General features: G+C 37.6%; 3 protein-coding genes and 2 pseudogenes across 13 annotated transcripts in view; 4 read left to right on the top strand and 1 right to left on the bottom strand.

Annotated features, from left to right (window-relative positions):
- Window positions 1-7,065, top strand: part of ZMYM1 (zinc finger MYM-type containing 1) — a 22,491-nt gene extending 15,426 nt beyond the window's left edge. For 3 of the 5 annotated variants that reach the window (XM_046663293.1, XM_046663295.1, XM_046663296.1), the window contains 6 exons: window positions 1-71; window positions 162-374; window positions 2,393-2,546; window positions 3,432-3,569; window positions 3,756-3,793; window positions 4,319-7,065. The exon at window positions 1-71 is cut by the window's left edge and continues 104 nt beyond it. In XM_046663293.1, the coding sequence (XP_046519249.1) occupies window positions 1-71; window positions 162-374; window positions 2,393-2,546; window positions 3,432-3,569; window positions 3,756-3,793; window positions 4,319-6,631 (2,927 nt within the window). In that variant the 3' untranslated portion in view covers window positions 6,632-7,065. Of the gene's footprint in view, window positions 72-161; window positions 375-2,392; window positions 2,547-3,431; window positions 3,570-3,755; window positions 3,794-4,318 lie in introns of those variants that run through there. The other 2 variants (XM_046663294.1, XM_046663297.1) reach the window with 2 other exon arrangements.
- Window positions 7,066-17,162: 10,097 nt separating this feature from the next.
- LOC124240123 (60S ribosomal protein L9-like) lies at window positions 17,163-18,987 on the top strand (annotated as a pseudogene).
- Window positions 18,988-33,960: 14,973 nt separating this feature from the next.
- LOC124239257 (60S ribosomal protein L10a-like) lies at window positions 33,961-36,605 on the top strand (annotated as a pseudogene).
- A 10,034-nt stretch (window positions 36,606-46,639) lies between these two features.
- SFPQ (splicing factor proline and glutamine rich) lies at window positions 46,640-62,935 on the bottom strand. Of its 3 annotated transcripts, XM_046659968.1 has the most exons (13): window positions 61,965-62,912; window positions 61,054-61,242; window positions 60,413-60,714; window positions 60,219-60,314; window positions 59,244-59,440; window positions 59,064-59,148; window positions 58,602-58,719; window positions 57,933-57,981; window positions 57,731-57,852; window positions 52,137-55,307; window positions 48,969-49,016; window positions 47,957-48,040; window positions 46,640-46,731 (listed from the first exon to the last, which is right to left on the bottom strand). In XM_046659968.1, the coding sequence occupies exons 1-10, from the start codon at window positions 62,793-62,795 to the stop codon at window positions 55,170-55,172; spliced, it is 2,127 nt and encodes a 708-aa protein (XP_046515924.1). In that variant the 5' UTR covers window positions 62,796-62,912; the 3' UTR covers window positions 46,640-46,731; window positions 47,957-48,040; window positions 48,969-49,016; window positions 52,137-55,169. The 3 variants fall into 3 exon arrangements, with proteins under 3 accessions (XP_046515924.1, XP_046515925.1, XP_046515923.1); XM_046659969.1 differs by lacking the exon at window positions 52,137-55,307 and having other exon boundaries at window positions 61,965-62,935; XM_046659967.1 differs by having other exon boundaries at window positions 48,969-55,307.
- A 50,263-nt stretch (window positions 62,936-113,198) lies between these two features.
- ZMYM4 (zinc finger MYM-type containing 4) lies at window positions 113,199-281,295 on the top strand. 5 transcript variants are annotated; one of them, XM_046661886.1, is made up of 30 exons: window positions 113,199-113,558; window positions 190,622-190,667; window positions 222,647-223,171; window positions 224,851-224,912; window positions 225,260-225,430; window positions 232,117-232,201; window positions 232,443-232,698; window positions 236,757-236,931; window positions 237,040-237,252; window positions 239,792-239,942; window positions 240,442-240,557; window positions 240,986-241,261; window positions 241,435-241,585; window positions 242,401-242,573; window positions 243,136-243,286; window positions 243,822-243,962; window positions 244,299-244,336; window positions 245,239-245,383; window positions 247,579-247,697; window positions 248,616-248,787; window positions 250,953-251,006; window positions 251,387-251,566; window positions 251,959-252,053; window positions 256,522-256,693; window positions 256,876-256,971; window positions 259,001-259,152; window positions 273,419-273,530; window positions 274,996-275,244; window positions 277,505-277,634; window positions 278,791-281,295. In XM_046661886.1, the coding sequence occupies exons 1-30, from the start codon at window positions 113,520-113,522 to the stop codon at window positions 278,996-278,998; spliced, it is 4,653 nt and encodes a 1,550-aa protein (XP_046517842.1). In that variant the 5' UTR covers window positions 113,199-113,519; the 3' UTR covers window positions 278,999-281,295. The 5 variants fall into 5 exon arrangements, with proteins under 5 accessions (XP_046517842.1, XP_046517841.1, XP_046517843.1 ...); XM_046661885.1 differs by having other exon boundaries at window positions 113,199-113,567; XM_046661887.1 differs by lacking the exon at window positions 113,199-113,558 and adding an exon at window positions 113,707-113,767.
- Window positions 281,296-288,358: the final 7,063 nt, after the last annotated feature.

Raw genomic sequence — 288,358 nt, 5'->3', positions numbered from 1 at the left:
GAAAACCATTTGTTACCATATGTACTAATACCATTTTAGCCAAGTGCAGCATATGTCAGAAGACTACTGTTGTAAGTTGCATTTTTTTTTAACCTTTAGGAACTCTGATTATTCTGCTTAAATATCAGAGTTTTTACTGAATCTTTTTTCTTCAATCCTAGATTCAGTATGAAGTAAAATACCAGAACATGAAACATAGTCTTTGCAGTACTGCCTGTTTTTCAAAGTTTCACTCTGCTAACAACCTCATCATGAACTGTTGTGAGAACTGTGGAGCTTACTGTTACACCAGCTCTAGTCTGTTCTGTATACTTCCGATGGAAGGACAGTCTCATTACTTTAGTAATTCAAAGAGTGTTACAGCATATAAGCAGGTATGAATAAAGACCATTGGCACAAAGTGAGGACCACTCCATTTGAATCTGACTGCATAGGAATCAAATGAAAAATCGGAGATTGAGTTCCTTCCGTTGGTTGCCTTGTGAGTGGTTCCACTTTAGAAAACCATGGGGATATGTATTTTAGTACCTTTGGGAATAGTTTCAGTTGGTAAGATGGTGAAGGAGATGAAATAAAAGACCACTGACAGCTCCTTCTTGCATAATAATTCATGATAAGTGCGGTATGGAGATTTTCCTGAAGAATCTCAGGGTGATCATCTTATCTTAAAGAAAAGGCAAGCAGTTTTTAATTCCATTTATTTAATTCTTACACCTGAGCAAGGTTAAGATGACTCTTGTATGTCAAATGCTTTTTCTGAATCAATCATGGGAGGAAATAAACCAATGAGAAATCATCCCCTGTTTCTAATAGGAGAGCCTTGATTGGGTGGTTCTGAGAGCAGTGAAGCTGGCCCTACTTTGGTGGACTGAGTGAGGTGAACACAATTAGTGATCTGAACCCCTTTCATGAGATGGAACTGTCACATATCTTGCTTGTTCAGATGATGCCTTCAGACCTAATATGAATTCTTCCTTAAAAATAAGCAGTTGAAGATGGGATTCTCAGCAGTTCAAATAGGTCATTTGTGAGCCATATGTTATCCATGGCAGAATACCCACACCATAAGAGTATCCTGCCTTGGGAACAGAAATGGGAGAATGGAAGCCTTCTTCCGAAGGCAAGAAATGCTGTTCCTTCTTTTCCTTCTTTATGCCTCACACTCATTAAATAGGCCTTATCCTATTTAAAGGCCTACATTGAGTACTCAGTTACTCAGCCTGTGTGGTGGGGCAGGGCTGACCTGGATATACTGAGTGAAAAAGCACCATCTAACCCTCTGCCCTGCATGGAAGATGTTGTGTGCTAGTGATAATGGCGAAGACCCACTGCGTTAGTGAACTGTAATCAAGAATTAGAAAAATGTTCAAATTTATGAATCTAAAAACAGGGTGTCTTTTTATTTTAAAAAGTGGATTGTTTTGTATAATTGTAGTTATTTTGGCCACATCTTCTTCATAGAGTATATTAATTTAGTATTAGCTTTCCTGTATGAATAATAAATTAATTATAAATTATGCCACTAATGTTGCTTAATGTTAAATATTGGTGAATTGTTAGGGGTTTCTCAAAATATAAAAATTTATACTAATGATAAAAATAGAAATTTTCAAATTATACTCTACTTTTTGTTTTATTGTTCCTTTGCCAGTATTCTGTTCTTTCACAGAAAAGGAAAATCTGTATAAGTTATTTTCATTTGTCTTTGAACTTTGTGTGCCCAAAAGCAGTTCTAGTTCATCGTTGCTGTCGGTGTTAAGTTCAGGAATAACGGTTCGTGTTTCACTAGAGAGACTAGGTGGTGAACCTCACAGTTTATATCCTTTTCCTTTGCACACTTACTGCTTACTGAACGCACTGTATTTTGTACCTCTTACTGCTTGTATACTGCTTTCTTACAATATGCTTGATTTACCATGAAGTTACCCTAGAAAAACAGTGATTCCCACAGCATCTTGTAACATGCGTTAAGCATCCTTTTCTGGCTCCTCCTTAGCACGAATAGAAGGCTTTCCTGAGTTGATGCCCAAGCTGGCGTTGAGGAAAGACCTAGAATTATAACACTTTGTTTATTTATCCAGTTGGCTTTGATTACCTGGAATGATGAACATCTTCTATGATCACTTTCTTCACTGCTTGCATATGTATTATTACTGCTACTAATAAATCTGACATATGATATAAATAGTTATCTAATAAACCAGTTTCCTTTATTTTAGTCATTGCAATCAATAGTGCCTTTTATTCTGGTTTTTAAGAAAGTGTAAAATGTGACTTCACTGTCGTTATTTGTAATATTTCAGCTAAGAGCAGTGGTAGTGGGTTTGTTTTTGTTTGTTAGCAGTGTATCTCATATACCAGGAATATGAATATTATTTTAATCTCTAAACAGAAACCAGCTAAAACACTTACATCTGTTCTTTGCAAATTGTTGAAGCCCTCAGATGAAATGATTGAGACTACCAATGACTTGGGGAAGACAGAGCTGTTCTGCTCTATTAATTGTTTCTCTGCTTACAATAAAGCTAAGATGGAATCTTCTACAGGTAATATTTGTTTAGCAGTTATCAGAGGCTTAGTAGTTTGAAGAATATTATCGCTTTCCTTTACTTTATAACCTTGATTCATTTTCCAGTTAAACCAACTTAAAAGTCAAAACAATCCAAAACTTGTTGCATTGTTCGCCAGTATTTCTGTATAAAAGTAAGGCTGCGTTACCACCAGAGATTTAATATTTATTTGTAGAGATTGTTGTCTTAGAGCATAAAATCTTGTACTTAGCCCTGCTTTGTAAAAACAAGGCTATTAGTTACATTTTTCACATGAAGTAGAGCTAGTTGGAAATACTTTGAAATTCACTAATAAAAAAGCACAAATAATCTAGAGCCAACTAAGTATTCCATCAGAGAGCCTCATATAGGTCCCCTGGTGCTGATTACACAGACAGTAGAGTGAATGATGCCCCTGGGGCTTGTACATCATGCGAACTGGCTTATTAGAGAAAATCTCTGCAATACTAGCTTAAACATGAACCCAGCTCCATTCATGTTGAGGTTTCTGAAGCCTGGCAGAGTTAGAAATGATATCCATGTGGAGGTTCTGTAGGAATCTCTTTTCTCTTCTTCATGGGTAATTTCTCGGTGAAGATTTGCTTGAAATTTCAAGCAATAGTATAAAAGAACTGAAAAATTGTGTGCAAAGGTAAAAGATATAAAATGATAGGAGATGCAAATTATCGATTTAATGTTGTTATTAATGTTAGTCTAAAGAACCTGGCTATCCCTAAGCCCTAATAAAAATTACTCCAATACTCAGCAATACCTAAAGCCATTAGATATTTGCATTGTTTGTTCAAACACTTGTTATTAAACAGCACTTTGCGATTGATTGATACTGCCTGGTTTATGAGAAATCTTTTTTTTTTTTATCAGTAAATGTTTCCTTGGTGCATAGTGCTTCAACGGAGCTTCTTTCTCCAAAGAAAGATACGACTCCAGTTATAAGCAATATTGTGTCATTGGCAGAAGCTCATGTTGCCCTGCCCATCATGAACTCTGATGTCTTACAAGGTAAAAAGTGATGTGAAGATATTTGACATATATAACATGCATACTGTTTTGCCGTACTTGATGAATCTGTGCATATTCTAAGTTTGGTTTTATTGCCTGATATGAAATAAGCAGTTATAGTTTATGATGTTATTTTGTAGACTGTAGTATAAGATCTTTAATTTATGCTCTGGTTTATTTTAATAGGTACAGTTTCTTCGGTAACAGCAAATGTCATCGCAGATGTAAGTTTTAGTCTTAATTTTTTTTGCTACTGTCTTTTTTCAGCTGCTTTTGTGTGTGTGTATTCGTTTATATATATGTACATATATGTATAAGCTGTATTCATTCCCATTTTCATCCTAGAGCTCAAAAAAGTAGAACAATAAACACCTTCTGCTGTTCGCATTCAATTTCCCAGATCTCGTTTGACTTGAAATTGTTAATAAGAATATTTAAACAGAAGTATTACTAGTCATAGTTTTTCCTTTGGATTCTTTATTTTTAAAATATTGATTAAGCAATTCTAATTACCTGAACAATAAAAATTATTTTTATTGCAATTACATACTTAAAGATCCTTTGAACATTTAATGCTGAATCTAGATTGCAAATAAATAAGTTATAAATAATTCTTAATGTTTCCCCCTAGTGGAGCTCATACTGTAACTCACCTATTCATTTTATTGTGTTATTAGAATAGATGTGTTCAACGTTTTAATTGATTATTTGAAAACTGTTAAATGTTGTTTTATCATTTTCTCTCAAAGATTTCTAAGAGTTCACCCTGTGAATCAAATAGTAGTGTTGCTCATAGTAGTGTGGAACAGCCAAGCCTTTCACCATCTTCATCAGTACTCGGTCAGCATACAGTTGGCTCCAGTATAGAAGTACAGAAAGATCAAGTGTCAAACCAAGATGCTACATACAATATGAAATCTGTGAAAATAAGTGATGGACTGTGTCACTCAAAATTTACATCCAAAATACAAAAAGTTAAAGGTAAATCACGAAATACTAAAAAATCTTGGCGTTCAAATTTTCAGCATTTGGGAAACAGTATTAAAAAGGATATGATGTTCTGTTATTCATGCCAGTTGTTCTGCCAAAAAAAATGTAGCTGTGGGGGAGAGTCACTTGCGGCCCAAGGAATTTCTAATTGGAAAAAAACTCTGGAAAAATTCAGAAAGCATGAAAAAAGTGAAATGCATTTGAAGTCATTGCAATTTTGGAGGGAATACCAGTTTTGTGATGAAGCTATCAATGCTCACTTATCTATTCGTGCAAAAAAGATTGAAGAAAATAAAAAGTACCTAAAGCTTATAATTGAAAATATTTTATTTTTTGGAAAGCAGTGTTTACCCTTAAGAGAAAATGACCAGTCTGTTTCATCTGTGAATAAAGGCAGTTTTTTAGAATTGGTAGAAATTAGAGCAAAAGATAAAGGAGAAGAAATATTTCGACTTATGAATTCGCAAGTTGACTTCTATAATAGTACACAAATTCAAAATGATATTATTGAAATAGTAAAGACTGAAATGTTGCAAGATATTGTGAATGAGATCAATCTCTCCTCAGCTTTTTCAATAATATGTGATGAGACCACTGACAGTGCCACTAAAGAACAGTTTTCAGTTTGTGTAAGATACCCACAAAAAACCTCAAAGGCTATCTTGATTAAAGAAAGGTTCTTGGGTTTTATCGATGTTGAGGAGATGACTGGGACCAGTTTGCATAGGGCTATCAGAACTTACCTGCAGCAAATTGGAGCTGATTTGAATAAAATACATGGCCAGGCCTATGATAGTACCACTAATTTGAGGGGAAAATTTAATAAAATCGCAGCAGAATTCAAGAAGGAAGAGCCAAGAGCTTTATACGTACATTGTTATGCACATTTTTTGGATTTAGCGGTGATTAGGTTTTGTAAAGAAGTAAAAGAACTCCGAAGTGCCCTAAATACTCTCAGTTCTTTGTTCAACACTATTCATATGTCTGGGGAAATGTCTGCAAATTTTCGAAACATTTGTAAGCTAAGTCAAAACAAAACATGCAAGAAACATACATCACATTCATGTTGGACAATCCATGATCGTACATTACTATCTGTGATTGAGGGTCTTCCAGAGATTATTGAAACACTGGAAGTTGTATCAAGCCATTCTTCAAACACAAGTTTGGCCGATGAATTGAATGATTTGTTGACATTGGTTTCCAAATTTGAATTTATCTTTTGTTTGAAATTTCTTTATCGGGTGCTAAGTGTTACAGGAATTCTTTCCAAAGAGCTTCAAAGTGAAACCATAGACATTTTCTCCTTGTCTTCAAAAATAGAAGCAATTTTGGAATGTTTATCATCTGAAAGAAGTGATGTGTATTTCAAAACTGTCTGGGATGGAGCAGAGGAAATATGTCAGAAAATAACCTGTAAAGGTTTTGAAGTTGAAAGACCTTCTTTTCAGAAAAAAAGAAAAATTCAGAAAACAATAGATCTTGGCAATTCAGATAGTATGTTTTTTCCTACCTCAACAGAAGAACAATATAAAATTAATATTTATTACCAAGGATTGGATACTATATTACAAAATTTAAAATTATGTTTTTCAGAGTTTGATTATTGCAAAGTGAAGCAGATTTCAGAACTGTTATTTAAATGGCATGAACCATTAAATGAAGCAACAGCCAAACATGTCCAGGAATTTTATAAACTTGATGCAGACATCATTCCAGAACTTAGATTTTATCGGCAATATGCAAAGCTCAACTTTGTCATAGATTATGATTGTATCAATTTCATCAATCTTGGCTATTTGTTTATTCAGCATGGTCTTCACAATAATATTCCTTGCATATCAAAGCTATTATATATTGCTTTGTCTTGGCCGATTACTTCAGCAAGTGCTGAAAACTCATTTTCTACACTGCCCCGTCTTAAAACATATTTATGTCGTACCATGGGACAAGTGAAGCTTAGTGGCCTGGCCCTAATGGCTGTTGAGCAGGAATTGGTAAATAAACTGATGGAGCCTGAAAGACTGAATGGAATTGTGGAAAAGTTTATCCATCAGATGAAAGAAATATAGTACTTATTTTGAATTTCCCTAAAAGAATTTTGTATTTCTGTTGGGCTGTTACAGTTTTTATTCCAAAATTTTGTCTTTTAGGAAAAATTTTTTCATCAAAACAAGTAACATTTAGTTCAAAATTCAAAAAACATGGAATGATATGCAGTGAAAAATTCCCTTCCTTTTTGTAGCCCAGTTCCCCCTCCCTGAATTATTATGTGTTTCTCAAGTGTCCTTCTGGAGATATTTTTCATAAATGGTACCATGCAGTGCACACTGTTCTTCAGCTTGTCTTTTCCACTTAAAATGCTATTTTTGAGATTGTCCCATATCAGTATGTAAAGAGGTTTTTTAAAAAAAAAATAAAGATTTTATTTTTCCTTTTTCTCCCCAAAGCCCCTTGGTACATAGTTGTATATGTTTAGTTGTGGATCCTTCTAGTTGTGGCATGTGGGATGCTGCCTCAGCGTGGCCTGACCAGTGGTGCCATGTCCGCGCCCAGGAGGCGAACCGGTGAAACCCTGGGCCCCCAAAGCAGAGCGAGCGAACTTAACCACTCAGCCACGGGGCGGCCCCTGTAAAGAGTTTCTTGATTCTTTTTTTTTTGCAACTGCATAGTATTTCATTGTATGGATGTACTAATATATTTGAGCAGTCGCTGCTGACAAACAGTTTAATTCTTTCCAATCTTGCTATTGTAAATAGTGCTGCGTTTAATAACCTTTTTCATAGATCATACTGCACGTGAGTTACTGCATGATAAAATTTTAAATTGGAATTACTAGGTCAGAAGATTTGTGCATTCTTATTTTTAATAGACGTTGGCAAATAGCTTTCTGTAAGGATTGTGTTGATTTACATTCCTACCAACAATGTGTAAGATTGCCTGTTTCCTCAGATCTTTGTTAAACAGTGTTATCTAACATTTTGATCTTTGCCAGTCTGTTAGTTGAATTATGGTATTTTATTCTCTGGAGGTTAAATCTCAGTAGAATTTTGTATTTTCACTCACAAATAAGCTTTGGTATCTGTTTGAGCCATTGGTATTTCCTTTTCTGTGAACTGTCACATTTAAACATTAAAACTCTAAATATTGTAGTGTTTTTGGTTGACACAATAGGAATTCTTAATCTTCTTTATGAAAATATAGCTTTTTCAAATAATGCCAAAAGAAAGGACTCTTTTTCTGTCTTTATACTATAGAAAAGTTTAAATAACAAAAGAAATCTGTTCCTCAAAGATTTGAAAGAATTTAGTGGTAGATATATCTAGGCCTGAAATTTTATTTTTTTGACAGAAATTTCTCTGCCACTTTTTCCCTTACTGTGTCTTTCTCTCTCTCATCAATTTTTATAATTTGTCATTTTTCTAGAAAGAGCATCCATTTCATTGAGGCTTTCTTTTCAATGTGTTTGTTTAGAGTTGTAGAAAGTGTTCTCTTAATTTCTTCTATATACCTTGACTGACTTTCTTCATTGATCATCTTCTGTACACATCTTCTTTCTTGATTAGGTAAACTAGTTATTTATTTTATTTAGTTGTTTTTCGTATGCATTCTTAGATTTATTTATCAATCCTACTTTACTTTTTAAAAAATTATAACTGATTCTAACATATAAAAATACAAAGAATGTAACAAGTAGTCTTTAGTCCTGTTAAATCCTAACATTTTGCCATGTTCCAGATTGTTAACTTCAGAAATAAAATATTACAGATTTAGTTGAAGCTCCCTTGCAAATCTTTTCCTGATAACATTCTCTTCTCTTTTCCCCAAGGCAACGATTATTTGGAATGCATCATTCCATGCACGTATAATTTTATACTTAACACATAGCCTTGTTTCACATGTTGATAAACTCTATATAGAACTTTATATAAGTTGCATTGTACATATCTTTCTGTGATTTGCGTTTTTCACTTGTTTTTGAGATTTATACATGGATTTCTAGTTCATTTATTTTAACTGCTGAATAATACTCCATTATATGAGTATGCATGTTCATTCTTTCTCTATATAAACAGACATTTTGTATTGTCTCTGATTTTGCACTTTTATAATACTCCAGTGAACATTTTTATATGTAGTATGCATTTATATATTCAACAAATATTTATTGAGCAAGGACTCTCTATCAGACACTTCCTAGCTGCTGGAGATCCAGCAAAGAATAAAATAAGGCCCTGATTCTAGTAAAACTTAGCTTTCTAATAGGGAACTCCAAGAAAAATACTAGAAGAGGTTGCATACCAACTCTTTTCTTCTAGACAGATTATAATATAGAAAAGAGTACTTGTTTTCTGCACTAGGATAAAAGATGAGGCTTTGGAAGTTGTGGCCATTTAAATCCCTACCCAAACGCATGCCCCGGCACACCAGTGGGGAAGGTCTGCTCTGGGGTGCTTACCTAGAAGGAGACTTGATGGGTCAAGGCTAATGCGTCTTCCACTTTTATCAGACCTCTCAGTTAGACCATTTTTCCATTTCCACCACCAATAGCTGTGTCTCTGTTGTTCAAAAAGCTTACCAACATTTGGAACTGCCATTTTACTTTTTTAAAAAAGAATTCTTTAGTTTCTTTTTTCTTCTTTTTTCCTCCTCCTCCCCAAAGCCCCCCAGTGCATAGTTCTCTATTCTAGTTGTAGGTCCTTCTGGTTGTGCTTTAATTTCTATTTTTATCTTTTTAAAAAAAGAAAACAAAATAGAAGGCAGTTGGTTAACCTCTTGTATTGAGTGCTTATTACAGACATTTTATTCTTTTCTGTTTGTAGTGAAAATGCATGATGTTATGATCTTTTCTTTGAAGTCACCTTGATCTACCATATGTTTTTATCATTTTCATTATTTTCTAGCTATTTATAGTTGTGGTTTCTATCTTGTCATGGAAGCGAGAATTAATTTCAAGAGGTTGGTTTTTGGGTTTTTTTCCTTAATTTTCAGATGTTTTGTTTGTTACCCTTTTTTGCAGTCTGTTATAATGCCGCATGAGACCTAGACCTGAAAAAGAAAACTACAATAATTAAAACAGCTATCTTTGTCGAATACCTGCTGTGTAACCTAATAGTTTTCTCAGTACTTTACGTATGTTGTTTCACTTAGTTCTCACGACAACCTATTATTTTACAGAAGAAACTAAGACACAGGGCTTATGCATGGATCACCTAGTGAGTAAGTGGTGAGTCTAGGGTTTGTGCCCAGAGAGTGACTCCACAGCCCCTGCTCTCCATCACTGTGTGCCACCACCTGTTACAAAAACTGTTTTCGCAAACATTCCTGGATAAAAGATTAACCACCAGAAGTGCATTAAAGAACAGAAGGGGCAGATAGCAGTCTGGTTTTTAATCTCCCCAGATCCCTCCGTGAAAGCAAAAACCTGTGCACAGCATCTGCAACAAATCTTGGTGACACAGCATCCTCACAATCCCAAAGTAAGATTAGGTAACTCAAAAGCAGCTAAAGGCCTGAATGGTGTTGGCTGTCTGCACAGGAGCCCGTGGAGGAAGAGCACTGGGGTGTTTGTCAGCCTTGGCAGTAGGAGATCCCCCAAGTCAGCAGGTTTCACTGGAAGGCGTGGCAGACCAATCTGAAAACAACAGTCCAAACAAAGAATGTTCCTGCCGAGGCCGATTTGCAGGTGCCTGTAATGGGACTGTGCTAAGTTCTGAAGATGGAGTAGTCTAGGTCCTCATGAACTCTTGAAACTACCAAACATAAGCTGCGTTTCAAAACAAAAGCCATTTAAGGAGAAACTACTGGCTATAGACACCAAATTGAGCAAGACAGGGACAATAGGTGCAAAGGAAAGAATGTACAGATTAAAGTGAGGGAGACAAGTAAAGGAAGCAGATCTCAGTACTAGGTCATTTATTTTAGTCACTTTGTGAAAATAATAGGATTTCATGAGCCTTTAGGTTAGGAAAGTTTATTCTGTCCCCTCTCTCCTAAAAGTACAGGAAAATGCATTTCACATGAAAGTGGACAAGAGAAAAGAATCTTGGAAAATGATACAAAATTATAAGAATATAGGACAGAGTAAATCCTTAGAAAACAAAAATTATTTCAAACCAAGCTAAAAGAAATTAAGAAAATGATAAAAGCTGTAGAAGAATAAATCAGAATAACTCCGATGAGTGAATAAAAGATTTGAATAGATAAGTGACAAGAATTCAGGGATGCATTAGGAATTAAAAGAAGTATAAATCACTTTAAGAGTGAAAACTAAACTAGAAGGAACTCAAAAGTGAATACACACAATTGATAATCCCTAAGAGAAAGAGGATGGAAGGGAGGAAAATGCTTTTTTTGCTTGTTTGTTTTTGAGGAAGATTAACCCTGAGCTAACTACTGCCGGTCCTCCTCTTTTTGCTGAGGAAGATTGGCCCTGAGCTAACATCCATGCCCACCTTCCTCTACTTTATACGTAGGATGCCTACCACAGCATGGCTTGCTAAGCAGTGCCATGTCCACACCCCGGGAACCGAACCGGCGAACTCTAGGCTGCCTAAGCAGAACAGGCGAACTGTTAACCGCTGTGCCATTGGACTGGCCCCAGGAAAATGTTTTAAGTAAAGAGAAGAGAGTTGTCTATTTTATTTTTTCTTTTCTTTTTTTCGTAAGGAAGATTGGCTCTGAGCTAACATCTGTGCCATTTTTCGTCCACTTTATATATGAGCGACAGCATGGCCTGATGAGCGGTGTGGAGGTCCGTAGCTAGGATCCAAACGTGTGAAACCCAGACCACAGAAGTGGAGTGCGTGAACCGAACCACTATGCCACTGGGCTGGCCCCTACTTTATTTTAAATCCAGCTTTATTTCCTTTTTTTGCTGAGGAAGATTCACCCTGAGCTAACATCTGTTGCCAACCTTCCTCTTTTTGCTTGAGGAAGATTTGCCCTGAGTTAACATCTGTGCCAGTCTCCCTCTGTTTTGGATGTGGGTTGCCAGCACAGCATAGCCGCCAACAAGTGGTGTACCTACAGTACTTGTATATGCCCGGGAACCAAAACCCAGGCCACCAAAGCAGAGTGCACCAAACTTAACCACTAGGCCACAGGGTCAGCCCCAAGAAAAGAGAGTTTAAATTGGATTCAAGAGAAAGTGATATCGAATATAGGAAACCTGATATCCATGTAAAAAATCCTTGAAGAAGAAGCCCAAAGCAAAGGAAAGAAATACTAAAAACTGTATGATCTATAGCAATAAAAAAGAGCAAATGCTAAGAACTGTAAATGCTGGTTAGTAAGCTTTTGTCTCAGCTCCACACCCAGTCTTCTATGCGGTTATGTGTCGCTTAACAACGTGAATATGTTCTTAGAAGTGTGTCATTAGGCACTTTCGTCATTGTGTGAACATCATAGAGTGCACTTACACAAACCTAAATGGTATAGGCTGCTACGCACCCTCGGCTCCGTGGCATAGCCTGTTGCTCCTAGGCTACAAACCTGTACGGCTGTTACTCTGCGGAATACTGTAGGCAATTGCAACACAATGGTGTTTGTATCTAAACATTTACAATACAATACTATACAAGTTACAATCAAATATGGCATAAAAGATTAAAAATGGTACACCTGTATTGGGCACTTACCATGAAGGGAGTGTGCAGGATTGGGAGCTGCTCTGGGTGAGTCAGTGAAGGCCTAGGACATTACTGGACCCTACCGTAGACTTTATCAACGCTACGCTTAGGCTACACTAAATTTATTAAATATTTTTCTTGAATAATAACCTTAGCTTACTGTAACTTTTTTGCCTTTTAATTTTTTTTTAACTTTTTGACTGTTTTGTGATAAAATGCAAACACATTGTACAACTACAAAAACATTTTCTTTATATCCTTATTTTATAAGCTTTTTTCTATCTAAATGTTCTTTAACATCTTGTTAAACACTAAGGCACAGACACACATGTTAGCTTAGGCCTACACAGGGTTGGGATCAATATCACTGTTTTCCACCTCCGCATCTTGTCCCACTGGAAGGTCTTCAGAGGCAATAACACACACGGAGCTGTTGTCTCAGGATAACAGTGCCTTCTGGATTCCCTTCTGAAGGTCCTGCTGAGGCTCTTCTTGAGGAGGTGTCATTCTTGAAACATAAGTCGTGGTGGTTTGCTTGGTTTGTGTCCATTTTTCATCATAGATTTGCAGGTAAGCGGAGAATGCACCATGAACATTCTTTATTAATGAAAACCTTTTGGTGTTGGGGGTCCATGTTTTCAAACTTCTTAAGTAGCTTGTTGAAGTCTGCAAAAGCTTCTGCTAAACCCTTCACTGAATTTTCTTGAGGGTTCTTTTTCCTCTGCTGCAGTTTCCTTTTCTCTTGCCTCTCCTTTAGCTGTACAACGTTATGGCTACGACCTCATTAGGCGAGAGGATCTTTTCCTCTGTCATGATTTTGTGGGACCGCTGTCGTGTGTGTGGTCTGTTGTTGACCGAAACATCATTATGCAGCAAATGACGGTCCTCTGCTTTGTGATGATGAACCTAGAACTCTGCAGACCACATGTCTGCTCCTCTGGCCGCATCTCTGTCCCCTCGGCCAATAGGGGACACTAAAGGGAGACTGCAAGTCTGAGGAGAAAAGATCTGTTCCTTCCCATGGGCTTTATGTGTACTTGTGGTTCTTGTGAGCATCATTCCAGCAACGCTGGTCCATTCTGGCCGCAGCACGTCCTTCCCTAGCAGGGCTGAAGCCAGGCTGCAGTTTTACAAGACTTGCAGAGCCAGTTTCATCAAGCCGCCTCCTCTAGACTCACCAGCACTCCCCTTTGAGGGCTCTAGGTCTTAGGCCCAAGCTGAGGCCAGCTCCAGCATCCCTCCTCAGAGGCCTGGCCTTCAGCTCCATGAGGCCCTTCTAAGCTTGAATTCCTAGCTCCTTTTTCTGTTCTTTCAACTCTGAGGATTTTAGCTGCTACTTCCACGACATCTTGGTATGTTTATTTTTCAGTAACCGAGTTAACCTTATTCCTAGTTAATATGTTTTTATATTCTTGCTGTTCAGATAACTAGCATGGCTTCTGGCTCCTGACTGGACCCTGGCCCATATGCTGTAATTCAAGAGAACTTCCTTGAGATTAGAAAGACTTTATTGAAAAGACACACTGTGTGCCTAGGAACATTGACCTAGAATGGTCAAGGCTGAGTCATGGCCTAAAAAACCAAAAAAATTAAAATTAAAAAAATTTTTTTTTCTTTTTTTTTTTTTCCTGCTTTTATCTCCCCAAACCCCCCCTGTACACAGTTGTATATCTTAGTTGCACGTCTTTCTAGTTGTGGAAAAAAAATTTTTTTAAAGATAAAAAATCCTTTGAGAATCCAGGCAAAAAACCAAGCCACATATAATGAAAGGTGAATCTGAGTAGTCTCATACTTTTTCATAATGACACCAAGCCAGAAGGCAATGAAGTAACATGAACTTACTCAGGAGTTTATATCTAACCAAATTGACTTTAGGTATAAAAGCCACAGGCAAGGGGCCAGCTTCCTGGCCGAGTGGTTAAGTTTCACGCATTCCACTTCCGTGGGCCACATTTAGTACCTGGGGGTGGATCTACACCACTTGTTGGTGGCCATGCTGTGGCAGCAACCCACATACAAAATAGAGGGAGATTAGCACAGGTGTTAGCTCAGGGCAGATCATCTTGAGCAAAAAACAAAACAAAAAACAGGCAAACTGTCAACAATATGCAAACTCATGGAACATTGTTTCCATGACCCCTACCTGAGGAATCTATTAGAGAATGAGGTACAGATAATCAGATTGACTGGGGAGGCATTTAAATAAGAGGTGATAAAGTTTTCCAGAAGTATTAAATGAAGAAGTAACAAAATTAAAATATCACCTTTTTGAATTAATGGATCTAGGCAGTGATCATCAATGGCTGCTAATATCACAAAAAAACTGGCCAGGGGCCGGCCCACTGGCACAGTGGTTAAGTGCACACGTTCCACTTTGGTGGCCCGGGATTCGCCAGTTCGGATCCCGGGTGCAGACATGGCACTGCTTGTCAAGCCATGCTGTGGTAGGCGTCCCACATATAAAGCAGAGGAAGATGGGCACGGATGCTAGCTCAGGGCCAGTCTTCCTCAGCAAAAAGAGGAGGGTTGGCAGCAGATGTTAGCTCAGGGCTGATCTTCCTCAAAAAAAAAAAAAACCTTAGTGCTCTCTTTGTGCCTTTTTAGTTCAATAGTGCAGATAACTCATGTAAGGTTTCAGTCTCCTCAGTGGACTCTGACTGATACAGAACCACCCAAAAATAATCTTGACTGTCCATTTACTGGAAAGACAGGGTCAGAAGAACATATTAAACATCATCTTTGAAGTGTAACCAGCAAAATCCAAATCCTGAGAGACTGCACAGGGTAAGCACACTTTCTCCAACAAAAATGTACAAGGAAAAAGGAAGATAATGCAGAGGGTCCTATAGATTAGAACAGAAGTAAGAGTCATGTCACAAATTGCAGCGTGCAAACCTTGTTTGTATCCAGCCTTAAATAAATGTGGGCATTTGATATTAAAGTTTGTTAATTATGAGGGCATAATAGTGAAATTGTGGTATGTATGTTTTAAAAAGTCGCTGTCTTTAAGAGATAAATACTTCAAGTGTTAGTAGAAGAAATTTTATGAAATCTGGGATTTCAAAAGACTATGGTGGAGGAGGGGGAGTGTGTGAGAGTGAGATGAAACAGGATCGGCTGTGATTTCATGGTTGTCTATTCTAGGTGATGGGTACATAGGGATTCATTGTATTGTTACCCAACTTCTGTATGTGAAGTTTTCTATAGTAAAATGTTTTTTAATGAACTATTGTGCACTGAAGTTCATGTCAGGAATGTAAAGGTATTTCAATATTAGGAAATTTATTAATGAAATGCGTCACAATAATATATCAAGTTAAGAAAGTAATATCTCAATAAATACCATAAAAGCATTCAGCTTGAACATTTGTATCTGATTTAAAAAACCTTGGTAAAATTAGAATAAAAACATTTCTTTAAAATATAGGTGATATGAGTGTATATATATATATATATATATATATATATATATATATATATACCTAGCCAATAGTATATATAACATTATGCTTAAAGGTAAAATATTAAGAGCACTACCCCAGAAAAATATCAGAAACAAGCCATGGAGACTCACCATCAGCTGTCAATCAACAGACATGTACAGAACACTTCACCCAACGACAACAAAATGTGCATTCTTCTAAAGTGCATGTGGGGCGTTTTTCAGGACAGACCATGTGTCAGGCCACAGTTAAGTTTCAGTAGATTTAAAAAGATAGATATTTTCTCTGACTACAATGGCATGAAGTTAGAAATTAACAATAGAGGAAAAACTGGAAAATACATTAGGCTATAGTAATCAAAACAGCGTGGTACTGGCATAAACACACATATAGAACAATGGAATAGAGTCCAGAAATAAACCCTCACATATATTGTCAAATGATTTGCAACAAGTCCTGAGACCATTCAAGGAGGAAAAGACAGTTTTTTCCATAAATAGTGCTGGGAAAACTGGATATCCACATACAAAAGAATGAAGTTGGACTCTTACCTCAGAGCATAAACGAAAATTAACAAAAAGTGGATCCATAACCTAACTGTAAGACATAAAACTCTTAGAAGAAAACATGAGACACAGCTTCATATTGGATTTGGCAATAATTTTCTTGGATAAGACACGAAATGCAAGGGCAAAAAATGAAGGAATAGAGAAATTAGACTTCATAAAAATTTTTAAATCTTGTGTATCAAAAGACACTATCAACAGAATAAAATGACAACCCACAGAACTGGATGAAATATTTGCAATTCACATATCTGATAAGAGATTAATATCCATACTATAAAGAACTCCTAAAACTCAACAAAAAAAATCCCAACCAGATCCAAGAATGGGCAAAGATCTTGAATAGACATTTCTTCAAAGAAAGTATTCAAATGGCCAATAAGAACATGAGAAAGATGCTCAGTATCACCAGTCATTATGGAAATGTACATCAAAACTACAATGAGACCACCTCACACCCATTAGGATGGCTACTTTAAAAAAAAAAACAGTAACAAATGTCGGCAAGGATCTGAAGAAGTTGGAACCTTTGTGCACTGTTGGTGGGAATGTAAAATGGTACAGCTCCTATGAAAAACAGTATGGAAGTTCCTCAAAAAGTTAAAAATAGGATTTCCATCTGGTCCAGCACATCCACTTGTGGGTATATACTCAAAAGAACTGAAACAGGATCTTGAAGAGATACTTTTACACTCATGTTCACAGCAGCATTATTCACAATAGCTAAACCATGGAAGCAACCCAAAGTGTCCATCAATGAATGAATAGAGAAGCAAACTGTGCTATAGGCATACAAAGGAATATTATTTCGCCTTAAAAAGGGAGGAAATTTGGACATATGTTGCAACATAGATAAACCTTGAGGACATTATGCTAAGTGAAACAAGACAGTCACACAAAAGCAAATACTGTATGATTCCACTTATATGAGGTACTGAGAATAGTCATAATCATAGAGAAGAAAGTAAAATGGTGGTTTCCAGGGGCTGGGCAAAGGAGGAAATGGAGAGTTATTGTTTAATGGGTATAGAGTTTCAGTTTTGATTAAAAGACCTATGGAGATGGCTGGTAGTGATGGTTGCACAACCTAATGCTATGGAACTGTACACTTAAAAATGGTTAAGATGGTGAATTTTATGCTGTATATATTTTACCACAATAAAAAAAAAATTGGGGGAGAAAAAGGCAGGTTGAACAACAGAAAGTCTACAGCCAAGGAAAATAGTAATAACCTGATAATCATATCAGGATACCGAATTGTCCCAAAAAGAATTAGGAAACATACAGAAATAGAAGAATTTTTTTTAAAAAAGTAGCTGAGACATGAAGAATAGAAGTATAAATAACATCTGTATAAAATGAGTTCCAGACAGGGGGTGGTGGGGAAGAGAGAAGTAAATAATTCCCTAGAATAGAAACTACAATCAAATGGTTCATTTAAAAAAATGTATTACATGTGTAACATACGTGTACCCATAGAAGGAGAGTCTCATATGATAAAGTATGTGGAGTAAAATGTTATCGATAGGAGAAAGTGAGTAAACGATATTATATGGATGTTCTCCGTGCTATTCTTATTCTTGCAACTTTTCTGTTAGTTTGAAATTAATTACAAATTTAAAAAATGTTTTGAATTTCCCAGATATAGAGAAAGAGATCTATAATTGCTAAAAAGTGTTTAAAAATGCCTAACAAGATAGACTTAAAAAGTCTTTGCTGCATCCACTGCAAGAATGAAGGCCGTTCTTAGCGACCAGACGGTCAGCACTCCAGAACATGCCAACATCACTCTCAAGGGCTGTGCAGTTATTGCGAAGGGCCCCAAAAGAGGGGCTTCAGTCACGTCAATGTAGAGCTCACTCTCCCTGGAAGGAAAAGAGACTCCAGGTTGACAAATGGTGGAGAAATAGAAGGGAACTGGCTACCGTTCCCATTATCTATCGTCACATACAGAAGATGATCAAGAGTGTTACACTGACCTTCCATTACCAGATGAGATCTGAGGGGCCGGCTCCGTGGCCGAGTGATTAAGTTCACGTGCTCTGCTGCGGCAGCCCATGGTTCGGATCCTGGGCACGGACATGGCACCGCTTGTCAGGCCACATTGAGGTGGCATCCCACATCCCACAGCTAGAAGGACCTGCAACTAAGATATACAACTATGTACCAGAGGGGTTTGGGAAATAAAGCAGGGGAAAAAAAAAAAAAAAAAAGATTGGCAACAGTTGTTAGCCCGGGTGCCAAAAAAAAAAAAAAAAAGATGAGATCTGAAATTTCTTGGGTGAAAAACACATTTGCAGGGTTCAGATGAGGCCAGGCATTGCTCGTTCAGAATCTCAAGCCCAGAAATGTGAATTAATTCTTGAAAGAAAGGACATTAACTTGTATCAAATTCAGCTGCTTTGATTTAGCGAGGCACAACAGTTAAAAACAAGGGTATCAGAAAAATTTTTGATAGTATCTATGTCTCTGAAAAAGGAATAGTTCAGCAAGCTAATGAATAAGATCTAAATTGTCCAGCTACGGAAACAAGATGCCAGATGATTCCCAAGACTTATTTGGGATATTTTAAAGATACAATAAAAGATGTATTGATTTGGGGGAAGGAAAAAGATAGACTTTAAAAAATCTAGACAGTTTATGGTAAGATTTAAAACATCAAAGATGAAGAGCAAAAAAAATTAAAGTTTCCAGAGAAAAAAGTAAAAGTTGGGCCCTTTCACTACAAAACATTTAGATGCTACAATAAACACACACTTTACATACACAAAAATCAACTCAAAATGTATTAAAGACTTGAGAGTAAGTCCTGAAGCCATAAAACTAGAAGGAAGCTTAGAGGATAAGCTCCTTGACATCAGTTTTGGTGATGATTTTTTGTATTTGACACCAAAAGCAAAGGGAATAAAAGCAAAAGGCGACAAGTGGGACATCATCAAACTAAAAAGCTTCTGCACAGCAAAGGAGACCATCATTTTGTAATGAAAAGGCAATCTGCTGAGTGGGAGAAAGTATTTGTAAATCATGTATCTGATAAGGGGTTAATATCCAAAATAAATAACTCACACAACTCAAAAGCAAAAAAATGAACAGTCCAATTAAAAAATGGGCAGGGGGGCCAGCTCAGTGGCACAGCAGTTAAATTTGATGCACTCTGCTTCAGTGTCCTAGGTTTACAGGTTCAGATCCCAGGTGAGGACCTCCACCACCCATCAAGCCATGCTGTGGTGGTGACCCACATACAAAATAGAGGAAGATTGGCACAGATGTTAACTCAGGGCCAATCTTCCTTACCAAAACAGAAGAAGAAGAAAAAATGGGCAAAGGAACTGCATAGATATTATTCCAAAGAAGACATACAGATGGCCAACAGGTACAGGAAAAAGTGCTCAACGTCACTAATCATCAGGGAAATGCAAGTCAAAACCACAATCAGATATCACCTCACACCTGTTAGAATGGCTGATAAGTGATAACAAGTGTTGGTGGGAATGTGGAGGAAAGGGAACACTTGTGCACTGTTGGTTGGAAAGGAAAACAACATGGAGATTCCTCAAATAATTAAAAATAGAACCACCACTTGGGCCAGACTGGTGGCACAGCAGTTAAGTTCACACGTTCCGCTTCTCGGCAGCCCGGGGTTCACCGGTTTGGATCCCGGGTGCGGACATGACACCGCTTGGCAAAAGCCATGCTGTGGTAGGCATCCCATGTATAAAGTGGAGGAGGATGGGCACGGATGTTAGCTCAGGGCCAGTCTTCCTCAGCAAAAAGAGGAGGATTGGCCGATGTTAGCTCAGGGCTAATCTTCCTCGGGGAAAAGAAAAAAGCGGCATAGAATTTTGTAAAACACCAACTAGAAATGCTAGACCAGAAAAATGCCATAGGTAAAATTAGGAACCTGATAAATGAGTAACAGCAGCTTTAGATAAGCCCTAGAAAAAATGAGTGTATTGAAAGGTAGATGTGAAGAAATTATTCTGAATAAAGCACAGAAAGATAAAGAGATAAAAATTCAGGCGAAAGACAACCACAGAATGGGAGAAAATATTTGCAAATCATATCTAATAAGGGCCCAGTATCCAGAATATATAAAAAACTCTCACAACTCAACAACAAAAAGACAAATAACCCAATTTAAAAATGGAGAAAGAATGTGAGATGTTTTTCCAAAGAAAATTGGCTAATAACCACATGAAAAGATGCCCAATGTCATTAGTCATTAGGGAACTACATTTCAAAACCACAATGAAATAGTACTTCTTACCCACTACGAGGGCCACAATCAAAAAGTGGAAAATAATGGGGCCAGCCTGGTGGTGCAGCATTTAAGTGTGCACATTCTGCTTTGGCGGCCTGGGGTTCACCAGTTTGGATCCCGGGTGCAGACATGGCACCGCTTGGCAAGCCACCCTGTGGTAGGCGTCTCACATATAAAGTAGAGGAAGATAGGCATGGATGTTATCTCAGGGCCAGTCTTCCTCAGCAAAAAAAGAGGAGGATTGGCAGCAGATGTTAGCTCAGGGCTAATCTTCCTTAAAAAAAAAAAAGTAAAATAACAAATGTTGGTGAGAAATTAGAACCCTCATGTATTGTTGGTGTGAATGTAAAATGATACAGCCACTGAGGAAAACAGTTTGGCAGTTTCTCAAAATGTTAAAAATTACCATATGACCTAGGAATCTCATTCCTTGATGTATACCCAAAAGAACTGAAAACACATGTTCACACAGAAACTTGTACATAAATATTCATAGCATCACTATTCATAATAGCTAAAAAGTGGAAACAACCCAATGTCCATCAACTGATAAATGGATAAACAAAATGTGGTATGTCCATACAGTGGAATATTATTCAGCCATAGAAAAGAATGAAATAGTGATACATGCTACATCGATGAACCTTGAAAACATTACATTAAGTGAAAGAAGCCAGGCACAAAATGTCACATATTATAAGATTCCATTTATCTGAAATGTCCAGAATAGGGAATCTGAAGAGACAAAAAGTAGATTAGTGGTTGCCAGGACCTGGGGGCAGGGAGGAATGTGGAGTGACAGTGCAGAGTTTTTTAAATGAAAGTGTCCTGGAATTAGGTAGTGGTGGTGATGTTTGCACAGCCTTGTGAATATAGTAACAACCGCTGAATTTGATGGTATGTAAAACATATCTCAATTTACAAAGAATATTTTAAAAATATAGGAGAGAAAATGAAAGACAAAGTGACCATCTAGCATGGTTGCCTAGGACCGTCCAGTTTATGCCTGTTGTCCTAGGATTAGTATTAATAGTTGTTATTAATAACAATAATTATTATTATAAGTGCCCCAGGATAGACATTAAGTTAAACGGTCAGCCTAGTCATAGCAGATTTGATCGAAAGTTCTAACATTTTAATTGGAGTCTCAGAAGGAGAGATTGCAGCAGAATCGATATTTGAAGAAATAATTGCTGAGAACTTTTTTTAAAACAAAAAGACATTAAATTAGAGATTCAAGAAGTCAAACATTGCAAGCAAGATTAATAAAAAGAAATTCACCTAAATACATCATAGTGGAACAACAGAAAACCAAACACAAAGAGAAAAAAGCTGGGAGTGGGAAGAGATTCTCTTAAAAGGAGCAGTAGTTAGAGTAACTACTGACGTCTCAAGGGGAACAATAGGGCCTGGATGATGTCCTCAAAGAGCTGGAAGAAAATAACTGACAACCTGGAATTCTATATCCAGTGAAAAATATCCTTCAGAATTGAGGATGACATGAAGATACTCTAAAGACTATTCATGGATTCCATATTTGCCAATTCGCCTTGCTAAAATTTATTTGTAATCCAAAAATCAGTACTCAAGCTCTTTTGCAGTTCTTTGCAGACATGCAGACATGTTCAGACACCCACATTCCCAGCTGAAGTCAAGTAAGAGGACACTCTGCCTTCTTGTTTCAAGTCTAATACAAAGATGACGAGAGGATGGAGACAATAGAGAACAGTACAGTGTCGTGCAAGAAGCTCCAGCTCTGGGGCCAGTTGGATAGGGTTTGAATCCCAACCCTGGCACCTGTTAGTTGGGCAGCCTTGAGCAAGTCACTTAACACTCCTCTTTTGCAAAAGAAAGAAAATGGAATCTACCAGGATGAGTTACTTAGAATTTAAGATAATCTACATGGGCTATGTATGTGGATGTGTGCGTGTGTATTTTCACTGAGGATTTTTTTTCAATATGGGTCATGTTTTCCTTGTATGCCTAGTAATCATCAACTGAATGGTAGAAATTATGAATTTTACCTTGTTGAGTAATGAATATTTGTGTATTTTTATGAACCTTCTTGAGCTTTGTTCTGTGATTCAGTTAAGTTACTTGGGAATAGTTTGATCCTGTTTGCTCTTGCTTTCATAATTTGTCTGGTGGGTCTGAAGCAGTGCTCAGTCGAGGACTAATCAGGCTGAGACAAGACCTTCCTGAGTATTCTCCCAGTGAGAATTAGGAGTCTTTCTAGTCTGCTTGTTGGGAGGAGACACCATTCCCAGCCCTGTGTGAGTGCCAGGCACTGTTCTCCAGTGCATTCTGATGGTTTTCTCTGGGCCTTGGGGAGTTTCCTCATACACATGCTGATTAGCCCTCTGCTGAAAATTTGAAGGAGGTTCTCTGCAGACGTCCAGAGTTTCCAGTCTGACACGCAAAGAACCTGGAAGGCATCACTCCCATCCTCACAACAAGAAAAAGTTGAACAAACTGGAAATCAACTCTTGTTAGATCCATCAGAAAGTGGAAGTCAGGGGGCAAACTGCTGCCCCCAAAACTGGAGAGACAGGCAGATACAGATAATCTCAGCTTGCTGGGAGAAGTCCAGGAGGAGAAGGCTGCTGCTGAAGCCAGCACCAATAGGAACACCTTAAACTATCATTAACAGGCTGCCAGAGGCTCAGTGTGCACAAGCTTGAGAGTTAAAAATTCCAGCGGGGTGGGCTGGCCCCATGGCCTCGTGGTTAATTCCGCACACTCCACTTTGGCAGCCCCGGTTCAGTTCCTGGGCGTGGGCCTACACCACCCGTAGGCAGCCATGCTGTGGTGGCAACCCACATACAAAACAGAGGAAGATGGGCATGGATGTTAGCTCAGGGCGAATCTTCCTCAGAAAAATCGAAACAACTCCAGGGGGCCCACTTTCCCCCTCTTAGGGGAAGGTCCACACTTTTGTGAGTTTTACCTCCAGGTTCCGGGCTAGGTTCTTACAGTGAAGACTGGAGAAAAATCTCCCTTGTGCTTCTGGCAAGAGGACAGGAAAAGTAACCATTCTGAAATACTTCCAGATCTCTCTGTTCTCCCTAACAAGGCCTGCCCTCAAGGGAAAGCGTTTTGCCAGAGCCTAATCGACTGGGGCTTTACTAAAGCCAAACAGACCTGGGGAAGGGAGATTCCCCCCGAGGCACAGTAAAGAGCCAGAGACCTAGCCGCAGGGTGGGGGCTGCCGTCTCTCCCTGCCTCCCCACCACCTCAGGAGGGTTCCCCACAACGACAGGATTACAGCCAAAAGGACTGCAAGCCCAGACCCCGTTTAGAGAGCCTCCAGGGACACTCAAGACAACAAGGGAAACAAAATAAGGGCCGCAGAGGGAATTTTTGCCTCTGACACCACAGCTACAAGAAACAGTAAACACAGCATAACTCCTAGCCAGATAGACGTGAATCTCCACATTAAGGCCTGCCTACCTGTTTCTTTGATCCAGTATCCAGGTTTCCCCCTCTGTGTAAGCTTCTCCTCTTCCTGTGAGCGCTGGCCACCCTGGATGCTCAGCTCCACATGCTAAACTGAGTCCACTGAGCTCTGCCTGGTGTCCCCTTCCCGGCCCACACCCTGGAGACCCTCGGCGCGGCCCACCGGGGCAGTCATAAGGTTCTCCTCATTTGTTTCTTGTCTCAGCAGCCATTGTCCTTTGTTGCCTGATGTCCACGCCTTGAACCCATTACTGCACATATTTGGCCTGGGTTTTAGGTTTTTGTTTTTATTTTGGGCAGGAGGGTAAATCTGGTTCCTCTTGCTTCCATCTTGAGCAGAAGTGGAAGTCTTTTTAATTTTGATATTTGGAATAGATTCTTGAAAAGTGTGCTAGACATTGCCCCATCTCAAACAGATGGTACTAAACATAGGTACCTGCCACTGTGCTAGGCCCTGTGGATAAAAAGATAGGTACCATCTGGTCACCTTCTCAAAAACTTCACATTTTCACACACATTCTTAGAGTTTCATAAAAAATGTAATATGTTGTATAAGAACTATGTTTAAAGCATTATGGGAATTGCAGGGAGCAACAAGTTGATTCAAGTGCTGGTTGAGGGGTGGGGGTTGATAAATAAGGTTTTGGAGAAAGAATAAGAAAATGGTGACACTTGAGGCAAACCTCTAAGAGCTGATAAAAGTTACCTTGGTAGGGAAGAAAAAATCCTGTGCAGAGGGAGCAGCCTCTTGCCCAAGCAAATGCGTGGCAGGCCCTCTTCACAGCCGGCACACCAAGTCAGAGCAGCCCTTTGCTGCTTTACTGCTCTGATTTGCTGAAGGCTTACAAACCAACTAACGAGCCTGCTAAAACTACCTTCGATTATTTTTAAAGAGCTCAGAGGGCGAGACTTAGGGGCTTTCCTATGAGAAAATTAAATGCAGGAGTTTTAATATAGGACCTAATCAAACCTGTTTTGGAATTAACTGGTTATTTCCTTGGATCTTGGTGATATTTAAATTGAGAAAAGTGTGATTGTATGTCAGACCTCACACTCACAAAAGATGCTATCTGAGTTCATGATCTAAAAAAAGAAAAATCATACCTTTAGACGAGACTTTAAATATAATCTACATAAAGAACATGAACTCCATTATAAGTTATAGAATTTAAACACCACTATAAATGAGGTAGGAATACACATTTATGCCAGCTAATATATATTCAGGGGATTAATTAAATTCTAAAGGTTTCCAGATGTAGGGTACAAAAGTTCTAGAAAAATCCCCAACAGTTAACTCTGACCAGCTCTGGGTCATCCTGACAAAATTCTTTCCCTTCTTTTCCACTTTACTAGTACGTGAACTTGGGTGATTTACTTTATCCTTCCAGATTTCTGTAAAATGAAGATAATATAAGAATGTACCTCATAATGTTGTTATGAGGATTAAATAGATGGATGCATGAAAAGCATTTGCTAAGCTCATTATAAGGACTCAACAAATATTAGCTATTTTTTATCACAACCTAAATGTTGCCAGTGTCTTTCCACCAGCTTATTAAATTAGTTTAATTTTTTAGCAAAGAGAATTTTACTTCAAAGGCAAGTAAAAATTTTCTCTCTTCTTTCTTTTATTGCCTTATAGCATTAGTTCCCAAACCTGGCAAGGCATAAGCTTTTCCATGGATTCCCATGTCCTCTCCCTGGAGATTCTGATTCAGTAAGTCTGGGGCAAAGCTGATGAAACTGTGGTTTTAAAAGTTCTACAGGGTTTCGGATATAAAAATACACACAATAGAATATTATTCAGCCATTAAAAAGAAGAGGGGCTGGCCTCGTGGCATAGTGGTTGTGTTCAGCATGCTCCACTTCAGCGAGCCTGTTTTGCCGGTTCGGATCCTGGGTGTGGACCTACACCACTCATCAGTCATGCTGTGGTGGTGACCCACATACAAAATAGAGGAAGATTGGCACAGATGTTAGCTCAGGACAAATCTTCCTCAGCAAAAAGAAAGAAAAGAAATCATACCATTTGTGACAACACGAATGGGCTTTGAAGGCATTATGCTAAGTGAAATAAATCAGACAGAGAAAGACAAATACTGTGTGATCTCTCTTTTACGTGGACTCTAAAAAACCAGAAAACCACCAAACTCATAGAATAAGAGATCAGATTTGTGTTTACCAGAGGCAAGGGCTCAAGGGAAGGGAAATTGGAGGAAGGTGCTCGAAAGGTACAAACGTCCAGAAATAAGTACTAGGGATGTAATGTACAACATGATGACTCTAGTTCCCACTGCTGTGTGGTATACTTGAAAGTTGTTAAGAGTAAATCCTAAGAGATCTCATCACAAGGAGAAATTTTTTTTCTTTTCTTTCTATTGTTTCCGTATGAGACAATGGATTTTAACTAAACCTATTGTGGTAGTCATTTCACAATATATGTAACTCCAACCATCATGCTGTACACCTTAAACTTATACAGTGATATATGTCAATTATTTCTTAATAAAACGGGGGGAAAAAGGAAATGAAAAAAAAACTCCACGGGTGATTCTGATGCACAGTCAACTTTGGGAATCACTGTGTTAGAGAATGACTTTTGAATCAGTTGTGTCCTCTCAGATCTATTCAGTTTGTCTGAACATGAGCTGAAAAAACATTCTGTGAAAACACTGAATGTAGCAACGTGACGGTTGCACCTGATAACTTTTCTGGGTCTCAGTTTCCTCAAAACCAAAAGAAAAGGCTTGGATTAGACGACCTTTTATGGTTCTGTATGCACTTAGAACATCTAATAAAGAAACCAGCTCAAGTAATGGCTGTGCCATCCAAGACATAGTAAGGGAGATGGAAAAGGAGAAGGGGGAGGGGGAGGGAGGAGAAAGAAGGAGGAGGAGTATCAAATGAGGATGAAAATCCACAAGAGAGAAGGCAGGGTAGAAAATGACCAGAGTGGCTACATTTTAAAAGGATGAACAGGGGCCAGCCCAGTGGTGCAGCAGTTAAATTCGCTGGTTCTGCTTCTACGGCCCAGGGTTCACTGGTTGGGATCCTGGGTGTGGACCTACGCACGACTTGTCAAGCCATGCTGTGGCAGGCATCCCACATAAAAAATAGAGGAAGATGGTCACAGACGTTAGCTCAGGGCCAGTCTTCCTCAGCAAAAGAAGGAGGATTGGCAGCAGATGTTAGCTCAGGGCTAATCTTCCTCAAAAAGAAAAGGATGACCAGATTTGTCCTCAGAAAAAAAGAAAAAGGTAGAAGAGGAAAACCAACAAGCAGCCTGTGGAAGTATGAGAGTGAAGGCCCACTCCACGGAACCAGAGGAAATATAGGCTCAACAGAGGAGGAAACAAAACGAGGAGTGAGAGAATGTCAAGGATGGTCATGGAAGAGGCCGAAGAGTCAGGAGGACTAAAGAGTGAGAAAAATATATGATAGGAATCAGAAAGACAGAAGGGCCAGCAATGAAATCCAAAAAAAGAAAAAAAAATAGAATCAGATCAAACATAGAAGATTAACGCTCAGTGTTACAGTTAGGTAAAACTGTGCTACAGATAGATTTAAAAACCTGCAAGTTCATGGAACGAAGATGTGTTGTAAAAAGATGAACAAATTAGGGGCTGGCCCCGTGGCCGAGTGGTTAAGTTCGCGCGCTCCGCTGCAGGCGGCCCAGTGTTTCGTTGGTTCGAATCCTGGGCGCAGACATGGCACTGCTCATCAGACCACGCTGAGGCAGCGTCCCACATGCCACAACTAGAAGAACCCACAATGAAGAATATACAACTATGTACTGGGGGGCTTTGGGGAGAAAAAGGAAAAAATAAAAAAATCTTTAAAAAAAAAAAAAAGATGAACAAATTAGATGGAAAGGAAGACAATTTAAAAGTTTTGAGAATTTCTTCTGGCTATTTTGTAAATAATGACTAAATCAAAGAAATAAAAGTTTGATAACTATACATTATGTGACAAAAAATGGAGAATACTGACATTTTAGAAAATTATAAAAACTGTATAAATTAGATTGAAAATCATATGTATTGTACAAAGGAAAAAGTAAATATTATTACCAAGAGTCTTTCATGGTAACTATAAAAGAAAAATTTGCAATTTAATTTTTTTTACAATCTAATTAAAAAATATAACAATCTGTAAAACTTTTATTAGAAGTTAAGGAAGAAAACCTGAATGAATAATCTGAATGAATGGATTTAGCAAAGATTTCTTAAATAGGACATGAAGAGCACAAACTATAAAGGAAAAAAACAATAAATTGCACATAATCAAAGTTAAAAACTTTTGCTCTTCAAAAGACTATTATGAAAAGGAAAAAGCAAGCCACGGACCAGAGGAGAATCTTTGCCAAACATATCCAACAAAAGACTTGGATCTACAATATATAAAGAATTCCTACAATTCAATTTAAAAATTTGCAACAGATATAAATAGACACTTCACCAAAGAAGATGTATGGATGGCAAATAAGCACATGAAAAGATACTCAACATCATTAGCTATTAGGAAAACACAAATTTACACTTCAAAGTGAAACCTCTATCAACCCACTAGAGTAATTAAAATTTAAAAGATTGGCAAAATTTAGGTGTTGACAAGGATGTGGAACAACTGAAACAGTCATGCACTGCTGGTGGAAATATAAGATGGTACAAGCACTTTGGAAAACAGTTTGACAGTTTCTTTAAATGTTTAACATACACCCACCATGTGCCCTAGCTGTCTGCTCTTAAATATTTAGCACCTAGGGGAAATGAATGCCTGTGTCTAGACACAAACTTGTCCACAGATGTTCACAGCAGCTTCATTATAATAGCCCCAAAGTGAAAGCAATCCAAATGCCCATTGTATTAGTCAGGGTTCTCCTGAGAAACATAAGGAGATAGATATCTCCTTAAATATAATAAGTGAGTACATGGGGAGATTTATTATAGGAATTGACTTGCGCAATTTTGGAGGCCAGGAAGTCCCACTGCCTTCTGCAAACTGGAGAATCAGGAAACCCAGTGGTGAGATTTTATTCAGTTCAAGCCTGAAAGGCCTGAGATCCGGGGAACTGATGGTGAAAGTCCCAATCCAAGTCTGAAGAACCAGGAGGAACTCCAAGGACAAGAGACAATAGACGTCCCAACTCAAGCAGAGAACAATTCACCCTCTGCCTCTCTGAATAGAAGGTTCTATTCAGGCCCTCAACAGATTGGGTGATGTCCACCCACATTGGTGAGGATGATCTTTTTACTCAGTTTACCAATTCAAATGCTGATCTCTTCTGGAAACACCCTTACAGGAGCACCAAAAAAATAATGTTTTATGAGCTATCTGGGCATCCCTTAGCCCAGTGAAGTTGACACATAAAATTAACCATCACACCCTTCAACAGGTAAATGGATAAACAAATTGTGGTATGTCCATATAACAGAATACTACTCAGCAGTAAAAAGGAACAAACTATTGATACTCACAACTATATGGATGAATCTCAAAATAATTTTGTTGAATGAAAGAAGCTGGACTGAAAAAAGTAAATTGTGTATTTCATTTATATCAAATTCTAGAAAATGAAAACTAATATAGAGTGACAGAAACTGTCTCAGTGGTTTCCTGGGTGGGGAGAAAGTGATGGGTTACAAAGAAGCAAGAGGAGCTTTTGGGGGTGATGGATATGTTCATTATCTTGACACAGCTATAGTTCCACGGGTGATTGCATATGTCAAAACTCATCGAATTATACACTTTAAATATGTATGTTGTATTGTGCATCAATTATACCTCAATTAAACTGTTATGCGTTGGCTGAATTAGTGACTCTCAGGCACAAGGAACTGTATGGACACTCAGGTACACATTTTAGGGACAACTGACAAGTGATACAAGAACATCTGTTTCATATCCAAATCATATTTAGAGACAAAATTGGTGGGTTTCTTAGTTGTTGTTGTTGTTTTTTCACACAAAAGCAGAGCCCAAGACAAAGGCTTGGATGTAAGTAGTTTATTTATTTATAACTGGGAGTTTGTACCTTTTGACCACCTTCACCCCTTTCACCCCACCCTCATCCCCTGCCCCTGGCAACCACCATCCTGTTCTTTATATCTATGAGCTCATTTTGGGGGTTTTTTCTAGATTCCACATATAAGTGAGATCATACTGTATTTGTCTTTCTCAAGTTCCATCCATGTTGTCACAAATGGCAAGACTTCATTCTTTTTTATTGCCAAATAATTTTCCACTGTGTGTGTGTGTGTGTGTATATATATATATATATCTATCTATCTCACAATTTCTTTATCCATTCATCCATCAATGGGCACTTAAGTTGTTTCTGTGCCTTGGCTATTGTAAATACACTGTAATGAACATGAGGGTGCATATATCTTTTCAAGTTAGTGTTTTCATTTTCTTTGGATATATACTCAGAAGTGGAATTGCTGGATCATTGATAGTTCTATTTTTAATTTTTTGAGGAACCTCCATACTGTTTTCCATAGTGGCTGCACCAATTTACATTCCCACCAACAGTGCACAAGGGTTCCCTCTTTCCTCCACTTGCTCACCAACACTTGTTATTTCTTGTCTTTTTGACAATAGCCATCCCAACAGATGTGAGTTGTAGTTTTGATTTCTATTTCCCTGATGATTAGTGATGTTGAACACCTTGTCAGGTACCTGTTGGCCATCTGTATGTCTTCTTTGGAAAAATGTCTATTCAGATCCTCTGCCCAATTTTTAATCAGATTGTTTGGGTTTTTTGCTATTGCATTGTATGAGTTCTTTATATATTTTGGATATTAACCCCTTATTGGATATATGATTTACAAATATTTTCTCCCATTCAGTAGGTTGCTTTTTCATTTTGTCGGTGGTTTCCTTTGCTATGCAGAAGCTTTTTAGCCTCATCTAGTCCCACCTGTTGATTCTTGCCTTTGTTGCCTTTGCTTTTGGTGTCAGATCCAAAACATCATGGCCAAGACCAGTGTCAAGGAGCTTACTGCCTATGTTTTCTTCTAGGAGTTTTGTCATTTCAGCTCTTACATTCAAGTCTTTGATCCATTTTGAGTTAATTTTTGTGTATGGTAGTGTAAGATAGTGGCCTAGTTTCATTCTTTTGCATGTGGCTGTCTAGTTTTCCCAGCACCATTTATTGGTGAGACGGTCTTTTCCCCATTGTATATTCTGGACTCCTTTGTCATAAATTAATTCAAAAGAAATAGCTTCCCACATAGTATTACAAGAGTAACATTATTTTTCTCTAGGCCTTGAAGATTTCCTAGCCTTTTTAAAATAATGAATGATGTTTAAATAGTAGTTCCCTACAAGAATGGGGCATAATAGGACCATTTTACATTATTGCTTTTATAGAGAATTTCAACTGAGAGAGGTAGAATAATTAGTTTCAGGTGTTCCTTCAAATAGCTAGTCATATTATTTAGCCTTGAGGAAAAACAAAGTTCCTAGTAATTTAGAATCTATAAACCCCTCAATTAACGAAGTTTTTATGAGGAAATCTAATAAGTTGGAAAGCAAAAGTGACATATTTGTTCTAAAGTGACATTTCTTCAGAAACACAGAAATGTAGAAAATTAAACCCAATTCTCTAAGAACGACATGCACAGAAATGAAGAAACAGGTCACAGACTTTAGCATTCTGTTTTACTCTGAACAGCTTGGGTAAGTTTTCTTGGTAGAAGTTGGTGAACCGATAGATGAAATTTGCCTGCTAATGCATGGTATGGAACAGAACAGCTGAGAAGTGCAATCCTCCCATAAGCGATTTTCCCCTGCAGTTTTCCCCTGATGAAAGATAATCGAACAATCCGAAACAGAAACCTCAATAGCTATAGCTGAAGCTGAAAAAAGTTTTTTATACACATTAGGAGAAAAAACAGATTTAGATAGAATACAAGTATTAAGTATAGATCCTTTCTTTTGTGGGTATTTTCAGTGTTGCAATTCAATATTATGTTGAGTATTATGTGCAGTATTTGACTTTTGGACATCACCAAATTCCTTAAAACCTAAAAAATAAAATTAAATTAATACAATACATTCCATATATATCAAAACCAGACATTTAAGCCAAAGTGATGTTATAGTCTTCCCTCCTTTCAATAAACTGTGTGCTCTAAACAAGAAATGCCATGTTTCTATTCTCTGTGCTGAGTAACCATGGCAGATATCGTGATCAGTCATAGTAGTAAACCCAGATTTCTCTTAAGAATCCTCACAACACAATGGCATGCATAGCCACTACCACAACCTGGGGTTAGTCTGCCAAATAAACATTTGCCATTCCTGTTTAATGGCTAATAAATAACCCTATTCACAAACGCTTCACAAGATAAAACCTACAAATCCAATATCATTTTCCAAGTGAGTTTCACCAAAAAAAAAGAGAATATATTAGCTCAATAATTCACTAAATGTTTACATATGCAAAGTACCTAAAATGTGCCTAACCCATAGTAGGCAATATGTGTTTCTGTCCTGATTATCGAGCACCTGCTATGATGAGACACTATCCGAGGCAGTGAGGAAACAGCAATAAACCAGACAAAATGTCCCCTGACTTTATGAAACCTCCCTTCTGGTGAAGGGAGACTGACAATAAACAGAATGAAGAAGTAAATTATATAGTTTATTAGGTGATATATGCTTCGGAGAGAAACAAAGCAGGGGAGAAAAACTCAGTAGTGCCAGGTAGCCATCACTCCACTTGTAGGTGTTTATCCAAGAAAACTGAAAGCATATGTCTCACAAAGACTTTTACCTGAATATTTACAGCAACTTTATTTGTAATAGCCCTACATTGGAAAGAAGTCAAATGCCGATCAATATTTGAATGGATTAAAAAATTGTGGTATATCGAGAGAAATAGCCCAATGACAAAAAAGAATAAACTGTTAATACACATAACAATGTGAATGAATCTCAAAAAAATTTATGCTGAGTTTTCAGACAAAAAGAGTGCATGCTGTATGCTTCCATTTATATAAAATTATGGAAAATGCCAACTAATCTATAGTGATGACAAAGCAGGTCAGTGGTTGCCTGAAGATTGGTAGGGGGAAAGGAGGGTTATGGAGTGGCAGGACTCAGGGATTACTAAAGGGCACAAGGAAATTTTGGGGTATGACAGCCATGTTTATTATCTTGATCATGGTGATGATTTTATGGTGTATACATATGTTAAATCTTATCAAATTTATACTTTAAATGTGTGCAGCTTTTTGTAATCAATTATGCCTCAATAAAGCTGTTTTTTAAAAACAAAATTCATCATGTTTTCCAGTGTAAAATGAAGGTTTGTGTGAATATTTGTAACTTTTCCCAACTTGTTCTGTCCCCTAGTAAAACAAATCTGTTGGATCCAGCTCCCAGCTCAGGCAGAGGACTGGCACCAGATTTGCCTTTCTGCTGTAAACAACTAGAAAACCACGCAAAGTATATTAAACAACTGTTGTTCATACATTGTGTATTAGATTGCTGTGGCTGCCATAACAAAATAAATACCACAGACTGGATGGCCAAAACATCAGAAGCTTATTTTCTCATAGTTCTGGAGACCAGAAGTTCAAGATCAAGGTGTCAGCAGGTTTGATTTCTTCTGAGGCCTCTCTCCTTGGTCTGCAGATGGTGACTTTTTGCTATGTTCTCACATGGGCTTGGTCTCTCTTCCCCTTCTTATAAGGACACCAGTCATATTGGTTTAGAGCCCCAAACTCAGGACCTCATTTTAACCTTAATTACCTCTTTAAACACTCTATCTCCAAATACAGTCACATTCTGATATGTACTGGGAGTTAAGACTTGAATATAAGAATTTGGGGGGATACAATTCAGTCCACACACATTGGAAAATAGGCTATGCAGGACTGTGATCTGTGAAAGAAGAGTAACAAATGAGGTGAGCCCTATGATTGCTATAGCTGCCTGCCTGGAGGCATTATCCAATCCACAGCATAGGAAGGAGGACCCAAGCAGAGCATGATGGTCTTGCTGCATTGAGGAGACAGAGATAGGAGTTTGATGGGGCTGAAGCAGCTGGAATTTGTGGAGCAGAGTACTAGAAAGGAGGGAGGTAAGCAGAGAAAGAAATCTGCATAAGGTCCTTTTGAATCCTCAGCAGAACACTGAGCTGTGCATGTATAGAATGAGACTCCACAAGGTCAGACAAAGAACAATTGCTGAAAAAAAGAGCAACGATTAGAGAGCTCTAAGATGAACAGTTCCTAGAGCTTATCCAGGGCTGGGAGACATTTATGTTCTGATTATCCAGAATAGAGAAACCTTGTTAAACACCTGGGGCATCCAGTAGCGACACTAGAATTAGCTCTAGAGAAAAGGCCATTCTGGACTTGCTCTAGAAAATCGAACTGCCAGCCAAAACTAAACTAAATACTCTTAAAAGGAAGAAGCTCAACAACATGAAACAACAATGTCCAGCATCCAGTCAAAAATTACTAGACATGACAAGAGGTTGGAAAATATGACCTATACCAGGAGAGATCAGTTAATTAAAAAAAAAAAAAAACAGAATGACAGAGATGATGGAACTAGCAGAGAATAATGTTAAAAACAGCATTATACCTTTGCACCTATATTTAAAAAGGAAAACATAACATGATGAATATTAAAATAGAACTAATGGAACTTCTAGAAATTTTCTAGAGTTCTTGAAAAATATATCTTCCATAAGATACTATATTTTCTTTTAGAAAAATATAATAAATGAAAAATTCACTTATTGGGGATATAGAAAATTAGACATTACAGAAGTAAAGATCAATGAATTTGAAGACATAGCAAATCATACTGTTATGTCTTCAAGTTCACTGAAGCCCAAAGAAAAACAAAACTAATGGAAAATGAACAGAGTCTCAGTGATCTGTGGGATAATGTCAAGCAATCTAACTTATATGTAATAGGAGTGTAAGAAAAGGAAGAGGGCAGGAAAAATATTTCAAGAAGTAGTGACCAAACAGGCACATGAAAAGATTTTCAACATCATGAGCTATCAGGGAAATGCAAATCAAAACTACAATGAGATATCACCTCACTCCAGTCAGAATGGCTGTAATTAACAAGACAGGAAACAACAAGTGTTGGAGAGGATATGGAGAGAAGGGAACCCTCATACACTGCTGGTGGGAGTGCAAACTGGTGCAGCCACTATGGAAAGCAGTAAGGAGTATCCTCAGAAAATTAAGAATAGATCTACCATGTGATCCAGCTAGTCCAGTGCTGGGTATTTATCCAAAGAACTTGAAAATGCAAAAGCATAAAGATACATGCACCCCTATGTTCATTGAAGCATTATTCACAATAGCCAAGACTTGGAAGCAACCTAGGTGCCCATCAAGGGACGAATGGATAAAGAAGATGTGCTATTTATACACTATGGAATGCTACTCAGCCATAGGAAATGATGAAATCCGGCCATTTGTGACAACATGGATGGACCTTGAGAGCATTAGGCTAAGTGAAATAAGTCAGAGGGAGAAAGTCAAATACAGTATGATCTCCCTCATAAGTAGAAGATAAAAACAATGACAAACAAACACATAGCAGCAGAGATTGGATTGGTGGTTACCAGAGGGAAAGGGGGGCCAGGGGAGGGCAACAGGGGTGATGAGGCTCACATGTGTGGTGACAGATTATAATTAGTTTTGGGGTGGTGAACATGATATAATCTACACAGAATTTGAAATATATTATGATGTACATCTGAAAGCTATATGTTATAATCCAATGTTGCTGGAATAAAAGAAAAAAGTAGTAGTGGCAAACTTTTAAAAATCTGTTGGAACTATAAACCAAAAGATTCAACAATTTCAGCAAATCCAAAGCAGAATAACTCAAAGCAAACCATCCCAAGACACATCATAATGAAGATGCTGAAAACCAGAGATAGAGAAATGCTTAAAAACAGCTAGAAAGACATATTATAACAGGAGAACAAAGAAAAAGATGACAACTAATTTCTCATCAAAAATAATGCAAGCAACTCTTTTCTGCTTATTGCAGCAAGAGGCACCAACAGCAGCAAATCTCCCTGGAAGTCCTGCACCAGAACCTGCCCAGCGCCAGAAGTTTTGGAAGCAGTGGAGCTGCAGATCATCTTGAAGAACAATGACCCTCAGAAGGACAAATGCTTTTCCAGCACCGTCAGGCTTAAGTCCACTCCCTGCCCCAAATTCCCCATGTGTGCCCTGGGGGACCAGCAGCACTGTGATGAGGCCAAGGCTGTGGATATCCCCCACATGGGCATTGAGGCACTGAAGAAACTTGACAAGAATGAGAAGCTGGTCGAGAAGCTGGTCAAGAAGCTGGCCAAAAAGTATGACCCCTTTTAGGCTTCAGAGTCTCTGGTCAAGCAGATCCCATGAATCCTGGGCCCAGGCCTGAATAAAGCTGACAAGTTCCCTTCCTCACTGACTGACAATGAGAATATGGTGGCCAAAGTTGATGAAGTCCATGATTAAGTCCCAGATGAAGAAGAAGTTGCTGTGTCTAGCAGTGGATGTTGGCTACTTAAGATGACAGATAATGAGCTTGTGTGAAACATCCACTTAGCTGTCAGTTTCCTGGTGTCATGGCTCAAGAATAACTGCCAGAAGGTCCAGGCTTTATACGTCAAGAGCACCATGAGCAAGCCCCAATGTCTGTACTAAGGCACAGTTTAGTAAACCCAAGTGCCATCAGTCAAAGAACAAAAACAAAAAAATAATAATGTAAGCAAGAACACACTGACAAGACATCTCTAAAGTACTGAAAGAAAACCCATCAACCTAGAAAAAATATATATATAATATATCCAGTTAATATATCCTTAAGAATAAAGGCAAAATAAAGATATTTTCAGACAAACAGAACTTGAGAGAATTCATCACCAGCAGACCTGCATCACAAGAAATGTTAAAAAAGGTTCTTCCTGGGGCCAGCACCATGGCCGAGTCATTAAGTTTGCGTGCTCTGCTGCAGCGGCCCAGGGTTTTGCCAGTTCGAATCCTGGGTGCAGACATGGGACTGCTCATCAAGCCATGCTGAGGCAGCATCCCACATGCCACAACCAGAAGGACCCACAACTAAAAATACACAACTATGTACCGGGGGGCTTTTGGAGGAAAAGGAAAAATGAAATCTTTTTTTAGAAAAAGAAAGAAACAACAAGGAAAAGCTCTTATGATAAATATCAAAATCCTTAACGTGGCCTACAAGGCTTTCCATGATCTGACCTCAGCCTACTGCTCTGCCCTCTGCTTACACTATTCCTATGGTCTTGCTGTTTTAAAAAACTATGGTGTGGGGGATGATGTCAGCATCATAGTGGAGTGAGCTCTTCCTTTAGACTCTCCCCTGCTAAGATACAATGAAAAGGACATTAATATACCAACAGAGGATATTCAGACAACAATAAAGATGTCTGAGAGACCCACACAGCCATAAGTCTGAAGGTGGAGGTGCTGGACCCCCAGAGGAAGTGAAAGGAGGTAAGCGGATCTCCTCTCCCTCCTCCAATGGCAGTCACCTAGGGTGTGGGACTGTGCATGGCTCTGAGAGGAAAGAGGGGAGGGATAGCCCTCTGTGGGATCACCTTCACTCCCCAAGTTCCCTCACAGCCCATGGGAAAGCCCCACATAGAGGTGGCTAAGCTATTTCTGGGGTGTCTTCATCAAGCCAGCACTCTAGGAGAGCAAATAGTGAGGGCAGAGTGAGAGTGCCCCTGGGATCATGCAGGTAAAAGAAAGCACCCGTCTCCTGGCCAGGCACTCCAGCCAGTGAGCCAGAGCATCCACGCATATGATAGAAAAGCAGCAGCTGTGAGCTGGGGTTGCAGTGGGCTCCGAATACACAGCTCCTGACCCCCACCCAGTGGCAGCAGGTGGAAGCTGCAACCAAATACTATCACTATGTGGAGGCACAAATCCACGCTGTCAGACAGTATGAAAAAATATATTAATACTCCAGACCAGAAGGAAAATGACAAGCACCCAGAAATCAATCCTGAAGACACAGAAATTTATAATCTAAATGACAGAGAATTCAAAATAGCTCTCAAAAAAACCCCACAGGGGCCGGCCCAGTGGCACAGCGGTTAAGTGTGCATGTTCTGCTTCTTAGCGGCCCGGGGTTCGCTGGTTCAGATCCCGGGTGTGGACATGGCACCACTTGGCACTCCATCCTGTGGTGGGCGTCCCACATATAAAGTAGAGGAAGATGGGCACAGATGTTAGCTCAGGGCCAGGCTTCCTCAGCAAAAAGAGAGGAGGACTGGCAGTAGTTAGCTCAGGGCTAATCTTCCTCAAAAAAAAAAAAAAAAACTCAACGAGTTATAAGAAAATACAGATAGTTCAATGAAATCAGGAACTTCTTCACAAAGAGATTGAAACTATAAAGAAAAACCAATCAGAAATGTTGGACATGAAAAACACAATAGATAAGATAAAGAAAAATCTAGACACCCTGAAAAATAGAGCTGATATTATGGAGGAGAGAATCAGCAGCCTAGAGGACAGAAATATAGAAATGCTGCAGCCAGAAGAGGAAAGAGAACTAAGACTAAAAAGAAATGAAGAAATTCTCTGAGAAATATCCGACTCAATTAAGAAATGCAAAATAAGAATTATAGGTATTGGAGAGGGAGAAGGGAAGGAGTATGGAGTAGGAAGCTTGTTCAAAGAAATAATAGCTGAGAACCTCCCAAACCTGGGGAAGGGGCAGGAAATACTAGTGAAAGAAGCTAACAGATCTCCTAATTATATCAATGTAAAAAGACTTTCTCCAAGGCATATAGTAGTAAAACTGGCAAAAGTCAATGACAAAGAAAAACTGTCAAGGGCAGCAAGGCAGAAAATAACTTACAAAGGAACCCCTATCAGGCTTTCAGCAGATTTCTCAGCAGTAACGTTATAGGCTAGGAGAGTCTGGTAAGACATATTCAAAAAAAATTCTGAAAGACAAAAACTTTCAGCCAAGAATACTCTATCCAGAAAAAAATGTCCTTCAGATGGAGAAATAAAAACTTTCCCAGATAAACAACAGCTAAGGGAGTTCATCGCCACAAGACACTCCCTACAAGAAATGCTAAGAAAGGCCATGAAACATGAAAAAGAAAGGAATTACGAAGTCTTGAGCAAGGAGATACATAGGTAGACAAAATCAGAACATTGCAGCTCTCTATCAGAACAGGTTAGCAAACACTTAATTATAACATTAGACAAAGGGAAGGAAAACATCAAAAATAAATATAATCTCATCATTTTAACCACAAACTCACAATACAAGATGGAATAAGTTGTGACAATAATAATTTAGAAGGGGAAGAGGAAGGGATGGAATGGGCTTAGTCTAAGGAAATAAGAACCTATCAGAAAATGGACTATCTCATCTATGAGATTTTGTATACAAACCTCATAGTAACCACTAAACAAATAATCAGAACAGAGACACAAATGATAAAGAGAAAACTAAGAAAACCATCATAGAGAACTACCAAACTGAATTGGTAATCTGAAATACACAGGATAAGAAAGAAGGAAAATGCAGAAAAACCAGAAAATGAGCAATAAAATGGCAGCAGTAAGCCCTCATATATCAATAATCACTCTAAATGTAAATGGATGGAATTCTCCAATCAAAAGACTTGGAGTGGATGGATGGATGAAAATCAAGACCCAACAATATGCTGCCTCCAGGAAACACATCTCAGCTCTATAGACAAACATAGGCTCAGAGTCAAGGGATGGAAGATGATACTCCAAGATAATGACAAAGAAAAGAAAGCAGGTGTTGCCATACTTATATCACACAAAGTAGACTTCAAGACAAAACAGGTAATGAGAGACAAAGGGGAGCAGTATATAATGATAAAAGGGACACTCCACCAAGAAGACATAACACTTATAAATATATATGCACCCAACAAAGGAGCTAAAGTGCATAAAACAGCTATTAACAAACCTAAAAGGAGATATTAACAACAACACAATAATAGTAGGGGACCTTAACACCACACTTACATCAATGGATAGATCATCCAGACAGAAAGTCAACAAAGAAATAGTGGATTTAAACAAAAAACTAGGCCAGATGGACTTAATAGATATAAATGGAACACTCCATCCAAAAAATAACAGAATACATATTCTTCTCAAGTGTACATGGAACATTCTCAAGGATAGACCATATGTTGGGAAACAAGGCAAGCCTCAATAAATTTAAGAGTGAAATTATATCAAGTACCTTTTCTAACCATAATGCTATGAAACTAGAAATTGACTACAAGAAAAAAGCTGGGAAAGTGGCAGACAAGTGGAGACTAAACAACTTGCTACAGAACAACCAAGGATCACTGAAGAAATTAAAGGAGAAATAAAAAAAAACTGGAGACAAATGAAAATGAAAATATACCATACCAACTCATATGAGATGCAACAAAAGTGGTCCTAAGAGGGAAATTCATTGCAATTCAGGCTGACTTTAACAAACGAGAAATCTTAACAATGGTAAAGTACACCTAACAGAATTAGAAAAAGAAGAACAAACAAAGCCAAAAGTCAGCAGAAGGAGGAAAATAATAAAAAATTAGAGTAGAATTAATGATATTGAAACCAAAAAAACTGGTAGAAAGGATCAATGACACAAACAGCTGGTTCATTGAGAAGATAAACAAAATTGACAAACCCATGGCCAGACTCACTAAGAAAAAAAGAGAAAAGGCTCAAATAAATAAAATTAGAAATGAAACAGGAGAAATGGCAATGGATACCACAGAAAATACAAAGGATTATAAGAGAATACTATGAAAAACTATATGCCAACAAATTGCACAATCTAAAAGAAATGGATAAATTCTTAGACTCATACAACCTCCCAAAACTGAACAAGAAGAAAAGAAGAATTTGAATAGACCAATCACAAGTAAAGAGACTGAAACAGTAATAAAAAACCTCCCCAAAAATAAAAGTCCAGAACCAGATGGGTTCTCTGGAGAATTCTAATAAACATTCAAAGAACATTTAATACCTATCCTTCTCAAACTATTCCAAAAAAATGAGGAAAACGGAACACTTCCTAACATATTCTACGAGGCCAACATCACCCTGATACCAAAGCCAGACAAGGACAACACAAGGAAAATTACAGGCCAATATCACTGATGAACATAGATGCAAAAATCCTCAAGAACATATTGGCAAACCAAATACAGCAATATATTAAAAGGGTCATACACCTGATCAAGTGGGATTTATACCAGGGACACAAGAATGGCTTAACATCCACAAATCAATCAATGTGATACACCACATTAACAACATGAGGAATAAAAACCACATGATCATCTCAACAGATGCAGAGAAAGCATTTGACAGGACTCAACAGCCATTTATGATAAAAAAAAAAACTCTCAATAAAATGGGTATAGAAGGAAAGTGCCTCAACATAAAGGCCATATATGACAAACCCACAGCCAACATCATACTCAACAGGGAGAAACCAAAAGCCATCCCTCTGAGAACAGGAACAAGGGTGCCCACTCTCACCACTCTTATTCAACATAGTATTGGAAGTTCTGGCCAGAGCAATTAGGCAAGAAAAGGACATAAAAGGAGTCCAGGGGGCTGGCCACATGGCCGAGTGGTTAAGTTCCTGCACTCTGCTGCAGTGGCCCAGGGTTTCGCCGGTTTGGATCCTGGGCACGGACATGACACCACTTGTCAGGCCATGCTGAGGCAGCGTCCTACATGCCACAACTAGAAGGACCCACAACTAAGAATACACAACTATGTACCAGGGGGCCTTGGGTGAGAAAAAGGAAAAAAATAAAATCTTTAAAAGAAAAAAAACAGGAGTCCAAATAGACAATGAAGAAGTAAAACTCTCACTGTTTGCAGATGACATGACTTTATATATAGAAAACCCTAAATAATCCACTGGAAAACTATTAGAAATAAGCAACAACTACAGCAAAATTGCAGGGTACAAAATCAACTTAGAAAAATCAGTTACATGTCTATCCTCTAATAATGAACTAACAGAAAGAGAACTCAAGAGTACAATCCCATTTACAATCGCAACAAAAAGAATAAAATATCTAGGAATAAATTTAACCAAGGAGATGAAAGACCTATTCATCAAAACTAGGGGCTGGCCCCGTGGCCAAGTGGTTAAGTTAACACGCTCCGCTTCGGTGGTCCAGGGTTTCACTGGTTTGGATCCTGAGTGCAGACATGGCACCACTCATCAGGCCATGCTGAGGTGGCATCCCACATAGCACAACCAGAGGCACTCACAACTAGAGTATACAACTATGTACTGGGGGGCTCTGGGGAGAATAAAAATAAATAAATAAAGATTGGCAACAGTTGTTAGCTCAGGTGCCAATCTTTAAAAATAAAACAAAACTGTAAGACATTATTGAAAGAAATCGATGATGACATAAACAAATGGGAAGATATTCCATGTACATGGACTGGAATAATAAATATAGTTAAAATAGCCATATTACTGAAAGCAATTTACAGATTCAATGCAATCCCAATCAGACTCCCAATAACATTCTTTACAGAAATAGAACAAAGAATCCTAAAATTCATATGGGACAAGAAAAGACCTCAAATACCTAAAGCAATCCTCAGGAAAAAAGAACAAACCTTGAGGCATCGCAATCCCTGATTTCAAAATACACTACAAAGCTATAGTGATCAAAACAGCATGGTACTGGTACAAAAACAGACACACAAATCAATGGAACAGAACTGAAAGCCTAGAAATAAAACCACACATCTACAGACAGTTAATCTTTGACAAAGGAGCTAAGATCATACAATGGAGAAAGGGGAAGTCTCTTCAATAAGTGGTGTTGGGAAAACTGGACAGCCACATGCAAAAGAATGAAAGTAGACCATTATCTACACCATACACAAAAATTAACTCAAATTGGATCAAAGACTTGAAGGTAAGACCTGAAACAATAAAACTCCTAGAAGAAAATATAGGCAGTACACTCTTTGGCATCGGTCTTAGAAGAATCTTTCAAATACCATGTCTACTCAGACAAGGGAAACAAAAGAAAAAATAAACAAGTGGGACTTCATTCAACTAAAGAGCTTCTGCAAGGCAAAGGAAACTAGGAACAAAATAAAAAGACAACCCACCAACTGGGAGAAAATATTTGCAAATCATATATCTGACAAGGGGTTAATCTCCAAAATATATAAAGAACTCACACAACTGAACAACAAAAAACCAAACAACCCAATTAAAAGATGGGCAGAGGATATGAATATTTTTTCAAAGAAGATATACAGATGGCCAATAGGCATGTGAAAAGATGTTCAGTATCACTAATCATCAGTGAAATGCAAATCAAAACTATACTAAGATATCACCTTACATCTGTTAGAATGGCTATCATCACCAAGACAAAGAAATCAACGTTGGAGAGGATGTGGAGAAAAGGGAACCCTCATACACTGCTTGTGGGAATGCAAACTCGTGCAGTCACTATGGAAAACAGTATGCAGATTTCTCAAAAAAATTAAAAATAGAAATCCCATACGACCTAGGTATCCCACTACTGGGTATTTATCCAAAGAACTTGAAATCAACAACTCAAAGAGACTTATGCACCCCTATGTTCATTGCAGCATTATACGGTATAGCCAAGAAGTGGAGGCAACCCAAGTGCCCATTGACTGATGATTGGATAAAGATGTGATATGTATATACAATGGAATACTACTCAGCCATAAAAAAAAGACAAAATCATCCCATTTGCAACATGGATGGTCCTTGAGGGAATTATGTTAAGCCAAATAAGCTAGACAGAGAAAGACAAATACTATATGATTTCACTGATACGTGGAAGATAAACTAATACAGGGCCAAAGAGAACAGCTCAATGGATTACAAGAAGGGAAGGGGTTTCGGAGGTGGGCACAAGGGGTGAAGGGGCATATTTATATGGTGACTGACAAATAATAATGTACAACTGAAATTTCATGTTATAAACCTATTATCTCAAAAAAAAGGTTTGAGATGTAATTCATGTACAATTCATCCAAAGTATACAATTTAATGTTTTTTAGTATATTCAGCTATGTGCATCTGTCACCAGTAATTTAGAATGTTTTCATTACCCCAAAAACAAACGCTGTGTCCTTTAGCAATCACGCCTCTATTCTCCATTACTCTCCCCTTCCTCAACACCCTCCCTCCTAGTCCTAGGCAACCACAAATCTACTTTGTAGTTTTCCCTGTTCTGGCCATTTCATAGACATAGAATCATATGTGGTCTTTTGTGACTGGCTTCACTTAGCAAGTTTTCAAGGTTCATCTATGTTGTAGCATGTACCACTACTTCATTCCTTCTCATGGCTAATATTCCACTGTATGGATATGCCACAATTTATCATCAGTTGATAAGCATGTTTCTACATTTTGACTACTATGAGTAATGCTATAAACATTCATGTACAAATTTTTGTGTGTACTTTTGTTTCTTTCAGGCATTAGAATTGCTAGGTTGTATGGTAACTGAGGAACAGCTTGACTGTTTTCCAAGATGGCTGCACCATTTTACATTCCCACCCGTAGAGTATGAGTGTTTCAATTTCTCCACTTTTTTTTTCCCTTAGATTGGCACTTGAGCTAACAACTGTTGCCAATGGTTTCTTCTTCTCCTCCTCCTCCTCCCCAAGGCCCCCCAGTACATAGCTGTGTATTCGTTGTGCCTCTGGTTGTGTGCCATGTGAGACACCATCTCAGCATGGCCTGATGAGCGGTGCCATGTCAGCACCCAGGATCCAAACCAGCAAATCCCTGGGCCACCAAAGCAGAGCACGCGAACACAACTGCTTGGCCATGGGGCCGGCCCCTCTACATTCCTTAATGGCTTCTCCCAAGGCTCCCAATCCCTTCAGTACTAACAATCTCTTGCTAATCTTCCCCTTCAGACTCCATGGTTTAAAGGCTTACCAAAATTAACTTCTCTATTCTTTGCTATCAAACCTAAAACTGCATATCAGATCTTTGGATTACATGCTGTAATTAGGGGAAGAATTCTCTACTTGTTGCCTGTGAATCCTAATGACTGCCTAATATATTTGAAAATATCACGTACTCCTTCGTGCCAGAGACTGTGCTAAACGCTTTATGTACATCATCTTTTATCCTAATGACCCAACGAAAAAGGTAGTATGTTCACTTTATCAATGAGCAAATTGCAATTTAGGTAACTTGCCAGAGAAGGCAGCTGGGCAAATTGCAGAACACTCGCACTCCAATGATTAAGACCCCATTATGCCCCTAACCACTATATTACATTAGTTTGTGCCTTGAGATCCATAAAGCTTCAGATGCTAATTTGGCAATCAGAAAGGAGTAACAGAGAAGTTGAACCACAACAGATTCAAAACAGATTCTTGATTTGGGATGGCTGGGCGCTCTGGCTCTTTGAAGACACGCCAACCATGGATAAGCAGAATGACTACAGAGCATGAGAAAACCAGCAGGATTACGGCCTCTTCCCTGGTACTGACTATACATGCACAGCTTTTCAAATCAAATTTCATGGGACCAGTGAGTATTGACTTTCAACTTTCCTTTGTGAGTATTTTAACTAATTTTGAGCAAACTGCTCTGAATTCCAAGTCTCTCCTGCTTAATCATAGCAAGCTAATAAAACAGCACTTTCTGAAATTCTACAGTATTAGTAACGAGGCCCAAACACCAAAGCCCACAGATAGACACAGCAACAGGATTTTTTTTGGTGAGGAAGATTGCCTCTGAACTAACACCTGTGTCACAATCTTCCTCCATTTTGTATATGGGATGCCACATAGCATGGCTTTGATGAGCAGCATGCAGGTCTGTGCCCAGGATCTGAACCCACAATCCCTAGGCTGCTGAAACAGTGCACAAACTTAATCACTATACCACCAGACTGGCCCCCAGAATTACCTTTTAAACATACACACACATAACCCTGAACAAATGCTTAAGTGGTGTCAAAGAGCTTTTCAACTGACTACCTGTCAAGTTTAATTTAATATCAGAGCTACAAGAGTGAAGGGGGTAAGATTTTACTTCCAATTTTCTTTATAAAGCAGATTATACAGTTAATTCCAGCACTTTTCCCTACATTTATAGATTGTTCTGAATATCTACCCAGATTACACTGCACATAACATTCAACTTTATTTTAGCTTAAAGAAATTGCTAGTCGGGGTAACCAAAATATGGCCATTATTCGGCAAGACATAATCCTGTCTGTGCTTTGTGAAGTGATGTATGACTACCGTGTAACCATCATCTGATAATTCATTTATAATACACAAAACTGGGATATAAAATGCTATTATGCCCAAAATCCATCAAGGAGCACTGTAGTTAAGAATTACCAAATGAGTCACATGGTAACTTTAGGAGTAAGATCCATACGGAGTGATAGCCCTCAATATTTTAAAATTGCCACTAAGTGAGGTTAGTAGACAGTAAAGGACCATCAAAGTGATTAGTAATTAAGAAGTTGAAGTAGCTCTGCCAAGAAGGCCTCAAGAAAGAGTCCTGAATTAATCTGTTCTTCGTCTACCGTATGAACATCTTTTTTTGTCACCTAGAAACAAGTTGATGAAATAAGGAAAATTCTAGAAATCAAAGAGTCCTACTTAAAAATAAAACCAAAACAAATAAAAGAACAATCTGATTTTTAAACGTCTTTATTAACAACAATTAGGTTGTTCATTCCTCTTTGCCATCTTCCTCACTGGTTTTCTGGACACAGTTCACCTGATCCTGCCAATTAAAGGAAAAACAATTACTCCAAAAGACATAAGAATCCGAGTTACCAAGTTCTCAAACATAGATCAGTTAGCTCTAAACAAGCAAACTTCTTAACACCAAAGAAAAATTAATCAAAGACTGTGGTATTAACAGTATTTAGTGATACTATATTAAGGCTTCTGTAATCATTAAAATAAAAGATTATCTTAACACCGGATGTCGCCCAGCCAGCTGATTAAATATAACTTCTGTTTTCTACAAGAAATTTTAGTAGCAACCAGACTCTTAGAAGGCAGATCTCTAACATTCAAGATAGTCCATTAATGGGCACCCTCCCTCTCCCCAGGTATAAGCTATAGCCCTAAATTATACTTTATCCCTATTTCTAACCTTAAAGTACTCTCCCTTTCTGTTTAAATTCCAAACTGTGATTATTACAGCCCTTTAAACCTGAGTGATACCTATCTATACATGCAATTCATATCAGATGAAAGGACAATAAGCTACTATCCACAAGCCACCTCTTTTTGTAAAACAGTTTTATTGGAAGACAGCCAGGTCCATTTGTTTGCACACTGTGTCTGCTTTCCAACTAGAACAGCAAAGTTGAGTTACCCTTTAAAATTGTCAATGATTCTAGTAGAGAATCATTTATTATTTTGTTCTCCATCTATTTTCAACTACAGATGACCCCACCATATAATATTTGGATGAAAAAAAGAACTTCAAATTTTCCAAACCCTCCTCTGCATAGTGCTAAGGACAGAGTAAATATATATACATATTTTTATTGAAAACCCAAGTCCCTGTTTTTCTGAGGCTTAAGCGAAACCAACAGACAAGGTTTACAACCTCGAAAGGTTGTCAAAATGAAAGTATTGAAGTACAGTCACATATCACTTAACAACAGGGATACATTCTGAGAAATCATCAGTTAGGTGAATTTGTCACTCTGCGAACATCAGAGAGTGTACTTACACAAACCTACATGGTATAGCCTACTACACACCTAGGTTATATGGTACTAATCCTCTATCACCATTGGATATCTAGTCCATCACTGACCAAAACATATTGTTATGTGGCACATGACTGTACTATAAAAGCAATGTATTTCCGACTAGGAAGTTTTAATGTAGAAGAAACTAAAATGAGATATTCACACACAAGTAGTTATTATTGTACCACCCAAGCATCCTTCTGAAAGCAGTTTATAGGTAAGAATCACTCAACTTACCTAGACAATTCCTCAGTCTAACAGCTTGTGGCTTTCCTTCTTGGTTGGCTCATGCTGTGTTATGCTTTGAGAACAAATATCCACCTATCATTAAAAACATAATGATTTTATTAAAATAACATGCTCAGCATATTACATTTTTATTAACTTTTAGTGTGCACATTTTATTCTGTCATCAATGAGAGAGACACTTTTTGGCACAAGTTTGGGTTCCAATCAGTGGTTTTTGGGTTTTTTTTTGTTTTTGCTATGTTATTGCTTAAAAAAGATCTGGCCCACACACCAAGGTTATATCCTCTCAATTTCCTTCCCATGTCCTTACGGAATATTTCCTCCTGTCAACAACTAGGTAGTTGTTCCTCTGTTGTTTACTGGATAAGTAAAAAAGAATCTTAAGGGGATTTCGAACGGGTGCAAAGTTAAAGTACCAAAAATATGGTATTTCTCCACTAATTCAAGCTTTTTCTAATCTTCTATGATTGTTTTCTCTACATAACCACGCGTCTTTTTAAAATTCTTCTATTGTTTGACATTTTTGTAACAAATATTCCCCACCTTCTCTCTTTCCAACTGTCACACACACACTCACATGCACACACCTATTTTCAAAAACAAAAACACTGGGGTATTATCTTAAAAAAAACAAGCATTTTAAAAAATCAAACACATTTCACCCCACATAGCAAAATCTATTTAACCATTAAAGAGAAATCAAACCCGGGGCTGGCCCCGTGGCCGAGTGGTTAAGTTTGCACACTCCGCTGCAGGCGGCCCAGTGTTTCGTTGGTTTGAATCCTGGGCACGGACATGGCACTGCTCGTCAAGCCACGCTGGGGCGGCGTCCCACATGCCACAACTAGAAGGACCCACAATGAAGAATATACAACTATGTACCGGGGGACTTTGGGGAGAAAAAGGAAAAAAATAAAATCTAAAAAAAAAAAAAAAAAAAAAAAGAGAGAGAAATCAAATCCAAAGTCTTCTACAGGTTAAGATTTCAAAGGAAACTTACTTGAAGTGAATAAGCACTCCAGTGTCAGCCAACATCAATCATTCTTACCTAAAGAATAATAAGAAAAAGTTAATATAAAAGACAAGGGTATAAAAGTTTGAAAATGCTAGTTAACTTCAAAATTTAAAGAGTAAAATTCCAGAGACAAAGATTAAGGGGCAAGTTACAGCATAAAAAAATAGGAAGAAACTTCATGGGGGGAAAAAAATCTAAAATTATTCTTATGTAAAGTAGTAAAGCAGACACCTGAATTAGAATGAAAACTGTATCTTCTTTAAAATACAGCAGCCTAACTTCTCTTTTCACCAGTCTGAGCACAGTGAAGTTTGACTGCAACCCAAAATATACTATCCCTTATGTGAAGGTATGTGACAACGTTTACCTTACCAAATGAGTTTGAACATCGGCTCTTTTCATATGAAAGTACATACCCTGCTCCCCATTCAAGTATGTCTTCCATTCTCAGGTGGACTGACCACCTTCAGCAGTCCTCCTCCAAGAGTGCCCTCCCCATCCCACAGAACCCAACAATGCAGTTGTTACCCTGCAATCCTATATATTTGCCTCGTTCTTTCCCTCTAAGTCCTGACTGAGTTTTAAGTTAGGGCAGGGAAGCTAAGCCTTATTGGGACAGCAAGGAACCTGAGTTTTTCTGAGGGAGAAGACATGCACCTTCACTATATACGCCTGGCAGGGCCACAGTGCACAAAAACCAGAAAGATCAGCCTTAATTCAAGTTCCAGGTTTTCATTCCTCCCTGATAATCAGTTACTGCCAAGGGTGTTAGGAAATAGAGTTCCCTGTTGCACATGTACCATCCATAAGGGATACTATATCGTTTTGCATTCTTCCCCCATTCTCCAGATTATCCTATTCTGCATCCAGCCCCCTTTTCTCCCTCCGAATAAAATGTTTTCAGCACTGGTGTTCAAAAGCAACGTTTTTATGGTTGATGGATTACCAACAACTCTGCGATTTCCACAGTTGAGTCTTAAAAATTGCCAATCATTATCTAGCAGCAATGACAGATGATTAGGAGCAGTCAAATCCTCTGAATTCTTTCCCTAATAGGCAGCCATTTGAGAACTGCACTAGCTGACAGAGCACTGAAACATTATCAGCTAAAGCCAACCAAATAAAGGCCCAGAACAAACATCCTGGCTCCTAAAACCTACCCAAAATCATTAAGGGAAAGCCAGTAAATGCAGGACTGTGGATCATGTCACTGCAGCTGACAATGATTAACAATAGGAGACATGCAACCCCCATTAAAGTGAAAAGTCCAAAACTAGTCACACGCATCTCTTTATTGGGGAAAAGTTGAGACTATTTTGCATTCTTTGCAGGTTTTGCAACCTTGTGTGAAGAGCACCCATTGCATTTCTTTCATCTTTCAGAAAGCACCGGTATCTGTTCCAAGGGCCTAACAGTACGAAAATGCATTCTGGCATCACACCTCTGAACTTCAGACCACTGTCATTAAAAAGAATAATTTTGGTTTATAACAAGACTATGAAATACAATGCAGGCACCTTAGTATAGTGTTATTACTGAAACCCATTTATCCCCAGCTTTTTGAATGAGTGTTTTTAAGACCCTCTGCACTAAGATTCACAAATTACAGCTACATACAAATCAAAACTAGCAAGAATTGACTTAAGTCACAGGTTTCTCATTCGAAAGTGCAAAAGCCTATTCATCTCGAAATAAGCAGAATGAAGCAAAATTAACCCCCCACCCCAAAGATATTCCCCAAAGTCCATATATTGTAACAAGTACATTCTCTCAAAGTTGTTGACCGTTAGGAAATAAACCTGAGCTTTTATTTCTAAACAATTGCTAAATCACGGTAGCATGTGTTGGCCACCGATTTAACAGATTATGCCACAGGAAAACGCAATCAGGGCTGTATGCCAATTTAGTGACACTCCTGTCACTAACATTGAGCATTATGTTTGATCTGCATTGTATTACTAATATAGACAGCTAAACTAGTCACCATTTGTTCTTTCATCTGGCAGGAGAGTCCAGTTACTTGCTTGAATGAACTACATATTCAAGTACGAATCTGTCCCCATCTTGTGAATCGCTTGCCAAGAGCAAGCCATTTTTCTTGATACAATGGAAGAAACTGCTCAAAGTCATGAAGAGTTTTCACCAGGATTTATGCAGAGTAAACCAAATTTCCAGTTACAGAGCAGAAAGGATTATATGTGAAAAGCTGTTTCTCATGCATGCTAGCTAAAAACCAGTTCAAAAACCAAAGTTGAATTGAGGTCTGGAACAACTGTCGATGCAAAAACTAAGTCCTAAGCAACAAAGGAAGGGGCTTTTGAGACTCATTTTTTTGGTAATTGAACATTTTGGATTATATCATCACATCCCTAAAGCTAAGGGAACCAAATTCAAAAAGCTACTCTGAAGATTTGCAGTTATCCTACAGAATACGACGAGGTCTTATGATTGGGAAATGATTCCCAACATGTATTCACTCAACTGTAGGCAAGTCAACGTGCCACACCACTTTCCCCCAGGTTTAGAGTATAGACATATTTAGACAAGTCACATAACTTGAACTATTCACATTAGATTCCCATCTAAGCCCAAGTTAGTAACAAAGATTTTCCCATGGAGACCATTTTTTTAAAAATTTTAAATCACATTACAAAAAAACTGTACTTTTAGTCTTCATTCCCTCAACTTGCAGAATAATTACCAAGATTGCATTCTGAAATTGTTGGCATTGGTGACCTATGGGCAGGTCAGTTTGCTACAACAGAGACTAATTATCACATGCTATACAGTCCGTGTCAAGATGCTAAAAGCACTCTACTTCCCCAGTATGGTTTGGTTCCCTCTCCCCCACACTGCTGATGTATTCCACATTATCTTCAGTTACAATGCAACTAAAGAAAACCACACAACTGGAATCATATACCAAAGAACCAAGTTTGCACTTTTTATCTGAGAACTGCAACAGCACTGGATTCTGCCTGACAAATTACAGCTCTAAACCCAAACCCACACAGTTCTGACATAAGCTAGCTTTACCGTACAAGTGTTAGGTGCTGCACTGTAATCTCATCGTCAGAAGTGTGATGTCAGAATGACCACGGAATAAAAGTACATAGCAAGTCACCAAGTTAGATTATATTGCTTGTTACCTACCTGTATGCAGTCGGCAATGAGAATCTTGGAGCAAGCAGGAATACTACATCCGGGTCCTAATGTCCATTGCCATTTGCGGTACTACGTTCCTCACAGTTACGCACTGCAGAAATGCTGGCTAAACGCAGTTATGTAGCAGGCCACTACTTTAATAGTGCACAATTGCAGTCCAAGACACCAGAAAACATTCCGCCACAACTTAGTGGCTTGCCCAAGAAAAGCCAAGTACCTAAATTTTTATCTGCCATAATATGCCACTTAGAAAAATTGCACAAGCGTAACATTACAATTTCCCAAATTATGATGTTTATATTAGTGGTATAATACATCTATAAAGAGTGGTGGGGTTTATAGTACTTCTAACTTAGGAGTTTAGTGTTCTACGCAAAGAGGACTATGGTTTCACTAAATAATGTGAGCCAATGGCTTCAGCCTATGAGATACCTATAAAATACACTGGGGTCTCTTAGAGAATGTAGTTTTTAAAGATTAGGAGTTAATAAGCTTAACAAGAATCATTGTTCCTCTTAAAACAGAATTATGAGAGAAAGTGGAGAAGAGGAAATGGGGGCAGGTGGTTTCTTTAAATGAGAAAAATGGCTAAAATACTTCGTAAGTACTACCTTCCCCTTCCCACCCCAAGTTTCATATCAGCTTTTAGGAAACTACTTTTTAAGATGATTTAAATTCACATTAGGCTAAAAACTATCATATACATTGCAAGACTTATTGAAAGTCTATTTGAGTAGCTTACAACCCTTGGCACACTGCCGTTTCAGTGATGAAAGTCAAAACTTAGTTGAAACTAAGCAACATTATTTGCTAAACAATGTTTAGCAATTCTACAGCCCACACTAAGGCTATCAAAACCACAACTTTCAGGAGATTATCCATTAGCATCCTTCACCACTCTTCAAAGGTACAGTACTACCAAAAGCTTATTTTAGGGGTCTGTGCCAGCATCCCTTATAAAGAAAGGCATGTAATCTGAAAAATAAACTGAAACATTAATTTTATAGGCAGATTTTCCCATTTCCCCACCAGCCCCCACCCACACACATTCAAGTTCACCCTTTGTGGGTGTCCCATGAACACCCCTTATTTTCTTATCATTAGCGGAGTCCCTACCATACAATTCAATCAAATTGTAACGGACTCCTTTCAAATCAAGACCCTTGTTTCCATACAGAAAAATCTCATACATATCACCAATAAATAACCTGGAACACAACTTCCTCATTGATATAATTATGGTAGAGCTACCCATTTCCAAGTGTCTTGGTGAATAGTAATAATGAACATTTTCTAATGCGATTCTCTCCCTTAATTAGCACACCATGTACCTGTCAGTCACACAACCAGAATTGGGTGGCATGCCTTTATACTCCACTAGTGTTTTAGTATTATCCGGTTGCCTATGCAGAAAGTACTCAATTGTTTCAACAATAGGGTTCCCTTTGTACTCAGGCACAATACTAAACTTCAGCATTTTAACAAGGATTTGATTTAGAATTTTACTTTTGCCAATTAGCACCAAGAACAGAGGTAAAAAGGAGGAAGACACATTCCATAGTAAGAGTTCTATAATGTACAAATTTGAATGGAAACATAACTAAGAACAAAGCCAAACCATTCAATTACTTTACCTACTTTTAGGGTTCCTCTGCTAACATATATATACTGAGAAACCAGGTTCCCATTGTACTAACAGACAACAGTAACAACCTACTTTTAATATTTAGTCAAAATGTCTCTTATTCTAATGGAAGGAGAGTCAATGAGGTTGACAATATACTGACAACACCATCGAAACACTCCAAAGCTTCATGGTGGGAAGAAGGGATATTTGTACTGTGTAGCATAAGCAACTCTCTCCAGATTTAGTGCTACATCAAAAGGAAACCATGGAAAAACAGGTTAACAAATATTTTACAATAAGAATGGTTATCTGCAACCCTAAGTTAACAGTCACCACTAACTCTTAGAAAAGAGAACAGATTTTTATAGTCCTACATATTTTGCCCAACAGAAGTAGCACAAGGAGATGTAAAAGTTACAGAGTACAAATGTATGTAGAGCTAAGCCTACTTTATGGTCACTACACTTCTTACTTTCAAGTTGAATTTTTCAGACTAAACCCCACCTTTATAATCACTTGAAGTAATACATGAAAAGACTTCATGTTTAACAATCTTTAATTCAAATGTGAAAGTTCATTACAAGCCATTTGTAGGGCTTGGGACTTGTTCTTTAAAAACAAGAATGGAGGAATGCAACAAAATGATCTTTCCACTTTTTCTTCAGAAACTTTCAAGGAAAGGATAGATCATAGTGCCATAAAAGATCCATTTAGTCATACCCACTTTCTCCCCCTACCAATAGTCTTACACCCATTCCATAATCTTAATACACATTCCTGAATGAAGATTTACAGTTCAGCTTTGCTTACATAACCATTTAAATACTTAGCACCAACCTGCTTCCTATAATGCCAAACAAATCAAATCATCAAACTACTTCAATATGCATCTCTTCTCTTTAAAACAAGGGGGTAGTTATTTGTAGAAAGTAGTACTTAGCCTACAAATACATTTCCCAGAAATGGCATATGCCATTCAAAGGCCTAGACACTCTCATGCTTTCAAAGTGGAATACCTAGCCTAATGTGCATAGAAGCATGAATGGCAAAAGTTGAAGATCAATATCATAACTATTTTTTTCTATTTATTTGAAGCACAGTAAAAAAAAAAATTGGTACACTTTGGAAATTCAGTGGCACAAGGTACACTGCCATAACTTGAGGGACATTATACAGTTTAAAAAAAAGGAAATAAAAAGGAAAAAAAATTCCTGTTTCAAACACTGCATTACATAATTTTACCTGCCCAAACAGACCATTTACAAATATTAGGTCAATAAACTGCTAACATCCATAAAAAGGTAGCTTTCTTACTAAAATGCAAGAATTTAAAAGATTGGTATCTAAACAAGAAAAGACAAAAACAAACTGGAATGAAAGCCTAGATATCACATCTAAAATCGGGGTTTTTTGTTTGGGCCTTCATACTCTTCTCTCCCTCTACCATATCCTGCTGGAGTTCCAGGCCCCATTCCTCTAGGACCCTGTCCACCCACAGGTCCCGCACCTCCCTGCCCAAAGCGCTCAGTACGCTATTGAAACAGTAATTAACAGTTCATTATATGTAGTTGATGTCCATGTGTGTTAAGTAAATATTTTAGAAGGTTCCGTAGTCAACGTTCGTCGATACAATCACCAATGAGTCGATCCACAGGTACCGGGAACATAGAAAGGAAAAAAGGGTAATTTGAAAATTAGTTTACGATAATACATGCCTTGTGGTATGTTCCCACTTGAGCCATTCTCATACACCTGTTTCAAAGAATAGATCTTCCCTGTAGTGCTAAAAAATTTAAGAATTAGTGCAGATGTGAAAACCCATTCCAAAATGAGTTTTAAGAAATTTCACATCAGATTAACCCACTGGAAAGCTTGCAAACTTCTCACTTTGAAGATCTGAACAGGAAATTTAATTTCCAAGTAAGCCTGCCAAGCCCAACCAGACAGATTCAATTCACTCAGTCAAGTGACAAAGACCTACTCACCAGTTAGTGGCATGTGCTGCATAAGAAACCTTGTGCTTTTCAAGATCTTAAGACACATCTGCTAAGTTGCACAAATCTTAAAAGGTTCAAAGTTTTAATAAAATGCTACCAGACTACAAAAAGAAAAAGCATAAAAGACTAATAGATTTAGTCACTTAACCGGCACAATAACTTGATTAAAAAACATGTGCTGCCACATTCTCACAGGTATACCACCTTCAGAGCCATCACTATATAACCAGACAATTATGTTCACAGTACTATTCTGTATTATTGCAAATGGACTGAATATACAGCCCACCCCATAAGAGCCCAACTTCGCCTTTAGGTCTTAGAAAAATCCACTGATACTTTGTTATGATTCTGTTTTGGGTATCTCCCAAATAGCATTAACACCAAGCTTTAGTGACTGCAATAAAGCAGGACTTCATTATTCCATCTAGTTTTAGGTAATTCTAGTCTTAGAAACCTATGCACCCAAACAGAAGAATCCTACAGATATGCAAGCACAGCATCCTGAACTGTCTTTCATACTCCATTTAAAACAGATCAGTTACTGAGAGAATTACTCAAAAAAAAAAAAAAAAAAAAAAACTAAAACGGCCATCAGAGTTTAATTGTTCCCATAATTTCAACATGTTTCCTACAAACTACTATAAGGCCACTTGAAAGGACTAAATCTCAATCCTTTAAGTTATTTTGCAAACTCTTACAAGTTTTAGGATTTTAGCACACTGTACTGAGTATTTCAAAAAGTTAAAAAGGAAAATCTAGGGGTCTCACAATTGTGTTATTGTAACATCTGAAAACCCAGGAGCTACCTGTTCTTGGAATATAGAACCTTAACTGTGGGAACACATCAAATTAGATTTTACAAATTTGATATATACCTACTATCTGCCTTTTAGGAAGGATATAAACCATAATGTTACCCCAATTTTTTAAAAATTCAATTTCAAAAAAACTCACAGCACTACATTTAACCCAACCAGCTATTTACGACTCTAATTCTCAAAAAGTCCTAAGTAGATTTTAAATAGATGAGGCCCCATACTAAATACTTATGTTCCCATTTGTAGAATGTATCTAGTGAACTACACACTGCAGCTTCCCTCCTTTGCCAAAAGCCCGTAGGTGAACCAATCCGATTCAATCGCTTGTGAAAATGCACTCTTCTCTAAACCCACCTCTAAAGCCAATATTCATTTCCCCTAAGGATTTTTAAAGCACTAATACAGCCACTCAGACCAATTCACTTGGTTGGTCTAAAGCATCCTGACAGGCTATCTGTACAGCTACAGTATGATAGCACCAAGATGGTTCAGATCAAATGCACACAACTAGTATGCTTAAAATTACCACTGATTTTTGCTACCCTGTAGCAAAATAGAGATGTCAGTTTATTTTAGATGGTGTACCTATGAACAGGCCCAACAGTTGGGAAAACGACGAGTCAAAACACTAAACAATTCCCTTTTCATCATGGGTAGAAGCCACACCAAATATAGGTCAAAGTCCTATACATCACTAAAACATGTCTAAAGCTACAAACTACAAGCCTGATTCACACTTATGGCAAATACCAACATAACGAATGACAGTTTGCCATTTGATTACTCTCACTTGGATGCAGAATAATCAGGTACCTTATCTATCATTTAGAATTTGGATTTGCCATGCGCTAGAGTGCAAAAGTACACAAGCAATATAACAGAAAGCACCTAAGTCTACTTATTGCCAAAGATAACTCCAACATACTACTAACAGCATTGACTTCTTGTTGGCAACCGTAATGTCTAGGTTACCATACACTGAGTTCTTCTATGTTGCCAAAGTATTCCTCAATAGGATTTACATGATAGGGGAACTAAAAGAGGTCCAGTCACCTACTTTAAAAAAAAAAAAAAAACACACACATAAGTTGTGAAAATGAGAATTTCCTTGGTACTACGTCTCACAGGATACATTACCATGTCACTTCCCATCATGGAACCACTCATGGTTGCTGGTGGAACTCCAGGATTAGCTTCATAACCTATGCCACCACCACCACCTAGAGGTGGAAATTTCTGGCCTCCTGAACCATAGGGATCTAGGAAACAAAAATGCTGGTTACGACTCAACCAAAACACTGCTCTCTAATGGTACTGATAATTTGATGTTCCTGCTTACCTCCCATGTTCATTGCTCCTCCACCACCCATTCTCATGTCTCTCTCTCTCTGAAAAAAAAAATCTCTTTCACAAATCTGTACTATACCCACAAGTATTCGTGAGAACAGAAATTTCCAAAACATAAAAAAAAATTTTAACTTTTAAAAAAAGACCAAGTCAACTTCAAAATCAACATTCTGAAACTAGTTATTAAGATTCAATTATCAGAAAATCTATAAAGCTTCTTCCCAACCAATGAAATCTTTTGGCCCAACTAAGAAGATAAAATTCAACGCATATCAGTCATCAAAAGTAATACAATTGTTTACAAAAAAAAAAAAAAAAGCCTGGCCCGGTGGCGTAGTAGTTAAGTTTGCATGCTCGGCTTCGGTGGCCCAGGGTTCACAGGTTCGGATCTCGGGCGCGGACCTACACACATCAAGCCGTACTGTGGCGGTGTCCCACATATAAAATAGAGGAAGATTGGCACAGACGTTAGCTCAGGGACAATCTTCCTCAAGCAAAAAGAAGATTAGCAACACATGTTAGCTCAGGGCCAGTCTTCCTCACACACACACACAAATTAGCTATAATGCAAAATGTTCTACTTAACTGAGTAACATTTCGTTCTAGGTACCTACAAGTTTTATAGACAACTCCAACTAGATCGCAACAGAAGTATACTTACTGGATCCATGTAGCCCATCCGGCTATAACTTTCCTCTCTTTGGCGTCTCATTTGTTCTTCCATCTCACGCTGACGAATCATCATCTCTTCTTCCCTTCTACGTCGTTCCTCCTCTTGCCTGGAAATATTCATCAAGCATATAAACCTGAGTGTTATCCCCATCTTTTATAATTCAATTTGTAGAAAGCTAGTAGTTCCCCTAAGAGCTTTACAAAGTCTAGGTTAGAGCAAACACACACAAAGGTCTGGAAAGTGAGTCTAAGAGAATAGCCCTAGAGGCATTCTGGCAGAGAAAATAAGCAATATTAATGAAATTCTTACAGTCTATTCCAATTTAAGAGTTAGACCACTGACACGGTATCTAACCTCTTTGAACGCATCTGACTCACCTGCAAAATTTAGGTACAGCTTTCCTCTAAATGTTAATGCAGAACGAAAAACCTTAGTTCAACAAAATTTTACCTCAATTGCATTTCTTTACGTTTCTGCATTTCTTGATTGTGAAGTTCTTCCATGCGTCTTAATTCTTCCTGGCGTCTCATCAGATCTGAACATCGGAAAATTTTGTTTTGAATTCACATTAATGAATTTCAAGTAAGTTAAAAAAGCAATTGGTCCTATCACAAAGGATTTTTTTTTTACCTTGACGCAAAAGATTTGCCTGATGCTCATGATAGGCATCTTCCATTTCACTTTCCAGTTTGTCTTTTGCATCTTTCATGTTTTTTTCAACTTGTTCCCTTTGCTGTTTTTCCATTTCATCCAGGGACTTCCAGCGCTGAGAATATTCGTACTCAAATGTGCCATGCTGGGCAAAACGAGGAGGAGTTTCTCTCTCTCTGATAATATTTAAACGTGAATCAATTTGTGGATGCACACAAAAAAATACTATTTGATTCCCCTAAAAACACTGGCCTTTCCCCTGGCCCTATCACCTGTAAGGAATATCAAAAGCCCAAGAACACCCTGGTTCACATAAAATATCTTCCCACGACAAACAATACATGCCCCAGAATGATACAGTAACAGAGTATGGGCACTGGAAAGAAATCCTCCTTTTTCCATTTCCTAATTCTATTTACTCTAGCCAAAACCTAGTCAAGAAATACATTTTCCCATTCTTTTTTTTTTTTTTTAAAGATTTCATCTTTTCCTTTTTCTCCCCAAAGCCCCCCGGTACATAGTTGTGTATTTTCAGTTGTGGGTCCTTCTAGTTGTGGCATGCGGGACGCCGCCTCAGCGTGGTTGGATGAGCAGTGTCATGTCCACGCCCAGGATTCGAACCAACGAAACACTGGACCGCCTGCAGCGGAGCGCGCGAACTTAACCACTCGGCCACAAGGTCAGCCCGACATTTTCCCATTCTCAAAATACCAAGACACCGACACATCATGCAGTTGTTCTAAGGACAAAATAAGATTGCATGTGAAACAGACCTACCTCAGAAACAAACATCAGACATTTAACTGCTTCAAAACCTCTAACTTTCTGAGCCTGAAGTTTTTATTAAGCACATCCATTTAGAAGAATTTTGCGTATTTTAAGCAAATTTGAAAAGTTCCTAGAACAAGTTACCATTTACACTTAAAAACTGCCCCAAAGTTCAATCAATCTTACTTTTGATACATTGGATTCTTCTGTGCAAGTTTTTCAGGAAGACCATCTTCATCATCTAATTGTTCGAGTGGTTCCACAATGACTGGACGAGGAGTTCTAATAACAAAAACACCGCCATCTTAACTTTGTTCCACTTGCAACTTCCTCATACAAGTTAATGAAGAGAAATTATTGGAATAATCACAAGAACTTACGTTGTCAGTAGGAAAACGCCTTCACTGCACCTTTCAAATGCTTTTCTTGCTGCTGGTTTAGAAGCAAATTCAACAATGCCTTTCCCTGTAGACCTTCCACGATCATCCACAATTACTACAGCCCTTTCAATAGGACCAAACTGGCTAAAGGCTTCTTCCAACAGTTCATTGGAAACGTAAGGTGAAAGATTTCGAACAGAAAGGGCAGCGGCATGTGTGGCAAAGCGAACCCGAAGCTGTCTACCTCTCATGGGGGTATCGTCAAGTTCAGCTTTGGCAATTTCAGCCAATGCTCTAGACTCCTGAAAATATCAGACACACTCACGTTAATGATCTCAAAATTGGCTAATGCCCGCTCTGAAACTGCCACAAGCCTAACTCCCACTCCTATTCTTCCTGCGGCTCAGGTCAAGTGGCTTCAGGCAGCCCTCCCTGACACCATTCAGGGCAGGCAATTAAAAGCTTTGCCCACTCCCCTCCTTTCTTAGATACCAACAATTATGCACTGACCAGCAACTGCATCTTTTCTTAAAAATAATAAAAATTCTGAAAACCCACTTATTTTTGTTGGTTTAAAAACCAGTATGTAGTAGCAAAAAAAAAAAAAAGACATTTTTAATTCTACATAAAATCAAACTCACAAGCTTAATAAATCCGAATCCTTTGCCTTTGTTGATAAAAACTTCTCCTGGTTCTCCATATTTAGCAAATAGTCTTTTGAATTCGTCCTCCGTGATATCAGCAGGTAGATTCCCAACAAACAACCGACAGCGCTGAGTGTATGTTTTCTCTCCAGGCCTCCTCAAGAGAGACAAGTTGGCTTTAAACCCCTGATGAAAAAGGATGGGAATTTCAGACACCAACGACCTCTGCAAGTAGGAAAACCCAGTAATAATTTTCGCTTTTCCCGAACTGGCTAAGTTATCGGGTTGCTCCCCTGTTCCGTTTCAAGTCAAAATCAGGGCTCTACTACATTTGCGGAATTTCCAATATGATCGCCAATATGATCCTAACACCAAAAAACCCAAATAATCCAGGATACTCTTGAGAACAGACACACAGACCTCTCTACACAGCAACCTGTGTGTCAGCCACCTCGTCAGCCGTATATGCTGAGCGTCCCCGACAAATCTAAATCTCGGCACACAAAACTTAAAATGATAATCGAGCCTTAAATGAGAAAAGACAACGACCAAAATCCCGCTGTCACCGGGACGACTTGCGCCTGCGCCGCTGAGACCGGAACTCTCCCATCTCCGACTCTCACGCCCTGCTGCACTCGTTCCCCCGGACCCGCTAGCTCTAACAGGCCACATCACAGCCTCCCAGCGCCTCCTTCCTCCGCCCCGCCCCTCGGTCCCCAGGCAGGCGGGACGCCAGGCCGGGGCGACCAGAGGCCCCACACCGGCCCCCTCCCCGGCAGCCGGCCCCGCCCCCCGCCGCCCGCGCAGGCGTCCTTTCCGGTGCCCGACAAAATGGAGGCCGCGGAGGGGAAGGAGTAGGGGGCCGCCGCCATCTTAGAGAAGCCGACGCGTCCTCCGGAGACACTCACCTCCGAGTCGGAGATCTTCTCCTCGCTGCGGCCGCCGGGCCCGCCGGGCGGGGGCCCTTGGTGGTGCTGCTGGTGGTAGGGCGGGTGGTGCTGCCGGCCCCCGCGGGGCTCCCCGCCGCCCCGGTGCGGCGGCTTGGGGTGGCCGCCAGGAGTGCTTAGGCCCGGACCCCCGCCGGGCTTCGGCCCGCCTGGCATTTTGCCGCCTTTCGGGCCACCGGGGCCGGGGCCCTGCTTAGGCCCTGGGACTGGGCCCCCTGCGGGAGGCGGCGGCGGGCCCCCGGCCTGAGGGGGGGTGGTGGGGACCCCGCTGCTTGGCGGCGCGGGCGGGGGCGCGCCAGGGGGCGCCGAGGTGACAGCGGGCGGCGGGGTCGGCGTGGGGCCCGGTCCCGGGGGGGCCCCCGAGGTCGGGGGAGTGGCGGGCGGCGCCGCGCCGGAGGCCGGCGGAGCGCTGCCGACCCCGGGAGCCGGGCCGGGTCCCTGAGGAACGACAGGCTTGGACGAGTCCGGGGGCGGCGGCGGCTGCTGATGCGGCGGCTGATGCGGCGGCTGATGCGGTTGCTGGTGAGGCGGCGGCTGAAGCGGCGGCGGCTGCTGTGGGGGCGGCTGCTGAGGCGGCGGCTGCTGCTGCTGTTGGTGCGGAGGCGGTGGCGGGATCGGGGGCTTGGGGCCACCCTGGCCCGGCCCGGGACCCATGGGTCCGCGGTTCTGATTGAGGCCCATGCCGGGCGGCGGGGAGCGGAAGTCGTGGAGGCCGCCGCGGCCGCCGCCGCCTCCTCGCCGGTGGAAGCCGCCGCCACCACCGCCGCGACTCCGGAACCGATCCCGAGACATGTCTGTGACCAAGGGGCGGTCGAGGCAGAAGCGGAGAAGGCGCTCAGGAAACGTGGAGGCCACCTTGCTTCGCACAAGATGGCGGATGACACAGGCGGCGCGCCGCCTTTGTCCTCTTCTTATATAGGCCGGCTGGCGTGGCCCCGCCTACTTCTCGATCGTAGCTCCAGTAGCCAATTGCAAGTACGGTACCTGATGACGCTAAGTTACGAAGCGATAATCTTTCCTATTGGCTCCCGATTAAGAGGCGGGAGGCCTGGAGTGGCTGAAGTTTCCAGTCGGCCAATGAGCGAAAAGGAGTTGGCTGTAGGCCACTGTGATTTGCTGGGAGAAATTTGAATGCGTTCTCTGGAGGAATTTTCCCGTGAAAGCAAATAGCCAGGACCCTATCAGCTCCTGGGGGGAGATGTTAGAGGGCCCTTTTGTTTCTTGATTTCCCCTAGGAGCAGTCTGCGGGTGTCCTTTCCCAGAAAGAACAGAGATTCCCCGGTTCAAAAGCATAAATTAAGTGCCTACTATCTACCTTGTAGTAGGCCAATGAAGTTAGAGAAATAAGATCTTACCGATTTCACACACACAATCTTACTGATTTCCTTTTGGAATACAGGTTTCTTTTAGCAATATAAACTTCGCAATATGTTCAAGTGAATGCACTCTTTGTACAAAAGGAATAGAGGCCTTGATTTTGTGTGTGTATATAGACTAACAATTTACAAACACAACTCACAGGAGGAATATAACATTTTTCTTAATTCCACTATCACTCAACACTTTATGACTAGATTAAGATACTTCAAAATTACTATATTAAAATATGTATATGAAATCAACCAATGGGCATCGTCCTTCCTGCTTTGAAATCTGCAACTTCTTTGAAGTGCACTAGCAATATCCCTTAATACCCCTCCTAGTTACTGTCAACTGTGGACCTTTTGGTGGATCATTCCTCCCTCAGTTAATATTAGCTCATGGCTCATTGTCTTCCTTTCCAGCTCTACTTCTGTTCATCCAACATCTTTGTGGATGACCACCCAATATTCTGTGAATTCTTTACCTGCTCACCTCCAACAATCTTCCATCCTACACCAACCATCCCCCGCCCCATCATGGTTATCCCTGTGTTTGTTATTGCCGGTAACCACACCATCTCTAAAATCTCTATTTCATCCCAACTGTGTGATCATAGTAACTCTGATTCTTTGACTTCATCAAAACCTCCAAACGATTAAGTGTATTACTTTTTCACTCTCTCTCACATTCTTATATTTATAACCTGTGTCACCCAGTTTAGATGTTATGATTGCCTACAAATACATACTACTCTTGTTTTTCTCTTTCTCCATTATACTCACCTGATAAAACCCCAATTCTAATTGGACCCAACAATTCACCTTCTAAAGAAAACAAGTTAAAACGAGGACTGAGGCTTTCACTTTAAATTCTTGACCACAAGCCTCAAAAGGGCATTAGACTTTTCTGGCAATCTTACTGAATTTCCCTAGTAAGTTCACTTTCCCACTTCCAGAGGTAGGGTATTTCATGCTTTCTCTGTTCAAACCCTACACCTTTTTTTTCTCACTCCACCATAACTAATGACTTCTCATATTTCTTTGAGAAAATGAAAATTATCATCAAAAAAATCATCAGAAAGGAGCATTCTCATCCAACTGGCATGCCACAAGCCTTCTTACGTTTGTACCCATCTTCTCTTGTCTTCCTTCCTGATACTATGAAAGACGTGTCTTTGCCCCGTCAAAGGGCAAAACCCCCTAGTGCTATGGATCCCACCCCCTCATGCATTCTCAAAGGGTTTTCCTTGCTGTATCATCAGTTGCTTCTACTGGATCATTACCATCTTAAAAGTAAAACCTTCCCTTTATCCTGTCATCTCATTTCTTCACTCTTTGCAACAAAACTAAAAAAAGTTGTCTACACTAGAGGTCTCCATTTCCTCACCTCTATTTCCTCTTCAATCCACCTTAATCTGTCCACCCTTCTCTTAAACTTACCAAGGATACCAATGAGCCACGTTGCCAAATCCAAGAAACATTTCTCCATATTCATCTCTTTTATGTGTCAGCAACATTCAACATAGATGGCATTCTGTCTTTCATGAGACACTTTTCTCACTGGCCTCTGTCACACCACAGTCTCATGATTTTCCTCCTGCCTCAGTGATCCGTCTCCTTTGCTGACTCCTCCCTTGGAGGAACTTTAAATGTTGAGATATTTCATGGCTCATTTCGGGGCCCTGTTTTCTTCTTCTTCTCCTTGTCCGTCTCCTTCTCCTTCTTTTCCTTCTTCTCCTCCTCCTCCTCCCCGCCAAAGCCCCCCAGTACACAGTTGTACATTCTAATTGTGAGTGCCTCTAGTTGTGGCATGTGGGACGCTGCCTCAGCATGGCTTGACGAGCTGTGCCATGTCCGGTCCCAGGATCTGAACCTGCCAAACCCCAGGCCACCAAAGCAGAGCGAGCACAAACTTAACCACTTGGCCACAGGGCTGGCCCTCTGGGCCCTCCCTGACAGCACTCTCTCCTTATCTAGATAAACTATTCAAGACTTCAAACACCATCTAAATGTTAATAATCTAATTCATTTTTCCATGGTAGGGTAGATCTCTCCTCTGAGTGCCCAACTCATATATCCAACTACTTATTAGATGCTCCACTTGGGGGATTAGCTGGCATATCAGATTTAATATGTCAAAACTGGAACTCTTGATTTTATCAACCTAACCTGTTCTTCCCCCAGTCTTCCCCAGTTTAGTAAATAGCATCACCTAGTTGTTAAACAGTAACAACAAGGATTCATCGTCTTCATAAAATCCAAAAATCAGTTCTCCCTCCAAAATATATCTCAAATCCATTTACTTCTCTTCCTCTCTACCACTACAACCTAATCTTTTTCACCTCCAACTCTCACCTGAGTTACTGCAACCACTTTTGAACTTGTCTCCTTGCTTGCTTTCTGAGTCCTCTCTAATCCATTTTCCATATCACAGCTAGAGTGATCTTTTAAGAAAAGATAATTGAGATGTCATTTTCCTCCCCTAAAGTCCTCAGTGGCTTCTGGTTGCTCTGAGAATAAAATCCAAACACCGTATCAAGATCTACAAGGCCTGACTTGATCTGACCCCTGTCTGCTGCCCTAATCTTATCTCTCTAGTTCCCTGACCCCATCCACAGGAAGCACCTATCTGTTCTTAGGATTTATCAAGTTACTTTGTCTGCCTGCTTTTTGCCTCGGGGTATTTGGACTTGCTGTTTACTCAACCTGAGGTGCTCTTCCCCCAACTTTCTGCGGAATTATGGCTGGTTCATTCTTCTATCTCAGTTTGAATGTCACCTCAAAAAAGCCTTCCCTGCCAATCATCACATCTAAAGGAAGCCTCTCCTCTGTGTTACACAATCCTGTATGCAATGTAATATGCATAATAGCTCTCTTCACAATTTGTCTTTATCTTGTTTATTTCTTTACTTGTTTATTGTCTGTCTCCTCTGTCAGACTGGGATTCTGTCTGAGTTCTTTAAGGGTGTACCACTGGTACCTAAGACAGACACGAGCACAGAGATGCTTAATAAAGATGTGTTGAATGAATGAATGAAAGCATACTGGTGAAGAACAGGCTCTGGTTCCATCTCCAGGGCCTTGTCCCAAGATCCTTAACTTTTCTGACACATTCCCTAAGGGGTACACACTCCTTAGGGAAGTTGTGAGGATCACTTGACGTGTTTAGTACCTTCTAAGTGCTCAGTAAATACTAGCTATTGTTATGAAGAAATCAGAGACCTCTAAAGGCACTTGAGTATTACAGCCCAGAAGACAAATGGAGTTCACTAATAAAAGTCTGGTTAGTGTATTGTTCTTGAAGAGACAAGGAAGAAATTTTAGAATGCATTTCAAAAGAAAGTCTATCCTTGAATTTAGCAGTAGATTAAAAGAATGATCCACCACAACTAAGTAGGGTTTTTCTTAATGGGAAGAGGCATGTCTTTATATTAGGAAAGCTATTAAGATATTAGAGAAAAACTATTGAGCTGATACATCGCATCAATAAATCAAATAACAACAAGCATGTGGATGCTGAAAAGGCATTTGATAAAATTCACTCATTGAGTTAAAGTTTTTAAAAATTTGGAACAGGAGGATAATTTTTTTTCTTCTTCTCCCCAAAGCTCCCCAGTACATAGTTGTATATTCTAGTTGTAGGTCCTTCTAGTTCTGCTATGTGGGATGCCACCTCTGCATGGCTTGATGACCTGTGCTAGGTCTGTGCCCAGGAACCAAACCGGTGAAACCCTGGGCCGCCAAAGCAGAGCATGAGAACACAACCACTCGGCCACAGGGCCAGCCCCATTTTTTTTCTTTTTAAATCAGGTGTTTATAAATAAGAAAGCATACATTAATTACATAAAAATAGTTTTCGAATAGTGAAGTCATCATATTGGTTTTTCGGGGTTTTTTTGAGGAAGATTAGCCCTGAGCTAACATCTGCTGCCAATCCTCCTCTTTTTTTTTTGCTGAGGAAGACTGGCCCTGAGCTAACATCTGTGCTCATCTTCCTCTGCTTTATATGTGGAACACCTGCCACAGCATGGCTTGATGAGCAGTGCCATGTCCGCACCCAGGATCCAAACTGGTGAACCCTTGGCCACCAAAGTGGAACATGTGAACTTAACCGCTGCGCCACTGGGCCAGCCCCCATCATATTGTTATTAGCAGCAGCAAAGGAGAAAACAGGGACAGCGATGCAGATGCTCCTGGCAGATATAAAGGTAGAGCTGTGTTGTTTTCCTTAACTGGAAAAAAAATGTTTGTGACTCCTAACTTAAAGCAAGCACAAGAGGCTTCCCTCGAGCCTGGTGAACGCAGGCACTGGGGAGGGGGTGGGGAGGATTGAAACTGTGTGGAGCTCCAGGGTGGGGTCCCTTGGAAAACTGGCAAAAGGGTTTCTCCTCCCCCCTGCCAGATGAGCGAGTTCTTTTTCGGTTAAAAACAACCCAGAAAACAGGACAGCTACCAGGTAAGAAAAGAGTTTCTTAAAAAGGAACCACCATCTACAGGTATGATACAACAGTGTAAAAGGAAACAAAGTAATATTTACATGGTCATTGTTTTCACATTGGCTAGTTCTGTACAAAAAGCAGAATATTATGTGTATGAGTTAGCTGCTGCATAGATCTGAATGTTATTGATTTTATTTTTTCCCTTCATTAAAAATCTTCTTTCTGAGTAATTAAACTGAATACAGTATCATTTTGACATGGATGTTACACACAGTAAGAGTCAGCAGCCTGCAAGATAGATTCCTCTTCTCCCTTCTTCTGAAAAGAAATGACTGCAGCTTCATGAATGGGAACCAGGTCTTGGGCCTGGGGTCGGCCTGGGTATGGTGGTCCAGAGCGGGTCTGGCAGTCGCAGCTGTCTGGCGGACCTGGGCCGTGGAGGACAGAAGCAGCTAGGACAACCCCAAGCCCCCCAGCCTCACCCAAGAGCTGCCCAGGAAGGCTCGAGCTGCTGGCAAAGGGGGAGCCCACCGCGTCTGGTTCCCACTCCACCAGCTCTGGCGGGCCACAGGACCCAAGAGGTATAATTCTTTTGAAAAATCTTATTATTTTATTGGTAAAAAAATGTTCAGATTGTACCAACTACCTCTGGAAATGGAAAAGCGGTAAATTCTAAATAATGAGAACAGCTGCCACTTAGTAACCATTGACGTTGTACCAGTCACTCTATTATCTCAATTAATCCTCACAACAATGCTATGAACTAGATACTATGATTATTCCCATTTTACAGATGAAGAAACTGGGGCTTACAGAAGCTGAGTAATTTTCTCAGCGTTACACAGCTAACGAATGATGGAGCTGAGGTTTCAGTCCAGATCTCTCTGGCTCTAAATTTCAAGCTCTGAGCCATTCTGCTATACTTCCTCCTCTTTCATTCTGGATATTGATGCTTAGGTTCAGTTGTAGGTTTAGTTATTAATTTTTCAAAAATTACACGAGTAGTACATTTTATACATGTTAACTGCAAAAGATCCAAGTAATGAATAAGTTTCTGGAGTAAAATTCAACCCTCATTCACTCACTCCCACTCTATTGTTAAAAGTTCGATGTGTGTACCCAAAAGAAAATTCTTTTTTTTTTTTTTTCTTAAAGATTGGCACCTGGGCTAACAACTGTTGCCAATCTTTTTTTTTTTTTTCTGCTTTATCTCCCCAAACCCCCCCGTAAATAGTTGTATATCTTAGTTGCATGTCCTTCTAGTTGTGGGATGTGGGACACCGCCTCAACGTGGCCTGACGAGCGGTGCCGTGTGCGCGCCCAGGATCCCAACCCTGGGCCGCCGCAGCGGAACGCGCGAACTTAACCACTCGGCCACGGAGCCGGCCCCAGAAAATTCTTTAATATGACAAGAAATAGCTGCCTCAGTGTGGAGATTCCTCAAAAAATTAAAAATAGAACTACCATACGATCCAGCCATACCACTACTGGGTATTTATCCAAAGAGCTTGAAGTCAGCAATCCCAAAAGTCCTACGTACCCCAATGTTTATTGCAGCACTGTTTACAATAGCCAAGACATGGAAGCAACCTAAGTGTCCAGCAACAGACGAATGGATAAAGAAGATGTGGTACATATATACAATGGAATACTACTCAGCTGCAAAACAGAACAAAATCATTCCATTTGCAATAACATGGATGGACCTTGAGGGAATTATGTTAAGTGAAATAAGCCAGCGAGAGAAAGATAATCTGTGTATGACTCCACTCATATGAGGAATTTAAAATTATGGACTAAGAACAGTTTAGTGGATACCAGGGGAAAGGTGGGGTGGGGGGTGGGCACAAAGGGTGAAGTGGTGCACCTACAACATGACTGACAAACATTAATGTACAACTGAAATTTCACAAGATTGTAACCTATCATTAACTCAATAAAAAAAAAAGAAGATACAGTGTATATATATATACAATGGAATACTACTCAGCCTTAAAAAAAGACAACTAGACATTCACAACAACATGGATGGACCTTGAAGGAATTATGTTAAGTGAAATAAGCCAGACAGAGAAAGACGAACTCTGTATGACTCCACTCATAGGTGGAAGTTAAACATAGAGACAAAGAGAATTGATTGGTGGTTACCAGGGGAAAGGGGGGTCGGGGGAGGGCACAAAGGGTGAAGTGGTGCACCTACAACATGGCTAACAATAATGTACAACTGAAATTTCACAAGGTTGTAAACTATCATAATCTTAATAAAAAGTTAAAAAAAAGAAATAGCTGCCTCAAATAATAGCCAATATCATAACAATAGCCAAAATTAATTGATCATTTACTAGATGCTAGAGTAGTAAATACTTAATATGGAATTCTCGTTATGACTCTGAGATAGATAGTATTGTTTTCCCCTTTGACAGATTAAAAAACCAAGGACCGCTGTAATCCAAGCTAACATGGTAATGTGATTTCTCACCTAGCCATTTGCAAAGCTTCCTGAATGGTGTCACAATGCCCTCCTCCTTTCTATTTTCCAGGCAGCAACCAAAATTATCTTTGTAGAAAGCAAATTTGATGCTTCTTACTCGCCTCTTTAAAACCCCTAATTGTCTTCACATTGTCCTCAGGAGAACAATCCCTAATGGCCTTCCATTCCCTGGCCATCACATTCCTCTCCAGTCATCCCTCCCTCTTGCATTCTTTGCTGCAGTCACACTGACTGCCTTTTAGTTTTCTTGACTTAATCATGCTGTCATTCGAAATAATCTCTCCCTAGCCACTCTCTTCCCACTTTTTGGTTAGCTCCTATCCATCTTTCAGGACTTCACTTTTACCTGCCCTTCTCTGAAGGCCTTCTTTGACCCCAAAGACCAAGTTGCTTCATTTGATTGGTGCTCTGTACTTTCACTCTCATAACATGTGTCCTCCTTTATTGTAGAGATTTTCTAAATTGTATCCTCTAGACTGTAAGATCATGAGGGCAATGACTGAGATTCTCTCTCTTTTTTTTTTTTTTTTTGAGGAAGATTAGCCCTGAGCTAACTACTGCCAATCCTCCTCTTTTTTTGCTGAGAAAGACTGGCCCTGTGCTAACATCCGTGCCCATCTTCCTCTACTTTATACATGGGACGCCTACCACAGCATGCCTTTTGCCAAGCCGTGCCATGTCGGCACCAGGGATCCGAACCCGCCAACCCCGGGCCGCTGAGAAATGGAAAGTGCGCACTTAACCGCTGCACCACTGGGCCGGCCCCTGAGATTCTCTTTTAACCACCAAATCCCCAGGGCCTAGAGCTGGGATACTCAATATGTATTTGAATGAATGAATGAATGAATCCATTAATCTTTCCTTATCTGAACCATTGAAGTATGCCCCTAGTCATAAATGATTAATTTCAGATATTAAACATAACTCCATAGTTCAAATGTGTGTAAATTATGCTGGATGGTAGGTAGAACAATCCTCATCTAGTAATACTCTGATATGGGTGAACTTACAATTCAAAACTATAATTACAATACATAAAAAGTGTGATTATCCTCTGGTTTGACTTTTTCTGAGGCCTAGAAGGGTAGGGGATGGAGATAATAAGCTTGATGAAGCACATTGCTGCTCCCTAGTGAATAGTAATTGAACTGATTAAATTTACATCTTCAGCTGTTTCCCAGGGCCTGAGAAACTGTGTTGATCAGCTTAATATGTGTTAATTTCACGGTTCCAACTTTGCAGAGGCTATTCAGTTTCCGGATCTATCAGCACTTGTCTTTGTAGGTTCGTGGACACAAGAGAGGCCTCAAATTATTTTGTTAGTGTGCAGAAAAGAGGGCACCTAAGTTCCCCAAATGGACGCTCCCCTGTAATAAGTGGTTCCTAGAGGGGCCCCACTGGCATACTCTAATGGTGCAGTGAAGATCCTCACCACTAGGTGTCTCAGTGGCCGTGCCACTCCTCCACCTCCTTGGAAAGCAGCGAGCTGCACCAGCTCCATTACTCCATTGTTGAGCCTTCAAGCAAATAACCTTTCCGAAGGGTTGATTTCAATACCTCGGTAAATTTTCCAGCAGATCTAATCAGTAGGCAGATGGCGTCTCTCAATAGCAGAAACATTGGATTATCCGCAGTGTCTCACTGCTATTGCTCTCCTTTGTTTAGGAATATCATGCTGTGTTTGTAGTACATTTCTTTCTTTATTTCTCTATTTATTTATTTATAGGGGAGGGAGGAGTCTTAGCCTGAAGTGATTATGACGTTCGACCTCATCTTTATCACCTCTCGTCCCCACAGTCAACTAAATTTCTCCCAGGATTTCTCCACACAGGTGCTGTCGTCTTGAAGGCATTGATCACTCTTCAACTGCAGCTAAATTGACTACTTGGACTGATTTTAAAGGTCAAAAAAGTTCAGAATTTAAAGAATCACCAAATGAAGGAAGATAGTGTAGAGACAGATCCCATATATATATATATATGAATTTTTTTTTCCATAAGGGGACATCAGAAATCAATGAGAAAGGAAAGAAATATTCAACAAATGGTATTAGAATAAGTAGTTTCCAAAAAAAATTTTTTTATCAAATTAATTCCAGATGGATTAAAGAGATAAATATATTTTAAAATCAAATCCTGAAAGAAGGAGAAAAAAGTAGAAATGAACATCAGATATTTGTCAGGAAGAGACATATCTAAGATTTAATATGACAAAACAAAGAACAAAATAAAATATCAATGTATTTCCCTGCATGAAGATTAGAAATCGCCATGTAAAAAAAAAGACAATAACAAAAATGAAGTTAAACTGAAAAAATAATTGCAAAGACAAATTATAGGTGGTTAATATCTTTAATATATAAATAATTTATACAGCTTTATTAAAAAAATCACCAAGATCCCAATAAATAAACAGCCAAATAAATGAACAAACATATGGAAAATATTCGTCTTCACTGATAATTACAGAAATGCAAATTAAAATAAGATACCATTTTTCATTTAAGTTAACATAGATTGAAACAGCCACTACTGATATAACGCTTTTGGAAAATAATTTACCATGCCCTTTAGCAAATTCATTCTCTTTCTGTCTCTCCTCCTTCCCCCTCAGTCTCCCTCTCCCTCCAGCTCCCTCCCATCCGTCTCTTTCATTCATTCATTCATTTTTATTGAACAAATACCCTCTGTGTGCCTGCTGGAATCTAGCCTAAATTCTAAATACAGAAAAAACTTTATGTACAGATTTGTTCATCTCAACATGATCAGTAATAGTCTCAAATTGGAAACATCTTACATTATCATCGACACGGTGACCAAATGTCTTGTTTTGCTCAGGACAATCTTGGTTTATGCTTGATGTCCCAGGGTAATTATTAAATGGTGCCTCATAATAAGACAACTTTCTGGCTGATGGCAGTCAAGTATCTTGAGGAAGGGCCAGCCTTTCTAATTTGTACAAAAGCACCATTGGGATTAGCTGCTACCCATGGAGTTACTGAGGTTGGGTGATTTCTGGTTTTGTCTGTATTTTTCTGTAATTTTCAGATTTTCTAAAATGGACTTTATATGCTTATGGGCTTTTACAAGCATTAACTGATTTAATTTTCAAAACCCTATAATTATTTCTTTTTTCTTATTTCACTGCTTTTTTTAAAAGGAGGAAATTGAAGACTGAGAGATTGAGTTACTTACTAGGGTCACACAGTCGTTAAGTGGTAGAACCAAGATTTACACCCAGGCAGTCTGTCTCTGGATGTTTAAACACTAAGACCTCCTACCCATTGGAACCACTATATCCAACTGGGCATTTATAGGGGAATAAAGACTACCTGTGCTCATAAATGTTACTTGAAAATACTTACAAATAATAGCCCAAAAAGGTCTCTCTTTATCTCTTAGAAACAAAATATTTTCTTTTAAGTCCACGAATTAGAAACACAGTTGATTTTTAAAAAAACATGAGATGCAAAACTTCATAAACAATAAGTAAACTGTCAGAATCCCAAATACCAACTTTTGATACATGGTTATATTTGTGATTAAATTTCAACATACATTAAATACTCACAATAAAAATATCTGCTTTAAGTGTATTGGTGAACAAATAATATTTTTCTTACATGATTAAAGTAAACAACATGCATTACTATTTAAATGAGGAAATGTAAACAATTATGTATACTTTAGAGTATTATTAAAGACTTATAAAAACAACTATACAGAGCCAGCCCTGGTGGTCTAATGGTTAAGATTCACTGCCGTGGCTTGGGTTCGTTTCCCAGTTGTGGAACCACACCACCTGTCTGTCAGTTGTCATACCGCGGTGGTGGCTCACATGGACAACTAGAAACTAACAACTAGGACATACAACCATGCAGTGAAGCTTTAAGAAAAAAACAAAAAAAACTGTACAATGCTACCTTTAACTATATGTTAATGTAAAATAAATTACTTAACTTAAAATCACTTTTTTTAAATTGAGGTTATGATAGTTTACAGCCTTGTGAAATTTCAGTTGTACATTATTATTTGTCAGTCACATTATAGGTGCACTGCTTCACTCTTTGTGCCCACCCCTCCTTCCCCGTGGTAACCACTAATCTGTTCTTTTTGTCCACGTGTTTGTTTATCTTCCACATGAGTGGAATCATACAGAGTTTGTCTTTCTCTATCTGGCATATTTCGCTTAATGTAATACCCTAAAGGTCCATCCATGTTGTTGTGAATGGAATGATTTTATCCTTTTTTATGGCTGAGTAGTATTCCATTGTATATATATACCATATCTTCTTTATCCATTCGTCAGTCGATGGGCACTTAGGTTGCTTCTACGTTTTGGCTATTGTTAATAATGCTGCAATGAACATAGGGGTGCATGAGTCTCTTTGAATTGTTGATTTCAAGTTCTTTGGATAGATACCCAGTAGTGGGATGTCTGGGTCATATGGTATTTCTATTTTTAATTTTTTGAGAAATCTCCATACTGTTCTCCATAGTGGCTGCACCAGTTTGCATTCCCACCAACAGTGTATGAGGGTTCCTTTTTCTCCACAACCTCTCCAACATTTGTTATTTTTTGTCTTGGTTATAAAATCACTTTTTTTTTTTTTAACATATACTACAGAAGGACAAAATTTAAATCATCTCCTTAAAAGGGACCCTGGTATATTCAAGTGTCACCTCACCTGTCTGAATCATACTACTATAGTACCAATCAATTGGTACCAGATCGGTAAATTCCCCTTGATGGACTTGAGTATTCACCAGTCTCATCTGCTATAGAGTCACAGATCACGTTGGTGGTCGGCCGTAGATATCTCATCCATTATGTGTTAACATTTCCTAGTTTCATTCTCAGACATTGGAAGCAGCATATGGAATGAAACATTCAGGTTCCCCCTCGGCTCCATCTCAGGCCATTTGCTCCTGAGCAAGTTTCTGAACTTTTCTGAGCTCCAATTTCCTCATTTGTAAAATGATAAGGGTAATAAATACCTCCTGGTGTTGGCTTGAGGATTAAGTGAAACAGGTCCTATTGAGCACCTAACACAAGGTCTGGCTTCCAGTAAGTTCTCAATTAAAGTTAGTTATTATTATCATTGTGACATCCAAGTTTGAGGAACCCAACTGAGGCTTTTATGTGGTGACTCTGGTTGGACAGGGTCAGATTTGAAAATAACCTCACTGGCTTGAGCAAGGAAGGACAAGATGAAAGCACAGCTTGAGTGACATTTCCTGAGAGAGCCTAAGGGAGCAATCTGAAAGGGCAGGGCAAAGCAGGCAAGATTATCAAGGTTGGTTGGTTTTGGGCAGGCATGCTAGGCACTGCAGGGGGTTATCTGGGGCAACCTGGATTGAATTTTAATATCCTTCAGACCACAAAGGGGATAGGCTTCCTGTCCTCCTGACAGTGCAGCGAAAGCCAGTTCGGGCACTGGCCTTCCCCTCCTAGTCACTGGGACTGCAGCAAGAGCAGCAAAAGAGCCTTCATCTCATCTGTCTCCCCTCTGACAGGCCCAGAATGGAGCCTTGGCTCCAGGTTAAGTGGCACAATTCACGGCTCTCATTCAACGTGCCTAGAAGCTCCATGAACCCAGTACCACATGGTGGGGGACGGGCACAACATGGGAGGCAGCATGCCTCGAAATCCCTTTGCCATCTTTCAATGTCCAACTCAGGATCAAGGTTGTAAGGATTAAATGAGATAATGCATAGTTAGTACAGTGCGCACCACAAAATGTTGGTCTTCCTCTGTACCTCCCTGCTCCACGTGACTGCATTGCGCATTGGTAGATTAAAGGTCATCTTCCTCAGGCAGAGCCTGTCACTTGCTCCTTTGGGCTCCTAAATCTCCTACTCTTGGTCTGTCCTTGTACCTATCACTCTGCATTGCATTTCTATTGTCTGCTGACTTGCATGTTTCTTCCACAAGGCTGTGAGTTCTTAGAAGGCAGGGACCACCTCTTTGGTGAATTCATATTTTAGGTGCTTAATGAGTGTTTCAGGACTGTTAAATAAAGCAAAGTACGTTGAAAAAAGTATGCATTTTGGAATCTTTATAAACCTGGATTTGAATCCCAACTTCAGCATTAAAGCGGTCTGTCCCCAGTAAGTTACTTCATTCAGAGTTTCAATTTTCCCACCTGAAAACAGGGATGACAGTAACTCCCTGCTAACATTGTTGTGAGGATCAAACAGGATAGTGCAGGAAAGGATGGAGCCCCCTGGGCCTGGCCAATATTAGGTGCTTAGTGAATGAGTTCCCTTCCCCCTCTAGGAACTTATACTGATAAGCTAAAGAAATGAAAATATAAATCTCCTGGACTCTGAGTCTCCTTCATCTGTAAAATTCTCAGCAAGTAAGAATACATGAGATAACTGTAAAGTACTATGATGTCTTTGGCTGAGCAGTGGTTGTGTTAGCTGAAGGAAAAATCTGATGTGTTATTACTGAGCTTAATTAAATCTTCTCTGCTATACTATAATGGATAAAAATACATTCTCCTTGGAGTTAATTCAAGGAGCACTACTCACAGGAGGGAAAGTCTGGGGCAGGAGTCATCAGGGAGTCTGGGCTCCACTCCCCCACCTCAGCCAGCAGCATTTCTTCCCAGCCCTCCTCATAGACGCTAATAGATCCTGCTAAGTGCATCCTCCTCCTCCCCTGGGACTTCTTCGTGAATCACCCCAGCCAGCCCAAGGCTGGAAACAGGACTCAGGATTCATCAGGCCTGGTGGATGGCTGATAGCAGGGCTGAGTCTGACAGAGGGGGTTGGATTTTAAATAAACACAAATCCGATTGGACAGAGGATAAAAGATGATGAGAAGGGGAGGTAAACCAAAGGGGTAAGTGGAGAGATTTTCCTAGGAATGCCCAAGTAAGCCAGATTCCAAGGTGCACAGTGCCTCCTCCCCCCAAGTGCTGCCTTCCCCACCTACCGTCCCTCCCCCACTGCCTTTTCACTGCGTGCTGAATTTAGACCACGAACCACGTGCCTGCTGCCTCTTCAGAGCCCTCCTGGGAGTGAGAATCTGATGCTTCTGAAGCAGCTGGTGATCCACGGCACAAAGTCAAACAGCCTGCTCCTTCTGTTTTCCACAGTTGGCCTCAGTTATTGGGTAGGAAAAGATACAGTCACACAAGAGGTGACTCTAGGAGTCAGTGGCCTCATATTGTGAACAGCTTATTCACAAAACTGGATTAAATCCATCTTCCGCCACCAATCCCTTCAAGTTATCATTTCAGCCCTCATCCACCACTGTGCATTGCCTCCTCTCCCTTTCCCCTTGCCTTCTGGCTGTGGCCCACACAGTGGAGAATGGCCTCTTCTGCCCCTACTGTCTTCCTCGAGTTAAAAAATTTTCAGAAAATTACCTCAGCCTCACAAGTCGGAAGGCATGATTTTGAAAAAGCTCAAAGCCCTTAATTCTAAAACATTAGCACCTCCAACCTCTTTTCTTGGGACATTTTATCCAACCCCATAAGAAAATTGCCCTATGATGTGTTTTACATCCTCTCAAAATTCTCAAGGAATTGTCTACCCCTAGATGTCTTAAATTAATTTCTTTTTTATAAAAGAAAAAAGCAACAACAAAACCAAAAATGTTTGAGGAAATAGAAACCAATTCACTCCAGAGAGGTAGTAAGCATAGCTTTTTTTTTTTGGTGAGGAAGACTGACCCTGAGCTAACATCTGTTGCCAATCTTCCTCTTTTGCTTGAGGAAGATTGTCGCTGAGCTAACATCTGTGGCAACCTTCCTCTATTTTTTGTATGTGGGAATGCCACCACAGTATGGCCTGATGAGCAGTGCATAGGTCCGTATGGTCCAGGCCCATGGCCACCAAAGCGGAGCACCTGAACTTAACCACTACACCACCAGGCTAGCCCCTAAGCATAGCTTTTAAGAAGCACATAGACTCTGGAGCCAGGCTGTCTAGGTTTGAATCCTAGGTTTGCTGCTTACTAGTTATATGTCTTTGTCAAGTCTCTTAATCTCTCTGGGCTTTGAGAGAGGTTTCCTCATCTGTAATATGGGGATGGTAACAATTTACTTGCTTTTAGCATTAAGAGGATTAAATGAGTGTTTAAAACACGTAGAACAGCACCTAGCACATCAAACATGTTATAAAAACATATGCTATTATTTTACTAGAATGTAGATTTGAACTCCAATATATAGATGGCAACTGAATTGTAACCTAGATCTTAATGGCTCAGCCACCCTGGTACATTCTGACAAACCATCATTCCCAGTCCATGCAAATCCTGCTCCAACCTTGTACCATTCTCCTACTCGGCCACCTGAATGCCTGTTCTTACCAAAATAAAGTACCTCCCATCTTTGAAAGAAGAGCAATGAACCTATCTGTTGGTCAGAACTTCTGCTTTGGTGAAACCATAGTGGCTCAATTTCTAAATTTGAAGAGATTTTGACTCATGGAAATGAGATTGTCTGCAGAGTTGAATGGAGGAAGAACGACCCTCAAAATGGACACCAAGGACCGATCCATGAGTTAAAAGGGTCAGCGGAGACCATAATCAGAGACAACAAAAGATGAATTTCAATCCCTTGAAATTCTGCTTCTTTTACAACTGCGTAACTGCAGTGGTACTTTGAAAGGTCATCCATGTCCATTTTGGGCCAGTGCAGGCCTTTCCTCAGCCCTCATCCTTCGTAAATCTTTGTAATTTCTTCTTGGCTCCACACCAAAGCCTTCAAGCTCCTAAAAAGGATGTTAGGGGGTGGTGGCAAGGACACTGTCAAAAGATTACGAGGTAAGAGTTCTCATCACAAGGAAAAGATTTGTAACTATGTGTGGTGATAGATGTTAACTAGACTTATTGTGGTGGTCATTTTGCAATATATACAAATATCGAATCATTATGTTGTACATCTGAAACTAATATAATGTTGTATGTCAATTATATCTCAATAAAAAACATTTAAAAAAATGGTTACAAGGATACCACAGAAATACAATGGATTATAAGAGAATACTATGAAAAACTATATGCCAACAAAATGGACAATATATAGGAAATGGATAAATTCTTAGACTCTTATAACCTCTCAAAGCTGAATCAAGAAGAAATAGAGGGGGCCGGCCCCATGGCCGAGTGGTTGAGTTCGTGTGCTCCGCTTTGGCAGCCCAGGGTTTTGCCAGTTTGAATCCTGGGCCCAGACACGGCACCGCTCATCAAGCCACGCTGAGGCAGCGTCCCACATGCCACAACTAGAAGGACCCACAACTAAAAAAAACCACACACACAACTATGTACCGGGGGACTTTGGGGAGGAAAAAGGAAGAATAACAAAATCTTTGAAAAAAAAAGAAGAAATAGAGAATCTCAATAGACCAATTACAAGTAAAGAGGTTGAAACAGTAATCAAAAGCATCGCAAAGAATAAAAGCCCAGGACCAGATGGCTTCCCTGGGGAATTCTACCAAACTTTCGGAGAGGATTTAATACCTATTCTTCTCAAGCTATTCCAAAAAATTAGGGAAGATAGGACCCTTCCTAACACATTCTATGAGGCCAACATCACTCTGATACCAAAGTCTGACAAGGACAACACAAAAAAGGAAAACTACAGGCCAATATCGCTGATGAACATAGATGCAAAAACCTCAACAAAATATTGGCAACCTGAATACGGCAATACGTCAAAAAGATCACACATCATGATCAAGTGGGATTTATACCAGGGACAAAGGGATGGTTCAACATCCACAAATCAATCAATGTGATACACCACATAAACAAAATGTGGAATAAAAACCAAACGGTCATCTCAATAGATGCAGAGAAAGCATTTAACAAGATCCAACAGCCATTTATGATAAAAAACTCTTAACAAAATGAGGATAGAAGGAAATTACCTCAACATAATAAAGGCCGTATATGACAAACCCACGGCCAACATCATACTCAATGAGGAAAAACTTAACGCCATTACCCTGAGAACAAGAACAAGACAAGGATGCCCACTATCACCACTCTTATTCGATACAGTACTGGAAGTTTTGGCCAGAGCAATTAGACAAGAGAAAGAAATAAAAGGAATCCAGATAGGGAGTGAAGAAGTGAAACTCTCACTGTTTGCAGACGACATGATCTTATATACAGAAGACCCTAAAGAATCCATCGGAAAACTATTAGAAATAATCAACTACAGTAAACTACAGTAAAGTTGCAGGGTACAAAATCAACTTACAAAAATCAGTTGCATTTCTGTACTCTAATAACTAACTTAGAGAACTCAAGAATACAATTCCATTTACAATCGCAAAAAAAGAATAAAGTACCTAGGAATAAATTTAACTAAGGAGACAAAGGACTTATACAATGAAAACTATAAGACGTTATTGAAAGAAATAGGTAATGACATAAAGAGATGGAAAGAGGTTCCATGCACATGGATTGGAAGAATAAACGTAGTTAAAATGTCCATACTACCCAAAGCAATCTATAGATTCAATACAATCCCAATCAGAATCCCAATGATATTCTTCACAGAAATAGAACAAAGAATCCTAAAATTCATATGGGGAAACCAAAGACCCCGAATTGCTAAAGCGATCCTGAGAAAAAAGAACAAAGCGGGAGGCATCACAATCCCTGACTTGAAAATGTCCTACAAAGCCGTAGTGATCAAAACAGCATGGTACTGGTACAAAAACAGGCACACAGATCAATGGAACAGAACTGAAAGCCCAGAAATAAAACCACACATCTACAAACAGCTAATCTTTGACAAAGTTGCCAAGAACATACAATGGAGAAAAGACAGTCTGTTCAATAAATGTTGTTGGGAAAATTGGACAGCCACATGCAAAAGAATGAAAGTAGACCATTATCTCACACCATACACCAAAATAAACTCAAAGTGGATCAAAGACTTGAAGACAAGTCCTGAAACCATAAAACTCCTGAAAGATAATATAGGTAGTACACGCTTTGACATCAAACTGAAAAGGATCTTTTCGAATACCATGTCTTCTCAGACAACGGAAACAAAAGAAAAAGTAAACAAGTGGGACTTCATCAGACTAAAGAGCTTCTGCAAGGCAAAAGAAACTAGGATCAAAACCAAAAGACAACTCACCACTTGGGAGAAAATTTTTGCAAATCATATAACTGAGAAGAGGTTAATCTGCATAGTATATAAGGAACTCACACAACTGAACAACAAAAAAAATAAACAGCCTGATCAAAAAATGGGCAGAGGATACAAACAGACATTTTTCCAAAGAAGATATACAGATGGCAAATAGGCACATGAAAAGATGCTCATCATCACTAATCATCAGGGAAATGCAAATCTAAACTACACTAAGATACCACCTTATGCCTGTTAAAATAGCTATAATCACTAAGACTAAAAATAACAAATGTTGGAGAGGGTGTGGAGAGAGGGGAACTCTCATACACTGCTGGTGGGAATGCAAACTGGAGCAGCCACTATGGAAAACAGTATGGAGATTCCTCAAAAAACTAAAAATAGGACTACCATATGACCCAGCTATCCCACTACTGGCTATCTACCTAAACAACCTGAAATCAACAAGTAACATATGTACCCCTATGTTCATCGCAGCACTATTCACAATAGCCAAGACATGGAAACTATCCAAGCACCCATCAACTGATGATTAGATAAAGAAGATGTGGTATATATATATACAATGGAATACTACTCAGCCAGAAAAAAAGACAAATTCATCCCATTTGCAACAACATGGAAAGACCTGGAAGGAATTATGCTTAGCAAAATAAGCCAGACTGAGAAAGACAAACACCAGATGATTTCACTCATATGTGGAACATAAACAAGCACATGGACAAAGAAAACTGTTCAGTGGTTACCAGGAGAAGGGGGTTGGGAGGTGAAGAGGAGCACCTATGTGGTGACAGACAAGAAATAATGTACAACTGAAACTTCACAGTGATGTAAACTATTATGAACTCAAATTTTAAAAAAAATGATTACAAGGACCCTCCACTGAAAAATAGAACAGTGGACATAATAGGCCAGAAAAGGTGGTGAAAAAAGGGACACAACTGTCCCAAAAGCTGCTGGGACAGACTTATTACTTTCTTTGTTCTTTGCTGTTTGTTTTCCTAACTCTAAGTATAAACTACATGGCAATGAGGAGAGAACCTTCCTGGAGGAGGTAACAGATTACAAATATGTAGAAAAGTTAATGTTTTTGTTTCTTTCATGGCACATACCTAATTTGTCATTTTATTAATTGGTTTCTTGGATTTTATCTGTTACCGCACCGCAATATAGCCTCCAGGATGGCCAGAAACAGGCTCTCAGTCTTGCTTAAGCTTGTATCTCCAGCAGCTAACACAATGTCTGGCCTATTGTTATAGATTTTAACATAGAAAACAAGCTATAAAAATAGTAGAAGGAGGGGCTGGCCCAGTGGTGCAGCGGTTAAGTGCACATGTTCTGCTTCTTGGCGGCCCAGGGTTTGCCAGTTCGGATCCAGGGTGTGGACATGGCACCGCTTGGCAGAAGCCATGCTGCAATAGGCATCCCACATATAAAGTAGAGGAAGATGTGCATGGATGTTAGCTCAGGGCCAGTCTTCCTCAGCAAAAAGAGGAGGATTAGCAGTAGTTAGCTCAGGGCTAATCTTCCTAAAAAAAAAAAAAATAGTAGAAGGAGATATTGGAATATTTATTTTTATATTCTTGGAGCGCATAAAACCTTCCTAAACAGGAGAGAAAATCAGGAAACCATGAAGAAAAAGATAATCAGATATGACTACATAAAAAAAAAACTTTCTGCCTGAAGAATAATAAAACAGCGATTATTTGTCACTTTATACGTGCCGGTTTCTGTTCTAAGCACTCCACATGTCTTAACTCATTTAAGCATGCTAATGGTCTTATGATGCAGGCACTGTTATTCTCATCTCCCTTTTCCAGATGAGGAAAGTGAGGCACAACAAGATTAAACACTTTGCTCGAGGTCGAACAGCTTATTAAGTGGTAGAGTCTGGTTTTGAACTCATGCAGTCTAGTTCTAATATCAAGAAGAAAAACACAGACAATCCAGTTGAAATTTGGGCCAAGAATATGAATCAAAATTCACTGAAGAAATAAACACATATGGTCCATAAATATTCCTCACTAGTAAGTAGTGATTCCTAAAGCTATAGCAACAGTGAACTACTACTTTTTACCCCTTAGATTGGCGAAAAGTAAAACATTGCTAATATCTAGTATCAGCAAGGGTATGGGGAAATAGAAACAGTAAACTGGTAAAATCGCTTTCTTATTTTATTCAATGGGTTATTTTTCACTACTCTCACTAACGATTGACCAATCGATAATGATCAACTAATCAATGAGTGTTGATTTTCAAATGGTCCCGGATTTGACCAATGGGAGCCCCTCCAAGCTGGCTCACATGTCCTTTTGACATGTCCCATCGTTCTTTGAGCACTACTTACTTTCTGGCACAACCAAATATTTGTCCCAGCCCTATAGACAGCCATTTCTCTGAGGGGCCCTGATTCCTTGTGCAAACCAAGTGTGTTCAATGTTATTGTAGTGTCATTGCTTTTAGGTCCTCTTGAAGGGCTAGAAAGTGGATGCATGCAAAAATACTAAATGCTCAATGTTAAAATAATCACACAGAAAATTGTACATACAGTATGGTAGTTTTCATTAAAACCACACACACACAGACACAGCAAAAGGCTGAATTATGACATTTGGGGTGATTTTTTAAATTTCAATTTGTATTCCAAATTTTCTGAAATGAGCATGCTATTTTTCATTACTTTTTCAACAAACTTTTATTTTATAGTAGATTTAGATTACAGAAAAGTTGCAAATATAGAACAGAGTTCCTTTATAACCCACACTCACTTTCCTGTATAGTTAACATCTTTTGTCACAATAAACCCATGTTGATCATTATTATGAATGAAAGTCTATATTTTATTCAGATTTCCTTAGTTTTTACCTAGTGTCCTTTTTCTGTTCCAGGATACCACATACATCTAGTTGTTATGACTCTTTAAGCTCCTCTTGGCTGTGACAGTGTCTCAGACTTCCATTGTTTTGATCACCTTGATAGTTTTTAGGAGCACAGCTCAGGTACTTTCTAGGTTATCCCTCAATTGGGATTTGTCTCATCTTTTTCATCATCATGAGACTAGAGTTACAAGTTTTGGGGAAGGGGACCACAGAAGTAAAGTACCATTCTCATCCATCGTATCAAGGGTACTTATTACTGTTAGTATGCTATTTTTATAATGAAAAAATAGCTGTGCTTTTTAAAGTTCTGCCTAAGAACACATGTAATGCATTTTCTTATATAGTAGTGTAGGATATAAGTTTAGCTGCTACAACAAGAAGAAACCAAAATATTGAAACATGATGGAAATTAATTTTTTCTCTCAAAAAAGTCTAGACAAAGCAGTCCAGGGCTGGTAGGGAATTTGCTTCACAAGGTTGGTAAAAGGCCTAGGTTCCTTCTAATGGTCCTGTCTTCCTTAACAAGTAGCTTCCACAGCTACAGTGGAAGCTTCTGTGGTCACATGGCTAAGATGTGTGCTTTAGAGGCTGCCATCACATCCATATCCAGACTGAAGGGGACAATATACTCTTTCCTTTTAAAGACATACCTGGAAGTTGTACATTTCATTCATTCTGTTCATAGTCCATTGGCCAGAACCTAGTCACATGGCCACACCTAGCTGCCAGAGAGGCTGGGAAGTGTAGTCTTCTAGTAGGCAACCCTGTGCTCAGCTAAAACCTCTATAAACGATTAGAGAAAGGGAGGCTGGGTTTTGGGGTAGACAATCAGCAGTTTCTGCCAAAGTTGGAATGCAAGCATCCTAAGAGTAAAAGATGGATCTGGACAATCCAACACTTTAGCGGCTATTAATCATTACCTTCATTACATTACCACCAAAAATTTCAATGTGAACACCAGGCATTCCTTTTTCTCATGTCTCTTGGCCAGCCCACTGCTGAGGAATTTACACCAACCACTTTCACTCCACATAGTCCCCAACCTCATGCCATTTCCACCTTTCTCTGTCCCATCCCATTCTCCTTTCCTCTCCATCTCAGGAGCAAAACCAAACTCCTTGGGGCCAGCCCGGTTGTATAGAGGTTAAGCTTGGCACACTCCACTTGGACAACCCAGGTTTGCAGGTTAGATCCCAAGCGTGGACCCACACCGCTCATCAAGCCACGCTGTGGCAGCAACCTACATACAAAAATAGAGGAAGACTGGCACAGATGTTAGCTTAGTGACAATCTTCCGCAAGCAAAAAGAGGAGGATTGGCAATGGTTGTTAGCTTAGGGCCAGTCTTCCTCACACACATACACACGCAAACCAAACTCATCAATGCGCTTGAAGTGGTTTACCCAGCCACGGTCATGCCCTTAGCATTTCACCTTCTACTTCCAGAGGATTAATCAAGATATTTTCCCAAAGAAGGACCTTCCCTTAGAAAAACTGTTAAAATTGTCAGCACGTTTATGCTAAGAACATCCTGCCCACCAACAGACAAGGTGAAATTCCCTTGTGTCTGGCACTGCTTGAACATTTCTTCACACATCAGCCAGGATAAGCTGAAGATCCTCGTTCACAGCAGGCTCCCTGGCTCCATGGAAGACTACAACATTGGAAAAGTTTCTTCTCAGGTGTCTTCAGTTTTTCCCCACACCCTCCGCCTCTCCCGCAGCCTCTCCCTTCCTTCCTTTCCCTTCAGGGTAGTCTCAAGCCTTCCTCCCACCTTTGCTTTCTCAAAACAATTCATGACCCACATTTGACTGAGGTATAGATAATAGTGGGACATCTAGTTACTAATTTCAGAGCCATTTACATTTTAATGGGGACTAAAGATTGAAGTCTAAGAAGTGAATGTCTAAATGGAAGAATTTCAAGTATCTCATAGTTCTCAGGGGAAACTCTTCATCCCTGATATCATTGAGGTGAAAGAATGAGATAAAAACAAACTTTTATTGAACAGCTAGTATGTAATAGGCATTGTGTACAAGATTTCCACAAAAGCCAGTGTATTTAATCCTCACATTAATTATGAGTGGCATTAGTATCCCTATTTTACGAATAAATTGAAGCTCAGAGAGATGTAACAGTTTGAACCCGGATCTGTCTGATTTCCCAAATCTGCATTGTTTCCACTATAGCAGCTGTGAATATTTGCCTGAAGAAAAGAAACTAAGGATTGCTGCCATCTCAAGGAATCAAATCTTCTTGGAAACTACCCCTAGATAGATCTTGGGCTAGGATTAGCAACATAGGAATGGTTGCAAGACATGAGTGAATTCTATACCCAGCCAGACCCGGTCACTTTTGCACTGTTTTTCAAGAAGCATCCTACAGTGGAATCACTAGGGGCCTTTAATGAAAATGTGGCCCGCTGAATCCCATCTCAAACTACTGATTCTGACTTCTGGGGACACAGCCTTGGAATCAGCATTTTAAATAAGACTCTACAGCACACTACGTTTGCAAATCACTGGCTTAGTGAATAAACAGAAAAGAAGAGCTGTCATCCTCCTTCTTATGACTGCCCATATTTTTGTAATTTTATAGCTTGTTAGCACTCTTGTCAGAGGCTGGGAGCCAGAAAGGCTAGGATTCATTTTCCTAGATTATTCATTTAACAATTATTTATTGCATGCCTTCAAATATGCCAGGCATAGGAAAGCAAACACATTGCTTTTGAAATGTATTAGAAGGGAGAGCAAAAAACTGGGAGGAGGGACATCTGAAAGCAAGGGTCAAGAAGAAATTGAGAAATTATTTGAATGGCTGATCACTCACATGGACTCTCAGTGTCTCCAGAGAAGTGGCTGCAATAATCTGGAACTACGGATGGAACCAGCAGTTGCTGGTTACCTGCGTGCTCTCATGTTACAGAACTAGAGCGTGCCTGCCCTCATGTGCAGGTCAAAGACAGAGAGGCGAGAGGCATTTCTCCTCTGCTTCCAGTGGAGAAGCCAGATCACTAGCTTTCTCGTCTAGCTGGGGAGGGATGCATTTCAATCTAGGCAGCAGATCCGGGTTGTGTAGGACCTGAGCTTTTACAGTTCTGCACACCTTCTCCGAGAACACAAAACTATGAGTACAATATTAAGTATGAACGTGAATATTTGTTTAGAATGCAAAAAGTAATCAAGACAAATTATTGAAGACAGATTCAGACCCTTTTTTCTGAGATCTTCAGGCAATTTTCCAGAAATGCTTACACAAAAATGCTTCTTGATTGTTAACTACTTCTCAACTCCCAGACTGCAACTCCTACCAACTGTCAACTCTCACGGGGGGGTCCCTGCAAGTGAGAGGCCCTGAAACTTAAGCTTCATTAACTTCACAATAAATCCTCCTTCCTTCCTTTTGTCTTTCCGGGGCAAAGTGCTCATCTTTGCTCCAGTGGCCTTTGCTGTAGGCTAGCTCCAGCAAATATGTACAGGCCAGTTAAACGATTTAACCGGGGAGCAGTCTTGACAGAATAAATTCTTTTTTTAATAGAGGTCATAATATTATATAGGTTTCAGGTATGCAGCATTATAATTTGACATCTGTATATACAACAGCATGCTCACCGCTGAAAGTCTAGTTTCTGTCTGTTGCCAAACAATTGAATCTGTTTACCCATTTTACCCATTTCACCCACCCCCACCCTCCTTCTCCTCTGGCAATCAGCAATCTACTGTCTGCCTCTATGAATTTGTTTTTGTTTTGCTTGTTCATTTGCTTTATTTTTTATATTCCACATATGAGTTAAATCACATGGTATTTGTCTTTCTCCACCTAACTTATTTCACTTAGCACAATACCCTCAAGTCCATCCATGTTGTTGTAAATGGGAAAGATTCATCTTTTTTATGGCTGAGTAGTATTCCTGTGTCTGTGTGTGTGTCTGTGTATACCATATCTTTATCCATTCATCATTTGTTGGGCACTTAGGTTGTTTCCGTACCTTGGCTATGTAAATAATGCTGCAATGAATGTAGGGCTGCATATAATTTTCAAATTAGTGTTTTTGTATTCTTCAGAAAAATACCCAGAAGTGGAATAGCTGGATCCTATAGTAGTTCTATTAATTTTTTGAGGAATCTCCATATTGTTTTTCATAACAGCTGTACCCGTTTACATTCCCACTAGCAGTGTATGAACCTTTTCTCTACATCCTCTACAACACTTGTTATTTCTTGTCTTTTTGATGATAGTCATTCTAACAGGCATGAGGTGATATCTTATTGTAGTTTTGATTTGTATTTCCCTAATAATTAACGCTATTGAACATTTTCATATGCCTGCTGGCCATCTGTATGTCTTCTTTGGAAAACTTCTGTTCAGATCCTCTGCCCGTTTTTTTTTTTTTTTTTTTTGAGGAAGATTAGCCCTGAGCTAACATCTGCTGCCAATCCTCCTCTTTTTGCTGAGGAAGACTGGCCCTGAGCTAACATCCATGTGCATCTTCCTCTACTTTATATGTGGGACAGCTGCCACAACATGGCTTGCCAAGCAGTGCCAGGTCTGCACCCAGGATCTGAACTGGTGAACCCTGGGCCGCCAAAGCGGAATGTGCAAACTTAACCACTGTGCCATGAGGCTGGCCCCCTCTCTGCCCATTTTTTAATCAACTTGTTTGGTTTCTTGTTGAGTTGTATAAGTTCTTTATTACTTCGGATGTTATTTATGGAATATATGGTTTTCAAATATCTTCTCCCATTCAGTAGATTGTCTTTTCATTTTGCGGATGGTTTCCTTTGCTGTGCAGAAGCTTTTCAGTTTTATGTAATCCCATTTGCTTACTTTTGCTTTTGTTTCCCTTGCCTGAGGAGACATATCCAAGAAGATAGTGCCAAGACCAATGTCACAGTGTATTGTCTATGTTTTCTTCTAGGAATTCTATGGTTTCAGGTCTTACATTTAAATCTTTAATCCATTTTGAGTTAATTTTTGTGTGTGGTATAAAATAGTGTCTAGTTTCATTCTTTTGCATGTGGCTTTTCAGTCTTCCCAACACCATTTGTTGAAAGACTTTCCTTTCTCCATTGTATGTTCTTGGCTCCTTTGTCATAAATTAGCTGTTCTTGTATGTGTGGGTTTATTTCTGGGCTCTCTACTCTGTTCCATTGATCTGTGTGTCTGTTTTTTGACAAAATAAATTCGGATGATGGTGGAGGTATAAGTAGAGAAAATGGATTATTGGATCTGAGAGAGTTAGCCCACCCCATTCACACTGGGGAATCTGAAAACAGCCAAGGGGGCCCGTGAGGATTCCAACATAGTTTACGATTTGCTTCAGTCAGGCTGTGCAAGCTGGGTAATAAAATTCTCTTGACTTGATTTTATTAATTCACTTTGGTTGCAAGAGGTCTCTCTCCCCTGCTATTCAGAAATCCTCACGGACTTTCATCTTGCATGAGTAATACACCAGGAAAGAGAATAAATAATTTCTTAGCAAATGTGATTTGTTTATTAGATAAAAACATGGTGTTCAAGAGAGGGGGCTTACTGGTAAACATGTTGAGGAGCACAGTTCTGGTCCAGGCTCCTCACTTTACAAATGCTAAACCTGAGGCCAGAGAAAGGGAGAGATGTGTTTAAAACCACATAGTCAGGCAGGAGCAGAGCCAGAATAGAATTCCTGGTCCAGGCTTCTCTTTGGCCCAACAACCTTCCCAGCTCAAAATCTCAGTTTCTAAAAGAAGGCAGAGGAATGACTCAGAAGGCAAATGAGAGTAAGCTGTTCAACTGGGTTTGGAATTGCTGACAATCCAGTGGGGAGGTGATGGGCCAGGCTAGCCCTCTGCTGAGAGGAGTGCAAATCAGCCTAGCGCTGCTGGAGAGTTATTGCGAAACCAGGATCAAAGGCCTTGAACATGTGTATGCCCTCTGACCCTGAAATGCTACTTCTCAGGATTGATTTTGAGGGCATAATCAGAAGTGAGTGAAAAGACATATATATAGATATAGATATCTGCATAGATATGTTTACTGCAGCATCATTTATAATTTTTAAAAATTAACATAAAAATTTTATACATATGTATAATTAGACATCAGTATGAGTAGGCTTATCATGAAACCTAGTAGTCCTTTACCCACCGGTCCCTACCCACTAGCTCCACTCCCTGGAATGTCGACTATGTTACCTGTATGTTTTTCTGGTATCTATTTTTATGCTCATACTGCTATTTCTTGATTTTTCAATTTCAGACACTGTTCATGGATTTCCCATAATGGTAAGGGAGGATTTAACTCCTTACACTCACCTCTCCTGCTTCCTCTCTTCCTTCTCCCAGTATCACAATTGTTTCTTAAATCAGTAACCGATATTTGCATTATTATAATTTCATAAGCTTTATTCGCTTCTCTGCTGTGTAGTGTACTACGATTGTGATTTAACTTTTCTCCTTTTGTTGTCGTTGTTTTTCCTACAGTTATTGCTTCACTTTTTTATTTGCTTAGTTTTCAATATTTATGAAATTATCTATCTTTATGTGTTCCCTGGGATCTGCTATATGTTTATCAACATTACTTTTCAACTGGTCAAGATATTCTACCAATTTCCTTATATTCCCCCAGACATCTCTCTTCCAGAGCCTTCTGTTGCTCTGTTCTGGAGTAAGAGCTGGAATTCTAGATCTGCTGTGAGCTATTACCATAGAATATCTTTTCACCGTTTTCCTATGCTATATCTTCTGTTTCCCTCATCTTATCTCAACCTCTTTCTAGGTTTATTCCCTTATTTTACTGGAGTACATCCTCTAGTAGTTTCTCTATTAAGGAGGCATGTAAGGTAAATTTACTGAATCCTTGTAGACTGGAAATGTCTTAATTCTATCCTTACACTTAATAGTATGGTAAACTGAAGAAAACTAGGTTGACATCCCATTTTTTTTCCTCAGAATTTGGAAAGTCTTGCTCCACTGTCTTCTAGCTTCCACTGTTACATACTAATTTCGGAAGGTCATCTATTTTTCCCCTCTTGGGAACTTTTAGGAATTGCTTTTCATAGCTTGTAATCTGAAACTGCCAGCTAATGTGCCTTAGAGTGAGCCTCTTTTCCTCCATCATGCTGGGCACTTTGGGAGGCTCTTTCAGTCTGGAGAGAATTTCTCTTAACATAAAAGTATATGAAATACCAATTGTGCAGATTCCTTCTTAACGCACAAATAGCAATAATATAGTTTGATTCTCTTAAACTTTTCTGTGTTAAATTCTAAAACTTCCCAGAGTTAACAGGATGCAGACCAGGAAGGGAGGAATTTACTGAGATTATGAATGACCACAGACATATTGAACCCTCTTTAAAATTATTATAGCAATGACTCGTTAACTTCAAGTGGAGTATGATCACACAACTCACGTTAAATATACACATTTCCACACTTTTCCCTCTTCTCACCTTCTATTCATGTTAATTAATCGAATGAATTTTGAATTTCTTTGGTTCTTGAGATATGTCTATGTCATTTCTTTGTAATTTCTAAAACCATTGAATTTGATAGGATCATAGAATATGTTCATGTCTTCCATTAAAATTTTGAGCTTTAAAGATTTTGGAATTTGGAGGAATCTTAGAAATTTGCATTCTATGTATTCCTAGAGTGAGACGATGATTTATTTTGAATATTTTAAATATCTCATTGAATTTTGAATATCTCATAGATTTTGTCTGACTTGAAGCTACAGCCTAAAATGTCATTCTACCAACTTCTGAGTGCCCAGGGTTCTCTGGGGAAGCCTAAAAAGACTCATGACATCAAACCTGCAGGAAGAAAGTCAGAGGAACGTGGAGAGAAGACTAGATTTTCCTTGAAACAAAAGATTTGCTCCAGATGTTCCAGCAACAACTGTTAGGATTTCACAATCCTAGTATTATTAATTAATAACCATTATCAAGATGACACATATTTCTCTAAATCCCCTTGTTGTGAAGTTTACCCAGCTTCCCTATTCAAATCTGTTGATTTGTCTGTTCATTCAACACGTACAGAAGGGAGAAAGGATCTTCCCATTTATTGAGGGCCTACAATGTGCCTGGCACTAGTCGAGGCATCCACAGACATGACCTTGTTGAATTTTCCCAGGTACTTGCAAGATGGGTGCCATTATCCTTATTTTACAGATAGGGAAAGTGAAGTTAGGAGGGCAGCTAACTTGCCCAGGTTCACTCAAGAAGGCGCTGTGCTGAGTATGCTGTAAGGGAAACCATTTCTTATTCTGGAAGTTTTATGATCTAATGGCAAGACAGACACACAAATGAACATAATATAAAAGAAAGGAAATAAATGAGAAGGTGAAGGTACAAGCAAAATGTCCAGAGAGCACACAGGAAGGGGAATTTTGTCCTGACTTGGCGAGGACAGATATTTGGGCCGGAACCTATAGGATGAGTAGATTAAATAGAATAAGAAGGCAGTCCATAGAATGTTGCTTGAGCAAAGCCACAGAAGAGTGCAAGTGCATTTCGTGTTTGGGGAACAGCCACTGTCCAGGTGGTTGGAGCACAGAGAAGGCAGAGGCAGAGAGGGGAAATGAGGCCAGATCATCAATGGTCTTGATGGCCATGCTGTGGAGTGTGGACTCAATTCTGAAAGCGATGGGGAGCCAACACATGGTTTAGAGCAACAGTTCTCAAGGTGTGGGCTATGGGAGTCCCTGAGACCTTTTCAGAGGGTCTACGAGGTCAAAACTATTTTAATAATAATAGTATGTTATTTGCCTTTAAAAAATTATAGTAAAAAGCACATACCATAAAATCTACCATCTTTTTTTTTCTTTTTTGCGAAAGTTTAGCCCTGAGCTAACATCCATGCCCATCTTCTACTTTATATGTGGGACGCCTGTCACAGCATGGCTTGAGGAGCAACGCGTAGGTCTGCGCCCAAGATTTGAACTGGCTAACCCTGGGCTGCTGAAGCCGAGTGTGCAAACTTAACTGCTGCACCACTGGGCCAGCCCCAAAATCTACCATCTTAACCATTTTTAAGAGTACAGTTTAGTAGTGTTGTGCCACCATCACTATCATCCATCTCCAGAACTTTTTCTTTTTTTTTTTCAAAGATTGGCACCTGACTTAACACCTGTTGCCAATCTTTTTCTTCTTCTTCTTCTTCTCCCCAAAGCCCCCCAATACACAGTTGTATATTCCAGTTGTAGGTCCTTCTGGTTGTGCCATGTGGGACGCCACCTCAGTCTGGCTTGATGAGCAGTGCCATGTCTACACCCAGGATGTGAACTGGCGAAACGCTGGGCTGCCAAAGTGGAACGTGTGAACTTAACCACTCGGCCACAGTGGGGGCCCCTCCAGAACTTTTTCATCTTGCAAAACTGAAACTCTATACCTATTAAACAAGAAATCCCCATTTTCCCCTTCCTCTGGCCCCTGACAACCACTATTCTGTTTCTTGTTTCTATGAATTGGACTTCCTTAGATACCTCATATAAGTGGAATCACGCAGTATTTGTCTTTTTGTGACTGGCCCATTTCACTTAGCATAATTCTTCAAAGTTCTCCATGTTATAGCATGTGTCAGAATTTCCTTCCTTTTTAAGTCTAATTAATATTCCATTTATCAATATACCACGTTTTGTTTATCCATTCATCTGTTAATGGACATTTGGGTTGCTTCTACCCCTTAGCTATTGTGAATAATGCTGCATGGGTGTACAGATATCTCTTTATTGAACACGGGTATACAAATATCTCTTTGAGGTCCTGATTTCAATTCTTTTGGATATGTACCCAGAAGTGGGGTTGATAGATCATATGGTAATTCTATTTCTATTTATTTTTTAATTTTTTTGTTAGGAAGATTGGCCCTGGGCTAACATCTGTAACCAGTCTTCCTCTTTTTGCTTGAGGAATGTTGTCTCTGAGCTAACATCCATGCCAATCTTCCTCTATTTTGTATGTGGGTTGCCACCACAGCATGGCTTCATGAGTGGTGTGTAGGTCCATGCCCAGGATCGAACCTGCTAACCCCAGGCTGCCGAAAGCAGAGCACGGGAACTTAACCATTATGCCACTGGGTCAGCCCCTCCATTTTTAATTTTTTGAGGAGCCATCATACTATTTTCCATAGTGACTGCACTATTTTACATTGTTATTTGGTTTTTAACTGTGTTAACATTTGATTAATGTTGCAAATCAGTAGTGGGTTATCTGCTCTCCCTATGGGACAGTGGGCTCAAACTGAATCTGTATTCTTTGCCACCACACAACCACAGTAAAACAAATCTTCTTGATGAAGCAGTAAAAATTATTAATTTTAATTTTGTTAAATCTCAAGTACATATCTTTTAAATGTTCTGTGTGATGAAATGTGACGAAGGCATAAAGCCCTTAAGCTGCATGTCAAAGTAGGAGGTTTATTTCAAGGAAAAGCACTTGTGGGATTGTTTGAGTTGGGAGCAGATTCAGCTGCTTTTTTCATGGAACACCATTTTTACTTGAAAGAATGATTGACAGACAAACACTGGTTGTACAGATTCGGGTATTCAGCAGACATTTTCTCAACATTGAATGAAATGAGACTATTACTTCATGGAAAAAAACTGACAGTATTTGCTGCCAATAATAAAATTCAAGCTTTCACATAAAGTTAGAATTTTAGAAAACCTGTGTCTACCATCATGACCTTGACAGCTCTGCAAGACTTGAAGACTTTTATAAGAAGATTGGCAGTGACATGAATGAATGAGATTTTTGGTATTCTGGAATGAAACATGTCAGCAATTGGAAGATCAATATAAATAGCGAACCAATATTTTCCAAGTGACTGATGCATGGTGTTGTAAAATTATTCATGAGTAGAACATCCATTCAAGATACAAGATAGATCAATGGATTTTAATGCAACATAATACGGAATTCATTGATATAGTTTCAGATTCCACCCTGAAACTAACCTTTAATAAACTACTATATGTTGACTATTGGTGTAATAGCAAAGAAGAATATCCACATTCAAGAAGACTTTGAAAATACTTCTCTCTGTTCCAATAATGTATCTGTGTGAGGCCAGATTTTTTTCACAGTCTTCAGCCAAACCAGCATATCACAATAGACTGAATGTGGAAGATATGAGAATCCAGCTGTTTTTTTATTAACCCAGACATGAAAGAGGTTTAGAAAAGTGTAAAACATTCCACTTTTCTCAAAACTTTTTTGTTTTGGATAATATAGTTATTTCTTATAAAACAAGGCATATATTGCTATAATTTTAAGTAAACTAATAAATATTTAAAAATTTTTCAGTTTTAATTTCAAATATGGTAAATATACATGAACAAAAGCTTAGCAATGTTTGAGAGTGTAAAGTGGTCCTGATACAAGGAGCTGGAGAACTGGTGATTTGGAGGCTGAGTGCAACATTAGAACGGTTTTTAAGAATATAATTCTGAAGGTGGTCTATGAAAAGTCTGAAAAATTGGAGGCAGGGAGACCAGTGAGGAAGCTATTAAAATAGTTGTAATGGGGCTGGTCCTGTGGCCTAGTGGTTAAGTTCTGCGGGCTCTGCTTCAGCAGCCTGGGTTCAGTTCCCAGGCACGGACCTACACCCCTTGTCGGCGGCCATGCTGGGGCAGATACAAAATAGAGGAAGATTGGCACAGATGTTAGCTCAGGAATCTTCTTCAGCAAAAAAAAAAAAAAAAAAAAAAATTGTAATGAACATTCTACAATCTCAATGCAAAGAAGCTATAAAAATATACAGAAGTGGGGCTGGCCCAGTGGCACAGCGGTTAAGTTCACATGTTCTGCTTCTCAGCAGCCTGGGGTTTGCTGGTTCGGATTTTTGGTGTGAACATGGCACTGCTTGGCAAAAGCAATGCTGTGGTGGGTGGCCCACGTTTAAAGAGGAGGAGGATAGGCATAGCTGTTGGCTCAGGGCCAGTCTTCCTCAGCAAAAGGAGGAGGAATGGCAGTGGGTAGCTCAGGGCTAATCTTCCTAAAAAAAAAAGTATAGAGAAGAAGTTTCAACACAGTACTTTAAGAATACTCAAAACTGTTTGTGTATCTTGGGTTTGGACAGTGTGGTAGGCAGAATTCTAAGTTGGCTCCCAAGAATTCCATCCCCTGGTGTACACACACTATAAAATCCCCTCCCTGTAAGTTATGGATGGACCTGTAAATATCATGGGATACAATTTTGTGATTAGGTTACCGTATGTGGCAAAAGTGAGAAGATTTTGGAGCTGTAATAAGGTCCCTAATCAGCTGACTTTAAGGTAATCAAAACAGAGATTATCCTGGGTGGGCCTGACCTAATCAGCTGTGCTCTTTAAAAAGGAGTCTAGAGGTCAGAGATGGAAGAAGTCACAGAGATTTGAAGCACCGGAGATCCTCACTTGTTGGCCTTGAAAAAGCAAACTACTATGTTGTAGAGTGGGTCATGGGGCAGAAAATGGTAGGTGACCTGTAAGAGCTGAGGGCCTCAGTCCTATGAGTGGAAGAAATTGAGTTCAGCCAGCAACCAGTGAGCTTGGAAGAAGACCCTGAACCTCAGGTGAGATCAAAGTCTTGGCTAACATTTTGATTTCAGCTTGACAAGAACAGAGCCAAAGACCCAGCTAACCCGTGCCCAGATTTCTGACCTACAGAAACTGTGAAATAACAAATTTGTATTGTTTTAATCCACCAAATTTTCAGTAATTTGTTACATAGCAATAGAAAATTAGATGTGTATAAATTATTGCTACTGTCAGTTCTGTATAACAAACCATCCCAAAACTCAGCGGCATAAAGGAACCTCCTTTTATTATTTTCATGACTCTATGTGTCACCTGGGCAGTTCTGTTGACCTGGGCTGGGCTAGGCTAATCTCACTCGGACTTGTTCATGAATCCATAAACACCTGTTGGGTTAGCTGCGTTGGCTTGGCTCCACTCCACGTGGTCTCTCATCTTCCGGCAGGCTAGCCTGTGTTTGTCCTCACAGTAGTGGCAAAATTAGAGAAAGGAAGAGAAAACACATGAACGAATTTTCAATTGCTTACATCAAGTTTGCTACTGTCCCATTGACTGACAAGAAAAATATATCCATACAAAGACTTGTGAAAAAATGTTTATAGTAGCAATTCATAAGAGCCAACAAGTGGAAACAACTCAAATGTCTGTCAATGAGAGAAAGAAAAAACAAACTGTGGCATACTCACAAAATGGAATATTACTCAGCAATAAAAGAATGAGTTAGTGATACTAGCAATAATGTGGATGAAAATCAAAAACATTACATGGAGCCAAAGAGGTCAGACACGAAAGAGTACATCTGAATGATTCCATTGACATGAAATTGCAGAACAGGTAAAACTAATCTATGACACTAGAAATCAGGATAATTAGACATAAAGGGGATGGGGATTGAGTGGAAAGGGGCATGAGGGCACTCTCTGGGTTCATGGAAATGTGCCTTATCTTGATTGGGGTGGTGGTTACATGGGTATATAAATTTATCGACTCATTAAATTGTACACTTTAGATCTATGCATTTCACTGTATCTAATTTTTGTTGTTGTTGTTGTTGAGGAAGATTGTCCCAGAGCTAATATCTGTGCCAATCTTCCTCTATTTTGTGTACGGGATGCTGCCAGAGCCTGGCTTGACGAGTGGTGTGTATGTCCATACCTAGGATCTGAACCTGGGAACCCCGGGCTGCCAAAGTGGAGAGTGTGAACTTAACACCACACCACTGGGTCAGGCTCTCACTGTATCTAAGTTGTACCTTAAGAAACAAATAAACAAACAAACAAAAACTGATGTAGTGGAAAGAACATAAGTGTGGATGTTGAAAAGCCTTGGATTTGAATACTATTTCCACTTCCTAAATGTGTAAAGTCAGATAATCTTGATAGACCTTAATTTCTCATCTATAAAATGGGAAAGTTGTTTACCTCACTGTTTTTTATATTGTAGTAAAATATACATAACATAAATTTATTATTTTAACCTTTTTTTTGAAGAAGAAGATTAGCCCTGAGCTAACTAATCCAATCCTCCTCTTTTTGCTGAGGAAGACTCCCTGCTAACATCTGTGCCCATCTTCATCTACTTTATACATGGGACGCCTGCCACAGCATGGCGTGCCAAGTGGTGTCATGTCCGCACCTGGGATCCGAACCCGTGAACCCCGGGCTGCTGAAGCGGAATGTGCGAACTTAACCCCTGTGCCACTGGGCTGGCCTCTAACGATTTTTTAAAAGATTTTATTTATTTTCTTTTTCTCCCCAAAGCCCCCCGGTACATAGTTGTATATTATTAGTTGTGGGTCCTTCTAGTGGTGGCATGTGGGACACCGCCTCAGCACGGCTTGATGAGCGGTGCCATGTCTGCGCCCAGGATCTGAACTGGTGAAACACTGGGTCGCTGCAGTGGAGCATGCAAACTGAGCCACTCGGCCACGCGGTGGCCCCTATTTTAACCATTTTTAAGTGTACAGTTCCCCAGCACTAAGTACATTCATATTGTTGTACAACCATCACGATCATCCATCTTCGGAACTTTTCTGTCTTCCCCAACTGAAACTTTGTACCCATGAAACACTAAATCTCCACTCCCTTTTCCCTCAGCCCTTGCCAATCATCCTTCTACTTCCTGTTTCTTTGAATTGGACTACTCCAGATACTTCATATAAGTGGAATCATACAATATTTGTCCTTTTGTGACTGGCTTATTTCACATAGCATAATTCTCCTGCGTTCATCCATGTTGTACCATGTGTCAAAAGTTCCTTCCATTTAAAGGCTGAATAATATTCCATTATGTGGATATACCACATTTTATTTGTCCATTCATCTTTCAATAGACACTTGGGTTGCTTCCACCTTTTAGCTATTATGAATAAAGCTGCTATGAACATGAGTATGCAAGGATCTGTTCAAGTCCTTGCTTTCACTTCTTTTGGGTATATATCCAGAAGTAGATATGCTGAAGAGCTGCCATACCCTTTTCCACAGTGGCTGCACCATTTACATTCCCACTAGCAATGCATACAGGTTCCAATTTCTCCACATTTTCACCAACATATGGTACTTTTTGTTTTGTTTTTTATAATAGCCATCCTAATGTGAGTGAAGTGGTATATTATTGTGGTTTTTATTTGCATTTCCCTAATGACCAGTGATGTTGAGCCTCTTTTCCTATGCTTATTGGACATAATCTTTGGAGAAATGTCTATTCAAGTTCTTTGCTCATTTTTTAACTGGTTGGTTTTATTGTTGTTGTTGAGTTGTAGGAGTTCTTTATATAATTCTTTATATACTCTGGATACGAATATCTTATCAGATACATGATTTGCAAATATTTTATCCCACTCTGTGGGTTGGATTTTTACTCTGTTGATAGTATCCTTTGATGCATAAAAGTTTTAAATTTTGATGAAGTCCAACTTATCTATTTTTTCTCTCATTGCCTGTGCTTTTGATGATATATCCAAGAAATGGTGCCAAATCCAGTGTCATGAAGTTTTCCCCTTGTGTTTTCTTCTAAGGGTTTTATAGTGTTAGCTCTTACATTTGGGTCTTTGATCTATTTTGAGTTAATTTTTTATATATAGTGTAAGATAAGGTCCACCTTCATTCTTTTGCATGTGGATATCTAGTTTTCCCAACACCATTTGCTGAAAAGACTGTCCTTTTCCCATTGAATGGCCTTGGCACACCTGTGTCAAAATCATTTACCATATATGCAAGAGTTTTTTCCTGAGCTTTCTATTCTATTGGTCTGTCTTCATGCCAGTACCACACTGTTTTGATTACTGTAGCTTTGTAGTAAGTTTTAAAATCAGGAAGTGTGAATCCTTCATCTTTGTTCTTCCTTTTCAAGACTATTTTGACTACTCAAGGTCCTTTGAGATTCTATATGAATTTTAGGATGGGTTATTCTAGTTCTACAAAAAAAAATCATTAGGATTTTGGTAGGGATTGCATTGAATCTGCAGATTGCTTTGGGTAGTATTGACATCTTAACAATATTAGGTCTTCAAATCCATGAATGTGGGATGTGTTTCCATTTATTTATGTCTTCTTTAATTTTTTTCAGAAATGTTTTTTAGTTTTCATTGTACAAGTGTTTCATCTCCTTGGTTAAATTAATTCCTAGGTATTGTATTCTTTTTGATGCTATTGTAAATGGAACTGTTTTCTTGTAATTTCCTTTTCAGATTGTTCATTATTAGTGTATAGAAATGCAACTGATTTTTTTTTATTGAGTTATTGATAGGTTACAATCTTGTGAAATTTCAATTGTACATTAATGTTTGTCAGTCATGTTGTAGGTGCACCACTTCACCCTTTGTGCCCACCCCCCACCCCACCTTTCCCCTGGTATCCACTAAACTGTTCTTGGTACATAGTTTTAAATTCCTCATATGAGTGGAGTCATACACAGATTGTCCTTCTCTCACTGGCTTATTTCACTTAACATAATTCCCTCAAGGTCCATCCATGTTATTGCAAATGGAATGATTTTGTTCTGTTTTGCAGCTGAGTAGTATTCCATTGTATATATGTACCACATCTTCTTTATCCATTCGTCTGTTGATGCGCACTTAGGTTGCTTCCATGTCTTGGCTATTGTAAACAGTGCTGCAGTAAACATTGGGGTGCACAGGACTTTTGGGATTGCTGACTTCAGGCTCTTTGGATAAATACCTGGTAGTGGGATGGCTGGATCGTCTGGTAGTTCTATTTTTAGTTTTTTGAGGATTCTCCATACTGTTTTCCATAGTGGCTGCACCAGTTTGCATTCCCACCAGCAGTGTATGAGGGTTCCTTTTTCTCTGCAACCTCTCCAACATTTGTTGCTATTAGTTTTAGGTATTTTTGTCATTCTAACGGGTGTAAGGTGATATCTTAGTGTAGTTTTGATTTGCATTTCCCTGAGGATCAGCGATGATGAGCATCTTTTCATGTGCCTATTGGCCATCAGTATATCTTCTTTGGAGAAATGTCTGTTCATGTCTCCAGCCCATTTTTTGATTGGGTTGTTTGATGTTTTGTGATTGAGTTGAAATGCAACTGATTTTTGTCTGTTGACTTTGTATCCTACTACTTTGCTAAATTCATTTATTAGATCTAACAGTTTTTGTGGAGTCTTTAGGGTTTTCTACAAATACAAACATATTATCTGTGAACAGAGAAAATTTTACATCTTCCTTTCCAATTTGAAGGCCTTTTATTTCTTTTTCTGGCCTAATTGCACTGTCTAGAATTTCCATTACTACATTGTATAAGTAGTGAAAGTGGGCATCCTTGCCTTATTCCTGTTCTTAGAGGAAACTCTTTCACTCTTTCACCATTGAGTATGACACTTGCTGTGTGTTTTCATATGTGGCCTTTATTATGTTGAGATAGTGTTCTTCTATTCCTAGTTTGTTGAGTGTTTTTATTATGAAAGGGTATTATATTTTGTCAGATGATTTATCAGCATCAATTGAGATGACCAGGTGTTTTTTTTCCCCCTTAATTCTGTTAATATGGTGTATTACATTGGTCAGGTTTCATGTGTTGAACCATCCTTGCATTCCAGGAATAAATCCCACTTGGTCATATGCATAATCTTTTTAATATGCTGTTGAATTCAGTTTGCTAGTATTGTGTTGATGATTTTTGCTTCAGTTTTCATAAGAGATATTGGTCTATGAGTTGTTGTTTTGTAGTATCTTTGTTATCAAGGTAATGTTGACCTCATAGAATAAGTCAGGAAGTAGTCTCTCCTCTTCAATTTTTTGGAAGAGTTTGAGCAGGATTGAAGTTAATTCTGTAAATGTTTGGTGAATTCACCAGTGAATCCATCTGGTCCTGGGCTTTTCTTTGTTGGAAGCATTTTTTTTTATTACTGATCCAAGCTCCTTACTAGTTAGGTTTGTTCAGATTTTCTATTTCTTCATTACTCAGTCTTTGTAGGTTATGTGTCTTTAAAATTTGTTCATTCCATCTAGGTTATCAAATTTGTTGGTATATAATTGTTCATAGTATTCTCTTATGATCCTTTTTATTTCTGTAGAATTGGTAGTAATGTCCCCACTTTCATCTCTGATTTTAGTTATTTGAGTCTTCTCTCTCTTTCCTTAGCTAACCCTAGCTAAAGGTTTGTCAATTTTGTTGATCTTTTCAAAGAATGAACTCTTGCATTTGTTGATTTTCTCTTACTGGGGTTTGTGAGGATTAAATAAGATAATGTGATACCAATTCCTAAAGAAAGAATGCAAATAGTCAAAAGTCATATTTTAAAGAATTCAGTCTTCTTAAATAATTCAAAGAAATTAAGTTAATGGTAAGATACCATTATTTTATCAAATTGGCATTATTGGAAACTAGCTGGAAGTCGAAGTCACCCTATTGTGTGTTGGTTTAGTTACTAGAAGGAGATGCTAAGGGGGCTTCAGGGAGCTTCATTTATTGATCTGGGAGCTGGTTTTTTTAAAAAAATATTTATTTATTTATTTATTTTTGAGGAAGATTAGCTCTGAGCTAACATCTATGCCCATCTTCCTGTACTTTATACATGGGATGCCTGCCACAGCATGGCTTGATAAAACGGTGCATAGGTCTGCACCCAGGATTCGAGCCAGTGAACCCCAGGCCACCGAAGCAGAGCGCATAAACTTAACTGCTGTGCCACCAGGCTGGCCCCTGGGAGCTGGTTTGATGTCTTAAAAATTCATCAAGCAATAGAGTGTTACTGTTTACTTGGTACAGAGTTTCAGTTTTGCAAGATAAAAAGAATTCCTGAATTGGATGGTGGTGATGGATGCAGAACAATGTGAATGTACTTAATGTCAACGAATTGTACACTTAAAAATGGTAAGATGGTAAATTTTATATTATATGTATCTCACCACAATTTAAAAAATCCGTTGAGCTATATACTTGTAATTTGAGTACTTTTCGGTATGCAAGTTATATTTTATTATTTTTAAAAAACGTAGTACGTAGGATGGAAGCTTGCGGTAAGCAGACACTGCTGGTGAAAGTGTAATTGATATCTTTCTGGAAGGCAATCTGGCAGCATGCATCAAAAGCCATAACCTTTCACTCAGCAATTCTACATCTAGGAATTTATCCTAAGGAAATATTTAAGATGTTCACAAAGCTGTGTGTAAAAGGATGTTTACTGTAACATTGCTTCTAAGAGCAAACAACTGGAAACCACCTAAACGTCGCATAAAAGGAGACTGGTTAACAAAATATATGGTAGAGCCACACACCAGAATATATGAAGCCATCAAAAATGCTGTAACTTAATCTTTATCAGCACGGTAATGTGTTTATGTTACATTAAGTGAAAAAATCAGGAGATAAATGTGAAAGATATAAAAAGTAACAAAAAATTCGCCAATGATCATCTACTTTGGGCAATGGTGATGTATTGGCTTTTAATTTCCTTCCTTTTCTGCTTGTGAGTGCTTTAAATTTTCTTTAAGGAATATGTTATTGCCTTTATAATAAGAAGAAAATCTGCCAGTTATCAGCAATTAGGAAAAATAGTGTTTGGCACACAGTGGATGTTCAAAAATGATAGTGCCTCTTCCTTCCTTTGGAAAAGTAATCACTGCCTGCTCATTACCTGTATTAGTCAGGGTTCTCCAGAGAAATAGAAACAATAGGATGTGTAGATATAGAGAAAGAGTTTTATTTTAAGAAATTGGCTCACACAATAACGGAGGCTGGCAAGTCCAAAATCTGCAGGGTGGGTTGGTAGGCTGGAGACCCAAGGAAGAGTCAATGTTGCAGTTCAAGTCTCCAGGGTGTCAACTGGTAAAATTCCTTCTTGCTTCTGGGGATGAGAGGGTGTCAGTCTTTGTTTTATTGAGGCCTTCAACTGATTAGATGAGGCCCACCCAAATTATGGAGGGCAATCTGCTTACTCATAGTCCACTGATTTGTGTTAATATCATCCAAAAAACACTCTCCCAGAAATATCCAGAATAAGGTTTTGACCAAATATCTGAGCCTCATGGTCTCACCAAGTTAATACATAAAATTAACCATTACATTATTGTTCCATAGGGCTTGGCTGTGGGCACCTGGTTAGAAATAGAGGAAAAAGATAAAAGTGCTAGTTCTCTGGGCCTATTGAGTATTTCCGGATGGCATGAACTTCCATGCAGAAGCCAGCATGCCCAGAAACTCTTTCAATCTGCTTTAGTTAAGGTTTTCACAGACTGCATAAAATTTGCCTATTTGCCTCACTCTTGGAAGTACCCACTTTATGTTCGATCTCGCATGCAGCTGTCCAAGATCAGAGCATTTGTAATTGAGGAGGACAGACATCCAGTGCCTGGGAGAAAATAAATGCTCTTTTCCATACAATTTTCTCTTTTCCATCCCAGGAGTTGGAGTCTGCTGTGTCTCCAGGCTGCCCCTGTTGTTCAGATGAGGCTACAAAAAGGGTGGATTGTGTTGACCTGCCAGGTATGTGCCTCTCTGTGTTTTCAATGTTTTTTCTCTCAAAATTTTCCTGTAAGCCTTCCCTTCTTGCTGTTTGTTATTCTTTACTTTACAATTCTGTTAGGTGATATTTATTCGAAGCTAATGGAGATGTTGCAAACTGGGGGCTTTGCAGGTGCTTCTTGTTGGTATATGTGGAAAGTTTAAAACTATTTGGCTTAATTGACAGCACTCAAATATCTGGAAATTTCATGGTATATCCACATAAAGGAATACTATTCAGCCATAAAGAGGAGTGAAGTACTGATACATGTTATAACATAGATGAACCTTGAAAACAGTATGCTAAATGAAAGAAGCCATTCATAAAGACTACGTATTACGTGATTCTATTCATATGAAATGTCCACAATAGGGAAATCTGTAGATGCAGAAAGTAGATTAGTAGTTGCTTGGGGCTGAGGTGGGGAGCTGGAAGGGCAGATAGGAGAGTGATAGTTAAAGGGTATCTTTTGAAATAATGTAAATGCTCTGAAAGTGTGGTGATGGTTGCACATATCTGTGAATATAGTAAAATCCATTGAATTGTACATTTTAAATGGGTGAATCATATGATATGTAACTTATATATAAGCAAAGCTGTTTTTAAAAATTGAGTTCTCGGTATATATCCAAAAGATTTAAAGCAGAGTCTCAAAGAGATATTTGTACATCTATATTCATAGCAGCATTATTAACAATCGAAAGTTGGAAGCAACCCAAGTGTCCATCAGTGGATGAATGGATAAACAGAATGTGGTATATATATATACAGTGGAATATTATTCAGTCTTAAAAAGGAAGAAAATTCTGACATATGCCATAACATGGATGAACCTTGAGGATATAAAGCTAAGTGAAATAGACCAGTGACACAAAGAGAAATATTACATGTTTCCACCTATACAAGGTATCTAAAGTAGTTCAATTCACAGAAACAGAAAGTAGAATGGTGGTTGCCAGGTTCTGGAGAGGAGGAAATGGAGAGCTTTTGTTTAATGGGTATAGAATTTTGCAAGATGGAAAAGTTCTGGAGATTGGGTGTACAACAAGATGAATATACTTAACACTACTGAATTGTACACTTAAAAATGTTGGGGCTGTCCCCATGGCCCAGTGGTTAAGTTCACGCGCTCCGCTGCAGGTGGCCCAGTGTTTCGTTGGTTCGAATCCTGGGCGCAGACATGGCACTGCTCATCAAGCCACGCTGAGGCAGCATCCCACATGCCACAACTAGAAGGACCCACAACGAAGAATATACAACTATGTACTGGGGGGCTATGGGGAGAAAAAGGAAAAAAAAGTGTTTAAGATGGTAAAATTTTTGTTATGTGTGTTTTGCCACAATGAAAAATTTTTAAACCTTGAGAAATTTCAAATAAGAATCCAATTTCTGAGTTTATAATTTTAGTATCTGGAAACTCTGAGCCGGCATCCCCTCATGGCTAGAATCTCCTAGAGTGAGTAGTGGCTGTCTCTGCTTTTGAGTGGCCGTGAGCTTTCCACTATTCTACTTGGCTCCTTTTATGCATTTATGCTACCTACTACCCACTGTATGTATTTGCATTTGGAACCCGTGTTCTGGAGTATCTAACCTCCTCTCTGTTTTCTCCCCACTCTGCACTACATCCCAGTGTGAAATCATCTACATGTGGCATCAGACAGCAGAGATGTCTCTCAAACTCCTCTGCTATGTGGCCTTGGGCTGGTTACTTAAACTCTGAGAGTACTTCCTCTCCTTAGAATAATGTGGACAAAATGTTCTCTACCTAACAGGAAAGGTGAATAATGCATGTGAAACTATCTTGTAAGTAAAAAATTGCTTTTCATATGAAAAGCATGAGAAAGAATGTTTGTTCCAAACCTATTTAAAATATGCTGGATTTTTTTTGTTTATTATACCATTATTTTCTCATTTATTTTAGCTCTATTATTTTAATCAGGATTTTGAGGGAATTTAAGATTAATTTTTTAAAAAAGTAATACACTTACATAATTCAAAATTTTAAAAAGCTATAGAATGAAGATTATTCCTCCCGTATCTTCCTTGATCTGGCCCCAAATAGGTAACTACTGTCCATTTTCTGCATATCTTTCCAGATTTTTAAAATGCATATTCAAGCAAATATATATTCTTTCTGGGGGGAGGTGATTTTTATTTTATTTTATTTTAATTTTAAAAATTTTTTTTATTTTTCAAGGAAGATTAGCCCTGAGCTAACTGCCGCCAATCCTCCTCTTTTTGCTGAGGAAGGCTGGCCCTAAGCTCACATCCATGCCCATCTTCCTCTACATTATATGTGGGATGCCTGCCACAGCATGGCTTAACAAGAGGTGCCATGTCCGCACCCAGGATCCGAACGAGTGAACCCTGGGCCTCCAAAGAGGAATGTGCGCACTTAACTGCTGTGCCACTGGGCTGGCCCGGGAGGTGATTTTTAAATATAAACTTTTACAATTTTACTTTTGAAAAATAATTTCTGTATCATTGAAAACAATATTCTTACTATATTAGGAAATAAAAATATCTCATGTTTATTCAGTTGGCTTACAATTACTGTCACTTTCCAGGTTATGTCCTTGACCTTTTCACCGTGAAACTTCAAAATTATCTAACTCCTCAGCATGAAGTATGCTCACCTTTAATACATCGTTGTTAGTCCTGAATTTTACTTCAACCTCTAGACCCTGAAGAACAAGCTTCACAGAAGAAGCAGCACAATGATACTTACCTTCCTTCACAGAAAGACACCAGTAACCCCGACAACTCTACAGAACGCATTCCCCAGGGATTAAATGCTGGATGGACCACCGGCTTCTAAAGTTGGCTTGACCCCAGGATGCATGATTTCCTCTTTTTGACCCACCCCGTTATCCACTTCCTGGCCTGTATCTGTTCTCTCAGCCTCATTTCCATACTTTGTGCAGGCTTGGAAGCAAAGGTCTTTGATGCTGTGTTGTCCATTCCACTTTTCCAATGTATTTGGTGATGCTTTACTATTTTTTTTTTAAAGATTTTATTTTTTCCTTTTTCTCCCCAAAGCCCCTCAGTACATAGTCGTATATTCTTCGTTGTGGGTCCTTCTAGTTGTGGCACGTGGGACGCTGCCTCAGTGTGGTTTGATGAGCAGTGCCATGTCCGCGCCCAGGATTCAAACCAACGAAACACTGGGCCGCCTGCAGCGGAGTGTGTGAACTTAACCACTCAGCCATGGGGCCAGCCCCAATGCTTTACTATTTTTAATGTTTCAATGACTCCCATCTTAAAAAAAAGAAAACTGCCTTAACCCACATTCCCCTCCATCTACCACCCTATTTCTCTGACCATTATAGCAAAAGTTCTTGAGACAATTGCCTATACCTACTGTCTTCTTTATCTCCTATTCTTCACCTCCTGTTCTCTCTTTAGCCCAGTCCAAGCATGCTTCTGTGTATACCAATCCCCTGAAATGGCTCTGCTCCAGATCACCAATGACTTTCCAATTCTATAGTCAATTCTTGGGCCTCATCTTACTTATCCTCTCCACGACATTTAACAAATTGGCAATCAATCCTCTCTCAGAACACGCGTTTTTTTTTGGTGAGGAAGATTGGTCCTGAGCTAACATCTGTTGTCAATCCTCCTATTTTTTGCTTGAGGAAGGCTGTCGTTGAGCTAGCATCCGTACAAATCTTCTTCTGTTTTGTACATGGGATGCCGCCATAGCATGGCTTGATGAGCAGTGTGCAGGTCCATGCCTGGGATATGAACCTGTGAATCCCGGGCCGCTGAAGCAGAGCACACAAACTTAACCACTACGCCACTGAGCCGGCCCCAAAACACTCTTTACTTGGCTTCTGAGACCACACTCTTTCCTGGTTTTCCTGCTACTTTACTGCTGCTCTTTCTCTTCCTGAGTTATAAATGTTGGAGTGCTTCAGGGGTCAGTTTAATTTCTACTCTCTGGGTAATCCTATCCAGCCTTATGGCTTACACTGATGACTCTCACATTGCTATCTCTAGCCCTGTTATCTCTCCTGAGCTTCAGACTCTAATGTCCACCTGCTCATTTGACATTTCCACTTGGACGTCTAAGAGGCATCTCAGGTCCAAGACATTAGTCTTGCTTCCTTCTTTGCCCCACTGCTTCAAACCTGCTCTACTCTTCTCCATTTCAAATAAAGAGCAGCGCCATTAATCTAGTTGTCCCAGCTGAAAAGCCGAGGGTCATCGCTAAATCATCTTTTTCTTTCACTCACAGGATCCAATTCATCAGCAGCAATGAATTTATATGTTTGGCTAAAGCTCCAAAACATATCCTAAATTCAACTACTTTTCACCATTTCTACTACCAACATCCTAGATGAAACCACTGCCATCTCTCACTCGAACTACTGCAAAGCCTCTTATTCCACTCTTGCTCCATTATGGTCTGTTCTGCACACAGTATGTGCAGGGTTCACAGAACTCTTTTTGAAAAATTTTTCCAATGGCTTTCCCTCATACACAGAATAAAATAGAAAATCCTTACCATGGCCTCTACTTCTCTGACTTCATCTCCTGCCCCTCTCTCACTCAGTTCTAGTAATATTGGCACCTTGCTGTTCTCAAACACTTCAAGTTTGTTCCTGCTGCAGGACGTACACTTGCTGATCCCTCTGCCTGGAATGCTCCGCCCAGACATTTGTGCGCGGACAGCTCCTGCTCATTATTTAAGTTTCAGCTCAAATGTCACCTCCTCAGAAAGATGTTCTCAGACTACTATATCTAAAGTAGCCCAACTCCAGTCACTTTTTATCCTAGCACCCTGTTTTACTTTCTTCTTAACAGTCTCAGAATTTACCTAATATATCTAAATGTCTAGTTTTGTTTAAAACATATTTGAATCTAATGGATAGAACTCCTTTAGGTAATAACCTCTTTTGGGAAGAAATGCCAAGTCTTTCATATAGCTGCTCTCCACCTCTGTGCGTGTCCCTAGGATGGCATCTGCGCGTATGAGGCATTGTGGTGCTGAGGAAGCCTGAGAACTTGGATCCATTTGGTGTGCTTGCACTATTCTCTCACTTCTCTGGACACCCAGCAACCTGTTGGTCAGCAAGCGGTGTATCTTGTAGCTTGGCCTCCCTAAGTTTGCTAAAAGCCTAGAGGCAAACCACAGCTCTTCCTGAGGTCTAGCTGTTACTTATCTCTAAATCTCTCAGAACACTTTTGGTTCCTAGCACCATAAGAGTGTATTACTTTGTATATTTAAAAAATTTTAAATTATAAGCCAACATTTAAAATGGGATATTTCACGTAGCAATCCAAATTTCTGACTTCTCTAAAAAAAAGTAGAATATAATGGTGTAATATTTTGCAAATATCAAGCTGACTCATTTTAATTTTCTTTAAGCCGTGTTCCATTATAGACTCTTGTCTGAAGTGCAGCTCTGAGACTTATTTTCCTGATTAGGAGAGAGTAGAATAGGCTTAGTGGAGAGAAAAAGAATTTGTTAAATTTCCTTAATTCCATTTAACCTATGAAGTTCAGCACGCAGTAAGAATCTCATAGAATCTTCCCATACTGCAGAGGAGATGCTGCTTCCATCTAAGACAGCTAAGCCATGAAGCTGTAACATAGGGAAGTAAAAGAAAAGCCTGACTCTTAATTTAGGTGTAGAGGGGAGAAGGAAGAGAGATATAAGAGGAGCAGTGATTGAGAGACACATGACTCTGTCTTCCCTCCCCAGCTCTTCAAAACAGAAAGCCTTCCCGCTTTGCTTCTCTTTGGAATTCCAAGTAGAGATGACTTACAGACTATGCCCACACCAACAAGCCAACAGCCACATATGAGTAAAAATGATGGCCCAGTGTAGCTGGGAAGAGAGAGAAGGCCTGCATCTAGTCCCTCAGAGTGCCTTTTAGCTAGGGGTGAATCCAAGTTTTGTGGGTCTTGGAGTTTATGTGATGAAGGCAGGGAGGAGTTTTTAAGGAAATAGAACACAAAATTCTATATACAAAATTAGATATGGGGTCTTGCAAGGAGCTCTGCAAGTGAGCGGTGATACAGAATGTATCCACAAGTTCCCACATAAGGAAGGTACCCAAGAGAACTGGCTGGAATACAGGGGTAAGTAGCTGTGAAGCTCTCACTGGCTGGGAACAAAAAGTAGCACAGTATTAACTAATTCTCCCAACAATCCATTTTACAGATGAGGAAACTAGCGCACAGAGCAACTAACTTGACCAAGATTGCATAGCTACACATGGTGCAAACCAAATACATGTCTGTGGGAAAGATTTCTCTGCAAGGCCACCAATTTGCAACCTCCAGTTTATGATATTGTTTGAATAAGCCAGAAAAAGACTTTAAATTCTGGCTTGGCTTCTCTGCTGAATGACCTTGGACTGGTCATTTACCTCTATAAATCCCTCTGTAACATTACGATAATATGATTAACCTTGCAGGGCTCACTCAGTGTTGGTTTTCTCTTTTCTCCTTCCCCCATATGGATGACTGCACTGAACATTCATGGGTATGCTTGTATATTTTCTGGAATGCACAATTCCTGCCTGTCATTCAAGACAAAACACATTCCCAATGCCTCTAGAAACAGTCTGATAGAGGAGACAGCTCTAGGCTGGGGGTCAAGATGCCTGTTCCAGTCCTGATGCTGTTACTAATCCTTTGTGTCATTTCAAGCCAGACACATCTTCTTTTTGGGCCTCAGTGGCTCCATCTTTAAAATGTGGAGTTGGACGAAATCAATGGCTTTAAACTGCATTCTGGAAAACGCGACATTTCTCTAATGGTGGGAGGGGGCATGAAAGAAGGAGAAGAGACAGGGCAAGAGGGAGGCTGGGTGAGCAGGCTTATGGGTTCCCCATTTTGATTTCAGATTTCACAACCCTGTTTTAAGCCACCAGACTTTATTACAAGAGAGTATTCCACTTTCAATAAAACAAGTGGAAACTACCAGACCATTCATGTACTCACATTCCATGAAACTATATTTTCTTGGCTATTTTCTTATTTCCTTGTTGTCCTGAACACGGAAGTAAAGGGTCTGACATGTTTTTAAAATTCTGGCTGAAATATACACTTTTTTTTGTCCTTCTCTCCTATTTCCTAACCAGAAGTGAAATTAAAGATGAAGAAGCCTAAGCAAGGACCAGCATGGAAACTTCCAGCAATATCACAGAGTTTTCAGCAAAATGTGATGGATTTGGAAACTTCTCAGTTTCAAAATGGCTTCTAAGTGACACTCAAAAAGTGACACACGGAAGCTACATCTCATTATCCTGTGATTTAAAGAGTTGCTTATTTGCATTTGAATGTTTCTTGCCATGGGGAATGACCTTTCAGAAAGCAACTTCTTTGTATTTTTACTTAGACGTCTTATCTGATTGCCCCTAAGCTATCATTACAAACTCCATTAGGGCAATTTTTGTCTACCTAAGCTGGGGGACTGGAATAGACTAAGGAATGAATCAAGTCTCCATTCTTTTCAGCCATCCTCAGCTTTGGTTTCAGGGCAAGATAGACCCAAATCTACTTCCCAGTTTTCTGCTTAGAGAATAAGATGCTCATCTTTAAATTAGACTCTTGAAGTCCTTTAATGGAGGAGACACACAATGTTTGCAAATCATCACACATCTTCAGAGGAGGATTACCATATTCTTGAAATATTATGGAACTTTCATGTTTAATCTTCTAGATTAAAACAAATTTATCTCTTGATTTGAAGACAGCTGGGTGCATTGAAAGTCTGGAGAGCTGTGACTCAAATCTTGATTGTAATTTCACACCAGTCTCTAGGCGCCTTGGGGCAAATTACCTCCGTTGACCAGGCTGCAATTTTACCATTGGGAGCACTGGAGTAGATGGTTCCTAAGATCCTTCTCGATTTAGATATTCTAATGACAAATTACATTGAGGAAATTATCTCCAGTTGTTGGTTCAGTCTTCCAAATCACCAAAGGATCTGATTTTGAGGTTAGGCTATTAGAGTTGGCTCTTAATATTCTACACCCTGGGCTTCGGATCAGGCTGTCTAAAGACAGGAATGCTGGGTCTCCTTGAGATGACTGGCTTGCTCCCTCATTGGCTGTGATTCTTCATGTTCAGAGGTCCACTGAGAACTTCAGCTCACCATCATTTATCATTTACAATGGTATCTCAGCAGTCAGGTGTAAGACGGTGATCTGGACCCCTCACTGACGTTCCACCCAATTCTCCAGATAGCCTTTTCACTAATTTCTTTCATTCCTCCTTCATGACTGCGTCATGGTCCCTTTAAGGCAGCGGCCATAGTTGAGTGGTGGGAGCAGCTGCTGGCAGCAAAGAGACTTGCAGGATTTGGCCTACCCTGGGCCACTCACCGCGCACGCTCAGGACCGGGGGCTTGGTGGGAAAGGGGGGAGGGGCTTAAGGCGCGCCTGCGCATCAGGGGCGCGCGCAAGGGGCTGGTTTGGTGATCCCTTTAAGAAACCGCAGGCGGAGGAATTTCTCTGAGAGAAAATAATCCTACTCACGGGGCCCCTTGGAGGCCATTAACCCCCCGAGTCCCGGCCCCCCTCGCCCGGGCAGGCCCTCCCGCCCACGCGCGCACCCGTGGGATCTCGAGCTCTCCGGCCCGGCGCGCGGCATCCGCCCCCTCCCCACTCTCCGCGCCGGCCCGGCCGGGTTCTGGGAGGCTGCCGCGAGTCGGCCGTGCCTGCAGTGTGGGCGGGGGCCGGGGGGCCGAGAGGTTCCGCCGCCACTGCGCCGGGAGCCGCAGCGGTTCCGAGCGGGGCCCAACATGGCGGAGAGAGAGGTGGAGTCCGGCCCCCGAAAGAGGGTAGGTGAGGTGAGGCAGAACTCGGGCGGCGGGCGGCGGGCGGGCGGGCGGCCGGCGGCGGGGGGCGGGGCGGGGGCCGCGTCCCGGGGCCGGGAGTGGGCCGAGCGCAGGCTCGTGGAGGAGTCGCCGGGGCCCGGCTGGGGAGAGGCTGCGGGCAGGACCGAGGCCACCTTGAGTCTGGAGCGTGCTGGAGAGTGGTCCTTCGGCAGGTGGGACAAAGATTTGCTCCTGGTTGGGAGGGGGAGGGGCGGGGGCTGTTGTTTGCTTTTTAAAAAAATGTTTCCAGCACTGGGGGTGGGTTATCTGGGACAGGGGAGGGAAGGTGTCAGATTCTTAAGTGCATCTTTAGGAAATCAGAGTCTGGAAGTTTGAACTGGGGAGAGGTCAGGTGGGGGTGGTGGTGGCGGTGGCGGGAATAAGTCGTGGAGGGGGTCTCAGGAGGAATAATCGGGAGGGTACACCATCGCGAATTCACGTCCCTGCCTCCTTTCCCCTCCCCCCATAACCGTTATCAAAACCGAGGTGGAGGTGGTGCTCTTACCTGTGGAGAAGTGGGGTCGTTGGCATGTCCTGATTTAGGAGAAAGATTTTGGCAACTATAAATGTCATGTTCTAGTCTAGACTCTTTACCAGCAATTAAGAACGTGGAAGAGTGTGACAAGTTTTGTCATAACAAGGATGTACCCAACCAACCTGCAGAGGTGAAGCCAGTTCTTCTAATAGGAGTTGTTGAGTGCCTTTTAAAGTTCGTCTTGAAACTTTTCTTATTTAACTCAGAATGGTTTTTTTTCAGATGGAGAACAATACCGTACTATTGATTGAGCAATATTTTTCAGAATTTTCTTTTACTTCCTCTCCTTCTAGCCCGTTAAGCAGTAAGTTTTCCTATCAGGAATCTTCCTTTTGGGAATCGTCTCAAAATGATCACGTTACTGTGAAGCCAACCCCGTAAAAAATTACTACTAAATCTTTATTGAGAAAGCTCTTTGGATTTAGCGTAAAATTAGCAATCTCATAATGATGTTATAGCTAACATTGTGAGTGCTTACCATGTGCCTGGCACTGTGCTTTACAAGAAGAATTTAACCTTAGGTTAACATTATAAAAAAACCCATTTTGCAGATGAGGAAATGAAGGCGTAAAGGGGTTACGTAATTTACTTAAGATCAGATACCTAGTTAGGAGGTTGAGCTGGGATTTGAGTCAAGGTTTGTCCCAGCTACGTGCTGGTGTTGGATGCCACATGGGAGTTTCTTTAATTTATTTCTCTTCTTAAAAGTTTAAATTATAAATAAGCAAAGAAGTGTCAAATAGTATTTTTTCAACAATTTATTAGGAAAATATTTTCAACTACACAGCAAAATTGAAAAAATTTGCCCGGAGCATTCATATACCCACTACCTAGATTCTACCAATAACGTTTGACTATATTTATTTCATCACATATTTATCATGTCTATCCCTTTATCCATTTATCAGTTATTTTAATGCATTTCGTTGTGGGTTTTGAGCAATTAAAATTTAATGTTGATAGTCTCAGGTTTATAAAATTTTAGATATTTCTTGTATAATAATTAGTTATTGGACAAGTTAAAATGTATGATAGTATGTCTGAATGTTTCATTTAGTATAAATATTGGGTGTGGAATGCACGTGTTTTGAAATTTTAAATTGTCCTTTGAGCTGTCAGTTTTAAACTGGATCCTCATTATGCTTTAGTAAAGGCAGATGGCATGTGGTCCACCAATGAAAATATATAGGGTAAATTACTTTAGGTGTGTAATGTTCCTTCAAGGAGATCTCTGAATGCTGTTGTCATTCACCTTATACGATAGAATGTTCTAGAAAACATCTATGCCCTTTGGTAACAAATTCAACTAGATTTTAAATACTTCTTTCTCTTCTGATAGATTTAAAAAGGTGCCACACTGGTAGCAACCTAAGCTTTATTTTTTAACAACATGTCATACACACAGCACTTGTACAGGTTTTCCCTGTTATTTTACCAGGTTAATTGTGGCGGAAGGTTGCTTTCAGTATCTTTTGGGCTACATAATCCATTTTGGTTTTGATATTTGGTTAGAATGTTGAGTAGGCTAGTCCTGAATGGTACACGTGGTACATGTGCTTTTTTCATTTCTCGTTTTGTGTGTGTGTGTATGTGCTAAATTCCACGTGAATGCCATATGTATACTCCAAGCAGATTAGTGGGGACTGTGTTCAGAAGTACAGTATCTTTTTGAATAATTTGACTGTTTGCCTTGAGACAGTCAAACTACATAGACCTAGGTAATAAGTTTAGGCTGTTTAATCTGAAAGTGATGCCATAGTATTGTATTTATGATGCTTACTGCTTTTGACCTTCATAATCATAAGTTATAAAATATCATTGGGGACCTATGCTAGTTGACTGTATGCTAGGCATTGTGCTATGGAATTTATGATTGTTTACGATGATGTATTTTGGCTCTCCTGCTAAATTGTGAGCTCCTTTAGGGTAGGGTCCTTTTTAGTACTTTTTGCATCTCCAATACTTATGACCTCCACATAAGAGGAACTCAAAGGACATACTGATTTTTGAAAAGAAAAGTTTACCTGTTATAATAGAGGCTCTGTGGCTTGAGTACCAAGTTAATCTGCTTTGTAATTTTAGGAGCTTGTATAAACTTTTCCTATCATCCTGTATACCCAAAGTTCTCTCCTATGGATCCAGATTTAGGGATCTTCTGATTGTTCTGGATTATGGTTAGATGGGAGAGTGTATTTTAAGACCATTGGGTTAACAACTCTAAATTCTCTGCAGGCCTTCCTGGTGTCTTCTGTTCATGCTTGTGGGCAATTAGAACAATACGTATTAATTAGATAAGAATGATTTGATTGTATTCAGACTATATCTGAATGCCAGTCTCTCAATTTGTGGGCATGGGGAAGCTGCGTATGCAGGTAGGTCAGCACTATATCCATCTATCATTTCTGCTATAGAAAGATCCAAGTTTGTAGGAAGGCCATTATTATAGAGACACACACACACACACTTTCTCTTTCTTTAAAGTAAGGATATTTTTGAGATAGTATTTATGCATTTTTTTAAGATTGTAAAATTATTTTCTAAAATAAGTTTTAAAATTCATTAGGTAGGCTTATTGTAAGTAGTGGAATTATTTTATGCATGGCTATTATAATAAACTTATGAAGCATGACTAGATCTGGTGGAAATTTTTTTGTGTGAAATCCCTGTATCTTTTCAAAGTTTACGTACAAAATAATAACTTTTGTAAATGTATGTGTTATTACCTGGTTTAGTAAGTTGTATCTATTTTCATACTTAAACTTGTCTGTATATTAAATTTGAGGTGTATGTTTGTTATGCTTAAAGAAAGAGAAAGCAAATGTATAAGGAGTATGCTTCCATTTTTGTAAAAACAAACTGACCTTTCTCTCCCCTCCCCATTTATGTGTCTATACTTATATATTTATGAGCTTGGAGAAAATTGTGAAGGATACGTATAAGGCTGTTACTGTTGATTACCTTCAGCAAATGAGAAAGGAAAGGGAAAATAAAGGAGAAAACTTTTGCAAAATGGAAAAATATGGTATAAAGCTAAGTGAAAATATAGACTATAAAATGTTATCTATATTGTTATTATAAGTGTGTAAAAATTGAACATACGTGTAGACAAGAAATAGAAAATAACGTGAACAAATGAAAACATTGATTTTATTGTGTGATGGGCTTATGGACAAGTTTTGTTTTGGATTTCTGTTATTTTAATATTTTATAATAAAATAATTGCAAAAGGTTGATCCCTCTTAATTCCTTAATGAACTTTTAATCTTTTGTCTTTTTGCTAAATGTGTTACTTAAAAGCATGGTGGTACATATCATTAAAAATACTTGCAGTTCATGTGTACACAATGTAAATCATCTGCTTTAAGAATGCATTGGCCCTTCGTATAAATAGCGAGCATTGGAAGAGACCATTGTAGTGTTGACAGTGATCCCAACTTGTTTCACAGTGCCCGTCTTGTAACTAGCAGAGACTTCTCTAAATAATGGTAATACTTGGTATTTATAAACGTTTAAACTCCAGTCATTATTCTGAATATCTTATATGTAATATATCTTTTTTTTTTTTTTAAGATTTTATTTTTTCCTTTTTCTCCCCAAAGCCCCCCGGTACATAGTTGTATATTCTTCGTTGTGGGTCCTTCTAGTTATGGCATGTGGGACGCTGCCTCAGCGTGGTTTGATGAGCAGTGCCATGTCTGCACCCAGGATTTGAACCAACGAAACACTGGGCCGCCTGCAGCGGAGCGCGTGAACTTAACCACTCTGCCACGGGGCCAGCCCCTTATATGTAATATATCTTTTAATCCTCAATTCTGTAAGTTGTAGTCACTATTACTGCCCCATTTTATAAATGAGGAAACTGAGGTACAGAGAGGTTTGCTCAAGGTCATAATATAATAGATTAAACCAGGATAAGTACCATTTGAAATGTACTGTTTGATAAATAGTATAGGTTAGAATTAATTATAATATATAATAATATATACATTAATTATATATAACTATATTATATATAATAACAGTATAGGTTCAGAATTCATTATCTGGAGTTTTTGGTTGTTAAAATAAATTGGATTGCATTTCAATCAAACTGATGTAAATTACTTCTCAGGTAGCATCAAATTAACTTTTTGCCTAAGAAATACATTCTTGTTTGAGATAACCTTAAAACATATCTTTGCAACTCATAGGTTTATTTTTAAGAAAATATACACTAAATATTTTAAAGCTATGATTTAAAGGTAAAGTTTGTGTTTCCTTTGAAATGGAGTGATTTCTTTATTTACTAAAGAAAATATAAGTAGATAAATGTAAAATTGCCATTTCTGTGGCTATTTAGAAGATATTTTTGAGTTCTATCTTAGGAAACCAGCTGCTCTTTAAAGATGATTGACGTTTCTTTTAAATATTCTGATTATATTACTATGTTAACTATATGTAATTGTCTTAGCAAAGGAGAGAAAGGAAGGCATTATGGCATAGTATTAGGTTGAACTGTATGGAATTGCTGATATTAGACCATTTGACCTACAAAAATGCATTTTCATATGGCTCAATCTAATAGAGCATGAGCTTTTCAAAGTCAGGTTATGGTACAATCTCTGGTATTTAGTAATATTGGGATGATAACATCCACATCACCTTTCTTTCTTTCTTTTTTTTTTTTTGAGGAAGATTAGCCCTAGCCCTGAGCTAACATCTGCCGCCAATCTTCCTCTTTTTGCTCAGGAAGATTGGCCCTGAGCTAACATCTGCGCCCATCTTCCTCTACTTTATGTAGCTTGACAAGCAGTGTGTAGGTCCGCACCCAGGATCCGAACTGGCGAACCCCAGGCCACTGAAGGGAAACATGAGAACTTAACTGCTGTGCCACGGGGCCCGCTCCCACGTCTACTTTCTTATACTTAGAGAATACTTATAATGTTATTTTAATTGCATTCTTACCTTCTTTCTGGCCTCCCAGAGCTTGAGCTAGCTGCTTTCCTGCCTTTGACCAAAATTAGTACCTGAGCAAACCTTTTCTGTCCAACATATAGACTACTGTGTGCTGTAAGCTCTTTGAGGTCAGGGATCATATGAGTTCATCTTTCTTTACATCTCCTGACATGTTGTCTTATATATTTAAATGTTTTTTATATATATATATGCACTCGCATATATTTCATGCCTATGTGTTTGTAGGCAAAAATAAAAAACTTTCTATGTTTCATAATTCCATATCAATATAGAATATAAAGTATAGATTGGTACAGTGAAACCCCGTGTTATTATTGCATAGCTTTTTTTTTTTTAAAGATTTTATTTTTGCTTTTTCTCCCCAAAGCCCCCCAGTACACAGCTGTACATTTTTAGTTGTGGGTCCTTATAGTTGTGGCATGTAGGATGCCGCCCCAGCGTGCCTGACGAGCGGTGCCATGTCTGTGCCCAGGATCCGAACTGGTGAAACCCTGGGCCGCCGAAGCAGAGCGCGAACGTAACCTCTCGGCCACGGGGCCGGCCCCTGTTACCCAGCTTTGACAACTAAACAGTTATCAACATTTTGCCATCCCTATCTCGTCTAACTTCTTCCTTCCTTCCTCCCTTCTTTTCTTTGTGTTTGAAATAATTTCAAAGAAATTTCAGGCATCACATCATTTAACCTATAAATACTTCTGTATGTATTTCTAAGAGATAAGAAGTTTTAAAAAATACAACTACAGTACTGTTAGACCTAACAAAATTAAGAGTTCCTTAATCCAGTCTGTGTTCCGATTTCTCTGATTCTTTAAGTATCCTTTTATAGTTGATTTCTTTAAGTCGCTATCCAAGTAAGGTTTGCCATTTCATTTGGTTTGTGTGTCTAAGTTTCTCTTTAACCATCTCCCTCCCTATCCTATACCCCCTGTACTTTTGCCCATGCTGTTTGTTGAAATAACTAGGTCACTTGTCCAGGAGGACTTCCCACATTCTGGATTTGGCTGGTGAAATACTTGTGTTTAACATGTTCAGTTACCCTTCATATTTCCCACAAGTTAGTGTTAGATATAGAGGAGTGGTTCTCAACTTTGGCTCAAACTTTAGAATTACCCGGAGAACTTTTAAATGTCGATTCTGAGGTCACAGATCAATTAAATCAGAATTCATGGGGTGGATTCTAGGCATCAATATTTTAAAAAATTTCCCAAGTGATTTCAGTCTGCAGCCAGCCTTGAGAACTTGAATTGGTAGGGCTTTATGAGATTTAGATTCAGTTTCTTTGGAAAGAAAAATTCATAAATATTGTATAATTTATTTCCAATTAGATAATTTTAAGAATGAAAAGGTGTGCTGTTTAATAATTACAGTGGGACAGTAGCCATAAACCAGGACTGTCCTGGACAAATTGGGATGTATAGTCACCCTATTAGATTATGCTGTGAATTCTTGTTGTGTCATTCCGGGAGGCACATAAGTGGTTGTCACACTTTAGTGGTATTAAAATTGATCAGATTAGTCAGTGGGATCCCACCATCATACTTTCTTTTTTTTTTTTTTTTAAAGATTTTATTTTTTCCTTTTTCTCCCCAAAGTCCCCTGGTACATAGTTGTATATTCTTCATTGTGGGTCCCTCCAGTTGTGGCATGTGGGACGCTGCCTCAGCGTGGCTTGATGAGCAGTGTCATGTCCGCGCCCAGGATTCAAACCAACGAAACACTGGGCCGCCTGCAGCGGAGCGCGCGAACTTAACCGCTCGGCCACGGGGCCGGCCCCACACCATCATAGTTTCTTAACTTTTCACCTAATAGATTTATCAGCCACTGATGATTTTTGCCCAGATCTGTTATTTCATTAGAAGAGTTTTCTATCATTTCTCCTATATTTATTCACTGGAATTCTTACATAAAGAATTCTTTCATCAATTATTTGGTTACTCTGTAATGTCATTTGTACAGGAAAAGCAGAATAAACGTTTATCCCTCTACCCTGCCCCTTTTTTTGTTTTTTAAGCAGTTTTCAGAAGAATGAATTGATGCCTTGGCAAATCCCAAAGGTGAAATTTGGGAGAGGATATCATTATGAATTCATGGATTTTAATATATTTGATTTTTTAAAAATTTATTGTGGTCACTATTCTTTTTGCTGTTTAAACTTGTCACATTTTTGATCGCTGGCTATCTGTATTAGTTTCTTAAGGCTGCCATAACAAATTACTACTAGCTTGGTGGCTTAAAACAAGAGGAATTTATTCTCACAGTTCTGGAGGCTAAATGTCCTAAATCAAGGCCTTGTTCTCTCTGAAGTCTCTAGGGAAGAATCCTTCCTTACCTCTTCCAGCTTCTGGTGGATTGATTTGTGTTCCTTAATTTGTGGTGTTCCTTAATTTGTGGCCGCATAACTCCAGTCTCTGCCTCTATCCTTATGTGAGCTTCTTCTCTGTGTCGTCTTTACTATCTCTTCTAAGGATACTCTTAATTGGATTTAGGGTCCATCCTAATCCAGGATGATCTCATCTCAAGATCCTTACCTTAATTACACCTGCAAAGACCCCTTCTGCTCACATTCAAAGACCCCTTCTGCTCACATTCGGAGGTTCTGAGTGGACATGTCTTTTAGGGGCCACAATTCAAACCACTATAGTCCACCAAGTCGTCCCTAAAACTTCGCATCCATCCCATGTGCAAAATACGTTTACCTTATCCCACCATCTCCCAAAGTCAACCAATTACAGCATGAACTCTTAAGTCCCAAAACTCATCTAAATATCAGCAGCTCAAAAACTCCCAAATCTCACCATCTAAATCACCTAAGTGAGGTATGGGTGTGATTCTGGGTATGATTCATCTGGGGTAAAATTTCTCTTTATCTGTAGACCTGTGAAACCAGAAAACAAATTTTCTGCTTCCACAATACAGTTGTGGAACAGGCATAGGATAGACATTCCTATTCTGAAAGGAGGAAAATGAATCACTGGTCCCAATCAAGTTCAAAACCTAGCAGGACAAGTTTCATTAGATTTCAAGGCCGGCGAATAGTTATCTGTGGTTTGATCCTCTGCCTCTGTGGCTTGGTCCTTGGAGGTGCTGTAGACCTCTGCCCTGGGCCTGCTTCTCTGGCCTCTGCCTCTGTGTCTGTGGCTCTGTCCTCAGAGTCATTTTCCTTTTTTTTGAAAGGTAGCACATGTTTGCAGCTGGGTAGCTTTATTAACTCTTTCCTGCCCTTAGAGTTCCAGAAGTCAGACAGCTTTTTTTCATTTTTGTCTAGTCTCTGTTCCTTTAAGTACAGACTGGCAGTGTTCTTACTGGTATAATATGCTCAAAAACCTTGTGAGTCTCCTCTCTATATTAAGGGGACCCACATACTTAGACGAGAGGGTTCTTTACAGATCCTTCCTGGATAACTCCATATTTCTGACTTAAGCTGAGATGATTGATTGGATCCATGAGTGACCCATCTAATATCTTCAGCAAATGGTTTTCTAGCCACACACTTGGCCGTATCTCTAGAGCACACTTTTCTAATGGTGAATTTCCTGAATTTAGCATCCTTTGCAATCTGGATAGGCTGAGAACCTCCTAAATCATCAAGAGTTGTTTCCTTTTTGCTTAACAGTTCCTTCCTCAATTTATCTCTTTCCTTTTGCTTTTACTTAAGCAGCAAGGAGAAAAAGGCTGCACTTTGAACGCTTTGCTAAGAAATCTCCTTAGCTAATATCCAAGTTCATTGCTTCTGAGTTTTGCTTTCTAGCCAACAGCAGAACACAATTCAGCCAAGTTTTCTGCTATTTTATAGCAAGGATCACCTTCTAATTCCCAGTAACACAGTCTTCATTTTCTTCTGAGATCTCATCAGAAGCGCCCTTAACATTCATGTTTTTCCCAGCATTCTGTTCATGGTATATGTATTTTTTAAGATGATATGAGCTTTCTCTTTGCTACTCACTTCCTTCTGAACCTTCAACAGAGTTGCCTTTAATACCCATATTGGTACCAACTGTCTCTTCAAGGCAATCTGGCCTTTTTCTACCATGTTTCTCAAAATTTATCCAGCCATTACCCATTACCCATTTCCAAAGCTACTTCCACATTTTTAGGTATTTCTTACAGCAGCACGCCACTTCCATGTACCAAAATCTGTATTAGTTTTCTTGATTTGCCATACACAAATCACCACAACTTGGTGGCCTAAAACAACAAAAATTTATTCTCTCACAGTTCTGGAGGCTAGAAGTCCCAAATCCACATGTGGGCAGGGCCATGCTCTCTCTGAAGGCTCTAGGGAAGAATTTTTCTCTCTTCCAGCCTCTGGTGGCCCCAGGTGTCCCTTGGTCCGTGACTGCATAACTCCACTTTTTGCCCCTGTCTTCACATAGCCTTCTCTGTCTGTCTGTCTTCTGTCTCTTCTAAGGGCAGTCTTCACTGGATTACGGCCCACCCTAGTCCAGGGTGATCTCATCTCACGATCTTTGCATTAATTACATCTGCAAATAAGTTTATTCCAAAAAGGTCTCATTGTGAGATTCCCGGTGGACGTAACTTTCAGGGGCCACAATTCGGCCTACAACAGGGTCTTTAAGGTTACCACCTGAATCCTTTTTAAAAATTGTTATTTTATAGTTGAATAATTACCCTAAAACTTTTTGTGTTAAAATATACATAACATAAAATTTACCATTTAAAGTGTATAATTCAATGACGTCAAGTAGATTAACAATGTTGTACAACTATTACCACTCTCTCTTTCACCCCAAACAGAAATTCTGTACACAATGAGGAATAACTTACTGTTGCCCGTTCCTCCAGCCCCTGGTATGCTTCAGTCAATTTTCTGCCTCAGTGAATTTACCTATTCTAGATATTTCATATAAGTGGAATCAGACAGTATTAGACCTTTAGTGTCTGGCTTATTTCGCTTAGCATAATGTTTTCAGGGTTCATCCATGTTGTAGTATGTGTCAGAACTTCATTCGTTTTTATGGCTGAATAATAGTCTATTGTATGTATATAATACATTTGTTTATCCATTCATGCGTTGATGGACACTTGGGTTGTTTCTGCCTTTTGGCTATTGTGAAAAATGGTGCTATAAACTTAAGTATCTGTTTGAGTCCCCACTTTCAGTTCTTTTGGGCATACCTAGAAATGGATTTGCTGGGTCATATGGGAATTCTGTGTTTATCTTTTTGAGGAATCCACAGAGGCTGTGCGGGTTTCCATTCCCACTGGCAATGCCCAAGGGGTCTGATTTCTCCATATCCTCTCCAATACTTGTTCTTTTCTTTTCTTTTTTCATAATAGCTGTTCTAGTGGGTGTGAAGTGGTATCTCATTGTGGTTTTGGTTTGTATTTTTCTAATGACTAATGATGTTGAGTATTTCTTCTTGTGCTTATTGGTCATTTGTATATCTTCCTTGCAGAAATGTCTATTTAAATCTTTTGCCCATTTTTTAATTGGGTAGTTTGTTTGTTGTTGAGTTATAGGAGTTCTTTATATATTCTAGATATTAAACTCTTATCGGATATGTGATTTGCAAACATTTTCGCCCATTCTGTGGGTTGCCTTTTTAGTCTATTGATAGTGCCCTTTGATCCAAGAAAGTTTTCAATTTTGATGAAATCCAACTTACCTGTTTTCTTTTTGTAGCTTGTGCTTTTGTTGTCGTATTTAAAAACCATTGCCAAATTCCAGATCATTCAGTTTTTCCCATATGTTTTCTTCTAAGAGTTTTATAGTTTAGCTCTTTAATTTAGATTTTTAGTCCATTTAAAGTTAATTTTTATTTATGGTATAAGGTAAGTGTACAATTTTGTTCTTTTGTATGTGGATATCCAGTTTTTCCAGCACCATATGATGAAGTCTCTTCTTTCCCCATTGAATGATCTTGGCACCCTTGTCAAAAATCATTTGACCTTTGTGTTAATCAGCTTGGACTACCATAACAAAATACCACAGACTGGGTGACTTAAACCACAGAAATTTCTCACGCTTCTGGAGGCTAGGAAGTCTAAGATTAAGGTGCTGGCAAGGTAGGCCTTGTTCTGAGGCCTCTTCTCTTGGCTTATGGGCAGCCACCATCTTGCTGTGTGCCTTCATAATTTCTTCTTTGTGTGTGTTGAGAGAGAGAGGCGCAAGCTCTTTGGTGGCTCTTATAAGGACACTAATCCCATCATGAGAGCCCTGTTCTCATGACCTTGTCTAATGCTAATTACCTCCCAAGAGTCCCATCTCCAAATACCATAATATTGAGGTTTCAGGCGTCAGCATATGAATTTTGGGGACACAAACATTCAGTCCATAACAACCATGTATGTATTTTAAGTGCTTATTTGTGCACTCTCAGTTCTATTCCATTGATCTATGTGTCTCCTTGTACCAGTACTACACTGTTTTGATTGCTGTGGCTTTGTAGGAAGCCTGAAATTGAAAAGTATGAATCCTCCAATTTTTTTCTGTTTTTCTACTGAGGCAGATTAGCCATGAGCTAACATCTGTGCTAGTCTTCCTCCACTCTATGTGGGTCACCACCACAGCATGGCTGAGTGATGTAGGTCCGTGCCCGGGATCCAGACCTGTGAACCCTGGCTGCTGAAGTAGAGCGTGCCGAACTTAACCACTACGCCATGGAGGCCAGCCCCTGTTTTTTTTTTTCAAGATTTTTTTGGCTATTTGGGGTCCCTTAAAATTCCATGTGAAGTTTAGGATAGTTTTTTTTTTTTCTATTTCTGCAAAAAATGCCGCTGGGATTTTGATAGGGATTGAATTTAATTTGAATCTCTTGGGTAGTATTGTCATCCTGTGTCTTCCAATCAGTCAACATGGAATGTCTGTCCAATTATTTAGGTCTTTGTTTCTTTCGGCAATGTTTTGTACAAGTCTCTTGGTGTACAAATCTTGCACCTTCTTGGTTAAATTTTTCTGAAGTATCAATCAATGTAATACACACATTAATAGAATGAAGGAAAAAACCACATGATCATCTCAGTTGATGTAGAAAAAGCATTTGAAGAAATCTAACACCCTTTTATTATAAAAGGACTCAATACACTAGGAATAGAGGGGAAGTTTCTCAACATGATAAGCGCTATATATGATAAGTCATATAGTTAACATCATATTCAACGGTGAAAGACTGAAAGCTTTCCCCCTAAGATCAGAAATAAGACGAGGATGCCCTCTTTTCTCAAATTTACTCAATGTAGTATTTGAAATTCTAGCCAGAGCAGTTAGGCAAGAAGGAAGTCCAAGGCATCCAGGTTGGAAGGAAAGAAGTAAAACTATCTCTATTTACAGATGACATGTTTGTATATGTAGAAAACCCGAAAAATTCACCAAAAAAACCAAAACAGTAAACCCTGTGAGAGCTAATAGCAAATTCAGAAAGTTCACGATAAAAAAATCAACACACAAAAATTAGTAGTATTTCTATACACTAGCAATGAACAATCCTGAGAGGAAATCAAGAAAATGATTTCATTTATATTAGCATCAAAAAAAAAATATTTAGGCACTTGTATCTTTTTGGCTTAACTGCAATAGTCCTTGAAAGACTCTCCCCTTTTTGGCCAAAAAGATGTACCTAGGCTCATCCTATCCATTCCTATCTCAGATTTTGAATTAACTCCGGGAACCCTGGTACCTTTCAGTGGGGAATGGTAGAGATTTCGGCAGCTTTTTGAAGTTAGTGTCTTTTTTTGAGGAAGATTAGCCCTGAGCTAACATCCGCTGCCAATCCTCCTCTTTTTTCTGAGGAAGACTGGCCCTGAGCTCACATCTGGGAACCCTGGGCCATTGAAGCGGAACGTGCGCACTTAACCGCTGTGCCACCAGCCCAGCCCCTGAAGTTAGTGTCTTTTTGAGATGGTATCAGGTGTGTATTTCTCATTTGTTCCTAAACCTACATCTGGCCTTTCCCTCTGTTTTGCCATTGAAATTCTTTTTTTTTCCCCTTCTTCTCCCCAAAGCCCCCCCCCCCCAGTACATAGTTGTATATTCTAGTTGCAGGGCCTTCCAGTTGTGGGACGCTGTCTCAGCATGGCCTGATGAGTGGTGCTAGGTCTGTGCCTAGGATCCAAACCAGGAAAATCCTGGGCCGCTGAAGCAGAGCACGGGAATTTAACCACTTGGCCACGGGGTCAGCCCTGAAATTCTTTTTAAGATCACTGAAATGACCTAGTAATCACCAAGTCTAATGGATGCTTTTCAGAACTTTTGTTATTTGATCTCTCTTAGACATCTGACCATATTGCCCATTCCTTCCTTGAAACTTCTCCCTTGTTTATAAGATGGCTTTCTCATGGTTCTCTTGAATTGCTTCTTTTCGTCATCTTTGACTCATTTTGCATGCTCAGTAAGTGTTATTCTCTCGGCCTGTATTTTTCTTGGGTAATCTCTTCTACAGTAGTTTTAACCTCTACCCATTAAATAATATTATGTGATTCCCTTTCTAATTCTTTGCTTTTTTGTCTTTAAAACTTAAAATCTGTGTTTGCAAATGAATACTTTGACTTGTATTTTGCTGTCTTACAAGTATTGGTAATTCAGTATACCTAAAACAGAACTTTTTATTCCCCTGGCGAGTACTTAGTCTCCCCAGTGGTGCCCCATTCCTTCTCAACCCGTTTTTCTTCCTGTGTTCTGTGTTTTAATTGTCGTCTTCTAGTCACCCAAGTTAGAAACCTGTGAGTCTTGCTTCTTCCCTTGCTCTTATTAATCCAGTTTTAATTGGTAAGTGTTGTTGAGATTACCTCAGATATGATTTTTAAAACTTTATTTCTACTGCCACCACCCTCGTCCTGATACTCATTTTGCTTGCTTTGTCTTCTTACTTTCCTTGCCTTTACAACACTCCTTTTCCCTCTCCCTTCTCTACTGTTTTCTCTACCCTATTCATTTTATATACTGGAGACTGATTTATCTTTGGAAATGAAGATCTCTTCATCTAAAAGGTAACGAGTTGACTCCCTTAGTACAATGCCAATTCCCCAAGATAGGTTCTGTTTGAATTCTCTCTCTGTGGCAAGAGGCACGTTGCCTTACAGCTCTGCCTCTCCTAGAAATTTACTTTTCCTTCATGGAAGTGTTTCTTTCTGCTTCTCTCTGCTACTATCATGCTAGCCTTGGTAGGAGTCCTTCTTGGGCCCTGCAGCCCGAATGTGGATACAGAATCTTTGCAGGCTGTTGGTTTTGAACAAGACTTTATTAAAAGTTTAGTATAGTAGGAGGGAGTTAGAAAACAGATATTGGCTCTTAAATATGGTTGACCTAGGAGAAATGGGCACCATTTACCTGCGGAGCCTTCAGCCACTCTTCTAGTGAGCAGAGGACACCTTTTCTTTGAAACCCAGCAGTTTGAGATCCGGGGGAAAGAATGCATTTTCCCTCCATTGTTCTAAGGACCTAACATTCTGACCTATAATTTGTTGTTTTTAGGCTGACTACCATTGGGAATATCAGTTTGCTTCAGGAGATTCGCTCTCCCTGCTTCAGAGGTGTATCGTTACTCTTTGGCCCCAATGGAGTGAATAGACCAACATTAGTGTGAGAGATTCGTTCATTCAACAGATATTTAGGACATGTATCAGGTGTGGTTTTAGGTGCTGGAGAAATAGTAATGAACAAGAAAGACAAAGTTCGTACCTGTGGTGGGGGGACAAGATAGAAAATAAGAACTAGATAAAATAATTTCAGGTAGTGAAGAAAATCAGATAGCATAGGATAATATGATAGTGAGTGATTGGGGTGGGAAGAAACAATATCACATATTTCTCTGAGAAGCCAGTTTGTGTTTTTTAGATATGATCTCTTAAAAGATTCCTGGGGCCGGCCTGGTGGTACAGCAGTTCAAGTGCGCATATTCCGCTTCTCGGTGGCCTGGGGTTTGCTGGTTCGGATCCCGGGTGCGGACATGGCACCGCTTGGCACGCCATGCTGTGGTAGGCGTCCCACATATAACTTGGAGGAAGATGGGCACGGATGTTAGCTCAGGGCCAGGCTTCCTCAGCAAAAAAAGAGGAGGACTGGCAGTAGTTAGCTCAGGGCTAATCTTCCTCAAAAAAAAAAAAAAAGATTCGTTAGCTCCTGTATACAGGATGAACTTCAGGGAGCAAGATGGGAAAAAGAGTCATTTAGGAGGCTCTTGGTGTAATCCATATGTGAAAGTGATCATTGGAAAAGGTGGAGATGGTGAGAATTGGTTGTGATATATTTTGGAGGTGGCGTCGATAGGACTTACTGATGATTATAGGGAAATAAGACTACAGACCCCTAGAGTTTTACTTTGAAAAACTAAATAGTTGCTAACACCATAAACCAAGATGGGAAAACTGGCAAAGAATACACATAGTATGGGGATGAAGGAGGAAACTATTATTTCCTTATTTTAGATTGCTCTGCTAATCTAAATTGCTGATGATTAGTGACAACTTCAGTGTAGCCTAGATCAGAGTTTCTCGGCCTCAGTACCGTTGCCAGTTTGGACCAGGTAGTGGTTTGTTGGGGGAGGGAGGAGTTGTCCTGAGCAGTGTGGAAGTTCAGCAGCTTGCTTGCCCGCGATCAGCTCCGTGCCCACTGCATCCACAGTACTGAGTCCTCGTTTGTGACAACTCAAAATATCTCCAGACATTGCCTAATGTCTCCTGGGGGCAAAATTGCCCCCGTTTGAGTACCACTGGTCTAGATATTTTTACCATGTATCCTAAAGACCTGTCCAAATTGTTCTAATCTATGTATCCAGCTGTTTCTCATGCCATTCTGTTATATAAAATCTGATACTACCACATTGATTGACATGCCAGTTTTCTTACCATTGTGCCTTTTTAAAAATCATATTTTATTCAGCCATAACTACTACTTAGCATATTTCTTTCCAGGGATATTTCTATGCATGTGTACGTGATTAACATTGTATGTACAATATGTTAACATGATTAACTTCATATGTACAATTTTGTTTCTTGAGTTTTTTAACCTAAATTTTCATCGTAAGCAGTTTCCTCTGTTATTAAACATCTACTTGTAAACCTAATTTTACTGGCTTTATAATATTCTGTGGCATAGATAAACTGTAATATAGGAATATTCTTCCATTCTTAGATTGTTTGAATTTTTTTTCCCTATTGATAATGGGGCTATACTGGGGGAAATGCCCGGACATTGTGATAGCCAAAGGAGTGATAGCCAGAGGGTTCAAGATTTCTTTCTGGGGTGATGAAAATATTCTAAAGTTGATCCTGGTAATGGTTGTATAACTCTCAGTATACTCACAGTCATTGAATTGTGTACCTCAAATGGGTGAATTATATGGCATGTGAATTATATCTCAATAAAGTTGTTACAGAAAAAGGAGGCTAAAGCAAACAGCATTGTGTAATTTTTGTCTGTAGCTCTGCTTTCCTAGAAGTGAAATTACTGACTCAAGGCATGTCAAAGATATATTTAAAATAAGGTTTATTGAGGTATAATTTATATAGAGTAAAATTCACCCTTATTGTTGTACCCTTATTCACCCTTATTATTATTGTACAATTCTGTAAATTTAACAAATGCATATAGTTCTGTAACTATCACCCCAGTCAATATATAGAACACCTCCATTATCACCCAGATTCCTTCATGCCCCTTCATAGTTAGCCTTTCCCCTACCTCTAGTCCCATATCTATTTTCTATTCTGTAATTTTGTGTTTTCAGAAAATCATATAAATGATACAATACAGTATGCACCCTTTTGAGTTTTCCTTCTTTCACTTAGCAATATACAGTTGAGATTCATCCATGTTGTTGCATGCATCAGCCGTTCCTTTTTACTCGTAACTAATATTCCATTTTATGGATGTACCACAATTTGTTTATCCATTTGCCAGTTGAAAGACAATTGTATTGTTTTTAGTTTTTGTTGATTATGAATAAAATCATCATAAACATTTGCCTATAGGTTTTTTTGAAATACTATATTTTAACAAAAATATACTTCCTTTAACAATTTGCCGTTTTAAAAAATTTTAAAGCAAAGTATACAAAAGGGAAAAAAAAGCTTCATTCCCAAGAAGGAATTAATAAAAGGAAAAGGCTTCTGTGTTAGGTATAATTTCGTTATACGTATTTGTTCAAATTTACCTTTTTCCGCAATGAATTTGAGGCAATTTACAAAAAGGTATGTAAAAAAAATGAAAAGAAATAAAGGACCATGGTAAAGGAAAGTACAGATATGATAGTTCTGCTGTTGTGATTGATTAGGGAATATGATTAAAGAATGTCCCGCTATCAAATGGAGGAAACATTACTGCGTTTTTGAAGAAACAGCATTTTCTGGCACTGATTCTAAAAGTAGTTTCAGGTGTTAATCTTCAGTAGGAGACACTGATTAATGTAATGAACATTGTCTTCAGTAACATTTTCTTTTCAACAGAAAAAGCGGTCTGAATTTCTTGCCTATAGGTTTTTTAAATAAACATATGTTTTTATTTCCTTTGGGTAAATAGGAGTGGGATTGCTGGGTCATATAAGTATCTGTTTTCTTAGATTGTGTTTTGAAAGCTATTTATATGTTTTGGATACAAATCCTTTATTATATATATGTTTTGCAAATATTTTCTCCTAGTCTACGGCTCATCTTCATTTTCTTAACAGTGTTTTCCAAAGAGCAGAATTGAGATTGAGGCTGGTGAAATACAGACATATACACAGACATGAATTTAATTTTGTGCAAATCCGCAGATAGATCATCTTAGAGGACTCAGAAGAAAACATATCATGGTGTATTTATTTTTAATTAGCAGTATGCTTCAGAACTTCCTGGGAGAATTCCATCTCTCCTCCCTCACCATGTACACTAATGTCCAGTCCCTATCTATCCCAGACCGTCTGAAAGAAAATATGGGTGGGAAGGTGGAGGATTGCGGAGTAGGAACCACTCTGTGGCCGTAGTAGAATTTGGCCCTAGTACTTAGTAACCATTCTGGTGATCTAGTGGTTAAGATTTGGTGCTCTGACCACCATGGCCTGGGTTCGTTTCCTGGTCAGGGGACCGCACTACTGACTCTTGGTTGTCATACTTTGGTGGTTGCGTGTTGCTGTGATGCTCAAAGCTATGCCACTGGTATTTCAAATACCAGCAGGGTCACCCATGGTGGACAGGGTTTAGCGGAGCTTCCAGACAAGGCAGACTAGGAAGAAGGACCTGGCCACCGCTTCTGAAAAATTGGCTATGAAAACCCTATCAGTAGCAGGGGAGCATTGTCTGATAGAGCCGTGGAAGGTGAGAGGATGGAGCAAAAAAAGAGCAGGCAGGGTTCTGCTTTGCTGTACGCCGAGTCACTAGGAGTTGGAATCAACTCGAAGGCACTAACAACAAGCTTGTCAGTAACGTGGTTTTTGTTTCCTTGTGCATAAAATGGAAATAAAGACACTATCTAACTCTTAGTAAGTTTCACAAGGTTAGTGCACATGAAATACCTAGGGTATACTGCTAGGTGGTAATTTGTAGAAGCACAGGGGAAAGAGTAGGAGCCCAAGGATAGTGTCATGGAAACCTTGGAAGTCATTGCCAGGAAGTGGGAATGAGCGTTACTCTCTTCTTGCCTTTGATTCCATGTGACACTTGAATGGTTGAAGTAGCAAATATTTGCTCCAGTTATTCTTTCATTCGACCCATTTGTTCTATTGAAATTGACTGACATTTTTAGAAGTTCTTGTATTCCAATATATCATAGTAACTTCCTTGCTTCTTTAAATGATTTTTCATAGAATTTATGTCAGAGTTGAAGTGTTTCTCTAAAGATAGTTCTAGAAAATATGCATGCTTACTGTCCTTCACTTTTTCTTCATGTTTGTTGTCTTAACGTACATGTTAGAGAAGTAAATACTTTTCTTACTATAATTTTTCTTTTTTAAGATTGGCACCTGAGCTAACATCTGTTGCCAGTCTTTTTTTTTTTCTTCTTCTTCTTCTCCCCAAAGCCCCACAGTACATAGTTGTATAGTCTAGCTGTAGGTCCTTCTGGTTGTGGCATGTGGGACGCCGCCTCAGCATAGGTTGATGAGTGATACGATGTCCTCACCCAGGATCCAAACCGGCGAAACCCCAGGCGCCTGAAGTGGAATGCGCAAACTTAACCACTCAGCTACAGGGCGGCCTCGCTATAATTTTTATATATGGAAAACAATTTTACTTTAAATGAAGTAATATTCGATAATACTGAGCAGGAAAAAGGGTGCTGTGTCTAGTAACAAGGGAGGATTTGCTTTATTTGTTTAGTTGCCATTTGTTGGAAGAAAAGAATACAGAAAGGCTCCAAAATAGTGAGTTATTTTTAGGGATGTAAGAAGTTTTATTCGCAAAAAACCTGCTTGTTTAGCGTGAGGAATACAACTCTGCATTCAAGAGGTTTCTAGTTGATCAGTACTTTTTCTTTTAACCTTTATTGTAGAAATTTTCAAACATAAGTGTAGAGCAAATAGTTCAACTAATGCGCGTGTATTCATCATTCATCTTTTTTAACAGTCATCAACTTTGTGTCTGTTGCTTCATCTCTCCCTCCCACATTTCTTTCTCTATAATATTTTAAAGCAAATTCTAGATGTATTTCATTTCACCTACTAATACGTAAAGTGTGTATCTCTAATTAATACAGTCTTTTTTTAAAAAACACATAACCTTAAAACCATTATCACACTGAACTAAATCAACACTAATTCCTCAATATTACCTAACACACTATCTGTTCAGCTTTCTTGTTTTGTTTCAAAAAGCTAGGAGCTAAAACAAGGTTCGTGTATTGCTAAAACAGCGTTTGTGGGTTGTTATGTTTCTTTAGCCTCTTTTAATCAATAAATTTCCCCATTTAACAAATGCCGTTTACTTTTAGAAGACACTGGATGATTTGTTCTGAAGCATTTGCCACATTCTGGGTTTTGCTGATTATATCCTGGTGTCATTGAACATGTTCCTCTATTCTTCATGTCCCCTGTAAACTCTTAGAAGTGTGATTCAATTCAGGTTCAATTTGTTTTGCTTTTTTGGAAAGAACTCTTTATAGGTGGTGCTATGACACCACTAGTGGAAGCAAGTCACTTTTGGTGATGTTCATCCTAGTTCAGGTGATGTCAGCCTAATCCATACATTAAAAAGCTCCCCTTCGGTTTTTGACCTAATGGCATTTACTGATAATTATTTCTTGATTCACCATTTCATTTTATGGTGGTTTCCTAATTCTTTTATTTCTCCAGTGTTTATTAGCTATGATTATTTTATAGAGAAGAACTCTCCCTGATCACCTATTTGGTTTCCCTAATACCTTGAAATAGTGTTAATATAGAAAAGATAAGAGAAATGCTTGAGTCTTTTATTTGTCATTTTTAAGAATGAGTTGATGCCCAGGCAGCTCCACAAATAACCAGGGAAGGTTGTTTTTTGGGGTTGGGGGAGTGAGGAGGGGATATCAGGATAAATCATTTAAAATGGATTTATATACAGTCACGTGCCGCATAATGTGTCAGTCAGTGACGGGCTGCATGTATAACGGTGGTCCTGTATGATTAGTACCAAATAGCCTAGGTGTGTAGCAGGCTGTACCATCTAGGTTTATGCAAGTACACCCTATGATGTTTGCACAATGACGAAATCGCCTAACGACATTTCTCAGAATGTATCCCTGTCATTAAGTGACGATTGACTGTATATTTATTGTATGTCAGTCTGTTGTACCATCTTTGGTCAGTAAAAGCCTCTTCAGGTTAGCTTTGAGTCATTTTTTCATGACCCCATAGTCTTTGATAACTTGCTTTCTGGTGCAAGATGAAACACGCTCATCTGTAAATTCCCTACTCCAGACCTGAAGTCAGCCATTTCACCCAGGAGCCCTGGTTCCTTTTAGTGGGAAATGGTATTTAGAGACCAAAGCAATTGATTAGTTTTTAAAGTTATATGGTCTCAAATTTTTAGATTTAGAAATGTCGTTTGGAGTTTCTACTTAGTGTAGGATTCTGTGTCCTAAGTATTTTGCACGTTCATAACTGGACTCATTTGAGCACCATTTAAAAAGATTAAGTGACAAAGATTCTCATATTGAATATGATCTCTACTTTGTGTTGCATATAAGAGAAGTTTTAAATGAAGTGAAACTAAGCAAGTTAAAAATAAAAGAATGTATAAAGCAAATGCAGCAAAAAATTAAAGTTTTAATATTAAAATGATCTTATTCATGGGAAAAGTAATTAACTGCTACTAACAAATTTCTGACTTTATGTTTGTAAGAGATATGTCACATTGAGGATGTAACTGCTATGAGTCGTTATGTATCAAAAAACCTTGTATTGAAGTGTATAAAACAAAAATTTAAATGGTTTAGAGGAACTGAAATTTAATTGAACTCATACACTATGGGGAAAACATTATCATCTTTTTACACTCCCAAGGAATATTTACAGCAATTAATCATAATTTACACTTCAGAAAAAAATTACAAATTTTAAAACCTAAAAATTTACAGACTACATTCTTTGACCCCAGCACAATAAAGTTGAAATGAGTAAAGTGTCAGTTAAAACAACCCAACTGGGCCAGCCCCGTGGCTGAGTGGTTAAGTTCGTGTGCTCTGCTTTGGCGGCCCACTGTTTCACCGCTTCGGATCCTGGGCGCAGATGTGGCACCACTCATCAAGCCATGCTGAGGCGCCATCCCACATGCTACAACTAGAAGGACCCTCAACTGAAAATATACAACTATGCACTGGGGGCCTTTGGAGAGAAAAAGGAAAAATAAAATCTTTAACAAAAAAACCCAACCCAACCATTTGCAAATTTTAAAACTTCTAAGCAACTTTTGGGTTGAACAAGTGAAACTAACTTGAATTACAAACTGTTTAGAATATAACGAGTTATATATCAATTAAACCTCAATAAAAAAAGAATATAACAATGAGAGCACGCCATATCATAACTTGGTATATAGGAGAGCTATACTCTAAAGAAAATAGCATTAAATGCTTTCAGTAAAAAAAAAAAAAAAAAAAGGAATTGCATGTTCAACTTTATATGTTAGAACAATGAAATAAACCTGAGGAAACCACAAGGGAAGAATTAATAAAGTTGAAAGTAATGTGTTAGAAAAAATGAATTAAGAAATAGAAAATCTATAGACTGATAAAAATAAGTGCTGATTCTCTGTAAAGAGACCAGTAAAGTAAAGAAGTTTCTGATAAGTCTAATTGAGGGGGAAAAAAAGAAATACATAGTAATAAGGAGAAGAAAAGGCTTATAATGATAAATAGATTGGGGATAATATGTTGAACTAGTCTGTGTAATTAACTCAATGCTGATACATATATAAATTAAAAAGAATGGAAGATTTTCAAAAATAAGTTACCAAAGTTGATTTAAGTAGTAGAAAACTTGAATAGGCCAATAACTGTTTAAGAAATGGTAAATAGGGGCTGGTCCCGTGGCCGAGTGGTTAAGTTCGCGCGCTCCACTGCAGGCGGCCCAGTGTTTCGTTGGTTCGAATCCTGGGCGCGGACATGGCACTGCTCATCAAACCACGCTGAGGCAGCGTCCCACATGCCACAACTAGAAGGACCCACAACGAAGAATATACAACTATGTACTGGGGGGCTTTGGGGAGAAAAAGGAAAAGATAAAATCTTTAAAAAAAAAAAAAAAAAGAAATGGTAAATAATGTCAAAGGACAACCTCCCAAGTTTCTTATCTTTCTTTCTGTAACCTTTGAGGAACAGTTTTTATGTTTTAAAAATATTTGCCAAAATAGAAAAGACCTTATATCAAGATACTGAAAAAGACCTTGATATGTTTAGTATTTATTTGCGATGAAGTCTCTCTCTAAGAGTAGAGGGTTGTTTCCTACACATAATAAAACATATGTATTAGAATCATCCCTTGATCCCCACCTATCCCTTGAAATTTAGGAAGGATGCTTGCTATTACCAGAATATTACTGTTCTGGAAGTTCTAGGCAGTATAGTTAGATGAGGAAAAGAAATGAGAGGTGTAAATCTTGGAAATTTGGGGAACAAAGAAATAATTATTTTCTGATGATATAGTTATTTCCCTGGAAATTTCAAGAGTATCAATAGAAGGTATTTTAGGGCTAAGAAGTAAAAATGCAAAGATGAAAACAGTCTGGAGGGAAAGAAGAAAATGTATTAAAATTATGACAGGGAATAGTAAAATGCCTAGTTACAAAATAAAATCCTACAAAACCCAACAATTTGTCTATAAGTAGTTGGAAAATATATTTTAAAGTTTAAAAAAGATTGATTCACAAAGCAATCAAAAATTAAAATTTCTTGGGACGAACCTAACAAGCAATATGTGAAACTTGAAAATGACAAGACTTTCCCCAAGGATGTGATGATAAATAACAGTAGTCACAACAACAACTAATCTTTATTGAGCATTTTTTTTTTTTCCTTTTTCTCCCCAAAGTCCCCCAGTACATAGTTGTATATTCTTAGTTGTGGGTCCTTCTAGTTGTGGCATTTGAGCATTTTTTTAAGTGCATGTCTTAACTCAGTTGATCCTCAAAATGACCCTGTGATATAGGGTTATGCCTGAGGGTAACAGGGGTAAAGTGCCTTGTCAGTTTATTTAGCTGGTTAGAATGAGGAAGAAAGGGATCGGAACCCGTTCAGGCTGTGTGACTCCAAATTCTAGAGACTCTGCAACCACTATGTTTTGATGACTCTTGAAAAAAATAAGAGTGATGTACCCTGTTCCTAGATGGGAAAACCCAATATTATAAAAATATGTGTCCCATAAAATTAATATTATTTGTCAGTATCCCCGTGGGATTTTTCTTTTTCTTTTTGATTGTGAGGAGGGTAGAATTTGAGAAAACAATGATCAAGTTCATTAGGAATTATAAATATGTAAAAGATAGTCAAAGCAGTGGTGAATTAGAAGAATAATGGGAGCATGGAGGAGTAGGGGAATGGGTGGTTGCCTTGTTCTACAGGATCTCAAATATAGTACTGGCATAGGAATGCTCAGACAAATGACCAATAAAGAAAGAGATTCATGTCTATAAAGAGTGTGGTTATAAATTATTCATTAAATGGTGTTTGGACAATCTACTGGTCATTTGGGCAAAAAATAGTTAGATCTTTTTCTCACTCCAGATATCAAAAGAAATTATAGAGGAATCGAATATATGAAAATAAGAAAATGAAACTATTAAAGTACCCAAAGAAGATATAGGTATATATAACATCTTGCTAGGGGGAATGCCTTTTTAAGCATAAACCAAGAAAAATGTGATTCGAAAGAATGATAGATTTGACTACATTGAAAAAATTAGCACATTTTTCAAAAGGAAAAAGTGTTTGAAATATCTGACAAACACGAGTTGAGTATTTTCAGAAGAATGGCAGATAAAAGCAGATAACCACTTTTAGGAGTTACTTTAGAATTCCTCAGTGCTCCACGTCTCTAATTTCCATTCATGCTTTCATTCAACAAGTGCTTTGAGTGTCTATTTTGTATGAGGAACCATTGTAGGTACTGAGGATACAGTAATGAGTAAAATGGAGAAAAATCTCTGCTTTTATGGAGTTTACGTTCTACTGATGGGAGAGAGAACTGTTAGTCAAATAATTAATGTAGTGCATTTAAAATGGAACATTTCTATAGAGAAACATAAAGCAGGTAAAGGGGATACACTGTGCTATGGTGGAAGGGGCATTGCAATTTAAAATAGTGACATTTAAGCAAAAATCTGAAGGAAATGAGAAAGCCAGCCATGTGAGTACCTTAGAGGAAGAACATTCCAGGTAGAGGGAACAAGGGCAAGAGGCTGTGAGACAGGAGAGTGCTGTGCATAGCACTGAATAGCAGAGAGAGAGGTGGTAGCTGAAGGTGAGTGAGCAAGCTGTGAATAGTAGGAGATGAGATCAGGGAGATAAGTGTCTAGACCATGTAGGGGCTTTTAATTAAGGCCAGATAATTCTTTGTTTTGGTGGCTGTTGAGTACATTGTTGAATGTTTCACATCATCCCTGGCCTCTACCCACTAGATGTCAGTAGAACTTCCCAGTTGTGATAACCAAAAATGCCTCAGACATTGCCAAAGTTTCTAGATTTGGGAGCAAAATTGCCCCTGATTGAAAACCACTGCTCTACTAAATGGCTGTAGGTCATTTTGGGGAAGGCTTGGAGGAGAATTTGTGGTATGTACTTGTGGTAATGGTGCAGAGTCCTTCCTCAGAGGGCCCCAATATCTCCTTAATCAAGGCTATGGGTCGTGAATTGACTAGGTCTGGAAACTGGCTGAATGTCCATGACTTCCACTGTGATAACTCAAGTTGGTTTTTGGGCACCAGATTCAGACAGTTTTCTGTTAGATAGATTAAACTGCCCATCTCTTTCATTCCTAGGAACATCATGATCAATTAGCCACTGTCAAAGATCCCTGCGGGCCAAAGCATTCTGATTAGTGGTATGTCCCTGCTGCCCTTATCCTTGGGGTTGTGCTGCCACTTGGCCTCTGCTACTTTGGGATCCCATCATCCCCAGTAAAATCAGGGAGCCTGTCTCAGTGGTGAGATTTCCTACAGTCATACTTGACCTAGAAAAGAGAGCAGCCACACAGCTTTTCAAGCATGTGGTGCTCCCTCACTGATATAGTGTCTTCTGGGCCTTCTCAGGGAATGTTGTTGGGTAGTAGGTGTACAGGTTGCAGAGGGTAAATCCACTTCAGTGTTCCTGCCTCCCTAAGCCTTTCGATTTCCTCTGCCACATAATGCCACTGAGACTCTAGTAACTCAGCCTCATTAAAGGTTCATTGTTAATGTCAGTGTAGTTTTGATTTTCATTTCCCTAATGATTATCAGCTATTAATTGAGTATAAGTTTTAATCAAGTAAGCCGTTAAAGCCATCTCCAACTGCACAGGCTAACACATTAAATTCAGAATCTGTAGTAAGCTCATCCATATTAATTAATTCTAACCTCCTTTTCTTATGCTCTTAGCATCTATTTTCACACATATCCTCCACAGTTTTGCTTTTATGTGTTAGCAAAATCTTGGCACTTTTTGGTGCATAAGCTATTTCTTCTTGGGTCGTAGCGTGTACCTGTCCCTCTATAACATGCTGAGATTTGAACCTAGTTATGGGTCTAGTGGCAGCAAAGTCGACTGTGTTTGGTCTTGAGGAAAATGAGCATTCTCCTGCAAGTTATTTGTTGCACATAAGGATATCATAGAATTTGCAAGCAAAGGAAGGCTACTCTCCTTAGATACTAAAGGGTAAGTTTACTTCCACTGGAGGTTTAAATTGTCTTTTTCATTCTGGTTCATCTACATGTTCTCATTCCAGGTTTCAGGGTCCCATTTTTTCTGAGTCATTGCTCTTACTTTGACATGAGAAACTTGGTGAGACTATGAATTCATCTGATGTTATAGTTCATCTATTTTTACAATTAAATTTTGCATTTGATTTTCAGCAATATCAACCTATGGTTACAAGAATTAAGGCATTTAAAAAATTTTGTCGTGAAAGTGCTCTGTTTCTCAAACTGTGATTTGATCTAAGAGTTAATGGACCTGAACTTACTATTTTCTTCTGTATCTACTCAAGAGCACTTAGGGAGTCCATCTCACATAACAGATCTTGTAGTCATCATTACTGCCTTACCAGTCAAGTACAATAGCCACTTGGATTCCCAAGGTACTTGCTTCACTTGGCACTTCATCACAGTCAACCACATGTGATAGCTTGATTAATTTTGATGCCACTGCATACCAGGCATTACTAGCGTCTTATTTCCTGCTTAAGCCCAGGGTCACAACCAAGCCAATCTCCAAATCCTATCTTTGTGGGTCTGTCTGTTGTGACCACTGCCAGTACCAGTCCTTTATCAATCAGAGGTGAGAAACCACACAGTATTTGAATAGGGAAAGTTTAATATAAAGAATTATTAACCAGTAGCAGAGAATTAACCCTAATGGAGAAGGAGAACTTTAAAGTATACACAGTAGCAGGTAGAGGGAGCAGCCACTACCTCTAGGGATGGAACTATCTGGAGTGCCCCATCTCCCAGCTTCACGGCTGAGATTCAGATCTTGTTGGAGAGGGATGCTGGAGAAGTTTGAGTTGCTGCAGATTTTTCTTGGCAAGGAGGAAACCTCCCTCTGGATCCTGACAAAAGTCACTAGGAACTCCTTGCTGAACCTGCCTAAGAAGCTAGCTTGGGCACTGACATAATTCTCTGGGAAGCTTCCCGCCCATAGGAGTGCTGCTGAAACTTGTTGCATAGCTACCCTCTGCAGTGCTGACAAAACTTGCTAGGAAACTACCATGGGGTTGTATTTGGGTGTCTCTGAGACTTGGTAGGAGGTTGGCACTTGGGGAGACTGCCACTGGGTGTCTTGCAAGCCACTAGTCTCCACTGGAGCAAGCAGATTAGAATACAGTCTGATAGGATGAGAACCTCCTTCCTTCTGGAGTATTCCTCCAGTACCATCTGCTGACAGAGGTTAACATTGTGCCAGCTGGCAAAGAAATGCTTACAGGCGCCAGCTTCCTTATCACAAAGCAGGACAGAGAAGAGTGGATTTGGAGGTGAGAGGCAAAACATTTATACTTGCTACCCTCAGATATTTACATTTCTAGTATTCTTCATTCTTCTGAGTAGACCCTGATTTCCAGGTGGTGTCCATTTTCCTTCTTCCTGGACTTACCTTTAATACCTCTTGTGCTGGTCTGCTGGTGATGGAATTCTTCTGAAAGAATTCAGAAGATCTGAAAAATTCTTTTATGTCCCCTTTTTTAAAAATAAGAGAGGGTGGCCCTCTGTGGCCTAGTGGTTAAGTTTGGCACACTGTGTGTCAGTAGCCTGGGTTCAGTTCCCGGGCATGGACCTATACCACTTGTCGGCAGCCATGCTGTGGCGGCAACTCACATACAAAATAGAGGAAGATTGACAACAGATGTTAGCTCAGGGGAACTCTTCCTCAGGTTTCAGCCATTGTGAATAACGTTGCTATAAACACGAGTGTAGAAGTATCTTTTCAAGACCCTGTTTCAATACTTTTGAGTATATACCCAGAAGTAGAATTGGTGGATCATTTGGTAATTCTATTTTTAATTTTTTGAGGAACTGCTATACTGTTTTCCACAGCAGCTGTACCTTTTTACATTCTATCCCCAATGCATAAGGGTTTCACTTTCTCCACATCCTCATCAAAACTTGTTGTTTTCTGGTTTTTTTGATAGTAGTCATCCTAATGAATGTGGGTGGTATCTCATTGTGGTTTTGATTTGTGTTTCCTTAATGATTAGTGATATTGAGCATCTTTTCATGTGTTTATTGGCCATTTGTGTATCTTCTTTGGAAAAATGTTCAAGTCCTTTGCCCATTTTTGAATCAAGGTGATTGTTTTTTGGTTGTTGAGTTTTAAGAGTTCTCTGTATATTCTGGGTATTATATATGTTATCGATAGAAGATTTGTGAATATTTTAATCCATTCTGAGTTGCCTTTTTACTCTGTTGATACTGTCTTCTGATGCATAAAATTTTTAAATTTTCATGAAGTCTTGTCTATTTCTTCTTTTGTTGCCTGTGTATTTGTTGTCATATCCAAGAAGTCATTGCCAAATTCAATGTTGTGAAGCTTTTGCTCTATGTTTTCTTCTAAGAATTTTATGGTTTTAGGCCTTATGTTTAGGTCTTTGATCCATTTTGAGTTAATTTTTGTGTATGATGTAAGATAAGAGCTTAACTTGATACTTTTGCATGTGGATATCCAGTTTTCCCAATTATTTGTTAAAAAGATTGTCCTTTTCCCATTGAATTGTCTTGGCACACCCTTGTCAAAATCATTTGACCACATATGTGAGGGTTTCTGAGATCTATTCCATTGGTCTATATGTCTGTCTTTATGCCAGTACCACACTGTTTTGCTTACTGTAGCTTCATAGTGAGTTTAAAATGAGGAAATGTGAGTCCTCCAGCTTCATTCTTTTTCAGGACTGTTTTGGCTATCCAGGGTTCCTTGAGATTCCATATAGACTTTAGGATGATTTTAGTTCTGCAAAAAACATCATTGGAATTTTGATAGGGATTGCACTGGATCTGTAGATCACTTTGGGTAGTATTGATATCTTAACAATATTAAGTCTTCTAATCCATCAATGTGGGACGTGTTTCCACTTGTCTTCTGTACTTTCTTTTGAAATGTTTTGTAGTTTTCATTGTATAAGTCTTTCAGTTCCTTCGTTAAATTAATTTTTAGGTATTGTATTGTTTTAGATGCTGTTGTAAATGGAGTTGTTTTTGTAATTTCCTTTCAGGTTATTTATTGTTAGTGTATAGACATGCAACTGATTACTAATTTTTGTGTGTTGACAGTGTATCTTGCTACTTTGCAGAATTCATTTATTAGTTCTAACAGTTTTTTTGTGGAATCTGTAGGGTTTTCCACATTTAAATTCATATCATCTAGAAACAGAAAATTTTACTTCTTCATTTCCAATTTGGATGCTTTTGATTTCTTTTTCTTGCCTAATTGCTCTGTCTAGGACTTCCATTACTGTGTTGTATGTAAGTGGTGAAAGTGGGCATCCTTGCCTTGTTCCTGATCTTAGAAGAGAAGCTTTCAGTCTTTCACCATTGAGTATGATGTTTGCTGTGAGTTTTCATATATGGCCTTTATCATGTTGAGATAGTGTCCTTCTATTTCTAGTTTCTTGAGTGTTTTTATTGTGAAAGGGTATTCTATATTGTCAAATGCTTTTTCTGCATCAATTGAGAAGATCATGTGTTTTTTTTTCCTTCATTTTGTTAATATGGTGTATTATGTTGATTCATTTTCATATGTTGAACCATCCTTGCATTCTAGGAATAAATTCTACTTAGTGTACAGTCCTGTTAATATACTGCTGAATTTGGTTTGTTAGTATTTTGTTGAGGATTTTTGTTTCAGTGTTCATAAGAGAGAATGTTCTGTAGTTTTCCTGGAATATCTTCATGTGGCTTTGGTATGAGGGTAATCCTGCACTCATAGAATGTGTTAGGATTCAGTTTTTTGGGAAAAGTTTGAAAAGGATTGGTATTAATTCTGTAAATATTTGGTAGAATTCACAAGTAAAGACATCAGGTCCATGACTTTTGTTTTTTGGGAGATTTTTGATTACTGATTCAATCTCCTTACTAGTTATAGGTCTATTCAGATTCTCTCTTTCTTCATAATTTAGTCTTTATAGGAGACTAAATGTGTTTTTAGGAAATTGTCTGTTTTATCTAGGTTATCCAATTTGTTGGCATAAAATTGTTGATAATATTCTCTTATAGTCCTTTTTATTTTTGTAGAATCAGTAATGTCTCCACTTTCTTTCTTCTTTTTTTTTTTGAGGAAGATTACCCCTGAGCTAACATCCTCTGCCAATCCTCCTCTTTTTGCTGAGGAAGATAAGCCCTGAGCTAACATCTGTGTCAGTCTTCCTCTATTTTATATGTGGGATGCCTGCCACAGCATGGCTTGATAAGTGGTGGGTAGGTACATGCCTTGGATCTGAACCAGCGAACACTGGCTGCCAAAGCAGAGTGCATGAACTTAACTGCTGCACCACTGGGCCGGCCTCTCCTTTTTGATTTTAATAATTTAAATCTTCTCTTTTTTTTTTCTTAGTCCATGTAGCTAAAGGTTTGTCAATTTTGTTGATCTTTTCAAAGTATCGGCTTTTGATTTCATTGATTTTTCTCTGTTCCTTTTCTGTTCTCTATTTTTTAAATTTCTGCTCTAATCTTTATTTAATTTTCATCCTCCTGCTTGCTTTTGGTTTAGTTTGTTTTTCTTTTTCTTGTTCCTTAAGTTGTACAGTTATGTTGTTGATGGGAGATCTTCCTTATTTTATAAGGTAAGTGTTTATAGTATGTATTTTTCCTTAGCACCTGCTTTTGCTGCATCCCATGTGTTTTGGTATGTTGTATTTTTGTTTTCATTTGTCTGTAAGTATTTATAATTTCCCTTGTGGTTTCTTCTTTGGTCCTTTGGTTGCCTAAGCGTATGTTAATTTGCACAAATTTTCAAATTTTCCATTTTTTTTAATTTTTGAGGAAGATTAGCCCTGAACTAACTGCTGCCAATCCTCCTCTTTTTGCTGGGGAAGACTGGCCCTGAGCTAACATCTGTGCCCATCTTCCTCTACTTTATATGTGGGACGCCTACCACAGCATGGCATGCCAAGCCATGCCATGTCCACACCTGGGATCTGAACCGGAGAACCCTGGGCTGCTGAAGCGCAACGTGTGCACTTAACCGCTGTGCCACCGGGCTGGCCCCAACGAATTTTCCAGTTTTACTTCTGTTACTGACTTTTAAATTCATGCTGTTGTGGTTGGAGAAGATAGTTTATATGATATCTGTACTTTTAAATCTGTTGAGACTTAATTGTGATCTAATACGTGGTCTATTCTGGAAAATATCCCATGTGCACTTGAAAAGAATATATATGCTGTTATTGTTGGGTAGAGTGTTTTGTATATATCTGTTAGGTCTGGTTGGTTTATTGTGTTGTTTAAATTCTCTATTTCCTTACTAATCTCCTGTCTGATTGTTCTGTCCATTATTGAGAGTGAGGTAGTGAAGTCTCCCACAGTGATTGTAGAACAGTCCATTTCTCTCTTTAATCCTGTCAGTTTTTGCTTCATGTATTTTGATGGTCAGTCATTAAGTGTGCAAATGTTTGTAATTGTTTTATCTTCTTGTTGTATTGGACCTTTTTATTAATATATTATGACATTCTTTGTCTCTTGCAGCTTTTTTTTGTTTTTGTTTTTTGTTTTTTGGTTTTTTGACTTAAACAGAAATTTATTTTTTTACGGTTCTGGAGGCTTGAAGTCCAAGATCAAGGTGTCAGCAGGTTTGGTTTCTTCTAAGGCCGCTCTCCTTGGCTTGCAGATGGCTGCCTTCTTGCTGTGTCCTCTGTGGTCTTTTCTCTTTCTATGCCCATCCCTGGTCTGTCTCTATCCAAATTTCCTCTTCTTAAAAGGACACCAGTCACATTAGATTAGGGCTCACCCTAACAGCCTCACTGTAATATAATCACCTCTTTAAAGTCCTTATTTCCTAATCCAGTCTCATTCTGAGGTACTGGGGGTCAAGGCTTCAACATATGAATTTTGATGAGTACAATTCATCCTCTAATATGGACTCCATGCAATTCTATTTGAATTTGAGGGTCAGCTTTTCCATTTCTAGCAGCTTTTTTATTTAAATTCTATTTTGTCTGATGTTAGCATTGCCACCGCTGCTCTCTTTTGGATACTATTTGTATGGAATATCTTTTTCCATTCTTTTACTTTCAGCCTATTTGGATCCAGCCTATCTTTGGATCTAACGTGATTCTCTTGCAGACAGCATATAGTTTGATCGTATGTTTTTAATAATTCTGCCGATCTCTGTTTTGATTGGAGAGTTTAAGGCATTTACATTTAAAGTAATTACTGATAAGGAGGGACTTCAGTCATTTTGCTGACTGTTTTCTATGTCTTAAGACCTCTTCTGTTCCTCATTTCCTGCATTACTGTTTTCTTTGTGTTTAGTTGATTTTTTTGCAGTGAAATGTTTAAATTCCTTTCTCATTTCTTTGTATGTACATTCTAGAGGTATTTTCTTTGTGATTACCATGGGGATTACACATAATATTCTAAAGTTATAGTATTCTACAGTCATGCACTGCCTAACGAAGTTCTGGTCAGTGATGGACCACATATATGACAGTGGTCCCATAAGATTAGGACCATGCAGCATAGGTGTCTAGTAAGCTGTATCATCAGGGTTTGTGTAAGTATACTCTTTGATCTTTGCACAATGATGAAATCACCTAATACATTTCTCAGAACATATCCCTGTCATAAAGTGACACATAACTATAATTTGAATTTATACCAGCTTAATTTCAATAACAGAGAAAAACTATGCCCTTGTGCAGCTCCAATTCCACCCCTTTTGGTTGTAGATGTCACAGAATTACATCTTTATACATTGTGTGCCCAAAAACATAAAATAAGAATTATTTATATTGCATTAGTCTCTTAAATTATGTATAAAACAAAATTTGGAGTTACAAACCAAAGTTAACAATAATATTATCTTTTATAATTGCCCATGTATTTACCTTTATCGACATGTTTATTTCTTCATATGGCTTTGAATTACTGTCTAGTGTCCTTTGACTTCATACTGCTGGACTCCTTTGAGCATTTCTAGCTGGGCAGGTGTAGTGGTAAAGTCCTCAGCTTTCATTTATCTGGGCATGTCTTAATTTCTCCCTAACTTTTGAAGGACAGTTTTGCCAGATAGGGGATTCTTGATTGACTGTTTTTTTTTTTTTTTTCTTAGCACTTTGAAAAATCAGCCCACTGGTTTCTGGCTTCCTACGTTTCTGATGAGAAATCTACTCATATCGTTACTTGAGGATCGCTTGTGTGTGATGAGTCACTTCTTTCTTGCTGCTTTCGAGATTGTCTCCTTGTCTTTGGCTGTCCGGAGTGTCTTGGTGTCAATCTCTTTGAGTTCATCTTATGTGGGATTTGTTGAGCTTCTTGTCTTTAATCAAATTTGGGAAAGTTTTCAGTTATTATTTCTTCAAATGTTCTCCCTGCCCCTTTATCTCTCTCTTCTCCTTTTGGGACTCCCACAGTGTGTATACTGGTCTGCTTATTGGTATCCCACAGGTACCTTACTCTCTGTCATTTTCCTTCTATCATTTTTCCTTCTGTTCCTCAGACTTGATAATTTCCATTGTCCTATCTTCAGGTTTGCTGATTTTTTCTTCTGCCTGTTCAAATCTGCCTTTGAATCCTTCTAGTGAATTTTTTATTTCAGTTATTGTACTTTTTGTCTTCAGAATTTCTTTGTGGTTTCTTTATGGATTTTTCTATCTCTTTATGGATATTTCTGTTTTCCTTATACATCATTTTCTTGACTTTCTCCATATCTTTAGTTCTTTGTGCATCTTTAAGACAATTCCTTTGTTGTCTTTGTTTAGTAGATCCACTATCAGGTCTTTTTCAGGGATAATTTCTGTTTTTCCTTTGTATGAGCTGTACTTTCCTGTTATTTGTGATTTTTTGTTGTTGAAAACTAGATATTTCAATTTAATAATATGGAAATCAGATTCTCGCCTTTTCGCACAGTTTGCTGTTTTTTGTATTTTTGATTGTTGTGGTTTGTCTTTGTGCTTAGGATCAGCCTGAGGTGTAAACTGAAGTTCTTCTCAGGTCTTTTCTCAGTCTGCACCTTTCCCTGATATGCATGATGACTTTCTAATTTCTTCTGTTTATGCAGTTGCTTTTGAATGTCATAGTTTTTAATGTCTGACTCCTAAAGGGGAAAAATGAAGAGAGAAAAAGGACACCTGCTGGAAGGGGAGGGACTTGTAGCAATGGGGGGAGATGGACCCAAAACAGCCAGTTACCTCTTTGTCCTCGTTTCTGGGGTCAGAGGCAGCTATGAGGAATTAGAGCACAGATTCCTGATATTTGGAGGATGTGGTCATCTTTGCCTACCCTGGCTCCCAGAGGCTACTCCTAGAAGGTTGTACTGCTGCCTGTCACATGGCTGGAGGTGGAGGATGGATAGCTGCAACTCTGCTGATAGCTGAAATTGACTGAAATTTCCTTTCCAAACGTTTCCCCTGGAAGTTTTGCAAGTTTTCCATAGACTCTAGAGGTCCAAAATAGTTACATCGACAGGTTCTGCCTGTGCCGTTGTTATCTAGGTGGGGAATCAGAATCCTGGTGCTTCGTTACTTTTCCATCTTCTCAGAATCTCAATCCATACGTTGTTTTTTTTTTTTTTATTTAGAGGAAGATTAGCCCTGAGCTAAATGCTGCCAATCCTCCTCTTTTTTGCTGAGGAAGGCTGGCCCTGAGCTAACATCCATGGCCATCTACCTCTGCTTTGTATGTGGGTTGGCTACCACAGCATGGCGTGCCAAGCAGTGCCATGTCCGCATCAGGGATCTGAACCGGCAAACCCTGGGCTGCCAGAGTGGAACATGCACACTTAACCGCTGCACCGCTGGGCCGGCCTCCATACATTGTTTTTATTGAGGTATAATTGACATATAACATTATATTACTTTTAGATGTACAACATAATGATTCAATATTTACATATATTGCAAAATGATCACCACAGTAATTCTAGTTAACATGAATACATACATATTTTTAACATTTCATTTTTGCTCCCCAAGTTCCCCTGGTACATAGTTGCGTATTTTAGTTGTGGATCCTTCTAGTTGTGGCATGTGGGATGCTGCCTCAGCATGGCCTGATGAGCAGTGCCATGTGTGCACCCAGGATCCGAACCGGCAAAACTCTGGGCTGCCGAAGCGGAGCACACGAACTTAACCACTCGGCCATGGGGCTGGCCTCAATGTTTCATTTTTCAAGTGTTTGTTGCTGGTATATCGAAATAAAGTTGGATTGTTGTATTTTTACCTCCTTAACCTGATCTTGCTAAATTCATTAATTGCGGAAGCATTTTGGAAATTTCTTAGGATTGTCCATGTATATATGATCATATGTTTGAATTAAAGATGCTTTACTTCTGCTCTGATTATTATGTCTTTTATTTGCTTTTCTTGCAGTATTGGACTGGCAAGGTCTGTCAGTAATGTTGAATGAAAATGGTCAGAGTGGACATTTTTTCCGTATTCCACATTTTAGGGAGATGGTATTTAGTCTTTCACCATCAAGTATTATGTTGTAGGATTTTCATAGAATTCCATCTCTCAGGTTTAGAAAGTGGCTTCTATTATTAGTTTGCTGAGATTTTTTTATATAATGGAGTTAAATTTTGTCAGATGCTTTTTCTGCATGTATTGTGAACATCATATAGTTTCTTCTTTTTCAGTCTTTTCATTTGCTTTTTGAATGTTAAACCAACCTTGCATTTCTGCAGTAGGCTCTATATGATCGTGATGGATAATACTTTTTATATGTTGCTGGATTAAGTTTATAATATTTTTCTTTTCTTGCGGAAGATCAGTCCTGAGCTAACATCTGCTGCCAATCCTCCTCTTTTTGCTGAGGAAGACTGGCCCTGAGCTAACATCTGTGCCCATCTTCCTCTACTTTATACTTGGGACGCCTACCACAGCATGGCTTGCCAAGCAGTGCCAAGTCCACACCCGGGATCCGAATCGGTGAATCCCGGGCCATCAAAGCGGAATGTGTGAACTTAACCACTGTGTCACCAGGCCGGCCAGTTTATAATATTTTGATAAGAATTTTTGTATCTATGTTCATGTGTAATATTAGTAGTTTTATTTTCTTCTACAGTCTTTGTCTGGTTTTGGCATCAGGGTAATGCTGGCCTTATGAATTGAGTTTGGAAATATTCCTTCCTTCTAATTTCTAAAAACATTTGGGTAAGATTACTATTATATCTTTCTTAAATGTTTGATATTTTTGCCGATAAACCCATCTAGGCCTGGAATTTTCTTTGTGAGAGGTTTAGTTAATTATTTGAGTTTTAAAATAGATACAGGAGTTTGTTTTTTCTTGTTTTATTTTTGGTGAATTGGGTCTTTTGTGGTATTCGTCCATTTCATCTTCAGTAGTTGAATTTATTGATGTAAAATTATTCATAATATTTTCTTATCCTTTTAGTGTCTGTAGATAAGTAGTTGGGTGTTTCTTTGATTCCTGATGTTGTCAATTTGTGACTTCTTTATTTTTTCTTTGATCAGTCTAGCTAGAGGTTTTTCAATTATATCAATATTTGAAAGAAACAACTTTTGATTCACTTATTTTTTTTAAATTCTTTTTCATTTTCTGTTTAATTGAGTTTTGGTCATATCTTTTTATTTCCTTTTTCTCACTTGTTTTGGGTTTACTTGGCTCTCTTTTCTTAGCTTCTTGATTTGACATCCCTTTTTAAAATACAAGTGCTTTTAAAGCTAGAAACATCTTTAAGCTTTGCTTTAAGTGCATCCCAAAACTCTTGGTAAGTTTTGTTTTCATTATCATTTAGTTCAGAATATTTTCTTATTTCCTCTGTGATTGTCGTCTTTTTACTTTGACATATAGTGTATTTTGAAGCATGTTTACTGTACAAATTTTGGTGTTATTTATTAGTGGTATCTAACTTAATACTGCTGGGGTCAGTGAATATTCTATTACTGTCATTATTTTATTTTTATTGATGCTTTTTTATGGTTCAGTGTGTGGTATATCTTGGTGCTTGCTCTATGCATACTTAAAAAGAAGTATATACTGCAGCTGCTTGATGTTTTTATAAATATCAATTAGATCAGTTTTATTGATAGGGTTGTTAAAGTTTTGTTTGTTTTTTGTCTCCTTGTTATAAAACTAGTAACAGTTACAAATCTAAATTCATAGTTGGAGATTTTGTGTTTATCGCTTCAATTCTGTTTTTCGCTTCATGACTTTTGAGGTTGTGTTAGTTACTACACATTTAGAATTACATCTTATTGATGATCATTATTAAATAACTTTTTGTAATGCTTTCTCTTTAAGTCTACTTTATCTGACATTAATATAGTTACATTAGATTTGTTATGCTTCGTGTTTGAATGATACGTGTTCCCATCCCCTCTTTTACTTTCAGTGTATCTGTGTTTCTATATTTAAAATGTATTTCTTGTAATATCGTGTAGTTGGGTCTTGCCTTTTTCTAAAGCGTGATGCTTTTTCGTTGTGTTATTCCTTTTGGATTTAATGTGATTACTTGTATAGTTGGGTTTAAGCCTTCCATCTTGGTATTTGTTGGTTTTTTTTTTATTGAGTTATTGATAGGTTACAATCTTGTGAAATTTCAATTGTACATTAATGTTTGTCAGTCATGTTGTAGGTGCACCACTTCACCCTTTGTGCCCACCCCCCACCCCACCTTTCCCCTGGTATCCACTAAACTGTTCTTGGTCCATAGTTTTAAATTCCTCATATGAGTGGAGCCATACACAGATTATCTTTCTCTCGCTGGCTTATTTCACTTAACATAATTCTCTCAAGGTCCATCCATGTTATTGCAAATGGAATGATTTTGTTCTGTTTTGCAGCTGAGTAGTATTCCATTGTATATATGTAGCACATCTTCTTTATCCATTCGTCTGTTGATGGGCACTTAGGTTGCTTCCACGTCTTGGCTATTGTAAACAGTGCTGCAGTAAACATTGGGGTGCACAGGACTTTTGGGATTGCTGACTTCAGGCTCTTTGGATAAATACCCAGTAGTGGGATGGCTGGATCGTATGGTAGTTGTATTTTTAGTCTTTTGAGGAATCTCCATACAGTTTTCCATAGTGGCTGCACCAGTTTGCATTCCCACCAGCAGTGTATGAGGGTTCCTTTTTCTCCGCAACCTCTCCAACATTTGTTGCTATAAGTTTTAGATATTTTTGTCATTCTAACGGGTGTAAGGTGATATCTTAGTGTAGTTTTGATTTGCATTTCCCTGATGATCAGCGATGATGAGCATCTTTTCATGTGCCTATTGGCCATCAGTATATCTTCTTTGGAGAAATGTCTGTTCATGTCTCCTGCCCAGTTTTTGATTGGGTTGTTTGATGCTTTGTGGTTGAGTTGCGAGATGTTCTTTATATATTAAGGATATTAAGCCTTTGTCAGATATATGACTTGCAAATATTTTTTCCCAGTTAGTGGGTTGGTTTTTTGTTTCAATCCTGTTTTCATTTGCCTTGAAGAAGCTCTTTAATCTGATGAAGTCCCATTTGTTTATTCTTTCTATTGTTTCCCTTCTCTGAGAAGGCATGGTGTCCGAAAAGATCCTTTTAATACTGATGTCAAAGAGTGTACTGCCTACGTTTTCTTCCAGAAGCCTTATGGTTTCAGGTCTCACCTTTAGGTCTTTGATCCATTTTGAGTTTATTTTGGTGAATGGTGAAAAAGAACGGTCAATTTCCATTCTTTTACATGTGGCTTTCCAGTTTTCCCAGCACCATTTGTTGAAAAGACTTTCTTTTCTCCATTGTATGCCCTCAGCTCCTTTGTCAAAGATAAGCTATCCATAGTTGTGTGGTTTTATTTCTGGGCTTTCAATTTTGTTCCATTGATCTGTGCACCTGTTTTTGTACCAGTACCATGCTGTTTTGATTACTGTAGCTTTGTAGTATGTTTTGAAGTCAGGGATTGTGATGCCTCCCGTTTTGTTCTTTTTTCTCAGGACTGCTTTAGCAATTCGGGGTCTTTTGTTGCCCCATATGAATTTTAGGATTCTTTGTTCTAATTCTGTAAAGAATGTCATTGGGATTCTGATTGGGATGGCGTTGAATCTGTAGATTGCTTTAGGTAGAATAGACATTTTAACTATGTTTATTCTTCCAATCCACGTACATGGAATGTCTTTCCATCTCCTTATGTCGTCATCCAATTCTCTCAGAAAGGCCTTGTAATTTTCATTATATAAGTCTTTCACTTCCTTAGTTAAATTTACCCCAAGGTATTTTATTCTTCTTGTTGCGATTGTGAATGGTATTGTATTCTTGAGTTCTTTTTCTGTTGGTTCATTACTGGAGTATAGAAATGCTACTGATTTATGCAAATTGATTTTATACCCTGCAACTTTGCTGTAGTTGTTGATTACTTCTAACAGTTTTCCAATGGATTCTTTGGGGTTTTCTATATATAAGATCATGTCGTCTGCAAACAGCGAGAGTTTCACTTCTTCCTTCCCTATTTGGATTCCTTTTATTCCTTTTTCTTGCCTGATTGCTCTGGCCAGGACCTCCAGTACTATGTTAAATAAGAGTGGTGATAGAGGGCATCCTTGTCTTGTTCCTGTTTTCAGGGGGATGGGGTTCAGTTTTTGCCCATTGAGTATGATGTTGGCTATGGGTTTGTCGTATATGGCCTTTATTATGTTGAGGTAGTTTCCTTCTATGCCCATTTTGTTCAGAGTTTTTATCATAAATGGCTGTTGGATCTTGTCAAATGCCTTCTCTGCATCTATTGAGATGATCATGTGGTTTTTTATTCCTCAGTTTGTTGATGTGGTGTATCACGTTGATTGATTTGCGGGTGTTGAACCATCCCTTTGTCCCTGGTATGAATCCCACCTGATCCTGATGTATGATTCTTTTGATGAGTTGCTGAATTCTGGTTGCCAAAATTTTGTTTAGAATTTTTGCATCTATGTTCATCAGTGATATTGGCCTGTAGTTCTCTTTTTTCGTGGTGTCCTTGTCAGGTTTTGGTATCAGCATGATGTTGGCCTCATAGAATGTGTTAGGAAGTGTTCCATCTTCCCTAATTTTTTGGAATAGCTTGAAAAGGATAGGTATTAAATCCTCTCTGAAAGTTTGGTAGAATTCCCCAGGAAAGCCATCTGGTCCTCGGGTTTTATTCTTTGGGATGCTTTTGATTGCTGTTTCAATCTCTTTCCTTGTGATTGGTCTGTTCAAATTGTCTGCCTCTTCTTGAGTGAGCTTTGGGAGATTGTAGGAGTCCAGGAATTTATCCATTTCCTCTAGGTTATCCATTCTGTTGGCATATAGTTTTTTGTAGTATTCTCTTATAATCTGTTGTATTTCTGCAGAGTCTGTTGTTATTTCTCCTCGCTCATTTCTGATTTTGTTTATTTGAGCTTTCTCCCTTGTTTTCTTTGTAAGTCTGGCTAGTGGTTTGTCAATTTTATTTATCTTCTCAAAAAACCAGCTCTTTGTCTCATTGATCCTTTCTACTGCCTTTTTCGTTTCAATAGTATTTATTTCTGCTCTGATTTTTATTATTTCTCTCCTTCTGCTGACTTTGGGCTTCATTTGTTCTTCTTCCTCTAATTCAGTTAGGTGTGCTTTAAGGTTGCTTATTTGGGATTTTTCTTGTTTGTTAAGATGTGCCTGAATTGCGATGAATTTTCCTCTTAATACAGCTTTTGCTGTATCCCATATGAGTTGGTATGGCATACTATCATTTTCATTTGTTTCCAGGTATTTTTTTATTTCTTCTTTAATTTCTTCAGTGATCCATTGCTTGTTCAGTAGTGTGTTGTTTAGTCTCCACATCTTTGTGCCTTTCTCAGCTTTTTTCTTGTAATTAATTTCTAGCCTTATAGCACTATGATCTGAGAAGATGCTTGTTATCATTTCAATTTTTTTAAATTTGTAGAGGCTTGCCTTGTTTCCCAACATATGGTCTATCCTAGAGAATGTTCCATGTGCACTTGAGAAGAATGTGTATTCAGCTCCTTCAGGGTGGAGTGATCTATATATGTCTATTAAGTCCAATTGTTTTAGTTTTTCATTCAGCTCCATTATTTCCTTGTTGATTTTCTGTCTGGATGATCTGTCCATTGATGTGAGTGGGGTGTTGAGGTCCCCTACTATTATTGTGTTGTTTTTAACATCTTCCTTCAGGTCTGTTAATAGTTGCTTTATGAATCTTGGTGCTCCTGTGTTGGGTGCATAGATATTTATAAGCATTATTTCTTCTTGATGAAGTGTTCCTTTGATCATTATATATTGCCCCTCTGTGTCTCTCTTTCCCTGTCTTATTTTGAAATCCACTTGGTCTGATATGAGAATTGCAACACCTGCCTTTTTTTCCTTGCTATTTGCTTGAAGTATTGTCCTCCATCCCTTCACCCCGAGTCTGTGTTTGTCCTTGGGGCTGAGATGTGTTTCCTGGAGGCAACAAATTGTTGGATCTTGTTCTTTAATCCATTTTGCCAGTCTGTGTCTTTTTATTGGAGAGTTCAATCCGTTCACATTGAGAGTGATTATTGATGCATGCGGACTTAATGCTGTCAATCTGTCGCTCATTATCTTGTTTTCCTGTGTTTCTTTTCCTGTGTGCTTTAGACTACCCATTTAATACTGCAATTTCTTATGCTGGGTTTCTTAGATTTTTCCTTATCTATGATTTGTGACTCTGTTCTGTACTTTATTTTAGTGTCTACCTTGAAGTTTGTATTTAGAATCTCGTGTATAATATAGTCTATTCTCTGGTGGTCTCTTACTTACTCGACCAATACTGATTTAGACCCTTTGCTCTTCCCCTCCTAAATAATTATTTTCATTTTTTATTCCAACTCGTCTTATTAATTTGTAGTTAGAGTGCTAAGATCGTCCTTTTTTGGTAGTTTCCTTACTTTTATCCTAATGCTATAGTTGAATATTTGCTATCCTGTTCTGGTTCTATCCATCGGTCTCCCTAGTTTGTGGCTTGTGTCCCCTTTCTCCCTTTTTTCTTTTTTCAAGTATGAGAGCCTTCTTGAGGATTTCTTGTAATGGAGGGCTTTTAGTTACAAATTCCCTTAACTTTTGTTTGTCTGGAAAAGATTTAATTTCTCCCTCATATCTGAAGGAAATTCTTGCTGGATAGAGTATTCTTGGCTGAAGGTTTTTATCCTTTAAAGCTTTGAATATATCGCTCCATTCTCTCCTAGCTTGTAGGGTTTCTGTAGAGAAATCCGCTGACAGTCTGATAGGGGCTCCTTTATAGGTTATTCTCTTTTTTTTTTTCTTACTTCCCTGAGTATTCTTTCCTTTTCATTCCTATTTGCCAACTTTACTATTATGTGACGTGCGGTGGGTCTTTTTACATTGACAAATCTAGGAGATCTAAAACCCTCCTCTACACACATTTCTCCGTTGATCCCTAGATTTGGGAAATTCTCTTCAATAATTTCATTAAGCACACTTTCTGCTACATTTTCCTTTTCCATATTCTCAGGAATTCCTATGATCCTTATGTACTTACTCCTCATTGAATCCATTATCTCTCGGAGATTTTCCTCATTTTTTTTTAATTCTTAGTTCTCTTTCTTCCTCTGTCTGGTGCCATTCAGCCTGTCTGTCCTCGATTATGCTGATTTGCTCCTCTAGGTTGTCTACACGGGCATTCAGGGAATCCGTATTCTGTTTTATCTGGTCCATTGTGTTTTTCATCTCAAGTAATTCTGTTTGATTCTTCTTTATGATTTCAATCTCTTTTGTGAAGTAACTCCAGAACCTGGCTTGTTTCTCTATCTTTCTCTCTACCTCATTGAGTTTTTTGATTATACCTGCAGTGAATTCATTATCACTTAGTTTACCTAATTCCAGGTCCTCAGGACTTAATTCTGTGTTTTTATTGTTTTCCTTCTGGTCTGGGGCTTTTATAAATTGCTGGATGGTAGAGGAGCGGTTTTTTCTCATGGTGGTAGAATTCAGTTGCAGTTACAGCCTGTCGCCACTAGATGGGGGTCGAGTGCGGCGTGTTAGCTCTCCGCCTTATGGGCAAGATGGCTGCGCCCACTGGCTTTGTTAGGGGGGAGGGGCTGTTACTCACATGCGCTGGTCTGGGTTCAGATCAGTTCTGTTCTCTGGTCTCACAAGGTCCTTGATTTATAGGGTCCCCGCAGAGGGAAGCTTTCCCCCCCGTCAGCGGGTCACCACTGAATCAGCGGCAGGAGTCCTGGATGATCCCCCGGTCGCGTGGCCCCTCCCCCGCTCCTTCCCGACCCGCACCGCAGCGATCGCAGACTCTAGGGGAGGGAGCGATGTTCTCTCCTACCATTCCAGCGCCTCCGAAGGTGTAAAGCTAGGTTTATGATCTCCGCCTTCTTGGTATGGTAGGTCTCTAACGAGCTGGCATTATGTTTATTCTCTGAAATTCCGTTCTTCCAATCTTTTGTTGTATTTTGGAGGGGAGAGAATCCCGGGTCAGCTCACCCCGCCATTTTGCTCCGCCCCTCTCTTCCAAAACAGTCGGTATTTGTTTTTTATTTGTCCCGTTCATTCTTAGTGCCTGTCTTATCATAGTTGGGTTGCATCTTTTTCACTGTTGCATTTTGAGTGTTTAGGTGCACTCAATTATGTCATTTGTCATCCTTTACAATGGTATATTCCATTTATCTCCTTCCCTCCCCTTCCTCTCATCATCTTTTCAGCCCTAGTCTTATATTTTACTTCTAAGTATGATTATTTATTTTTTAGTGTCAATGTGGTCTCATGGATTCTTAAATCAATGTATTATGATCCATTGTTGCCATTATTACTTTTGATGCTCACATTATCCTAAATGCAGCCCGTGGGAGCCCCTCCAACCCAGTTTCTGTTTTTTTAAATATCCACCAGCTTGTTAGACTTCTCTTACTCTTTGACACATGATGTTCCAGACCGATCTTTTAAAATCTTTAATTTAATGATGTTACTCCTCTACTTAAAGTTCTTCTGTGACTTTCCGTTAACCACACAATAAAGTCAGAATCATTCAAAGCTGGAAATACGTGGCCCTGATTATGTGTCTAGTTTTCTCTCTCATCTTCACCAGTTCCCCATTGCTTCTAACTGTTGTGGACCTCTTTCACTTTCTCTGTATACTTTTTGCTCTCCTTAAAACTCCCTATAGTAAATGCTTTTTTATCCCTCTGATCTAAAAGATGCCTTTTTAATTTATAGGCTAGAGTAAATCCCCATTAGTTACATATCATAGCAGTGTTTTCCTGTGTATAATCTAACTTTGTATATCTTTGTTTAATATCTGTATTCTCTAATAGGCTATGAAGGAGTACAGGAACTGTTTGTTTTATTTCCTGCTCTATTTTAACATTGTGGCCAGCAGTATGTGTCTGATTTTTAGCAGGCAAATATTAAGCAAATATTTGTTGGTGAGTGACTGAACTGGACATATTAACTGTTTCTATATCCTTGGGTAATTTATTTTATTTCATAATATATAAAATGAGGGGTCTATGCTAGAACTAAGTTATCTTAATATCACTTTCATCTTTGAAATTCCTTAATTGTATGTGGTGAGAATGATAAGGAAGTTAACTGAGTTTGAGTGTGAATATCCACATCATGGAATAAGGTGAGAAAACATTGGATGGGTAGTAAAAATCTGGTAGATTTAGATTTATTTAGTTCTTCACAGTTTAGAAACTCCTCAGGATGTGAATGCAGTGCAAACATCTCTACACCTTGGTACAAATTCTCTCTCTGACACTTACCAATTAGGTAACCTCTGGCAAGCAGAATTCACTCATATGTTAAGTGTTATCTTTCTATGTGTCTGTAAATGCACGCAGTACTTAATTTTTAAGGTTGTTTATTCATTTAATGGTATGTGTAGTGCACCTACTATGTGCCACAGAAATGAAATATAATGGTACATACAAACTACCGATCTCATCTCAGGTATTCAAGAAATAGGAATTCAGTCATTTAGAAATTTCAGACTTTTAGGTCCAATGTCTCAAAATTGGTGCTTGAGCTAGTCTAGACCCTGGGTTGTCTGAACTAGTCTAGTGTAGTAGTGTTCTGGTTGAAGTAGTAGAATCAAAATGAATTCTTGTAGTGAGAGTTGGTGAGAAAGGGAAATTTTGTACTTTTGGAAGATTCATGCAAATATTAATACCACATTAGTAACATGAGTAAGGGTTTCACTGGTTCAGATCCTGGGCGTGGACATGGCACCACTCATCAGGCCATGCTGAGGTGGCATCCCACATGCCACAACTAGAAGGACCCACAACTGAAAATATACAACTATGTACCTGGGGGCTTTGGAGAGAAGAAGGAAAAATAAATTATTTTTTTTTTTTGAGGAAGATCAGTCCTGAGCTAACATCTGCCAATCCTCCTCTTTTTGCTGAGGAAGACTGGCCCTGAGCTAACATCCATGCCCATCTTCCTCTACTTGATATGCATGGCTTGGCAAGCGAAGCCATGTCCGCATTCAGGATCTGAACCGGTGAACCCTGGGCCGCTGTTGCGGAACGTGTGCACTTAACTCCTGTGCCACCGGGTTGGCCCCGTAAAAAAAAATCTTTAAATAAAAAAAAAGATTATAGGAGGCAAACTTGTTTGAGAGAGGGAAAATAGTGTGAGGGACAGAAAACAGAAGACAACGACATGTTACAGTGGTAATAGTGAATTTAGAGAGAAATAGTAGATAGGTTTGAGAGAGATTCTGAAATACAGATGGAGTTTCCTGACGAAATGTGGATGTTAAACTCATTAAGTAAGAGAAATGAGACAAGATAACCTCATTGGTGACATTTTATGTCATTAGTTATAAAACTTTGGGTATATAGCCAGCAAGTTTGTGAAGTTTTATAAAAATCACTTATTTAAATAAGCTTTATTTTTTGGATGCACTTTTGTAAATTTAGCTTATTTCTTTGATACAGATTGAAGAGTACCTTTTCTTTCCTAAGTTATAAGAGTAGCTTTATGTTTGCATTATTTATTCAGTAAACATTGATTATTTAAATTGTACCAGATATTATCTTAGGTTTATTTAATTTATTTTTTTTGTAAGGAAGATTGGCCCTGAGCTAACACCTCTGCCAGTCTTCCTCTATTTTGTATGTAGGACAGCGCTACAGGATTGCTTGACAAGCAGTGCTCGGTCCACGCCCAGAATCTGAACTTGCAAACCCTGGGCCGCAGAAGCAGAGTGCACAAACTGAACCACTATGCCACCAGGCCAGCACCTGTCTTAGGTTTAATCTTGGAAAGGAAGCGTAATTTTGTTTTCTCTTGGGTAATTGAGTGGTAAAGAATTTCAATAGTTAGAAAAATTTAATCTAATAGTTGGCTTTGTAATTATCATTTATGTATGTATAATAACTATATATTCCTATATGTATTTTATATATATATATATATTAGAAACTTTGTAGGTTATCCTGGCTCCTCATCTTTTTTTGTTGTTGTTGAGGTAAAACTGACATATAACATTATATTACTTTCAGGTATGCATAGTGATTTGATATTTGTATATATTGTGAAATGATCACCACAATAAGTCTAGTTAATACATCCATCACCATACATAGTGACAAATCTTTTTTCTTGTGATAAGAACTTATAAGATCTACTCTTTTAGCAATGTTCCAGTATACAATACAGCATTATTAATTATAGTCACCATGCTGTACATCACATCCCCAGGAGTTAGTTATTTTATAACTGGAAGTTTGTACCTTTTGACCTCTTTCACCTGTTTCACCACTGCCCCCCCCCCCCCCCCCCAATTCTGGCAACACCAATCAGTTCTCTGTGTCTGTAAACTCGGGTTTTGTTTTTGTTTAGATTCCATGTATAAGTGAGAATGTATGGTATTTGTCTTTCTGTTTGACTTTTTTCGCCCAGCATAATGCCCTCAAAGTCTATCCATGTTGTCAGAAATGGCAAGATTTCCTTCTTTTTTGTGGTCGAATCATATTTTGTTGTATATATCCACCACATTTTCTTTATCTATTCATCCATCAGTGGACACTTAGGTTGCTTCCATGTCTTGGCTATTGTAAGTAATGCTGCAGTGAATGTGGGAGTGCACATATCTTTTTGAGTTAGCGCTTTCATTTTCTTTGGACAAATACCCGGAAGTGGAATTGCTGGATCATATGATAGTTCTATTTTTAATTTTTTGAGGAACTTCACACTGTTTTCCCTGGTGGTGGCACCAATTTACACTTCCACCAACTGTGCACAAGGTTCCCTTTTCTCCACATCCTCACCAACACTTGTTATTTGTTGTCTTTTTGATAACAGCCATCCTATCGGGTTTGAGGTGATACCTGTTGTGGTTTTGATTTGCATTTCCCTGATGATTAGTGATGTTGACCATCTTTTCATGTGCCTGTTGGCCATCTGTGTTTCTTTGGGAAAATGTCTGTTCAGATTCTCTGTCCATTTATTTTATTTTATTTCTTTAAAGATTGGCACCTGAACTAAAAACTGTTGCCAATCTTTTTTTTTTTCCTGCTTTTTCTCCCCATATCTCCCCAGTACATAGGTGTATATTTTAGTTGTGGCACATGGGATGCCACCTCAACGTGGCCTGACGAGCGGTGCCATGTCCACACCCAGGATCCAAACCAGCGAAACCCTGGGCCACCACAGCGGAGCATGCAAACTAAACCACTCGGCCTCGGTGCCAGCCTCTCTCTGCCCATTTTTTAATCAGCGTTTTTGTTTGTTTGCTTTTGAGTTGTATGAGTTCTTTATATATTTGGATATTAACCACTTATCAGATACATGGTTTGCAAATATTTCCTCTCATTCAGTAGGTTGACTTTTCATTTTGTTGATGGTTTTCTTTGGTGTACGAAAACTTTTTAGTTTGATGTAGTCTACTTGTTTATTTTTTCTTTTGTTGCCTTTGCTTTTGGTGTCAAGTCCAAAAAAACCTTGCCAAGACCACAGTCAGGGAGCTTACTGCCTATAGTTTCTTCTAGGAGTTTAATGCTTTCAGGTTTTATGTTCAAGTCTTTAATCCATTTTGAGTTACTTTTTGTGTATGGCATAAGATAGTGGTCCAGTTTCATTCTTTTGCATGTGACTGTACAGTTTCATCTGTCTTTTTAGAAGCCTTGTAATTATTTGTTAGTAAATTTTTAGAGAGAGAGCTTGATTGTGAGTGGGAGGTGGGGGAGGGGTTAGCAGCTGTCTACCATTATGAGTAAACTTTATACTTTGAGATCTCAGAACACTTTACAGTGTTCTAATTATTTCCCAAATAATACTATGAAGGAATTATATTTAACTGGCATATTCTTAGCTTACTTTTAAGTATATTTTAGTTATTTTTGAGCATTTTATTTTTATTATAAAGTCAGCATTTAATCATTGTAGATGATTTGAAAGACTAGAAAAAGGTATAGGGGGCTGGCCTCATGGCCAAGTGGTTAACTTCACGCGCTCCGCCTCGATGGCCCAGGGTTTCACTGGTTCAGATCCTGGGCGCGGACATGGTACTGCTTGTCAGGCCTTGTTAAGGTGGTGTCCCACATGCCACAACTAGAAGGACCCACAATTAAAAGAAAAATACAGCTATACATACTGGGGGGATTTGGGGAGAAAAAGCAGGAAAAAAAGATTGACACCAACAGTTGTTAGCTCAGGTGCCAGTATTTAAAAAAGAAAAGGTATAAAGAAAAGATAAAAATTTCTTGTAATTTCACTACTAAATGTATTTATTTGCAGTAATGCATAAATTTATCTTGCCTGTATATTTGTAATTTACTTTAGAAATGAGCATATGCTAAAATTTCTTTTTTCATATTTGGTGTATAGTTGTATGAGTTTTAAACACAGATACAGATTCCTGTAATCACCACCACAAACAGGACTCATAGCAGTTCTATCACTCCAGAAAACTCACACATGCTATCCTTTGTAGTCATACTCTCCATTCCCTCTTAACCACTGACAACCACTGTTTTGTTTTCTGTCACTGTAGTTTTGTCTTTTTGAGAATGTCATAAATGGACTTATATAGTATGTAACGTTATGAGACTGGCTTCTTAGGATCAATATTTTTTCACATCAAGTAAAATTTAGATACCACCATATAGATTGTTTTACCCAGGGAAGCCCTCTGTGTTGTCACTGTCATATATACATACCGAATCCCTATCATATAATGTTATAATTTTTACATTCAACTATTAAACAACTGAAAAAAGTTAAGGGTAGAAGAATGGTGTGTATTTATAAATAGTTATATTTATTGAGATTGTTACCAGTTCTCTTGCTCTTTCTTCATTCCTGATGTTCTTAATTTTCTTTTTTTTAAAACATTTTTTGAGTTAATGGTAGGTTACAATCTTGTGAAATTTCAGTTGTATTATTATTGTCTGTCAGTCTTGTTGTAGGTGCAACCCTTCACCTTTTGTGCCCACCCCGCACCCCCCATTCCCCTGGTAGCCACTAATCTGTTCTCTTTGTCCACAGGGTTAAATTCCTCATATGAGTGGAGTCATACAGAGATTGTCCTTCTCTATCTGGCTTATTTCACTTAACATAATTCCCTCAAGGTCCATCCATGTTGTTGCAACTGGGACGATTTTGTTCTTTTTTATGGCTGAGTAGTATTCCATTGTATATATATACCACGTCTTCTTTATCCAAGCATCTGTTGATGGGCACGTAGGTTGCTTCCACATCTTGCCGATTGTAAATAATGCTGCAATAAACATTGGGATGCATAGGACTTTTGGAATTGCTGACTTCAAGCTTTCTGCATAGATACCCAGTAGTGGAATAGCTGGATCATATGGTAGTTCTATTTTTAATTTTTTGAGGAATCTCCATACTGTTTTCCATAGTGGCTGCACCAGTTTGCATTCCCACCAGCAGTGTATGAGGGTTCCTTTTTCTCCACAACCTCTCCAACATTTCTTACTATTTGTTTTAATTATTCTTGTCATTCTAATGGGTGTAAGGTGATATGTTAGTGCAGTTCTGATTTGCATTTCCCTGATGATCAGTGATGATGAACATCTTTTCATGTGCCTCCGTATATCTTCTTTGGAGAAATGTCTGTTCATGTCTCCTGCCCTTTTTTTTTTTTTAAAGATTTTATTTTTTCCCGGGTACACAGTTGTATACTCTTCGTTGTGGGTCCTTCTAGTTGTGGCATGTGGGACGCTGCCTCAGTGTGGTTTGATGAGCAGTGCCATGTCTGCGCCCAGGATTCGAACCAACGAAACACTGGGCCGCCTGCAGTGGAGTGCGTGAACTCAACCACTCGGCCACGGGGCCAGCCCCTCTCCTGCCCATTTTTTTTTTTTAATTTATTATTATTTTTTTTATTGAGTTATTGATAGGTTACAATCTTGTGAAATTTCAATTGTACATTAATGTTTGTCAGTCATGTTGTAGATGCACCACTTCACCCTTTGTGCCCACCCCCCACCCCACCTTTCCCCTGGTATCCACTAAACTGTTCTTGGTCCATAGTTTTAAATTCCTCATATGAGTGGAGCCATACACAGATTATCTTTCTCTCGCTGGCTTATTTCACTTAACATAATTCTCTCAAGGTCCATCCATGTTATTGCAAATGGAATGATTTTGTTCTGTTTTGCAGCTGAGTAGTATTCCATTGTATATATGTAGCACATCTTCTTTATCCATTCGTCTGTTGATGGGCACTTAGGTTGCTTCCACGTCTTGGCTATTGTAAACAGTGCTGCAGTAAACATTGGGGTGCACAGGACTTTTGGGATTGCTGACTTCAGGCTCTTTGGATAAATACCCAGTAGTGGGATGGCTGGATCGTATGGTAGTTGTATTTTTAGTCTTTTGAGGAATCTCCATACAGTTTTCCATAGTGGCTGCACCAGTTTGCATTCCCACCAGCAGTGTATGAGGGTTCCTTTTTCTCCGCAACCTCTCCAACATTTGTTGCTATAAGTTTTAGATATTTTTGTCATTCTAACGGGTGTAAGGTGATATCTTAGTGTAGTTTTGATTTGCATTTCCCTGATGATCAGCGATGATGAGCATCTTTTCATGTGCCTATTGGCCATCAGTATATCTTCTTTGGAGAAATGTCTGTTCATGTCTCCTGCCCAGTTTTTGATTGGGTTGTTTGATGCTTTGTGGTTGAGTTGCGAGAGTTCTTTATATGTTAAGGATATTAAGCCTTTGTCAGATATATGACTTGCAAATATTTTTTCCCAGTTAGTGGGTTGGTTTTTGGTTCAATCCTGTTTTCATTTGCCTTGAAGAAGCTCTTTAATCTGATGAAGTCCCATTTGTTTATTCTTTCTATTGTTTCCCTTCTCTGAGAAGGCATGGTGTCCGAAAAGATCCTTTTAATACTGATGTCAAAGAGTGCACTGCCTACGTTTTCTTCTAGAAGCCTTATGGTTTCAGGTCTCACCTTTAGGTCTTTGATCCATTTTGAGTTTATTTTGGTGAATGGTGAAAAGGAATGGTCAATTTCCATTCTTTTACATGTGGCTTTCCAGTTTTCCCAGCACCATTTGTTGAAAAGACTTTCTTTTCTCCATCGTATGCCCTCAGCTCCTTTGTCAAAGATAAGCCGTCCATAGATGTGTGGTTTTATTTCTGGGCTTGCAATTCTGTTCCATTGATCTGTGCACCTGTTTTTGTACCAGTACCATGCTGTTTTGATTACTGTAGCTTTGTAGTATGTTTTGAAGTCGGGGATAGTGATGCCTCCAGCTGTGTTCTTTTTTCTCAGGACTGCTTTAGCAATTCGGGGTCTTTCGTTGCCCCATATGAATTTTAGGATTCTTTGTTCTAATTCTGTAAAGAATGTCATTGGGATTTTGATTGGGATGGTGTTGAATCTGTAGATTGCTTTAGGTAGTATGACCATTTTAACTATGTTTATTCTTCCAATCCATGTGCATGGAATGTCTTTCCATCTCTTTATGTCGTCATCCATTTCTTTCAGAAAAGCCTTGTAATTTTCATTGTATAGGTCTTTCACTTCCTTAGTTAAATTCACCCTGAGATAGTTTATTCTTTTTGTTGCAATTGTGAATGGTATTGTATTCTTGAGTTCTTTTTCTGTTAGTTCGTTATTAGAGTATAGAAATGCTACTGATTTATGTAAATTGATTTTATACCCTGCAAGTTTGCTGTAGTTGTTGATTACTTCTAAAAGTTTTCCAATGGGTTCTTTGGGGTTTTCTATATATAAGATCATGTCGGCTGCAAACAGTGAGAGTTTCACTTCTTCTCCCCCTATTTGGATTCCTTTTATTCCTTTTTCTTGCCTGATTGCTCTGGCCAGGACCTCCAGAACTATGTTAAATAAGAGTGGTGATAGAGGGCATCCTTGTCTCGTTCCTGTTCTCAGGGATGACACTCAGTTTTTGCCCATTGAGAATGATGTTGGCTGTGGGTTTGTCGTATATGGCCTTTATTGTGTTGAGGTAGTTCCCTTTTATCCCCATTTTGTTCAGCGGTTTTATCATAAATGGCTGTTGGATCTTGTTGAATGCTTTGTCTACATCTATTGGGATGATCATGTGGTTTTCATTCCTCCATTTGTTGATGTGGTATATCACATTGATTGATTTGCGGATGTTGAACCATCCCTTTGTCCCTGGTATGAATCCCACTTGATCATGATGTATGATCCTTTTGATGAATTGCTGTATTTGGGTTGCCAAAATTTTGTTTAGAATTTTTGCATCTATGTTCATCAGCGATATTGGCCTGTAGTTCTCCCTTTTCATGCTGTCCTTGTCAGGTTTTGGTATCAGCGTGATCTTGGCCTCATAGAATGTGTTAGTAAGTGTTCCATCCTCCCTAATTTTTTGGAATAGCTTGAAAAGGATAGGTACTAAATCCTCCCAAAGTCTGGTAGAATTACCCAGAAAAGCCATCAGGTGCTGGGGTTTTATTCTTTGGATTCTTTTGATGGCTGTTTGAATCTCTTTCCTTGTGATTGGTCCGTTCAAATTGTCTGCTGCTTCTTGAGTGAGTTTTGGGAGATTGTAGGAGTCCAGGAATTTATCCATTTCCTCTAGGTTATCCATTCTGTTGGCATATAGTTTTTCGTAGTATTCTCTTATAATCCGTTGTATTTCTGCGGAGTCGGTTGTTATTTCTCCTCTTTCATTTCTGATTTTGTTTATTTGAGCTTTCTCTTTTTTTCTTTGTAACTCTGGCTGGGGGTTTGTCAATTTTATTTATCTTCTCAAAGAACCAGCTTTTTGTTTCATTAATCCTTTCTACTGCCTTTTTTGTTTCAATAGCATTTATTTCTGCTCTGATTTTTATTATTTCTCTCCTTCTGCTGACTTTGGGCTTTGTTTGTTCTTCTTCCTCTAATTCAGTTAGGTGCAGTTTAAGATTGCTGATTTGGGATTTTTCTTGTTTGTTAAGATGTGCCTGAATTGTGATGAATTTTCCTCTTAATACAGCTTTTGCTGCATCCCATATGAGTTGGTATGGCATGTTATCATTTTCATTTGCCTCCAGGTATGTTTTTATTTCTTCCTTAATTTCTTCAATGATCCGTTTCTTGTTCAATAGCGTATTGTTTAGTCTCCACATCCTTGTGCCTTTCTCAGCTTTTTTCTTGTAATTAATTTCTAGCTTTACAGTATTATGATTGGAGAAGATGCTTATTATTTCAATTTTTTTAAATTTGTAGAGGCTTGCCTTGTTTCCCAACATATGGTCTATTCTTGAGAATGTTCCATGCGCACTCGAAAAGAATGTGTATTCTGCTGTTTTTGGATGAAGTGTTCTATATATGTCTATTAAGTCCAACTGTTTTAGCTTTTCGTTTAGCTTTACTGTTTCTTTGTTGATTTTTCTCTCTGGATGATCTGTCCATTGATGTGAGTGGGGTGTTGATGTCCCCTACTATTATTGTGTTATTTTTGATATCTTGTTTTAGGTTTGTTAATAATTGCTTTATGAGCTTTGGTGCTCCTGTGTTGGGTGCATAGATATTTATAAGCATCATTTCTTCTTGATGAAGTGTTCCTTTGATCATTATATGTTGCCTCTCTGTGTCTCTCTTTACCTGCCTTATCTTGAAGTTTGTTTTGTCTGATATAATTATTGCGACACCTGGTTTCTTTTGTTTGCTATTAGCTTGGAGTATTGTCTTCCACCCCTTCACTCTGAGCCTGTGTTTGTCCTTGGAGGTGAGGTGTGTTTCCTGGAGGCAACAAATTGTTGGATCTTGTTCTTTAATCCATTTTGCCAGTCTGTGTCTTTTTATTGGAGAGTTCAGTCCGTTTACATTGAGGGTGAGTATTGATGCATGAGAGCTTACTGCTGTCATTCTGTTGCTCATTTTCTGGTTTTCCTGTGTTTCCTTTGTTTCTCGTCCTGTGTGTTTTAGCCTACCCATTGACTTCTGCAATTTCTTATGCTGGGTTTCTTAGATTTTTCCTTATTTATGTTTTGTGTCTCTGTTCAGTTTTTTAGTTTAGTTGCTACTCTGAAGTTTGTATTCAGAATCTCGTGTATAACATAGTCCATTTTCTGGTGGTCTCTTACTTCCTTAGCCTAGACTGTTTCAGTCCCTTTCCTCCTCCCCCCCTAAATTATTATTTTCATCTCTTATTCCAACTTGTGTTGTGAGTTTTTGGTTAGAGTGATAAGATTGTCTTTGCTTTTGTGATTTCCTTCCCTTTATGCTAATGGTATAGTTGAATATTTGCTATCCTATTCAGATTCTATTTGTTTCCCTACTGTGTTTTGTCACCCCTTACTCCCTATTTTTCTTTTTTCATGTGTGAGAGCCTTCTTGAAGATATCTTGTAGTGCAGGTCGTGTGGCTATGAAGTCCCTCAGCTTTTGTTTGCCTGGAAAATATTTTATTTCTCCCTCATATTTGAAGGATATTTTTGCTTGGTAGAGTATTCTTGGCTGAAGATTTTTATCTTTTAAAGTTTTGAATATGTCACTCCAATCTCTCCTAGCTTGTAAGGTTTCTGTAGAGAAATCCGCTGAAAGTCTGATGGAGGTTCCTTTGTAGGTTATTTTCTTACGCCTTGCTGCCCTGAGTATTCTGTCTTTATCCTTCCTTTTTGCCATTTTTACTACTATGTTCCTTGCGGTAGGTCTTTTTACGTTGACAAATCTAGGAGATCTGAAAGCTTCCACACACATTTCTCTCTCAATCCCTAGATTTGGGAAGTTCTCTTCTACTATTTCGTTGAGCACACTTTCTGCTCCATTTTCCTTTTCCATGCCCTCAGGAATTCTGATGATTCTTAAGTTGCATTTTCTCATTGAGTCAGCTATTTCTCTGAGATTTTCTTCAGGTTTTTTAATTCTTAGTTCTCTTTCTTCCTCTGTCTGGAGCCATTCAGCCTGTCTATCTTCTTTTATGCTAATTTGCTCTTCTATGGTGTCTACACGGGCATTCAGGGAATCCGTCTTCTGTTTTATTTGATCCATTGTATGTTTCATCTCTAGTATTTCTAATTGATTCTTCTTTATAATATCAATCTCTTTTGTGAAGTAACTCCAGAACTCGTTGACTTGTTTCTCTATATTTCCCTTTACCTCACTGAATATTTTGAGGATAGCAATTTTGCTTAAAGAGTGGCACCTGGGCTAACAACTGTTGCCAATCCTTTTTTCTATTTTTTCTGCTTTTATCTCCCCAAACCCCCCTGTACACAGCTGTACATCCTAGTGGCATGTCCTTCCAGTTGTGGGATGTGGGACGCCACCTCAACGTGGCCTGACGAGTAGTGCCATGTCTGCACCCAAGATCCAAACCCTGGGCCGTCGCAGCAGAGCATGTGAACTTAACCACTTGACCACGGAGCCGGCCCCATGAGGATAGCTATTTTGAACTTCTCTTCAGTTAGTTTACCCATTTCAAGCCCTCAGTACCTACTTTTGTATTTTTATTGTTTTCCTCTTGGACTGGAGCTTTTATAAATTCCTGGATGGTAGAGGAGCGGTTTTTGAGCATGCTGCTATTATTCAGCTGCAGTTACAGATTGTTGCCACTAGACAGGGGTCGAGAGGCTTGTTTTCTGAGCCCTGTGCCTTAAGCCAAGATGGCGGTGCCCAGCGTGGGTTGGGGGAGGAGGGGTACTTTCACTCATGCCAACCCCTATTGAATCAGCTCTCGCTCACTGGGGCCCTGGCTTGCTGGGGCTCCCCTACGTGAAAGCTTTCCCCTGTTAGAGAGTTTCCACTGCTCGGTGGTGGGAGTCCAGGACCATCCCCGATGCGTGGCCCCTCCACCACTCCTTCCCGCACCCGCGCCAGCGATCCCAGTCTCTAGGGGCGGGAGCAAAGATCTCTCCTACCCGCTTCCAGCTCTTCTGAGGCTGGCTGCAGCCTCTCCGCCTTCCATTGTCTGGCTGCTGTGGGTCTCTGACGATTTCTGTTATTAGGGTTGTTTTTTTGGTTGGAAAGCAGTTGCTCTTTTTGGTTGTACTTTGGAGGGGAGAGAGTCCCCGGTGAGCTCATGTGCCCATGCTGCTGACGTCACTCCTTAATGTTCTTTTGATGTCATTTCACTTTTGTATAAAGAACCTTCTTTTTAATTGAGGTGAAATTGGTTTATAACATTATGTAAGTTTTAGGTATACATCATTATATTTCGATTTCTGTGTAGAATGCATCATGTTCACCACCCAAGGACTAATTACCATCCATCACTGTGTACATGTGCCCTGTCACCCCTTTTGCCCTCCTCCCTCCCCACTTTCCCTGTGATAACCACCAATGTAATCTCTGTATCTATGTATTTGTTTCTTATTGTTGTTTTTATCTTCTACTTATGATTGAGACCATATGGTATTTAACTTTCTCCATCTGACTTATTTCACTCAGCATGATACCCTCAAGGTCCATCCGTGTCGCAAATGGCAAGATTTCATCTCCTTTTTATATCTGAGTGGTATTCCATTGTGTATATATACCATATCTTCTTTATCCGTTCATCCCTTTATGGGCGCTTAGGTTGTTTCCAAGTCTTAGCTATTGTGAATAATGCTGCCGTGAACATAGGGGTGCATATATTTTTATGCATTCGTGTTTTTGTGTGCTTTGGATAAATACCCAGGAGTTGAATAGCTGGATCATATGGTAGTTGTATTCTTAGTTTTTTGAGGAATCTCCATACTATTTTCCATAGTGGCTGAATCAGTTTACATTCCCACTGGTGGTGTATGAGAGTTCGCTTTTATCCACATCCTCTCCAATACTTATTTCTTGTCTTGTTATTTATAGCCATTCTCATGGGTGTGAGGTGATGTCTCGTTGTTTTGATTTGCACTTCTGTAATAATAAGTGATGTTGGACATCTTTCCATGTTCCTCTTGGCCATCTGTATATTTTCTCTGGAAAAATGTCTCTTCAGATCTTTTGCCCATTTTTTAATTGGTTGGTTGTTTCTTTGTTATTGAGATGTATGAGTTCTTTATGTATTTTGGGTATTAACACCTTATCAGATGTGGTTTGCAAATGTCTTCTCTCAACGTTTAGGTTGTCTTTTCGTTTTGCTGATGGTTTGCTTTGCTGTGCAAAAGCTTTTTTGTTTGATATAGTTCCATTTGTTTATTTTTTCTGTTTCTCTTGCCTGGTGAGACATGGTATTTGAAAAGATCCTGCTAAGACCGCTGTTGAAGAGCATACTGCCTATGTTTTCTTCTAGAAGTTTTATGGTGTCAACTCTTACATTCAAGTCTTTAATCCATTTGGAGTTAATGTTTGTGTATGGTATAAGATAATGGTCTACTTTCATTCTTTGCATGTGGATGTCCAGTCTTCCCAGCACCATTTACTGAAGAGACTTTCCTTTCTCCATTGTATGTTCTTGGATCCCTTGTCGGAAATTAGCTGTCCATAGGTGTTTGGGTTTATTTCTGGTTTGATTGTGTTCCATTGATCTGTGTGTCTGTTTTTGTGCCAGTACCGTGTTGTTTTGTTTACTATAACTTTGTAGTATATTTTGAAATCAGGAAGTGTGATGCCTCCAGCTTTCTTCTTTTTTCCTCAGGATTCCTTTGACTGTTTGGAGTCCTTTGTTGCTCTGTATAAATTTTAGGATTCTTTGTTCCATTTCTATGAAAAATGTCGTTGAAACTTTGATGTTGATTCCATTGAATCTGTAGATTGCTTTAGGAAGTATGGACATTTTTAACTGTGTTTTATAATCCAAGAGCGTGGAATATCTTTCCATTTCATTGTGTTGTCTTCAATTTCTTTCAACCAAGTTTTATAGTTTTCAGTGTACAGGTCTTTGACCTCTTTGGTTGAATTTACTCCTAGGTATTTTATTCTTTTTCTTGTGATTGTAAATGATTGTATTCTTGATTTCTCTTTCTGCTACTTGTTTTTAGTGTATAAAAGTGCAACTGATTTATTTTATTTTATTTTTTTAAAGGTTGCACCTGAGCTAACATCTGTTGCCAATCTTATTATTATTGTTATTTTTTCTTATTCTTCTTCTCCCCAAAACCCTCCCAGTACATAGTTGTATATTCTAGTTGTGAGTGCCTCTGGGTGTGCTATGTGAGATGCCGCCTCACCATGGCCTGATGAGCGGTGCCACGTCTGCATCCAGGATCCAAACTGATGAAACCCCAGGCCCCCAAAATGGAGGGCGTGAACTTGACCACTTGGCCATGGGGCTGGTGGCCCCTGATTTTTATATGTTGATTCTGTATCCTGCAAATTTACTGTGTTCGTTTATTATTTCTAAAAGTGGATTCTAGATATAAAATCATGTCATCTGCAAGAAGTGATGGTTTTACTTCTTCCTTTTCAATTTGGATCCCTTTTCTTTCTTTTTTTTTGCCTGATTGCTGTAGCTAAAGAACCTTTCTTAACAATTCTTTTAGAGCAGGTCTGCTGACAGTGAAGGCTTCTAGTTTTCCTCAACAGAGAATATCTTTATTTCACCTTTATTCCTAAAGAGCATTTTCATTGTATGTAGATTTGTGGTTTGACAGTTGTTTTCTTTCAGCACTTTAAAAATGTTTTTCCACTTTCTGTTAGCATTCAAGATTTCTTATGTGAAATCTGCAATGATAGGTAATGTGTTGTTTTTCTCTGGCTATTTTAGAGAGTTTTTCTTTGTCTTTAGTTTTCAGCAGTTTGAGTATGAGTTCCTTGGTGTGAGTATCTTTAAATTTATTCTCTTTGGGGTTTGCTCAGCTTGAATCTGCAGATATATGTCTTTTATTCAAATTTGGGAAGTTTTCAAACATTGTTTCTTCAAGTATTTTTTTCTGCACTACAATTTTTCTCTCTTTCTGAGACTCTGGTTATGTGAATGTTATACTTTTTCATATTGTCTTACAAGTTTCTGAGGCTCTGCTCATTTTTTTTTCAATGTCTTTTATCTTTCTTATTCAGGTTAGGTAGTGTATTAGTCTATTTTCACGGCTCTGTCCTCTCTGTCTCCGTTTTCCTGTTCAGCCGATAAACAGAGAATTTGTTTTATTCATTATGAATTTTTTTATTGTGGTAAAACATACATAACATAAAATTGACCATTTTAACCATTTTTAAGTGTACAATTCATTTGCACTAATATCTTTCACATTGTTGTGTAATCACTAGTCATCTCTAGGACTATTCCATCATCCCAGACAAATTCTGTACCCGTTAAATAATAATGACCCATTACCCCTTCCCTTGGTAGCCATTGAATGAATTTTTATGTTGTTTTTTAAATTTTTCAGTTTAAAATTTCAATCTGGTTCTTCATAATATCATAATATCTATTTTTTTCTTGAGACTTTTTGTCTTTCTGTTAGTTTAAAAAGTGTCTGTCTTTAGTTGTTGTAGAGTGGTAAACCATCTCTATTTTCTCTCAGTGTATGTATCCCATCAAAGTTGTATGTTCAGATCTACCTTAGACTTTTTTTTTATTGTGGTAAAGTATTCATAACATAAAATTTGCCACTTTTATCATTTTTAAGTTTATAGTTCAGAGGCATTAATTATATTCAGATTGTTTTGCTGACATCACCACCAACTCTCTCCAGAACTTTCTACCTTATTCTTTAGAATTCCCTAGTATAATGTGTATTAATAAATCATTTATTTCCACGTGGGGGTACTCTTGCAATTTTTTGTTGTTGAAAATAATGTGGCAACAAATATCTGTCCTGCATGTTTTAACGGTAAGCTTTTATCTGTTATTTTTGTTCCCAGGGACAATTCTAGAGATTAGGAGATTTTTAAAGGATGTGTGTTTGTGTGTTGGCTAAGATAAAAACCTTTACTGTATTGTCACTTGTTGCCATTTCTTTTTTAAAAAGTCATATTAAAATGTACATGATATTTTAAATTTATATATGATATGACTTGTTGGGGCTTAAAATTTTACTTTCTGCTTATCAGAGTGATACATGATTATTTAAAAATTTTGAATATTACAGAACTATTTATATATTGAGGTTATATATCAATTCTTATATGTACACATATAATTTATTGTGTATATATAATTGACATATATTCTTGGTTTAAAGAAGTATGTTTCAAGTCTATGTGAGTCCTTTAAAAAATGAGGAGTTAATTTTTAAATATTTCTAAAACAGTTTATAGACATTTCATCAATTAAGAGTTTTAGAGACATGTGATTGAGTGCATCCAGTTTCTATAGCTAGGAAAGCAATTTACTAGATTACTTTCCAGCATGTAATATGCTGATAACTAATTTACATAGTGTCTTCTCCTCACCTTTAGAAAGAGATAGTATGTATGTATTTAGTAAAATGTTCATTCAAAAAGACAACTGTTGGAGCTGGCCCTGTGGCACAGCAGTTAAGTGTGCATGTTCCGCTTCAGCAGCCTGCGGTTCGCCAGTTTGGATCCCAGGTGTGGACATGGCACCGCTTGACAAGCCATGCTGTGGTAGGCATCCCACATATAAAGTAGAGGAAGATAGGGACGGATGTGAGCTCAGGGCCAGTGTTCCTCAGCAAAAAAGAGGATTGGAAGCAGATGTTAGCTCAGGGCTCAAAAAAAAAAAACAACTGTTGTTTTATATAAGGTGAAAGATACAGAAATGCTAAGTTTTCATACTTGTTAGATATTTTCATTGGTTTCGTTTTTTCTGGTCTGTTAGATCATCTGGGATTAATTCAACATAAATCTATAAATTAGGTTTGAAAACTACTGTGAAAATTTAGTTGTTATTTTTTAGTGACAATTTAAGCTTGATCCTTCTAGTCTCTACCTACATTATCTTGTTTAACATATTAAATTTTATGCTAAAGCATAATTACATAGTTGTATTACCATACAGTAATTATGGCTTTTGAAAAAACATGAATTTAGATTTTGGTAATGTTTTTCATGATAGAAAAAGTTAATGGAATATCACTAAAGGAATAAATATTTTAATTACGATGAAGACTGAACTGGTTGGACTTGCTTTTAAATTCTTCTTTAAATAGAAGTACTTGATGATATTTGGTTAGTTCTACAAGAGATTCTCTCTTAAGAGAATCCTATTTTCTTTCTAATATATATTCATGACAGCCATTTTTGGGCAGTGATGAATACAGTGACTACCAGTATGATTTGGTGCCACTGTATAAGGGGCCAATAATTATATCCAGAATTGATTTTGCACCATTAGTGCGAAGGTCAAACCAGTAAAAATAGATATATTGTCTCAGCATTACTGTGAAAATAGTTTTGACTTTGGGGACTCCTGAAGGGGTCACAGGAATCAAAAGGGTCATGGGAGACCGGTGAGAGTCTAAGAACCACAGATACAGAACCACTACTTCTGGGGTCTTCTTTTTCAAAGGTTTCTTATATGGCTGCAGATATTTGCAGGCTGGATAGTCTTTGTTTGCCTTCTGTCTTCATTCCACAGATAGTTTCAAGGTAGACATCAGTTGGCTCTTCAATTTTTCATCAACACATGATTTAGGAGATTTCTTTGGATTGATTTTTACTGTTTTGGGCTTGTGGCAGTTTATTCCTTGATTGAAGTAAGGGATCTGAGGTTTTTATTTTTACCCTAACAAATTGAAGAAACCTTTTATTTGTTGTAAGTTTTATAATTTACAAGTTCGTATTTGCTGTAGATTTTAGGAAACCCTGAAAATAGTTTCTTTGAGGAACATTTCTGGATTTCATTATAAATATTCCAGATTTTCCAAACTAGTAACCAAATTTATGTATCATTTTGGAGTAGAAAACTTGGTGTCAAAAATGTAGTTTAATCATTCCAAACATATTATAAAGAATCATGGGAACACATATTTTCCTTCTTCCTTAGTTTACATGTAAGTGTAAATGTAACATTTTCCACATTCAGGTTGAAAGGGAGACATTATCCACCTTTTCAAAAATGACTTTTCTGTTTCCTTTTTCATTTTAGGTATTGCCTTTTTTGGTGAGGAAGATGGGCCCTGAACTAACATCTGTTGCCAATCTTCCTCTTTTTTTTTTTCTTTCTCTGTGAAGCTCTGGTACTTAGTTGTATATCTTAGTTGTAAGTCCTTCTAGTTCGTCTGTCTGGGACCCCAGCACAGCATAACTTGATGATCAGTGTGTAGGTCTGAACCAGTGAACTCTGGGCTTCTGAAGAGGAGCATGTAAACTTAACCACTATGCCACTGGGCTAGCCCCTCTGTTTCCTTTTTAAGTCTGGATAGCTTAATTCTCTCCTTACCTATTCTGTAAAGAAGTCATAAAAGAAGTCATTTGAGCATGATATCTTTTCACAATTGAATTTGATTTTTGTTTGAAGCTATTTTCTCTGCACTGGCTGAGAATCTATACAGTTATCCCTCCGAATCTGTGGGGGATTGGTTCCAGGACCCCCGTGGATACCAGAGTCCAAGGATACTCAAGTCCCTTATATAAAATGGCATAATATTTGCATGTAACCTACACACATCCTCCTGTATACTTTAATCTGTAGATTACATATTAATGTAAATGCTGTGTAAATCGTTGTTATACTGTGTTGTTTAGGAAATAATGACAAGAAAAAAGTCTTTATATGTTCAGTACAGACACAACCATGGTAGCCCTTATGATCTGTGGTTGGTTGAATCCACAGATGCAGAACCTGCCCATATGGAGGGCCAACTGTACTCTCTAGCATTTGGTGATAAATTTTAACTGCTTTATCTTTATTACGCTTTGGTAGCTATTTGAACAGATTTTTTTCCATTAAATGTGTAATGTAAATTCAACATGCAAGTGATACATTCTGTGAATCTTTAATAATACATTTCTGATGGCTGAGTTGTTCAGTATATTTCTGAAATTGAAATTAATTCAGTTGCTTCGTTTTATAGAATTATGAGCTTGTAAAATCCAAGTTGCCTCAACTATTTCTAGTTAGAACTTTGATTTTTATCCTACCATAGCATTTAAAAAACACTACCAATAAAGTATGCTGACAGCATATGAAATATGAATTACTAATGCTACGTGTACTTAGAGTAAGTTGATTGATAGCCAGTCTTGTTTTGAGGGAGAAATCAAGACTACTTAATTTTTAGTTCATGTCAAAGTAATTTCAGTGGAAATAACTATTTTGTTTAATTAACTTAAATTTTGGAATGAATAAAAATGTGAAAAGAAGATGGATTTGATTCCATTTTAAAGGAGGAGTTGTTAACATCTTAAGAAGTCATTCAGTTAGGAAAAACGCACCTATGGAGAGAGAATGAGATCTAGTTTTATAGTGTCCTTAAGTTTTCAGTGTCCGTTATACCAGTTTGAGTTCTTAGTTTATGCCTAACTAGAAGTGAATTGTGAGCGTCAAATTTGAGAGTTTGGAGAGAACTTTTAGGATTTTGTAGACCAGCTTCATTAATTTATATGGCTTGAAGAATTTGAGCCCCTGAGGAGTTAAGTTTCTTGTTTCGGGTCCGTTAGTGAATTAGTAGCAGAGCAGTGACTAGAAAGTAACAGTATTGATGTTAACAGTCTTTCTTAAGACCTGCTGTGTCAGTGATCAGTCACGTTATACTTCTCTCAAAGTCTGCTGGAGATTGGTCACTGCATCTGCTGTTCAGTTCTTGCACAGACAGGAAAGAGTATAGTTGTGTTAACTCCTTGTCTCCCATGATAAATCCACGTGACAGTTTACAAAACTAGATTATCAAAGGAGACAGTTGATTAGCAAAGATGGAAGTGCAGCAAAGAAATGAAAAGTGGTAACACTAGATCTGAAAAATTGGATGTGATAGCAGATTTGAAAATAGTGACAGACGGGTAAAGATAGGACAAGAGCTGGGCCTGCATGAAGGTACAATATGAACTGTATTGAAAAACTCAAATGGATATTTATATTTAAACAACGTGAAATTGCTTCAACATCGTTTAGTTTAAATTGTAATAGGAATGATCTCAATCAGTTTAGCTAGCATTCATGCCAAAGCATTGAAGTTAGTTGCTGCATTGAAAGAAAACTAAGTATAAGGAGACTGAAGAACTTTTTATTGCCAGTAAACGCTGGTTTTGTTTCAGAATCAGCATATATTAAGCTGCTAGAGCAGACAGGGGTGCTGCTGTGAACTTTGTACCCAAATTCCAAGGATGAATTGAGCAAGTAATTATGATCATCAACTATTTAATGTAGGATAGCTCTGTTTTGGAAGGCAATCCCATCAATAACTTATGTGATGGAAGACAGAGGATTGTGGAGTGGTCGTAAAGGGGAGAGCAAAAATGAAGCCTGAGGAAGTTAGCAAAGGTCCATTTATCAACATAAGTGAGAAAAGTAGTTGTGACAAAAAGGATGACGATGTCTCAGAGGAAGTGACTCTGGCAAAAATTTCACATTAAAGGAACTCTTGGAAATATTTGACAAGATTGAAAGGGCAAAGGGTAAAATGTTGAAAGCTGAACCAGCCTTGGAAGGGATCATGAGGTTTTGCCAAGGCATGGACAAGATGCTTATACTGTATCATAGAATACATCAGCGAAAGAAGACAGACACTGTGTGCTCTTGGTGAGTTTTTGCAAAGAAGTAAAACACTTTGCTTCTCCATGTTTCTTCTGGTTTAATTTATAAAACAATATTAGTTACACGGTATTTTCATTCCCCTGTACATTTGTAACTGACGGTAAGAATTTTAAATGTTTTGACAAAACTTTTGAAGATCACAGAAAAAGAGTAATTTTTTTCCCTTTGATTATTGAGAATTCTTTGCTCAATTTCAGCTTTAAGATCATTCTTATGGTTCTGTACTACAGTGCAAAGTGAGTTCTACCTGTAGAAAAAATGTTTTTTCCATAACATGTTTGTTACATTTTCCAATTTGATAAAATGATTGTAAAGTCTAAATAAGAGATGTTTAAATTGATGTAGAAATAGGGAAAGACTAGCGTCACCATTGTGGGGATGAGGGAAGAGGAGTGGACATTTAATTTGGAATGCTTTGTTGCAAGCATAAAAGCTATTTGAACTTCTGCTTAATCTTCGAGATTCTTGCAAATTTTAAAGTACATTCTAGGATGTTTAAGTTTTTAATATAAACAAGTTTTAAATTACTTATTAACTAATAAATGTAATTTTTTTATTTAGTGCACATTAATTGGGCTTTTGTTATATGTTTGGCATTTTCAGCAGTATGGAACAGACAGAAATCTCTCTAGACTAGAATATACTTCAAACTACTCCCTGCTTTGAGAAATGTGAATTCTCTAATCCTTTACAGAGTCTTGATTTCATTTAGGTTCTGTTGAAAGAAACTAACTAGATTATTTTTAATTTTTGCGTAACTCTAAAGGCTTTTGTATAAAAAGTGTTAATTTTTATTGATTTCTTTTTTAGATAGTCTCCAAAATGGGGTTCAAATTCCACATTTGTGTAACTCCTATTATTTGTCAGAAGATCAGTCTACCAAAAGGATGGGATATTTCATGATACAGCTTCAGAAATGTGAATGAGTCCTTGATTGCTTATAGCATACCCACCTTTGGAGTCAAATTTTTATATTTGCTATCATAGACACATCTCGTGTAGTAGTGCTAGGAAGGGGAGTTCTGCCTTGTGGATTCTACCTTGTTCAGGAAGTTGGGTGTGTGTGGGTTGTGTGAGATGGCATCATTAAGGAGTTGTAACTTTAGCTCAGTCATGAAAGCTGAGTTAGGTGTTTACTATTGAATTAGTACTGGAAAAGCTCAAGTACTGTGGACCCTGGTCCAGAGGCATGAAACTACCTGAAAGATTAGGCGAGCTACAGGTCATTCATAATAGCTAGAGCATTTACTGTGGGGATGGGGTTGTAATGGGAACATGAAGGCAGGAAAAGATGAAGCAGTAGAGGAAGATATGGCCATATTTTGAACAGTCAGAAGTTTGGGCCTTTTCTCGGGAACCTTTTTCAGAGCACTGTATATGTCTCTGTGTGTGTGTCTTAACCTCTCAGTACTTCCATTTCTTCATGTATGAAACAGAGGTGTTAATACTTACTTGATGAGATTCTGGGGAGGTGAAATTGAGTGAAGTTACATAAAGTGCTTGAAAAAAGTGCCTGGCACAGGGTGAGGTTTCTAAGTGTTAATCACTGATTAAAACAGGTTTCAGAACCACTGCCTCAGGTCACCTAAAATATTTCATAATCAGGCAGTAGACAGAAACAAGAATCACAGATGGTCAATAACTATATGGGAAGATTCTTATTCAAAATATAAGAAGTGAAAATGAAAACAATTAAATGCAAAACAAAACAACAAATGCAGGTTTAAGTAATGAGATAACATTTTTTGCCTACCAAATTGAGGAAGATGAAAACAACTTCATGCCAAGTGGTGATGACATTCTTGAGAAACAGGATCTGTTGGTGTCTATATATACTGGCAGAATGCTTTTGGTAGAAAGTTTGGTAACATCCATCAAAACTTAAATGCCTATGCCATTTAATTTCATGATTCCACTTCTAGGAATCGATTTTATGTTTATATACACATAAACACACACTCACATATGTTAGCCAACTAATAGGTACAAGGATGACAACTATGTGTTTAAAGAAAAAACTCGAAGCAACCTAAATGTCCATCAGCATAATACAATAAAAGACTGCATAGCCACTAAGAAGAGTGAATTAGATCTCTCTGTAATGAGAAATTTCCTAGATACACTTAGGTTGAAAGAAAATAGGGAGAGAATTTCTATCTCTATCCATTTATTTGTATCTTTGCTAGTCTGAGGGAAAATGGTACCTCATTTTAATTTTGAGTTCAGGTGAGATTGAAAGTTTAGTCAAGCCATGCTGTGGTAGGCATCCCACATATAAAGTGGAGGAAGATGGGCAGGGATGTTAGCTCAGGGCCAGTCTTCCTCAGCAAAAAAGAGGAGGATTGGCGGCAGGTGTTAGCTCAGCACTAATCTTCCTCAAAAAAAAAAAAGTGAAGAAAGTTTAGTGCTTGTTCATGGTCTTTGATCATTTTCTATTGGGATGCTACTCTTAGTGGATTCTAAGACTGCTTTATAAGTAGGATATTAACTGTTGTGATATTATTTTTTAACTTTTATTATTTTTAAAAGATTTTATTTTTCGTTTTCTCCCCAAGACTCTCAGGTACATAGCTGTGTATTTTTAGTTGTGGGGTCCTTCTAGTTGTGGCATGTGGGATGCTGCCTCAACGTGGCCTGATGAGCAGTGCTGCGTCTGTGCCCAGGATCTGAACCAGCAAAACCCTGGGCCGCCAAAGCGGGGCACGAGAACTTAACCACTTGGCCACGGGGTCGGCCCCTGTGTTAGTATTAATACAGACTTTTTCCCCAAATTGTCTTTAAGTTTTCCAAACGATTTTTATTTTTAATATGGTTAAGTTTATTAAACTTTCTCAAGAATATTTGTTTCTGTTTCTGCTTAAAAGACTTTCCTATCTTCTAGTGTTTTCATTTTTTTCAATTTGTTTTTCAGATATCTGGAATTTATTTTGGTGTAAAGTATGAGGTGGTGATCCAGATTTTTCCACCTTAAATGGTTACTGGTCCTATTTTAATTCTTAAATAGGCTTTGGACTTTGTATTTTCTATTGTGTTTCATTATTCTATTAATTGCCATGCCAGTACCACATATTTTAGTTATTGTACCTTCGATATATGGTAGGGCATATTTTTCTCTTGGTCACTATTGTGATTTGGCATTTTCCTAGACATTCTTTTTACCTTTATTCTTCCAGATGTCCTTGATAGTGATTTTATCTAGTTTCCTCTCATTCACCCCGGCCTCTCTATTTTGTGAGGAAATCGAGTTCATCTTGGTAATGATTTTTCCCTTTTGTAAACAATGTTTATATTTACCCTCTGAAAAGTTTTGTGTTTTTTTCCATAATGATTTTATACATTTCTTAAGTGTATTTTCAGAACTTTTATTTTTGGGGGGCAAGATTAGCCCTGAGCTAATATCTGCTGCCAATCCTCCTCCTTTTGCCAAGGAAGACTGGCCCTGAGCTAACATCCCTGCCCATCTTTCTCCACTTTAAATGTGGGATGCCTACCACAGCATGGCTTGCCAAGTGGTGCCATGTCTATACCCGGGATCTGAACTGGCGAACCCCGGGCCTCTGAAGTGGAACGTGTGAACTTAACTGCTGCACCACTGGGCTGGCCCCTCAGAATGTTTTATATGTAGTTGTTGTTATGAATTGGATCTTTGTTTTTCCTTTATATTTTACCTAATTGTTTCTGGTTCGTAGGAATGCCATTGACTGTTTTTTTCCCTGAAGAAGATTTGCCCTGAGCTAACATCTGTTGCCAGTGTTTCTCTTTTGCTTGAGGAAGATTCACCCTGAGCTAATATCTGTGCCGGTCTTCCTCCACTCTATATGTGAGTCACCACCACAGCATGGCTGTAGGTCTGTGCCTGGGAACCAAACCTGGACTGCTAAAGTAGAGATTGCCGAACTTAACCACTGGGCTGGGGGCTGGCCCCTGCTATGGATTGTTTGAACGTTGAATTTTGTAAAGAGTCACTGTTGGAATGTATTCTTAATTCCAGTACTTTTTCAATCTGCTAACTTGGGTTCTTCAAGTAGATAAGCATATTACCTGTAAAAAATAACTGGTTTTCCCCAAAGTTTATACTTTATATTTCTTTTTTCTTACTGTATTGACTAGTACTTTCAGAACAAGGTAAAATAGTGGTAATATTACCACTTTAATGGTAATTAAATGGTAAATATTTGATCTTGCCTACCAACTTCAATTAATTATTAATGGACACGTGAATTTTGAGTTGAGAACAATTCTGAGAACATATCTCTACTTTATAGGAAAGATTGCTCTGGTTGATTAGTGTTGGAAGGAGAGATTTAGTAGGAAGACAGTGTTAGGAACCAAGTATTTACTATCCTTATTTAATATTTCCTTATTAAATTTGGCTGATAATTTGAAATATTCTTTAACATGTTAAATAATTACATTCTGTTCTATGTATTTGTTAAACTATCAAATGGAAAAGTCCTTGCTTATACCAATACTTGTGAAAACCACAGATGGTCAAATGGCATGATTATTAAAAAGAAAAAACTAAAAGATTTATTTTGGGGTGTATTACTAAATTAGAAAATGACCTTGTATTTAAATGTGTAGAAAAAAGAAAAAAGATGAGATCTTGCCATTTGCGATAACATGGATAGACCTTGAGGGTATTATGCTAAGCGAAATAAGTCAGAAGGAGAAAGTTAAATACCGAGGGATCTCACTCATAAATAGAACATAAAAACAACGACAAACAGAGAGACAGAGATTGGCTTGGTGGTTACCAGAGGGGAAGCGGGTAGGGAGAAGGGTGAAAGAGGTGATTAGGCACATGTGTGTGGTGATGGATGGTAAGTAGTCTTTGGCTGGAGAACATGATGTAGTCTACCCAGAAATCAAAATATAATGATTTACATCTGGGAAAAAAGAAGAAAGCGTATTAAATGAAAATAATAACAATATCCAACGTCAAGAAAAAAAAATCTACAAACCTCTGATGCTAGCATGAGTTAGCATCATTTCTCACTGTGGTTCTCTAGTATGTTAATAAATATTATCCTTCAAAAGGGTTCTGTGATCAAGTACATCTGGAAAACGATGGGCAAAACAACAAATACAGATTTCTTTAGTTTTAAACTTCTTAGCAGTTAATAATTAATAAGCATTTATTTATCACCAAAAAAAGAGATTTGCATTTCCTGTATTTATTTGATCATAGAACTCTTTTTTTTCTTAGAGCATCTTACAGGTTTTACATCACAAATGGTGAGAAATCAAGGTTATGGCATTCAGTTAATAAAGAAGATAATTGAGAGATTACACAATATAATGTGCTAGGGCTTGTAGGTATCCTAGGATGAAAAAAATTTATCTAGAAAGTGATAACTGTCACGTATATGTTAACTGTGCCACAAGTGTAAATGGAATATAAATCAAGTGCCACAGAGAAGTAATGAATTCTCAGTGGGTTATCAGAGAAGGCCGCAGTGAAGTGCTGCACTTTGAAGAAGCAGTGGCATTTCATCAGATAGACATTCCTAGTAGGGAGAAAACAGTGAGAAGGTGTGATTCGAACTTGGGGTAGGAGTGAGAAAATGACTTCACTTCATAGTCAGAGTGATTGTTTTCAGAACTCATATCTTCCTTCCTGCCACATCCTTCAATGTTTTTTTTTTTTTTAGGATGAAATCCAGTATCTAAATATGACTAATACTTAGGTTGACCTAACTGAGACACTTTCGCCAGTGAAAGGGAGCACATTATCAATTACATGGAGTTGATAGGTGTAAACTGAGATGCTTTCAGCTAACTGGAATATGTGGTCGCCCTGTCTATGAAGAATGTCCTGCGATGTTTGGCCCATGAGTTATCCTCAGCTTTATCTTACAGTGCTGGCCTGCTTTACTCCCAGAATTCTGATCCACCCAGCCTTTCTGTTCTTTGAATTCTCTATTCTTTCTTCTGCAAAGAACCTTTACATTTGCTGTTCTTTTCTTGAATCTTCTTTCTCACCTTTTCACCTGTTTTATTTCTTAGTCGTCCTTTAGATCTTAAATTAAGGAACAGTTTCTTTGCCTTTCCTGACTCCTGTATAGGTTAGCTTGTGATGGAGAGAAGAGATTTATCTAAAACACTAAGATGTGTTGGAAATAGAAATGATAGTTCTCTTATCAGTTGAAGGGAATGAAGGAAAAAACCCCTAATGTTGAGATTTCTTGTTTGACTTCTAGGGTGTTGGGACTGCCACTAAAATGAAAAAGGGACCCATGATGAAAAGAGTAGGTTTTAGAGAGGAAAAAAATGAAGCACGTTTGACAGTTTTCAGTTTCTACTTAATCATTGAAAAACCCAGCTTCAACTCCCCAAACTATTTTAGAGCTATTCGTCTATTATTTAGTTTTCATTGAATAAGTTTATCATATAAACTCTCAAATTGTTGAAAATATTAAAATCAGTTTTGAAAATAAAGGTTATGGTATTAGTCATTCTATCAGTTATGTCCAGGGAATTTGTGAAGTGTCATCATGTTTGTATGGAGGATAGAAGAGAAAATTAACTTTTTTAAAATAACAATTATTGGTCCAGGATCCAGTAAATTTCTAATTGTGATTTTTTGTGTGTGTGTGAGGGGGTGGGTGGTGTATTTACCAATTCACAGTATATTCTGATTTTTCCCTCCATCTAGGGTTAGGGAACTTGAGTGTTTTATTTTGTAAGTAAAAATGTGCTTTATCCCCAGTGCTTAGTTTTTTAAATACAGGGAGCTAAGTTATTTGCCTATTGCTTTCCTTTTATTTTAAGCGGTGGATACATTTTTACAAGTGAAATGTTGTAGTGAACCCTGATTTTTAAAACAAGTGAAGATATCTTTTATTAGTATAGTAATAATAGCTCGCATTTATTATGTATTTACAGTTTGCTAAGCACTGTGCTAAGTGCTTTTCATTTAATCCTGACAATTCTGGGAAGGTAGGTATCACTATATCTATATTTTATGGATGAGGAAATTTAAGGCTAAAAGTTACATAACTGATGAGTCACCAGAGTTGGGATTCAAACTTAGTTTGAGACTGAAGCTGTCATACCTCTTAAAGTTATAACACTGATTTTTTAAATTTAAATAGGCAACAGTTAGATACTTTGAAGTCTTTGGGTAGGATCCATGAGACTATTTTGATAACTAAAAGTGAACTGATATTGGGGCTGGCCTCATGGTGTAGTGGTTGAGTTTGTGCTTCAGCGGCCTGGGGTTTGCAGCTTCAGACCCCAGGCACGAATCTACATACTGCTCACCAAGCAATGCTGTGGCGGTGTCCTACATACAAAACAGAGGAAGATTGGCATGGATATTAGCTCGGGGCCAATCTTCCTCACCAAAAAAAAAAAAGAAAAAAGAAAGAAAAGAAAAGAAAAAGAAAACAAACTGGTATTTTTGTCTTAAGTCCATATCCACATTTGTTTATTTTATATTTTTTCCTTTTTTCTTGCTTTTTTAAAATTTAATTTTTTATTGACATCACTTTGTTTTATAATATTGTATAGATTTCAGGTGTGCATCATTATATTTCAGCTTCTGTATAGACTTCAATGTGTTCACTACCAAGAGACTAATTGTCATCCAGCACCATACACATATGTCCCTTTACCCCTTTTCACCCTCCTCCTGCCCCTTGTTTATTTTTTTAGTTTCTATTTTTGATATTGTAGTGTTGAGAAAATCCTTGCCTATACAAATAGTTATTACAGATTCTTAAAATCATCTTGACTTTTAAGTTCAATTAAATCTTTCATTAAACTTGAGGGATGAGTAGTAGGACATGAATTTCAAAACTAATTTACTAACTGCTTATATCTCATTTCTTGCTTAGAAATATACAGATTGGACAAGAAGCACCCAAACACAATTAGTAAAACCATCGTATTATCACAAAGCTAAGTGTTACTTGTAAATTTGTCGTCACCCAGTTGGTGGGATTATAGGGCAAGCAGTGTTCTGGAGTCCTGCCCATCATTTAATTGAGAACAATGTTAGTCTTACTGATTGTATGATGTTAAGTAAGTAGTTACCAGCAGGTTTGAATTAAAACTAATAAAAACAAAACAAAATCAAGGAGAGTCAAAGATAGACTCTCTCTTAATTGATGCTCTACCTTATCAAGTTCACATACATAAAGAGGTTTACATTAAAATGAGCTAACCTCAACACGGGAAATTGCACCTGAAGGGCTTCATGGTATTTAAACATTTATTTAACACATTTGAATATATATTTTAAAAATTAATCTTTAAAATTGCTGGTACTTTCTGCTCACATAACATCTCCGTAGTTAATCTTGTTTCAGTAGTGTCTTTCAGTTTTTAATACCTAAACTTCATAGGAGGTATTTTTCTCAATGTGTTTTTAAAACAGCTTTATATAGAGGTATCATTCATATGCCATGCAATTCACCCATTTAAAGCACACAATTCAGTAGTTTTTAGTATTTTCACAGTTGTGCAACTGCAATCAATTTTAGAACATTTTGTCACCCAAAAAAGAAACCCTGTACCCATTAGCAATCATTGTCTGTTTCTCCTCCACCCCCAGCCTTTGGCAGCTGCTACTCTATTTTGTCCCTATGGTTTTGGAACTGTGTACCCAGTGTCAACAAAAGGGACTTGCTGGATGATACTGTGTCTATTTGTAAACAAGCGTATAGATTGTTTGGCATCAAGAGACAATGTTTTAGTCTTTGTTTTTTATTTTCTATTTGAGAAGGAGGGAGGGAGAAGTAATAAAACAAGGGTTTGGTTTTGAACCATAGAGAATGAAATTTAATCCTGGAATTTTTGCCACTAGAAAGAGTGTCTTCTAAAGCGTCAACACCTGATGTTCTTCCCGTCTAGGTTTCTTCATTTCTTCTGAGTCATAATCAGTTGTGTTTTTTTTGTATCCAGTATAATTTTAATTGTGTTTCATTTTGTTAAATATTTTTTATGATAACATTTGAGTGGTCTGAATTCCAATTTTTTTTTTTTCTTTTTAGAATGTGGAAGTCATTGATCTTTTGTGTTCCAGCTTACAGGGGAGAAATATGGTATCAGTCTGATTGTTGTTATAGAGCAGTCTTATCTTACGAGTTAGATTTTAGAACCAGTTCACGAGATGAAATGGCACATAGTTCAAATTACCTTAGAAAATCTCTTTGTCACCCATAGTGTATAGATATACCACCTTTGGTAATATCACTACCTTTTTTTTTTTTTTTTTGAGGAAGATTAGCCCTGAGCTAACCATTGCCAGTCCTCCTCTCTTTGCTGAGGAAGACTGGCCCTGAGCTAATATCCATGCCCATCTTCCTCCATTTCATACGTGCGACGCCTACCACAGCATGGCTTCTGCCAAGCGGCGCCATGTCCTCACCTGGGATCCAAATTGATGAACCCCGGGCCGCCGAGAAGCGGAATGTGTGTACTTAACTGCTGTGCCACTGGGCTGGCCCCCCATTTTTTTTAGTAAGATTATAGTTTCTTTGATTGAGCACCATGTAAAGTGTCTAGAGGCAGTATTATACAAAAAGTGCATTATCTTTAAACACTTGGATCCTTCTTAATGGAGACAAGTGCTTTCATCCTTTGGCTTGCAGTCACATCGCCATTTCCCTTTCATTCTGGAGTGTAGCTCTTGGAGTGCAATGGTAGGCAGAGTGGCCTTTACTATTTCTTTCCTTTTCAGTGTTTGTATAGTTGAATTCTGTTACATTAAATATATTTTATGAATCACTTGCACTATAATTCTTTGTATTCCTCCTCTTGTTTTCTTTTGGAATTCTGAAATTTCACCAGGATGTATCCTTTTTTTTCGTTTCTCTTTGGTCTTTGGTGGGCCCATTTAATCTCAAATATTCATGTTTTTGGTTCAGGGAAATTTTCTTCATTATTTCACTTCTCCATTGTTCTCTTCTTTGGGGATGCCTTTGAGATTCCTGTTACATCTATTGATTCAGTCTTTTATCTCGTCATATAAAATATCTTTTCGAACTCTGACTTTTCGTTTTATTTTTTTCGAAACTGATTGAAAACTTTGTCATTAGCCTGTCCAATAAAATTCTTATTTTTGCAGTCATTTTCTTGTTTTGAAATACTCTCTCATGTCTCCTTTTCATGGCTATCTGTGCTTAGTCTTTTGCATCTGTAGCCTCTCAGATACCACTTAAAATAGTTTTTATAAGTTTCTTTTCTGTAAATTAATTGTTTCCTTCTTGAGTGGTTGTGCTGTTTATTCACCTTGAATCTTCTCTTTCACATAGTTTCTTTCCGAAACCTGGGATCCTTGGTTGTTCACATTTATGGATATCAGATACTATTGATTACTATAGCTAGCTGTTGTGTTTCCTCAGCAGTTATGTAGGTATTTAGTTATGTAGGTACGTAAAGTTCTTTTCCTTTAAAAGTTTCTTCCTTGAATGGGGGTTCACACTCTCAGTTTTGGTAGGCCAGGTTTATCAAGGAGCAGCCTTCCTTGTGTTCTTGGCTCGTTGATGAGCAGTAGGCAGGGGAGCAGGAGGCTGGAATGCTCACACTTGCCAAAGTGAGGAGACCTTTAAAGACTAGGGGTGGAACGTGCTAGTCTTTCCCCTTTATCTGTTTTAAAGGTCTGAAATCACCTCAGACTTGGCTCTGCTTCTGACGTGAGTCCTAACATACTCAAATAGGAACCATCCCTGTAACATGGCCGACTTTTGTTTAAAGAGCAGCAGATTTCTGCCTTTTTGCCCAAGAGCAAAACCTATTGGTGCTGATGTTCTGTTAAGGTTTTTTTTGTTGTTCTTTTGGGTTTTTTTTTAAGGAAAATTAGCCCTGAGCTAACATCCGTGCCCGTCTTCCTCTACTTTATATGTGGGATGCCTACCACAGCATGGCTTGACAAGCAGTGCCATGTCCGCACCCAGGATCCAAACTGGTGAACCCCGGGCCACCGAAGTGGAACGTGCAAGCTTAACTGCTGCGCCACCAGCTGGCCCTCTGTTAAGTTTTGATTAGAAGTTTTACATAGTTCTCAGTGAGTGTTAGTAAGTTCTCAATAAGGATTGACTGTGTTTATTATTGTTACAAATATATATGATCCTTGATATATCTGATCCTCTGTATTTTGTGACATAAATGTGGTTTTTAAGAAATAAGTAGTTTTTTTATAGAGAGGGCATGTGTTTATCTCTTTGTTTTTGGTTTGGGGGCTTTGGCCTGAGAACTTCCTTTGTTCGTTCTCAGTTTTCCCTTACTCTTTTTGGCGGTGTTTTGTTTCTGTTGTTGTGTATTTGTACACCTTGGTTGAAAATGACAGCTCTTGGGGGAGCAGGAAAGGAAGCCAAAAAGTATGGTGGAAGAACATGAGAATAATGTTACTTTTCTTTTTCCTTTTTTGCTTTTACAGTTTGACCAGAAAACTGGTGCAGTTTTTGATGAAATTGTAGAGAACTGTAAGTACCATTTTAGAAAAAAACCAATCATGTCTTTACATAGATAATAATTATAAGTTTAGAGAGAGCATTTATCTATAACAGTGTTTAGTTAGGGCTGGTTACTGTGATGGTTCACTTTGATTTAGTTTAGATCTCATCACGCCCTGTTAGTATTTTCAGCATGTTGATCTGAATTGTTAAAAGTCTTACTTTTTTTTAAAGTAAATATTTTATTTTCACAGTTATTAATATTGAAATATAGTCAGACTTTGTGTATGTGTGAATCATGTAAAAGTTGATACTGAACTTAATACTCAAGAAAGTTTGCTACTTTGTTTACAGGGTCTCTTCATTTTCTCTTTATAGTCTTTCCATGTTACATGATTTTCTTAAAAAAAACTTTTGTGTCTTATGATTATAAAAGTAATACATTCAATTTTATAGTACAAAAATGAATAAAGCAGAAAATAAAAGCCTTTGTCTTTACCATTCTCCAAAGATAACCAATTTTAAGAGTTTAATATATATCTTTCCAGACTTTTTTTCTATGAAAGTATATATATGGATATATGGTAGGTGGGGATTTATGTATGTGTATAGGGATCATATGAATACTGTTCTTGCTTTTTTCATTCAACTGCCTAGACATCTTTCTAACTCAGTGAATTTGGACCTATTACATTCTTTCTGATGACTGCTTAGCATTTTATTGTATGGTTGTACTATAATCAGCTTCCTCTTTGATGCGTGTGTATATTATTTTCAGTTTTTCACTATTACAAACAATATTAAGTATGTATTCCTATATATATCTTTGTCTACTTGTTGAAGTGTTTCTGTAGGATAAATTCTAAAAATAGTATTGATGACTCGTCAAAAGAGGTTTGTGCAGTTGTTTATGAAGGACAAATTTCATCATTGAGAGTTCCTGAGTTAAGTGCAGCGTGCATTTCTTTTGTTTTTTAAGTTTACTTTCCATCAGTAGGATCTGAGGACTTTCTTTCTCTTTTGAATTAGTTTGTTGATATTTTTGACTGATAACAGTTTTTTAAGGTTAATGTTGAAAGGTACTAGCTCTTTTGATCTTCAGTGTATTTAGTTATTGAATGTCCTTTTTGTTGCACACAAGCAACAAAAATAGGCTCCAGCTAGCTAGCTAATGCAGAAGAAACTTTAGAAGCATATTGGGATATGTCACAGAATTTAGGGAGGAGGTCAAGAACAAATTTCCTCCAGGGAACTCAATGAAAGGAGATCATTGGCCTGCTCTCTCTAGTGCTGCCAGAAAGCAGTTATGCTCCAATGACTTTCAGTCTTTTTGTATATCCATTTTAAATTTCAAGTTCCTGGGAAAAAGATTATGATTGGGCCAGCTTGGATCTGATGTTTGTCTTTGAATCAATCTTGTATGGTCAGAGAAAACAGAGTCAGAAAGTAAAACATGACTGTTAGAACGTATCCCTCAGCCACTGCTTTTCTCTTTCCCTGACTAATTTTTGATTACCTGCTTCTGCTTTGCTCAAGTCTGTACTAGTAATAGAAATTAATCAAATAGCTTTCTAATGAAGGTTTTAATTTGATTTATTTGTTTAAAGATGTTGTAGTAACAACAATCAAAGTAGTAACGGGAATCTTGAGGTGGTAACCAAGCTCCTGTACTTGGGTTCCTACTCCCAACATTTGGGGATTATATTTCTGGTGCCTGTTGCTTTTCTGCTTCACCCTCAAAAACATTTTTAGGCTGGAGGTTTACAAGCAGAGGATTTTATACCAAATGCTGAGTGCAAATGATGCAGTAAAGATTATTCTTTATCTCCCCCTTTCTGGTACTTTATTGTTAAGGGCTGTTGAAGGCTCTGGAGGCAGAGAAGAGACTAGCTTGGAAGGGATTCTGGCCTGTCTCCATAAAGACGATTCAGGCACATAGACACCTGTCCAGGAGAGATGAGGGCAAATTGCTATAGATGGTATTCAGGAAGTGTCTGATTCCGAAGATGGTCATTCAAGGCCTACCATTTTGTCTTGAGGTCCATGTCTAGAATAAAGGAGATTCACTGTTTCTCAGGCAAGTCCCTCAAAAAGTCCAGCATAGTACTGGTCTTACCATGTATTCATTGCCCAAGATGACCAGGACATGGGGCTTTCCAATATTTGTTTTGTAGATCAAATCCAGCTCTCCTAGGGTAGAGCCATCTGAAACTTTCAGTAAAATATAGGAGTATATGCTAATTGTTGACACACATAAACTGATAGACCCTAACGCCATCAGTGAGGAATTTGGGAAATTTGGTTTAAACATGAAAAAGCTGAGTTGACTTTCCAAAAATGTAGTATTTTCAATAAAAGGGATATAAAAGAAGGCTTCAACATTTTATGAAAGTCAAAAGAGAAAGTAGGGTTGTCCGACTTCTACTTTATCACTTGTCAGGAGAATTTGTGCTGTGGATTTTTTAAGAAACATGGTGATAGAGGAAGTAACTCATACTGTGGATTATCCTAACTCTTGTTTCCTTAACCATTGCCAGTTTATGTGAAGTATGAAAGAAGTTAATAGAGATTTTTTTAAAATGTGTTCATATAGCTGCTACCTTAAATCAAGGACTTTTATTCATTAAATGGGTCTAAGATAACCACCTGGTCATTCACCAATGATTGATTTTCTTACTGATAGAATAAGTTTATATAACAGACTTGTGAACTTCAAGGAAAAAATAAGAGCGTTGTTAATTTGTTCATGAAGTACAGTTATTTGGATTCAAAAAAATTATTCACATTATTTTGATTACTTGCAGCATTTGAGTTTGTGAAAAACTTTACATATATTATCTTTTAAAAACCTTAATAATAATTGTATCAACTAGTGGATTAGGTTCAACTATGTATAAAACATAATAGAAATTTATTTTTCTTGTTAAAGAAGCCCAGATTGATGCGGGCTCTGTGAGCTGAGGAGTCGAAAGACAGATTTCTTGGACTCTCAAGGTCTGGCAGTACTGCTGTTTTATTCAGAGAATAGCATGGAGTATCATGGGGACAGGACCCACAGGCAGTGAAGAGCTGCAGCATGGGGACAGGACTCATGGGCAGTAAAGAGCTGCAATGGGTTGAGAGTAGGGCTAAATTTATAAGGCATAGGTATATGAGTTATTTCTTTACAAGACGTAGGAAAGATCATGAAAAAAATCATTAAAATGGTACCAGTGTAGGTGAGGTCTGGTTATTGGGTGGTCCTATAACTTTGGATCCGAATCAGGTCGGATCAGATCAGGATGTCCTATGCTTCCTGGAGGATGATATAGATTGGTATGTAGGGCAGGATGCCTTGGGCTTCTCTTCCTGGGGCAGCCTTGATCCTCATGAAGATGGTAAGATGGCTCTGGTTATCAGGAATCCAGGGGCCTTCTGGCTTTCTGTATGACATCCTTGGCACATGGCTTCCATTCCCTGATGTTCTCAGATGGCTGCTTTATCGTCATCCTGCGCTGGGATAGGGAGGAAAGCAAAAAGGCACACTTCTTAACAGAATCAGCCTCTTAAAGAACTTTCCTAGAAACTCTATACCTGTGTACTTTGGTTTACATCTCATTAGCCACCCCAGCTTCAGGGAAATCTGGGAATTGTAACCCTTTAGCTGAGTCCATTGTTGCCAACAATAAAATCAGGGATCTCTTGGTAAGAAAAAGGGGGAGAGTTGTTACTAGGTATGCAGTCTCTGCATAACAACCCTCTAGACATTACAATGGTCTCTGTTTTACTAAGGAGGAAACTAAGGCTTAGAGACATTTTTTAGCTTTTATGTGGTGCAATCAGGATTGAATGTAGGATTACTTAACTCCAAATTTGTTCCTTTTAAATCTTTCATTACCTATTTCTGAACTGCCCCCTAGATCACTGGAATCACAGGTTTTGAAGAAGAATAATTATTTGGTAGAAATAAAAGAATAATTTAAAGTAATTTAAGTCCTAAAAGTAACTAAAATATTTTAATGGGTATTAACCATGACAAGTTTTTGTGGCTGCCTATGGAGTATCAATGTCAGTTTGTGTTTGAAATATATCTGTCTTATCAATGCAGCTCAATTTTTAAAAGAACTGGTAAATTGAGCAGTTTTTTTTTTTTTTTAAACCCTGGAACTACTTAAAGATTTCTGTTTACGTTATCTATTGCTGAATATTGTTTGGATCCTTCCAGCATTGTGAAGGAGTATCTTCTTCACAAAAATGTTAAAACCAAAGCCTAGATAGTCTTCTTTGGGGTATAAACATGGGTACAAAATTGAGGTGACCTCGACTGTAAACACCCCACTATTCTCAAGAATTTTTTAGTTATTAAATAGTATTTTAGTTATTAAATATTAGTTCATGAAATAGACATAAATTATTTTTGAATTAAGCAAATTGTATAAAGTTTTTTAATGAAATGGACTAAACTAACTTTTGCTTTATCTCTATAGTATCGCTAAAAGGTGTATATTTTTGCAAACAATTCACAGCTGTATTTCAAGATTATTATCTTTGAAATTGAGGTGGCACAGAAACTTTAACAATGAAAGGAAGATGTAAGTTGTATGTGAATTTTAGTTTAGGTTGATCAGTAGTATAAGAGACTAATAAGAGTGAAAGTATATTATAAATGTTTGAATATAAGATGATTCCAAATACAGGGTTCTCACCCATTTTCCCAATGAAAAGATCTAAAAACTAAAATTTTTGCCATCTAGAATACATGTTCTCAGACCATGGATGAATGTCAGATGTCTAGTGATCATTTGTTAATTATGTACATATTTAAACCCTACTAGGTTAAATAATACTAATTTAGAAAATAATGCTTTTCTTCCCATTATTTTGTGAAAGAATTTTAAGTACCTCGGATGCATATTTTAGAAATTTGACTTTGTCATTGCTAGTGTCACTTTTTAAGTCAGTTAACATAATTTTCTAGAGCCAACTGTCTAAATTATTTAAGATAAGACATAGTTTGAATTTGCATTCTGATTATTGGTATGTGTTGCTTAACAAACCACCCCAAATTTAGTGGTAGAAAACAATAACAATTTTATTATGCTCCTGGATTCTGTGGCTCAGATATCCAGAAAGGGTATATGGAAGATGTCTTGTTTTTTGCTCCACAGTGTGTCTTAGGTCTTGGCTGAGGAGATTTGAAAGCTCACCGACTTGATTTTGGAATAATCCAGAAGTTCATTTGTCCATGTCTAGTCTGGGTGAGGAGGACTCAAAGACTGGGACTGCTGTCTCGAGCACCTATGCATGGTCTTCTATTGCCTTGCCTTCCTCATAGCATGGCAGCCTCAGGGTAGTTGGATTTCTTTTACGGTGGTTCAGGGCTCCAAGCAAAAGAGTAATTCAGCAAATAAGGCAGAAACAGAATCTTTTCTCACCTATGTTCAGAAGTCACAGAGCATCACTTTCACTATATTCTTCAGGTTACAAGTAAGTCAGAAGCCTGCCCAGATTGCGGAGAAGAGGTCATAGACCTCACTTCTTGGTAGGAGAAGGGTCAAGGTCACAGTGTAGAAAGCATGTAGATGGGAGGTATCATTGCAACCATATTTGGAAAATACAATCTGCTGTCACGGCATAAAATCCTGTTTTAGGATATTTTATTCTAAACCAGAAGGTGGCTTTAAAAAAAATTGATCCTATAGGTCTATATTTTTTCTTCACAACGCTAACCACTTCCTGTAATACATAAACATAAACTGTGCAAATTTGATCATATATGATTTTTTAAGAGTAACTTTGCCTTTTCTCTTGGCTTAGTCTCTCCTTTCCATATCATTGTCCCTTTCACCCCTCATAAGCCATGTCAACAGCTTCGTAGGTAGCCTTTCATGTTTTTCTCCAGTGCTCATAAAATCATTATATACACAAATGTATACAGGTAGACGTATGTAAGGATTTTGAGGGTGGTGGTTTTTTGTTTAACAAATGGAATTATCATATACATACATTTCTTCACCTGACTTCTCTCACTTGAGTACTTCATGATGTCCCTCTACCTCAACTGGGATGGCTCCAACTCTTTTTTTCTTTTTTTCCTTTGGTGAGGAAGATTCATTCTAAGCTAACATCTGTTGCCAGTCTTCTTCTTTTTTTGCTTGAGAAAGATTAGTCCTGAACTAACATCTGTGCCAGTCTTCCTCTGTTTTGTATATGGGTTGCTGCCATAGCATGGCTTGACGAGTGGCATATGTCCACGCCTGGGATCTGAAACTGTGAACCTGCTAACCTGGGCTGCTGAAGCAGAGCATGTCGAACTTAACCACTATGCCACGGGACCAGCCTCTGGATAGCTCCAACTCTTGTAGTATAACATTCCATGATTTAGAGGTACAAGAAGTCATTTTTTGCCTTGTTTTTAGGCATTCATGTTGTTCTAGTTTTTTTGCCACAATAAACAATGATGTATTAAAAATCCTTTAATGTATGTCCTTATATATAAGGGCTTTATATCTGTGGATAGATTACAAAAAGTGGGGATTTTGGGGTAAAAGGTATGTATAATTTTAATAGATGTAAGGATATGTATAATTCTAATAGATATTGCTGGCTTTTCAAAAAACTTTAGTGCCTCACATTTCCACCAGAAATGTGTAATAACACTTTTCCTTCTCATCAGTGTATATTCTAATTCTTCTTCATGTTCCGCAATCTGATGGATGTGAAATAGCACAGTGTTAAATTTAATTTGCATTTTCTTAACTCCTATTGAATTTGATTTTAAGCAGCTTTTATTGAGTTTAACGTTTGGACTGGCTCCCTTGTATTATCTAGTCATAACTGTTTGTTAAATTTGAATATCCTTTGCCCATTTCTTAAAGTTTTTTCTTTTCCATGCCTAGTTGTAGGCTTGTTTTATATTGTAATAAATATTAAGTCAAGTCATAATAAGCATGGTAAAGGATGAATCTGAAAGAAGATTCAAGTATACATTTAGAAAGATAGTCACTTAACCATTCAGAAAATCTAGCTTTTAGAATGCATGACCTAAAGTTCTTTTGATAATGGAGTAGAGGGTTTTGATTTCCCTTGCTTTGTTTCCTTTTGTTTGTCTCATCTTTTCCTGAACAAATGTTTTTTACCTATAAAAATTTGATCTTTTTTAACATCATGGTTTTCAGTCTTGGTTAAAATAGTTTTCCTTACCCCTTGATTATATGCTATCCTAAAGTTTCCTGGAATATTTAGAAGACTATTTGCATAAAGTATTAAGTAAACACAAAAATAGTTATAACATGTGAGATGTATACAAAAAACAAAAACTTGACTTTACCACCTAGCTTTAAAAAAATGTGCATCATCGTGCCTTTGGTGCCAATTCCTCAGTCTCATTTTGTTCTCCTCTCCAAATAGTCATCATCCTGAATTTTGCTTATTTCCTTGCTTTTCTTTACAGTTTTTACCACATTTGCATTATTAATCAATATCTTGTTTAGTTTTGATTATGAACTTTGTATTGTATTTGAAGCGAACTGTACGTTATCACTTCCTTTTTTCTCATTCTATATTCCTGAGGTTTGACTGTCTTGATGCATGTGGCTCTCATTCATTCATCACTTATGTATAGTAATTCATTTATATATTACAGTTTTTATTTAATTATTTAAAATTGTGTTAGAAAACATAATGTAAAATTTACCATCTTAATCACTTTTAACTATACCGTTTAGTAGTGTTAAGTACTTTGACATTATTGTGCAACAGATCTCTAAAACTTTTACATCTTGCAAAACTGAAATTTCTATACCCAGTGAACGAAGATTCCTTCCCCCTTTTAAGGTTCATCCAGGTTGTAACGTGTCAGAATGTCCTTCCTTTTTAAGGCTGAATAATATTCTATTGTATGGATATATCACATTTTGTTTATTCATTCATGCTTTGGTGGGCATTTGGGTTGCTTCCACCTCTTGGCTATTGTGAGTAATGCTGTAGTGAATGTGGATATGCAAATATCTTTTCAAGATCCTGCTTTTGTTTTTCTTGGATATATACCCAGATATGAGATTACTGACTCATATGGTAATTCTGTTTTCAGTTTTTTGAGGAACTGCCATACTGTTTTCAAGTAGTGATTGCACCATTTTACATTTGCACTAGCAGTGCACAAGGATTCCAATTTCTCCACATCTTTGCCAACACTTGTTACTTTCTGTGTTTTTGATAGTAGCCATCCTAATGACTGTGATGTGATATTTCATTGTAGTTTTGATTTACATTTCTCTAATGATTGGTGACGTTGAGCATCTTTTCATATGCTTGTTGGCCATTTGTATATCTTCTTTGGAGAAATGTCTGTTCAAGTCCTTTGTCCAGTTTTGAATTGGATTATTTGGGTTTTTGTTGTTGTACTTTTTTATGTATTCTGGATAGTAATCCTGTATCAGATGTAGGATTTGTAGATATTTTCTCCCATTCCATACGTTGCCCTTTCACTCTATTGATGGTTTCTTTTGATGTGCAGAAGTTTAAAAAATTTGATGTGTTCTCATTTGTTTGTTTTTGCTTTTGTTGCCTGTGGTTTTGGTGTCATATCCAAGAAATTGTTGCCAAATCCAGTGTCCTGCAGCTTTTCTCCTATGTTCTTCTGGGAGTTTTATAGTTTTAGGTCTTGTGTTTAAAATATACACAATTTTAAAATTCATTCTGTTGTCTCTATACTTCTTCATGTGTCTAGTTTTCCAAAATATGACCACTTTTCCCTCTATGAACATTCTTGTCTTTTGTTTTTGTTTTGTGATATGTACAAGAAGGTACCATGTGTGGAATTCAATGTAAAAATCTATTTCTTATGGTGAGTCTTGTCAAAAAAAAGTTTGAGACCTCTTGCTGTAGTACAAGGGTTGGCAAACTTTTTCTCTAAAAGGCCAGGTAGTAAATATTTTAGGCTATATAGATCATACTGTCTCTGTTGCAGTAACTCAACTCTGCGTTTGTAGTGTGAAAGCAGCCATAGACAATACATAAAGGAATTAACTTGTTTGTTTTCAATAAAACTTTATGGACATTGAATTTTGACTTTATTATAATTTTCAAGTGTCAGGAAATATTTTTCTTTTGATTGTTTTTCAACCATTTCAAAATGTGAAAACCATTCTTAGCTTATGGGTTATAGAAAACAACAGGTGGCTTCTGGATTTAGAATGCACACATAGTTTACCTACCCCTACTTTAGGGTTTGGTATATGGGAAGGTGATTGCTCAGGCTTAGGGTGTGTACATTTTCAACTTCACGAGAAATGCAAAACTTGTTTTCCTAAGTAGTTTTATCCATTTACACTTCTACCATTGGTTAGAGTTTTAGTCACTATGCCTCTGGCCAATCCTTGATATTATCAGACTTTTAAACTTTGTCAATATGGTAGGTATGGGTTTCATTTTTTTAAAATTGCATTTCTCTAAATAATAATTTAATTGAACATATTTCATGTTTATTGGCCATTTCTGATTCCTCTTCTGCAAAATGGCTGTTTAATTAAATCTGTTGCCTACTTGCTGTGGATTGTTGATCTTTTCTTAACTGAATTATAGGAATTCTGTAAATATTCTGAAGAGTAAACGTATCGGTTATAAATATTGCAGATAACTTCTCCTAATTCAAACTGGTTTTTATAAAGTTTTTGCATAAGCAGAAATTAACTTTAATGTAGTCGAATGGTAATCAATGTATGAGTCTCTGCCTTTATGGTTTGCGTTTTCTTTTCATTTTATTTAGGAAAATCTTTCCTAGGCTGAGGTCAGAAAGACCTCTTACGTTATTTCCTAAAATGTTCATTGGTTTTACCTTTTGCATGTAGTTCTTGAGTTATTCTAGAATTGATTTTTGGTATGGCTTGGGTTAGGGAACTAGTTTTATTTCTTTTCATAATGCCAACAAATTTGTCTCACCACCATTTATCAAATACTATTTCCTTTTCCTGGTGTTCTGCAAAGCTGCTCTATAATGTATATCTGTGGACTTTTTTCCACATTCTCGGTTAGTGTTCCATTGGACTATTTGTTTATTCCTGTGCCAGTACCCTATTGTTTTAATTAATTTAGTTATATAATAAGTCTTGATAATCTGATGGTTCACATCCCTAAAAATTGTTCTTCAGGAATGTTTTGCCTTTTCTTGCCACTGTTCATTTTAGAAGTATCTTTCCAAATCCCTAACAAAACAAAATCAAATAGTGAAATCTTGTTGGGAATTTGATTGAAATTGTCTTAAGTCTATAGATCAATTGAGAGAGAGTTGGCATGTTTATGATATTGAGTCTTCCTGTCTATCAAGTTGGTATATCTTTTCATTTATTTAAATCTTTAATGCGTTTCACTAAAATTTTATAAATTACTGTATAAAGGATTATTTTGCAAGCTTTTAATTTTACATTTTAGCATGTAAATCTTAGTTCCTTTGAAATTTATTTTTGGATATAGGATAACATTGGGGTCCACTTTTGTTTTCAGATGAATAGTTGATTTTGCTGCCATATATTAAGTGATTCATCTTTTTATCTAAATAATTGATGTTTTCATCATTGAACTGAATTCCAGCATTGAGATATTTAAGTTCTATATATATGGGAATCTCTTTGGAATTTCTATTAATTCTATTAATATTTATATATTAATAATTAATACTAAATACTAACATTTATTTCTATGCCAGTATCATTGATTTTATCATTTGTACTTATTATAAGAAATATTTTATTACTATATATTTATTGGCTTTGGGGTATAGACATTTATCTGCTGTATGTCAAGCTACTGTCTTAGTTTTATTGTTTGTTATTTTAAAACTTTTCTTTAAGCTATTCTTCCACTAAATTTTAACATGAATAAAATCAATTTCCAAAAATACTGTGTTGGAATTCTAACTGAAAAATACATTTATATATTACCCTTGGAAGAATCAATATTTTTATTATATTTTTCCACTTGGGAACAGACTACATCTTATCCTACAGATCTTGCTTTATGCCATTTGCTTAAATTTTATAGTTGTTTTCAAGTAATATGTATTGTGCTTTTCTTGTATCATTTGTTCTTAAGTATCTTATTTGTCACCTTTGCAAATGGAGTATTTTTTTCATTTCTAGATTCTTACTGCAGGAATAGTCTTGCTGTCTTAGTGAATTCCCTTCTTAAATCTAGTCGTCTTTTAAAATTTGAGTTTGTAGTTATCTAGACATAAAACCATATCAACTAAAGTATTTTCTTTCTTTTTCCCAGTGACTGCTCAAATTATGTAATTTGTTTTTGCTAAAACTTGTAGGATTACATTAAATGAAAATCAAAATAGTTGTCATCTTTGACTAATTTCTGATTCCAATTAAGTAGTTCTCATATTTTGTCATTTAGGGCTAATTGTTGTTTGTTTCTGTCACATAGGCTTTATTACATTTAAAAAATATTCCCATTTTACCTTGAAGAATGGCTGAAGAATATTAGTATTTATATATTGCTGGATTCAAATTTGCTAGTTATTTTGTTAAGGATTTTCCTGACAAAGTTTGTATATGATTGAAGTTATAGCTTTATTAAATATTCTGTAAAATTCACCAGTGAAATCATCGAGGCTTGGAGATTTCTTGGTTTTAAGTTTTAAGTTATGAATTCAATTTTTCAAATAGATATAAGGTTATATGTATTTTACGTTTCATCTTGTGTCCAGTTTCATCTTGGTAAGTTGTATTTTTCAAGGAATTTGTCCATTTCATTTTTGTGGTCCCTTTGTCCTTTGAATTATAGTTGTTTTAGTGGGACGAATAGTGGCATTGCAATGTGGTTTTCTTGCTGCATTTACATTTCCCCTGCTGACTAAAGATGTCATACATTTTGTCATTGTGTTTGGTGGCCGTTCTTAAGTGTTCTTTTGCTAAGTGTCTGTTCAAACCTTTGCCCATTTTTAAAATTTGATTGTCTTTCTTATTATTAAGTTGTAAAAGTTTTTTATGTATTCTGGATACAAGTCTTCTGTCATATAGATCAATAGATAGAAATAGATGGGGGTATCTTTATATCTCCATCTGTCTGTATTTATCTATGTATCTCTTTGCATATCCACTCACTCATCCATTCATCCATCCAGTCTGTTGTTTGTCTTTTCATTATCTTAGTGGTGTCCTTTGAAAAGCACAGGTTTCTAATTTGGATGATGTCTCATTATATTGTTATCATTATTACATTTTTGGGATCTGTATTCCTTCTGTCCTAAGAAACCTGTCCCAGGATCATGAGTATTTTCACTTGTTTTTTCCTAGAAACTTTATAGTTTTAGACTTACCTTTTATGGTTAGGTTTATTATCCATTTCAAGTTAGTTTTTGTGTATAATGTAATGTAAGAGTCAAAATAAGTAAGTTTTGTATATGGATATCTTGTCATATCAACACCATGTACTGAAAAGATTGTTCTTTCTGATGTATTTACCTTGACACTTTTGTTGGAAATCAGTTCATCTGTATGTTTGAGTCTATTTCTGGACTCATTCTGTTCTGTGGATCTATATGTCTATCCTTAGGCGAATACCACACTGTCATGGTTATTTTAGTTTTATATTAAATTAGATATTCTAAATAATATCTTTCAAAGTTGTTTTGCTTTTCTAGGTTTTTTACGTTTTCATGCAATTTCTTAGAAGCAACTTGGTCAATTTCTGAAAAAAAACGAGCTTCTTGGGATTTTGATTGGGATTGTATTGGGTCTGTAGATGAGTTTGGAAAGAATTGACGTCTAAATAATAGTGTTTTTCAATTCATGAATATGGTATGTCTTTTAATTAATTTACTTTTTAAGATTTTATTTTTCCTTTTTCTCCCCAAAGCCCCCCAGTACATAGTTGTGTATTTTTAGTTGTGGGTCCTTCTAGTTGTGGCATGTGGGACACTGCCTCAGCATGGCCTGATGAGTGGTGCCATGTCCACGCCCAGGATTTGAACAGGCGGAACCCAAGGCTGCCAAAGCGGAGTGTGTGAACTTAACCACTCGGCCATGGGGCCAGCCCCAAAATATAGATTTTTTTTTTTTCCTATGGAAGATTTGCCCTGAGCTAACATTCACTGCCAATCTTCCTCTTTTTGTATGTGAGCTGCTGCCACAGCGTGGCCACTGACAGATGAGTGGTGTAGGTCTGCACCCAGGAACCAAACCTGGGCTGCTGAAGTGGAGTGCACTGAACTTAATCACTAGGCCACCAGGGCTTGTCTTTTAATTTATTTAGATCTTCTTTCCTTTTCCTCAGCAATGTTTTGTAGTTTTCAGAGTACAGTATAGGTCTTGTGCGTATTGTGTTATTCCTATATATTTTAAATTTCTTATGCTATTGTAAATTAAATTCTTTAAAAATTAAATTTGTTGAGGTATAATGTACAGATAATAAAACTTACCATATTTTAAAATAATTTTTAGTTTAAATTTTCACTTTGAAATAATTACAGACTTATAAAATGAGTTAGTATAAATCATTTACCTCTGTTCTTAAAAATTGTTTTGTTGGGCTGGCTCTGTGGCCGAGTGGTTAAAGTTCTGTGTGGTCTCCTTTGGCAGTCCTGGTTTGCAGCTTTGGATCCTGGGCGCAGACCTACTGTATTCAGCCATGCTGTGGAGGCATCCCACATGCAAAATAGAGGAAGACTGGCACAGATGTTAGCTCAGGGCTAGTCTTCCGCAAGCAAAAAGGGGAAGATTAGCAATGGACATTAGCTCAGGGAGAATCTTCCTCACCAAAAAAAATTGTTTTGTCTATTGAGATTCTTTGTATTTGCATATACATTTAAAATCGACATGTAAATTTTACAGGTAAGTCACTGGGACTTTGATTGGAATTGCATTAAATCTGTAGATTAGTTTGGGGGAGAATTGACGTCTTAACTGTATTGAGTCTTCCTATCCATGAGTGTGGTATATTTCTCAGTTTATTTAGGTCTTCTTTAAATTTCTAAATTATTATTAAATTTGTAAGTTGCCTTTTGTAGTTCTCAGTCTGTAGATTTTGCACATATTTTGTGAAATTTAGCATTCCAATTTTTTTTTGTCTATTCAATGTTTTGTCTGGATTTTTTATGTGTGGGATAAATTGAGGGACAATTTCCCCCCATAGAGAGAGCCAATTATTTCCTTCCAAGTAGGTGAATAATAATCCATCCTTTTCTTTTCTGATTTGAAATGTAATATTCCTATTTTTTATTCCATTATAATGATTTTTTAAAAATTTCAGTTTCCAGTTGATCTTTGCCATATATTTAAATTGTCCTCTCTCAGATTGAGGACCTTCTCTTCTCTTTATGGTTTGCTGAAAGATTTTTTCATGAAGAATACTAAATTTTGTCAAATACTTTTTCTTTTTCTCCTGAGATGATCGTCTTGTTTTTTCCTTTATTGTGTTAATGTGGTAAATTGATTTTTGAATATTAAACCCCCTTGCATTCATAGGATAAATCCTGCTTTGTTATGATATATTATTTGTTTTATATCTTTTAAAATTCAATTTGCTAATAATTGTAAGTATTTATGCAGGTGTTTTAAGCATCTGTCTTTATGAAGGATATTGGTATATTGTTTTCTTTGGTTGTCATATCTTTCACTGATTTTGGTTCCAGGGTAATACTGGCCTCCTAAAATTAGCTAGGAAGTGTTCTTTTCTCTTATATTTGCTGAAAGAATTCATATAAGATGGGTATTTTCTTCCTTAAATGTTTAATTTACTAGTGAAGTCATCTGGGCCTGGCTCTATTCAGATTTTCTGTTTCTTCTGTGTCTTTTTTGGTAATTTGCACCTTTCAAACTATTTCCTCTAAGTCAGCACAGTTTAATAGAAGTTTTCATGATGACGAAAATCTTCTATATGTACACTGTTAAAGTATAGTAGCCACTAGCTACCTGTGGCAGTTGAGTACTTGAAATGTGATGAGTGCAAAACTGAAGTTTTAGTTTTATTTAATTTAAATAGTAAAAAATGGCTGATGGTTTACTGTTTTAGACATTGCAGATTTAAGCTGTTGAGTTCATTTCCATAAAGTTAATAATTTTTTAATGTTTCATCATAAAGTTTTTCATGGTATTTTAAAATTTATTGCTATATGGGGCTGGCCCAGTGGTGCAGCGGTTAAGTTCACATGTTCTGCTTCAGCAGCCTGGGGTTTGCCAGTTCGGATCCTGGGTGCAGACATGGCACCACTTGACAAGCCATACTGTGTAGGCATCCCACATACAAAGTGAAGGAAGATGGGCACGGATGTTAGCTCAGGGCCAGTCTTCCTCAGCAAAAAGAGGAGGATTGGGGGCTGGCCCCGTGGCCGAGTGGTTAAGTTCGCGCGCTCCGCTGCAGGCGGCCCAGTGTTTCGTCGGTTCGAATCCTGGGCGCGGACATGGCACTGCTCGTCAGACCACGCTGAGGCAGCGTCCCACATGCCACAACTAGAGGAACCCACAACGAAGAATACACAACTATGTACTGGGGGGCTTTGGGGAGAAAAAGGACAGAATAAAAAAATCTTTAAAAAAAAAAAAAAAAAAAAAAGAGGAGGATTGGCAGCAGATGTTAGCTCAGGGCTAATCTTCCTAAAAAAAATAATAATAAAGTAAAATAAAAAAATAAAATAAAATTTATAGCTGTAAAGTTGATTATAGTATTTTCTTAATTCACTTTTATTGTCTATGAAATCTTTAGTGCTGTCCTTTCTTTCATGCTTGATATCAGTAATTTGTATCTTTTTCTTCTCTCAACTTTCTTTGTATTAACTTTTTATTAAAATATTTCAAATGTAAAATAAACATAAACTAAAATTTACCATCTTACCCATTTTTAAGTGTTCAGTTCAATAGTGTTAAATACACTCACATTGTTGTGTAGCCAATCTCCATAATTCTTTTCATCTTGCAAAACTGAAACTCTAGACCTATTAAACGGCAATTCCCAAGTCTTCCTTCTTTAGACTCTCTCAGCCACCTTTCTGCTTTCTGTCTCTATGAATTTGACTACTCAGTATCTCATATAAGTGGAATCATACAGCATTTGTCCTTTTGTGAATGGCTTATTTCACTTAACATGATGTCCTCAAAGTTCATCCATGTTGTAACATGTGCTAGAATTTCCTTCCATTTTAAAGCTGACTAATATTCCATTTTATGGATATACCATGTATTGTTTATCAGTTCACCCATCAATGGACAGACACTTGGGTTGTTTCCACCTTTTAACTATGGTGAATAATGCTGCAGTGAACATGGTATGCAAATATGTCTTCAAGACCTTTCTTTCAGTTATTTAGAAATCATATGTAATTCTATTTTTAACTTTTTGAGGAACTGCCATGCAGTTTTCTGTAACAGCTGCACCATTTTGCCATTGCACCAAGAGTGCTGCATAAGGGTTCCAATTTCTCCACATCCTTGCCAACGTTTGTTACTTTTGTTTTTTTGATAGTAGTCGCTCTTTTTTTAATGATCAGTTTGTCTGGAGGTTTATCGATTTTCTTCTTTTCAAAGATCTCACTTTTGGTTTCATTAGTTTTTTTCCAGTGTTTGTCCATTTTCTATTACATAGATTTTTCTTCTTTCTTTATTATTCCTTCCTTCTACTTTGGATTTAATTTGATCTTTTTCTAGCTTCTTAAGGTGGATGTTGAGGTTGTAGATGTTAGACTTTTTTCCTTTTCTTTTTTTTTTCCTTTGCTGAGGAGGATTAGCCCTGAGCTAACATCTCTGCCAGTCTTCCTCTACTTATATGTGGCTTGCCACAACAGTGTGGTTGACGAGTGGTGTAGGTCTGTGCCTAGGATCCGAACGTGCAAGCTCAGGCCATAGAAGCAGAATGCGCTGAACTTAACCACTACAACACAGGGCCGACCCCAGACTTTTGTTTTTTCTTAACAGAGGCATATAAATCTATGCGTTTCCATCTAAGCCCTTCTTTTACTACACTTCTAAAATGTTAAGTTGTGTTTTCATTGTCATTCAATTCATAATATTTTCTCATTTTCCTTCTTTTTTTTTCTTAAGAAGGATTTTGTTTTATTTCTGAATATTTGAGAGTTTTCCAAATGTGCATTTGTTGAGTACTAGTTTAATTCCATTTTGGTTAAAGTAAATATTCTGTATGATTTCCACTATTTGATAATTTCTACCATACAATATTTCCATCATTTATCACGTGATCTTTGTTGGTGATTGTTCCATGTGTACTGGAAAAGAATATGTATCCTGTCATTTTGGGGTTATTCTATAAATGTCATTTAGATTCAGTTGATTGACAGCATCTTTTCAGATCTTTTATATTTTTACTTATTTTTCTCACTATTTTTTCCATCAATTACTGGCAGAGAAATGTTGAACTCTTTACCTATTATTATGGAGTTGTCTATTTTTACTTTTAATTGAATCAGCTTCCAGTGTTTGTTCTCTCCTGGAGACCCAGGTTTCCATCAGGTATCTTTTTCCTTCTATATAAAGAATTTCTTTAACATTTCTTGTTTCCAGGTTTGCTCATAACATGTTCTTTTAGCTTTCATCTAAAAACATTTTTATTTCATCTTCCTTTTCGAAGATTATTTTCTTGTTATAGAATTCTGGGTTGACAGGGATTTTTTCTTTCAGCACTTTTAAATTTAACAACTTTGGCAGAAAATTTATTTCTTTAAGTACTCATCCCTCCAACTGCAATTAAACATAGGTTGGCCTGCTTAATATTGTATCCCAGGTCTGATGTTCTCTTTATTTTTCAACCTTTTATCATTCTGTAGTTCTGTCTACAGTGTTTTTATTGCCTTGTTTTCTTGTTTCACTGTTACTTTCTTCTACATCGTCTAATGTGCTATTAACCCATCCAGTTAATTTTTCATTTCAGATACTATACTTTTCTGTTTTAGGAGTTCCTTTTTTTTTATTGAAGTCATAATAGTTTATAACATTGTGAAATTTCAGTTGTACATTATTATTTGTCAGTCACCATATAAATGTACCCCTTCACCCCTTGTACCCACCCGCCTACCCCCTTCCCCTCTGGTGTCCACTAAAGTGTTCTCTTTGTCCGTGTGTTAGTTTATCTTCCACTTATGAGTGAAATCGTATGGTGTTTGTCTTTCTATGTCTGGCTTATTTCATTTAAGATAATATCCTCAAGGTCTATCCACATTGTTGCAAATGGGACGATTTTGTCTTTTTTCTATGGCTGAGTAGTATTCCATTGTATATATATACCACATCTTCTTTAACCACTCATCAGTCAATGGGGACTAGGGTTGCTTCCACTTCTTGGCTATAGTGAATAATGCTGCAATGAATGTAGGGGTGCATAAGTCTCTTTTTGGATAAATACCCAGTAGTGGGATAGCTGGATTGTATGGTATTTCTATTTTTAACTTTTTGAGAAATGTCCATACTGATTTCCATAGTGGCTGCACCAATTTGCATTCCCACCAGCAGTGTATGAGGGTTCCCTTTGTTCCACGTCCTCTCCAACATTTGTTATTTTTTGTCTTGGTGATTATAGCCATTCTAATGGGTGTGAGGTGATATCTTAGTGTAGTTTTGATTTCCACTTCCCTGATGATTAGTCATGTTGAACATCTTTTCCTGTGCCTATTTGCCATCTGTATATTTTCTTTGGAAAATCAGATCCTCTGCCCATCTTCTTTCTTTCTTTTTTTTGAGGAAGCTCATCCATGAGCTAACATCTGTCAATCCTCCTCTTTTTGCTGAGGAAGACTGGCCCTGAACTAACATCCGTGCTCATCTTCCTCTACTTTATAAGTGGGACGCCTGCCCTAGCATGGCTTGATGAGTGGTGCCATGTCCGCACCCAGGATCCGAACCGGCAGATCCTGGGCTTCCAAAGTGGAACGTGCGTGCTTAACCACTGTGCCACCAGGCCGGCCCATCTGCCCATTTTCTGATTGGGTTGTTTGGTTTTTTTGCTATTTAGTTGTGTGTGTACTTTCTTCTTTTTTTTTTTGTGAGGAAGATTCACCCTGAGCTAACATCCATTGTCAATCTTCCTCTCTTTTTTGCTTGAGGAATATTAGCCCTGAGCTAACATCTGTGCCTATCTTCCTCTGTTTTTTGTGTGTGGGATGCTTCCACAGCATGGCTGACGAGTGGAGTAGGTTCACGCCCAGTATCCAAACCCGAGAACCAGAGCTGCCAAAGCAGAGCACATGGAACTTTAACCACTTGGCCATGGGGACAGTCCCTGTGTGAGTTCTTTATGTGTTTTGGAGATTAAGCCCTTGTCAGATATATGATTTGCAAATATTTTCTCCCAGGTGGTGGGTTGTCTTCATTTTGTTCTTGGTTTTCTTTGCCTTGCAGAAGCTCTTTAGTCTGATGAAGTCCCACTTGTTTTTTCTTTTGTCCCCTTTGACTGAATAGACATGGTATTGACTGAATAGCAATGGTATTCAAGAAGATCCTTTTAAGACTGATGTCACAGAGTGTATTGACTATATTTTCTTCTAGGAGTTTTATGGTTTCTTACCTTCAGTCTTACCTTCAAGTCTTTGATCCATTTTTGTTAACTTTTGTGAAGATTGGCCCTGAGCTAACATCTGTTGCCCATCTTCCTCTTTTTTTTGCTTGAGGAAGATTGTCACTAAGTTAACAACTGTGCCAGTCTTCTTCTGTTTTATGTGGGATGCTGCCACAGCATGGCTTGATGAGTGGTGCTAGGTTGGCACCTGAGATCCGAACCTGTGAACCCCAGGTCACTGAAGTGGAGCACACAAACTTAACCACTATGCCACCAGGCTGGGTCCTGCTTGTATTCTTTTGCATGTGGCTGTCCAGTTTTCTCAACACCATTTGTTGAAGAGACTGTCTTTTCTCCATTGTATGTTCTTGGCACCTTTGTCGAAGATTAGCTATCCATAGATGTGTGTTTTTATTTCCGGGCTTTCACTTCTGTTCCTTTGATTTGTGTGTCTGTTTTTGTACCAGTACCAAGCTGTTTTGATTACTGTAGTTTTATAGTATATTTTGAAGTCAGGGATTGTGATGCCTCCAGCTTTGTTCTTTTTTCTCAGGATTGCTTTAGCTATTTGGGGTCTTTTGTTGCCTCACGTGGATTTTAGGATTCTTTGTTCTATTTCTGTGAAAAATGTCATTGGGATTCTGATTGGGATTGCATTGAATCTGTAGATTGCTTTCAGTAGTATGGCTATTTTAACTATATTTATTCTTTCAATCCACGTGCATGGATTATCTTTCCATTTATGTCATCATTGGTTCCTTTTAATAATGTCTTTTAGCTTTCATTGTATAGGTCTTTGACCTTCTTGGTCAAATTTATTCCTAGATATTTTATTCTTTTTCTTGCGATTGTAAATGGGATTATATTCTTGCGTTCTCTCTCTGTTAGTTCATTATTAGACTATGGAAATAGAACTGATTTTTGTAAGTTGATTTTTGTACCCTGCAACTTTGCAGTAGTTGTTGATTATTTCTAATAGTTTTCCAGTGGATTCTTTTTCCTATATATAAAATCATGTCATCTTCAAACGGCGAGTTTCACTTCTTCATTGCCTGTTTGGACTCCTTTTATTTCTTTTTCTTGCTTAATTGCCCTGGCCCAAACTTCTAGTATTGTGTTGAATAGGAGTGATGAGAGTGGATACCCTTGTCTTGTTCCTCTTCTCAGAGGGATTGCTTTCAGTTTTTCTCTGTTGAGTATGATGTTGGCTGTGGGTTTGTCATGTATGGCCTTTATTATGTTGAGGTACTTTCCTTCTATACCCATTTTATTGAGAATTTTTGTCATAAATGGATGTTGAGTCCTGTCAAATGCTTTCTCTGCATCTGTTGAGATGATCATGTGGTTTTTATTCCTCATTTTGTTAATGTGGTGTATCACATTGATTTGTGAATGTTGAACCATCCCTAAGTCTCTGGTATAAATCCCACTTGATCATGTTGTATGATCTTTTTAATGTATTGCTGTATTCGGGTTGCCAATATGTTGTTGAGGAGTTTTGCATCTATGTTCATCAGCAATATTGGCGTGTAATTTTCCATCTTTGTGTTGTTCTTGTCTGGCTTTGGTATCAGGGTGATGTTGGCCTCATAGAATCTGTTAGGAAGTGTTATGTCTTCCTCAATTTTTTGGAATAGTTTGAGAAGGATAGGTATTAGATCTTTGAATGTTTGTTAGAATTCTCCAGAGAAGCCATCTGGTGCTGGACTTTTATTTTTGGGGACGTTTTTTATTAGTTTCAATCTCTTTACTTGTGATTGGTCTTTTCAGATTCTCTCTTTCTTCTTGGTTCAGTTTTGGGAGGTTGTATAAGTCTAAGAATTTATCCATTTCTTCTAGATTATACAATTTGTTGGCATATACTTTTTCATAGTATTCTCTTATAATCCTTTTTATTTCTGTGGTATCCATTGTACTTTCTCCTGTTTCATTTCTAATTTTATTTATTTGAGCCTTTTCTCTTTTTTTCTTAGTAAGTGTGTCTAAGAGTTTGCCATTTTTGTTTATCTTCTCAAAGAACCAGCTCTTTGTTTCATTCATCCTTTCTACTGGTTTTTTGGTTTCAATTTGATTTCTTTCTTTTATTATTTCCCTCCTTCTGCTGACTGGGCTGTGTTTGTTCTTTTTCTAATTCTCTTAGATGTAGTTTAAGATACTTACTTGAGATTTTTCTTGTTTGTCAAGGTGGGCCTGTATTGCAATGAATTTCCCTCTTAGGATCACTTTTCCTGCATTCCATATGAGTTGGTATGTTGTGTTTTCAGTTTTATATATGTCCAGATCTTTTCTGATTTCTCCTTTGATTTATTCATTGATCCAGTGGTGGTTTAGTGAAAGCATGTTGTTTAGTCTCCACGTATTTGTGACTTTCCCAGCCTTTCTCTTGTAGTTTATTTCTAGTTTCGTAGCATTTTGGTCAGAAAATATGCTTTATGTGATTTCAGTCTTCTTAAGTTTATTGAGGCTTGCCTTGTTTCCCAACATATGGTCTATCTTTGAGAATGTTCCATGTGCACTTGAGAAGAATATCTATTCTGTTATTTTTGGATGGAGTGTTCTATATATGTCGATTAAGTCCATCTGGTCTAGTTTTTTACTTGAGGCCCTGTTTCCTTGTTGACTTTCTGTCTGGATGATCTATCTGTTGACGTAAGTGGGGTGTTGAGGTCCCCTACTATTACTGTGTTGCTGTTAATTTCTCTCTTTAGATCTGTTAACAGTTGGTTTATATACTTTGGTACTCCTGTGTTAGGTGCAAATATATTCATAAATGTTATGTCCTCTTGGTAGAATGTCCTTTTTATCATTATGTACTACGCCTCTTTGTCTCTTGTTGTCTTTTTTATCTTGAAGTCTGCTTTGTCTGATTTAAGTATGGCAACACCTGCTTTATTTTGCTTGCCATTTGCTTGGAGCATCATCTTCCATTCCTTCACTCTGAACCTATATTTATCTTTACAACTGAGATGTGTTTCCTGGTGGCAGCATATTGTTGGGTCTTGTTTTTTAATACCTCTTGCCACTCTCTTTAGATTGGAGAATTCATTCCATTTATATTTAGAGTGATTACTGATGTATGAGGGCTTAATACTGCCATTTTATGTCTCGTTTTCTGGTTATTCTATACTTCCATTGTTTCTTTTCCCTTGTATTTCTGACTGCTATTTCCGTTCGGTGGTTTTTCTGTGACGGTTTTCTCAGTTTTCTCTTTATTTATGGTTTGTAGCTCTGCTTTCATTTTTTGTTTAGTGGTTACCATGAGGTTTGTATAAAAGATCTCATAGATCAGATAGTCCATTTTGTTTCTTTCTTTCTTTCTTTTCTGGTAAGGAAAATTGGCACTGAGCTAACATCTGTTGCCAGTCTTCCTTTTTTTTTCCTTTTTCTCCCCAAAGCCCCAGTACATTGTTCTATATCCTAGTTGTAGGTCATTCTGGTTCTTCTTTGTGGGATGCTGCCACAGCATGGCTTGATGAGTGATGTCCCCGTCCATGTCCAGGATCCGAATCAGTGAACCCCAGGCTGCCAAATCAGAGCACAGGAACTTATCCAGTCTGCCACAGGCTGGCCCCCTCATGTAGTCCATTTTCTCATAGCCTCTTATCTCCGTTAGTCTAAGCAGGTTCTATCCATTTTCTCTTCGCCTTCTGAGTTATTGTTGTCACAAATTGTTCTTTTTTGTGATGTGAGTTTCTAACTAAATTGAAATGTTTATACTTATTTTTAAAGCTCTCCTTCCCTTTGTCTTTTGTGTTATAGTTGTGTTTACTAAGCTATTCTGATAATAGAGTTGCAATTTTGTGATTCTATCTGTTTATCTCCTTGCTGAAGATTTTGTAAACCTTTGGTTTCTAGTTCCAGATGGGAGGACTCCTTTCAGTGTTTCTTTAAGACAGGCATAGTGGCAATGAACTCCTTCAGCTTTTGTTTATCTGGGAAGGCTTTTATTTTTCCATCGTATCTGAAGGATAGTTTCGCTGCATAGAGTATTCTTGGATGAAATTTTTTGTCTTTCACTATTTTGAATGTATCGTTCCATTCTCTCCAACCTGTAAGGTTTCTGCTGAGAAATGCACTGAAAGCCTGCTAGGGGTTCCTCTGTAAAGTTATTTTCTTTGGCATTGCTGCCTTAATATTTTTTCTTTGTCATGTTATTATTATTTTTCTTTTGAGGAAGGTTAGCCCTGAGCCAGCATCTGCTGCCAATCCTCCTCTTTTTGCTGAGGAAGACTGGCCCTGAGTTAACATCTGTGCCCATCTTCATCCACTATCTTTTATATGTGGGATGCCTACCACAGCATGGCTCACCAAGCGGTGCCTTGTCCACACCCGGGATCTGAACTGGCGAACCCCGGGCCACCAAAGTGGAATGCGTGAACTTAACTGCTGCACCACTGGGCAGGCCCCTGTCATATATTTTTGACAATTTTACTATTATATGCCTTGGAGAAGGTCTTTTTGCGTTGATGTAGTTAGGAGTTCTCTTGGTTTCATGTACTTGTAAGTCCACTTTCTTACCCAGGTCTGTGAAGTCCTCAGCTATTATTTCTTTGGAGAAGCTCTTTGCTCCTTTCTCCTTCCCTTCTCCCTCTGGAATACCTGTAATCCTTATGTTGCTTTTCCTAATTGAGTCAGATATTTGTCACAGAATTTCTTCATTCTTTACACATCTCAGTTCTCTCTTGTCGTCCACCTGAAGCATTCCTGTATTTTCTGTCCTCTAAATCACTAATTCTGTCCTCGATAACATCAGCTCTGTTTTTCCTGGTTTCTACATTATTTCTTGTCTCACTAATTTTGTTCTTCAAATCCCGAATTTCTGTTTGGGTTTCTTTTGGAGTTTCAATTTCTTTGGTGAGGCATTCCTTCTGCTCATTAATTTTCTTCCTGAGCTCAGTGAATTGTCTTTCTGAGTTTTCTTGTAATTCATTGAGTTTCTTTATGGCTTCTATTTTGAATTCTTCATCATTTAGATTATAAATTTCTTTGACTTATCCACAACTGGAAGGACCCACAACTAAGATATACAACTATGTACAGGGGGGTCTGGGGAGATAAAGCAGAAAAGAAAAATTTCTTTCACTTCAGGACTAGTTTCTACAAATTTGTCATTTCCTTCTGCTCTGAAGTGTTACTGTAGTTTTTCAAGGTGTTTGATGAATTGATCCTTTGCTGGCATATTTGTGGTAGTATCAGGTTGTAGGTTACACGTGCCACCACTGGGAATTGGGTGCTGGAGCTGTGTTTTCTGATCTGGCCCCATCTGCTGGAAGTTGTGCCAGTAAGATTTCTCTGCATTTGTGTGCTGGCCACAGCCACTTGGTGGGTCACACATGCATGCTCAGTCAGGGCCCGTGGGCTCCATCAGCAGGTTGTTCTTGTGTGGGCAGGACTGCTGTGTTTGGCAGGTGACTGGCTAAGCTCCTGCAGGAGGTGAGAGGGCAGGGGCACTTTGTTTCCCAAATGGGTTGGCTCCGTGCTCCTTGACATTTTAGCTGCACTGCTTCTCTTAATGTGTGGGGCTCCTTCACGAGGGCTGAGCTGCCTCCACTCGTTGGGGAGCATTCCCACAGGTGGGAACACCAGGGCAGGGTGGGTGCTCCCATGGGCCGGACTACCACTCCGAAAGCATCGACACACTTTCCGGGCTGCATCTGCCTCCTGTTATAGTCACGCAAGCTGTTGTGTGATGACCCACAACCTGGATTGCTGCTACTGGGGAAGGGGAGTGGTCTGCTCACCTAATTCCACTGCTTCCTGGGGTTCCAGTCCACCCACCTTCAGGTTAATGGCTGTGTGGATCTCTCAGGTGTCCTGTTCTGCTGTAGGGGATCCTCTGTTGGTTAATGCATGTCTGTTTAGTTGTGCCTTAGATGGGAGAGACAAAGGGAACAACTCACTCCACCATCATGCTGACATCACTCCAGTTGTATTGTATTGAATAATAATAAATCATCTCTTAGAAATATTTCACTGACAAAACAAAATGCTAATTTAAGCTTTTATTTCAAATGAAGCAAGATTAACTCATTTTTATGCTTCTTGTTTGTTTTTGAATTCTTTGGAGTTTGTGTTTCTTTTCTTTCTTTCTTCCTTTATATGAGAGAAAAGCAACCTGAGATAATTGTTAGACAACTATGACTTTGAGAGTTAAAATTAGAATTGATACTACGTTATTTCTGAAGATTATGCTTTGATTAAAAACAAAAATGTGTAAGAGGAATTAAGTAATATATTTGCAATGAAAGTAACTAACAGCCATTTCACAGTGTTCATTTATGTGATTATTGGATTCCTTAGTTGATGGTTGTACCTTAAAGTGAAATAATATTGGGGGATAGTATAGAAGTATCAGTATGCTACTAAAGGAAGGACTAAACAGAAGGACAAGGAGTAAAGGGTGACTTGGCATCATGAAATTTACTTTCATTATCGAACACAAATATGAACTTAAATTGCTTTCCCCAAATTTTTCTTTCCCCAAATCTGACAACCTACTTGTGTTTAGACCCATGTACTCCTTTCATTCTTTTACAAAGGAAATTGTTTATGTACTGATCACATTTCCTGTTGCACAAAGGTTTTCCTTCTGTACTCTTTAGTTATTCTCTTTATTGGATCATGCCCATGAGCATACTACAAGATGTAATGTTCTCCATCTTAAGAAAAAACTTACCAAAAAATTAAAAACGAACAAAGAAAACAAAACAAAAATGCAGAGTCAGAAAAACTCTTGACTCAAGATTTTAGTTGAGTTTCTGCTCATTTTCTTTAATTTAGAGCAAAACTGCTCTAAAGAGTTGTCTGTACTTATTCCCAAGTTATCTCCTCTCAGTCTCTGTTGGGGTCCCCCCACTTCAGCTTGTACACTCATTTTTCCATGATACAGCTCTTGTCAAGTTAGAAGTTCACTTCACATTTGCCAATATTAACAATTAATTTTGGATCTTCGTTTTATGTTATTATCTCAGCAGTATTCATTATCATTGGTCACTCCTTCCTTATTGAAATATTTCCTTCACTTAGCTTCTGTGACATCAGTCACCTAGTTTTCCTCCTACCTCACTGGCTGTTCCATCTTAGTCTCTTTTCCTGATTCCTTCCTTCAAACCAGATTTCTAAATGTTGAAGTATCCCAGGACTCTCAACTCTGTTCAGTCTGTATTAAATAAACTCACTAGGTGATCTTATCTAGTCCCATGAATTTTAAGTACCATCTCTTCATTGATGAGTCCCAATATGTCATTTTTTGGCAAAAGTCTCCTCTTTTAACTCCTCTTTAATATAGCCAGTTGCCTTCTTGATATCTCTTTTTGAAGACTTAATAATATTCTCAAAGTTGATAGGTCCAAGACCAAGTTATTCATCTTACCTCTTTCAGTTTGTTCCTCCCTTAGTGTTCCCATCTCAGGAAGTGGCACTCTGTTGTGTTATCCTTGACTTCTTTCATAGCCAGCTTCTTATATATCAGGAAATGCTTCTACTTTCAAAATTTACCCAAATCTGACGACTTCTCCTCACATCGATCATTACTGTCCTGGTCTTAGCCACCAGTTTTTCCTTTGATTATTGGAGTAGCCTCCTGACTGGTCTTCCTGCTTCTGTTCTTCACTCCCTGTGGCATTTAACAGCCTGGAAGTGGTCATACACAAGCTAGGGTGATCCTTGTAAAACATAAATCGTGTTAGTCCCTTGTAAGGATGTTTTAATGACTTCCTTTCACACTTACATGTATTGCATTTTTTTTTATGGTCTGCAAATTCCTAATAGACCTATCCTCTGGCTTTTTTATCTTTTCTCATTTTTTAGCACCCCTCCCTCATTGAATTCCAGCCGTAGAGTCCTTGCTCATCCTCAGATACGCCACACATGTTCACAGTGTCTAAAAGCTAGGAATCTTTCATGAGAAATTTGTGCTTTTAGGTGTTCCACTGGCTACTGTGATTCCCAAATATAGTGTGTCATGTTTTGTTCTGTAGATCTAGGCTCTGAGAAACAGAAGCTCTTTCTTTTGTTTGATTATACGTCATGAGGATAAATAGAATTCTCTTTCAGTGAATTATATATATAAATATAACTGGTAGTTACATTTTAGCCTTATAAGATTTTATGCAGCCTACAAATTTATTGTGCGATGACTAGCAAAATTGCAAATTCAAATTAGATGCTTTGTTAGAAATTGCTGTCTCTGAAAAAACTTTAAAACTTTAAATCTCAAGTAAGCATAAAAAAATTTTTCTCACTTGATAGATGAATTGATAGATGAATGTGCTTCAAAACTCAAAGATACAAAAGGGGATGCTTTGAATAGTCACTGTTTCTGTTTTCCAGTTCTGATTGTCATAGGAAATTCAATGAAAGTGTTTTGTTTTTTTTTGTGATGAGGTTTGTCCTTGAGCTAACATCTGTTGCCAGTCTTCCTCTTTTTGTTTGAGGAAGATTGTCACTAAGCTAACATCTGTGCAAATCTTCCTCTATTTTTGTATGTGGGATGCTGCCACAGTATAGCTTGATGATCACTGTGTAGGTCTGTGCCTGGGATCTGAACCCACAATCCCCAGGCCACTGAAGCAGAGTGCTCTAACTGAACCACTATGCCACCGGGCCGGCCCCAGACAAGATATTTTTTGTATGTAAACAATTGTACATGAACATAAAGTTTTAAAAATATAGTAGTGATAGCATAATATATGTATGTGTATTCTTCCTCACTTAGTTATTTTTACTTAATTGACCTTGGGAACTCAATATAAAGCTGCCTCATTCTTTTTAACAACTATGTAATATTCCATTGTAGGTATGTACTGTAATTAATCTAGCCTCACTAATGAAGAGATAGGCTGTTTCCAGTCTTTGCTGCTATAAATGTTATTTTTCATAGATCTCTTGTGAGATTATATCTATAGGGTAAATTCTTAGGACTTGAATTGCTGGATCAAGAGGTATGTGTATTTCATGTATCATAAATGTTGCCTGGTTGCTCTTTATTAGGATTGTGCCAGTTTATACTCTGACCAATAATATTTGATTACAGGGGTGGCAGACTTTTTTTCTGTTAAGGGCCATATCTTAGAGTTTGCAGCTCACTTATGGTCCATGTCACAAACTCTTCCTTATATGCTTTTTGGCCTTGGGCCATAGTCTTACAGCCTCATCCCATAGCATAGCTGCCAGGCTGTTATCAAAACCTTTTGTCATTACCAACCTGCTATGTGAACATGGTATCTCACTGCATTGTTAATTTGCATTTCATTTATGAGCAAAGTTCAACCTTAGTATTTCCTTTCCTCTGAAATATTTGTTCAAATCTGTTGCTTTTATATATGTATTTGGTTGTTTGTGTCTTTCTTGGATGATAAGTCTTCCCTTTTTTTATTAGGGAAATTACCCTTTGTTATATGGAATGCAGGAACATCTTTTTAAGCAGTTTATCCTTAATCTTTTGGTTTGGTTTGTGTTTTCTTCTCTTTAGGAATTTTTTAGTCACATTTGATCTTTTATTCTTTTATTCAATAAATTGGTCTTTTATTCTGGATTTTGTGTCATCCTTAGAAAGACTTTTCCCCACTTTAAGACTTAAAAGTAAGTTTTCCATGGTTTTTAATATTAGTGTTTTATTTTTTATGTCTAAACATTAACTACATCTGAATTTTATTTTGCTGTGAGTTAGGGATCCAGTTTTTCCAGGTGGCTACCCTTTCCTCCCAATACCATACTCTGAATTTAAATGTAGAGATTTTGACAGTTGTTTGCAATATTCCTTTTCAGTACAGTCATGTGTTGCTTAACAATGGGATTTGTTCTGAGAAATACATTGTTAACGTGTTTTACTGTTGTGTGAATATCGTAGAATATACTTTCACAAACTTAGATGGTATAACCTACTACACACCTAGTCTTGTGGGACCTACTATTGTATATGTGGTCTGTTGTTGACCAAATTTTATTGTTGTGTGAACATCATAGAGTATACTTGCACACACCTAATCTTGTGGAACCCCTATTGTATATGTGGTCTGTTGACGAAAATGTCATTATGCAGCACATGGCTGTGTTGACTTCTCATATACCATAGAATTTAGATTAAATGCTGACCACATGAAATGCATGTTCTTCCATTTGGGAAACAGTTATTGAGCACATGTTATGTGGCCAGGTACTCAGGGTAAACTGTTGTACAGAGAAGTCTGTAACTCTGACCTTTAGTTGCTTACAGTTTGGCAGATTTATCACAATGTATGTATGTGTGTGTTTTGACATCCTGCTTCTTTATTTGTATTTTCTCCCTAACCTTCTATTATTATGAGAATTTTCAAATAAATGGGACAATTGAAAGAACAGTACAATTAATATCTATAACATTGTGCATGCTCTTTCATCTCCCCCTGCTCCTCTCTTTGTGATATACTATGTGAAAGTAAGTTGTAGAGGTTCCTAAGATTTTTAGCATCTGTTGTTTGAGTTGATTATTATTTAGTTAAGTAAAAATGGTGATTTTCTAATATTATTGTTTTCCTCTATTTGGTTTTTTTAGTTCTGTGAGTAGGGGGAGTCATGGCTTTTTCATTTCATCCCTAGATCCTAGCACAGTGCTTAACCACAGAGTGGTTTCCCAATAAATATGTGCTGAATGAATGAGTGCTTCAGGTAGTGGGGAGTTACTGAAGGACTTCAAGGGGGAGTATAATATGGTATAATATGAGATGATTTATGGTTTAGAAAGGTAATTCTAATGTCTTTATGGAAGAGGGCAACTTGAAGAAAGCTTTCATTTGGGCCCTGTATCAGTTAGGATTTGATTACAAATAATCCAAAACAAAATCACTTAAACAAAAAGGAATTTATCCTGGATCATGAAATCCAGGGAATGATTTGAAGAACTAACCACCTGAAGGCTTCAGGAACAAATGAAAACAAGACTGTTGGTGCCACTGATATTTTCACTAATGATTTTCACTCTGTGTTTTTATGAGTTCCAGTTTGTCTGCTCATGGACCAGTTAAATGTGGTTTGGGGGTAGGGTCTGTAAGAATATAGTTGCTTCCTAGATGTCTGCATGGATTGAGTTAGTACACTATCAACAGTAAGAGATGTGGAGTGTTGGAATGCTGCCAAGTAGAGGAAATAGATTTGAAAGATTTTAAGTAGTACAGTTGACAGAATTTGTCCAGGGAAAGAATTAGAGTGGTTCTCTTTTCTGTCTTGAGCAAACTGCTGGCTTGGTGATGCTGTTAAAGAACTGATGGAGATAGAAGAAGAGAATGCTTGGAATGGGAACATGATGAGTTTAGTTTTAGAGTTACTAAGTTGGTGGCCCTCTGGGGAGAGGGCGTATAAGAGCTAGTTGAATATAAATAAACATCTGAATCTTGGAAGAAAGACGTAAGCTAAAGTATTTAGGAAGTCACCAGCAAAAGGCAAGGCCATGGTGGTGAATAAAATAGTTTGAGTGTATAAAATGAGAAGAGAACTGGAATATTGAGCACATAAACAGAGGAAGAGGAGTATGAAATAAATTAATAGACCGATTAGAAAGACAGGAAGAAATAGAGTGACAGAGAAACCCAAGGAATTTTATCCAAGAGGGATGTGCCACATGAGGATTGAAAAAATCCATTAGATTTGACCATTAGGAGATCATTGATGATCTTAATGAGAACAGTTTCAATGCAAAATTGGGAACGAGACTGCATTAAGTTCAAAGGATTAACGATGGGAGATGAAGTAGAAACAGACCAATGTACACTCTTTTTTAGAAGTTTCACTGTTAAGGAAAGGTGATTGAGGGCAGGAGAAAAAAATACAGGGCTGGGAGCCTTTTTCTTTTATTTTGGAATGGGAGAGACTTGAGCATATAGTTTCAAACAGTAAACAGTTTTTTATTTATTCCAGCTTGGATAAATTTTCTTTTTATGTTTAAATATTTACTGTTGTAAACATCAACTGCTATTAAGTGTTTATTAGAGTTAGTGCTGAGAAATTGGGATTCAGACCAGAGACCTGGGTTCTAATCTCAGCTCCCCAGAATAATCACTACAATAATTATAATTAGCACTTTTATATTCCCTTCTATGTAACAGTCACTGTGTTAGTGGGCCCTTTATATGTACTATCATTAATCCTCACCACAAGTTAATCTCTAAGGTGAGTATTATACTGTTTTGTAGATAAAGAAACCTGAAGGTTTACTTCTCAGGATCACATAGATTTTCAGCGATCCAGCTATGATTCCAGCACAGATATGTCTGATTCTGAAGTTGGTACTCATTTTTTCTATATCACATTGTCTTTCTTTCTAGCCTTCAAAATAGTTTCTCAAGCTTTAGGTCCCTGTTTCCTCATCTGTCAGATAGGGATAGTCGTATCTGTCACACCTGTATCGAAGTGCTAATTGAATACTACAGTATTATCATCTATATTTTGTTTGAAAAGAAAAAAATATATATTTGGTTAAATACCAGACAGGCCTTATTAATGTGGTCATCTTTAGCACTATCGTTTGTCTAAACAGTATTTTACTTTTTAAGGTGGTGGTATCATGGATACAGAAATGTCTGAAGATATAGACCACAACTTAACTCCTACCCTTGACAGCATGTCTTATGGAATGCCGAATCAAACAGGATCTGAAAATTCATTGCTGGATGAAGATGATTATTTTTTGAACTCTGGGGATCTTGCAGGAATTCCAGTCGTTGGTAGTGACAATGAGGATGAACAGGATTTTAGTTCAAAGGACAATCTGGTTTCTTCAATTCATACTGATGATAGCTTGGAAGTAGAGAGAAGAGTCACACAGCATGAATCAGACAATGAAAATGAAATACAGATTCAAAATAAATTAAAAAAAGACTTTCCTAAACAGTTTGATCAGGTCTCTGTCTTTAAATCAATACGGAAAGATTTTAGTCTAGTAAGAGAAAACAGCAAAGACACACTTTCTGGAAAGGAGAAAAATAGAGACCTAACTTATCATGAACGTGAAAAACGGTTGGATAAACCCCATAAAGAGTTGGATTCAAGGTTGAAAAGCAGTTTTTTTGATAAAGCAGGTAATAATTGTTGGAATAGAGCCATAAAACACAATAAATAACAACGTACTGTTGATAATATAGTTTTTATTACTTCTGATGCTAAGCGAAGTATGAACAGTTAAATTCATTGTAAGCTTGTCATTTTTCTTTTATCCTTGTTCTTTGCAGAGTGACTGAATTTCTCCCCGTAACTTTTGGTAATGGTATAAATGGTTGAAAAATAGCTCTAAACCTCATTTCTCCCTCCCCTGGTTGAAATGTTTTGATGAGAAGGCAAGCTACTCGAATCACCTGTTCATTTTCTTTGGTTGAACATTGGAACCTGAAGTTGGATTAACTTCTTTGTGCTGTAAGCACTAATTCAAACTGCTGTCCCACAAATTAGTCCAAATTAGGGAGGGTTTTTCATTTTGATAACATTTCTATTTTATGTTTTAGAAGTTTCTTGAGGCTTCTCTTGAGGCTCTTTGACCAGTGTACCCTATACTTTAGCTCCAATTTCATTCTGGAATATATTATATATTTTCTAATTTCTGTCCTCCTTTTCCTCCTGCTGTTCCATTTGCCTGCATGTCATTTTCTCTCTTTGTATATATGCCTATAAAAGTACTTCGTATCCACCAGTGCCTAACTCATAAACCTCTTCTACTCTGTAGTCATCCCTAACCTCTCTACATGAAGAATGAATTGTTTCCTTATCTATATTTCCATAGCACTTTGTTCATACCTCATTATTTATAGTACTTATCACACAGTATTATAATTTTCTGTTTGTTTTGCCTTACCTACTAGGATAGGTAATCTGAGGGCCAGATTGTATCTTATTTGTCTTTGTATCTTTGAAGCCTAACCTGGTGCCGTGAAAATAGTAATATGTCAATAAGTGTTCAGTAGATGTAAAGGAAAGCAGGGTGTAATATGCAAACCCTTAATATTTCTTATGACAATGCTAGGAAAAGTATGAGAGAAAGAACAAATCAGTATTGTTAAAAAGAATAAGGATCCATTATGTACAAGGGTATACTATATTTTTAAATATATATTATTAAATATATATTTTTAATATCCCTACAGGGGATAAATTATAAAGGTACTTATCCTCAAGAGACATAACATTTAGAAGTTGAAAGGACAAGTCAAGTAGTAGAAGTGTTGATGACCAGTTGAATAGCATAAGGCTTAATTTATAATTGAAGACAATGGTAGAAGAGTTTGTCATAAGACAGTATAAGAAGATTTCTTTCAAATAACTGAAACAGTGTGTTTTGGATCTTCTTGGAAGAGAGATTTTTAACTCAGTGGACAGGGAAAGTCTTACAGAGGAGAGGTGAATTTTGAACTGAGCTGAGTCTGGAAGACCATAAAGATTACGATAGATAGAGGGGACTTGGAATGATGTAAGCAGAAATGGGAAAGAACAAATACAAGTAATTTTCAGAGCATAGTGAATAAAGTAACCACTTTATTTAGGCTTGAGCAAGGAAAAGTGTGAGGTGAGGCTAAAAGTTAGATGGGACCAGATTGTTTCTTTTGAGTGAAACTACCATTTGGGTATTTTTTAGGACCCATTTCACTCTAATGAACATTGCTGTTGGAAAAGAGAGGTGATTATCAAATGATAGCTTTTTAGGTCACTCTTTATAAGATTTGTTATTCATATACATGTGTTTGTTTTTTTTTTTTTTTTCTTTCAATAGCTAATCAAGTTGAAGAAACATTACATACCCATTTACCACAAACCCCAGAAACAAACTTTAGGGTAAGTTTTCAGTGTGTATGTAGATTGCTGTAACTGTGGCAAGTGTCCAAGTTTTCTTTCTGTCATTTTCTAAACTGTAACTGTATGTGTTAGGTGGAGTGCTGATTTTTATTTGCTTTATTATTTGGTTAAGGACATCTTTGGAGATGTTCTAAGAACCCTCAGCTCTTAGATTCTTCATTTGTATTTGATATTCAGACATATATCACATTTGCTTTTAGGCGTAGGGCCTCTAATGAATGTCCATAGAGTTCTTCATTTCCAGTGAGCTTTTCTTTGGGTGTTAAACCTGAAGAGGAATAATTTTTAAATCTGAATATTTATTAATCCTTTATATTGTGTTTTAGGATTCCAGCTATCCATTTGCCAATAAAGAATCCATTGGTTCGGAACTGGGGAATTCCTTTGCATCAAATATTAGAATTAAAGAAGAACCTTTGGATGATGAGTATGACAAAGCAATGGCACCACAGCAGGGACTACTAGACAAAATTAAAGATGAACCTGACAATGCTCAAGTAAACATTTCACCTTTTTTCCCCCTTCTTTTTGTTCCACTCATGAATTATTCATTTGAGAGAGGACGTTCTTGATTAAGAAGTGAAGTAGTTTGTTGACAGGATGAGGAGACTCTAAATGAAGGTTGAAGCAATTAAAATTATCTTGTAAGAATAATGCTAAGGCATCAACAAGAGTTATATGAAACTTCTCCTGAGTAGTAATTAAGGCTTTTAATCCACTTTGTTCCTTAATACCACTGTTCTGTGATTTTTACAATTTCAGTGCAGGGTTAGGGAAAGTGTGAGTCTTCAAGGATTTGAGATTGATCCAGCAGACATGGCTGAAGGTTTATGGTGATGTATGAGTTTATAGTGTGCTTGAGTTTATATAAGGTAGTAAGCCCTTTGCAGTTACTGCTAATGAAGTACAGGCTATATATGGATTGAAGTGTTTTTCAGGAGGGATTAATGGACAGGTTATCTTTGGAAGCGTTAACTGATTGAAGAACTAGTTCATTGGATTAGTGTGTAGAAGGTAAAGGAGGCTTTGATGGGTGATACAGCATTCCAAATTTGAGTGATAAGGGTAAGGATAGAGCTCTGCTACTTCAAGGTTTCTCTGGAGGTAAAAGTCGTAGACATCCTGTCACTGTGAAGTCCTGAAGTCAGTAAAGTTATCCATGCAGTTAATGACATTGCAGTGGTTGGAATGGAAGAAAGAAGTTATATCAGGTGCTGTAATCATTTTGGAGTGTAGGAAAGGGACCAAAGGATGAATACATAACAGTAGCAATTATTTAAGGGTGATTTATGTTTTATGCAGATAGCATGAATTCAGAGGCTGAGAAGTAAAGATAGCATTAATTAGCTATTTCTCTGAAATGACATTTGATCTAGAGAAAACTTACCTTTCCATATCTTTCTATCATATTAGGAGGGTTGAGAATGTGAGACTTCTGTGGAAGAGATTTTTTTCATTCAGATGTCTCTGGGCAGGGTTTATCAACCTCGACAGTATTGACATTTTGGATCAGATACTTCTGTATTGTGAGGGGCTGTCCTGTGCAGTGTAGGATGTTTAGCATCATCCTTGGCCTCTCCTTACTAGATGCCAGTTGTACCCTGCTCCCCGCCCCCACCCAGAGTCTCTAGATATTGCCAAATGTCCCCCGGGGTGCAAAATCATCTGCTCATGAGAACCGCTGTTTTAGAGTAAGCAGATGGAACAAAAGGTGATTTATTGATGTAGGTGATTTGTATGAGTCAGATTGATGCTCATTTAAGCAAGAATTCCGTGGTGCCCAGTGGAGGGTAGCTGTATAGGGTAGAGAAGATAAAGCTGTAGGAGTTGGATAGGTATGAGATTGGTGACTACAAAGAAGGATATGTTAGAGAAGTAATAGGAAAGTATTTGAATAGATGGTAGATTTGAAAGCATGTTAATTGAAGGAGACAAAATGGAGATCTTGATATCTGAATTAGGGATAAAGAAATGTCCTGACACCTGGGAAAAGTTCACGTGGCAGTGTATGCCTCAGAAGATTACAACCATGTCTGTATACAGGGCAGATCTCCTGTCCCTTTGCATGCTGCAGGGTGGACATGGGAAATCATGAGAAATCGTAATGCTGGCAGGATACCAAAGGCATCACTTTCTCTCTGAACATGACCCAGTGACACTTTCCCTAGGATGGAAAGGCAGTTATAGCAAAGATGAAACACACTGGGGGAAGAGAGCATTAGGAAGGGTTATTTATATTACTGTTTTGAAAACAATCAGAGGTTCTGATGGCTGGAGAATGCCAATAGGATGGAACTGTCAGGGCATAGAAACACCTACATTTTTATATACAATTCAAAGTGTAATACTGTGTTATAAAATGCCAAATATGAAGTTTCATCATGATTGTGGAGAAGAACTTCCCAAAAGACTCACCATCTGGTTGATTGGACTCTTGAGAACCAAGCAGGAATGTGTTTTAGGTCCTGGGCATAAGGTCTAGAAGCATTCTTTATCCTGATCCCACAATAAGGCAGTACTAACGTGTGAGTAGTTGAAACTAGGTTTTCTCTGAGAAGTCCTCTCTGTTATCAGCTACACCAATCCTGTAGGATCAGACCTTTGATAATTCTTCTAGAAATTCCTCAGGGAACTTCATCTTAAACTATACATACCTGACTCTTTCTTTTCTTTTTTCTCATTTTCCCTTTCTCTTCCCTCCCCTCCCCTTTTCCCTCCTCTTCTCCCTTCTTCCTTGTCCTGTTCTTTTAGATATTTCTCCCCTATGACAACTAGAAGTCTGTATTCCTTGCTGTTCAATACTGTGCTTTATCTCTCTTATTCATTTCCCATAGACTGGAAAAGGGAGTTCCAGCCTTTTATTTTCATAGTTTCTAAAACAGTAGCGTTAACCTAACTCTCATAAAATACTGCTAGATTTAACATTTTTCGTCAGCCTTTACTTTTGACCATCAATTACTAGTAGTAACTTTTCTCATGGTTTAAGAAGATCATAGCTTTAGCTCATTGCACCTTCTCAAAACTCCCATGGCTTTTCTCTTTGCATAACTTGTAGATTTGCTTTCAGCTCACTTCCTAATTCTCCTTTTTACACAATTCATTTTGGTCTTAATTTCTTTACTTTCCCATGTAAATGACTAAGGTGTTGAAATATGCATATATATATTTAACTACTTCTACCCGTTTGCTCTGGGTTATTTCTTCAGGTTTGATTTTCTGGGTTTGCCAGTTGTCATCCTCCTGCCTCTGTTACTACCATAACATCATTTGGCCTCCCAGTTTCACTTCTCCTTTCAAATCCTATTGCATGTTACTATAATATTTTCTGTAGTATTTTTACAATTTCAGATGCTTTTACATGTACTATATTGTTTCATCTTCCTATATAAGAAGGCCAGAGTAGATGATATTAAATCTATTTGTAGATGAGGGAACTGAAGTTCACAGAGGTTAAGTTAGTTACTCAAGGCCATATGGTCAGGAAGGAGCCAATCTGGGGCCATGATCAAGGTCTTATTATTATTAGTCTACCAATCTTTTTATAAATAAAAGATGTTTAATTTTTAAAAATGCCTAGAGAAGGTTTTAAAATAGAAACTTTAAAGAGCCAGAGACGTTGTTTTTCCTTTTCTCCTTTTCTCTGTAGGTTCTAAAAGCTGGAAATTCAGTAAATATTAGTGAATCATGAGTTTTTTCTTTTGTTTTTTCTCATAATAAAAGGGGAGCTAATCTGTAATCGCTCATTTAAGTAAATGGATTAGGATGGGAAGGCAAATTAATTAATTGTCACAATAGGGAGTCAGTACAGCCTTGGAAAGTAGAATGCAGTAATTGAATGTTGGGGCTTTTTTTGGGCCGTGTCAGTTAACTTGGCTATAGGAACTGGATTCTTCATTTTTAAAATACTGTCTTGGGATACTGATATGGACCTTCCTTTATAGTAAACAAAGAGAAAATAAAGGTGTTGGTAAAGGATTTTTTTGTTTTCTTTTGACACCTCTTTTTCCACTTGTGAAAGCTTTTGGGTCATCAGAGTTTCACTTTTCAAGTTATTTATTTGTTTTTAAATATTTGTAAAATTAGTCCTTGTTGGGGGGAATACTAACATAAACATAATTCTGCCTTGAAGGTGTTGTGGAGTGTATAAGCAGAGTACTTAAGATGTATACTTTAGTTTACTATATTACATAAGTAATATGTACTTAAGGCTTCAGGAATGTATCAGAAGTTTGGAATCACTGTCACAGAAAGAAAGAGAGCTGACTGGAGACCATTAAAGTATGCCAGTCAGGCTATATAGATAGTGGTACAGATACCAAAAGACGTCTCATGTAATTCATTATGCATTTCTTATAATAGATACTCTCTTGATCATGGTAAGGAAATATCTGCTTCAGATCAATAACAGTCATTGAATTTAAAAGTAAAATGTGATGGAAACCTGTTAATAATTACTAAAAGAACACAAATTACTGATGTCAGCCTTATTTAACTCTTGTTGGATTTTCAACCCAATACATGTTAAAGAAATTAGAAGAGATATTGGAAAAGGGGAGACAAAATTATCATCATTTGCTGGTAAGAATTTTTGTTAGAGAATTAATAGAATTCATGAAAAGTTTAGTGGAGTAGCTAGTTGGATTTTATTTATCTAAAAGATAGAACTATTTCTGTAAATCAGTTGTTTCCCAGTTAGATAATGTGATGAAAAGATGTACTATTCCCAACACCAAAGTAACTAAAAAGTATGTATATCAGATAAAAGACAACTTCAGTGAATGGAGAGACTTTTTAAAAAATGTGTAAGATATCAGTTATTCCTAAATTAAGATATAGTTTTGATTCAATTCTGATGAAAATATCAATAGGTTCTGATGTTTTGAAGAAGCATGAATAGGCATGCAAACACGCAGATGTTACACATATGTTCTAAAAAGTAGTTAAGAGAGGTTGACAGTGGCAAACTCTATTAAATGGTTAAACATCCCACAATTATTTTCATTAGGATAATGTGATACCATAAGATTAGTCAGGCTGATAATGATACACAATAGATTGCTACAAAAGAGACATTTTTTAAGGAATTTGATATGTTAATGGTGAATGGAAGGAATTCACCAGCTATTCGGAGAAAGAAAAAGAAAAATACTCATCATACATCAAAATAAATCAATCCCAGATAGATTAAAGCAGGGGTTGGCAAATTAGCAGCAGCACGCCAAATTCAGCCTGCCCTCTTTTTCTGTTTTGTTTTTGTTTTTCTGAACACTATTTTTGTAAATAAAGTTTTATTGAGTCATTGCCATCTTCATTTATTTCCATATTCTCTGTGGGTACTTTTGCTCTACCAGGGCAGAGTTGAGTGATTTTGATAGTATGGCCTTGCAGAGTAGGAAATATTTCGTACCTAACCCTTTGCAGATAAAGTTTGCCAACCAGTTAAAGGACTGTATTATAAACAGTGAAGCCACTTTCTTAGTATTTGTTGTGGAAGTAGAACTTTGTAAGAAATAGAAGGAATCCCAAAGGTAAAAACTGTCAGATTTTTGGCATAAACATGGAAACTTCAGTACATGAAAATTTTAACTCAAAGTACGTATTGAGGAAATGTTGATAACAAAGGGTTAATATTGTTACATTATATTCCTTTTTTGTAAATGGAGATTAAAAAAATTTCAAAATGAAACAATAATGGGAAAAGACTTTTAAATGGTTTTTTTCACAAATTGCTAGAATAAATATAACTAAGATCTCTTTTTTAAAACAATTTGTAGTTGTGTGTTAAGAATCTTTACTATGTACCTTTTTACCCAGTAATGCTACTTTACGGATCTTTTCCTTAGGAAATAATCCCAAATATAAGAGTATGAGTATTCACAAAGACGTTCATCATGGTATTACTGATAATACCAAATGTGTGGAAACAAATGGACCAACATTGGGTTGTGGTTCTAAATCTTAATGCCCTTCGTGGCCATCAAATTGGGGACTGAGGCCAAAGGAAAAATCAGTAATACTGATCCTGTTTTTAGTCATTTAAAGTTTTGGTATTTTGTTCATCATGGAGTTTTGCATTTTTGATTTTTAAAAATGGCATTAAATTATTTATCTTGATTGCTGAGATTTTTGGTGCCTTAATTTTGTGCCTGAGGCAGTTGCCTCTCTTACCTCACCCTAGTGTTATCCCTGTGTAATCTGCTATGTCTATTAAACAATATATATCAGTATTTCTCAAACTTGACTAATGTACAGACACTTCTCACCACAAAAAAGTGTGTATAATGGAGTATCCTGAGAACTCCAACAATAAGAGGTCTAGAGGTCTTACAGCGTTTTATAAGTTTCAGTGTGGTAAACAATAAATTGAAAGTTAAATCTACTACTTAGGGGTTTCACAATGCAGTAATATAATTGTAAAAGCAAACAGCGCTGAAAACTTGTAGTATAACTCAGTTATGTGTGGTTATTCATGACTAGAATATGTTTACATTCACTAAAAAAAATCAGTGAAATAAAGGAAGTTTATATTCTTTTAGAATTCTCAGGCTCCCTAGAGTACATCAGTAGACATCAGGGATTCTTGGACTCCAACTTACAAAACACTGATATTTAGCCACTAGAAGTTATTTTGGAGTAATATGTAATCATATTCAAATGTTCAGTTGATTCAAGTGATCAAAAAATCATTTTATAAGAATGGTATGTTCAGTATAATTACAGCTATATAAAGAAAGAAAACTTGTGAATACAGGAGGGGAAAAGACTGGAAAGATTACCGAAAGAATAACAGTGGTTGTTTTGGGGTTATGGAAATATGATTACAATTTTTTTCTTATTTCTACTTGTCTAAATTTTATATAGTGAGTGTGTATTACTTTTATAATAGATAAATAGCAACTTAAACTACTGTAATAATATTAAGACTTTTCAAAAATAATTGTAGATATCTGGTAGTGCTGCAAGCTAATTAGATAGCTAACTTTCATGTTATGCCTCTTACTCACTCAGCGTATACAAAGATACCCTTATTGCAATGACTGCTTGCTGTTATTTCTTATTAGTGTTAATGTAGTAAATATTTTCCACACCTATATAGCCATAGTAAAATGTCTTGAATGTCTGGGTTTTTTAAGATAACATTGTATTTATTCTTCTCTGTATGTATTTATTTTCTTTCTTAAAGGAGTATAGTCATGGCCAACAGCAAAAAACTCAAGAGGGGGAACTGAAAATTAGTGCTGTGTTTTCAGTCAGTGGCAGTCCTCTTGGTAAGAAAAAGAACTGAATAAATGAATCATGTTTATTTATTCTGACCAGTATGAGTGAGAAGGAAATATCTATTTGTATTAGTAAAGTAGACAGTTCTCTCTGCCCATTTAGAATGGCTGTAATTGTATATTGCATAATTAGTGTTGAGTGTCAAGACTAGTTCTAGAAGAGAAAGGAAGGATGCACACTTAAAATTCATGGTAAAAAGTAAAATGTTTTTTCTTTCAATTTTTTTTTAAGCTCCACAGTTGACTACTGGCTTTCAGCCTTCACTGGCATCATCTGGCATGAATAAAATGCTTCCTTCAGTTCCAGCCACAGCTGTTCGAGTTTCCTGTTCTGGTTGTAAAAAAATCCTCCAGAAGGGGCAAACTGCTTATCAGAGGAAAGGGTCCACTCAGCTCTTCTGCTCCACACTGTGCCTCACTGGATACACGGTTCCACCTGCCCGCCCACCGCCTCCTCCCACCAAGAAAACTTGTTCAAGTTGCTCAAAGTATAGCAGAATTGCTTCTAAATTATCTTCTTTGTTGGTTTCCTTTCTTTTAAGATGCTTTGTTCTTATCAGTGTATTGTTTAATTTTCTATATTTCCATGTTTTTTGAGAAATATCACATTATTTATACCAACATGTTGTTGCTGCTTTCAGTCTTTCTGGATGCCAGGTGCTCAGCTTCTTTTAACTTATTAATCTTTTACATATTAAGAGAGGTTTTTGAAACCAACCATGCCTGTTAGTTGAAATGCTTTATAAAACAAGAACTACACCATTTGGGGGATTATAAGACCACAATATTTTATCTTGTAACTGTAGGTAGTAGATACTTAAATCCAACAGATATCTAAAGTTATGTTTCCTGTTACGTAATTGGAATTCATTTAATACCTTAACTTTAAATGGACTCTAGTATATATATTTTTATCTTTCCAATATCTCTGATCTACCTCAGAGGTTCCATTTTAGTGTTTAATAAAAAAGTATGACCTTAGACTCATCAATACAAGGATTACAGAATTGATAATAAGGTCATCCTGATATATTTGAGGAATATGAACTAATTTTGGCTAATTTTATAAAGTGATTGTTAGAAACTGTTTAAGTCAGAAAAAGATGAATAATGCTTTTGTTCTGAAACACTTTGGCCTCTATTGTTAAGCTGCTCAAACCATGATTTATTAGTTTAGGTATTTGTGTTTAGCTCTTCACATGGATGCTGCCCTTTTTGTCTGACAAGGGAGAAAGATACTCCCCTTTCTGGTTCTACTGGAAAAAGGCATATAGATAAGAGACTTAAAAGAAATTTGAATATAGTTAGAAGTTTTTTTTGAATTTAGTTATTTATATACACATCTCTTTATGTTTCAAGTTTAATTTATCAAAAATAGACTTCTTTATACTGTTTGAATTATGAAACATGCTTTTAAAAATAAGTATTTAGGGGCCGGCCCTGTGGCCGAGTGGTTACGTTTGCGTGCTCTGCTTTGCTGGCCCAGAGTTTCACTGGTTCAGATCCTGGGCATGGACATGGCACCGCTCGGCAGCCCAAGCTGAGGCGGTGTCCCACATGCCACAACTAGAAGGATGCACAACTGAAATATACAACTATGTACTGGAGGGACTTGGGGAGAAAAAGCAGAAAAAAAAAAGATTGGCAACTGTTGTTAGCTTAGGTGCCAATCTTTACCCAAAAAAAAAGAATTGAATACTTATATGCCACGTGTCTAATTTTTATATTCTAGTATATTCGTCAGATTCTATGATTAAATCAACTTGCAGATTATAATTTTTATAGGGATTGTTTTGTTTCCTCTTTCTCCATGAAATAATTTCACATAACTTATTTTTCTTCTTTATTTAATTCTTACTTTAGGGATCAGCACTTTCTAAAATTTCAGTGGTATTTCTCCTTTCATAATAATAGTCATAGAGACTTCTTTCAAAGATTTATCAGTAGGTTTCAAAATGACTGTACAAAACTCAAAGAAGTTTTAAGATGTGTGCCCTCTTTCTGTGTTTTTAAATTCTTGTCCATACATGTTGTTCTTTTCATCTAAATTTATTATATGCCTTTGGTCTCTAGTTTGCCTAGCGTTGTCTGGAGATAGATCATTTTCACCTGTGTGTCAGATCTTTTCTCTGTCTTGATTGTATGTAATTCAATTATTCTTTAAGATTGCATTTTCTTCTTTTACTATGCTTTGTCTTCATAAATTTTCCATTTTTTCAACCTGTCATTCCTTGACTCTTAACTCTTCTACTTCTTTTTTCACTTACTCTGTTACCCTTATCTTATCCCTTGTTCTTTTCCATTCACCCCTTTCTGTCCTTCTCTCAGGTGCTGCTTACTTGCCTATTGCCTCAGCTTTTTCTTCTTCATTTTCTGTCTTACTTTTCCCCTTTTCTCATTTTATCCAATACCCTTTTCTCTCGTTGATCAGTCTTGTTTTCCTTGTGCTCCATTTCAGTTTTTGAACTACTCTTTCATCTCCCTTTCACTGTTTTACCTTTCCTTCCTTTTTTTTTCCTTACTTACACAGTCATTACAAGAGTTTGGGATAGTCTCGTTTATCTGATTATAAAATTGTTGAATTTGTAGGGAAATTAGGTTCAAAGAAGTTAAGAGATTTCCTCAGTATCACATAGCTGGTTAATTTTGGCACATGCATCTTTTCGCCCCAGATAGTCCATGTAGTCAAACAGGTTTAATTTGTAAGTCAATCCCTATAAGAAAAATTTCAATTTAATTTTAGTAGATGGAGATAGAAAAGATTTTTTTCCAAACAGCTACTGCTATTTTTATAGACCAGTAGAAATATAGCAGGATTGCTTAGGTTGAAAGAATCTCATTAGCTGTTCAGAGTAACAGTTCTGTTTTTCTTAATCTTTTATTAACCATATCTCTTAGCATCTTGAATTTAATCTAAACTCTTAATTTATTTTGACTAATCATTGTTTAATTTTTAGGTTTCCTTAGTAATAGGGATCTAACAATATGTTTTTAAAAATCTATTTCAAATCCTACATAAAAGAGGTAATTTGGAGGGTAATTTGTTAATACTGTTAGAAAGATCAGATTTCTTGATGTAATGGCACTCAAAGATGTAACTGTTTAAGAATTGTCTGTACCATTTCTGAATTTTTACTATCTGGAGTGAGATTACTCCTCATTCTGGCATAAAATATAATCTACTACAATAAGACGTAATTGGACACTAAACATACTGAGAGCAGTGAGAAATACCTACTTTTATGCTTCCTTTGCCTTGATCCATGCTGCTCCCCATCCCTTATCTCCTTAACCTTCTAGAGAACTCCTACTTAAGGTCCAGCTAAAGTGTCACCTTCTTTTGGGTAGCCTTTCATGTCACGTATTGTCTCAGTTAATTGTTTCTTCATTTCTGTTTCTATGGTACATTATACATATCTATGTCAAAATTATTATACTTTTATATTTTAAGAATGCTTCTGTTACGGTACTTTATATATCATTTTTCTATTTGTCCCAACATACTGTGAGCTCCTTGAGTGCGTGTTTGTGCTGTGCCTTGACACAGGGTTTAGCTAGTGCCTGGCTCAATATGACTGCTCAATAAATACCTATATAAATGAAATACATTAAAACCTAAAAAAAAAACTGTAAAGGCAAAAAAATGCAGAAAGTAGAGCAGTCTGCAGCTACTAAGTATAAAAGATGAGGTAAGGAGTTATGTATTACAGCATAGTACAATATCAAGTGTTCCTTGGGATGATTCCCATTATCTTTTATTGAAGCGGAGATATTTGTAATTGTTTCTAAAAAGTACTCTAGTGGTATAATCTGGTTAAGATGCAGGAATGAATATAAAACAGTTTATTTACTATTATGTGAGTGCGTACCCATGGGAGAGAGACACTGTTTAGGAATTTTCATTGAGGTATTTTTAAAAATTGATTTTTAAAGTGGTTTACACATAAACTTTCTGATAAATGGCTATATAAGAAGACTGATTTGGGGGTGGGATAAGGCGTGGAGTGGTAGGGAGCCTTAATCATAAGAGTTTTAATCTTCACTGCCTTTGCTACTAAGGCTTACAAAGTAAATTAGTTAGGTAAATGTTCGATTTTATATAGCCATGCTAGAATATACATTGTGTAGTTTGAAATGTATTTTTACTTTTAAAAGACTGTGGTTTTTAAAATTTTTGAGTATAGTGTTTTTAAAGAATATTTTGAAAATACAGAAGAGCCTAAAGAAGAAAATTAAAATCTCCTATAATTCCAACTACTAGAGATAATGAATAATAACAATTTGATATATTTCTTTTTAATATTGAAATATACCAATTCTCAGAACAGTTTTATGAAGTAAATCATGTATTAGTTCATTTTATAGAGCAGAACTTAAGGATCAAAGCAGTTTATCAGCTATCCAAGAAAACCCGGGTTTTCTGACTTAAGTATCAATGCCCTTTCCCTACTATGCAATTGCCTCTGTTTTATTTGATTATTTTAGCTCATGAAAAGGAAAAAAATGAATATACCATGGCTTATTTTATCTTTGTTATCATCTTTAGAGACATTTTAAATCCAAAGGATGTGATCAGTGCCCAGTTTGAAAATACCACCACAAGTAAAGATTTTTGCAGTCAGTCATGTTTGTCGACGTATGAACTGAAAAGAAAACCTGTTGTTACCATAAATACGAATAGCATTTCAACCAAATGCAGCATGTGTCAGAAGAATGCTGTTGTAAGTTATCTTTTTGCTTTATTGGGAGGAGGGGTCTAATGTTTGTACTTAAAGAACAGCTTTTGATAATCTCTGCTTGTTTTGTATGTTGTTATTTTTTAATTCTAGATTCGGCATGAAGTTAATTACCAGAATGTGGTACATAAACTTTGCAGTGATGCCTGCTTCTCTAAGTTTCGCTCTGCTAACAACCTCACCATGAACTGTTGTGAGAATTGTGGGGGTTACTGTTATAGTGGCTCTGGACAATGCCACATGCTTCAGATAGAGGGACAGTCTAAGAAGTTTTGTAGTTCAACGTGTGTCACAGCATATAAGCAGGTACATGACCATATTTAATCCTGATATCTTTGTTCATTTCAGGAGGATCTAAACTTTTGGTAGAAATTATTTATGAAAATGTCACAAAAATATTAAGATCTTATTATTAGCTTAATATTTTTTACATATAAATAGTATTTGTCAAATGCGTATTAAAAAACTCTTAGAGAGGTTTGTAAGTAATGTATATTTTTATTCATGCATTTGCAATATGTGTTTTTAGGGTATGGCTTTTTTATTTCAAATATGAGTCATGTTTTTGAAAATATAGAAAAGCACAAAGAAGAGAAATAATGCATCTCCCAGAGATACCCAATCCCATCCTTTTGGTGTATAGCCTTCTAATCTTTGAAATATATTTTGGTTTGCCTATATATACTTTTTTATTTGATAAGGTAAGGTCCAAGTTGCGTATGTATTCTTGAAATCAGATCCATATGGTTGAAATGGCAATTCAGAAAATAAAAATCTTACCACTAATTGCTTAACAGGTTTTTTTCTTTTCTTCATGAAATAAGAAAAAATAAATGTGGGTTATATGTTATTTTGTGAATTGGTGAGATTTATAGAGGATGAATTAGTTGAATTCTGTGTGACAAATATCTTCTATACTTTTGTACTAGGTTTATAATTTTGTTAGTAATTTTAATCAAAAATTAGATTTTAAAGTTGATAAACCCAAAGGAATATTAAGAACTTTTTACGTTTTTAATTTTACAATGCCGTCCTGTTTAGTGCATTTGCTGATCATTCTTTATGTTAGGGTAGTGAATTTTTATACAGTCTAGCAAAATTGGTGAATTTAATAATGTTAATTGGGAAATTTTAAAAACATTGTTCTTAAAACTTTGCAATGAGTTTGGGATTTTAAACATTATACAGTGTTTCCATTTATTTCTTGTTAATATGCAAACGTGTTAAAAGGGCTTCGCTTTACTATTTATTCCTTCCTTTAGAAACACCATGTTTTTGCTCTGATAAGGAAAAAAAACCCCAGTATTTTCATGTGCTTTGTCCTTATCCAAAAGACTATTTTTCTGACATTATATCAAGTACTAGAAGTTACTTGGGTTGAGTCCATTGAAAGATGGTTCATATTCCACAAAAGGGAGAAATAGGTTGAGATATCTTAATTTTAGATGTATTTATAATTTGGCCAATACCTATGAAATTTCTCACGTATTAATATGTATTATGATATAGAGAAAGAATTTGGGTTTAGAAATAAAGCAGATATTGGTTTGATTCCTAGACTTTCTATTGAAATAGAATTTTACATTGGGGAAAGCAAACTCCCTGAGTCCATTTTCTTATCTGTAAATGGGTATTATACTGCCTATGTTACTGGGCTGTTTTTAGGATTATATGAAGAAGAGTGAGAAATCGCCTCGTATAGAACCTGGCCCATCGAAGATGGTCATTTTTGCTACTTTCTTTTCTTCCTCATGTATAATTCATTCAACAAACATTAGATGTATGATTCTTATTTCTAGTGGCTACCTGTGTCCTAGGGGAGATAGACATATAACTGAGTAGAAATACTGTAATAGAAGTATTAAGGGGTACAGTGGGGCACAGTTCTACATGATAGGGCAAGATGAGACTGTCAGCAAAAACTTGACAGAGATAACTCTTGACCTAATTCTTATAAATTAAGTTTGTGTTTGCAGTCTTGATGGATGAGGAAAGGAGAAATAGGTTTGGAGATATAGAAGACATTCCAAAATGCAGGAATGTGTTCACTTTAGCATGTACCTGTTTTAGTACCAAATCTAACAATTTATCCTTGAAGAGGGAATGGAGATCTTAAAATCTCTTAATGGGTGCTGGATATACTTTATAAATTATCCTGAATCTATGACATGTTAATAGTATTTAGCATTATTTGCTGCTGAATTCCTGATTGAGTGTGAACTTAAGATAACAGACTCTTTGGTTGTTTAGATATGGATGCCTATGGTATTCAGAGCTTGCTCCCACTTTATTGCTTACAGTATGCTTTGTTATTGTAGAGTATTTGACAAGGGATTTTCTAATAAGTTTATTAATTTCCTTGAGTTCACATTTTATTGTTATATATAGCACCTTTTGTGGGGAGCTTCTTCCAGTTTTTAGGATACTGTAAAAGCATGAATTCCCTGTTGTGGAATTTTTTGAAATAGTATTTTGAAACTATAGTTACAACCAATTAATAAATCCCAAAATTAATTGCTAGGTTGTGACCAGCATCATTTTTTAATGAAATAGAATAGAATTGAAAATATCAAAGTGCATCACATGTTATCATAATATGTATTATGAAACTTTTTTCAGTTTTATACACATACATGTATAATACACAAACACAAAACCTCAGAATTATGTGTGTACTGGGTCACTTTGTAAAATTTATTTCTTACTGAGGATTGTAATCATAAAAGTTTGAAAGTCACAAATTTAAAATATTTCAAATATTTCAGTGTTAAGTATAAACATTTCAAAGAATTATGCTTTTACTTGTAATTTGGTAAAAATGAATGTTATTTTATTTTCTTAATAGAAATCAGCCAAAATTACACCATGTGCGCTTTGCAAATCATTGAGATCCTCAGCAGAAATGATTGAAAATACCAATAGCTTGGGAAAGACAGAGCTTTTCTGTTCTGTTAATTGCTTATCTGCTTACAGAGTTAAAATGGTTACTTCTGCAGGTAATACTGGTTTCATAAACTACATAAATATAAGTTGAAAAAAATTATGGTTATTGCTTTGTTTTTATAGTACAGATTTTTGTTCAGATTTAGTTGATTTTTAAGGCAAATTTAAAACATTTCAGATCCGTTTTGTAAAATATCACCTATTACTTTGCTTATTTTATGTTTATTTACTTGCTTCCTATTTGTGCATTTCCCTGTTACCAAAAGAATTCCTTATGGCTTCTTTAATATGTTTTCTTTATCCACACCTGACTTATTTCAAGGTTTATTTATTTTGTAGTTTCACGCTAGACTGTGACTACTTTAAATTAAAAGAAATATTGTTAATGTTAAGATAGTTTTTGCCTATATGTGACGTGATTGAGTTTAGTTTCAGTTCCTGGAACTTGACCTGACCCTTGAATTTTCATATATTGCATAATACTTATTTACTTTCTCATATTTATGCACATTTGTACATATTACTCATTAGTTTTTATTTTGATTTGCTAAGGTGTACAAGTTCAGTGTAACAGTTGTAAAACCTCAGCAATCCCTCAGTATCACCTAGCCATGTCAGATGGAAGTATACGCAACTTCTGCAGCTACAGTTGTGTGGTAGCTTTCCAGGTATGGCTTCAGGAATCTTCCTCTTCTCCAGTCAGTGAGTTGCCTACTATAGTAATGTAAACTTATTAGGTGTTTGCTACTGCCTAGATTGTTAAATTTCTGTCTCAGTTCTATTAAACTTGGATTCTTTAACTCCTCCTGTATTTGGAGGCATATCACTTAACTACCTTCTGTAAAATTAAATGGTGCTACTATTACCTAGATTATTACCTAGATTATCTATTGGGAGGATGTTATTTTTAAAGAAGATTATTAGTTAAATTATTTTATTTTTTTGGATATAAATAACACTTCCCCCATTGAATTATAAGCTGCTCAAAGGCAGCAGTTTTGCCTGTTCACAAATGTGTCTTAAGTGTTTGGCATACTTAGGTGCTCAGTCCTTACTTTGAACAAATAATTAGATTGATCTTTTTGTTTGTTTTCAGAATTTGTTCAACAAACCAGCAGGAATGAATTCTTCAGTAGTGCCCTTATCTCAGGGCCAAGTAATTGTAAGCATCCCCACAGGTTCAACAGTGTCAGCAGGAGGAGGTACCTCCTCTGCTGTTTCTCCCACCTCCATCAGTAGCTCTGCTGCAGCTGGGCTCCAGCGACTTGCTGCCCAATCCCAGCACGTTGGCTTTGCACGAAGTGTTGTAAAACTCAAGTGTCAGCACTGTAACCGTCTTTTTGCCACAAAACCAGAACTTCTTGACTATAAGGTAAAGTATAGGATCATGATACCAAGTTTGAGTATAAACTGGTCTATCTGTAATATTATTTCTGGCTTTTCATCTCTCAAAATTCCACTATTTGTTTTGGAAGTAAGAAGGATAAGGATTTCCATAAGATAAACCAAATGTTTAATTAGTACTCAATGATCATTTCTTTGCAGGGTAAAATGTTTCAGTTCTGTGGCAAGAATTGTTCTGATGAATATAAGAAAATAAATAATGTAATGGCAATGTGTGAATATTGTAAAATTGAGAAAATTGTAAAGGAGACTGTGCGATTCTCAGGTGCTGACAAGTCGTTCTGTAGTGAAGGTAAAGACAGAAGATTATCTTACCTACTGAGCATGTTAGTTGTTTTAAAAGTAGTTGATGATTTAAGCTGTTACTATGTAAGTTTATCTATTTTATCCTTTGTGTATAACACCAAAGCCTTTTTGTTTCATTTACACTTGGTTCACTCTTTGCTGATCTAATCCTTCATATTATATAGATGTTAAAATGAAGGAGAAGATCCTCAAAGTGTATTTCAGAAGATGGTGATGATGTGAAAAACATTTAATGTTATCAATTTGATAGGGATCTTTTAGTTCTTGCACTTATTTCTAAAGAGAATTTTTAAATTTTGGTAGCATCCTAAGATTATACTTTCATTATTGTCTTATACAGCCATTACAGTTCTGAATATAAATGATCTGAATATGCAAATTAATATAAGGTAGCTTGTCTTCTTTATTTATATAACTATGTTATATATTTAGAATGTTTTGTTTTATTCTTAAACTGTACAAGATTAGTCTCCTAAACTAGTGGCTTTTGAAAGTTTTGACCACAATACAAAAGAAGAAATACGTTTTACATTGTGACCCAGTAGATTATCACATATTAGAATAAAACAAAAGTTTCATGAAACAAAACTGACTTTTACTAAATGTAATGCACTGTAATATTTTCTATCCTGTATTATTTTGTTTAAAAGAAGAAAATGGTAGTGTTGATCCTCTAAATTGATCTCTTGATCTACTAATTGGTGAGGACCCAAGTGTGAAAACTTTGTTATAGGGCATTTAAAGATGTAGATAGTTCATATTTTTCCCTGATGTTAATCTTATCTTTCCTGATGTTTTTAGGTTGCAAATTGCTTTATAAACATGACTTGGCAAAACGCTGGGGAAATCATTGTAAAATGTGCAGTTATTGTTTACAGACGTCTCCCAAATTGGTACAGAATAATTTGGGGGGGAAGGTGGAAGAGTTCTGTTGTGAAGAATGCATGTCAAAGTATACAGTTCTGTTCTATCAGGTAAATATAATTCACAATCCTGGGTTTTTCAAGTTAGGGTGTACATTATTCCCTTCTTTAATTCTTTCATGTAGTATAAAGGGCAATTTAATGATTTTAAACTTTCAAATATTAAATGTATTATGTTCTCCTCTGGTATTAATACATGACTTAAGAAAATTTTAATATCTTTGAAGTTGTATTCCTTTTGTTTTTGATTTCCTTATAGAAGACATATCAGCTTTAAGACATTAAAATATTTAAAATTTTAATTTTATGCATTTATTTAACTAAAATGAATTTGTCTTCTGAAGTCTTTGAGGGAGATAGATCTTATTTTCATTTCACTATGTTTTTTAATTACTATTTATTGGTGTCTCTATAATGTGACTTTTTTGTGATATTTGTATAAAATTATTGATAGATAAATAAGCATTTACCATTTTAGGAGTGTTAGCCTTCATTTTTTGTTATCTAAATTCTAAGTTAATTTCCTTACTTGTTATGTGTGTCCTGCTTTTATTCTGTCAGACCACAGATAATTTGTTTCTTACTCCTTTACTGTCTTCTGTTTCTTTTTCAGATGGCCAAATGTGATGGTTGTAAGCGACAGGGTAAACTCAGTGAGTCCTTGAAATGGCGAGGAGAAATGAAACATTTCTGTAACCTGCTTTGTATCTTGATGTTCTGTAATCAGCAAAGTATGTGTGACCCACCTTCACAAAACAATGCAGGTAAAATTAAACTTGAGTCTTTGATCAGTGCCAGGTACTAGCTACTGTTCTGCAGACTGGGAACTTTAAACAGTTGTCAATTTCATGAACCATAAGTATTGTTCTATTCAAATGACATTAACATTTAAGTCTCTTTTTGTTTAACACTCTAGATTAAGGCCCTGTAAACATGAGTTCAGTTTTCTCTGGGCATATTGAATCAAGTAAACTCTGTAAGAACTTTATGGGAAATAATAGCAGTTAATGTTTTGTAATTGACTTCCTTAAAAAAGGATTTGAAACTATAACAAAGGACATAGAATCTAAATCAGAAGGATTTTTAAGTATACCACATGCATGGTTACGCAAGAGAAAATACATAAAATACTTTTAAGTTTCACTAATTAAAAAATAGGAAAAAACCTAGTTAATATTGAAGTGACTCTGCTCCAACAGAATTTACTCTGACCTGAAAGTGTTGTTTAACCTCCCTGAGATGTTTTCTATATATGTACATATAAATCACATGAGGTTTTCTTATTTTTATTTTAATCAGCAAGTATTTCCATGGTGCCAGCTGCTTCAGCAGGGCCCCCATCTCTAAGAAAAGATTCTACTCCAGTTATAGCTAATGTAGTATCATTAGCAAGTGCTCCTGCTGCTCAGCCCACAGTGAATTCTAACAGTGTCTTACAAGGTATGGCTTGATTTGAAAGCATTTATCTAGCTATTTGAGGTTAAATACAGTGGTTCTCTGTCTTTTTTTCATCAGTGATCATTTTTACATGTTTGACACGTTCATATTCAGAGTGGTGGCTCACTGTGGGCTGCTGGGGCATTAACCTGTGTTTTCATAAATTCCACATCTCTTTTTCTCATGTTATACTTTAGATGCTAGTCTTCCTCTGAATTAAATTAAGATAATACATGTTTTTATTATAAGACTTTGTGTTTATTGTCCAATAATCAGCTTTTAATGCTAATGTTTAAATAATTGTGTAAGATCCTAAATATATATTTTAATTTGTATCAGGTGCAGTTCCAACAGTAACAGCGAAAATCATTGGGGATGTAAGTTTTATTATTTTTATTGGTATTGCCACTGTATTTATTTTCCATTTTTATGCAGTATGAATATGTCTAAGCTAATTTGCCCTCCTTTATTCTTTATTGTATAAAATAAATTTCATGAGCTCATTTAGTCTTTGTTCAGGAACAGGGTTTTCTGTTTTTTTAGGTAAGTCTTATAGGTACTTTCATTTTTCTGAGTGCTTGCTCTCTCTATGTAGTTACTGAAGGTTGTTGTTGGTTTTTAAAAATTGTGCAGAATTCAGGTATAAAAGGTTTTTGGGGCATTTTGTAATGTAGTCAGATTGTAACATATAAATAACATATTTGTAAAATGTAGTTTATTTCCCACCCAATGCAGATTATGCTGTGAATAAGCGTTCCTTTTTGTTTTTACTCAGTATTTTTTGCTTTTGTCCCTTAAAAGAAGAAGAAAATAAATAATGAGAAAAACTAATAACTAGAACAGTGGCATTTCTAAAGTGTTTTCTGGTCTCTAGAATAACTTTCACATCATGTTTTTTCAAATTACTTAAATGATCCTAAGTGATTCAGTTATTTCTAGTTTCTTGAAACTAAGTCTTCTAAGACCTAACTCAGTAGAGAAGTTACGGTTCTCATTTTAAACTCAGCCAACATTCTTATTGACCAACAGTGTCTTACAATAGAAATAGCATTTTTCTTGGTAAACAGAACTGGTAATTAGATAGATTCAGAGTCAATATATAGTTATCACAGTAGTCCTTTATTGCTATTGACATGTCAGGAAAATTGTATTTCTTACATATGTAGTTGAATATGTTCTATGTCTTGCATGTAATTCCAATATAGTATTTCTTGTGAAATTATAATACTTCTTGTAATTAATGATAAGCTTTAAAAACCTCTTTGTTTTTCTTTACTAGGCAAGTACACAAACAGATGCTCTGAAACTTCCGCCTTCCCAGCCTCCAAGACTTTTGAAGAATAAAGCTTTATTGTGCAAACCCATCACGCAGACTAAAGCCACCTCTTGCAAACCACACACTCAAAACAAAGAATGCCAGACAGGTATGTTCCTTGTGCTTTCTTCATTCAGTTTTTTTAGGGAAATGGAATATGGGATCTGCTTACGTTAATTGTCTACTATTTCCTAGGTGATGTGTTTGGTTGCTTATATACATTGCCCAGTCTAGGTCTCACAACATCCCTGGGAGTTAGGTATTTTCACCATCTGAGATTTAATGAGTTAAGCAAAGAGAAGGTAGTTAATTGATAATACCATACTGTGAGCACTTCATTTAATTTCTTTATTAATGGCAGTGTAATATTATGGAGTAAGCATAGACTTTGGAATTAATATAGACAGGGCTTTAATTAAGAGAAACTGTTATCTTCTAGACTATTTCAAATAGTCAGTTCCTTTGGAGAGAGCCTCATGGCTTTCTTTTCTTTTGAACTGCCTCTCCCCCAGGCAAAATCTCTGAGCTATTTCTTTTAATGCTGACAACCGTGCTAGCCTCTGATCTTCTCAGCTTGTCTCTCCTGGCGTGGAATCTCTCCTCTACAGGTGATCAGGGGTGAGGATGACTGGGACCCCAATATTCTTGGCCTGCAGTTCCTGCAGTAGGGCCTCTATCCTGTGAGTGGCAGCTGGGTGGAGGAAGGGAGCCCCCAACCTGTCAGCTACACTCACTAGAGAATTAACCTCTTCACCTTGGAGTTGGAGGGGATGAGAAATGATGGTGGCCTCGTCCTGCTGGTGTGAGATATGGTAACCCTTGATTGGGAGCTGAAGGAAGAGGAGCCTCTTCCTCCTGGCCACACCCACCCAGAGGGGAGCTTCTGTCAAATTGAACTGGCTGAGCAGGGGCTATGGAGCAGGTGGTGGATGAAATGTCATAGACTCACAGTGTCCTTACTGTCTTTTAGTAGATTTTCTTGAATAAATGTTTCTACATTTGCTGTATGCCCTTAGGACAGTTTCCAAAGAGTTTAAATGGTAGGTTTTTAACAGTTTTCACCAGCTTTGCTTATTTCACTAGGGAATGGGTCTGTGGAGCTCCTCATGCTGCCATCCAAAAGTCTCACAATTTTTAAACTAGAAAGGAATCCTGGATTCCTAGATCTGGAAGCTTATCCGCTAGGTCAATGTTTCTCAAATATTAACATGCATATGAATTACTTGGGAATTTTATTAAGTAGATTCTGATTTAGTGGAGCCTGCAGCTTTATATTTCTTACAAGCTCTCAGGTAATATAAATGCTACTGGTCCATGGGCCACATTGAATAACAGTGCCATAGATGACTTAGTCCTATGTTTTAATTATATAAATAGTGATTTCTTTAGTATTATGTAGCTTGGTTATCAGACATCTCTAATCAGGTAACTTTTTTTTATGTCCACAACACCGTGGTAAAATCCCATATTATTTCCTACCTTTAACCCTAGTCAAATTGTCAGCTTTTCCCTTCTTGTCACCAGCATTACCTTTCTCCTTCATTAGTGATTTTATAATTATCTAGCATATTTTTCCGACATGTAGAAAGGATTCTATAGGTACTTGTTAAATAATTGAGTGAATCTTCCATCCTTCTCATTTTTTCCCTACTCATATTTAAATTAGTTTCCAAGTTTTGATTCATCTTTTTAATATCTTAGAATGTCTGGTGTATATATTTATTCTTTTTTGTAGGTATCATAACCACCCTAGTTCAGGCCCTCATCATCTTAGCTCTACATATTGTAATTGCCTCTTACTTTTACACTTTGTATACTTTTTGTTCCATGCTAAGAGGACAGCCAAATTAATCTTTTTTAATGCCATTTTCATCACATTACTCAGTGCTAATAGGTCTGTAGTAGCTCCCCACAATCTGCAATAAGTGATTTAAAAATGTGCATCATAGCCTCACAAAAATGGCCCTTCTACCTACTCAGTCTCCTCTTGAACATACCTTACATACTAATGTTAACAGTTTTCCATACCCCTCTTCTAAGGTCACTGTTCAGTCCTTTCCATTCATCTGTCCAGATTCTCTCCTTCATTCATTTTATCTTATCATTGACAATTACTGTGTTGCCCACTTTTTGTTAGTGCTAAACTCAAGCCTTTCTTTGCTACTTCAGTTATTTCTCCTTTCTGTGAACTCCTTGTGTCATCGATTACGCTTCTTTTGAACTGCGAATCTGTATATGCTTTTTAAAAATTTTTTGTTAAAGTGTTTTTAACCCTCTGTTTTTTTGTGACTTTCTTTTCATTAGAAGACACTCCAAGTCAGCCCCAGATCATTGTGGTGCCGGTTCCCGTACCAGTGTTTGTGCCCATACCTCTTCATCTTTATACTCAGTATACGCCAGTCCCATTTGGAGTTCCAGTTCCAGTGAGTAATCATTTAGAGATTAAGACTAATTTAGTATACATTTTCCTCAATTAAAGTTTTACAGCTCCATAAAAATACTTTCCACTTGTTGGTAAAATATACCTGACTCTGGTTGGCTATTACCATATTACTGTATTACTTAATATGGCACATACAAAGGACTGGCATTATTTGTACCCTGCCTTCTCAGAGAAAGCTATGATGTAGTTGGGTTTTTTCCCCCTCAGGAAGATTTGCCCTGAGCTAACATCCATTGCCAGTCTTCCTCTTTTTTTCCTTTTTGTTTTTTTTGTGTGTGTGTGAGCCACCACCACAGCATGGCCACTAACAGATGAGTGGTGTAGGTCTGCACCCATGAACCAAACACAGGCCACAGAGCACCAAACTTAACCACTAGGCCACTGGGGCTGACCCTGGTGTAGCTTTTTTATGTTTTGTACACTATGCAACCACTCAAATAGAAAAAGATCAGAAACTATGTGTATGTTATAATCCTAGATTCTGGCACAGATGAAAAGATGAATACTATGATTTACATGATTCTTACTTTTTATTAAAGAAAAATGTGTTCATTTTTTATTGGAAGCATATTTTTCCTTGGTACTGAATTCTTAAGGGAAACAGTTGTGTGAAAATGTTAAGCAAGAAATATAATCAAAAACAAAACAAAAATGTGTTAGATAATTATTCTTTTAGAGAAGTCAGAGACAAAATTTGCTGAATGTCCAGAAAAGCTTTTATTGTATTTTTATTTAAATGGCTGTAGTCTTATAAAAGCAAACTAGCAAGACTGTTTTAGTCATCAGCAATAGAAATAGCTTGAATTTTTATTTTAGTACTTAAATCATCTCACAAATAATGGATTTGATGACAAACCTGTTGCCTAAGAAACTCTTCAGTCTGTCCTTGGTCTTCCAGATGCCTGTCCCTATGCTTATTCCATCCTCAATGGATAACAAAGATAAAGTCACCGAGAGTATTGAAGACATTAAGGAAAAGCTGCCCTCCCATCCATTCGAAGCTGATCTCCTTGAGATGGCAGAAATGATGGCAGAAGACGAAGAGAAGGAGAGGACTCTGTCCCAGGGAGGTTGGTATAATTTTAAAGTAAAGAAAGAAAAAACGCACCCACAGATTTTCAGGTAACTCAAGTCATTTTAACTATTGGGCAGTCAAGGTATTTCTTTTATTTGTGTTTAAATACCAGGTCTATGGATTCGTTAAACTTGTTGATATCTCTGAAAGCTCTGTCTTTTTTATCAAGGCAAATAAGTCTCAATATTCAGTACAGTTTTTAGTTCTTAATGGTTCCAGAAAAATAACCTATAAATTCATGTTTCATGATCATTTTCTGATTTTATCCCAATATTCAAAGCCATGGTCCCCAGATAAGAATTCCTATTATATAATAACCAGCATGTTTGTAGAATGTAAATAGAACCTTAAGATGGAAAACATTTGGCTCAAAATGACTGATAGATAAATCCCATTCTATGAGTAGAGAGTAATGATAATAACAATAGTTAACATTTGTGTGCTTACCATACTCTAGGCATTGTCCTAAATGCACTATGGCATCACCTTATTTAATCTTCACAACAACCCCACGTGAGGGGTACTGTTTACTTCAGATTATTCATTCGGAAGATAGTATATCATATTTGCCCTGATTATGCAATCAGGAAGTGATGGTACCAGAAGGTGAATGCAGGTCTGACTCCAAAGCAAATGATATTAACCAGACATAACCATGAGAAGAGAGAGAGAAGATGTTTGAGATAGTTGAAATACATAGGTGAATTTTTACAAAGGCCTTTCTGTGTATCACTGACAAGCCAAAAAAGAATTCTTTCACAAGCCAAGAAAGAATTCTTTCTTGACAATTTTTTCTTTTTTTCAGTGATGGTTTGTGTAAAGCTAGCCACTGGGTTTTGATTTTGCACGATAAATGCTGGATGATTTTCCACACATTGTAGCATTTGAAAAAACTACTATGAACTTTTCTGTTGTGTTGCCAGTAAGCTTTTAAATTATACATATTCTGAGAGATGGGTAAAAAGCTTATTAGTTATTATCCTGATGTTTTTAGTCTCATTTTACTCTTTAGTGTATAATCTCATAATTCTGACTCATTTATATGTAGATTTCAGTATCTTAGAATATTGGTCCTGTGCTTGATTTTCTAGCTTCTGATGCTGAGTTTGGAAGTTTAAGCAATTCCTGACAATAAACCTCATTTTAAGTTGGCTTCTTCATTCACATTAATAGTTAACATTTATCAAGTGCTTTCTCTGTACAAATATTGTGACTTTGCCTTAGCCTATAATTGAGTCAGACAGAAGAACTTTCAAAACTAAGCTTCAAGACAGATATTTAATCACTATAGTGTAAGTAAAATCAAATGGTTTAGAAACATATAGGGGAGACAAATTAATTCCAACTGAAGGGATCTGGCTAATCTTTGATTGCAGGGAAAAGAAGCAATTTTCCAGTTACTTTTTTAAAAAACTTGGTTTTTTTTTAATACTTTGAATCCTTAAGCTTCTTACTTTTAAAGTAGTCTGTAATTGATAGAACTGTCTGCTGTTTAGTTTCATGTGCTCATTGCTCATGTAACTTATAAGTCTACTGGCTTTCTAATGCAATGGTAAAGGATATATTTTAGAGGGAAAAAAGCAATTTAAAGCAGATTTATCAGTCTGTGAATAAATATAGTATGTGTATATGTACATACCATGGTAAAAAAGACAGTTATTTCTGATAGCACGAGAGTTTAAAATCCAAAATAAATGTCTGTCTTGCCGTGATTTCTTTTATCCTGCTATCCAGAAGTGTAACCACTGTTATCAGTCATAATTTTTTTTAACTGCATTTACCACTAATGTCTGATTTTATTAGTGAATCATTCTTTCTGCATAAGAAGGCTGTGTCCTTAGAGTTCCTTAGAATGATTCATGTATATAGTGCAGTCATTTCATTTGAGATGCAGTTTGCTTTGTGTGCACAGTCCTGCACCACGTAACAACGTTTCAGTCAGTAATAGACCACATATGCAAAGGTGGTCCCTTAAGATTGCGCCGTGTAGCCTACCTGTGTAGTAGGCTATACCATCTAGGTTTGTACATGTACACCCTAGGATGTTTGCACAATGGTGAAATCACCTAACGACACATTTCTCAGAACAGATCCCTGTCATTAAGTGATGCATGACTGTAGATACGAGTTGTTTTATTATGTGCTTTTCTTTTTCTTTAGGATCCCAAACTTCTGAACAGGAACTCTTTCTAGACACCAAGATATTTGAGAAAGGTTTGTAATTGTAAATATATTTTGGCTCTTAGAAGTACTGTCCTCTGTTAGTAATACAAACTCATAAAGTATTTGCAATTTTAGCTATTTGTAGGGGGCATCAGATGTCTGTGATTGTGTGCTGATTTGTAATGAGAATAAGGAAAAATACCTCAGATACTGGTTTTGAGGATTAAGTGTGATGATACTTTAAGGTGTGTGCCAAGAACATGAATCCAGTTCTGTGAAGGTGGTGAACAAGTCACTTCATTCTTGAGTGTACCTAGGTAATTGTTCAGCAACCATATCTCAGTTTTGGTATTGAGAGGTTCAGGAGGGTTTCTGAACATGTCAAGAGTCTATCTTATTTTGAGGGCTTGCTTGTTTTCTATATATTTCAGACCAAGGAAGTACATACAGTGGAGATCTTGAATCAGAGGCTGTATCTACTCCACATAGCTGGGAGGAAGAGTTGAATCATTATGCCCTAAAGTCAAATGCAGTGCAAGAGGCTGATTCAGAATTGAAGCAGTTCTCCAAAGGGGAAACTGAACAAGATCTGGAAGCGGATTTCCCATCAGGTTTGTGCAGAGTAACCTGTCCACTGAAAATCTTTTATTTTAAAACATTGATACAACTCTAAAATGACGTTGTGAAGCAGTTATAATGTGTGATAATAATCTAGGTCTCAAATGGTCCCTGCCTTTAAAGGTGTTAATTTGTACCATATTGTTCTTATAAATGGTTAATTTGTTTTGTTTTTTACCTTTCCCACAGTAACCATGGTTTTCTTGATTGTTAATGTTTATTTAAGTGCTGTATCCTGTGTTTCTCTTAAGTGTACAAGTAAAATTCTTATTTTATCACAAAATAATGAATATAGCGATGATTACCTGATATTTCCTCCCACAGTCTAAGTCTTTAAGTCTGAGAGTTATTTTCCTCATGTTATGCCTTCTGCTGATTATTGTAGAATCCTTCGACCCACTGAATAAAGGACAGGGAATCCAGGCTCGTTCCCGGACAAGACGACGACACAGAGACGGCTTCCCCCAACCCAGACGAAGAGTAAGCAGTAGCTTAATTTTTCTAGTATTTTCTTTCCTTCATTCTATATGTGTTTATTAGTCCTCCTGTTTATAAAACACTGTAACAGCCAGGGTCAAGGAATTCCATACATTGTTTTACAGCCTTGTATTTTTGTGCTTTTATTTTTGTTTCTTGAAGTCAGTAACTGTATCTTTTATTTTACATTTCTCTTAGCAGGGACTTTTATTTTTATTTCTGTAGTTGAGGGTTTTTTTTGTTTTGTTTACTTTAAAAAGCTTTTTATAATCCTTGTTATAGACTTCTGTCTTTTTTTTAAGTTCTCTAAATTTAGCTTTTTTTATGTATTATAATGAGGTTCACTATTTTGTATGGTGTAGTATAATAGTGAAGTTCACATGGACCATTTTTCATGTTGACAGGGCTTTCCCATACCAAAAATTAAAAGAATAAAAGCCTTATTTTTTAATTAGCTCTGTTGAGTTATAATTACATTTAAAAATTCGTAAATTTTAAGTGTGCAATTTGATGGGCTTTGACAAATGCATTCAGTGTGTAACCACCACCACAATCATAACACTTCTGCTGTCTTGGAAATTTCCCTTGTGATCTTTTGCAGTTAGTCTTCATCTCCAGCTCCTGATGACCGCCAATCTGCTTTGCAGATTGATCATTTGCAAAATGATACTGCTTTGCCTTTTCTAGAACGTCATATAAATGGAATCTCATGATTTGTAGTCTTCTGTGTCTGCTCTTTTCACTTACCATGTTTTTGAGATTCATCCATGGTATTTCATCTATCAGTAATTCATTCCTTTATATTTCCCAGTAGCATTCCGTTGTATGGACAAACCACAGTTTAACTGTTTAACAATTGATGGAAATTTGGGGTTTCCAGTTTTGGGCTATTTTGAATAAAGCTGCTATGAACATTCTAGTATAAATCTCTGTGTGAATGTATGTTTTCATTTGAGGAAAAGTATCCAGGAGGAGTTGCTAGATCTTATAGTATGTATAGTTAATTTTGTAAGAAAGATGCCAAACTGTTTTCCAAAGTGGAAGTACCATTTTGATTCCTACCAGCAATGTGCGAGTTCCATCTGCTCCATAACTTTGCTAACACTTGGTATTGTTGATTTTTAATTTTAGCCATTCTACTGAATGTATGGTGGTATCTCATCATGGTTTTAATTTGCATTTTCCTAATGACTAATGACATTGGGCATGGTTTTTCTTTGGGTTTTTTTTTAAAGGAAGATTAGTACTGAGCTAACATCCACTGCCAATCGTCCTTTTTTTACTGAGTAAGACTGGCCCTGAGCTATCATCCCTGCTCATCTTCCTCTGTTTTATGTGGGAAGCCTGCCACAGCATGGCATGATAAGCAGTGCCTAGGTCCGCACCCAGGAACAAAACTGGTGAACCCCAGGCTGTTGAAGCAGAGCACATGAACTTAACTCCTACACCGCTGGCCGGCCCCGATGTTGGGCATCTTTTCATATGCATATTTGCCGTTCGTGGATCTTCTTTGGTAAAGTGTCTATTCAAAACTATTGCATAGTTTTTTATTGGATTCGTTGTCATCTTATTGAGTTGTAAGTGTTCTTTACTATGGAGGTAATTCTTTTGTCAAATGTAACTTTTGCTCCTATTCTGTTACTTCCTTTTTTTTTTCTTAATGGTGAATTTTAATTTTGAGGAAGTCCACTTTATTAATTTTTACTCTTTTATACTTTTTAGTATCCTCTCTAAAAATCTTTACTTAACTGATGGTAACTAAGATATTCTCTTATGTTTTCTTCTAGTTTTATAGTTTTAGCTGTTATATTTGTCTGTGGTGCATTTTGAGATAATTTTTATGTATGAGTGGAGGCAAGCATCAAGTATATGGATATCCGGTTTGTATATGGATATCCGGTTGTTCCAGTACCACTCTTGGAAAAGACTGTCCTTTCCCCCTTGAATTACGTTGGCATTTCTGTTAAAAGTCAACTGACCATATATATGTCAGTCAATCCTGAAACTATACTGTTATGTTGATTTATGTTTGTGTTTTTATACCAGTACCAACTATCTTGATTATTGTAGCTTTACAATGAGTTTTGAAGTCAGGAGTGTAAGTCTTCCAACTTTGTTCTTCATTTTCAAAATCGTCATTTGCATTTCCATGTAAATTTTAGAATCACCTTGTCAATTTCTGTAACAAAGCTCACTGGAATTATGATTGGGGCTGTTCTGAATCTATAGATCAATTTGCAGAGAATTGACATCTTAGCAATTAGGAGCCGTCCCATCTGTGAAGATGGTATCTTTCTCCTTTATTTAGATCATCTTTAATTTCTCTCAACAATTTTTTGTATGTTTCATTGTACAAGTATTTATCTAATAAGTATTTAAAAATTTTTTTGATCCTGTTGTGAATAGTACTATTTTTAAATTTCATTTTCTAGTGTTCCTGTGGCATATAGAAATAGAGATGGTTTTTGTATGTTGACTTTATATACTGTGATTTCACTCAACTAAAATGCTTAAGATTTTCTACCTAGACAATCATATTATCTGTGAATAAAGACAGTTTTACTTTTTCCTTTCCCATCTTAATGCATTTTCTTTCTTTTTCTTGATTTATTGCACTAGCTAGTGTCTTCAGTACAACATTGAATCTTAGTGGTGAGAGCATACCTTCCTGCATGTTCCCAGTCTTAGGGAAGTGTTCAGTCTTGCAACATTAAGTATGAAGTTACCTGTAGGTTTCTCGTGGATGGCCTCTATCAGGTGCAGGAATTTCTCTTCTGTTTCTAATTTGCTGAGAGTTTTTATCATGATTGTGTGTTGAACTTTGTAAGGTAGTCTCTTGCATCTGTTGAGATGATCATCTAGTTTTTTCTTTTTTGAGTCTGTTAAAATGGTGAAACACGTTAATTTTTTAAATGATAAACCAGCCTTGCATTCATGAGATGAACCCTACTTTCTTATGATGTATTTATTCTTCGATATATTGCTAGATTGAATTTGCTAATATTTTGTTAAGGTTTAAAGTATCTCTGTTTAAGAGGGATATTGGTCTGTAGTTGTCTTATAATGACTTTATCTGGCTTTGCTATCAGGGCAATGTTAATATCATAAAGTGAGTTAGTGTTTTCTCCTATTTTCTGAAATATAATTTATATAATTACTTTGACTGTTGGGTAGAATTCAACAGTGAAGCCATCTCAGTCTGGAATTTTTTTGTGGGAAGGTTTTAAACTATGAATTCCAATTCTCTGGCTATTTAGGTTATCTGTTTCTTCTAGGGCAAGCTTTATTAATTTGTGTCTTTCAAGAAACATGTCCATTTCATGTAATTGTCGAGTTTATTGGCATAATGATGTGCAAATATCCTCTTATTATCCTTTTAATGTCTGTAGGATCAGGTATTGGTAATTTGTGTCTTCTCTCTTGTTTTTGATCATTCTAGCTAGAAATTTATTGATTTTTTTAATGTTCTAAAAGAATCAGCTTTTAGTTTTATTGATTTTTCTTTTTTAATTGATTTTTTGCTTTTATTTTTATTATTTCCTTCATTTTCCTTGTTTTGGGTTCTAATATGGTCTTCTTTTTCTAGTTTCTTAAGATAGAGGCTTAGGGGCCAGCCCTGTGGCAGAGTGGTTAAGTTTGAGCACTCCGCTTCGGTGGCCCAGGGTTTCGCCAGTTTGGATCCTGGGCGCGGACATGGCACCGTTCATCAAGCCATGATGAGGCGGCATCCCACATGCCACAACTAGAAGGACCCACAACTAAAAATACAAAGCTATGTACCAGGGGGCTTTGGGGAGAAAAAGGAAAAATAAAATCTTTAAAAAAAAATGATAGAGGCTTAGATTATTGATTTTAGACTTTTTTCATTTCTCATAGAAGCATTTTAATACTATAAATGTCCCTATAAGCACTGCTTTACCACTGTTACAGAATTTTCATAATTTTCACTTAAGTTCAAAATATTTTCTAACTTCATTCGTAGTTTGTTCTTTGACCCCTGGGGTATTTATAAATGTGTTGTTTAATTTCCAGTTTTTGAAGATTTTCTTACCAACTTTCCATTGTTGGTTTCTAGTTAATTCTGTTGTAGTTAAGAGAATTTATTGAGGTTTGTTTCATAGCCCAGAATATGATCTATTCATGTGTATTCCATTAAATAGACCTAAATGGTAATAACGGTTATTCATACCTCATTGTGTGGGTCCAGTCTCGGGAACATAGTAAGTACTTAAATGTTAGTGATTATTACAGTATGATCTTCTACATTTCAACTTTCTCTTTTTTCTTTTCTCATATAGATTGGATTAGATAATCTGTAAAGCTCTTTCTAGTTCTAAGAACTCTGAATCTTTAGGATATACTACTAAATTCTATATTCTGTAAATTTATGCCCTTTCTGTCTTTGAGAACTATGATTCTTAAATATCCGAGACTAAATTTTGCGTTCTGTAAATTTTTGGAATTCTTACAGGGACGGAAGAAGTCTGTAGTAGCTGTGGAGCCCAGGAGCCTTATTCAAGGAGCCTTTCAAGGGTGCTCAGTGTCTGGGATGACACTCAAATACATGTATGGGGTAAATGCCTGGAAGAACTGGGTTCAGTGGAAAAATGCCAAGGAAGAGCAGGGGGATCTGAAATGTGGCGGTAAATACACAGCATGAACTTGTGTCTTGCATTAGGAGGTGGGGGGAATATTGATAAAGTTATAAATCTTCTCAAAAGAGATAAATACTAGGTCAAAAATCCCATAAAACTTTGTTTTGGGCTTTACTTAAATTTTTTCCCATCTTTATTTAAACTTCTCATTTATTTTTATTCCTTGTCAGGAGTTGAACATGCCTCATCTAGCCCATGTTCTGACCCCTTAGGAAGTGCTCAAGACCATGCAGTCTCTCAAGAATCCTCAGAGCCAGGCTGTAGAGGTAAAACTCGATTCTCTGCTTATGGTCTGAATTACATGTAATATCTTTGTCAATTTTAAATTTGTAAGTGTAATATTTAAAGTTTGAAGTCTTGTGGTAAAAAGAAATTAATATCATATTTCTGATTTTAAAGAGCTTGTTATAAAGGTAAGGTTGTATCTTCTGATCATGGATTTGTGATGCAAATATAAGGAATTTTTCTTCTTTTTCTAACACTATGCAGGTGGCTCAAATCTATCTTGAGCCCTGTATCTCTAGATTAACCCATACGGAACCAAGTGTGACAGTTTTTTTTTGAGAAAAATATCTGGAAACCCTTGCTTTTTCTGCAGGAATTTTTCCTAACAGCAAGCTCTGTATGACTGACCATGTTTGTGGATTTTGCTCTGGGTGCCAGAAATTTGGGACCCAATAAAGAGTTCAAATAGAGCAGCAATGTGTAATTTTAGAGCCCACATTAGCTTTCATTTTTCCCTGGTTTTGATGTCCTATTGTAAACTTTTGTTTTCAGTTTATATTTTGCTTTTTTATTATCTGTGTTTTATGTAAGATACTTAATCTTCATGGAATGAGATGGGACAGGAATGGATGAGATGTCCTTGCAATTAGATTTTTTTGCCCCTTCCCAACTGTATCTTCTCTCTAACACCTGGGTGATTGCATGCACTCTTGTCTTCACCTCAGTCTACCCTGCTGGGTTGGGGGTACATGTAACCCTCCTTATTGGAGCAGTTAGTTGCTGCTCTGGTCTCTGACTGACTCATGAGTTCTTACAGATCAAGTGTAATCTCTCTGCTCCAGAGTGATAATAAATATACTCCTGTTAGGAGGTTTGTTAGGCCCTTTACCATCCACTTTTGAGCCACGCAGCACTCTTTGTTTTTACGAAAAAAGAAGGGTAGTGGGAATGGAGAGGTAATATTCTATTAGACTACCAGGCTGAAATGCAGTAGCCACGGGGGATGCCTACTCATTTCTACTACTCATTCGTCTGAAAAATACTTAGTGGATATCTGGCATGTACCAGGCATGGTGGTAGGTACTCGAGTGAAAAGGTCGAACATGGTCCTTGCCCTTGTGAATCACCACTTACCTTTTGTGAAACCTTCTCGGGAGCTCAAGTCTATTTTTGGAAATGTGCAAACTTGTCTGAATGCAGAAGAGCAATAACTAGAAAGGATGTTTCGGTTCTAAATCCCACAATGTGGACCAATCTGTTGTAGCAGGATCTCTACAAATCAAATTGGATAACTCTCCTGTGTAAAATTGAGCTCTTTCTTGTCTTCAAAATCTTAATATGATATGTGAGGCTTACCAGCATATGCCCCCATCTGCCCTTCTTGCTTTTCTCCTGTGCACCCCTGAACCTTTTCACTTTTGTGGCCGAGCACTTACTGTATTCCAGCATTTCTAAGGGCATAAACGTGTTATATGTTATTTGAAGTGTTCTATATTCAAATAAATTTGAGTTAAAGTTAAATGGCATTCTTTTTTGCAGATATCCTCAGAGCCTTTAACACGCCAAAAAGGATTGTGAGTTCTTTAGAGGCAGATGTAATATGCTGCTCTTTTCCACATTTGTCAGATCTTAGAAATGCAGTTTTCTCCAGCTTTCGCATACCTAGTATTTTGTGGAATATACTTTGGGAAATTTATTTTCTATCCTCAGATTGGAATTCTTTATCCACCTGTTTAATTCTTCTTCACCCTTCAAGGTCTAGCATTAGTGTCACATCGTCCAGAATCCCACCTAATCCTTCCCTGTCTATTAGATGTCCCTCAGTTGCTTTCATAGAATCCTGTTTAAATGAAACCTCTATTATTGCACTTGTTACACCATATGCACACCATATTGTCTTTATTTCTTTAACTAAAAACCCTTGAGATCAGGGTCTGTCTTTAATCCATGTGTTCACCCGTGTATACCACAGTACGTGGAGCACAATAGTAGTCATTGTTTATTCAGTGAATCAACTAATGTTACTGTGTTTCTTACAAGTTAATATTTTAGATGTTTTCTATTCCACAGTCCGCTCTATCAAGCTGAAGGAAGATATTCTGTCCTGCACTTTTTCTGAGTTGAGTTTGGGTTTATGCCAGTTTATCCAAGAGGTGCGGAGACCAAATGGTGAAAAATATGATCCAGACAGTATCTTATACTTGTGCCTTGGAATTCAGCAGGTATCAAATTCAATAATTGTTACAAAATCTATTGCACATTTAATAATTCTGATAGAACTTCTGAACTAAGCTGAAAAATTATAGTGTATAGTGGTTGTTTGGTATTGCTGCTAGGATACTCTCTTCTTAGTGAACCACTGACCCTGATTTAAAAGTCTTCATCATATAGCGTTCTGTAAGCTAATTTGAGACTGTTATTAGAACAACAGAAATCAAGCATGGTACATTTTATTGTAAAATGGACAAAAAAGGCATAAACAGCAGTTCACTGAAGAAGTGACATAGATGACTCTGTGTGTATGTATATGTATGTATTTATATAAATCATGTGGGCTCATGTAAATTTTTTAAGGAAAATTAAAATAATAGGTATACTATTATTTGTCTATCACATTAGCAACAATCAAAAAATTCTAACACTTGTTGATACGAGTTTTGTGAGACAGGGGTTTGCCTTCATAGCTGGTAGTAATTAGTACCTACTTTCTAAAAAGCAATTTTGAGCATATGTTTCAGGAATACTTTTGAATGTTCATACTGTTTTGCCAGTAATTCACTTTTTGCAAGTCTGTCAAAGCTGATACTGAAATTCAGACATCATTGCACAAAATTTGAAATAACCTCAATGTCCACCAAAGTGTGATGGTTAAGTAAATTATAGTATATTTATAAAGTTGTATATTATGTAGCCAATAAAAGTTGTTTACAAAGTAACTTCTAGTAACAGTAAAAATCTTAATATTACAGCATTAAATGAACAAAATAAGAGTACGAATTCCATATGTATCACTGTATGCTAACATACAGTGGTTTAAAAACTAGCCAAATAAATACATGATAAAATGAAATGCACCAAAAATGTTTACAACGGTTATGGTTTTGGGTTGGTAGAACTCTGGATGTTGTTGATTTTTTAATTTTTTCTATTTGCCAGATTTTCCTCCATTTGTATGGGGGGGTGTTCTTTTATTTAGGCATTTGTTTTGTTCTTAAGTTTTGTTCTTTAATTACAAATGTGTTGCATGTGCTCAGTGTAACTGTTAAAACAGTAAGTGAAGGCATATGAAGAAAAATTTGTCTTGCTCCATTCCCACTCCCTGAGGGAGCCAGTGGTGCACCATGGTGAGTCTCCTTCCTTACCTTGTCCGGTGCTACACGTTTATACATTCATATACATGTTTGTTAATAGTTTTTGTTTTGTTTAGTTTTTAGCAAATGGGGCCCATACCATACACGTTTTTTGCAGCTTGCTTTTTCCAATCTGTGTATCCCTCCAGGAGAACATAAATCAAACTCCTTCCTTTAAAAAGAAAGCTGCATAATATTGCAGAGTATGAATATCCCAGTTATACAGCTTTTCCTTTTATATATTCAGATTTTTTCTCCTCCCACCACCCCCCTTAGCCTCACAAACACTGCTTCAGTGAATATTTTGTTTGCATACCTGATGAACTGGTGCTTTTATTTCTAGGTTAAAGAATATATTCATTTTTCCAATTTTAGGATATTTTCAGATTACTTTCTAAAATGGTTACAGTACTTTATAGTTTTACCAGCAGTGTGTATGTGAATGCCCATTTCTTGAATCCTCTTTATCACTCCTCTTTTTAACGTTTGTTCATTTTTGTCCATGCTACAAGTATATTTCTTTTTTTTTTTTAAAGATTTTATTTTTTTCCTTTTCCTCCCCAAAGCCCCCTGGTACATAGTTGTATATTCTTCGTTGTGGGTCCTTCTAGTTGTGGCATGTGGGACGCTGCCTCAACGTGGTTTGATTCGAACCAACGAAACACTGGGCCGCCTGCAGCGGAGCGCACAAACTTAACCACTCGGCCACGGGGCCAGCCCCTACAAGTATATTTCTGATGAATAACATTTCTGATGGGTAGCTGGTTAATTCAAGCAGTATTAATTTTCCCACAGAATCAAAATGTCACCTTTGTTATTTAATAAGTTTCCATTATATTTTGAACTAATGTCTAGACTGTAAAAGATATTTTTAAAATTAACATATGAGAGAACTTTCATGGATTCTTTCAACAAAAATTTATTGAGCACCTGCTATGTGCCATGCATGCATTTTGCTCAGGTAAAAGTTGTGAGAATTCTGGATAGACTTCCTGTACTCTGGAAGTTTATAATATTATGGATGTAAAGAATATTTTCTCTTGGGGCCAGCCTGGTTGCACAGTGGTTGAATTCGCACATTCTGCTTCAGCAGCCTGGGGTTTGCAGGTTTGGATCCTGGGTGTGGACCTACTTACTGCTTGTCAAGTCATGCTGTGGCAGGCATCCCACATATAAAGTAGAGGAAGATGGGCACAGATGTTAGCTCAGGGCCAGTCTTCCTCAGCAAAAAGAGGAAGATTAGCAGCAGATGTTAGCTCAGGCCTAATCTTCCACAAAAAAAAAAGAAAGAAAGAAGGAAGATTGGCAACAAACGTTAGCTCAGGTGCCAATCTTTGAAAAAATAAAAAAATATATTTTCTCATTTGATCAGTACAGATGTCAAGATGTTTTGTGGTAGTTATTAATATTCTAATAATTTGAATATAATCAAAACATTAGGTGGTCATTGCCACGATTTTAATCAAAAACATTTGAGTGCATTGCATATCAGATTCTCTGCTATATAAAAAATATATTCTAATTTGTGAGATAAATCATAAACCTATGAAAGTTTTTTCTAGTATATTTGTCCTGTTAACTTGTTTATATTAATAAATGACTTATGTAACAATACTGTTAAAAAGAGGCCATAAGTTAACAAATGGTCAGATGATTGTGATAGGAAGTAAATATTAGGAACCTTTTATCAATTTTGAACAAGAAATAAACTTTCCTTAATAAGGTTATTTATGTTGACATCTCAAGTGTGCTTTTATTTTCTCTGATTATAAAAATAGTTATGCTGATTGTAAAGAATTTTGAAACTACGTAAAAATGTAAAGAAAGAAACTAAACTATAATATCAACACCTGGACCACCACTGTTAACGTTAGCTGGGAAGGGGATAATTGGCAAAAGAAACAAACAGGCAAGTCACAGAAGGAAATCAAGAGATTGCTAATGGACCGAATATACCAGCATCGCCTAACAATCATTTACTATGTATGTAGTGTATTAATAGCTCATTTCTTTCTTTTTTTTTTTTTTTTTTTTGAGGAAGATTAGCCCTGAGCTAACTACTGCCAGCCCTCCTCTTTTTGCTGAGGAAGCCTGGCCCTGAGCTAACATCCATGCCCATCTTCCTCTATTTTATATGTGGGACACCTACCACAGCATGGCGTGCCAAGCGGTGCCATGTCTGCACCCAGGATCCAAACTGGCGAATCCCGGGCTGCCGAGAAGTGGAACGTGCGAACTTAACTGCTGCGCCACTGGGCTGGCGCCTCATTTCCTGTATTAACTCACTTAATTGTTAGTCTGGCCCTGTGACATGTAAGAACTGTTATCATCACCATTTCATGCTAAGGAACCTGAGGTACAGTGAGTTAAATAATTTGCCCTAAGGTCTCAAACGTAGTAAGTGCCAGGACTAGGATCTGAACCCACATGGTTTAGCTTCAGGGTCCATGCTTATGATCACTATGTTGGACTGCCTCTCTAATGTAAAAAGGTGCTGTAATCAGGAAACATTTTCACCTATCAGATAGATTAAAAATTTGAAAGATTGAGAAGTTTGTAGTACCAAGTATTAGTAAAGATATGTGCACTGTTGGAGGCTTTTTCAAAGGGCAGGTTGACAGTGGCTATTAAAACTTTAAATGCATGTAGATTCTTCAGTCTAGCAAATCCACTGATCAGTATCTCTTCTAAAAGAAGTGCACACACATGGACCTAGAAAGACATATACTGATATTTTCATTGTAACGTTGTTTTTAACAGCAACAATTTGGAAACCACCTAAGTGTTCATCCAAAGAGTAATGATTCAATCAGCTATAATATATAGTTGAATATCATACAGTAGTTAAAAAAGAATGAATTGTTTCTATACATATTGACATGGAAAACGCTTAGAGACATATATTTAAAAAAGTAACTTGCAAAATTTATATGTGTAGTGCAATGTTTATATTATGGTAGAAAACGCATACATAATATTTGCCATTTTAAAGTGTACAATTCAGTGGCATTAGGTACAACCATAATGTTGTGCAACCATCACCACTATCTAGTTCTATAACTTCATCACCCTAAATGGAAATCCTGTACTCATGAAGCAGTCACTCCCCATGACCCCCTCCATCCAGTCCCTGGCAACCATAAATCTGCTTTCTATCACCCTGGACTTGCCTATTCTGTATATTTCATATAAGTAGAATTATACAGTGTGTGGCCTGTTATGTCTGGCTTCTTTCACTTAACATAGTGTTTTCAAGGTTTATATGTTGTAGCATGAATCAGTTCTTCGTTCCTTTTTATGGCTGAATAATATTCCATTCATTCAGCTGTTCACGGACATTTGGATTGTTCCCACCTTTTGGCTATTATGAATAGTAGTGCTACCATGAACATTCATGTACAAGTTTGTTTTTGAACACTTCTTTTCAGTTCCTTTGGATATATGCCTAGGAGTAGAATTGCAAGGTCATATGGTAACTGTTTGATTAGTTTGTTGATGAACCACCAAACCGTTTTCCACAGTGGCTGCACTGTTTTATATTCCCAGCAGCGGTGTATGAGAGTGGAGAGTTCTGTTATCGCTACATCCTTGACAATGCTTGTTAATTTCCGTCTTTTTTTTTTTTTTTAGTACTCATCTGCTGGGTATGAGGTGGTGTCTCATTGTGGTTTTGATTTGCATTTCCCCACTGAATAATGACATTGAGCGTCTTTTCATGTACTCGTTGGCCATTTGTATATCCTCTTTGCAGAAATATCTAAGTCCTTTGCCCATTTTTTAATTGGATTGTTTGTTTTTTTGTTGTTGAGTTGTAGGATTTCTTTATATATTCTGGATATTAAACTGTTATCAGATATGTGATTTGCAAGTATTTTCTGCCATTTTCTGAGTTTTCTTTTCACTCTCTTGAAAGTGTGCTTTGATGCACAAAATTTTTAATTTTGATGAAGTTCAGTGTATTTTTTTTATTGTAGCTTGTGCTTTTGTTGTTATAAAGAATCCATTGCCAAATTCAAGTTCATAAAGATTTTCCCCTATGTTTTCTCTTTAGAGTTTTGTGGTTTTAGCTCATTTTTAGTTCATTGATCCATTTTGAATTCATTTTTATATCTCATGTGAGGTAGGGATATGTGGATATCTAGTTCTCCCAGTAGCATTTGTTGAAGAGACTATTCTTTGTTCATTGAATGGTCTTGACATCCTTTTCAGAAATCATCTGACTAAAAATGTATTTGTTTATTTTGGACATTGGTCTACATGGCTGTTCTTATGGCAGTACACACTATTTTGATTACTATATCTTTGTAGTAAGTTAAAGTCGGTGAGCTTGATTCCACAAGATTCTTTTGGCTATTTGAGGTTTCTTGCAATTCCCTATAAATTTTAGGATTAGCTTTTCCATTTCTGCAAAAAAAAGCCATTGAGATTTTGATAGGATTCAATTGAATTTGTAGATTGCTTTGGGGAATATTCCCATTTTTTTTAACTTTTTTTTTTAATGATTTTATTTATTTATTTATTTTATTTTTCCTTCTTCTCCCCAAGTCCCCCCAGTACATAGTTGCATATTTTAGTTGTGGGTCCTTCTAGCTTTGGCATGTGGGAGGCCGCCTCAGCATGACCTAATGAGTGGTGCCATGTCCGCGCCCAGGATCTGAGCCGGTAAAACCCTGGGCCGCTGCAGCAGAGTGCATGAACTTAACCACTCTGTCATGGGGTCGGCCCCTTTTTTTAACTTTTTATTGAGATTATGATAGTTTGCACCCTTATGAAATTTCAGTTGTACATTATTGTTTGTCAGTCGTGTTGTAGGTGCACCACTTCACCCTTTGCGCCCATCCTCCACGCCCCCTTTCCCCTGGTAACCACTAATCTGTTCTCTTTGTCTACATGTTTAACTTCCACATATGAGTGGACTCATACAAAGATTGTCTTTCTCTATCTGGCTTATTTCACTTAACATAATGCCCTCAAGGTCCGTCCATGTTGTTGTGAATGGGACAATGTTATCCTTTTTTATGGCTGAATAGTATTCCATTGTCTATATATACCACATCTTCTTTATCCAGTCATCAGTTGATGGGCACTTAGGTTGCTTCCACGTCTTGGCTATTGTAAGTAATGCTGCAGTGGACACAGGGGTGCATGAGACTTTTGGAATTGCTGATTTCAAGTTCTTTGGATAGATACCCAGTAGTGAGATCGCTGGGTCATATGGTATTTCTACTTTTAATTTTTTGAGAAGTCTCCATACTATTTTCCATAGTGGCTGCACCAGTTTGCACTCCCACCAGCAGTGTATGAGGGTTCCTTTTTCCCCACAACCTCTCCAACATTTGTTACTTTTTGTTTTGGCTATTTTTGCCATTCTAACGGGAGTAAGGTCATATCTTAGTGTAGTTTTCATTTGCATCTCCCTGATGATCAGTGATGATTAACATCTTTTCATATGCTTATTGGCCATCCGTATATCTTCTTGGGAGAAATATCTGTTCATGTCCCCTGCCCATTTTTTGATTGGGTGGTTTAATTTTTTGTTGTTGAGTTGTGTGAGTTCTTTAGATATTATGGAGATTAACCCTTTGTCGAATATTTGACTTGCAAATATTTTTTCCCAATTGGTGGGTTGTTTTTTTTGTCTCAATCCTATTTTCCCTTGCCTTGAAGAAGCTCTTTAGTCTGATGAAGTCCCATTTGTTTATTCTTCCTATTGTTTCCCTTGTCTGAGAAGACATGGTGTCCGAAAAGATCCTTTTATGACTCATGTCAAAGAGTATACTGCCTATGTTTTCTTCTAGAAGCCTTACGGTTTCAGGTCTTACCTTTAGGTCTTTGATCCATTTTGAATTTATTTTTGTGAATGGTGAAAAAGAATGGTCAATTTTCATTCTTTTACATGTGGCTTTCCAGTTTTCCCAGCACCATTTGTTGAAAAGACTTCTTTTCTCCGTTGTGTACCCTCAGCTCCTTTGTGGAAGATTAGCCGTCCATAGGTGTGTGGTTTTATTTCTGGGCTTTCAATTCTGTTCCACTCATCTGTGCACCTGTTTTTGTACCAGTACCATGCTGTTTTGATTACTGTAGCTTTGTGTATATTTTGAAGTCAGGGATTGTGATACCTCTAGCTTTGTTCTTTTTTCTCAGGATTGCTTTAGCAATCCGGGGTCTTTTGTTGCCCCATCTGAATTTTGGGATTCTTTGTTCAATTTCTGTAAAGAATGTCATTGGGATTCTGATTGGGATAGCATTGAAACTGTAGATTGCTTTAGGTAGTATGGACATTTTAACTGTGTTTATTTTTCCAGTCCATGTTCATGGAATGTCTTTCCATCTCTTTATGTTGTCATCAGTTTCTTTCAGGAAAGTCTTGCAGTTTTTGTTGTATAGGTCTTTCACTTCCTTGGTTAAATTTACCCCAAAGTATTTTATCTGTTTTGTTGCGATTGTGAATGATATTGTGTTCTTGAGTTCTTTTTCTGTTAGTTCATTATTAAAGCGTAGAAATGCTACTGATTTTTGTAAGTTGATTTTATACCCTGCAACTTTGCTGTAGTTGTTGATTATTTCTAATAGTTTTCCCGTGGATTCTTTCGGGTTTTCTATATATAAGATCATGTCATCTACAAACAGCGAGAGTTTCACTTCTTCACTCCCTATTTGGATTCCTTTTATTCCTTTTTCTTGCCTAATTGCTCTGGTCAAAACCTCCAGTACTATGTTGAGTAAGAGTGGTGATAGAGGGCATCCTTGTCTTGTTCCTGTTCTCAGGGGGATGGCGCTCAGTTTTTGCCCATTGAGTATGATGTTGGCTGTGGGTTTGTCATATATGGCCTTTATTATGTTGAGGTAGTTTCCTTCTATCCCCATTTTGTTAAGAGTTTATATCATAAATGGCTGTTGGAACTTGTCAAATGCTTACTCTGCATCTATTGAGATAGGTCATGTGGTTTTTATTACTAAATTTGTTGATGTGGTGTATCACATTGATTGATTGTGGATGTTGAACCATCCCTTTGTCCCTGGTATGAATCCCACTTGATCATGATGTATGATCCTTTTGATGAATTGCTGTATTTGGGTTGCCAAAATTTTGTTTCGAATTTTTGCATCTATGTTCATCAACGATATTGGCCTGTAGTTCTCCTTTTTTGTGCTGTCCTTGTCAGGCTTTGGTATCAGAGTGATGTTGGCCTTGTAGAATGTGTTAGGAAGTATTCCATCCTCCCTAATTTTTTGGAATAGCTTGAAAAGGATAGGTATTAAATTTTCTCTGAAAGTTTGGTGGAATTCCACAGGAAAGCCGTCTGGTCCTGGGGTTTTATTCTGTGGGATGCTTTTGATGGCTGTTTCAATCTCTTTCGTTGTGATTGGTTTGTTCAGATTATCTGTTTCTTCTTGACTCAGCTTTGGGAGGTTGTAAGAGTCTAAGAATTTATCCATTTCCTCTAGGTTATCCATTTTGTTGGCATATCGTTTTTCATAGTATTCTCTTATAATCCATTGTATTTTTGTGGAGTCTGTTGTTATTTCTCTTCTTTCCTTTCTGATCTTGTTTGTTTGCGCTTTCTCTCCTTTTTTCTTTGTAAGTCTGGCTAGGGGTTTGTCAATTTTATTTTATCTTCTCCAAGAACCAGCTCTTTGTTTCATTGATCTTTTCTGTTGCCTTCTTTGTTTCACTAGCATTTATTTCTGCTCTGATTTTTATTATTTCTCTCCTCTTGACTTTGGGCTTTGTTTGTTCTTCGTTTTCTAATTCAGTTAGGTGTAATCTGAGATTGCTTATTTGGGATTTTTCTTGTTTGTTAAGATGTGCCTGTATTGCGATGAATTTCCCCCTTAATACAGCCTTTGCTGTATCCCATATGAGTTGGTGTGGCATGTTATCATTTTCATTTGTCTCCAGATATTTTTTTATTTCTTCTTTAATTTCTTCAACAATCCATTGCTTGTTCAATAGCATATTGTTTAGTCTCCACATCTTTGTGCCTTTCTCAGCTTTTTTCTTGTAATTAATTTCTAGCTTTATAACATTATGATTGGAGAAGATGCTTGTTATTATTTCAATGTTTTAAATTTATGGAGGCTTGCCTTGTTTCCCAACATATGGTCTATCCTTGAGAATGATCCATGCACACTTGAGAAGAATGTGTATTCTGCTGTTTTTGGATGGAGTGTTCTATATGTGTCTATTAAGTCCAACTGTTTTAGCTCTTCGTTTAATTCCACTGTTTCCTTGTTGATTTTCTGTCTGGATGATCTGTCCAATGATGTGAGTGGGGTGTTGAGGTCCCCTACTATTATTGTTTTATTTTTGATTTCTTCTTTTAGGTTTGTTAATAGTTGCTTTATGAACTTTGGTGCTCCTGTGTTGGGTGCATAGATATATATAAGCATTATTGCTTCTTGATGTAGTGGCCGTTTGATCATTATATATTGCCCCTCTTTGTCTCTCTTTACCTGCCTTATCTTGAAGTCTAGTTTGTCTGAGGTAAGAATTGTGACACCTGCTTTCTTTTGTTTGCTATTAGCTTGGATATCATCTTCCACCCCTTCACTCTGAGGCTGTATTTGTCATTGGAGCTGAGATGTGTTTCCTGGAGGCAACAGATTGTTGGGTCTTGTTCTTTAATCCACCTTGCCACTCTGTATCTTTTTATTGGATAGTTCAATCCGTTTACATTGAGGGTGATTATTGATGTATGAGGGCTTAATGCTGTCATTATATCACTCGTTTTCCAGTTTTCCTGCATTTCCTTTGTTTCTCGTCCTGTGTGTTTTGGTCTACCCATTGAATAATGCATTTTTTTATGCTGTGTTTCCTAGTTTTTTCCGTATTTATTTTTTGTGTCTCTATTCTGGTTTTTAGTTTAGTGGCTACTCTAAAGTTTGTATTCAGAATCTCGTGCATAACATAGTCCATTTTCTGATGGCCTCTTATTTCCTTAGTGTAAACTGATTCAATCCCTTTCCTCCTTCCCTCCTAAATTATTATTCTCATATCTTATTCCAACTCGTGTTGTGAGTTTGTGGTTAAAGTGACAAGATTGTCTTTGTTTTTGGTATTTTACTTCCCTTTAGCCTAATGCTATAGTTGAACATTTGCTGTCCTATTCTGATTCTTTCTATCCATTTGTTTCCTTACTCTGTGTTTTGTGACCCCTTTCTCCCTTTTTTCTTTTTTCAGGTATGAAGGCCTTCTTGAGGATTTCTTGGAGGGGGGTTATCTCATGGCTACAAGGTCCCTTAGTTTTTGTTTGGGAAAGATTTAATTCCTCCCTCATATCTGAAGGATATTTTTGATGGGTAGAGTATTCTTGGCTGAAGATTTTTATCTTTTAAAGTTTTGAATATGTCGTTCCATTCTCTCCTAGCTTGTAACGTTTCTGCAGAGAAATCTGCTGAAAGTCTAATAGGGGTTCCTTTGCAGGTTATTTTCTTCTGCCTTGCTGCCCTGAGTATTCTTTCTTTGTCATTAATTTTTGACAATTTTACTACTATATGCCTTGCAGTAGGTCTTTTTACATTGACATATCTAGGAGACCTGAAAACTTCCTCCACACACATCTCTCTCTCATTCCCTAAATTTGGGAAGTTCTCTGCTATTATTTCTTTGAGCACTCTTTCTGCTCCAGCCTCCTTCTCTTCACCTTCTGGGGTACCTATAATTCTTGTGTTGCATTTCCTCACTGAGTCGGATATTTCTTGGAGACTTTCTTCATTTCTTTTTTAGTCTCGGTTCTCTCTCTTCCTCTGTCTGGAGCAATTCAACATCTCTATCTTCAATTTTGCTGGTTCACTCCTCTATGGTGTCCACACGAGCATTCAGGGAATCCGTATTTTGTTTCTCTCTTCCATTGTGTCTTTCATCTTTAGTATTTCTGATTGATTCTTCTTTATAGTTTCAGTCTCTTTTATGAAGTAACTCCTGAACTCGTTAAATTGTTTCCCTATATCCTCTTTTACCTCATTGAGCTTTTTGATGATAGCTATTCTGAATGCATTGTCGTTTGGTTTACTTATTTCTGAGTCTTCAGAACAGAATTCTGGGTATTTCTTGTTTTGTCTCTGGTCTGGGCTTTTGATGAACTGCCTGATGCTGGAAGAATGGGGTTTTCGCATTGTAACATTATTGGGTTGCAATTACAGCCTATTGCCACTGGATGGGGGTTGAGAACCACGTATTCTGAGTCCTCCACTTTCAGCTGAGATGGTGTGGCGTGGTGCCCTGTCACGGGTGGGGTGTGGGGCGCTTTCTCCTGCATGCAGTGCCCGGTTTACCAATCAGCTTTTCCCATCTGGTCTTCTGGGGTCTTGGCTTGATGAGGTCGCCCCACGCGAAAGCTTTTGCCCCATTAGAGGGCTTCCCTCTAGGCTACAAGGGCCCTAGGGAGTCCTGGGTGATCCCACGGATGCGCAACCCCTCCCCCTCTCCTTCCCTCCTAGGGCCTCCCGTGGCAGCCACGGGAGAGGGAGTGAAGATTTCTTTTACCTGGTTCTAGCTCCTCCGGAGAGGGCTCTAGCCTCTCTGCCCTCCATCATTTGGCTGCTGTGACTGTCCGAGGATTCCTGTGCTATTAGGATATTTTCTGTTCGAATATAGTTGCTCCTTTTTGTTGTATGTTGGAGGGGAGAGAGTTCCACCCAGCTCACTCGCCATGATGCTGACATCACTCCTACGGGGTTATTGCCATTTTAACAGTACAGTCATGTGTCACTTAACGACGAGGATACTTTCTGAGAAATGTGTGGTTAGGCGATTGCATCGTTGTGTGAACATCATAGAATATATGGAAGAGCAACAAAATTTGCCACCAAAAATGTGTCTCTTTAACATGAGGATTATTTTAGGTTGATTATTTTTAAGAAACAGAAGAGTCAGAAGGTTTTCCTTGTTAATTCCCCCTTAACAGCCTAAAAGAATTCAGATTAAAAAATCTGTCTTGGGAAGCAAAATGTCACTAAGCATGACATGAACTAGGTGGTAGATAGGGAAGAACCTAGAAAAGCCTGTTTGTTGGGCTCCCTTCTGTGTTCTTCTGTTTCTGTGTGGCCAAACACTTGTTTTCCAAACATTTTCTTCTTTTCACCTACCTGTGAATTGTCTTCCTTCCCTTTGAAGTCTCTGACTCTCTCCATCTTGAATGTCATCTTGTTTCTTTAGCTAAGGAGGATATTTAAGGGGAGGACTTCAGCCATTTTGGCAAGTTACTCGTTTTCCTGGGTTTCTTCCATGTATACATGTTATTAAACTTTAGTTTTTCTCCTGTTAGTCTGTCTCATGTCAGTTTAATTCTTAGACGAGCCAGAAGAACATAGAAGGGTAAACGAAAATTTCTTCATCCCCTACAGTACTTCCACAAACCTAGATGGTACAGCCTACTGCACCTCTAGACTTTTTGGTACTAATCTTATGGGGCCACTGTCATAGATGCAGTCCCTCACTGACCGAATTGTCGTCGTGTCGTGCGTGACTGTATTGTCTTCATGTCCATGAATGTGAGATTTTTCTTAGGTCTTTTTAAATTTCTCTCACCCGTTTTTTCTAGTTTTAAGTGTGTAAGTCATGTACCCAAGTGCTTGGTTAAATTCATTCTTAAGTATTTTAGTCTTTCTGATACTATTATAAATTGAATTGTTTCCTTAATTTTCTTTTTGGATTGTTCATTGCAGCTGATTTTTATGTTGCTTGTATCCTGCAACTTTACTGAATTCATTTATTAGCTCTAATAACTAGTTTTTTGGTGAATTCTTTAGAATTTTCTATGTATAGGATCATATCATCTGCAAATAGACATAGTTTTACTTCTTTTCCTACTTGGAGTGTTTTTTATTTCTTTTTCTTGCCTGATTACTCTGGCTAGGAGTTCCATACCATGCTGAATAAAAGTAGCAAGAACAGACATTTTTGTCTTGTTCCTGATCAAAGGGGGATGTGATATTTATTTTAAAAGTATTTTCTATGTACTCATATATTTGAGTAAATGTACAAAACTCAACTTTTTGTATTTATAAAAGAATTTTGTTTAGAGATTGAAATACTCCTAACTCTCAATAGAAGTCACTTTTGTGTAGTGGGTTTGAGTATATCTTTTCTTCCACTTTTTCTGTATTTTAAATTTTTTCCATAGTGAGGATATAGTAGTTTTAAGTTGCAAAAATAACTTTATTAAAAGAAAAAAAATACTTTTCAACAAGAAAACTGTGATCTGCCAATACGATCATAAATTGCCTTTGAAGAGGCCTATAAAAATGCACATTGAAATGGTGTATACTTTCTATTAGCCAGAATAAATTTAAGTGGAAATAAAAATTCTCTCCAAGTCATACATTGAGAGAAAAGTAGGAAATCAAGATGGTCATAGATAAATAAATTAAAAATACAGAATGTTAAAAACACCAGGAGATGTTTACATGTAATTATACTATCCTGTGCTGTTCTGTGAATGCTCATTGTGTTTCCTGAGTGGTTATATCTGACCTGCTCTGTACCCTCAAAATGTATTTTAATGGTACTTTACCCAAGCTGTTGCTTGTTTCCCATCCTGTGATATGGTTCTTGATGGTTATAATTAGCATAGTTTTATGTCCTATAATTAGACTTGAACTTTTTGAAGGCTGAGTTGTGGAGCATAGAGTTGAGAGCTGTGGTTAGAAAGCTCCAAATAAGTAGTTTTTAAATTTGGGTATCCTCAGGTCATCTGACACTAGCTAGCTGTATTATTTTAGGAAGTGATCTTGTAACTAGTCTGAAAAACAAGTAAAAACTGAGAGCATGTCTGCAAATAGGCACTGTGAATTAGAAGAATGATTTGGGAATTACGAATAAGGACCAATTTTTAGTATATCAGTTTTATGAACCGAGTAAAAAGTACTTATATTATTTATTGTAATTATTTTATACCATGCATGTTTTAAAAAGGAAATAGAAAACTCTACCTTGCAAGCTCAGTGCTCGAGATAATGTCAGTTCCTGTGGAAGAGATCTTTAGTTTGAATCCTGGTATTTTAACATGTATCCTTCAAAGGGTTCACAGTATTGTAAGGTCAAAAATTAAGGGTAAACTATATTCCTTAAAATCTTTTTTAAAAACTTGTTTTCTTTCTATCAACATGTATGTTTGCATTTTTTCTCTTGTAGTACCTGTTTGAAAATGGTAGAATAGATAACATTTTTACTGAGCCCTATTCCAGATTTATGATTGAACTTACCAAACTCTTGAAAATATGGGAACCTACAATACTTCCTAATGGTAGGATGATTATTTTTTATTTTGATTCTTCTCATGATGTACCTTCTTAAATTGCTTAAGTTTTATGATTATCTTTTAATAAATTGTTCATTTTATACTTCTGTCCTGATTTATAACATGTTTGGACTTTTGAGGAGAAAGTCTTTGGTTTATTAGTGATTATTTTAGTAAAACTATAATTTCCATACAGTGCATGTACAGATACTAACTATTAAAAATAAAAAACAACTAGAAGTTACATTTACTTTCTAGAAACTGGTATTGATCTGATAGTGTTGGTAAATTTGCATACTGTACCAGTAGCTGCCACATATTCTTCTAGACTCTACGTCTTAGCAGTGGACCTTTTCCAATAGTTTATAGCATTAGTTGTTAAGAGAGTTGAGTCTTCATTCTCAAATTGTCTCTGACCATATATTGTTGGACAAGTGTCTGATTCACTCTTGGTCTCAGGCTCCTCGGCTGTGAATGAAGAGTTGAATGTGATGCTCAGGGATTTGTGCCCCTTTCTGTTGGATTACAGATCACCTTTGAAGCATCTGAGCAATGTGGTGGCTTGAGGCATTTAGCATTCAAAGATGGGGGTGGGAACATAAATTTAGAAGTACTAAATTCATATTTGTAGATAGTCTCCCCAGAATAGGACGCAGAAGCAGCACCGAAAAGGATTGGGGAGGGAACGTTAGAAAAGACCTGCATGTAAGTGGTCTCATGAGGAAGGTGCATTTAAAGGTGTACTTACTTTAATTCTTGGGCAGAACCTCTGCTTTTCAAGAAAAATCTCAGCTAAGTTATCATGAGTAACTCAATATAAATTTAAAATAATAGGGGGTGGAGGGAGAAAAGGCTATCTGTCTTTTAATGATGTTAGCTAAATAAAGATCAAACCGGTTAACAGTAAGTGTAATAATCTCAAACAGGAGTCTGCAGACTGTGGCCCGTGGGCCGCATTTGGTCTGCTGCCTATTTCTGTATAGTCTGTAAGTTAAAAGTGGTTTTTACATTTTTAAATGGCTGGGAAAAAATCTAAAGAATGTTTTGTGGCATGTGAAAATTGTATGAAATTCAAATTTGTGTCTATAAATTAATTTTATTGGTATATAGCCACAGCTACTTGTTTCGGTATTATCTACAGCTCCTTATCTTCCACAACGACAAAGTTGTTCAGCGCCTCTGTGGCCCACAATGCTTAAAATATTTACCATCCGGCCCCTTGCAGACAAAGTTTGCCAACCCCTGGTCTGAAATAACCATAGATTAAAAGTGTTTCAGGGGAATGCTCACAATGTTTCTTCAGCAGAATCATCTGCCCTTTTTTCTGTGGTGCCTTTTCTGTTTTTCTGTGTAAAGAAGAGGAGGAAAGAGGGGTTTCCTTTCGTTGTCTTCCTGTCTGAGAATTTAGAAGTTGCTTAGTCCTCCTGAGCAGGAGCTTAGTACTGCTTCTTGTTCCCCTTCTTCTGTCCAGGTTACATGTTCTCTCGCATTGAAGAAGAGCATTTGTGGGAATGCAAACAGCTGGGCGCGTACTCACCAATTGTCCTCTTGAACACCCTTCTTTTCTTCAATACCAAATACTTTCAACTAAAAAATGTTACTGAGCACTTGAAGCTTTCCTTTGCCCACGTGATGAGACGGACCAGGACTCTGAAGTACAGTACCAAGATGACGTATCTGAGGTTCTTTCCACCTTTACAAAAGCAGGAGTCCGAACCAGGTGTGTGGTGGCGTTTGTAAGATTTCTATTCAAATAGAGACTTATGGCAGAGGAGTAATTGTAAATTCTAGACATGGGTAAATGTAGCTTTGGTATAACACTTAAATCCTTTTCTTTATTTTCAAGGCTAGGTTAAAGGCTTGCCTCAACCTGAGAAGAATCACTTGCTTTAGTATACTTTTATTGGCTTCTAAATTAGAAATTCTTATTTAATTGATCTAGGGTACAGCCCCAATAATCTGCATTTTAAAACTTCCCAGGGAATTTAAATATGCAGCCAAAGTTGAGAATCACTGATTTAGAGGCCACAGATGAGTCCATTGCCGGTTAAAAGGAACCTGCTTAACTTTTCAACCGCTGTTTCTAAATCTTGGTTTGACCAGAGCGCACCCTCTTTTAGTTAACATTGTCAAATTCTGAAGGAACTTAAAAGCTGGCCTAGAGTATACTGCTTTTGTACAGCAGTGACAGTTTTATTGGAAGGTTTATAGTCTTGCACTCCAAAAACAGCCTATTATATAATAGTTTGTTTTTAATGTTAAAAAATTAATATTTCTATTATGGAACTAGAAATTAAATTTATTAATTTTGACCAAAATTGTAAGTTCTAAAACTCCCAAAATTAAGTTGTACTTCCTTGGGATAAGAGTGAAATATATATTTTGAATGTGGGAATTTAAAATTACTGAAACTAAAAATCTGTAAAGAATAATTGTAGGGGCTGGCCCAGTTGCATAGTGGTTATGTTCATGCATTCCACTTTGGCAGCCCAGAGTTCACAGATTTAGGTCCTGGGCATGGACCTGCACTGCACACTGCTCCTCAAGCCATGCTGTGGTGGCATCCCACATACAAAATAGAGGACGATTGGCACAGATATCAGCTCAGCAACATTCTTCCTCAAGCAAAAAGAGGAAGATTGGCAACTGATGTTAGCTCAGGGCCAGTCTTCCTCACCCCCCCCAAAAAAAATTGTGATGTTCATCTTTGTGTTAACTTTATCTCAGTTGCTCCTTTACTTTAGAAAATACTAGGATTAGCTTGCTTTTCCACCACACGTCTATGTCCTGTTCCTTCATTTTGTTCATATATAGCCCACTTAGTGCTCTTAATTGATACTAATTGGGGGAGGGGGAGGCAATCAGGTAACGTTTCTGTGTTTTCTGATTAGGTACTTGACAAGATTGGTAGTTCAGTTCAACTTGTTTTCTGAATAAGTAACTAGCAAAGTCTTTCTCTTTAGCCTCTAAATAGAGAACTGGGATGAATTTTGTTTAGTAACTAATGCAGGAAGCTCAGGAAAGTTCTCTACCACTTGTTAAGAGGAGCTATAAGAAGAGAAGAAAAGGGCCTGGCCTGGTGGCATAGCGGTTAAGTTCACGTGCTCTGCTTTGGTGGCCCAGGGTTCTCCGATTCGGATCCCAGACCTACACACCGCTTATCAAGCCATGCTGTGGCAGATGTCCCACATATAAAAAATAGGGAAAGATGGGCACAGGTGTTAGCTCAGGGCCGATCTTCTCAGCAAAGAGACGAGGATTGGCAATGAATGTTAGCTCAGGGCTAATCTTCCTCAAAAGAAAAAAGAAGAAGGAAAAGAAAACCTTTTTCTTCAGGTTCTCAGATCCATCTCCTGTTGTCTTAAAGGTTGAATGGAGAAAGAGGGAAAGAAACAGCCCACTTTCCCTGTCTGCACACTGGCTTCTTTCTAATAATCCTTGGCCTCTACAAAATTCTGTTGGTGAAAAAGGGTTTGCTCTTTTCTTATCAAATGGTCAGCTTTACTGAGAATTTCTTTTCCCAACAAAGACTCTATTTCTCATAATTCTATGACAAATAAAAGAAACTTGAACAAATGCCCCACAGTAGACATATTTTCACCTAGAGGTGCCAGCTTCTGTGTCAGTCTCTACTGTAGGAGAAGAGCACGTGGAACCCCCTTCTCCTGCTTTGTCCCTCTGTGGCTTCAGAGCCCCGTGCCTAGTAAAATTCTTAATGCCCCCTCTCCAGCACGGTGTGTTTTGCCTGCTGCCCCCACTGTGGTGAGCAGGGGACATTAAATTTTTGTTCAGTGTTATTAACCCAGCACTTAAAATAATATCCAGCACTGCCACAGGTGCTCAGTAAGTGTTTGTTGAATGAGTAAGTGAAACGAAGGGGGAGGGAGTGACAGTTCTGATTGGAAGCAAAGCTCATTGGGTGTTTTGAGACTTGAAGAAAAGACTTTTCTAATCTTTTGATTATGACTTCCTGTCTCAAGATAAACTAACTGTTGGCAAGAGGAAACGAAATGAAGATGATGAGCTTCCGGTGGGTGTGGAGATGGCAGAGAATACTGATAACCCACTAAGATGCCCCGTCCGACTTTACGAGTTTTACCTGTCAAAATGGTAAGTGATCTTCATCTGAGCTAGATAGAGCACACGGCAAAAGGGTGTTAACATATTTTGGATTTCAGATGCTTGAATATCAGAAATATAGCTGACCTATGACTTGAGACAAGGATTTACCTCTAATTTCTTTTTTTCCCCATTCTCGTATCTCGTACCTGGATTTTGAACCAAGAAACAAATTGGTTTATCTTGATAATTTTCTTTTCTGAAAATCTCTTCAAAAGCAAGAATCACTGCCATTGTTTGGTCTTTACAACCCTGTGACTCAGCGTTTATGTGATATCTAAACTGCTGTGATTTTATTATTTATATAGGGAAGAAATTTAGAGAACAGGTCATAGTGCTAAACCTATAAATAGAAATATGTATTTTTAAGGAATTGAAGTTTTGTAGTAGTTTTTTTCTTACAGAAGCTTTTTGACTGTAGAGTTGTAAGATCCACACTAAAGCACTTTTTCTCAAGGAAATACAGTGACTGCGTTTGCCGTTTGATATTGTGTTTGTAGTGCTCCTGGGGTTCGTGCCAGGACACTGGGCCCTGAGGATACATGGTTCTCAGCTATAGTGTCACATGTGCATTGAATTTTTTGGTTGCTCCTAGTAGCCTTTTGTTTTGTTTTGTTTTTTGAGGAGGATTATCCCTGAGCTAAGATCTGCCGCCAATCTCCTTTTTGCCAAGGAAGACTGGCCCTGAGCTAACATCTGTGCCCATCTTCCTCTACTTTACATATGGGACGCCTGCCACAGCATGGCTTGCCAAGCGGTGCTAGGTCCGTGCCCAGGATCTGAACCGGCGAACCCCAGGCTGCCAAAGCAGAACGTGCGAACTTAACTGCTGCACCACCAGAGTGGCCCCTAGTAGCCTTTTAAGCACGAAAATTTGGGAAGGGTTTGCACTTTGTCTTCTAACAACATTATACTCACTTCCAATCTAGTGTGATTTCTTGAGTGTGGGAATAAAGATACAGAGTTAAAGGTCGGTCCTGGGGGGAAAATGCCTATAAACTTACTTACCTCTGGGTATATTGCTTGTCTGTGGTACTAGTCACAGTAGGGAAAAGTTGAGAGCCATTATATTAAAGAGTAGTTATATATTTCCTCTACTCTCTGATCCCCAGTTTTCGTTTTCTTTTTCTTTTTTTCCTATGGATAGTTCTGAAAGTGTGAAGCAGAGGAATGACGTGTTTTATCTTCAACCTGAGCGCGCCTGTGTTCCGAATAGCCCTATGTGGTACTCCACATTCCCAATAGACCCTGGGACCCTGGACACCATGTTAACACGTATTCTCATGGTGAGGGAAGTACATGAAGAACTTGCCAAAGCCAAATCAGAAGACTCTGATGTTGAATTATCAGATTAAAGCTGAAGTGGGGTTCCTATTTTCATACGCATTGGTATGCACCAAACTGTGAATGCATCCAGCTTTGGAAAACGATGTATAGTCCAAGTCCTCTTGATTTGATTATAAGATAATGGGAAACAGACGACTCGTGAACCACAGTGTGGATGTACAAATGAAAACTGAAGGAAAGAATATGGACTGAGAAATGTTGTTCTTTGGCAGTGATATAGTTCTTAGACATCTTCAGAATGACTAACCAATTTCTCTGAGTGGTGCATAATCTTATTTTGTTTGGGAATAACAAATTGTGGAATATTTTTAAGGAAACTGTTGTATAAAACTCTGCCATAGTAACCTTAGACCTTAGAGAGGTAGCTTTGGAGTGAGCCTTGGCTGCAGTAGGCTGCTCGGGTAAGCCCTATGTAAGAGTCAGGGGAGACATCAGGACAGAGCCGAGAGTGACATCACAAGAGGGCTGCGGGACCCAGACTTGAAGACCCAATAAAAATACTCAACTTTTTTTTAAAAGGTAGAGAGTGAAGTGGTCTTGATTTTGATTTTCACTGCCAAGCCAATTCTGTGAAGGATAGAAGCCTCTGGTGCTTTTGCCCTGGGCCCCTCACATCAAGGAAAAAGGCCTTCACTGCTGTGCACACAGCCGTGTGTCCCTTTCACTTTCTGGGTCTAGTCTTCTCAGCTGCGGGTCTGGATGTGGGTAAATTAAGGTAAACGGGCTGAAACTCTGCAAACTGATTATGCACACAGAAAATCTATGGAGCCCAGTAGACGCCCCCTCCAAGTGTCTTGAAATGTTTGTAGAAAACCCACTAAAATGCCCACTTCTCTGGGTGTCAGCCTTTATTGCTGCTGTTTCATAGCATGAGCTGTGGTACACAGAAATGGGGGTTCTCCTTTTGTTTTTGTTTTATCCCCAAATGGCAGCTTTTCTCCCATTGTTTTATCTTCCTAAGTAATTCCTCTTATTTTATCTTTTACACCAGTTTCTGGAGGCCCTTGTCATTTCAGAAGGAATGGTCTCTCTCCTTACTCTGGCAAACCTGTGGGTGATTCCACAAAGACACAGTATTACTTAGCTATCAGAATTATGGTAGAACAGGTTCTAGTATGTTCCTATATAAAGCATTTGAAGATGACCTTGTTGCCCTAAGAAACTTGAAAATAGGGGTTCTGGGGTTAGGATACAGAGACATTGAGTGTCCTGCATATCCACAAACAGGTCTTCTCATAGCATTGTTCCAGAGTCTAGCTGTTTTAGTACTCCTACGAGGATTGCAAGTCATAGGTGTGTTTGGCATATCAGTCCATCTCCCTCATCTCCATTCTCAGTTTCTTCCCCACAGAATTTTGAATCAAAGCTTTTGTGATGTTGGCCAATCACAGAGCTTCTTTAGCCTGAGGTTAATTTGACCCTGTAATAGAAATGAGAAAAGTCCAAAAAGCCGCTTAGAAATTTTAACCTTGAAAGACTTTTCAATATCTCCCATTTTTTAGATGGGAGTGGCAGGGTTTTTTTTTTTTTTTTTTTAAATAAAAAGAACGTCATTTAACTACAGTAAAAATTTAAAAGTAGGCCTTTTGACATTGTGTACTTGATGGTTCTGTCCCTCTGCCTGTAACAAATTTCATTTTTGTTCCCAAAAACTGTGTGAAAGAAGTAAATCTGCCCCAATTCTGTATGATTAATTCCATCTGTGTTTGTCATTTCTGACTGGAAAACAACTTCCTTCCAGACCTTGTCTGGTGTGGGGGAGAAACCATTGGATTGTCTGATAAGTCTGCCAATAAACTGTCCAGAAACATCAGGGGTAATAGTCCCCACTATACGAATTCTATGGTTTGTATAAACACTAACATTTCCCCTTCCGTAGCTGTATGGAAAACAAATATTGTTGGCATAGTAGGTAAATTGTTTTGAAACACCAGAGAGGAAAAAATCTGTATCTTTTAACTGAGAACAGCCAATACCCAGGAAAATGACTGTATCAGGGTTTCAACTGCATGTCAGTCCACAGATCTGTCCAGACCCTAAATTAATTTGTAAAAGAAAATATGGATTAATTATTGGTCATTCCTCATAAGTGTAGCTGTTGATATGTGTGTCAGATTATTTGCTTTTTTTATTTTATTAAAATTACGTAAAATTATATTTTTTTCCCCAGGGGAGGAAAACAACATCAAACAAGAGAAACATCTAAATTACCCTTTCTGTTGTTCTTTGTTTGTTAACCACTTTTGGGTTTTCCCCTTGCAGAAACCACAGAAATATTCCCTTAGAATAAAATAGTATATTTGTATTTGATGGGTGATTTATTCCTTTTCTTTATGTCTTGAAAGAGTTTTAAGTATTTTTTCTGTTTGGCCCTATTGGTATTACCCAACAGATGGTATATTACAAAGAGAGGAGTTTTCAGAAAATAAATTATTTAATTTTTACTCAGTCCAGTAAACATTCTATTTCATTGAAAAGTCTTTTCAGTTTTCTTTTTTCCATCAAAAGACTTATTCCAGTTTTTAGTTAACTTATTAAGTATATTCAAAGCCCTGAAAGCTAGAAATATCAGGTATCAGGTGTATATTTTGTTTCAGGCAAACTTTTTTGAGATTTTCAAAGCTGGAATTGGTTCAGCTTGAATGATTTTGAAATTGTGACATTAGAATTAAGAATATATCCATTCTTAAGTATAAATACATATTTAATTTGGGAATGTGAGACTAAATGGCATTTTCCTTAGACTCTAGAGCTATGTGGTATTGTGCAAATATACCTTCAAATTCCGTGTAGACTGTTTCTGTTGCCCGCCCTGTGGCTTCCCTAATTTTGTAAAACAGTAGTTTTCTAAAACATCTAAAGTAAAATGAGTTCCTGCAAATGAATCTTAGTTTTCCAAGCAAATTAAAATCTTTAATTTTCCCTGCGGATAAAAAGGTTCCCTATGATATCGAGTTGAAAGTTTCGAAAAAAATTAAGCAACAATACCGCCAGTTCCTCTTGTCTATCATCATCATACTTTATCATCATCATTTTAAAAGCAATAATTGTGAGGCGTTGTTACGGAGTAGGAAGTGCCAAAGCTTTTGGAGCCTAGTCTTCCACTTACTGGCTGTATTGTTTTAGGTAAATCACTTAACCTCTCTGTGCCTCAGTTTCTCATAAAGTGAGGATAATAATAACTCTTTTACAACATGTGCCTGGCACACGGCAGGCTTTCAAATGTCAAGTATTTTTTATTATACACAAATTGCTAGGCATGTAGTAAGATTTTAAGTAAATGTTAATTCCCCTGGTACAGTCTAAATTTTCACTAAGTTCAGTGCTTCAGAGTCTGCAAAATATAATACCCTACATGATCAGTTCTATGCATTTGAATCACATATTTGGAATAACTAAATACTATATATAATAAATCATACATTCTTCACTCATGCTTATGTGTGTATGAAGAGTAATCAACGTCAGAAATCCATCGATGTACATCACTACATTGAAGAAGGGAAGAAGTGCATGGTATGTCAATAGATACAAGAGCATGGGATATAGTTTATCTTTCTTTTTTTAATTGGAGAAACTCTGTGGAATTTCTTTTACTCGGTAATGGTTATGTACCATCACTCAGGAACAAGACAACTGTATAACAACATACAAACAATATACATCTCCCCACTTTTTCCGTCATTAACAGGAATCCCTGACCCCATGTTTCAGCTGGGCAGTAGCTTCCTTGGGAAGAGATTGTATTTTCCAGGCTACCTTGCAACTAGGTGTAACTAAGTTTGACCAATGAGGTGGGAGCAGAAGTAAGTTTATAACTGCCAGGCCGCATCCTTAAAAGGAAAGGGCTTGCCTTCCTTTTCTAATTTCCCCTTTCCCATGAATTAATGGGATGAATGTGAATGTGGTCATGGCAAACTAGTTTTGTCTCTGTGGGAAAGGGCAGCATATCAAAGGACATTAACCACATAAGGCAGAGCCACTTATCTCCTGAACTGCCTGCTAGCTGAGACGGTCACACAGGAAAGAAAGAAACCTTCCATCTTACTTAAACCGTTGTTATTTGGTCTCCATTAAAGTAGCCAAACCAATATCCTAATTAACAGACCTACTATGCCCGGTATTGTGCTACTATTTAACATAGGACCAGAAGCTCTGATCCAGACTGTAAGGAAGGAAAAAGAGAGAAAGAGATTATCAGGATTGAAAAGTGAGAAATAAAACTCATTATTTTAAAGTCATTATTTTCAGATTCAGGAATATCTACATTAAAAAAACAAGAGAAACAACAAACTATTAAAAATAAGTTTAAGTAAGGATGCCAGCTACAAACTATGTTTATAAAAATGTCAAGCATTTTTCTACAAGAGCAATAGTCAATTAGGTAATGTAATTAAAAGCAAAAGATAGTAGCAACAAAAGCTGTATTTAATAAGAATGCACAAGACCCATATGTTTGTTCTAGTACATGGTGTTGGAAAACTGGCTGTATACCTGGAGAAAAATTAAACAGGATACCTAACTAGCATCATGTCCAAAGGTGGGCTCTCGATGGATTAAAGGTCTAAATATGAAAGGTAAATTTAAAAATTAGTAGAACTATAAGAGAATGTTGTGATCAGGGGAGGGAAAAAGCTTCTTAAATAAAATCCCCCAAACACAAAACATGGAGAAAAAATTTTTGTATCAGAATTTAAGACGTTTGTCAATAAAGTTTGACAAACAAATGACAGGCTTGGAGAAGATACTTGAAATGTGTAAAACCACTAAAGGATTTATATCTAGAATATACAAAAAAATGCTGAATTGTAAAGAAAATTCAACAAAGGATAATGAATAGATAGTTGATAGAAGAGAAACCCAAAAGAGTAACAGGTATATGAAGAGATGTTCAAACTCATTAGTGATCATGGGTTTTTTTTTAAAAAAGAGCTATCACTTTACATCCTTAAGACTGTACAAAATTAGAAAAATGGACAATGCCAAGTGTTAGTGGTGATGTAGGGGTGTAAACTATAAACCCTTAGATTTTGCAAGAATAAATGTAGAACTGTATGTACAATCTGGAGGGCAATCTTCAACATCAAGTTAAAGAAGTTTGATGGTTTTTACTAAGAAATTTCCCTCCTTTTCATTAAATAAAAGATTAATATTATCAAATACTTTTTTTCAGTGTCTATATAATCATATAATTTTTATTCACTTAATGAAATGCATTGATGGATTTTTCTGATGTTGAACCATCTTTGCATTCCTTGAAAAAAAACCCTAATTGATCATGATGTATTTGTTTATATATACTATTGGATTAGATATATAACATTTATGACGTTAAGGACATTTCCTTCTATTCCTAGTTTGCCATGAGTTTTTCTTTGAATTATAAATGTGTTGAACGTATCAAATGCTTTTTTTTTTTTTTTGCATTTATTGTATTTGTCATCTTATTTTTCTGCCTTTATTAATGTTGGAAGTGCATCAGTAGATCTTATGTTGAATGGTTCTTACATTCTTTGGGTAAACCCTGGTTGATTTAAAAATGTATTTGTACTGTTAGGTTTGGCTACCTAATATCTTACTTAGTTTTTGTTTTGTTTTTGCATCTATAGTCACAAATGAAATATTTCTTAAATTTTTTTTCTTGAATTCTTATCTGATCTTGGAATCACTGTTACCTTAGTCTCAAAAAGAGTTGGGCAAGTTTTATTCCTTTTCCATTTTGTGGAACAACTTATATAAAACTTCTGTTCTTGAAAGTATAGTCAAACTATAAAATTTTTAATTCTGTTTCTTTTTTTAATCCCTCTAAGGGGAAGTCTCTGGCTATTTTAATTTACTTAATGCTCACTGGTCTATTCAAGTTTTGGTGTCTTGTCAATTTGGATTTTTATATTTCTCCGCAATTTTCTCAGTTTCATCTATATGTTCGGGTTTATTAGCATATGGTTCATAATTATTTCCTTCTTCCATTCTGTATTTTTTATTTGCTTTTTCTCTTTTTCCTGATCAGTCTTAATCTATCTTACAATCTTTTCAAAGAACCATCATTTGGTTTTGTCAGTCTCTTTTCCATTTTTTTCTGATTATTACTATTTTTCTTCATTTATTTTTTTTCCTGTTGTTCATTCTCTAAATTGTTGAATTGAATGATTGCTTCTTTCATTCTTAATCTTTTGTGTTTCCTGAAAGTGATTTCATGAAATGAAAAATGATTTCAAATCTATATTATTTCCCTCTCAGTTCTACTTTAGCTGTGTTTCCAGATTCAGACCTAATGATTTTCATTAGTCCATTGTAGACATTTTCTCATTTCCTTTTTTAACCCTAGGATTATCCATTCTCCCTTTCTTTGCCTGAAATTTTGTCAGTTTTCAGGCTGTTTTTGAGGTATACTAATATCCATGGGGGAAAAAATCCACGATACTTAACATCTTCTTGATTAATTGTTCTTTCTTGTCACTAATCTCCCACCTTTTTTCTTTTTTGCATTGAATCCTGTCTTATCAGATGCTATAATTGCTTCCCCAGCTTTCTCTTGGTTAATATTTGCCTGGTAATGTTTTTTCCATCACTTTTGCCCTGAATTGTTAGATTTTCTTTTAAAGAATTCATACTGAGTCTTACTAATTTTTTAGTCACTTATTTATATCAGTATAGACTCATGGATTCCTATTTTATTCATTAGGCTCTAATCTGATACTCTCTTATTTTGATACTCAAATTGTCCTAGATTTGACCAATGGAAGCCTTTTCTGGCTGGCTCCTGTGTCCTTCTGACATTGTCCCCATCATTTTTTCAGCTGTTACTTACTCAAAACAAGATGTTCCGGGATTGTTTTGTACTTTCCTGCCCCAGTCTTGGAATCAACCATGGAGCCCTAAAGCCTTAGCACTTGGTGCATTCATTGCTACTAAGGTAGAATTGTTTCTCTGCCCTGTCCGTTAGAATCAGTCAGTTCATAAATATGTACACATATTCATATAACTGTATACAACTCTGTCTGTGAGTTCATACCAATTCTTGCAATTCCAATTCAACCCCTCAAGGTTCTTTCTAGCCTCCTCCCTTTCCACGTTCATAAATAGTTGCTCAAAGCAGTGAGAAATCTGCTCCCATTATCCTCAGTGTATGCACTTAGTTTCTCTATTAACTTATTTGCACAGTGTAATCAGTCTCCTAACCGTCCCAGCCACCCCCTGCCTCACTGCTCTGCGGTTGGGCTGCCCCGCTGTGGCAGCGCTCTCCAGCGGCTTCCCTGGGCTCCAGGCTCACAGTTACTCGGTGCATTGACTCCCTCCGACACTAATGTCTCCATGCAGGGAGGGCAAGTGAAGATGGAGAAGAAGGCGTGAGAGTCGGTCTGTGGTTAGGTTGAAGATATTTCCGTTCATTTTGTCTACTGCTGTTAGACCTTATTTCTGCTGTTACTTCACAAGTTCTACTTACTGTACTTTTCCTTTGCTTTCTATTGAGTAGCGATGGAAAATTTTCTTAATACATTCTATTTATATTTTTATTGATGTTACTGAGTACTAATCATGTTTGTTTACCCCTGTTGGTTTCCTTAATTACATCTGAATCTTCTTCCTCGTAAGACTTTATGATACTCTTAGGTTCCTTTGGTCTTCTCAGTCTTACCGTGTTGCTATATTTTAGAATTTTGGTTCTGATTGTTAATATACTGTTTCCCCCCATTGGTTCTAGTTGTTTCAGACTACAAACTTTGCCAAAGAATTTATTTGCTCCCCCTTCCTCTATCTCTTCGCGTGTCTAAATTTATTTTTTGTATTTAACCACTTCTTCCAAGAATATTTTTTAAATGGGTCTTTTGTGAAAAAATTTCTGAAGTCTTATATCCCTGAGAATATTTTTTATTATGCTTTGTGGTTTTTTGTGGGGGTTGTGTGTGTGTGTGTTTTGTTTTTTTGAGGAAGATTATCCCTGAGCTAACTGCTGCCAATCCTCCTCTTTTTGCTGAGGAAGACTGGCCCTGAGCTAACATCCGTGCCCATGTTCCTCCACTTTATAAATAGGACGCCTACCACAGCATGGCTTGCCAAGCGGTGCCATGTCCACACCTGGCATCCGAACCGGTGAACCCCAGGCCACCAAAGCTGAACGTGGGAACTTAACACTGCACCACCGGGCCGGCCCCTGTTTTTTTTTTAAAGATTGGCACCTGAGCTAACAACTGTTGCTAATTGTCTTCGGTTTTTTTTTTCTTCTCCTCAAAGTCCCCCAGCACATAGTTGCATATTCTAGTTGTGAGCGCCTCTGTTTGTGCTATGTGGGACGCCGCCTCAACATGGCCTGATGAGCGGTGCCGTGTCCACACCCAGGATCTGAGCCAGCAAAACCCTGGGCCGCCAAAGCAGAGCGTTCAAACTCAACCACTCGGCCCCCCATTCATTATATTTTTTGTACTTAGTATTTCCACTTGGTTCTTGTTCTTGTTTCATATTGCTAATATTTCCTTGTATGTTTATTGTGCTGTATTTTCAATTCTTGGTTAGAGAGTATAGCTTAGTTTGTTCTCTCTGGGGACCAGGGGTTGCACTCCTCAGGCAGGATCTGGTTATTTGGGCCTGTGAGCTCGTGTTCTTCAGAGCGCCAGCTCCTCTCGTAGCATTTATTGGTGAAGGGCCAAGGCCAGGCTCTATTCTGTCCCTCCCAATGACCTTAAGAAGGGGGCTGTGACCTTCAGGCACGTCACAGTCACTGTGGACCACTCCACCAGCACCTGCTCACAGATTTACCTTCAGACCCTTAGGAAGAAGCAGCAATTCCTAGTTGCCATCTACCAGCCCAGGGACTTTGGAGGGGGAAAGGGTTTTAATCTCAAGAGCAGCTGCCTAGCCCACCCCTCTTCACCATGGCAGAGCTTTTGAGCTGGCCTGATGGTGTCCCACTGACACCAGTGACTTGGCTGATTGTCCTGTGTACAGCGAGAGTAGACATCTCACTGCTGTCCTACCTCCCCTTACGGTTTATGACGACCTTCAGTCTTCTGGGGTTCTTACAGGATTTGGGGGGATTTCTTGTTGGTTTTGATTTTGGTTTGGTTTTCGGTGGTAGTTCCTCAGATTGATGCTATTTCCTAAGGTGTATTGTTTTCCTAGGGTTAATTTTTGGAGAAGGGAGCCAGTAGCCTCTTTCACACTCTCTCTGTCTGTCTCTCTCTCTCTGAAGACTGTCGCTGAGCTAACATCCGTGCCAGTCTTCTCTATTTTGTATGTGGGTCGCCGCCACAGCGTGGCTTGAGGACTGGTGTGCATGTCGGCACCTGGGATCCGAACCCACAAACTCCGGGCCACTGGAGCGGAGCACACACTTACCCGCTGCACCACCGGGCTGGCCCATCCCTTTA

Source organism: Equus quagga, chromosome 5, assembly GCF_021613505.1.
Source record: "Equus quagga isolate Etosha38 chromosome 5, UCLA_HA_Equagga_1.0, whole genome shotgun sequence".
In the NCBI taxonomy this organism is placed as follows: domain Eukaryota; kingdom Metazoa; phylum Chordata; class Mammalia; order Perissodactyla; family Equidae; genus Equus; species Equus quagga.
The sequence above is the reverse complement of the archived record's forward strand: the minus strand, read 5'-3'. Positions and strand labels throughout refer to the sequence as shown.

What these genes read in the sequence shown, in the direction of transcription:
- SFPQ (XM_046659967.1), bottom strand. Translation starts at nt 62,795, where the DNA reads ATGTCTCGGGATCGGTTCCGGAGTCGCGGCGGTGGTGGCGGCGGCTTC. An exon ending in GGATGGGCTACATGGATCCA is followed by an intron (nt 57,982 to 58,601) that starts GTAAGTATACTT and finishes TTTTTTTTTCAG; the next exon opens with AGAGAGAGAGACATGAGAAT. An exon ending in CCATGATGGGAAGTGACATG is followed by an intron (nt 55,308 to 57,730) that starts GTAATGTATCCT and finishes CTGTTTCAATAG; the next exon opens with CGTACTGAGCGCTTTGGGCA.
- ZMYM4 (XM_046661885.1), top strand. Translation starts at nt 113,520, where the DNA reads ATGGCGGAGAGAGAGGTGGAGTCCGGCCCCCGAAAGAGGGTAGGTGAG. An exon ending in ATACAGTTCTGTTCTATCAG is followed by an intron (nt 242,574 to 243,135) that starts GTAAATATAATT and finishes TTTCTTTTTCAG; the next exon opens with ATGGCCAAATGTGATGGTTG. An exon ending in ACCTTCACAAAACAATGCAG is followed by an intron (nt 243,287 to 243,821) that starts GTAAAATTAAAC and finishes TATTTTAATCAG; the next exon opens with CAAGTATTTCCATGGTGCCA.